Raw genomic sequence first — 252,569 nt, 5'->3', positions numbered from 1 at the left:
TATTATTCTGTTCTATTGTTCTGTCCTGTTGTGTTCTATTATTCTGTTCTATTATTCTGTCCTGTTGTGTTCTATTATTCTGTCCTGTTGTGTTCTATTATTCTGTCTATTGTTGTGTTCTATTATTCTGTCCTGTTGTGTTCTATTGTTCTGTCCTGTTGTGTTCTATTATTCTGTCCTGTTGTGTTCTGTTTGTTCTGTCCTGTTGTGTTCTATTATTCTGTTCTATTATTCTGTCCTGTTCTATTATTCTGTCTGTTCTATTATTCTGTTCTATTATTCTGTCCTGTTGTGTTCTATTATTCTGTTCTATTATTCTGTCCTGTTGTGTTCTATTATTCTGTTCTATTGTTCTGTCCTGTTGTGTTCTATTATTCTGTCCTGTTGTGTTCTATTGTTCTGTCCTGTTGTGTTCTATTATTCTGTTCTATTGTTCTGTCCTGTTGTGTTCTATTGTTCTTCCTGTTGTGTTCTATTATTTCTATTGTTCTGTCCTGTTGTGTTCTATTATTCTGTTCTATTGTGTTCTATTGTTCTGTCCTGTTGTGTTCTATTGTTGTGTTCTATTGTTCTGTCCTGTTGTGTTCTATTATTCTGTCCTGTTGTGTTCTATTGTCCTGTTGTGTTCTATTATTCTGTTCTATTATTCTGTCCTGTTGTGTTCTATTATTCTGTCCTGTTGTGTTCTATTATTCTGTTCTATTGTTCTGTCCTGTTGTGTTCTATTATTCTGTTCTATTGTTCTGTCCTGTTGTGTTCTATTATTCTGTTCTATTGTTCTGTCCTGTTGTGTTCTATTATTCTGTTCTATTGTTCTGTCCTGTTGTGTTCTATTATTCTGTTCTATTGTTCTGTCCTGTTGTGTTCTATTATTCTGTTCTATTGTTCTGTCCTGTTGTGTTCTATTATTCTGTCCTGTTGTGTTCTATTATTCTGTCCTGTTGTGTTCTATTATTCTGTCCTGTTGTGTTCTATTATTCTGTTCTATTGTTCTGTCCTGTTGTGTTCTATTATTCTGTTCTATTATTCTGTTCTATTGTTCTGTCCTGTTGTGTTCTATTATTCTGTTCTATTGTTCTGTCCTGTTCTATTGTTCTGTCCTGTTGTGTTCTATTATTCTGTCCTGTTGTGTTCTATTGTTCTGTCCTGTTGTGTTCTATTATTCTGTTCTATTGTTCTGTCCTGTTGTGTTCTATTGTTCTGTCCTGTTGTGTTCTATTATTCTGTCCTGTTGTGTTCTATTGTTCTGTCCTGTTGTGTTCTATTGTTCTGTCCTGTTGTGTTCTATTATTCTGTTCTATTATTCTGTTCTATTGTTCTGTCCTGTTGTGTTCTATTATTCTGTTCTATTATTCTGTCCTGTTGTGTTCTATTATTCTGTTCTATTATTCTGTCCTGTTGTGTTCTATTATTCTGTTCTATTGTTCTGTCCTGTTGTGTTCTATTATTCTGTCCTGTTGTGTTCTATTATTCTGTCCTGTTGTGTTCTATTGTTCTGTCCTGTTGTGTTCTATTATTCTGTTCTATTGTTCTGTCCTGTTGTGTTCTATTATTCTGTTCTATTGTTCTGTCCTGTTGTGTTCTATTATTCTGTTCTATTGTTCTGTCCTGTTGTGTTCTATTATTCTGTCCTGTTGTGTTCTATTGTTCTGTCCTGTTGTGTTCTATTATTCTGTTCTATTATTCTGTTCTATTGTTCTGTCCTGTTGTGTTCTATTATTCTGTCCTATTGTTCTGTCCTGTTGTGTTCTATTATTCTGTCCTGTTGTGTTCTATTGTTCTGTCCTGTTGTGTTCTATTATTCTGTCCTGTTGTGTTCTATTATTCTGTTCTATTATTCTGTTCTATTGTTCTGTCCTGTTGTGTTCTATTATTCTGTTCTATTATTCTGTCCTGTTGTGTTCTATTATTCTGTTCTATTATTCTGTCCTGTTGTGTTCTATTGTTCTGTCCTGTTGTGTTCTATTGTTCTGTCCTGTTGTGTTCTATTGTTCTGTCCTGTTGTGTTCTATTGTTCTGTCCTGTTGTGTTCTATTATTCTGTTCTATTGTTCTGTCCTGTTGTGTTCTATTATTCTGTTCTATTATTCTGTTCTATTGTTCTGTCCTGTTGTGTTCTATTATTCTGTTCTATTGTTCTGTCCTGTTGTGTTCTATTATTCTGTTCTATTGTTCTGTCCTGTTGTGTTCTATTATTCTGTTCTATTGTTCTGTTCTATTGTTCTGTCCTGTTGTGTTCTATTATTCTGTTCTATTGTTCTGTCCTGTTGTGTTCTATTATTGTGTTCTATTGTTCTGTCCTGTTGTGTTCTATTATTCTGTTCTATTGTTCTGTCCTGTTGTGTTCTATTATTCTGTTCTATTGTTCTGTCCTGTTGTGTTCTATTATTCTGTTCTATTGTTCTGTCCTGTTGTGTTCTATTGTTCTGTCCTGTTGTGTTCTATTATTCTGTTCTATTGTTCTGTCCTGTTGTGTTCTATTATTCTGTTCTATTGTTCTGTCCTGTTGTGTTCTATTATTCTGTTCTATTATTCTGTCCTGTTGTGTTCTATTATTCTGTTCTATTGTTCTGTCCTGTTGTGTTCTATTATTCTGTTCTATTGTTCTGTCCTGTTGTGTTCTATTATTCTGTCCTGTTGTGTTCTATTGTTCTGTCCTGTTGTGTTCTATTGTTCTTCTGTTGTGTTCTATTGTTCTGTCCTGTTGTGTTCTATTGTTCTATTGTTCTTCCTGTCCTGTTGTGTTCTATTGTTCTGTCCTGTTGTGTTCTATTATTCTGTTCTATTGTTCTGTCCTGTTGTGTTCTATTGTTCTGTCCTGTTGTGTTCTATTGTTCTGTCCTGTTGTGTTCTATTATTCTGTTCTATTGTTCTGTCCTGTTGTGTTCTATTATTCTGTCCTGTTGTGTTCTATTATTCTGTCCTGTTGTGTTCTATTGTTCTGTCCTGTTGTGTTCTATTATTCTGTCCTGTTGTGTTCTATTATTCTGTCCTGTTGTGTTCTATTATTCTGTCCTGTTGTGTTCTATTATTCTGTCCTGTTGTGTTCTATTATTCTGTCCTGTTGTGTTCTATTATTCTGTCCTGTTGTGTTCTATTATTCTGTCCTGTTGTGTTCTATTATTCTGTCCTGTTGTGTTCTATTATTCTGTCCTGTTGTGTTCTATTATTCTGTCCTGTTGTGTTCTATTATTCTGTTCTATTGTTCTGTCCTGTTGTGTTCTATTATTCTGTCCTGTTGTGTTCTATTGTTCTGTCCTGTTGTGTTCTATTATTCTGTCCTGTTGTTCTGTCCTGTTGTGTTCTATTATTCTGTTCTATTGTTCTGTCCTGTTGTGTTCTATTATTCTGTCCTGTTGTGTTCTATTATTCTGTCCTGTTGTGTTCTATTATTCTGTCCTGTTGTGTTCTATTATTCTGTCCTGTTGTGTTCTATTATTCTGTTCTATTGTTCTGTCCTGTTGTGTTCTATTATTCTGTCCTGTTGTGTTCTATTATTCTGTCCTGTTGTGTTCTATTGTTCTGTCCTGTTGTGTTCTATTATTCTGTTCTATTGTTCTGTCCTGTTGTGTTCTATTATTCTGTCCTGTTGTGTTCTATTATTCTGTCCTGTTGTGTTCTATTATTCTGTCCTGTTGTGTTCTATTATTCTGTCCTGTTGTGTTCTATTATTCTGTCCTGTTGTGTTCTATTATTCTGTCCTGTTGTGTTCTATTATTCTGTCCTGTTGTGTTCTATTATTCTGTCCTGTTGTGTTCTATTATTCTGTCCTGTTGTGTTCTATTATTCTGTTCTATTGTTCTGTCCTGTTGTGTTCTATTATTCTGTCCTGTTGTGTTCTATTATTCTGTCCTGTTGTGTTCTATTATTCTGTTCTATTGTTCTGTCCTGTTGTGTTCTATTATTCTGTTCTATTGTTCTGTCCTGTTGTGTTCTATTATTCTGTTCTATTGTTCTGTCCTGTTGTGTTCTATTATTCTGTCCTGTTGTGTTCTATTGTTCTGTCCTGTTGTGTTCTATTATTCTGTTCTATTGTTCTGTCCTGTTGTGTTCTATTATTCTGTCCTGTTGTGTTCTATTATTCTGTCCTGTTGTGTTCTATTATTCTGTTCTATTGTTCTGTCCTGTTGTGTTCTATTATTCTGTTCTATTATTCTGTCCTGTTGTGTTCTATTATTCTGTCCTGTTGTGTTCTATTATTCTGTCCTGTTGTGTTCTATTATTCTGTTCTATTGTTCTGTCCTGTTGTGTTCTATTATTCTGTTCTATTGTTCTGTCCTGTTGTGTTCTATTATTCTGTTCTATTGTTCTGTCCTGTTGTGTTCTATTATTCTGTTCTATTATTCTGTCCTGTTGTGTTCTATTATTCTGTCCTGTTGTGTTCTATTATTCTGTCCTGTTGTGTTCTATTATTCTGTCCTGTTGTGTTCTATTATTCTGTCCTGTTGTGTTCTATTGTTCTGTCCTGTTGTGTTCTATTATTATTGTTCTGTCCTGTTGTGTTCTATTATTCTGTCCTGTTGTGTTCTATTATTCTGTTCTATTGTTCTGTCCTGTTGTGTTCTATTATTCTGTTCTATTATTCTGTCCTGTTGTGTTCTATTATTCTGTCCTGTTGTGTTCTATTATTCTGTTCTATTGTTCTGTCCTGTTGTGTTCTATTATTCTGTCCTGTTGTGTTCTATTGTTCTGTCCTGTTGTGTTCTATTATTCTGTTCTATTGTTCTGTCCTGTTGTGTTCTATTATTCTGTTCTATTGTTCTGTCCTGTTGTGTTCTATTATTCTGTTCTATTGTTCTGTCCTGTTGTGTTCTATTATTCTGTCCTGTTGTGTTCTATTGTTCTGTCCTGTTGTGTTCTATTATTCTGTTCTATTGTTCTGTCCTGTTGTGTTCTATTATTCTGTTCTATTGTTCTGTCCTGTTGTGTTCTATTATTCTGTTCTATTGTTCTGTCCTGTTGTGTTCTATTATTCTGTTCTATTATTCTGTCCTGTTGTGTTCTATTATTCTGTCCTGTTGTGTTCTATTATTCTGTTCTATTGTTCTGTCCTGTTGTGTTCTATTATTCTGTCCTGTTGTGTTCTATTATTCTGTCCTGTTGTGTTCTATTATTCTGTCATGTTGTGTTCTATTATTCTGTTCTATTGTTCTGTCCTGTTGTGTTCTATTATTCTGTTCTATTGTTCTGTCCTGTTGTGTTCTATTACTCTGTTCTATTATTCTGTTCTATTGTTCTGTCCTGTTGTGTTCTATTATTCTGTTCTATTATTCTGTCCTGTTGTGTTCTATTATTCTGTTCTATTATTCTGTCCTGTTGTGTTCTATTGTTCTGTCCTGTTGTGTTCTATTATTCTGTTCTATTCTGTCCTGTTGTGTTCTATTATTCTGTTCTATTGTTCTGTCCTGTTGTGTTCTATTATTCTGTTCTATTGTTCTGTCCTGTTGTGTTCTATTATTCTGTTCTATTATTCTGTCCTGTTGTGTTCTATTATTCTGTTCTATTATTCTGTCCTGTTGTGTTCTATTGTTCTGTCCTGTTGTGTTCTATTATTCTGTTCTATTGTTCTGTTCTATTATTCTGTCCTGTTGTGTTCTATTATTCTGTTCTATTATTCTGTCCTGTTGTGTTCTATTATTCTGTCCTGTTGTGTTCTATTATTCTGTCCTGTTGTGTTCTATTATTCTGTTCTATTGTTCTGTCCTGTTGTGTTCTATTATTCTGTTCTATTGTTCTGTCCTGTTGTGTTCTATTATTCTGTTCTATTGTTCTGTCCTGTTGTGTTCTATTATTCTGTTCTATTGTTCTGTCCTGTTGTGTTCTATTGTTCTGTCCTGTTGTGTTCTATTGTTTTGTCCTTTTGGGTTCTATTGTTCTGTCCAGGTAGGATAATGATATTGTATTGTTGTAGACTTGTCTATGGAGGATCATTATATTGTAGACTAGTCTAGGGAGGACCATTATATTGTAGAGTTGTAGACTTGTCTATGGAGGATCATTATATTGTAGACTATTCAAGGGAGGATCATTATATTGTAGACTAGTCTAGGGAGGATCATTGTAGAGTTGTAGACCAGTCTAGGGAGGATCATTATATTGTAGAGTTGTAGACTTGTCTAGGGAGGATCATTATATTGTAGAGGTGTAGACTAGTCTAGGGAGGATCATTATATTGTAGAGTTGTAGACTTGTCTAGGGAGGATCATTATATTGTAGTCTAGTCAAGGGAGGATCATTATTGTAGACTAGTCAAGGGAGGATCATTATATTGTAGAGTTGTAGACTAGTCTAGGGAGGATCATTATATTGTAGAGTTGTAGACTAGTCTAGGGAGGATCATTATATTGTAGAGTTGTAGACTTGTCTAGGGAGAATCAAGGAGATTATATTGTAGACTATTCAAGGGAGGATCATTATATTGTAGAGTTGTAGACTTGTCGAGGGAGGATCATTATATTGTCGTCTAGTCTAGGGAGGATCATTTTATTATAGACTAGTCTAGGGAGGACCATTATATTGTAGAGTTGTAGACTTGTCTATGGAGGATCATTATATTGTAGTCTAGTCTAGGGAGGATCATTTTATTGTAGACTAGTCTAGGGAGGACCATTATATTGTAGAGTTGTAGACTTGTCTATGGAGGATCATTATATTGTAGACTATTCAAGGGAGGATCATTATATTGTAGACTAGTCTAGGGAGGATCATTATATTGTAGTCTAGTCAAGGGAGGATCATTTTATTATAGACTAGTCTAGGGAGGATCATTATATTGTAGACTAGTCTAGGGAGGATCATTTTATTATAGACTAGTCTAGGGAGGATCATTATATTGTAGACTAGTCTAGGGAGGATCATTATATTGTAGACTATTCAAGGGAGGATCATTATATTGTAGAGTTGTAGACTTGTCTAGGGAGGATCATTATATTGTAGTCTAGTCAAGGGAGGATCATTTTATTATAGACTAGTCTAGGGAGGATCATTATATTGTAGACTAGTCTAGGGAGGATCATTTTATTATAGACTAGTCTAGGGAGGATCATTATATTGTAGAGTTGTAGACCAGTCTAGGGAGGATCATTTTATTATAGACTAGTCTAGGGAGGATCATTATATTGTAGACTAGTCTAGGGAGTATCATTATATTGTAGACTAGTCAAGGGAGGATCATTTTATTATAGACTAGTCTAGGGAGGATCATTATATTGTAGACTAGTCTAGGGAGGATCATTATATTGTAGACTAGTCTAGGGAGGATCATTATATTGTAGAGTTGTCAAGGGAGGATCGTTATATTGTAGAGTTGTAGACTAGACTAGGGAGGATGATTATATTGTAGAGTTGTAGACCAGTCTAGGAGGATCATTATATTGTATAGTTGTAGACTCGTCTAGGGAGGATCATTATATTGTAGACTAGTCTTGGGAGCATCATTGTAGAGTTGTAGACCAGTCTAGGGAGGATCATTATATTGTAGAGTTGTAGACTAGTGTAGGGATGATAATTATATTGTAGAGTTGTAGACTAGTCTAGGGAGGATCATTATATTGTAGACTAGTCTAGGGAGGATCATTTTATTATAGACTAGTCTAGGGAGGATCATTATATTGTAGAGTTGTAGACCAGTCTAGGGAGGATCATTATATTGTAGAGTTGTAGACTAGACTAGGGAGGTCATTATATTGTAGAGTTGAAGACCAGTCTAGCGAGGATCATTGTATTGTAGAGTTGTAGACTAGTCTAGGGAGGATTCATTATATTGTAGAGTTGTAGACTAGTCTAGGGAGGATCATTATATTGTAGAGTTGTAGACCAGTCTAGGGAGGATCATTATATTGTAGAGTTGTAGACTAGTCTAGGGAGGATCATTATATTGTAGACTAGTCTAGGGAGGATCATTATATTGTAGACTAGTCTAGGGCGGATCATTATATTGTAGACTAGTCTAGGGAGGATCATTATATTGTAGACTAGTCAAGGGAGGATCATTATATTATAGACTAGTCAAGGGAGGATCATTATATTATAGACTAGTCTAGGGAGGATCATTATATTATAGACTAGTCAAGGGAGGATCATTATATTATAGACTAGTCTAGGGAGGATCATTATATTATAGACTAGTCAAGGGAGGATCATTATATTGTAGACCAGTCTAGGGAGGATCATTATATTGTAGACTAGTCAAGGGAGGATCATTATATTATGGACTAGTCAAGGGAGGATCATTATATTGTAGACCAGTCTAGGGAGGATCATTATATTGTAGAGTTGTAGACTAGTCTAGGGAGGATCATTATATTGTAGAGTTGTAGACTAGTCTAGGAAGGATCATTATATTGTAGAGTTGTAGACTAGTCTAGGGAGGATCATTATATTGTAGAGTTTTAGACTAGTCTAGGGAGGATCATTATATTGTAGAGTTGTAGACTAGTCTAGGAAGGATCATTATATTGTAGACCAGTCTAGGGAGGATCATTATATTGAAGAGTTGTAGACCAGTCTAGGGAGGATCGTTATATTGTAGACTAGTCTAGGGAGGATCATTATATTGAAGAGTTGTAGACCAGTCTAGGGAGGATCGTTATATTGTAGAGTTGTAGAGCAGTCTAGGGAGGATCATTATATTGTAGACTAGTCAAGGGAGGATCATTATATTGTAGACTAGTCTAGGGAGGATCATTATATTGTAGACTAGTCTAGGGAGGATCATTATATTGAAGAGTTGTAGACCAGTCTAGGGAGGATCGTTATATTGTAGAGTTGTAGACTAGTCTTGGGAGGATCATTGTATTGTAGACTAGTCAAGGGAGGATCATTATATTTTAGACTAGTCAAGGGAGGATCATTATATTGTAGACTAGTCTAGGGAGGATCATTATATTGTAGAGTTGTAGACTCGTCAAGGAAGGATCATTATATTTTAGACTAGTCTAGGGAGGATCATTATATTGTAGACTAGTCAAGGGAGGATCATTATATTGTAGACTAGTCAAGGGAGGATCATTATATTGTAGAGTTGTAGACTCGTCAAGGAAGGATCATTATATTTTAGACTAGTCTAGGGAGGATCATTATATTGTAGACTAGTCAAGGGAGGATCATTATATTTTAGACTAGTCAAGGGAGGATCATTATATTGTAGACTAGTCAAGGGAGGATCATTATATTGTAGACTAGTCAAGGGAGGATCATTATATTGTAGACTAGTCTCGGGAGGATCATTATATTGTAGACTAGTCTAGGGAGGATCATTATATTGAAGAGTTGTAGACCAGTCTAGGAAGGATCATTATATTGTTGTAGACTAGTCAAGGGAGGATCATTGTATTGTAGACCGGTCTAGGGAGGGTCATTATATTGTAGAGTTGTAGACTAGTCAAGGGAGGATCATTGTATTGTGGCTCAGTTGGCTCAGTTGGTAGAGCATGGCGCTTGTAACGCCAGGGTAGTGGGTTCGATTCCCGGGACCACCCATACGTAGAATGTATGCACACATGACTGTAAGTCGCTTTGGATAAAAGCGTCAGCTAAATGGCATATATTATTATTATATATATATTATTATATTATTATATATATTATATTATTATTATTATATTATTAGATTATTATTATTATATATTGTTGTAGACTAGTCAAGGGAGGATCATTGTATTGTATTGCTGTAGACTAATCACCTGGCCTCTCCCCTGCCTATCACCTGACCAGTCGTGATGGAATCGGCGGGGCTCTGTGTCAGCAGTAAAAAGGGGTCCAGGCAAATTGGCAAAATATGTATAACACGAGGCTAGTTCCAGGCTCACTGGTGCTTGCTTCGGGACAGAGACGTTCGCCAGGAGTAGCCACTCAGATAGCAGATAGCTAGCTGTGATGATCCAGTTAAAAAGGTTCAGAGCTTGCGATAGGAATCCGGAGATGTGGAGAAAAAGCAGTCCGGTATGATCTGGGTTGACTCGCTGTGCAGACTGGCAGGAGTTGACCGTGCTAAGGTTAGCTGATGACCGCTAGCTGTGGCTAGCTGACTACTAGCTAGCAGCTAGTTAGCTGGCTAGTTTCTGTTGGGGGTTCCGGGTCTAAAGTATAGAAAATAGCAGATCCATACCACATTGGGTGAGGCGGGTTGCAGGAGAGTATGTTGAAACGGAGGTTAAAAAAATATATACGAAATATATACAGAGGGAAAAAGATATATACTCGGGACATGACAAGACAAAGACGTCCTGAACTGCTACGCCATCTTGGATTCATGTATGGGCCGCAGCATCCTATTCTCTATGAGGTGCACTACTTTTGACTAGAGACCAATAGTAATCCCTATGGGTCGTAGTGTAGTATAAAGGTAATAAGGGATCATTAGGGACTCCCTGGTCTATCATAACCAGCACCTGCCTCAGAGCCTGGAACACTTTCCATTGGTTCAGTTCAGCTGATTGGGGACCTTGGAACCCTACCACAATACAACAGGCTTTCTCTCCCTTAGTTCCACCTTCTCTCACCCCCTCAGCAGGCTTTCTCTCCCTTAGTTCCACCTTCTCTCACCCCTCAGCAGGCTTTCTCTCCCTTAGTTCCACCTTCTTACCTTCTCTCACCCCCTCAGCAGGCTTTCTCTCCCTTAGTTCCACCTTCTTACCTTCTCTCACCCCTCAGCAGGCTTTCTCTCCCTTAGTTCCACCTTCTCTCACCCCCTCAGCAGGCTTTCTCTCCCTTAGTTCCACCTTCTTACCTTCTCTCACCCCTCAGCAGGCTTTCTCTCCCTTAGTTCCACCTTCTTACCTTCTCTCACCCCTCAGCAGGCTTTCTCTCCCTTAGTTCCACCTTCTCTCACCCCCTCAGCAGGCTTTCTCTCCCTTAGTTCCACCTTCTTACCTTCTCTCACCCCCTCAGCAGGCTTTCTCTCCCTTAGTTCCACCTTCTCTCACCCCCTCAGCAGGCTTTCTCTCCCTTAGTTCCACCTTCTCTCACCCCCTCAGCAGGCTCTCTCTCCCTTAGTCTCCCTTCTTACCTTCTCTCACCCCCTCAGCAGGCTTTCTCTCCCTTAGTCTCCCCTTCTTACCTTCTCTCACCCCCTCAGCAGGCTTTCTCCCTTAGTTCCACCTTCTTACCTTCTCTCACCCCCTCAGCAGGCTTTCTCCCTTAGTCTCCCCTTCTTACCATCTCTCACCCCCTCAGCAGGCTTCTCTCCCTTAGTCTCCCCTTCTTACCTTCTCTCACCCCCTCAGCAGGCTTTCTCTCCCTTAGTTCCACCTTCTTACCTTCTCTCACCCCCTCAGCAGGCTTTCTCCCTTAGTTCCACCTTCTCTCACCCCTCAGCAGGCTTTCTCTCCCTTAGTTCCACCTTCTTACCTTCTCTCACCCCTCAGCAGGCTTTCTCTCCCTTAGTTCCACCTTCTCTCACCCCCTCAGCAGGCTTTCTCTCCCTTAGTTCCACCTTCTCTCACCCCCTCAGCAGGCTTTCTCTCCCTTAGTCTCCCCTTCTTACCTTCTCTCACCCCTCAGCAGGCTTTCTCCCTTAGTTCCACCTTCTTACCTTCTCTCACCCCCTCAGCAGGCTCTCTCTCCCTTAGTCTCCCCTTCTTACCTTCTCTCACCCCCTCAGCAGGCTCTCTTCCTTAGTTCCACCTTCTTACCTTCTCTCACCCCCTCAGCAGGCTTTCTCTCCCTTAGTTCCACCTTCTTACCTTCTCTCACTCCCTCAGCAGGCTTTCTCTCCCTTAGTTCCACCTTCTCTCACCCCCTCAGCAGGCTTTCTCTCCCTTAGTTCCACCTTCTTACCTTCTCTCACCCCCTCAGCAGGCTCTCTCTCCCTTAGTCTCCCCTTCTTACCTTCTCTCACCCCCTCAGCAGGCTTTCTCTCCCTTAGTCTCCCCTTCTTACCTTCTCTCACCCCCTCAGCAGGCTTTCTCTCCCTTAGTTCCACCTTCTTACCTTCTCTCACCCCCTCAGCAGGCTTTCTCTCCCTTAGTTCCACCTTCTTACCTTCTCTCACCCCCTCAGCAGGCTTTCTCTCCCTTAGTTCCACCTTCTTACCTTCTCTCACCCCCTCAGCAGGCTTTCTCTCCCTTAGTTCCACCTTCTTACCTTCTCTCACCCCCTCAGCATGCTTTCTCCCCCTTAGTTCCACCTTCTTACCTTCTCTCACCCCCTCAGCAGGCTTTCTCTCCCTTAGTCTCCCCTTCTCTCACTCCCTCAGCAGCTCTTTGTTGTTGATTATTGTGTTATGAACTGTTGCTGTGAAATTTCCTCCTCAAACTGTTGGCAAAATATTAATAACATATAAATGAACTAATCCATGAATTATATCCTAATGAAGCTACTGTATGAACACCACACTCAACCATCTCTCCCTCTCTTCCGCAGAAGAAGTTAACAGCGGAGTGCGTGTTCAGAGAGCAGTTTGAGGAGAATTGGTACAACACATACGCCTCTACGCTCTACAAACACACCGACACCGGACGCTTCTACTACGTAGCGCTCAACAAGGACGGCTCGCCACGGGAGGGGGGGAGGACGAAGAAACACCAGAAACTAACGCACTTCCTGCCTCGGCCTGTGGAGATAGAGAAGATCCCCCAGGCTTACAGAGATCTGTTCCAATACAGGTGACCAGGGCTGAGCCTGGGAGAGAGGGATGAGGAAAGGGAGGAGAGTTTGGGACTAAGGACAGGACTCAATACTCCCTCTGACCTCGCTCCCACGCCTCCAGCCCCACTCCCCCTGTAAAGCTGTTTATGTATTGCCCCTCCAGCCAAAAGGTCCCCCCTCCCATTCCTCCGAATGGACCACCAACAAGAGAGATAAACATAGCTTGTGTTCCTGGACGTTAACACTGTGAGAGGACTGTTTGACCTCAGAGGGGTCAGAGCAGAGTGTAGGAGACGCTCTTCTCTCCAGCCACTGAGGAGAGAGAGGGGGAGTCCTACTAGAGGGGGGTGTTATTAGGCCCATAAGACCTCACTCTGGAGGAGAGCACAGGGTTGAGAGGAGAAAATCCCTGGAGATGGAGAGAGAGAGACTGGACTGGCGTTCAGGCCTGTATGACTGCCTAACCCACCCTGGGATAACCGCAGGTTAAAACCACCTGAACCACTAACCACCTGAAGAAGACAAAGACTTTTCCTGATGAGAACCACTTTTATACATAATAAGATAATTAACCAGCAATAATTCACTGCAAATAAGAAAGGGTTTGGGGTTAGTCCACAGCAGTTTGAGTAAGGGGTCTGAGGACTATTAATGAACAAGTAATGGAAAGTTGATCAGACTAGCTGAGATGACCAGTGGACACTACTCTAGCCAAGCCATTCACCACAGCAACCAGAGAACTCCAGGGAGCGAGGGAGGGATTGACCAAGGGAAGTTGAGAGAATGTCAGTGTGTTCTAAATCAACGTGTAGAGAGAACTGGTCTTCTGACTAGTCATTGTGATGTCAGAGTGTTCTAAATCAACGTGTAGAGAGAACTGGTCTTCTGACTAGTCATTGTGATGTCAGAGTGTTCTAAATCAACGTGTAGAGAGAACTGATCTTCTGACTAGTCATTGTGATGTCAGAGTGTTCTAAATCAACGTGTAGAGAGAACTGATCTTCTGACTAGTCATTGTGATGTCAGGGCTGAGCTGGGAGAGAGAGAGAGTACACTACTTACTACCTAGTATGTATATGTGATGGAGACAGATTGGCCATGGAGGAGCATCCAGGTGTAACAGGGTTGGCAGAACTTGGCACATAAGTGATATGATCAATGTAAAGATATGTGATGAGCTGGGATACATGTAATACTTTTTGACTATGTGATAAATGTAAAACATGAATTCAGTTGGTACAGTCAAGGACATGGATGGTGCAGCTAGATAGCATTTCAATTAAATGCAGATGACAACGAATGTGAAATCCTTGATACACTATATACACAGCAGTATGTGGACACCCCTTCAAATTAGAGGATTCTATTTCAGCCACACACATTGCTGACAGGTGTATAAAATCAAGCACACAGCCATGCAATCTCCATAGACAAACATTGGCAGTAGATTGGCCGGTACTGAGGAGCTCAGTAACTTTATTTTTTAATTTTTTTTATTTTACCCTTTTTTCTCCCCAATTTCGTGGTGTCCAATTGTTGTAGTAGCTACTATCTTGTCTTATCGCGACAACTCCCGTACGGGCTCGGGAGAGACGAAGGTTGAAAGTCATGCTTCCTCCGATACACAACCCAACCAGCCGCACTGCTTCTTAACACAGCGCACATCCAACCCGGAAACACCGTGTACCTGGCAACCTTGGTTAGCGCGCACTGCGCCCGGCCCGCCACAGGAGTCGCTGGTGCGCGATGAGACAAGGATATCCCTACCGGCCAAGCCCTCCCTAACCCGGACGACGCTAGGCCAATTGTGCGTCGCCCCACGGACCTCCCGGTCGCGGCCGGTTACGACAGAGCCTGGGCGCAAACCCAGAGTCTCTGATGGCACAGCTGGCGCCCTTCACCACTGCGCCACCCGGAAGGTGAGCTCAGTAACTTTCAACGTGGCACCGTCATAGGATGCCACCTTTTCAACAAGTCAGTTCATAAAATTGATGCCCTGATAGAGCTGCGCCACTCAACTGTAAGTGCTGTTATTGTGAAGTGGAAACATCTAGGAGCAACAACGGCTCAGCCGTGAAGTGGTAGACCACACAAGCTCACAGAACTGGACCGCAGAATGCTAAAGCGCAAAGCGCATAAAAATCGTCTGTCCTCGGTTGCAACACTCACTACCGAGTTCCAAACTGCCTCTGGATGCAATGTCAGCACAAGAACCGTTCGTCGGGAGCTTCATGAAATGGGTTTCCATGACTGAGCAGCAGCACACAAGCCTAAGATCACCATGCTCAATGTCAAGCATCGGCTGGAGTGGTGTAAAGCTCGCCGCCATTGGACTCTAGAGTAGTGGAAACGCGTTCTCTGGAGTGATGAATCACGCTTTACCATCTGGCAGTCCAACAGGGTCAATCTGGGTTTGGCGGATGCCAGGAGAACGCTAACTGCCTGAATGCATAGTGCCAACTGTAAAGTTTGGTGGAGGAGGAATAATGGTCTGGGGCTGTTTTTCATGGTCCGGGCCCCTTAGTTCCAACGAAGGGGAAATTTTATGCTACAGCACACAATGACATTCTAGAAGATTCTGTGCTTCCAACTTTGTGGCAACAGTTTGGGGAAGGCCCTTTCCTGTTTCAGCATGACAATGCTCCCGTGCACAAAGCGAGGTCCATACAGAAAAGGTTTATCGAGATCAGTGTGGAAGAACTTGACTGGCCTGCACAGAGCCCTGACCTCAACACCATCAAACACCTTTGGGATGAATTGGAACGCCGACTGCGAGCCAGGCCTAATCGCCCCCAACATCAGTGCCCGACCTCACTAATACTCCTGTGGCTGAATGGAAGCAAGTCCCTGCAGCAATGTTCCAACATCTAGTGGAAAGCCTTCCCAGAAGAGTGGAGGCTGTTATAGCAGCAATGTTCCAACATCTAGTGGAAAGCCTTCCCAGAAGAGTGGAGGCTGTTATAGCAGCAATGTTCCAACATCTAGTGGAAAGCCTTCCCAGAAGAGTGGAGGCTGTTATAGCAGCAATGTTCCAACATCTAGTGGAAAGCCTTCCCAGACGAGTGGAGGCTGTTATAGCAGCAATGTTCCTACATCTAGTGGAAAGCCTTCCCAGAAGAGTGGAGGCTGTTATAGCAGCAATGTTCCAACATCTAGTGGAAAGCCTTCCCAGAAGAGTGGAGGCTGTTATAGCAGCAATGTTCCAACATCTAGTGGAAAGCCTTCCCAGAAGAGTGGAGGCTGTTATAGCAGCAATGTTCCAACATCTAGTGGAAAGCCTTCCCAGAAGAGTGGAGGCTGTTATAGCAGCAATGTTCCAACATCTAGTGGAAAGCCTTCCCAGAAGAGTGGAGGCTGTTATAGCAGCAATGTTCCAACATGTTCCAACATCTAGTGGAAAGCCTTCCCAGAAGACTGGAGGCTGTTATAGCAGCAATGTCCTAACATCTAGTGGAAAGCCTTCCCAGAAGAGTGGAGGCTGTTATAGCAGCAATGTTCCAACATGTTCCAACATCTAGTGGAAAGCCTTCCCAGAAGAGTGGAGGCTGTTATAGCAGCAATGTTCCAACATCTAGTGGAAAGCCTTCCCAGAAGAGTGGAGGCTGTTATAGCAGCAATGTTCCAACATCTAGTGGAAAGCCTTCCCAGAAGAGTGGAGGCTGTTATAGCAGCAAAGGGGGGGACCAACTCCAAATTAATGCACATGATTTTGGAATGAGATATTGGAAGAGCAGGTGTCCACATGCTGTTGGTCTTGTAGTGTAGTTCCTAACTTCTGGCAACAGAGAAGGGAAAACATCTGACAATCTCCAATGTAAGACATATGAAGATGAAAGAGGATTTACTAATTGCCTCTACAGGGTCAACATGACTTCCCCCCCTGAGCAGGCCAACCAAACAGCCTTCTCCTCTCTAAAACAGTTTATCCTCAAACTCATAATAGTAGCAGATGTTGTGGCATCTAGAAAGACTAGGAGATGCTGTATGTAGACAACAGTGAGGTTACACTACTAGGCTACAGTGAGGTTACACCACTAGACTACAGTGAGGTTACACTACCAGACTACAGTGAGGTTACACTACTAGACTACAGTGAGGTTACACTACTAGACTACAGTGAGGTTACACTACTAGACTACAGTGAGGTTACACCACTAGACTACAGTGAGGTTACACCACTAGACTACAGTGAGGTTACACTACTAGACTACAGTGAGGTTACACTACTAGACTACAGTGAGGTTACACTACTAGACTACAGTGAGGTTACACTACTAGACTACAGTGAGGTTACACCACCAGACTACAGTGAGGTTACACCACCAGACTACAGTGAGGTTACACCACTAGACTACAGTGAGGTTACACCACTAGACTACAGTGAGGTTACACTACTAGACTACAGTGAGGTTACACTACTAGACTACAGTGAGGTTACACTACCAGACTACAGTGAGGTTACACTACTAGACTACAGTGAGGTTACACTACTAGACTACAGTGAGGTTACACCACTAGACTACAGTGAGGTTACACCACTAGACTACAGTAAGGTTACACCACTAGACTACGGTGAGGTTACACTACTAGACTACAGTGAGGTTACACTACTAGACTACAGTGAGGTTACACTACAGTGAGGTTACACTACAGTGAGGTTACACTACTAGACTACAGTGAGGTTACACTACAGTGAGGTTACACCACTAGACTACAGTGAGGTTACACTACAGTGAGGTTACACCACTAGACTACAGTGAGGCTACATTACTAGACTACAGTGAGGTTACACCACTAGACTACAGTGAGGTTACACTACAGTGAGGTTACAACACTAAACTACAGTGAGGTTACACTACAGTGAGGTTACAACACTAGACTACAGTGAGGTTACACTACAGTGAGGTTACAACACTAGACTACAGTGAGGTTACACTACAGTGAGGTTAGAACACTAGACTACAGTGAGTTTACACTACAGTGAGGTTACAACACTAGACTACAGTGAGATTACACTACAGTGAGGTTACACTACCAGACTACAGTGAGGTTACACTACTAGACTACGGTGAGGTTACACTACTAGACTACAGTGAGGTTACACTACTAGGCTACAGTAAGGTTACACTACTAGACTACAGTGAGGTTACACTACTAGACTACAGTGAGGTTACACTACTAGACTACAGTGAGGTTACACTACTAGACTACAGTGAGATTACACTACTAGACTACAGTGAGATTACACTACTAGACTACAGTGAGGTTACACTACTAGACTACAGTGAGGTTACACTACTAGACTACAGTGAGGTTACACTACTAGACTACAGTGAGGTTACACTACTAGACTACAGTGAGATTACACTACTAGACTACAGTGAGGTTACACTACCAGACTACAGTGAGGTTACACTACTAGACTACAGTGAGGTTACACTACCAGACTACAGTGAGGTTACACTACTAGACTACAGTGAGATTACACTACTAGACTACAGTGAGGTTACACTACAGTGAGATTACACTACTAGACTACAGTGAGGTTACACTACTAGGCTACAGTGAGATTACACTACTAGGCTACAGTGAGATTACACTACTAGGCTACAGTGAGATTACACTACTAGGCTACAGTGAGGTTACACTACTAGGCCACAGTGAGGTTACACTACTAGGCTACAGTGAGGTTACACTACTAGGCTACAGTGAGGTTACACTACTAGGCTACAGTGAGGTTACACTACTAGGCTACAGTGAGGTTACACTACTAGGCTACAGTGAGGTTACACTACTAGGCTACAGTGAGGTTACACTACTAGGCTACAGTGAGGTTACACTACTAGGCTACAGTGAGGTTACACTACTAGACTACATTGAGGTTACACTACTAGGCCACAGTGAGGTTAAACTACTAGACTACAGTGAGGTTACACTACTAGGCCACAGTGAGGTTACACTACTAGGCTACAGTGAGGTTACAATACTAGGCTACAGTGAGGTTACACACTAGAGTGAGGTTACACCACTAGACTACAGTGAGGTTACACTACCAGACTACAGTGAGTTTACACTACTAGACTACAGTGAGATTACACCACAGTGAGGTTACACTACCAGACTACAGTGAGGTTACACTACCAGACTACAGTGAGGTTACACTACAGTGAGGTTACACTACCAGACTACAGTGAGATTACACCACTAGACTACAGTGAGCTTACACTACAGTGAGGTTACACCACTAGACTACAGTGAGGTTACACTACTAGACTACATTGAGGTTACACTACTAGACTACATTGAGGTTACACTACTAGGCCACAGTGAGGTTACACTACTAGACTACAGTGAGGTTACACTACTAGACTACAGTGAGGTTACACCACTAGACTACAGTGAGGTTACACCACTAGACTACAGTGAGGTTACACCACTAGACTACAGTGAGGTTACACCACTAGACTACAGTGAGGTTACACCACTAGACTACAGTGAGGTTACACTACTAGACTACAGTGAGGTTACACTACCAGACTACAGTGAGGTTACACTACTAGACTACAGTGAGGTTACACTACTAGACTACAGTGAGGTTACACCACTAGACTACAGTGAGGTTACACCACTAGACTACAGTGAGGTTACACCACTAGACTACAGTGAGGTTACACTACTAGACTACAGTGAGGTTACACTACAGTGAGGTTACACTACAGTGAGGTTACACTACAGTGAGGTTACACTACTAGACTACAGTGAGGTTACACTACAGTGAGGTTACACCACTAGACTACAGTGAGGTTACACTACAGTGAGGTTACACCACTAGACTACAGTGAGGCTACACTACTAGACTACAGTGAGGTTACACCACTAGACTACAGTGAGGTTACACTACAGTGAGGTTACAACACTAAACTACAGTGAGGTTACACTACAGTGAGGTTACAACACTAGACTACAGTGAGGTTACACTACAGTGAGGTTACAACACTAGACTACAGTGAGGTTACACTACAGTGAGGTTACAACACTAGACTACAGTGAGGTTACACTACAGTGAGGTTACAACACTAGACTACAGTGAGTTTACTACTACAGTGAGATTACACTACTAGACTACAGTGAGATTACACCACTAGACTACAGTGATGCTACACTACCAGACTACAGTGAGGTTACACTACTAGACTACAGTGAGATTACACTACTAGACTACAGTGAGGTTACACTACAGTGAGATTACACTACGAGACTACAGTGAGGTTACAATACTAGACTACAGTGAGATTACACTACTAGACTACAGTGAGATTACACTACTAGACTACAGTGAGGTTACACTACTAGACTACATTGAGGTTACACTACTAGACTACAGTGAGGTTACACTACTAGGCTACAGTGAGGTTACACTACTAGACTACAGTGAGGTTACACTACCAGACTACAGTGAGGTTACACTACTAGACTACAGTGAGGTTACACTACTAGACTACAGTGAGGTTACACTACTAGACTACAGTGAGGTTACACTACTAGACTACAGTGAGGTTACACTACTAGACTACAGTGAGGTTACACTACAGTGAGATTACACTACTAGGCCACAGTGAGGTTACACTACTAGGCTACAGTGAGATTACACTACTAGGCTACAGTGAGATTACACTACTAGGCTACAGTGAGATTACACTACTAGGCTACAGTGAGATTACACTACTAGGCCACAGTGAGGTTACACTACTAGGCTACAGTGAGATTACACTACTAGGCTACAGTGAGGTTACACTACTAGGCTACAGTGAGGTTACACTACTAGGCTACAGTGAGGTTACACTACTAGGCCACAGTGAGGTTACACTACTAGGCTACAGTGAGGTTACACTACTAGGCTACAGTGAGGTTACACTACTAGGCTACAGTGAGGTTACACTACTAGGCTACAGTGAGGTTACACTACTAGGCCACAGTGAGGTTAAACTACTAGACTACAGTGAGGTTACACTACTAGGCCACAGTGAGGTTACACTACTAGGCTACAGTGAGGTTACAATACTAGGCTACAGTGAGGTTACACTAGAGTGAGGTTACACCACTAGACTACAGTGAGGTTACACTACCAGACTACAGTGAGATTACACCACAGTGAGGTTACACTACCAGACTACAGTGAGGTTACACTACCAGACTACAGTGCGGTTACACTACCAGACTACAGTGAGGTTACACTACCAGACTACGGTGAGATTACACCACTAGACTACAGTGAGCTTACACTACAGTGAGGTTACACCACTAGACTACAGTGAGGTTACACTACTAGACTACATTGAGGTTACACTACTAGACTACATTGAGGTTACACTACTAGGCCACAGTGAGGTTAAACTACTAGACTACAGTGAGGTTACACTACTAGGCCACAGTGAGGTTACACTACTAGGCTACAGTGAGGTTACAATACTAGGCTACAGTGAGGTTACACTAGACTACAGTGAGGTTACACCACTAGACTACAGTGAGGTTACACTACCAGACTACAGTGAGGTTACACTACAGTGAGATTACACCACAGTGAGGTTACACTACCAGACTACAGTGAGGTTACACTACCAGACTACAGTGCGGTTACACTACCAGACTACAGTGAGGTTACACTACCAGACTACAGTGAGATTACACCACTAGACTACAGTGAGCTTACACTACAGTGAGGTTACACCACTAGACTACAGTGAGGTTACACTACTAGACTACAGTGACATTACACCACCGTGAGGTTACACTACCAGACTACAGTGAGGTTACACTACCAGACTACAGTGAGGTTACACTACCAGACTACAGTGAGGTTACACTACTAGACTACAGTGATGTTACACTACAGTGAGGTTACACTACTAGACTACAGTGAGGTTACACTACTAGACTACAGTGAGGTTACACTACCAGACTACAGTGAGGTTACAACACTAGACTACAGTGAGGTTACACCACCAGACTACAGTGAGGTTACACTACTAGACTACAGTGAGGTTACACTACCAGACTACAGTGAGGATACAACACTAGACTACAGTGAGGTTACACCACCAGACTACAGTGAGGTTACACCACTAGACTACAGTGAGGTTACACCACCAGACTACAGTGAGGTTACACCACTAGACTACAGTGAGGTTACACTACCAGACTACAGTGAGGCTACATTACTAGACTACAGTGAGGTTACACTACAGTGAGGTTACACTACTAGACTACAGTGAGGTTACACTACTAGACTACAGTGAGGTTACACTACAGTGAGGTTACACTACTAGACTACAGTGAGGTTACACTACTAGACTACAGTGAGGTTACACTACAGTGAGGTTACACTACTAGACTACAGTGAGGTTACACTACTAGACTACAGTGAGGTTACACTACTAGACTACAGTGAGGTTACACTACTAGACTACAGTGAGGTTACACTACTAGACTACAGTGAGGTTACACTACTAGACTACAGTGAGGTTACACTACAAGACTACAGTGATGTTACACTACCAGACTAGTGAGGTTACACTACCAGACTAGTGAGGTTACACTATCAGACTATAGCAAGGTTACAATACAGCAAGGTTACAGCACTAGGCTACAGTGAGGTTACACTACCAGACTACAGTGAGGTTACATTACTAGGCTACGGTGAGGTTACAGCACTAGGCTACAGTGAGGTACACTACCAGACTACGGTGAGGTTACATTACTAGGCTACGGTGAGGTTACAGCACTAGGCTACAGTGAGGTACACTACCAGACTACAGTGAGGTTACATTACTAGGCTACGGTGAGGTTACACTAGAGTGAGGTTACAGCACTAGGCCACAGTGAGGTTACACTACCAGACTACAGTGAGGTTACACCACTAGACTACAGTGAGGTTACACCACTAGACTACAGTGAGGTTACACCACTAGACTACAGTGAGGTTACACCACTAGACTACAGTGAGGTTACACTACTAGACTACAGTGAGTTTACACTACCAGACTACAGTGAGTTTACACTACTAGACTACAGTGAGGTTACTCCACCAGACTACAGTGAGGTTACACCAGCAGACTACAGTGAGGTTACACTACTAGACTACAGTGAGGTTACACCACTAGACTACAGTGAGGTTACAATACTAGGCCACAGTGAGATTACACCACTAGACTACAGTAAGGTTACACTACTAGACTACAGTGAGGTTACACTACTAGACTACAGTGAGATTACACTACTAGACTACAGTGAGATTACACCGCGAGACTACAGTGAGATTACACCACTAGACTACAGTGAGATTACACTACTAGACTACATTGAGATTACACTACCAGACTACAGTGAGGTTACACTACAGTGAGGTTACACCACTAGACTACAGTGAGGTTACATACTAGGCCACAGTGAGATTACACCACTAGACTACAGTGATGCTACACTACTAGACTACAGTGATGTTACACTACTAGACTACAGTGAGGTTACACTACTAGACTACAGTGAGATTACACTACTAGACTACAGTGAGATTACACCGCGAGACTACAGTGAGATTACACCACTAGACTACAGTGAGATTACACTACTAGACTACAGTGAGATTACACTACTAGACTACAGTGAGATTACACCACTAGACTACAGTGAGGTTACACTACTAGACTACAGTGAGATTACACCACTAGACTACAGTGAGATTACACTACTAGACTACAGTGAGGTTACACTACTAGACTACAGTGAGGTTACACCACCAGACTACAGTGAGGTTACTCCACCAGACTACAGTGAGGTTACTCTACTAGGCTACAGTGAGGTTACACTACTAGACTACAGTGAGATTACACTACTAGACTACAGTGAGATTACACTACTAGACTACAGTGAGATTACACTACTAGACTACAGTGAGATTACACTACTAGACTACAGTGAGATTACACCACTAGACTACAGTGAGATTACACTACTAGACTACAGTGAGATTACACTACTAGACTACAGTGAGATTACACTACTAGACTACAGTGAGATTACACTACTAGACTACAGTGAGGTTACACTACTAGACTACAGTGAGGTTACTCCACCAGACTACAGTGAGGTTACCCTACTAGGCTACAGTGAGGTTACAATACTAGACTACAGTGAGATTACACCACTAGACTACAGTGAGATTACACCACTAGACTACAGTGAGGTTACACTACTAGACTACAGTGAGATTACACTACTAGACTACATTGAGGTTACCCTACTAGGCTACAGTGAGGTTACAATACTAGACTACAGTGAGATTACACTACTAGACTACAGTGAGATTACACCACTAGACTACAGTGAGGTTACACTACTAGACTACATTGAGGTTACCCTACTAGGCTACAGTGAGGTTACAATACTAGACTACAGTGAGGTTACAATACTAGACTACATTGAGGTTACACTACTAGACTACAGTGAGGTTACACTACTAGACTACATTGAGGTTACCCTACTAGACTACAGTGAGATTACACGACTAGACTACAGTGAGGTTACACTACTAGACTACATTGAGATTACACTACTAGACTACAGTGAGATTACACCACTAGACTACAGTGAGGTTACACCACTAGACTACGGTGAGGTTACACCACTAGACTACAGTGAGATTACACCACTAGACTACAGTGAGATTACACCACTAGACTACAGTGAGATTACACCACTAGACTACAGTGAGATTACACCACTAGACTACAGTGAGATTACACCACTAGACTACAGTGAGATTACACTACTAGACTACAGTGAGATTACACCACTAGACTACAGTGAGATTACACTACTAGACTACAGTGAGGTTACACCACTAGACTACAGTGAGATTACACTACTAGACTACAGTGAGGTTACACTACTAGACTACAGTGAGGTTACACCACCAGACTACAGTGAGGTTACACTACTAGACTACAGTGAGGTTACACCACTAGACTACAGTGAGGTTACAATACTAGGCCACAGTGAGATTACACCACTAGACTACAGTAAGGTTACACTACTAGACTACAGTGATGCTACACTACCAGACTACAGTGAGGTTACACTACTAGACTACAGTGAGATTACACTACTAGACTACAGTGAGATTACACAGCGAGACTACAGTGAGATTACACCACTAGACTACAGTGAGATTACACTACTAGACTACATTGAGATTACACTACCAGACTACAGTGAGGTTACACTACTAGACTACAGTGAGGTTACACCACTAGACTACAGTGAGGTTACAATACTAGGCCACAGTGAGATTACACCACTAGACTACAGTAAGGTTACACTACTAGACTACAGTGATGCTACACTACCAGACTACAGTGAGGTTACACTACTAGACTACAGTGAGATTACACTACTAGACTACAGTGAGATTACACCACTAGACTACAGTGAGATTACACTACTAGACTACAGTGAGATTACACTACTAGACTACAGTGAGATTACACTACTAGACTACAGTGAGGTTACAATACTAGACTACAGTGAGGTTACACCACTAGACTACAGTGAGGTTACAATACTAGGCCACAGTGAGATTACACCACTAGACTACAGTAAGGTTACACTACTAGACTACAGTGATGCTACACTACCAGACTACAGTGAGGTTACACTACTAGACTACAGTGAGATTACACTACTAGACTACAGTGAGGTTACAATACTAGACTACACTGAGGTTACAATACTAGACTACATTGAGGTTACACTACTAGACTACAGTGAGGTTACACTACATTGAGGTTACCCTACTAGACTACAGTGAGATTACACGACTAGACTACAGTGAGGTTACACTACTAGACTACATTGAGATTACACTACTAGACTACAGTGAGATTACACCACTAGACTACAGTGAGGTTACACCACTAGACTACGGTGAGGTTACACCACTAGACTACAGTGAGGTTACACTACTAGACTACAGTGAGATTACACCACTAGACTACAGTGAGATTACACCACTAGACTACAGTGAGATTACACCACTAGACTACAGTGAGATTACACTACTAGACTACAGTGAGATTACACCACTAGACTACAGTGAGATTACAGTGAGGTTACACCACTAGACTACAGTGAGATTACACCACTAGACTACAGTGAGATTACACTACTAGACTACAGTGAGATTACACTACTAGACTACAGTGAGATTACACTACTAGACTACAGTGAGATTACACTACTAGACTACAGTGAGATTACACTACTAGACTACATTGAGGTTACACTACTAGGCTACAGTGAGGTTACACTACTAGGCCACAGTGAGGTTACACTACTAGGCTACAGTGAGGTTACACTACTAGGCTACAGTGAGGTTACACTACTAGGCTACAGTGAGGTTACACTACTAGGCTACAGTGAGATTACACCGCGAGACTACAGTGAGGTTACACTACTAGGCCACAGTGAGGTTACACTACTAGGCTACAGTGAGGTTACACTACTAGGCTACAGTGAGGTTACACTACTAGGCTACAGTGAGGTTACACTACTAGGCTACAGTGAGGTTACACTACTAGGCTACAGTGAGGTTACACTACTAGGCTACAGTGAGATTACACCGCGAGACTACAGTGAGATTACACTACTAGGCTACAGTGAGGTTACAATACTAGGCCACAGTGAGGTTACACTACTAGGCTACAGTGAGGTTACACTACTAGGCTACAGTGAGGTTACACTACTAGGCTACAGTGAGGTTACACTACTAGGCTACAGTGAGGTTACACTACTAGGCTACAGTGAGGTTACACTACTAGGCTACAGTGAGGTTACACTACTAGGCTACAGTGAGATTACACCGCGAGACTACAGTGAGGTTACACTACTAGGCTACAGTGAGATTACACCGCGAGACTACAGTGAGATTACACTACTAGGCTACAGTAACCTTGAAAATGAAAGCACTTCCATGACCAGAGTAAAGCTGTGGTGTGTGTCTGTAGGAGGATTCTGTATGTGTCTGTGTTTTGACTTTTGAACAGAGGGAGAACTGTAGAACAGAGGGAGAACAGAGGGAGAACTGTAGAACAGAGGAAGAGCTGTAGAACTTAGGGAGAGCTGTAGAACAGAGGGAGAGCTGTAGAACAGAGGGAGAACTGTAGAACAGAGGGAGAACAGAGGGAGAACTGTAGAACTTAGGGAGAGCTGTAGAACAGAGGGAGAGCTGGAGAACAGAGGGAGAGCTGTAGAACAGAGGGAGAGCTGTAGAACAGAGGGAGAGCTGTAGAACAGAGGGAGAGCTGTAGAACAGAGGGAGAGCTGTAGAACAGAGGGAGAGCTGTAGAACAGAGGGAGAGGGAGAGCTGTAGAACAGAGGGAGAACAGAGGGAGAGATGTAGAACAGAGGGAGAGATGTAGAACAGAGGGAGAGCTGTAGAACAGAGGAAGAGCTGTAGAACAGAGGGAGAACTGTAGAACAGAGGAAGAGCTGTAGAACAGAGGGAGAACTGTAGAACAGAGGGAGAACAGATGGAGAACTGTAGAACTTAGGAGAGCTGTAGAACAGCGGGAGAGCTGTAGAACAGAGGGAGAGATTTAGAACAGAGGGAGAGATGTAGAACTTAGGAGAGCTGTAGAACAGAGGGAGAGCTGGAGAACAGAGGGAGAGCTGTAGAACAGAGGGAGAGCTGTAGAACAGAGGGAGAGGGAGAGCTGTAGAACAGAGGGAGAGCTGTAGAACAGAGGGAGAACAGAGGGAGAACTGTAGAACTTAGGGAGAGCTGTAGAACAGAGGGAGAGCTGGAGAACAGAGGGAGAGCTGTAGAACAGAGGGAGAGCTGTAGAACAGAGGGAGAGGGAGAGCTGTAGAACAGAGGGAGAGCTGTAGAACAGAGGGAGAGCTGTAGAACAGAGGGAGAGCTGTAGAACAGAGGGAGAGCTGTAGAACAGAGGGAGAGCTGTAGAACAGAGGGAGAGCTGTAGAACAGAGGAAGAGCTGTAGAACAGAGGGAGAACTGTAGAACAGAGGAAGAGCTGTAGAACAGAGGGAGAACTGTAGAACAGAGGAAGAGCTGTAGAACAGAGGGAGAGCTGTAGAACAGAGGGAGAACAGATGGAGAACTGTAGAACAGAGGGAGAGCTGTAGAACAGAGGGAGAGCTGTAGAACAGAGGGAGAGCTGTAGAACAGAGGGAGAGCTGTAGAACAGAGGGAGAGATGTAGAACAGAGGGAGAGATGTAGAACAGAGGGAGAGATGTAGAACAGAGGAAGAGCTGTAGAACAGAGGAAGAGCTGTAGAACAGAGGAAGAGCTGTAGAACAGATGGAGAACTGTAGAACAGAGGGAGAGGGAGAGCTGTAGAACAGAGGGAGAACAGAGGGAGAGCTGTAGAACAGAGGGAGAACTGTAGAACAGAGGGAGAGGGAGAGCTGTAGAACAGAGGGAGAACAGAGGGAGAGCTGTAGAACAGATGGAGAACTGTAGAACAGAGGGAGAGGGAGAGCTGTAGAACAGAGGGAGAACAGAGGGAGAGCTGTAGAACAGAGGGAGAGCTGTAGAACAGAGGGAGAACAGAGGGAGAGCTGTAGAACAGAGGGAGAGCTGTAGAACAGAGGGAGAGCTGTAGAACAGAGGGAGAGCTGTAGAACAGAGGGAGAGGGAGAGCTGTAGAACAGAGGGAGAGGGAGAGCTGTAGAACAGAGGGAGAGGGAGAGCTGTAGAACAGAGGGAGAGCTTTGGAACAGACAGACCAGAGAGAGAAAGGGACTTGTAAATGTTCAGCCTGCACAGAGGAACATTATTAAAATACAACCAGCTGAGATGTACATATGAATGATCATATTTATGAGATGTACTATATATTTATTTTATTACATATAAAGTAGAAGTATAAATCTATATTATATTTATTTATTGCAAAGGCTCTATTTTGTAATGAACTTGAAGTTATCACAACTGTAAATTCTACTGAAATTATAGACAAAAAAATGCTGACACGTAAAATGAAATAACTGAAATTAAATAAATTTGGCAATAAAATTGTCTTGCTGTTGAGTGTTCACTGTGAAAACTTGGATTAGGATCGAGAGTACTGATTCAAATCAGATATTTACAATCCATTAGTGTCTATCGATGAGCGATTAATTAACTTCCTCCACTTACCTTGTAATGCATTATCTTAACCAGAGTCTGTATGTCTCAGTCTGTATGTCTCAGAGTCTGTATGTCTCAGTCAAATCAAATCAAATTTATTTATATAGCCCTTCGTACATCAGCTGATATCTCAAAGTGCTGTACAGAAACCCAGCCTAAAACCCCAAACAGCAAACAATGCAGGTGTAAAAGCACGGTGGCTAGGAAAAACTCCCTAGAAAGGCCAAAACCTAGGAAGAAACCTAGAGAGGAACCGGGCTATGTGGGGTGGCCAGTCCTCTTCTGGCTGTGCCGGGTAGAGATTATAACAGAACATGACCAAGATGTTCAAATGTTCATAAATGACCAGCATGGTCGAATAATAATAAGGCAGAACAGTTGAAACTGGAGCAGCAGCACAGTCAGGTGGACTGGGGACAGCAAGGAGCCATCATGTCAGGTAGTCCTGGGGCACGGTCCTAGGGCTCAGGTCCTCCGAGAGAGAGAAAGAAAGAGAGAATTAGAGAGAGCATATGTGGGGTGGCCAGTCCTCTTCTGGCTGTGCCGGGTGGAGATTATAACAGAACGTGGCCAAGATGTTCAAATGTTCATAAATGACCAGCATGGTTGAATAATAGTAAGGCAGAACAGTTGAAACTGGAGCAGGAGCATGGCCAGGTGGACTGGGGACAGCAAGGAGTCCTCATGTCAGGTAGTCCTGGGACATGGTCCTAGGGCCCAGGCCAGTTGAAACTGGAGCAGCAGCATGGCCAGGTGGACTGGGGACAGCAAGGAGTCATCATGTCAGGTAGTCCTGGGGCATGGTCCTAGGGCTCAGGTCCTCCGAGAGAGAGAAAGAAAGAGAGAAGGAGAGAATTAGAGAACGCACACTTAGATTCACACAGGACACCGAATAGGACAGGAGAAGTACTCCAGATATAACAAACTGACCCTAGCCCCCCGACACATAAACTACTGCAGCATAAATACTGGAGGCTGAGACAGGAGGGGTCAGGAGACACTGTGGCCCCATCCGAGGACACCCCGGACAGGGCCAAACAGGAAGGATATAACCCCACCCACTTTGCCAAAGCACAGCCCCCACACCACTAGAGGGATATCTTCAACCACCAACTTACCATCCTGAGACAAGGCCGAGTATAGCCCACAAAGATCTCCGCCACGGTACAACCCAAGGGGGGGGCAACCCAGACAGGCTGACCACAACAGTGAATCAACCCACCCAGGTGACGCACCCCCAGGGACGGCACGAGAGAGCCCCAGCAAGCCAGTGACTCGGCCCCCATAACAGGGTTAGAGGCAGAGAATCCGAGTGGAAAGAGGGGAACCGGCCAGGCAGAGACAGCAAGGGCGGTTCGTTGCTCCAGAGCCTTTCCGTTCACCTTCCCACTCCTGGGCCAGACTACACTCAATCATATGACCCACTGAAGAGATGAGTCTTCAGTAAACACTTAAAGGTTGAGACCGAGTTTGCGTCTCTGACATGGGTAGGCAGACCGTTCCATAAAAATTGAGCTCTATAGGAGAAAGCCCTGCCTCCAGCTGTTTGCTTAGAAATTCTAGGGACAATTAGGAGGCCTGTGTCTTGTGACCGTAGCGTACGTGTAGGTATGTACGGCAGGACCAAATCAGAGAGGTAGGTAGGAGCAATCCCATGTAATGCTTTGTAGGTTAGCAGTAAAACCTTGAAATCAGCCCTTGCTTTGACAGGAAGCCAGTGTAGAGAGGCTAGCACTGGAGTAATATGATCAAATGTTTTGGTTCTAGTCAGGATTCTAGCAGCCGTATTTAGCACTAACTGAAGTTTATTTAGTGCTTTATCCGGGTAGCCGGAAAATAGAGCATTGCAGTAGTCTAACCTAGAAGTGACAAAAGCATGGATTAATTTTTCTGCATCATTTTTGGACAGAAAGTTTCTGATTTTTGCAATGTTACGTAGATGGAAAAAAAGCTGTCCTCGAAATGGTCTTGATATGTTCTTCAAAAGAGAGATCAGGGTCCAGAGTAACGCCGAGGTCCTTCACAGTTTTATTTGAGACGACTGTACAACCATTAAGATTAATTGTCAGATTCAACAGAAGATCTCTTTGTTTCTTGGGACCTAGAACAAGCATCTCTGTTTTGTCCGAAGTTTAATAGTAGAAAGTTTGCAGCCATCCACTTCCTTATGTCTGAAACACATGCTTCTAGCGAGGGCAATTTTGGGGCTTCACCATGTTTCATTGAAATGTACAGCTGTGTGTCATCCGCATAGCAGTGAAAGTTTACATTATGTTTTCGAATAACATCCCCAAGAGGTCAAATATATAGTGAAAACAATAGTGGTCCTAAAACAGAACCTTGAGGAACACCGAAATGTACAGTTGATTTGTCAGAGGACAAACTGATATCTTTCCGACAGATAAGACCTAAACCAGGCCAGAACATGTCCGTGTAGACCAATTTGGGTTTTCCAAACTCTCCAAAAGAATGTGGTGATCGATGGTATCAAAAGCAGCACTAAGGTCTAGGAGCACGAGGACAGATGCAGAGCCTCGGTCCGATGCCATTAAAATGTCATTTACCACCTTCACAAGTGCCGTCTCAGTGCTATGATGGGGTCTAAAACCAGACTGAAGCATTTCGTATACATTGTTTGTCTTCAGGAAGGCAGTGAGTTGCTGCGCAACAGCCTTCTAAAATCTTTGAGAGGAATGGAAGATTCGATATAGGCCGATAGTTTTTTATATTTTCTGGGTCAAGGTTTGGCTTTTTCAAGAGAGGCTTTATTACTGCCACTTTTAGTGAGTTTGGTACACATCCAGTGGATAGAGAGCCGTTTATTATGTTCAACATAGGAGGGCCAAGCACAGGAAGCAGCTCTTTCAGTAGTTTAGTTGGAATAGGGTCCAGTATACAGCTTGAAGGTTTAGAGGCCATGATTATTTTCATCATTGTGTCAAGAGATATAGTACTAAAACACTTGAGCGTCTCTCTTGATCCTAGGTCCTGGCAGAGTTGTGCAGACTCAGGACAACTGAGGTTTGGAGGAATACGCAGGTTTAAAGAGGAGTCCGTAATTTGCTTTCTAATAATCATAATCTTTTCCTCAAAGAAGTTCATGAATTTATCACTGCTAAAGTGAAAGTCATCCTCTCTTGGGGAATGCTGCTTTTTAGTTAGCTTTGCCACAGTATCAAAAAGGAATTTCGGATTGTTCTTATTTTCTTCAATTAAGTTAGAAAAATAGGACGATCGATCAGCAGTAAGGGCTCTTCGGTACTGCACGGTACCGTCCTTCCAAGCTAGTCGGAAGACTTCCAGTTTGGTGTGGCGCCATTTCCGTTCCAGTTTTCTGGAAGCTTGCTTCAGAGCTCGGGTATTTTCTGTGTACCAGGGAGCTAGTTTCTTATGAGACATTTTTTTAGTTTTTAGGGGTGCAACTGCATCTAGGGTATTGCGCAAGGTTAAATTGAGATCTTCAGTTAGGTGGTTAACGGATTTTTGTCCTCTGGCGTCCTTGGGTAGGCAGAGGGAGTCTGGAAGGGCATCAAGGAATCTTTGTGTTGTCTGTGAATTTATAGCACGACTTTTGATGTTCCTTGGTTGGGGTCTGAGCAGATTATTTGTTGCAATTGCAAACGTAATAAAATGGTGGTCCGATAGTCCAGGATTATGAGGAAAAACATTAAGATCCACAACATTTATTCCATGGGACAAAACTAGGTCCAGCGTATGACTGTGACAGTGAGTGGGTCCAGAGACATGTTGGACAAAACCCACTGAGTCGATGATGGCTCCGAAAGCTTTTTGGAGTGGGTCTGTGGACTTTTCCATGTGAATATTAAAGTAAGGCGAGCACAGCGGCTGCAATTAGAAGGCATCATGTTAATGTTACTACTTAGCTTCGGCTGTTGGAGGTCCTGACGAATCGTGTCCAGATAAAGCGTCCGGAGTGAAAAAGTTTAGGAAAAAATAAATAAATATATGAACGGTAATTAAAAAGTGAAACCCGTAAAGTTGTCAGGTAGCAAAATAGGTTGGCAACAAAACGCACAGCAACTCGAAAACAAGCCTGCAAGTTGTGACCGGAAAAAATCTGTATGTCTCAGAGTCTGTATGTCTCAGAGTCTGTATGTCTCAGTCTGTATGTCTCCGAGTCTGTATGTCTGTATTAGAGTCTATATGTATCAGTCTGTATGTCTCAGAGTCTGTATGTCTGTATGTCTCAGAGTCTGTATGTCTGTATGTCTCGGAGTCTGTATGTCTCAGAGTCTGTATGTCTCAGAGTCTGTATGTCTCAGAGTCTGTATGTCTCAGAGTCTGTATGTCTGTATGTATCAGAGTCTGTATGTCTGTATGTATTAGAGTCTGTATGTCTCAGAGTCTGTATGTCTCAGTCTGTATGTCTGTATGTCTCAGAGTCTGTATGTCTCAGAGTCTGTATGTCTCAGAGTCTGTCTGTCTGTATGTCTCAGAGTCTGTATGTCTCAGAGTCTGTATGTCTGTATGTATCAGAGTCTGTATGTCTCAGAGTCTGTATGTCTCAGAGTCTGTATGTCTGTATGTTTCAGAGTCTGTATATCTCAGAGTCTGTATGTATTAGAGTCTGTATGTCTCAGAGTCTGTATGTCTGTATGTCTGTATGTATTAGAGTCTGTATGTCTCAGAGTCTGTATGTCTCAGTCTGTATGTCTGTATGTCTCAGAGTCTGTATGTCTCAGAGTCTGTATGTCTCAGAGTCTGTATGTCTCAGAGTCTGTCTGTCTGTATGTCTCAGAGTCTGTATGTCTCAGAGTCTGTATGTCTGTATGTATCAGAGTCTGTATGTCTCAGAGTCTGTATGTCTCAGAGTCTGTATGTCTCAGTCTGTATGTCTGTATGTTTCAGAGTCTGTATATCTCAGAGTCTGTATGTATTAGAGTCTGTATGTCTCAGAGTCTGTATGTCTGTATGTATCAGAGTCTGTATGTCTCAGTCTGTATGTCTGTATGTCTCAGATCTGTATGTCTCAGAGTCTGTATGCCTCAGAGTCTGTATGTCTCAGTCTGTATGTCTCAGTCTGTATGTCTCAGAGTCTGTATGTCTCAGAGTATGTATGTCTCAGAGTATGTATGTCTCAGAGTCTGTATGTCTCACTCTGTATGTCTGTATGTTTCAGAGTCTGTATGTCTCAGAGTCTGTATGTATTAGAGTCTGTATGTCTCAGAGTCTGTATGTCTCAGAGTCTGTATATCTGTATGTATCAGAGTCTGTATGTCTGTATGTCTCAGAGTCTGTATGTCTCAGTCTGTATATCTGTATGTATCAGAGTCTGTATGTCTCAGAGTCTGTATGCCTCAGTCTGTATGTCTCAGTCTGTATGTCTCAGAGTCTGTATATCTGTATGTATCAGAGTCTGTATGTCTGTATGTCTCAGAGTCTGTATGTCTCAGAGTCTGTATGCCTCAGAGTCTGTATGTCTCAGTCTGTATGTCTCAGAGTCTGTATGTCTCAGGGTCTGTATGTCTCAGTCTGTATGTCTCAGAGTCTGTATGTCTCAGTCTGTATGTCTCAGAGTCTGTATGTCTGTATGTATTACAGTCTATATGTATCAGTCTGTATGTCTCAGTCTGTATGTCTCAGTCTGTATGTCTCAGAGTCTGTATATCTGTATGTATCAGAGTCTGTATGTCTCAGAGTCTGTATGTCTGTATGTCTCAGAGTCGGTATGTCTCAGAGTCTGTATGTCTCAGAGTCTGTATGTCTGTATGTATCAGAGTCTGTATGTCTCAGAGTCTGTATGTATTAGAGTCTGTATGTATTAGAGTCTGTATGTCTCAGTCTGTATGTCTCAGAGTCTGTATATCTGTATGTATCAGAGTTGTATGTCTCAGAGTCACTATGTCTCAGAGTCTGAATGTCTCAGTCTGCATGTCTCAGTCTGTATGTCTCAGTCTGTATGTCTCAGTCTGTATGTCTCAGTCTGTATGTCTCAGTCTGTATGTCTCAGAGTCTGCATGTCTCAGTCTGTATGTCTCAGAGTCTGCATGTCTCAGAGTCTGTATGTCTCAGAGTCTGTATGTCTCAGAGTCTGTATGTCTCAGTCTGTATGTCTCAGTCTGTATGTCTCAGTCTGTATTACATTTACATTTAACATTTAAGTCATTTAGCAGACGCTCTTATCCAGAGCGACTTACAAATTGGTGCATACACCTTATGACATCCAGTGGAACAGCCACTTTACAATAGTGCATCTAAATCTTTTAGGGGGGGGTGAGAAGGATTACTTACCCTATCCTAGGTATTCTGAAGAGGTGGGGTTTCAGGTGTCTCCGGAAGGTGGTGATTGTCTCCGCTGTCCTGGCGTCGTGAGGAGTTTGTTCCACCATTGGGGGCCAGAGCAGCGAACTGTATGTCTCAGTCTGTATGTCTCAGTCTGTATGTCTCAGAGTCTGTATGTCTCAGGGTCTGTATGTCTCAGTCTGTATGTCTCAGAGTCTGTATGTCTCAGAGTCTGTATGTCTGTATGTATTACAGTCTATATGTATCAGTCTGTATGTCTCAGTCTGTATGTCTCAGAGTCTGTATGTCTCAGAGTCTGTATCTCTCAGTCTGTATGTCTCAGAGTCTGTATGTCTCTGTCTGTATGTCTCAGGGTCTGTATGTCTCAGGGTCTGTATGTCTCAGGGTCTGTATCTCTCAGTCTGTATGTCTCAGGGTCTGTATGTCTCAGTCTGTATGTCTGTCTGTATGTCTCAGTCTGTATGTCTCAGAGTCTGTATGTATTAGAGTCTATATGTATCAGTCTGTATGTCTGTATGTATCAGAGTCTGTATGTCTCAGAGTCTGTATGTCTCAGGGTCTGTATCTCTCAGTCTGTATGTCTCAGAGTCTGTATGTCTCAGAGTCTGTATGTCTCAGGGTCTGTATCTCTCAGTCTGTATGTCTCAGAGTCTGTATGTATCAGAGTCTGTATGTCTCAGTCTGTATGTCTCAGGGTCTGTATGTATTAGAGTCTGTATGTCTCAGTCTGTATGTCTCAGGGTCTGTATGTATTAGAGTCTGTATGTCTCAGTCTGTATGTCTCAGGCCTCCCTCCATTCTCCATTGGGTCTAAGTCAGGCCTCCCTCCATTCTCCATAGGGTCTAAGTCAGGCCTCCCTCCATTCTCCATAGGGTCTAAGTCAGGCCTCCCTCCATTCTCCATAGGGTCTAAGTCAGGCCTCCCTCCATTCTCCATTGGGTCTAAGTCAGGCCTCCCTCCATTCTCCATTGGGTCTAAGTCAGGCCTCCTCCATTCTCCATAGGGTCTAAGTCAGGCCTCCCTCCATTCTCCATAGGGTCTAAGTCAGGCCTCCCTCCATTCTCCATAGGGTCTAAGTCAGGCCTCCCTCCATTCTCCATTGGGTCTAAGTCAGGCCTCCCTCCATTCTCCATTGGGTCTAAGTCAGGCCTCCCACCATTCTCCATTGGGTCTAAGTCAGGCCTCCCACCATTCTCCATTGGGTCTAAGTCAGGCCTCCCTCCATTCTCCATAGGGTCTAAGTCAGGCCTCCCTCCATTCAGTATTCTATCCCTTCTTCCCTCCCATCCGACGCAGTAAATCAGATTCTTACTGCAACTGGATCGCAACTCCTAATTGGCTTGAGACGTCAGCGAGAATTTAGGGTCTGTGATGGGTTGTTCTGTTGGCCTGGCAACCTAATCATACACACAGCTCGGTTCAAACACTATTAGAAATAATTTGATATAAGTTATCTGGGAATGATTGAGCTTTCTGCGTAATGAACCAACCGAAGAGTCACAAAACTGTAAACCCATCTGGCAGTCAGCCTCTTTGTATTTACTCTGGATGAAGATCAGGGTCTTATTTCCAATGGTGCAAAAACTACACAGCAGCAAGATACGACAGCAGCAAGATACGACAGCAGCAAGATACAATAACAAGATACAACAGCAGCAAGATACGACAGCAGCAAGATACGACAGCAGCAAGATACACAGCAGCAAGATACGACAGCAGCAAGATACAATAGCAGCAAGATACGACAGCAGCAAGATACGACAGCAGCAAGATACGACAGCAGCAAGATACGACAGCAGCAAGATACGACAGATAGCAAGATACGACAGCAGCAAGATACGACAGCAGCAAGATACGACAGCAGCAAGATACAATAACAAGATACGACAGCAGCAAGATACAACAGCAGCAAGATACGACAGCAGCAAGATACAACAGCAGCAAGATACGACAGCAGCAAGATACGACAGCAGCAAGATACGACAGCAGCAAGATACGACAGCAGCAAGATACGACAGCAGCAAGATACGACAGCAGCAAGATACAATAACAAGATACAACAGCAGCAAGATACAATAACAAGATACGACAGCAGCAAGATACAATAACAAGATACAACAGCAGCAAGATACAATAACAAGATACGACAGCAGCAAGATACAATAACAAGATACAACAGCAGCAAGATACAACAGCAGCAAGATACAATAACAAGATACGACAGCAGCAAGATACGACAGCAGCAAGATACGACAGCAGCAAGATACGACAGCAGCAAGATACGACAGCAGCAAGATACGACAGCAGCAAGATACGACAGCAGCAAGATACGACAGCAGCAAGATACGACAGCAGCAAGATACGACAGCAGCAAGATACAATAGCAGCAAGATACGACAGCAGCAAGATACGACAGCAGCAAGATACGACAGCAGCAAGATACGACAGCAGCAAGATACGACAGCAGCAAGATACGACAGCAGCAAGATACAATAACAAGATACGACAGCAGCAAGATACAACAGCAGCAAGATACGACAGCAGCAAGATACAACAGCAGCAAGATACAATAACAAGATACGACAACAAGATACGACAGCAGCAAGATACAACAGCAGCAAGATACGACAGCAGCAAGATACAACAGCAGCAAGATACAATAACAAGATACGACAGCAGCAAGATACAACAGCAGCAAGATACAATAACAAGATACGACAACAAGATACGACAGCAGCAAGATACAATAACAAGATACGACAGCAGCAAGATACAATAACAAGATACGACAGCAGCAAGATACAACAGCAGCAAGATACAATAACAAGATACGACAACAGCAAGATACAACAGCAGCAAGATACAACAGCAGCAAGATACAATAACAAGATACGACAACAGCAAGATACAACAGCAGCAAGATACAACAGCAGCAAGATACAACAGCAGCAAGATACAATAACAAGATACGACAACAGCAAGATACAACAGCAGCAAGATACAACAGCAGCAAGATACGACAGCAGCAAGATACAACAGCAGCAAGATACAATAACAAGATACGACAGCAGCAAGATACAACAGCAGCAAGATACGACAACAAGATACAATAACAAGATACAACAGCAGCAAGATACGACAGCAGCAAGATACAATAACAAGATACAATAACAAGATACAACAGCAGCAAGATACAATAACAAGATGTGACAGCAGCAAGATCTGTTGGCAGCAAGATACAATAACAAGATACAATAACAAGATACAACAGCAGCAAGATACAATAACAAGATACAACAGCAGCAAGATACAATAACAAGATACAATAACAAGATACGACAGCAGCAAGATACGATAACAAGATACGACAGCAGCAAGATACAATAACAAGATACAATAACAAGATACAGCAGCAAGATACGACAGCAGCAAGATACAATAACAAGATACAATAACAAGATACAACAGCAGCAAGATACAATAACAAGATACAACAGCAGCAAGATACAATAACAAGATACAATAACAAGATACAATAACAAGATACAACAGCAGCAAGATACAATAACAAGATACGACAGCAGCAAGATACAACAGCAGCAAGATACAATAACAAGATACAACAGCAGCAAGATACGACAGCAGCAAGATACAACAACAAGATACAATAACAAGATACAATAACAAGATACAACAGCAGCAAGATACAATAACAAGATACAACAGCAGCAAGATACGATAACAAGATACGACAACAAGATACAATAACAAGATACAATAACAAGATACGACAACAAGATACAATAACAAGATACAATAACAAGATAGACAGCAGCAAGATACAACAGCAGCAAGATACAATAACAAGATACAACAGCAGCAAGATACGATAACAAGATACGACAGCAGCAAGATACAATAACAAGATACAATAACAAGATACAACAGCAGCAAGATACGATAACAAGATACGACAACAAGATACAATAACAAGATACAATAACAAGATACAACAGCAGCAAGATACGATAACAAGATACGACAACAAGATACAATAACAAGATACAATAACAAGATACGACAGCAGCAAGATACAACAGCAGCAAGATACGATAACAAGATACGACAGCAGCAAGATACAATAACAAGATACAATAACAAGATACAACAGCAGCAAGATACGATAACAAGATAGACAACAAGATAACAAGATACAATAACAAGATACAACAGCAGCAAGATACAATAACAAGATACAACAGCAGCAAGATACAATAACAAGATACGACAGCAGCAAGATACAATAACAAGCGACAGCAACAAGATACAACAGCAGCAAGATACAATAACAAGATACGACAGCAGCAAGATACAATAACAAGATACAATAACAAGATACAATAACAAGATACAATAACAAGATACAACAGCAGCAAGATACGATAGCAAAGATACAACAGCAGCAAGATAACAAGATACGACAGCAGCAAGATACAATAACAAGATACGACAGCAGCAAGATACAACAGCAGCAAGATACGACAGCAGCAAGATACGACAGCAGCAAGATACAATAACAAGATACGACAGCAGCAAGATACAATAACAAGATACGACAGCAGCAAGATACGACAGCAGCAAGATACGACAGCAGCAAGATACGACAGCAGCAAGATACGACAGCAGCAAGATACGACAGCAGCAAGATACGACAGCAGCAAGATACAACAGCAGCAAGATACAATAACAAGATACGACAGCAGCAAGATACGACAGCAGCAAGATACAATAACAAGATACAACAGCAGCAAGATACAACAGCAGCAAGATACGACAGCAGCAAGATACGACAGCAGCAAGATACAATAACAAGATACGAAGCAGCAAGATACAATAACAAGATACGACAGCAGCAAGATACGACAGCAGCAAGATACGACAGCAGCAAGATACGACAGCAGCAAGATACGACAGCAGCAAGATACGACAGCAGCAAGATACGACAGCAGCAAGATACGACAGCAGCAAGATACGACAGCAGCAAGATACGACAGCAGCAAGATACAATAACAGCAAGATACGACAGCAGCAAGATACGACAGCAGCAAGATACAATAACAAGATACAACAGCAGCAAGATACGACAGCAGCAAGATACGACAGCAGCAAGATACAACAGCAGCAAGATACAATAACAAGATACGACAGCAGCAAGATACAAGCAGCAAGATACGACAGCAGCAAGATACGACAGCAGCAAGATACGACAGCAGCAAGATACGACAGCAGCAAGATACGACAGCAGCAAGATACAATAACAGCAAGATACGACAGCAGCAAGATACGACAGCAGCAAGATACAATAACAAGATACAACAGCAGCAAGATACGACAGCAGCAAGATACGACAGCAGCAAGATACAACAGCAGCAAGATACAATAACAAGATACGAAGCAGCAAGATACGACAGCAGCAAGATACAGCAGCAAGATACGACAGCAGCAAGATACAATAACAAGATACGACAGCAGCAAGATACAACAGCAGCAAGATACGACAACAAGATACGACAACAAGATACGACAGCAGCAAGATACAACAGCAGCAAGATAACGACAGCAGCAAGATACGACAGCAGCAAGATACGACAGCAGCAAGATACGACAGCAGCAAGATACGACAGCAGCAAGATACGACAGCAGCAAGATACGACAGCAGCAAGATACGACAGCAGCAAGATACGCAGCAACAGCAGCAAGATACGACAGCAGCAAGATACGACAGCAGCAAGATACGACAGCAGCAAGATACGACAGCAGCAAGATACGACAGCAGCAAGATACGACAGCAGCAAGATACGACAGCAGCAAGATACGACAGCAGCAAGATACGACAGCAGCAAGATACGACAGCAGCAAGATACGACAGCAAGATACGACAAGAGACAGCAAGCAGACACAGCAAGATACGACAGCAGCAAGATACAACAACAAGATACGACAGCAGCAAGATACGACAAGCAAGATACGACAGCAGCAAGATACGACAGCAGCAAGATACGACAACAAGATACGACAGCAGCAAGATACGACAGCAGCAAGATACGACAGCAGCAAGCACAGCAGCAAGATACAACAACAAGATACGACAGCAGCAAGATACGACAGCAGCAAGATACAAGATAGACAGCAAGATACGACAGCAGCAAGATACAACAACAAGATACGACAGCAGCAAGATAGGACAGCAGCAAGATACGATAAGCAGCAAGATACGACAGCAGCAAGATACGACAGCAGCAAGATACGACAGCAGCAAGATACGACAGCAGCAAGATACAATAACAAGATACGACAGCAGCAAGATACAACAGCAGCAAGATACGACAGCAGCAAGATACAATAACAAGATACAATAACAAGATACAACAGCAGCAAGATACGACAGCAGCAAGATACAATAACAAGATACAATAAGATACAAGATACAACAGCAGCAAGATACAATAACAAGATACAACAGCAGCAAGATACAAGATACAATAACAAGATACGACAGCAGCAAGATACAATAACAAGATACAATAACAAGATACGACAGCAGCAAGATACAATAACAAGATACGACAGCAGCAAGATACAACAGCAGCAAGATACAATAACAAGATACGACAGCAGCAAGATACGACAACAAGATAGACAACAAGATACAACAACAAGATACAATAACAAGATACAACAGCAGCAAGATACGACATAACAAGATACGACAACAAGATACAATAGCAGCAAGATACAATAACAAGATACGACAACAAGATACAACAGCAGCAAGATACAATAACAAGATACAACAGCAGCAAGATACGACAGCACAAGATACAATAACAAGATACGACAGCAGCAAGATACAACAACAAGATACAATAACAAGATACGACAGCAGCAAATAACAAGATACGACAACAAGATACAACAGCACAAGATACGATAACAAGATACAACAGCAGCAAGATACGATAACAAGATACGACAACAAGATACAATAACAAGATACAATAACAAGATACGACAACAAGATACAACAGCAGCAAGATACAACAAGATACGACAGCAAGATACAATAACAAGATACGATAACAAGATACAACAGCAGCAAGATACGATAACAAGATACACAACAAGATACAATAACAAGATACAATAACAAGATACAACAGCACAAGATACAATAACAAGATACGACAGCAGCAAGATACAATAACAAGATACGACAGCAGCAAGATACGACAACAAGATACGACAGCAAGATACAATAACAAGATACGACAGCAGCAAGATACACAAGATAACAAGATACAATAACAAGATACGACACAAGATACAATAACAAGATACAACAGCAGCAAGATACAATAGCAAGATACGACAGCAGCAAGATACAACAACAAGATACGACAGCAGCAAGATACGACAACAAGATACGACAACAAGATACGACAGCAGCAAGATACGATAAGCAGCAAGATACGACAGCAGCAAGATACGACAACAAGATACGACAGCAGCAAGATACGACAGCAGCAAGATACGACACAGCAGCAAGATACGACAGCAGCAAGATACGACAGCAGCAAGATACGACAGCAGCAAGATACGACAGCAGCAAGATACAATAACAAGATACGACAGCAGCAAGATACAGCAGCAAGATACAACAACAAGATACAACAAGCAAGATACACGACAGCAGCAAGATACGACAGCAGCAAGATACGACAGCAGCAAGATACAATAACAAGATACGACAGCAGCAAGATACGACAAGCAAGATACGACAACAGCAGCAAGATACGACAGCAGCAAGATACGACAACAAGATACGACAGCAGCAAGATACGACAGCAGCAAGATACGACAGCAAGATACGACAGCAGCAAGATACGACAGCAGCAAGATACGACAACAGCAAGATACGACAGCAGCAAGATACGACAGCAAGATACGACAACAAGATACGACAGCAGCAAGATACGACAGCAGCAAGATACGACAGCAGCAAGATACGACAGCACAAGATACAACAGCAGCAAGATACAGCAACAAGATACGACAGCAAGATACGACAGCAGCAAGATACGACAAGCAAGATACGACAACAAGATACGACAGCAGCAAGATACAGCAGCAAGATACGACAGCAGCAAGATACAATAACAGCACAGCAGCAAGATACGACAGCAGCAAGATACAAGACAACAGCAGCAAGATACGACAAGCAAGATACGACAGCAGCAAGATACAACAAGCAAGATACAATAACAAGATACGACAGCAGCAAGATACGACAGCAGCAAGATACGACAGCAAGATACGACAGCAGCAAGATACAACAACAAGATACGACAGCAAGATACAACAGCAGCAAGATACGACAACAAGATACGACAACAAGATACGACAGCAGCAAGATACGACAGCAGCAAGATACAACAACAAGATACGACAGCAAGATACGACAGCAGCAGCAAGATACGACAGCAGCAAGATACGACAACAAGATACGACAGCAGCAAGATACGACAGCAGCAAGATACGACAGCAGCAAGATACGACAGCACAAGATACGACAACAAGATACGACAACAAGATACGACAGCAGCAAGATACGACAGCAGCAAGATACGACAGCAGCAAGATACGACAACAAGATACGACAGCAAGATACGACAGCAGCAAGATACGACAGCAGCAAGATACGACAGCAGCAAGATACGACAGCAGCAAGATACGACAGCAGCAAGATACGACAACAAGATACGACAGCAAGATACGACAACAAGATACAACAGCAAGATACGACAGCAGCAAGATACGACAGCAGCAAGATACGACAAGCAAGATACGACAGCAGCAAGATACGACAGCAAGATACGACAACAAGATACGACAACAAGATACGACAGCAGCAAGATACGACAAGCAAGATACGACAGCAACAAGATACGACAGCAGCAAGATACGACAACAAGATACGACAACAAGATACGACAGCAGCAAGATACGACAACAAGATACGAACAACAAGATACGACAGCAAGATACGACAGCAGCAAGATACGACAGCAGCAAGATACGACAGCAGCAAGATACACAGCAGCAAGATACGACAGCAGCAAGATACAACAACAAGATACGACAGCAGCAAGATACGACAGCACAAGATACGACAGCAGCAAGATACAATAACAAGATACGACAGCACAAGATACAACAGCACAAGATACAATAACAAGATACAAGCAACAAGATACGACAGCAGCAACAAGATACAACAACAAGAAGATACACAGCAGCAAGATACAACAACAAGATACAACAACAAGATACAATAACAAGATACAACACACGACAACAAGATACAACAACAAGCAAGATACAATAACAAGATACAACAGCAAGATACAACAACAATAAGATACAATAACAATAAGATACAATAAGATACAACAACAACAAGATACAGCAACAAGATACAACAACAAGATACAATAACAATAAGATACAATAACAATAAGATACAATAACAATAAGATACAATAACAATAAGATACAATAACAATAAGATACAATAACAAGATACAACAACAAGATACAACAACAAGACACAGCAACAAGATACAATAACAAGATACAACAACAAGATACAACAACAAGATACAATAACAAGATACAACAACAAGATACGACAACACAAGATACAACAACACAAGATACAACACAGCAAGATACAATAACAAGATACAACAACAAGATACAACAACAAGATACAATAACAATAAGATACAATAACAATACAACAACAAGATACAATAACAATAAGATACAACAACAAGATACAACAACACGATAAAACAACAAGATACAACAACAAGATACAATAACAAGATACGACAAAACAACAAGATACAACAACAAGATACAACAACAAGTACATTACATAGAACTTCACAGCCATAATCAACAAATGATTAAAGTTATTCAATCAAAACAATTTCACAGCTCAGTTTGTCATCAGGGGTTCAAAGTGATGTGAGCCATGACCAGCCTTTCAAAGCACTTCATGGCTACCATGGATGTGCTACGGGGCTGTCATCATTTAGGCAGGTTACCTTCGCTTCCTTGGGCACAGGGTCTATGGTGGTCTGCTTGAATCATGTTGGTATTACAGACTCAGTCAGGGAGAGGTTGAAAATGTTAGTGAAGACACTTGACAGTTGGTCAGCGCATGCTCAGAGTACACATCCTGGTAATTTGTCTGGCCCTGCGGCCTTGTGAATGTTGACTTGTTAAAAGGTCTTGCTCACATCGGCTACTCAGAGCGTTATCACACAGTTGTCCAGAACAGCTGATGCTCTCATGCATGCTTCAGTGTTGCTTGCCTCAAAGCGTGCATAAAAGGCATTTACCTCATCTGGTAGGCTCGCGTCACTGGGCAGCTCACGTCTGGGTTTCCCTTTGTAGTCCGTAATAGTTTTCAAGCCCTGCCACATCCGACGAGCGTCAGAAGCCAATGTAGTAGGATCCAATCTTAATCCTGACGCTTTGCCTGTTTGATGGTTCGTCTGAGGGCATTGCGTGATTTCTTATAAGCGTCCGGATTAGTGTCCTGCTCCTTGAAAGCGACAGCTCTAGCCTTTAGCTCGATGCAGATGTTGCCTGTATTCCATGGCTTCTGGTTTGGATATGTACGTACGGTCACTGTGGGGACGTCGTCAATGCACTTATTGATAAAGCCGATGACTGAGGTGGTAAACTCCTCAATGCCATTGGGTGAATCACGGAACATATTCCAGTCTGTGCTAAACCTTCCTGTAGCCTAGCATCCGTACACAGTCATCCAGAAAAAATACAGGGGCTTTCACGCACAGTGTTATATTCCTCGAAGCGAGCACAAAAGGCATTTTGCTAGTTTGGGAGCTCTGCATCACTGGGCATCTCACGGCTGGGGTTCCCTCTGTGGCCCGTTATAGTCTGCGAGCCTGGGCACATACGACGAGCATCAGAGGATTCCTCCTTCATCTGATATTTCGCATGTTTGATGTCTCGTCGGTGTCACGATCGTCGTAAGGAGCTGACCAACATGCAGAGTGGTGTGTGTGATTTTTAATTAAAGAAAGCACTGAACACTGAACACAAACTATACAAAACAATAAACAAATAACGACCGTGAAGCTATAATGAGAACTGTGCTGAACACAAGCAACTAACATAGACAATCACCCACAAACAAACAGTGAAACCCAGGCTACCTAAGTATGATTCTCAATCAGAGACAACCAGGCTACCTAAGTATGATTCTCAATCAGAGACAACCAGGCTACCTAAGAATGATTCTCAATCAGAGACAACTAATGACACCTGCCTCTGATTGAGAACCATACTAGGCCGAAACATAGAAATCCCAAAATCATAGAAAAACAAACATAGACTGCCCACCCAAACTCACGCCCGGATACCATACTAAATAAAGACAAAACAAACATAGACTGCCCACCCCAACTCACCCCCTGATACCATACTAAATAAAGACAAAACAAACATAGACTGCCCACCCAACTCACCCCTGATACCATACTAAATAAAGACAAAACAAACATAGACTGCCCACCCCAACTCACCCCTGATACCATACTAAATAAAGACAAAACAAACATAGACTGCCCACCCCAACTCACCCCTGATACCATACTAAATAAAGACAAAACAAACATAGACTCAACTCACCCCCTGATACCATACTAAATAAAGACAAAACAAACATAGACTGACTCACGCCCTGATACCATACTAAATAAAGACAAAACAAACAGACTGCCCACCCCAACTCACCCCCTGATACCATACTAAATAAAGACAAAACAAACATAGACTGCCCACCCCAACTCACCCCTGATACCATACTAAATAAAGACAAAACAAACATAGACTGCCCACCCCAACTCACCCCTGATACCATACTAAATAAAGACAAAACAAACATAGACTGCCCACCCCAACTCACCCCTGATACCATACTAAATAAAGACAAAACAAACATAGACTGCCCACCCCAACTCACCCCTGATACCATACTAAATAAAGACAAAACAAACATAGACTGCCCACCCCAACTCACCCCCTGATACCATACTAAATAAAGACAAAACAAACATAGACTGCCCACCCCAACTCACGCCCTGATACCATACTAAATAAAGACAAAACAAACAGACTGCCCACCCCAACTCACCCCCTGATACCATACTAAATAAAGACAAAACAAACATAGACTGCCCACCCCAACTCACTACCATACTAAATAAAGACAAAACAAACATAGACTGCCCACCCCAACTCACCCCCTGATACCATACTAAATAAAGACAAAACAAACATAGACTGCCCACCCCAACTCACCCCTGATACCATACTAAATAAAGACAAAACAAACATAGACTGCCCACCCCAACTCACCCCCTGATACCATACTAAATAAAGACAAAACAAACAGACTGCCCACCCCAACTCACGCCCTGATACCATACTAAATAAAGACAAAACAAACATAGACTGCCCACCCCAACTCACCCCTGATACCATACTAAATAAAGACAAAACAAACATAGACTGCCCACCCCAAACGCCCTGATACCATACTAAATAAAGACAAAACAAACATAGACTGCCCACCCCAACTCACGCCCTGATACCATACTAAATAAAGACAAAACAAACATAGACTGCCCACCCCAACTCACGCCCTGATACCATACTAAATAAAGACAAAACAAACATAGACTGCCCACCCCAACTCACGCCCTGATACCATACTAAATAAAGACAAAACAAACATAGACTGCCCACCCCAACTCACGCCCTGATACCATACTAAATAAAGACAAAACAAACATAGACTGCCCACCCCAACTCACCCCTGATACCATACTAAATAAAGACAAAACAAACATAGACTGCCCACCCCAACTCACGCCCTGATACCATACTAAATAAAGACAAAACAAACATAGACTGCCCACCCCAACTCACGCCCTGATACCATACTAAATAAAGACAAAACAAACATAGACTGCCCACCCCAACTCACGCCCTGATACCATACTAAATAAAGACAAAACAAACATAGACTGCCCACCCCAACTCACGCCCTGATACCATACTAAATAAAGACAAAACAAACATAGACTGCCCACCCCAACTCACCCCCTGATACCATACTAAATAAAGACAAAACAAACATAGACTGCCCACCCCAACTCACGCCCTGATACCATACTAAATAAAGACAAAACAAACATAGACTGCCCACCCCAACTCACGCCCTGATACCATACTAAATAAAGACAAAACAAAGGAAATAAAGGTCAGAACGTGACAGCCGGAGGTCGTAGCATGTGTCCATGTCCACGTCCCGTTCCTTGTAAGCGGTAGCTCTAGACTTTATCCCAGCACAGATATTGCCTGTAATCCATTATTTTTTGGTTGAGATACGTTCTTATAGTCTGTGGGGACGACGTTGTCGACACACTTATTGATGAAGCCCATGACTGTTGTGGTTAAACTCTTCAATGTTATCGGATGAATTCCAGAAATCCCATCTGTACTGGCAGAACAGCCGTTCTAGCTTCACGTCTGCTTCATCCGTATTGAGCACATCACTGGTACTTCCTGTTTGAGCTGTTGTTTGTAAACAGCCCATCTGCCTTCCTCATCCCCATACTGTATTTATTTATTTTTCTTGCTCCTTTGCACCCCAGTATCTCTACTTGCACATTCATCTTCTGCACATCTACCATTCCAGTGTTTAATTGCTATATTGTAATTACTTCACCACCATGGCCTATTTATTTCCTTAACTCCCTTATTTGACCTTATTTGCGCTCACTGTATATATACTTTTTTGTTTTCTTTAGTTCTACTGTATTATTGACTGTATGTTTAGTTTATTCCATGTGTTGTTGTATGTTTGCTTATGCTTCATCTTGGCCAGGTCGCAGTTGTAAATGAGAACCTGTTGTCAATAAAGGTGAAATTTAAAAAATTAAAAAGAGAGTGGAGTGGTCAGATTTGCCAAAGGGAGGACAAGGGAGCCATTCTGGTAAATGGTCACCATAGTAACAACTGTACAATCTACTTCCTGCTGTTTAGAGAGAGGCGTGATCTATAAATGGTCACCATAGTAACAACTGTCAGGAAAGCTGTACAATCTACTTCCTGCTGTTTAGAGAGAGGCGTGATCTATTTCTATAAAAGAAGCCCACTTTAAATCCCAGCTTCCCAGCGAGGGGAACAACTACTTCAAGGTCTCAGAGCAAAGGGGAACCACTACTTCAAGGTCCCAGAGCAAGGGGAACCACTACTTCAAGGTCTCAGAGCAAGGGGAACCACTACTTCAAGGTCTCAGAGCAAGGGGAACCACTACTTCAAAGTCTCAGAGCAAGGGGAACCACTACTTCAAGGTCTCAGAGCAAGGGGAACCACTACTTCAAGGTCCCAGAGCAAAGGGGAACCACTACGTCAAGGTCTCAGAGCAAGGGGAACCACTACTTCAAGGTCCCAGAGCAAAGGGGAACCACTACTTCAAGGTCTCAGAGCAAGGGGAACCACTACTTCAAGGTCCCAGAGCAAAGGGGAACCACTACTTCAAGGTCTCAGAGCAAGGGGAACCACTACTTCAAGGTCCCAGAGCAAAGGGGAACCACTACTTCAAGGTCTCAGAGCAAGGGGAACCACTACTTCAAGGTCTCAGAGCAAAGGGGAACCACTACTTCAAGGTCTCAGAGCAAAGGGGAACCACTACTTCAAGGTCTCAGAGCAAGGGGAACCACTACTTCAAGGTCTCAGAGCAAAAGGGAACCACTACTTCAAGGTCTCAGAGCAAAGGGGAACCACTACTTCAAGGTCTCAGAGCAAAGGGAACCACTACTTCAAGGTCTCAGAGCAAGGGGAACCACTACTTCAAGGTCTCAGAGCAAGGGGAACCACTACTTCAAGGTCTCAGAGCAAGGGGAACCACTACTTCAAGGTCTCAGAGCAAGGGGAACCACTACTTCAAGGTCTCAGAGCAAGGGGAATCACTACTTCAAGGTCTCAGAGCAAAGGGGAACCACTACTTCAAGGTCTCAGAGCAAAGGGGAACCACTACTTCAAGGTCTCAGAGCAAAGGGGAACAACTACTTCAAGGTCTCAGAGCAAGGGGAACCACTACTTCAGGTCTCAGAGCAAAGGGGAACCACTACTTCAAGGTCCCAGAGCAAAGGGGAACCACTACTTCAAGGTCCCAGAGCAAAGGGGAACCACTACTTCAAGGTCCCAGAGCAAAGGGGAACCACTACTTCAAGGTCCCAGAGCAAAGGGGAACCACTACTTCAAGGTCTCAGAGCAAGGGGAACCACTACTTCAAGGTCTCAGAGCAAAGGGGAACAACTACTTCAAGGTCTCAGAGCAAAGGGGAACCACTACTTCAAGGTCCCAGAGCAAAGGGGAACCACTACTTCAAGGTCTCAGAGCAAGGGGAACCACTACTTCAAGGTCTCAGAGCAAAGGGGAACCACTACTTCAAGGTCCCAGAGCAAAGGGGAACCACTACTTCAAGGTCTCAGAGCAAGGGGAACCACTACTTCAAGGTCTCAGAGCAAAGGGGAACCACTACTTCAAGGTCTCAGAGCAAAGGGGAACCACTACTTCAAGGTCTCAGAGCAAAGGGGAACCACTACTTCAAGGTCTCAGAGCAAAGGGGAACCACTACTTCAAGGTCTCAGAGCAAAGGGGAACCACTACTTCAAGGTCCCAGAGCAAAGGGGAACCACTACTTCAAGGTCCCAGAGCAAAGGGGAACCACTACTTCAAGGTCTCAGAGCAAGGGGAACCACTACTTCAAGGTCTCAGAGCAAGGGGAACAACTACTTCAAGGTCCCAGAGCAAAGGGGAACAACTACTTCAAGGTCCCAGAGCAAAGGGGAACCACTACTTCAAGGTCTCAGAGCAAAGGGGAACCACTACTTCAAGGTCCCAGAGCAAAGGGGAACCACTACTTCAAGGTCTCAGAGCAAAGGGGAACCACTACTTCAAGGTCTCAGAGCAAAGGGGAACCACTACTTCAAGGTCTCAGAGCAAAGGGGAACCACTACTTCAAGGTCTCAGAGCAAGGGGAACCACTACTTCAAGGTCCCAGAGCAAAGGGGAACCACTACTTCAAGGTCTCAGAGCAAAGGGGAACCACTACTTCAAGGTCTCAGAGCAAAGGGGAACCACTACTTCAAGGTCCCAGAGCAAAGGGGAACCACTACTTCAAGGTCTCAGAGCAAGGGGAACCACTACTTCAAGGTCTCAGAGCAAAGGGGAACCACTACTTCAAGGTCTCAGAGCAAGGGGAACCACTACTTCAAGGTCTCAGAGCAAAGGGGAACCACTACTTCAAGGTCTCAGAGCAAGGGGAACCACTACTTCAAGGTCTCAGAGCAAAGGGGAACCACTACTTCAAGGTCCCAGAGCAAAGGGGAACAACTACTTCAAGGTCTCAGAGCAAAGGGAACCACTACTTCAAGGTCCCAGAGCAAAGGGGAACCACTACTTCAAGGTCCCAGAGCAAAGGGGAACAACTACTTCAAGGTCCCAGAGCAAAGGGGAACCACTACTTCAAGGTCCCAGAGCAAAGGGGAACCACTACTTCAAGGTCTCAGAGCAAGGGGAACCACTACTTCAAGGTCTCAGAGCAAAGGGGAACCACTACTTCAAGGTCCCAGAGCAAAGGGGAACCACTACTTCAAGGTCCCAGAGCAAAGGGGAACCACTACTTCAAGGTCTCAGAGCAAGGGGAACCACTACTTCAAGGTCTCAGAGCAAAGGGGAACCACTACTTCAAGGTCCCAGAGCAAAGGGGAACCACTACGTCAAGGTCCCAGAGCAAACGACGTCACCGATTGAAACACCACTAGCTAGCCATTTCACTCCGGTTACATAAACCATCTGAAATATTTACAGGAGAATTAGAAAACACCATACATTAATTTTTTCCCGCATTTAGTACTACATTTTAAATCAACAGGGCCTTTCTGCCTGGTCAGCGATAGGGTCAATAATGTACATAACAGGGGCATCTGGATACAGATGAATGTTACAGGTTTTTACAGAAAGACCAATATTATTTACATAAATAGCAGGGTTGTGGACTCGAGTCACATGACGTAGACGAGTCTGTTTCCCAAATTTGATCACTTGAGACTCGACTTGATAGAAAATAAAAAAAAACTTGACAGAGGACATTTCCTGATTTGCTGTACAGCCAATCGGATCGAGTGCAGCGCAAACGTCAGTTTGTAGGGAGAGAGGATTGCCATAATAAATAAATATAATATGCAGCTCCAAAGTTTGGTGATCAAGATATCTCAGCCTTCCTGTTTGAGCTCCTGTTACACGTCTGTTCAGAAGGACAAACAGAGCCTTCTGGACTCTCGACCGTGTATATTTAATACATCTACTGATATATGGCTGCTAGAAGGTACCCATTTTACAATTCCATAGAGAGGGAGAGGGGGGATAGAGGGGACTGGGATATAGGGGGGATAGAGAGGGAGAGGGGGGATAGAGGGGACTGGGATATAGGGGGTAGAGGGAAAGGGGGATAGAGGGGACTGGGATATAGGGGGGGTAGAGGGGACCGGGAAAGAGAGGGAGAGGGGGAAAGAGGGGACTGGGATATAGGGGGATAGAGAGGGAGAGGGGGGATAGAGGGGACTGGGATATAGGGGGGTAGAGGGGACCGGGAAAGAGAGGGAGAGGGGGAAAGAGGGGACTGGGATAGAGAGGGGGAGGGGGTAGAGGGGACTGGGATAGAGAGGGGGGGTAGAGAGGACTGGGATAGAGAGGGGGAGGGGGTAAGAGGGGACTGGGATAGAGAGGGGGGTAGAGGGGACTGGGATAGAGAGGGGGAGGGGGTAAGAGGGGACTGGGATAGAGAGGAGAATGGGGGTAAGAGGGGACTGGGATAGAGAGGGGGGTAGAGAGGACTGGGATAGAGAGGGGGAGGGGGAAAGAGGTGACTGGGATAGAGAGGGGGAGGGGGGTAAGAGGGGACTGGGATAGAGAGGGGAGGGGGTAAGAGGGGACTGGGATAGAGAGGGGGAGGGGGTAAGAGGGGACTGGATAGAGAGGGGGAGGAGGATAAGAGGGGACTAGGGTAGAGAGGGGGAGGGGTATAAGAGGGGACTGGGGTAGAGGGGACTGGGGTAGAGGGGGAGGTATATAGAGGATTGGGGAGGAGGAATAGAGAGGACTGAGAAGGGGTGATAGAGGGGGGACTGAGATAGAGGGGACTGAGATAGAGGGGGATAGAGAGGGGGAGTGGGGGAAGTGGGGACTGGGATAGAGGGGGATAGAGAGGGGGGAGTGGGGGAAGTGGGGACTGGGATAGAGGGGGATAGAGAGGGGGGGGTAGAGGGGACTGGGATAGAGCGGGAAGTGGGGACTGGGATAGAGGGGGATAGAGAGGGGGGGTAGAGGGGACTGGGATAGAGGGGGGAGTGGGGGAAGTGGGGACTGGGATAGGGGGGGTAGAGGGGTTGGGATGAAAGGTCCAAAGACATACCTAGAGGGCAGACAGAAAGAGCCAAAGACATGCCTAGAGGGCAGACAGAAAGAGACAAAGACATGCCTAGAGGGCAGACAGAAAGAGCCAAAGACTTGCCTAGAGGGCAGACAGAAAGAGCCAAAGATTTGCCTAGAGGGCAGACAGAGAGAGCCAAAGACATGCCTAGAGGGCAGACAGAAAGAGCCAAAGACTTGCCTAGAGGGCAGACAGAAAGAGCCAAAGACATGCCTAGAGGGCAGACAGAAAGAGCCAAAGACTTGCCTAGAGGGCAGACAGAAAGAGCCAAAGACATGCCTAGAGGGCAGACAGAAAGAGCCAAAGACTTGCCTAGAGGGCAGACAGAAAGAGCCAGACTTGCCGAGAGGGCAGACAGAAAGAGCCAAAGATTTGCCTAGAGGGCAGACAGAAAGAGCCAAAGACATGCCTAGAGGGCAGACAGAAAGAGCCAAAGACTTGCCTAGAGGGCAGACAGAAAGAGCCAAAGACATGCCTAGAGGGCAGACAGAAAGAGCCAAAGACATGCCTAGAGGGCAGACAGAAAGAGCCAAAGACTTGCCTAGAGGGCAGACAGAAAGAGCCAAAGACTTGCCTAGAGGGCAGACAGAAAGAGCCAAAGACTTGCCTAGAGGGCAGACAGAAAGAGCCAAAGACATGCCTAGAGGGCAGACAGAAAGAGCCAAAGACTTGCCTAGAGGGCAGACAGAAAGAGCCAGACTTGCCGAGAGGGCAGACAGAAAGAGCCAAAGACATGCCTAGAGGGCAGACAGAAAGAGCCAAAGACTTGCCTAGAGGGCAGACAGAAAGAGCCAAAGACATGCCTAGAGGGCAGACAGAAAGAGTCAAAGACATGCCTAGAGGGCAGACAGAAAGAGCCAAAGACATGCCTAGAGGGCAGACAGAAAGAGCCAAAGACTTGCCTAGAGGGCAGACAGAAAGAGCCAAAGACATGCCTAGAGGGCAGACAGAAAGAGCCAAAGACATGCCTAGAGGGCAGACAGAAAGAGCCAAAGACTTGCCTAGAGGGCAGACAGAAAGAGCCAAAGACTTGCCTAGAGGGCAGACAGAAAGAGCCAAATACATGCCTAGGGGGCAGACAGAAAGAGCCAAAGACATGCCTAGAGGGCAGACAGAAAGAGCCAAAGACATGCCTAGAGGGCAGACAGAAAGAGCCAAAGACTTGCCTAGAGGGCAGACAGAAAGAGCCAAAGACTTGCCTAGAGGGCAGACAGAAAGAGCCAAAGACATGCCTAGAGGGCAGACAGAAAGAGCCAAAGACTTGCCTAGAGGGCAGACAGAAAGAGCCAGACTTGCCTAGAGGGCAGACAGAAAGAGCCAAAGACTTGCCTAGAGGGCAGACAGAGAGAGCCAAAGACTTGCCTAGAGGGCAGACAGAAAGAGCCAAAGACTTGCCTAGAGGGCAGACAGAAAGAGCCAAAGACTTGCCTAGAGGGCAGACAGAAAGAGCCAAAGACTTGCCTAGAGGGCAGACAGAAAGCCAAAGACTTGCCTAGAGGGCAGACAGAAAGGAAGTCAGAGAAAAATACCTCCTGGAAGAAGGAATGAAGTGGGGAGAAGAGGGGAGGGGAACCGGGGTGTCATAGTAGAGTCGAGACATGATGCATCTGGTTATTTATTTATTTTACCTTTATTTAACGAGGCAAGTAGGTTAAGAACAAATTCTTATTTTCAATGACGGCCTGGGAACAGTGGGTTAACTGCCTGTTCAGGGGCAGAATGACAGATTTGTACCTTGTCAGCTCAGGGGTTTGAACTTGCAACCTTTCGGTTACTAGTCCAACGCTCTAACCACTAGGCTACCCTGCTGTGGTGTAGTCAGTATTCACTGTGGTGTAGTCGGTATTCACTGTGCCCCGTCTTGTAGTCGGTATTCACTGTGCCCTGTCTTGTAGTCAGTATTCCCTGTGGTGTAGTCGGTATTCCCCGTGGTGTAGTCAGTATCCCCTGTGGTGTAGTCAGTATCCCCCCTGGTGTAGTCAGTATCCCCCCTGGTGTAGTCAGTATCCCCCCTGGTGTAGTCAGTATCCCCGTGGTGTAGTCAGTATTCCCCGTGGTGTAGTCAGTATTCCCCGTGGTGTAGTCAGTATCCCCTGTGGTGTAGTCAGTATTCCCCGTGGTGTAGTCAGTATCCCCCGTGGTGTAGTCAGTATCCCCCGTGGTGTAGTCAGTATCCCCCCTGGTGTAGTCAGTATCCCCCCTGGTGTAGTCAGTATCCCCCCTGGTGTAGTCAGTATCCCCCGTGGTGTAGTCAGTATCCCCGTGGTGTAGTCAGTATCCCCCGTGGTGTAGTCAGTATCCCCCGTGGTGTAGTCAGTATCCCCCCTGGTGTAGTCAGTATCCCCCCTGGTGTAGTCAGTATCCCCCCTGGTGTAGTCAGTATCCCCTGTGGTGTAGTCAGTATCCCCTGTGGTGTAGTCAGTATCCCCTGTGGTGTAGTCAGTATCCCCTGTGGTGTAGTCAGTATTCCCTGTGGTGTAGTCAGTATCCCCCGTGGTGTAGTCAGTATCCCCTGTGGTGTAGTCAGTATCCCCTGTGGTGTAGTCAGTATCCCCTGTGGTGTAGTCAGTATCCCCTGTGGTGTAGTCAGTATTCCCTGTGGTGTAGTCAGTATTCCCCGTGGTGTAGTCAGTATCCCCTGTGGTGTAGTCAGTATTCCCTGTGGTGTAGTCAGTATCCCCTGTGGTGTAGTCAGTATCCCCTGTGGTGTAGTCAGTATCCCCTGTGGTGTAGTCAGTATTCCCTGTGGTGTAGTCAGTATCCCCTGTGGTGTAGTCAGTATCCCCTGTGGTGTAGTCAGTATCCCCTGTGGTGTAGTCAGTATCCCCTGTGGTGTAGTCAGTATTCCCTGTGGTGTAGTCAGTATTCCCTGTGGTGTAGTCAGTATCCCCTGTGGTGTAGTCAGTATTCCCTGTGGTGTAGTCAGTATCCCCTGTGGTGTAGTCAGTATTCCCTGTGGTGTAGTCAGTATTCCCTGTGGTGTAGTCAGTATCCCCTGTGGTGTAGTCAGTATCCCCTGTGGTGCAGTCAGTATCCCCTGTGGTGTAGTCAGTATCCCCTGTGGTGTAGTCAGTATTCCCTGTGGTGTAGTCAGTATCCCCTGTGGTGTAGTCAGTACTCCCTGTGGTGTAGTCAGTATCCCCCGTGGTGTAGTCAGTACTCCCTGTGGTGTAGTCAGTATCCCCTGTGGTGTAGTCAGTATCCCCTGTGGTGTAGTCAGTATCCCCCGTGGTGTAGTCAGTATCCCCCGTGGTGTAGTCAGTATCCCCCGTGGTGTAGTCAGTATCCCCCGTGGTGTAGTCAGTATTCCCTGTGGTGTAGTCAGTATTCCCTGTGGTGTAGTCAGTATCCCCCGTGGTGTAGTCAGTATCCCCTGTGGTGTAGTCAGTATCCCCTGTGGTGTAGTCAGTATCCCCTGTGGTGTAGTCAGTGAAAGAAATGGCACAAAAACTAAAAAGGTGGTCACCCTTTTGGTCACTTTATTAAATGTTATATTAAATACTTATCAAGATAGTAGCAGTTCAGATCAATCAATGAATGGCAACAAAAAACCTAGTTGGTGTTTAAACATGAGAAGAACATTCTCGGGAGGGCGACAGGAGACATTTCAGAAATACACCTTATTGTGCAAACGGAGGAACCCTATCGACCAGGTCAGACAACCTCCTGTCGACCTGTCGACCCCGTCCTGTACCAGGGTTGGATTAGGATGCAACAAGTGGAACAGAAAGAGAAGGATGAACAGCACCCTGGGATATGGAGCTACGCTAGGCAACAACTTGACAACAAGAGCATGAGCTTTACAAAGAGAGAGAGAGAGTCCCGGGGAAGAGAGTGAGGGGAGAGGGAGAGGGACAGTCTGTTTAAAACATCACGAGAGCATTCCATATTACCATTATAATAACCATGAGACAAATAGTGGAAATATTAAGGGCTACAAGCTAGAAAAATCATTCTCAAATTTAATTTACACAAAACTTTAGGAAATGGAATTAATGCCCTCATTTTGTTTTGTCATGGCTATGCATCAGAATCTCCCAAAGAGTTTTCCAAAACCAGCACGTCTGCCTGCCTGCCTGTCTGTCTTTCTGCCTGTCAGTCTGTCTGTCTGTCTGTCTTTCTGCCTGTCAGTCTGTCTTTCTTTCTGCCTGTCAGTCTGTCTTTCTTTCTGCCTGTCAGTCTGTCTTTCTTTCTTTCTGTCTTTCTGCCTGCCCATCTGTCTTTCTTTCTGCCTGCCCATCTGTCTTTCTTTCTGCCTGTCAGTCTGTCTTTCTTTCTTTCTGTCTTTCTGCCTGCCCATCTGTCTTTCTTTCTGCCTGCCCATCTGTCTTTCTGCCCGCCCATCTGTCTTTCTGCCCATGTCTTTCTGCCCATCTGTCTTTCTGCCCATCTGTCTTTCTGCCCATCTGTCTTTCTGCGTGTCTGTCTGGATGCCTGCCTGTGTCTGTCTGGATGCCTGCCTGTGTCTGTCTGTCTGCGTGTGTGTGTCTTGGTCTGTCTGTCTGCGTGTGTGTGTCTTGGTCTGTCTGTCTGCGTGTGTGTGTCTTGGTCTGTCTGTCTGTCTGTCTGCGTGTGTCTTGGTCTGTCTGTCTGCCTGTGTGTGTGTCTTGGTCTGTCTGTCTGCCTGTGTGTGTGTCTTGGTCTGTCTGTCTGCCTGTGTGTGTGTCTTGGTCTGTCTGTCTGCCTGTGTGTGTGTCTTGGTCTGTCTGTCTGCCTGTGTGTCTTGGTCTGTCTGTCTGCCTGTGTGTCTTGGTCTGTCTGTCTGCCTGTGTGTCTTGGTCTGTCTGCCTGCGTGTGTGTGTCTGCCTGCGTGTGTGTGTCTGTCTGCCTGCGTGTGTGTGTCTGTCTGCCTGCGTGTGTGTCTGCGTCTGTCTGCCTGCGTGTGTGTGTCTGTCTGCCTGCGTGTGTCTGTCTGCCTGCGTGTGTGTGTCTGTCTGCGTGTGTGTGTCTGTCTGCGTGTGTGTGTCTGTCTGCGTGTGTGTGTCTGTCTGCGTGTGTGTGTCTGCCTGCGTGTGTGTGTCTGCCTGCGTGTGTGTGTCTGTCTGCCTGCGTGTGTCTGTCTGTCTGCCTGCGTGTGTCTGTCTGCCTGTGTGTGTCTGTCTGCCTGCGTGTGTCTGTCTGCCTGCGTGTGTGTGTCTGTCTGCGTGTGTGTGTCTGTCTGCGTGCGTGTGTCTGTCTGCGTGCGTGTGTCTGTCTGCGTGTGTGTGTCTGCGTGTGTGTGTCTGTCTGCGTGTGTGTGTCTGCGTGTGTCTTGGTAGAGGGGGGGTTCTATAGGGGATCTAATGTTTAATATCCTGAAACAGTCCTGTCAGCACTATGGTCTCCCTCTGGGGGTTCTTTAGATAGACAGGCATTCATTAAAACTGTATCAAAACACAACTTACAGAATAATCTATTCATTAAACAAACCCTCCTTTTAAGGGGAAAGAATAACGTACTGCTTAAAAGCATTGGGACAAAAACATTTCCCTTTCCTTACGTTATTTTAAATACATGAAAACTGAAGACAGAGAAGTTGAATAACATTAAGGCGGTATATACAGAATTTCAAATGACATTTCTAAAACGCCTTCATATTGTCCCTATACAAGTCATGTCATTCCCTGCTTCAGGAGAGCTGGAGGGAGTGGCGAGGGGCTCCGAGACCCTTCTCTCTGTGTCGTCTCACCTCCCCAGTGAAGGAGACAGCAGGCAACGGCCCAGATCCCACCCCTATCCCCTACATAGTGCACTACTTCTAACCAAAACTCTAGGGATCTGGGCTCCATCTAGTGCACTACATAGGAGACGGAGCAGCATCAGGGAGGAACCTACTGAGTGAGACAGTGAGGGGGCAGTGAGTGGGTCTGAGTCCCAAATGATACCCTATTGCCTAAATAGTGCACTACTTTTGACCAGAGCCAATATGAAGTGGATAGTGCACTATGTAGAGAATAGATAGGGGACTATGTGGAGCAAGCCCTGGGTCCCCCTCCCCTTACAGGTTGCCCTTGGAGGGACCGGGGTTCTTGCCGCCCATGGAGGGGTGGGTGGGATGACCCTGTAGCGCCCCCAGCTGTTGGTACAACCCCAAGAGTTCCATCTGGCTCATCCCTCCAGCTCCCAGCATGCCGTTCATCTGGCTCATCAGCTGGGCCTGGTTGGCCATGGCCATCTGCTGCTCTCTCACCTTCCTGTTGGTGATCACCTTCTGAACGTACATCATTAGCTGTGGAGGGGAGGCAGGGAGAGGTTAGGACTTCAGGGTCCATCAGAGAGAGACAGATGGAGGGAGAGGTTAAGGACTTCAGGGTCCATCAGAGAGAGACAGATGGAGAGAGAGGTTAGGACTTCAGGGTCCATCAGAGAGAGACAGATGGAGAGAGAGGTTAGGACTTCAGGGTCCATCAGAGAGAGACAGATGGAGAGAGAGGTTAGGACTTCAGGGTCCATCAGAGAGAGACAGATGGAGAGAGAGGTTAGGACTTCAGGGTCCATCAGAGACAGATGGAGAGAGAGGTTAGGACTTCTCAGGTTCCATCAGAGAGAGACAGATGGAGAGAGAGGTTAGGACTTCTCAGGTTCCATCAGAGAGAGATGGAGAGAGAGGTTAGGACTTCAGGGTCCATCAGAGACAGATGGAGAGGGAGGTTAGGACTTCTCAGGGTCCATCAGAGACAGATGGAGAGAGAGGTTAGGACTTCTCAGGTTCCATCAGAGAGAGACAGATGGAGAGAGAGGTTAGGACTTCTCAGGGTCCACCAGAGAGAGACAGATGGAGAGAGAGGTTAGGACTTCTCAGGTTCCATCAGAGAGATGGAGATTCGCGAGACTAGGTGTTCGTCAGCCTGAACACTAGAAAGAGAAGCAGGAGAGGTTTAGATAGCAGGTGGAAAGGAAACGTTTAAGGTAGTCTTGTCGTGCTAGCTTGTATCATATCGTGTTAGGATGTGCTAGCGGATGTTGTGCTAGCTTGTATCATACCGTGTTAGGATGTGCTAGCGGATGTCGGGCTAGGTTGTGTTGTGCTAGCTTGTATCATGTCATGTTAGGTCGTGCTGGCTTGTGTCATGTCAGGTCGTAATAGCTTGTATCATATCGTGTCAGGATGTGCTAGCGGATGTCGTGCTAGCTTGTATCATGTCATGTTAGGTCCTGCTAGGTCCTGCTAGCTTGTATCGTGTCGTGGTAGATCGTGTCGTGCTAGGTTGTGTCGTGCTAGCTTGTATCCTGTCGTGCTAGCTTGTATCATATTGTGTTAGGTCCTGCTAGGTTGTGATTGCTTGTATCGTGTCGTGCTAGGTCGTGTCGTGCTAGCTTGTATCATGTTATGTTAGGTCGGGTCATGCTAGCTTGTATCATGTCGTGCTAGGTCTTGTCGTGCTAGGTCATGCTAGCTTATATCATGATGTTGTGCTAGGTCGGGTCATGCTAGCTTGTATCATGTCGTGCTAGGTCATGCTAGCTTATATCATGATGTTGTGCTCGGTCGGGTCATGCTAGCTTGTATCATGTTGTGCTAGGTCGGGTCATGCTAGCTTGTATCATGTCGTGCTAGGTCGTGTCGTGCTAGCTTGTATCATGTCATGCTAGGTCGTGTCGTGCTAGCTTGTATCATGTCATGTTAGGTCCTGCTAGGTTGTGCTAGCTTGTATCATGTCGTGTTAGGTCCTGCTAGCTTGTATCGTGTCGTGCTAGCTTGTATCGTGTCGTGCTAGGTCGTGTGGTGCTAGCTTGTACCGTGTGGTGCTAGCTTGTACCGTGTCGTGCTCGCTTGTATCATATTGTGTTAGGTCCTGCTAGGTTGTGATTGCTTGTATCATGGCGTGCTCGGTCGTGTCGTGCTAGGTCATGCTAGCTTGTATCATGTTGTGCTAGGTCGGGTCATGCTAGCTTGTATCATGTCATGCTAGGTCGTGTCGTGCTAGCTTGTATCATGTTATGTTAGGTCGGGTCATGCTAGCTTGTATCATGTCGTGCTAGGTCTTGTCGTGCTAGGTCATGCTAGCTTGTATCATGTTGTGCTAGGTCGGGTCATGCTAGCTTGTATCATGTCATGCTAGGTCGTGTCGTGCTAGCTTGTATCATGTTGTGTTAGGTTAGGTCCTGCTAGCTTGTATCATGTTGTGTTAGGTCATGCTAGCTTGTCTCATGTCGTGTTAGGTACTGCTAGGTCGTGCTAGCTCGTCTCATGTCGTGTTAGGTCCTGCTAGGTCGTGCTAGCTTGTCTCATGTTGTGTTAGGTCCTGCTAGGTCATGCTAGCTTGTCTCATGTCGTGTTAGGTCCTGCTAGGTCGTGCTAGCTTGTCTCATGTTGTGTTAGGTCCTGCTAGGTCATGCTAGCTTGTCTCATGTCGTGTTAGGTACTGCTAGGTCGTGCTAGCTTGTCTCATGTCGTGTTAGGTCCTGCTAGGTCATGCTAGCTTGTCTCATGTCGTGTTAGGTACTGCTAGGTCGTGCTAGCTTGTCTCATGTTGTGTTAGGTCCTGCTAGGTCGTGCTAGCTTGTCTCATGTTGTGTCAGGTCCTGCTAGGTCATGCTAGCTTGTCTCATGTTGTGTTAGGTCCTGCTAGGTCGTGCTAGCTTGTCTCATGTCGTGTTAGGTCCTGCTAGGTCGTGCTAGCTTGTATCATGTTGTGTTAGGTCCTGCTAGGTCGTGCTAGCTTGTCTCATGTCGTGTTAGGTCCTGCTAGGTCGTGCTAGCTTGTCTCATGTCGTGTTAGGTCCTGCTAGCTTGTCTCATGTCGTGTTAGGTCCTGCTAGGTCATGCTAGCTTGTCTCATGTCGTGTTAGGTACTGCTAGGTCGTGCTAGCTTGTCTCATGTCGTGTTAGGTCCTGCTAGGTCGTGCTAGCTTGTCTCATGTCGTGTTAGGTCCTGCTAGGTCGTGCTAGCTTGTCTCATGTTGTGTTAGGTCCTGCTAGGTCATGCTAGCTTGTCTCATGTTGTGTTAGGTCCTGCTAGGTCATGCTAGCTTGTCTCATGTCGTGTTAGGTACTGCTAGGTCGTGCTAGCTTGTCTCATGTCGTGTTAGGTCCTGCTAGGTCATGCTAGCTTGTCTCATGTCGTGTTAGGTCCTGCTAGGTCGTGCTAGCTTGTCTCATGTCGTGTTAGGTCCTGCTAGGTCATGCTAGCTTGTCTCATGTCGTGTTAGGTCCTGCTAGGTCGAAGTTGCTAGCTTGTCTCATGTCGTGTTAGGTCCTGCTAGGTCATGCTAGCTTGTCTCATGTTGTGTTAGGTCCTGCTAGGTCATGCTAGCTTGTCTCATGTCGTGTTAGGTACTGCTAGGTCGTGCTAGCTTGTCTCATGTCGTGTTAGGTCCTGCTAGGTCATGCTAGCTTGTCTCATGTCGTGTTAGGTCGTGTCAGGTTAGAAGTTGTGATCTTACAGTCTGTTGCTTATTGAGGACGTCTCTGTAGACAGCTTCTCTTCGTTTGAGCTCCATCTCTACACTGGCCTGTCTCCCCAGAGCCATGGCCTGGACCTGGGACTCCGTGAGGGCTGGGTTCTCCTTCCACTGGAGAAGAAAGGAGGAGACTGGTCACAGCATGGACAACACACTGTTCTGACAGACCATACAACCAAACCGTCCTCACACCCCAAGTCTTCCAACACAGGTTCTTAGGAGGATAGACAACTTCCGTGATGGTGAGAAGGACTCCAGCGCCCATTCAGTCCATCCCTCCCCCTCCTGATGGGGTCTTCTAGAGATGATCTAGTTAGATTATATTAGGTTGTCCCTCCACCTCCTGATGGGGTCTTTTAGAGATGATCTAGTTAGATTATATTAGGTTGTCCCTCCTGATGGTGTCTTCTAGAGATGATCTAGTTAGATTATATTAGGTTGTCCCTCCTGATGGGGTCTTTTAGAGATGATCTAGTTAGATTATATTAGGTTGTCCCTCCTGATGGTGTCTTCTAGAGATGATCTAGTTAGATTATATTAGGTTGTCCCTCCTGATGGGGTCTTCTAGAGATGATCTAGTTAGATTATATTAGGTTGTCCCTCCTGATGGGGTCTTCTAGAGATGATCTAGTTAGATTATATTAGGTTGTCCCTCCCCCTCCTGATGGGGTCTTCTAGAGATGATCTAGTTAGATTATATTAGGTTGTCCCTCCTGATGGGGTCTTTTAGAGATGATCTAGTTAGATTATATTAGGTTGTCCCTCCTGATGGGGTCTTCTAGAGATGATCTAGTTAGATTATATTAGGTTGTCCCTCCTGATGGGGTCTTCTAGAGATGATCTAGTTAGATTATATTAGGTTGTCCCTCCTGATGGTGTCTTCTAGAGATGATCTAGTTAGATTATATTAGGTTGTCCCTCCTGATGGGGTCTTCTAGAGATGATCTAGTTAGATTATATTAGGTTGTCCCTCCCCCCCCTGATGGGGTCTTCTAGAGATGATCTAGTTAGATTATATTAGGTTGTCTCTCCTGATGGGGTCTTTTAGAGATGATCTAGTTAGATTATATTAGGTTGTCTCTCCTGATGGGGTCTTTTAGAGATGATCTAGTTAGATTATATTAGGTTGTCCCTCCTGATGGGGTCTTCTAGAGATGATCTAGTTAGATTATATTAGGTTGTCCCTCCCCCTCCTGATGGGGTCTTCTAGAGATGATCTAGTTAGATTATATTAGGTTGTCCCTCCTGATGGGGTCTTCTAGAGATGATCTAGTTAGATTATATTAGGTTGTCCCTCCTGATGGGGTCTTCTAGAGATGATCTAGTTAGATTATATTAGGTTGTCCCTCCTGATGGTGTCTTCTAGAGATGATCTAGTTAGATTATATTAGGTTGTCCCTCCTGATGGGGTCTTCTAGAGATGATCTAGTTAGATTATATTAGGTTGTCCCTCCTGATGGGGTCTTCTAGAGATGATCTAGTTAGATTATATTAGGTTGTCCCTCTGCCCCTCCACTCACCACTCTCCCGATGGTGTCCTCTAGAGATTCTCTGGGGAGGAATTTGAGAGCGTTGGTGGCCTCCATCACCTTCTGACGGCCCTGGTTGATCAACTCCTACAATCGTAGAAAAAAGATGCAAAAGTTTAAAAAATCAATCTAGAACCCCAATTCCGAGTACTGGGTTAAATCTAGAACCCCAATTTCGAGTACAGGGTTAAATCTAGAACCCCAATTTTGAGTACAGGGTTAAATCTAGAACCCCAATTTCGAGTACAGGGTTAAATCTAGAACCCCAATTTCGAGTACAGGGTTAAATCTAGAACCCCAATTTCGAGTACAGGGTTAAATCTAGAACCCCAATTTCGAGTACAGGGTTAAATCTAGAACCCCAATTTCGAGTACAGGGTTAAATCTAGAACCCCAATTTCGAGTACAGGGTTAAATCTAGAACCCCAATTTCGAGTACAGGGTTAAATCTAGAACCCCAATTTCGAGTACAGGGTTAAATCTAGAACCCCAATTTCGAGTACAGGGTTAAATCTAGAACCCCAATTTCGAGTACTGGGTTAAATCTAGAACCCCAATTCCGAGTACTGGGTTAAATCTAGAACCCCAATTTCGAGTACTGGGTTAAATCTAGAACCCCAATTTCGAATACTGGGTTAAATCTAGGGCAGTGTGTGTGTGTGTGTGTGTGTGTGTGTGTGTGTGTGTGACCGGTACCTCCAGCTGAGGGTTGGACATAGAGGCCAGTGCGGCAACGTTGAAGGGGAAGTAGCTGTTAGCTCCTCCCATGTCCATCTGTCCTCCGTACGCTCCATGGTTCACACGCAGAGACAGACCCTGGGACAGAGACAGAGCGAGTTATAGAGACAGAGCGAGTTATAGAGACAGAGAGGGTTATAGAGACAGAGAGGGTTATAGAGACAGACAGAGACAGACCCTGGGACAGAGAGGGTTATAGAGACAGAGCGAGTTATAGAGACAGACAGAGACAGACCCTGGGACAGAGAGGGTTATAGAGACAGAGCGGGTTATAGAGACCGAGCGGGTTATAGAGACCGAGAGGGTTATAGAGACAGAGAGGGTTATAGAGACCGAGAGGGTTATAGAGACCGAGAGGGTTATAGAGACCGAGAGGGTTATAGAGACCGAGAGGGTTATAGAGACCGAGAGGGTTATAGAGACCGAGAGGGTTATAGAGACCGAGAGGGTTATAGAGACCGAGAGGGTTATAGAGACCGAGAGGGTTATAGAGACCGAGAGGGTTATAGAGACCGAGAGGGTTATAGAGACCGAGAGGGTTATAGAGACCGAGAGGGTTATAGAGACCGAGCGGGTTATAGAGACAGAGCGGGTTATAGAGACAGAGCGGGTTATAGAGACAGAGCGGGTTATAGAGACAGAGCGGGTTATAGAGACAGAGCGGGTTATAGAGACAGAGCGGGTTATAGAGACAGAGCGGGTTATAGAGACAGAGCGGGTTATAGAGACAGAGCGGGTTATAGAGACAGAGCGGGTTATAGAGACAGAGCGGGTTATAGAGACAGAGCGGGTTATAGAGACAGAGCGGGTTATAGAGACAGAGCGGGTTATAGAGACAGAGCGGGTTATAGAGACAGAGCGGGTTATAGAGACAGAGCGGGTTATAGAGACAGAGCGGGTTATAGAGACAGAGCGGGTTATAGAGACAGAGCGGGTTATAGAGACCGAGCGGGTTATAGAGACCGAGAGGGTTATAGAGACCGAGCGGGTTATAGAGACCGAGAGGGTTATAGAGACCGAGAGGGTTATAGAGACCGAGAGGGTTATAGAGACCGAGAGGGTTATAGAGACCGAGAGGGTTATAGAGACCGAGAGGGCTAAAAGAGACAGTTAAGTCTTAGATTTGAGTCATTAAAACTCGTTTTTCAACCACCACATATTTCTTGTAAACAAACTGTAGTTTTGGCAAGTTGGTTAGGACATCTACTTTGTTCATGACACAAGTGATTTTCCCAACAATTGTTTACAGACAGATTATTTCACTTATAATTCACTATCACAATTCCAGTGGGTCAGAAGTTTCCATACACTAAGTGGAATGTGCCTTTAAACAGCTTGGAACATTCCAGAAAATGATTTCACGGGTTTAGAAGATCCTGATAGGCTAATTGACATCATTTGAGTCAATTGGAGGTGTATTTGTGGATGTATTTCAAGGTCTACCTTCAAACTCAGTGGCCTCTTTGCTTGACATCATGGGAACATCAAAAGAAATCAGCCAAGGCCTGATTTCAGCCCCAAAAAATGGTAGACGTCCACAACTCTGGTTCATCCTTGGAAGCAATTTCCAAACACCCGAAGGTACCACATTCATCTGTACACACAATAGTATCCAAGTATAAACACCATGGGACCACGCAGCCGTCATAACGCTCAGTCAGAGACTAACGTTCTTTGCTTCACGGAAACATGGCTCACTGGAGAGACGCTATCGGAGTCGGTGCAGCCAGCTGGTTTCTCCACGCATCGCGCCGACAGAAACAAACATCTTTCTGGTAAGAAGAGGGGCGGGGGCGTATGCTTCATGGTTAACGTGACGGGGTGTTGCCACAACAACATGCAGGAACTCAAGTCCTTCTGTTCACCCGATTTAGAATTCCTCACAATCAAATGTCGACCGCATTATCTACCAAGGGAATTCTCTTAGATTATAATCACAGCCGTTTATATTTCCCCCCAAAGCAGACACATCGATGGCTCTGAACGAACTTTTGACTCTTTGCAAACTGGAATCCACATACAGTGCCTTGCGAAAGTATTCGGCCCCCTTGAACTTTGCGACCTTTTGCCTCATTTCAGGCTTCAAACATAAAGATATAAAACTGTATTTTTTTGTGAAGAATCAACAACAAGTGGGACACAATCATGAAGTGGAACGACATTTACTGGATATTTCAAACTTTAACAAATCAAAAACTGAACAATTGGGCGTGCAAAATTATTCAAGTTCTCCCACTTAAAAAGATGAGGCCTGCAATTTACACAGTTCAACTATGACAGACAAAATGAAGGAAAAAATCCAGAAAATCACATTGTAGGATTTTTAATGAATTTATTTGCAAATTATGGTGGAAAATAAGTATTTGGTCACCTACAAACAAGCAAGATTTCTGGCTCTCACAGACCTGTAACTTCTTTAAGAGGCTCCTCTGTCCTCCACTCATTACCTGTATTAATGGCACCTGTTTGAACTTGTTATCAGTATAAAAGACACCTGTCCACAACCTCAAACAGTCACACTCCAAACTCCACTATGGCCAAGACCAAAGAGCTGTCAAAGGACACCAGAAACAAAATTGTAGACTTGCACCAGGCTGGGAAGATTGAATCTGCAATAGGTAAGCAGCTTGGTTTGAAGAAATCAACCGTGGGAGCAATTATTAGGAAATGGAAGACATACAAGACCACTGATAATCTCCCTCGATCTGGGGCTCCACGCAAGATCTCACCCCGTGGGGTCAAAATGATCACAAGAACGGTGAGCAAAAATCCCAGAACCAAACGGGGGGACCTAGTGAATGACCTGCAGAGAGCTGGGACCAAAGTAACAAAGCCTCTACCATCAGTAACACACTACGCTGCCAGGGACTCAAATCCTGCAGTGCCAGACGTTTCCCCCTGCTTAAGCCAGTACATGTCCTGGCCTGTCTGAAGTTTGCTAGAGAGCATTTGGATGATCCAGAAGAAGATTGGGAGAATGTCATATGGTCAGATGAAACCAAAATATAACTTTTTGGTAAAAACCCAACGTGTCGTGTTTAGAGGACAAAGAATGCTGAGTTGCATCCAAAGAACACTATACCTACTGTGAAGCATGGGGGTGGAAACATCATGCTTTGGGGCTGTTTTTCTGCAAAGGGACCAGGACGACTGATCCGTGTAATGGAAAGAATGGGGCCATGTATCGTGAGATTTTAAGTGAAAACCTCCTTCCATCAGCAAGGGCATTGAAGATGAAACGTGGCTGGGTCTTTCAGCATGACAATGATCCCAAACACACCGCCCGGGCAACGAAGGAGTGGCTTCGTAAGAAGCATTTCAAGGTCCTGGAGTGGCCCAGCCAGTCTCCAGATCTCAACCCCATAGAAAATCTTTGGAGGGAATGGAAAGTCTGTGTTGCCCAGCAACAGCCCCAAAACATCACTGCTCTAGAGGAGATCTGCATGGAGGAATGGGCCAAAATACCAGCAACTGTGTGAAAACCTTGTGGACTTACAGAAAACATTTGACCTCTGTCATTGCCAACAAAGGGTATATAACAAAGTATTGAGAAACTTTTGTTATTGACCAAATACTTATTTTCCACCATGATTTGCAAATAAATTCATTAAAAATCCTACAATGTGATTTTCTGGGTTTTTCTCCCTCATTTTGTCTGTCATAGTTGAAGTGCACCTATGATGAAAATTACAGGCCTCTCATCTTTTTAAGTGGGATAACTTGCACAATTGGTCCTGTATCGACATAACCTGAAAGGCCGCTCAGCAAGGAAGAAGCCACTGCTCCAAACCCGCCATTAAAAAAAACAGACTATGGTTTGCAACTGCACATGAGGACAAAGACCGTACATTTTGGAGAAATGTTCTCTGGTCTGATGAAACAAAAATAGAACTGTTTGGCCATAATGACCATTGTTATGTTTGGAGGGAAAAGGGGGGAGGCTTCCAAGCCGAAGAACAACATCCCAACCGTGAAGCACAGGGGTGGCAGCATCATGTTGTGGGGGTGCTTTGCTGCAGGAAGGACTGGTGCACTTCACAAAATAGATGGCATCATGAGGTAGGAAAATTACATGGATATATTGAAGCAACATCTCAAGACATCAGTCAGGAAGTTAAAACTTAGTCGCAAATGATTCTTCCAAATGGACAATGACCACAAGCATACTTCCAAAGTTGTGGCAAGTCAAGGTATTGGAGTGGCCATCACAAAGCCCTGACCTCAATCACATAGAACATTTGTGGGCAGAACTGAAAAGCGTGTGCGAGCGAGGAGGCCTACAAACCTGACTTGGTTACACCAACTCTGTCAGGAGGAATGGGACAAAATTCACCTAACTTATTGTGGGAAGCTTGTGGAAGGCTACCTGAAATGCTTGACCCAAGTTAAACCATTTAAAGGCCATTCTACCAAATACTAATTGAGTGTATGTAAACTTCTGACCCACTGGGAATGTGATGAAAGAAATAAAAGCTGAAATAAATCACTCTACTATTATTCTGACATTACACATTCTTAAAATAAAGTGGTGATCCTAACTGACCTAAAACAAGGAATTTTTACTAGGATTAAATGTCAGTAATTGTGAAACTGAGTTTAAATGTATTTGGCTGAGGTGTATGTAAACTTCTGACTTCAACTGTATATACAATGAGATCATCTTTGATAACAAACAATCACCAAAATAAAAGCTAGACTGTCAGCGAGAATTCAAATTCCAAAAACAAATAATTTAGCAGTATTGATTGTGTGTTTGTGCAAAATAAAATCGCTTTAAACGGGCAACATTCTCTCAGCTCCATGGAGTAATTTGTAGAATTGCAGGAAATTGCCTTAAATGTTAAACAATTCACTACACGGCCAAGATGGGGGCCTCTAAAATGGTCTCCACACGGCCAAGATGGGGGCCTCTAAAATGGGTTCTACACGGCCAAGTTGGGGGCCTCTAAAATGGGTTCTACACGGCCAAGTTGGGGGCCTCTAAAATGGCCTCCACACAGTAAAGATGGGGGTCTCTAAAATGGGCTCTACAGGGACAAGGTGGCGGCCTCTAAAATGGTCTCCACACGGCCAAGATGGGGGCCTCTAAAATGGTCTCCACACGGCCAAGATGGGGGCCTCTAAAATGGGTTCTACACGGCCAAGTTGGGGGGGCTCTACACGGCCAAGATGGGGGCCTCTAAAATGGCCTCCACACAGTAAAGATGGGGGTCTCTAAAATGGGCTCTACAGGGACAAGGTGGCGGCCTCTAAAATGGGCTCCACACGGCCAAGATGGCAGCCTCTACGCGGCCAAGATGGGGGCTCTAAAATGGGGGGCTCTACACAGCCAATATGGGGGCCTCTAAAATGGGCTCTACGCGGCCAAGATGGGGGCCTCTAAAATGGGCTCTACACGACCAAGACGGCAGCCTCTAAAATGGGCTCCACACGGCCAAGATGGCAGCCTCTAAAATGGGCTCCACACGGCCAAGATGGCAGCCTCTAAAATGGGCTCTACACGGCCAAGATGGGGCCTCTAAAATGGGCTCTACACGGCCAAGATGGGGGCTCTAAAATGGGCTCTACAAGACCAAGTTGGGGGGCTCTACACAGCCAATATGGGGGCCTCTAAAATGGGCTCTACACGGCCAAGTTGGGGGGCTCCACACGGCCAAGATGGGGGCCTCTAAAATGGGCTCCACAAGGCCAAGATGGGGGCCTCTAAAATGGGCTCTACACGGCCAAGATGGGGGCTCTAAAATGGGCTCTACGCGGCCAAGTTGGGGGGCTCTAAAATGGGCTCTACAAGACCAAGTTGGGGGGCTCTACACAGCCAATATGGGGGCCTCTAAAATGGGCTCTACACGGCCAAGTTGGGGGGCTCCACACGGCCAAGATGGGGGCCTCTAAAATGGGCTCTACACGGCCAAGATAGGGGCCTCTAAAATCCAGCCGCGCCGAAGGCCCAAGCTTAAAGGGTCAATGCAGACAGTTACATAGTTACCCGGACTAACTATTTAGCAGTTTCATGGCTTGGGGGTAGAAGCTGCTCAGAGTCTGACTGACTGTACCTTCTTCTCCGCCTCGTACTCGGCCCAGGCTGCTTTGCGGTCCTCCTCGCTGAGAGCCTCCTCTTCCTTGTGATCCAGGAGGGAGTCATGTTCATGATAGCCCACAATCTGCTCCTTATTGCTGTGGAGCAGCTCAGCTAGGAAGGGGTCCTACAGGAGAGAAGTTACAGCACGGTCAGGTTAAGGTCAGGGAGTCATGTTCATGATAGCCCACAATCTGTCCCTTATTGCTGTGGTCCTACAGGAGAGATGGAGCAGTCAGCTAGGACACACACCATGAAACCACAACCAACAGCACCAGTTATTTTTTAACTAATCAAAACCCTAAAAAATACATTCTGTTAATCTGATCAGAGATGACAAAGTCCAACAGCTGGTTTGAGTGTTCTACTACAGAGTGGAACACCAGACAGCTGGAGAGGAGGGAGGAGAGATTGAGAGAAACGGGGGGGAGGGAGGAGAGAGAAACGGGGGGGAGGGAGGAGAGAGAAACGGGGGGGAGGGAGGAGAGAGAAACGGGGGGAGGGAGGAGAGAGAAACGGGGGGGAGGGAGAGAAACGGGGGGGAGGAGAGAGAAACGGGGGGGGGGGAGACGGGGGGAGGGAGGGAGAGAAGACGGGGGGGAGGGAGGGAGAGAGAAACGGGGGGGGGAGGAGGAGAGAGAAACGGGGGGGAGGGAGGAGAGAGAAACGGGGGGAGGGAGAGGAGAGGGGTCAGTATTTTTTACTCTAAATAGGCCTGATTACCAACAGCGACAAGATGGCCTACAGAGAGGAGGTAGGTACTCTGAAGGCGTGGTGCTGGGTAAACCTCCCCTTCCTGAACGTTAGCTAAACAAAGGAGCAGATTGTGGACTTCAGGAGGAACCAGGCCCCATTCCTCATCAACAGGGTCTCCGTGGAGACGGTCAACTTCACATTCCTCAGCGTACACATCTCTGAAAAGTTGAAATGGTGTAACCACACCGACACCGAAGTGAAGGCACGACAGCAACTATTCAACCTCCGTGTGCTGAAGAAATTCGGCCTCTGAGTAGTTATGATGTATATAGTGTATTTATTCATCACTACTGAGGACGTGGATCTGTGGAAGCCCTGAGCTGAGAACGTGGATCTGTGGAAGCCCTGAGCTGAGGACGTGGATCTGTGGAAGCCCTGAGCTGAGGACGTGGATCTGTGGAAGCCCTGAGCTGAGGACGTGGATCTGTGGGAGCCCTGAGCTGTGGACGTGGATCTGTGGAAGCCCTGAGCTGTGGACGTGGACCTGTGGAAGCCCTGAGCTGAAGACGTGGATCTGTGGAAGCCGACAGAATACTACAGGCTTACGGAGAGTTCGGCAGAAACATCTGAAACAGTAGACTACTGGGAGCCATTTCACCACTATAGACTACTGGGAGCCATTTCACCACTATAGACTAGACTCTGTGGAGCCATTTCACCACTATAGACTACTGGGAGCCATTTCACCAGAATAGACAGTAGACTACTGGGAGCCATTACACCACTATAGACTACTGGGAGCCATTTCACCACTATAGACAGTAGACTACTGGGAGCCATTTCACCACTATAGACTACTGGGAGCCATTTCACCACTATAGACTACTGGGAGCCATTTCACCACTATAGACTACTGGGAGCCATTTCACCACTATAGACAGTAGACTACTGGGAGCCATTTCACCACTATAGACTACTGGGAGCCATTACACCACTATAGACTAGACTGGGAGCCATTACACCACTATAGACTAGCCATTTCACCACTACAGACAGTAGACTACTGGGAGCCATTTCACCACTATAGACTACTGGGAGCCATTTCACCACTATAGACAGACTACTGGGAGCCATTTCACCACTATAGACAGTAGACTACTGGGAGCCATTTCACCACTATAGACTACTGGGAGCCATTACACCACTAGGAGCCATTTCACCACTACAGACAGTAGACTACTGGGAGCCATTTCACCACTATAGACTACTGGGAGCCATTTCACCACTATAGACTACTGGGAGCCATTTCACCACTATAGACAGTAGACTACTGGGAGCCATTTCACCACTATAGACAGTAGACTACTGGGAGCCATTTCACCACTATAGACTACTGGGAGCCATTTCACCACTATAGACTACTGGGAGCCATTTCACCACTATAGACTACTGGGAGCCATTTCACCACTATAGACAGTAGACTACTGGGAGCCATTTCACCACTATAGACAGTAGACTACTGGGAGCCATTACACCACTAGGAGCCATTTCACCACTACAGACAGTAGACTACTGGGAGCCATTTCACCACTATAGACTACTGGGAGCCATTTCACCACTATAGACTACTGGGAGCCATTTCACCACTATAGACTACTGGGAGCCATTTCACCACTATAGACTACTGGGAGCCATTACACCACTATAGACTACTGGGAGCCATTTCACCACTATAGACTACTGGGAGCCATTACACCACTATAGACTACTGGGAGCCATTTCACCACTATAGACTACTGGGAGCCATTTCACCACTATAGACTACTGGGAGCCATTTCACCACTATAGACAGTAGACTACTGGGAGCCATTTCACCACTATAGACAGTAGACTACTGGGAGCCATTTCACCACTATAGACTACTGGGAGCCATTTCACCACTATAGACTACTGGGAGCCATTTCACCACTATAGACTACTGGGAGCCATTTCACCACTATAGACAGTAGACTACTGGGAGCCATTACACCACTAGGAGCCATTTCACCACTACAGACAGTAGACTACTGGGAGCCATTTCACCACTATAGACTACTGGGAGCCATTTCACCACTATAGACAGTAGACTACTGGGAGCCATTACACCACTAGGAGCCATTTCACCACTACAGACAGTAGACTACTGGGAGCCATTACACCACTATAGACTACTGGGAGCCATTACACCACTATAGACAGTAGACTACTGGGAGCCATTTCACCACTACAGACAGTAGACTACTGGGAGCCATTACACCACTATAGACTACTGGGAGCCATTTCACCACTATAGACTACTGGGAGCCATTACACCACTATAGACTACTGGGAGCCATTTCACCACTACAGACAGTAGATTACTGGGAGCCATTACACCACTATAGACTACTGGGAGCCATTTCACCACTATAGACAGTAGACTACTGGGAGCCATTTCACCACTATAGACAGTAGACTACTGGGAGCCATTACACCACTAGGAGCCATTTCACCACTACAGACAGTAGACTACTGGGAGCCATTTCACCACTATAGACTACTGGGAGCCATTTCACCACTATAGACTACTGGGAGCCATTACACCACTATAGACTACTGGGAGCCATTTCACCACTACAGACAGTAGACTACTGGGAGCCATTACACCACTATAGACTACTGGGAGCCATTTCACCACTACAGACAGTAGACTACTGGGAGCCATTTCACCACTACAGACAGTAGACTACTGGGAGCCATTTCACCACTATAGACTACTGGGAGCCATTTCACCACTATAGACAGTAGACTACTGGGAGCCATTTCACCACTATAGACAGTAGAGCCATTTCAGCCTATAGACTACTGGCAGCCATTTCACTATTATGTCACCTGCTGAGAGCTGGGAACACACCTGCAGGGCCCCTTATGTATCTCTCTCTGTGTGTGTGTGTGTGTGTGTGTGTGTGTGTGTGTGTGTGTGTGTGTGTGTGTGTGTGTGTGTGCCATTGTCTCCAGTGTCTGGGACTACTGGGGCCATTTGCACCCTTCTCTGTCATTAGGAGGAAACAACCACTTCCTTGGTCTGCAGCCATTTCACTATTCTATAGACAGGAAGACAGGAAGGCTGTGTCCCAAATGGCTCCCTATTTAATGCTCTACTTTAACTCTTTGGGGCACATTTGGGGCACCACTTAGGGGCATGGGAGTCATTTCACCAGTTAGGGATAGACTACAAGGAGTGTCTCACCAATAGAGGGATAGACTAATGAGCCATTTCACCATCAGGTAGACTGTAGACTAGAGAGAGAGCCATTTAACTACTCAGGTGAGACAGTAGACTCAGTTGTAACTGCCATTTCCCACTATAGGGTCTGTGTTGTAATAATAATAAAATAATAATAATATATGCCATTTAGCAGACGCTTTTATAGAAGCGACTTACAGTCATTTGCATACACTATAGACAGTGGTACTGGGAGCCATTTCACCCACTACCCTAGACAGTAGACTACTGGGCGCCATGCTCACCACTGTAGCTACAGAAGGACCAGGTAGGTATCCAGGATCAAAGATACTGTCAAAACCACAGAGACACTTGAAGGATAGCTGTGGACTGAAGGATAGCCATTGGACTGAAGGATAGACTGTAGACTAAAGGATAGCTTTCACCACTAAAGACAGCTGTGGACTAAAGGATAGCTTTGGACTATAGACAGTAGACCAAAGGATAGCTGTGGACTGAAGTCCTGATAGCTGTGCAGCTAAGGACTAGCTGTCACCTGCTGAGAGCTGGGAACAAGGATAGCTGGGACTTATGTATCTGTGTGTGACTGAAGGATAGTGTGTGAAGGTGCTGTGTGTGTGTAAAGGATAGCTGTGGTGTGTGATAGCTGGGGACTGAAGGATCTGGGGACTGGGGATAGCTGCTGGACTCTCTGTCATAGCTGTGGACTAAAGCTGATAGCTGTGGACTAACTAGTTTAAGGATAGCTGTGGACTAAAGGATAGCTGTGGACTATTCTATAGCAGGAAGACAGGAAGCTGTGGACCAAATGGCTAGCTATTTAATGCAGGATAGCTGGGGCACTCTTTGGGGCACTCTTTGGGGCATAGGATAGCCATTTGGACTGAAGGATAGCTGTGACTGAAAGAGAGGGATGGACTAATGGATACCTGTAGACTGATGATAGCTGTGAGACTGAAGGATAACTACTGGACTGAAGGATAGCTGTGACTGAAGGATAGCTGTGGACTGCCAAAGGGTCTGTGTTGTAGGTAGGTACTCCAGGATCAAAGATACTGTCAAAATAGCAGAGACACTGAAGGATAGCTGTGGACTAAAGGATAGCTGTGGACTAAAGGATAGCTGAAGGATAGCTGTGGACTGAAGGATAGGACTGAAGGATAGCTGTGGACTGAAGGATAGCTGTGGACTGAAGGATAGCTGTGGACTGAAGGATAGCTGTGGACTGAAGGATAGCTGTGGACTGAAGGATAGCTGTGGACTAAAGGATAGCTGTGGACTGAAGGATAGCTGTGGACTGAAGGATAGCTGTGGACTGAAGGATAGCTGTGGACTGAAGGATAGCTGTGGACTGAAGGATAGCTGTGGACTGAAGGATAGCTGTGGACTGAAGGATAGCTGTGGACTGAAGGATAGCTGTGGACTAAAGGATAGCTGTGGACTGAAGGATAGCTGTGGACTGAAGGATAGCTGTGGACTGAAGGATAGCTGTGGACTGAAGGATAGCTGTGGACTGAAGGATAGCTGTGGACTGAAGGATAGCTGTGGACTAAAGGATAGCTGTGGACTAAAGGATAGCTGTGGACTAAAGGATAGCTGTGGACTAAAGGATAGCTGTGGACTAAAGGATAGCTGTGGACTGAAGGATAGCTGTGGACTGAAGGATAGCTGTGGACTGAAGGATAGCTGTGGACTGAAGGATAGCTGTGGACTGAAGGATAGCTGTGGACTGAAGGATAGCTGTGGACTGAAGGATAGCTGTGGACTGAAGGATAGCTGTGGACTAAAGGATAGCTGTGGACTAAAGGATAGCTGTGGACTAAATGATTCATCCATCTCTCTCCTCTCCAACTGATTCATCCATCCCTCTTCTCCAACTGATTCATCCATCTCTCTCCTCTCCAACTGATTCATCCATCCCTCTTCTCTCCAACTGATTCATCCATCCCTCTTCTCTCCAACTGATTCATCCATCTCTCTTCTCTCCAACTGATTCATCCATCTCTCCAACTGATTCATCCATCCAACTGATTCATCCATCTCTCCAACTGATATCCATCTCTCCAACTGATCATCCATCTCTCCAACTGATTCATCCACCTCCAACTGATTCATCCATAGCTCTCCAACTGATTCATCCATCTCTCCAACTGATTCATCCATCTGTGGACTAAATTCATCCATCTGTCCAACTGATTCATCCATCTCTCCAACTGCTCTCCAACTGATTCATCCATCCAACTGATTCATCCATCTCTCCAACTGATTCATCCATCTCTCCAACTGATTCATCCTCTCCAACTGATTCATCAATCTCTGATTCATCCTCTCCAACTGATTCATCCATCCCTCTTCTCTCCAACTGATTCATCCATCTCTCCAACTGATTCATCCATCTCTCCACCTGATTCATCCATCTCTCCAACTGATTCATCCATCTCTCCAACTGATTCATCCATCCCTCTTCTCTCCAACTGATTCATCCCTCTCTCATCTCTCTAAAAGATTCATCCATCTCTAAAAGATTCATCCATCTCTCTAAAAGATTCATCCATCTCTAAAAGATTCATCCATCTCTCTAAAAGATTCATCCATCTCCAAAAGATTCATCCATCTCTCTCATCCAAAGATTCATCCATCTCTCTCCTCTAAAAGATTCATCCATCTCTCTAAAAGATTCATCCATCTCTCTAAAAGATTCATCCATCTCTCTAAAAGATTCATCCATCTCTCTAAAAGATTCATCCATCTCTGTTCTCTCCATCTACTTGGTAAAAGGCAGTAAACAGATGAATGTCGGAGCAGCTGTGTTGTGCTGTTAGACAGCCTCTCTAAAGGCTGTGCTGAGCTCGTTAAACGGTGGGGCCCTCGGGGCCATACCAGCCTGTCACACAGCACCTGCACCCATGGGAGGAGAGGAAACAATGGAACGAGAGACAGAGAGAGCTGGAGGGTGGACGAGGCCGGACAGACCGAGGGAGGGATAAACAACAGGGTTTATGACATCTCTAAAGATCAAAGGCAGCTGGCTGCACACTAACCTGTTACACACACACACACACACACACACACACACACACACACACACACACACACACACACACACACACACACACACACACACACACACACAGAGAGAGAGAGCAGGTTAACAGAGAGCATCTTGGCATTTAAAGGTTATTTGGTTCATCGTTGTTCCAGTGAAGGATATTGCGGTGTGTCTATAATGAGAGGGTTTTAAACACAGTAACGAGGGTTGGACCTGTTCCTCTGCAGGGGCTCGGTGGGCCGGGGGCCAGGTGAGCTGCATGTTCCCTCCACTACACAGATTTATGAGAGGGGGCCAGGTGAGCTGCATGTTCCCTCCACTACACAGATTTATGAGAGGGGGCCAGGTGAGCTGCATGTTCCCTCCACTACACAGATTTATGAGAGGGGGCCAGGTGAGCTGCATGTTCCCTCCACTACACAGATTTATGAGAGGGGGCCAGGTGAGCTGCATGTTCCCTCCACTACACAGATTTATGAGAGGGGGCCAGGTGAGCTGCATGTTCCCTCCACTACACAGATTTATGAGAGGGGGCCAGGTGAGGAGTGGGCCAGGTGAGCTACATGTTCCCTCCACTACACAGATTTATGAGAGGGGGCCAGATGAGCTACATGTTCCCTCCACTACACAGATTTATGAGAGTGGGCCAGGTGAGGAGTGGGCCAGGTGAGCTGCATGTTCCCTCCACTACACAGATTTATGAGAGGGGGCCAGGTGAGCTACATGTTCCCTCCACTACACAGATTTATGAGAGGGGGCCAGGTGAGCTGCATGTTCCCTCCACTACACAGATTTATGAGAGGGGGCCAGGTGAGCTGCATGTTCCCTCCACTACACAGATTTGAGAGGGGGCCATGAGAGGGGCCAGGTGAGTGGGCTGAGCTACATGTTCCCTCCACTACACAGATTTATGAGAGGGGGCCAGATGAGCTACATGTTCCCTCCACTACACAGATTTATGAGAGGGGGCCAGGTGAGCTGCATGTTCCCTCCACTACACAGATTTATGAGAGTGGGCCAGGTGAGGAGTGGGCCAGGTGAGCTGCATGTTCCCTCCACTACACAGATTTATGAGAGGGGGCCAGGTGAGCTACATGTTCCCTCCACTACACAGATTTATGAGAGGGGGCCAGGTGAGCTGCATGTTCCCTCCACTACACAGATTTATGAGAGGGGGCCAGGTGGGCTGCATGTTCCCTCCACTACACAGATTTATGAGAGGGGGCCAGGTGAGGAGTGGGCCAGGTGAGCTACATGTTCCCTCCACTACACAGATTTATGAGAGGGGGCCAGGTGGGCTGCATGTTCCCTCCACTACACAGATTTATGAGAGGGGGCCAGATGGGCTGCATGTTCCCTCCACTACACAGATTTATGAGAGTGGGCCAGATGAGCTGCATGTTCCCTCCACTACACAGATTTATGAGAGGGGGCCAGATGGGCTGCATGTTCCCTCCACTACACAGATTTATGAGAGGGGGCCAGGTGGGCTGCATGTTCCCTCCACTACACAGATTTATGAGAGGGGGCCAGGTGAGCTGCATGTTCCCTCCACTACACAGATTTATGAGAGTGGGCCAGATGAGCTACATGTTCCCTCCACTACACAGATTTATGAGAGGGGGCCAGATGGGCTGCATGTTCCCTCCACTACACAGATTTATGAGAGGGGGCCAGGTGGGCTGCATGTTCCCTCCACTACACAGATTTATGAGAGGGGGCCAGGTGAGCTGCATGTTCCCTCCACTACACAGATTTATGAGAGGGGGCCAGGTGGGCTGCATGTTCCCTCCACTACACAGATTTATGAGAGGGGGCCAGATGGACTGCATGTTCCCTCCACTACACAGATTTATGAGAGGGGGCCAGGTGGGCTGCATGTTCCCTCCACTACACAGATTTATGAGAGGGGGCCAGGTGGGCTGCATGTTCCCTCCACTACACAGATTTATGAGAGGGGGCCAGATGGACTGCATGTTCCCTCCACTACACAGATTTATGAGAGGGGGCCAGGTGAGCTGCATGTTCCCTCCACTACACAGATTTATGAGAGGGGGCCAGGTGAGCTGCATGTTCCCTCCACTACACAGATTTATGAGAGGGGGCCAGGTGGGCTGCATGTTCCCTCCACTACACAGATTTATGAGAGGGGGCCAGGTGGGCTGCATGTTCCCTCCACTACACAGATTTATGAGAGGGGGCCAGGTGAGCTGCATGTTCCCTCCACTACACAGATTTATGAGAGGGGGCCAGGTGGGCTGCATGTTCCCTCCACTACACAGATTTATGAGAGGGGGCCAGGTGAAGAGTGGGCCAGGTGAGCTACATGTTCCCACCACTACACAGATTTATGAGAGTGGGCCAGGTGAGCTGCATGTTCCCTCCACTACACAGATTTATGAGAGGGGGCCAGATGGGCTGCATGTTCCCTCCACTACACAGATTTATGAGAGGGGGCCAGATGGGCTGCATGTTCCCTCCACTACACAGATTTATGAGAGGGGGCCAGGTGAGCTGCATGTTCCCTCCACTACACAGATTTATGAGAGGGGGCCAGGTGAGCTGCATGTTCCCTCCACTACACAGATTTATGAGAGGGGGCCAGGTGAGCTGCATGTTCCCTCCACTACACAGATTTATGAGAGGGGGCCAGGTGGGCTGCATGTTCCCTCCACTACACAGATTTATGAGAGGGGCCAGGTGAGCTGCATGTTCCCTCCACTACACAGATTTATGAGAGGGGGCCAGGTGGGCTGCATGTTCCCTCCACTACACAGATTTATGAGAGGGGGCCAGGTGGGCTGCATGTTCCCTCCACTACACAGATTTATGAGAGGGGGCCAGGTGGGCTGCATGTTCCCTCCACTACACAGATTTATGAGAGGGGGCCAGGTGAAGAGTGGGCCAGGTGAGCTACATGTTCCCACCACTACACAGATTTATGAGAGTGGGCCAGGTGAGCTGCATGTTCCCTCCACTACACAGATTTATGAGAGGGGGCCAGGTGAGCTGCATGTTCCCTCCACTACACAGATTTATGAGAGGGGGCCAGGTGGGCTGCATGTTCCCTCCACTACACAGATTTATGAGAGGGGGCCAGGTGAGCTGCATGTTCCCTCCACTACACAGATTTATGAGAGGGGGCCAGGTGGGCTGCATGTTCCCTCCACTACACAGATTTATGAGAGGGGGCCAGGTGGGCTGCATGTTCCCTCCACTACACAGATTTATGAGAGGGGGCCAGGTGGGCTGCATGTTCCCTCCACTACACAGATTTATGAGAGGGGCCAGGTGGAGTGGGCCAGGTGAGCTGCATGTTCCCTCCACTACACAGATTTATGAGAGGGGCCAGGTGAAGAGTGGGCCAGGTGAGCTGCATGTTCCCACCACTACACAGATTTATGAGAGGGGCCAGGTGAGCTGCATGTTCCTCCACTACACAGATTTATGAGAGGGGGCCAGGTGAGCTGCATGTTCCCTCCACTACACAGATTTATGAGAGGGGGCCAGGTGGGCTGCATGTTCCCTCCACTACACAGATTTATGAGAGGGGGCCAGGTGAGCTGCATGTTCCCTCCACTACACAGATTTATGAGAGGGGGCCAGGTGGGCTGCATGTTCCCTCCACTACACAGATTTATGAGAGGGGGCCAGGTGGGCTGCATGTTCCCTCCACTACACAGATTTATGAGAGGGGGCCAGGTGGGCTGCATGTTCCCTCCACTACACAGATTTATGAGAGTGGGCCAGGTGAGGAGTGGGCCAGGTGAGCTGCATGTTCCCTCCACTACACAGATTTATGAGAGTGGGCCAGGTGAGGAGTGGGCCAGGTGAGCTGCATGTTCCCTCCACTACACAGATTTATGAGAGGGGGCCAGGTGAGCTACATGTTCCCTCCACTACACAGATTTATGAGAGGGGGCCAGGTGAGCGTGCACACACACAAAACTGTGATTTGTCCAAACAACCAGTGACATAATGGTTCCTCGTTATTAGTCACATCCCATCGTCCTCTATGTTACCGACGCCTCTGTCCTAGAGAGATTACACCCCCCCCAGCCATCCCATCCAGCCTCAGTACCTTTGGCAGCATAGGCGTGGTCCTCTTGCTCTTCTTGCCAGTGGGATCATCCAGAAGGTCAGGTTCAAAGGCGTAGAGCTCCGTCAGCTCATTCATGGTGAAATGTCTCTCTATCTGCTGTTGATCCACCACTCGGAAGGACAGAGACTGTTTAGCCACCTGGCGGTCATAGATCTTCTCTTCCATAGTACCCTGGGAGGGGAAGAGGACAGGTCAGAGGACAGGTTTACATCTATAGTACCCTGGGAGGGGAAGAGGACAGGTCAGAGGACAGGTTTACATCTATAGTACCCTGGGAGGGGAAGAGGACAGGTTTACATCTATAGTACCCTGGGAGGGGAAGAGGACAGGTCAGAGGACAGGTTTACATCTATAGTACCCTGAGAGGGGAAGAGGACAGGTTTACATCTATAGTACCCTACAGGTTTACATCTAGTACCCTGAGAGGGGAAGAGGGGAAGAGGACAGGTCAGGAGGACAGGTTTACATCTATAGTACCCCTGTACCCTGGGAGGGGAAGAGGACAGGTCAGAGGACAGGTTTACATCTATAGTACCCTGGGAGGGGAAGAGGACAGGTCAGAGGACAGGTTTACATCTATAGTACCCTGAGAGGGGAAGAGGACAGGAAGAGGACAGGTTTACATCTATAGTACCCTGAGAGGGGAAGAGGACAGGTTTACATCTATAGTACCCTGAGAGGGGAAGAGGACAGGTCAGAGGACAGGTTTACATCTATAGTACCCTGAGAGGGGAAGAGGACAGGTTAACATCTATAGTACCCCGAGAGGGGAAGAGGACAGGTTTACATCTATACTACCCTGAGAGGGGAAGAGGACAGGTCAGAGGACAGGTATACATCTATAGTACCCTGAGAGGGGAAGAGGACAGGTATACATCTATAGTACCCTGAGAGGGGAAGAGGACAGGTCAGAGGACAGGTATACATCTATAGTACCCTGAGAGGGGAAGAGGACAGGTCAGAGGACAGGTATACATCTATAGTACCCTGAGAGGGGAAGAGGACAGGTCAGAGGACAGGTATACATCTATAGTACCCTGAGAGGGGAAGAGGACAGGTCAGAGGACAGGTTTACATCTATAGTACCCTGAGAGGGGAAGAGGACAGGTCAGAGGACAGGTTTACATCTATAGTACCCTGAGAGGGGAAGAGGACAGGTTTACATCTATAGTACCCTGAGAGAGGAAGAGGACAGGTCAGAGGACATGTTTACATCTATAGTACCCTGAGAGGGGAAGAGGACAGGTTTACATCTATAGTACCCTGAGAGGAGAATAGGACAGGTCAGAGGACAGGTTTGTTCTTAACTGACTTGCCTAGTTAAATACATTTTAAAAGAATACACAGGGTAAAGGAAAGTATTTCCTGTGCCTCAAAACCAAACATTTTCCTGGTCCACCACTCCACCCTGGACTTGAACTTTACAACCAGGTCCACCTCTACAAGTAGCGGGACCCACGACTCCACCCCAACTAACCATGCCCACATATAGGACCCCTCAGATCAGACCTATGCCCCTACTGCCCCACCCCATGCCCCCCACTCCCGCAAAGAGGGTCTCAACATGGAAGTCACACATCCACCCAGGCCGTGAGCAGGCAAACAGGCCCAACCCCCACTCTTACACTCGCCCAAGCCAATGGCAAGTACCAGATGCTCAGCAGGCTCTGCTGACACTTACTGGTCTGAGGCCAAACCACACGACTAACAACATTGGACACTTTATGGAACACAAAGCCTTCACTATCTCATCCTGGAATATCCCAGGCCTGAGGTCATCTGCCTTTGGCCTAAAGAGCAGGAACCTGGACTTCATCAAATAAATCAGGAATACAGACATTGTCATCCTACAAGAAACCTGGTATAGAGGAGATGGAGCCACTGGTTGTCCTCTAGGTTACAGCGATCTGGTAGTCCCATCCACCACACTACCAGGTGGGTGGTATAGAGGAGATGGACCCACTGGTTGTCCTCTAGGTTACAGAGAGCTGGTAGTCCCATCCACCACACTACCAGGTGGGTGGTATAGAGGAGATGGACCCACTGGTTGTCCTCTAGGTTACAGAGAGCTGGTAGTCCCATCCACCACACTACCAGGTGGGTGGTATAGAGGAGACGGACCCACTGGTTGTCCTCTAGGTTACAGAGAGCTGGTAGTCCCATCCACCACACTACCAGGTGGGTGGTATAGAGGAGATGGACCCACTGGTTGTCCTCTAGGTTACAGAGATCTGGTAGTCCCATCCACCACACTACCAGGTGGGTGGTATAGAGGAGATGGACCCACTGGTTGCCCTCTAGGTTACAGAGAGCTGGTAGTCCCATCCACCACACTACCAGGAGGGTGGTATAGAGGAGATGGACCCACTGGTTGTCCTCTAGGTTACAGAGAGCTGGTAGTCCCATCCACCCACTACCAGGTGGGTGGTATAGAGGAGATGGACCCACTGGTTGTCCTCTAGGTTACAGAGAGCTGGTAGTCCCATCCACCACACTACCAGGTGGGTGGTATAGAGGAGATGGACCCACTGGTTGTCCTCTAGGTTACAGAGAGCTGGTAGTCCCATCCACCACACTACCAGGTGGGTGGTATAGAGGAGATGGACCCACTGGTTGTCCTCTAGGTTACAGAGAGCTGGTAGTCCCATCCACCACACTACCAGGTGGGTGGTATGTGGTAGTCCCATCCACCACACTACCAGGTGGTGGTATAGAGAGATGGACCCACTGGTTGTCCTCTAGGTTACAGAGAGCTGGTAGTCCCATCCACCACACTACCAGGTGGGTGGTATAGAGGAGATGGACCCACTGGTTGTCCTCTAGGTTACAGAGAGCTGGTAGTCCCATCCACCACACTACCAGGTGGGTGGTATCACTACCAGGAGGGTGGGGAGATGGACCCACTGGTTGTCCTCTAGGTTACAGAGAGCTGGTAGTCCCATCCACCACACTACCAGGTGGTGGTATAGAGAGATGGACCCACTGGTTGTCCTCTAGGTTACAGAGAGCTGGTAGTCCCATCCACCACACTACCAGGTGGGTGGTATAGAGGAGATGGACCCACTGGTTGTCCTCTAGGTTACAGAGAGCTGGTAGTCCCATCCACCACACTACCAGGTGGGTGGTATAGAGGAGACGGACCCACTGGTTGTCCTCTAGGTTACAGAGAGCTGGTAGTCCCATCCACCACACTACCAGGTGGGTGGTATAGAGGAGACGGACCCACTGGTTGCCCTCTAGGTTACAGAGAGCTGGTAGTCCCATCCACCACACTACCAGGTGGGTGGTATAGAGGAGACAGACCCACTGGTTGTCCTCTAGGTTACAGAGAGCTGGTAGTCCCATCCACCACACTACCAGGTGGTGGTATAGAGGAGATGGACCAGGTGGTGGTATAGAGGAGATGACCCGACACTGGTTGCCCTCTAGGTTACAGAGAGCTGGTAGTCCCATCCACCACACTACCAGGTGGGTGGTATAGAGGAGACGGACCCACTGGTTGTCCTCTAGGTTACAGAGAGCTGGTAGTCCCATCCACCACACTACCAGATGTGAAACAGGGAAGGGACTCAGGGGGTATGCTAATTTGGTATAGATCAGACCTAACACACTATTCAATTAATCAAAACAGGAACATTTTACATTTGGCTAGAAATTCAAAGGGAAATTATCCTAACAGAGAAAAATGTCCTCCTGTGTGCTACCTATATCCCCCCACTAGAATCCCCATATTTTAATGAAGACAGCTTCTCCATCCTGGAGGGGGGAATCAATCATTTCCAGGTCCAGAGACATGTACTAGTCTGTGGTGACCTAAATGCCAGAACTGGACAAGAACCTGACACCCTCAGCACACAGGGGGACAAACACATACCTGGAGGTGACAGCATTTCCTCCCCAATATGCCCCCATAGACACAACTATAACATAACCAACAAAAACGGGTCACAACTCCTGCAGCTCTGTTACATCCTGGGTATGTACATAGTCAATGATAGGCTTCGAGGGGACTCCTACGGTAGGTACACCTATAGCTCATCTCTTGGCAGTAGTACTGTAGACTACTTTATCACTGACCTCAACCCAGAGTCTCTCAGAGTTCACAGTGAGCCCATTGTCCATCAGATCACAGAAAAATCACAGTCTACTTGAACAGAGCAATACTCAATCATGAGGCATCAAAGCCAAAGAAACTGAATATTATTAAGAAATGCTATAGATGGAAGGAAAGTAGTGTGGAAACCTACCAAAACACTATTATTAGGCAACAACACATTCAATCCCTTTTAGACAACTTCCTGGACAAAACGTTCCACTGTAATAGTGAAGGTGTAAACTTGGCAATAGAAAACCTACACAGTATATTTGACCTCTCAGCTTCAAATATAAAAATGTCAACCAAAAAAGCGAAGAAAATTAACAATGACCAAATGGGTTGATGAAGAATGCAAAAACCCAAGAAAGAAATAGAGAAATCTATCCTGCCAAAAACAGAGCCTCAGAAAACCTGGGTTTTCTCAGAAAGCCTTCACTATGGGTGAATCACTCAAACGATACAGAAATACACGACAGAAAACGAGGGAACAGCACATCAGAAATCAGCTCAATGTAATTGAGGAATCCAAAGACTCAAACGACTTCTGGGAAAATTGGAAAACGCTAAACAGACAAAACGAAGAATTATCTATCCAAAATGGAGATGTCTGGGTAAACCACTTCTCCAATCCTTTTGGCTCTATAACAAAGAACAAACAGCCAAAACATATACATGATCAAATACAAATCTTAGAATCAACTATTAAAGACCAGAACCCACTGGATTCCAGAACAAACTGGATTCTAGAACCCACTGGATTCCAGAACAAACTGGATTCCAGAACCCACTGGATTCTCCAATTACCTCCAATGAACTAGAGGACAAAATAAAAACCCTCCAACCCAAAAAGGGCCGGTGGTGTTGATGGTATCCTCAATGAAGTGATAAAATATACAGACCACAATTTCTAATTCACTCTTTTTTATATTAATTGGCTATACTAAAACTCTTTAACATCACCCTTTGCTCTGGCATCTTCCCCAAAATTTGGAACCAAGGACTGATCACCCCAATCCACAAAAGTGGAGACAAATTTGACCCTAAAAACTACCGTGGGATATGCATCAACAGCAACCGTGGTAAAATCTTCTGCATTATCATTAACTTCTTGGTGACTGGAGGGCAGTATTGAGTAGCTTGGATGAATAAGGTGCCCAGAGTAAACTCCCTGCTACTCATAAAAGCTAGAATATGAAAATAATTAGTATTATTAGTAGATTTGGATAGAAAACACTGAAGTTTCTAAAACTGTTTGAATGATGTCTGTGAGTATAACAGAACTCATATGGCAGGCAGAAACCTGAGAACAAAATCCAACCAGGAAGTGGGAAATCTGAGGTTTGTTGTTTTTCAACTCATTGCCATTCCAATATACAGTGAAAATGGGGTCATATTGCACTTCCTAAGGCTTCCACTAGATGTCAACAGTCTTTAGAACCTTGTTTGATGCTTCTACTGTGTAGGAGGGGGAATGAGGGGGGATTGAGCCAGGCATCTGGCAGAGTGCCACGAGCTTGTGATACGTGGTCACGTGAGAGTTAGTTTGCATTCCATTTGCTTTTCTGAAGACAAAGGAATTCTCCGGTTGGAACATTATTGAAGATTTATGATAAAAACATCCTAAAGATTGATTCTATACTTCGTTTGACATGATTCTACGAACTGTAATATAACTTTTTGGACTTGTCGTCTGACCTTTCGGCTGACCTTTCGGCTGACTTGTCGTCTGACCTTTCGGCTGGACTTGCATACGCGTTTGGATTTGTTTACCAAACACCCTAATAAAAAGGAGGAATGATTAACTTCATCAAAAAGTGATTGTGTATTCCTGGGAGTGCATTCTGAAGGTAAGTGAATATTTATAATGCTATTTCTGACTAATGTTGACTACGCAACATGGCGGATATCTCTTTGGCTGGTTTGGTCTCCGAGCGCCGTACTCAGATTATTGCATGTTATATATATATGCATCCATATTTTAAAAAAATCTGGCACAGCGGTTGCATTAAGGAGAAGTGTATCTATAATTAATTATAATTAATTAATTATAATTTCTGCTTTTTGTGACTCTTCTCTTTGGCTGGAAAACTGGCAGTCTTTTTCTGTGGCTTGGTGGAATTTTAATTATGAGATTCTTGTTGTTTTGAATTTGGCGCCCTGCACTGTCACTGGCTGTCGGTGAGGTGGGACGCTACCATCCCACATATCCCAGAGAGGTTAACTCGTAAATTTCAATGTACTGATGTCAAAAAGGCTTTTTACCAAATTACGTACGTAACACCCTGTCACCCTGTTTGAGAAAAACAACAAAACAGAGTCTTCATGTCGTTGTTGGTTTCATAAAAGTGTTCAACTCAAGTTTACAAATTAATGGAAAGGGGTGTTGCATAGACAACATAAAATCAACACAATTTAAAAATGGTCAAAAAACCCCACTTCTTTCTACCGTGGGGTGAGACAGGGACGCAACTTAATGCCCAACCTCTTCAACATTATACAGTTGAAGTCGGAAGTTTACATACACCTTAGTCAAATACCTTTAAACTCAGTTTTTCACCATTCCTGACATTTAATCCAAGTAAAAATTCCCTGTTTTAGGTCAGTTGGGATCACCACTTTATTTTAAGAATGTGTAATGTCAGAATAATAGTAGTGAGAGTGATTTATTTCAGCTTTTATTTCTTTCATCACATTTCCAGTGGGTCAGAAGTTTACATTCACTCAATTAGTATTTGAGAGCATTGCCTTTAAATTGCTTAACTTGGGTCAAACGTTTCAGGTAGCCTTCCACAAGCTTCTCACAATCAGTTGGGTGAATTTTGGCCCAATCCTCCTGACAGAGCTGGTGTAACTGAGTCAGGTTTGTAGGCCTCCTTGCTCGCACACGCCTTTTCAGTTCTGCTCACAAACTTTCTAGAGGATTGAGGTCAGGGCTTTCTGATGGCCACTTCAATACATTGACTGTTGTCCTTAAGCCATTTTGCCACAACTTTGGAAGTACGCTTGGGGTCATTGTCCATTTGGAAGACCCATTTACGACCAAGCTTTAACTTGAGATGTATTGAGATGTTGCTTCAATATATCCACATAATTTTCGTTCCTCGTGAGGTCATCTATTTTGTGAAGTGCACCAGTCCCTCCTGCAGCAAAGCACCTGCGTGGTCTCATGGTGTTTATACTTGCGTACTATTGTTTGTACAGATGAACGTGGTACCTTCAGGCATTTGGAAATTGATCCCAAGGATAAACCAGACTTGTAGAGCTCTATAATTGTCTGGGCTGATTTATTTTGATTTTCCCATGATGTCAAGCAAAGAGGCACCGAGTTTGAAGGAAGACCTTTCCAATTGACTCAAACTATGTCAATTAGCCAATCAGAAGTCTTTAAAGCCATGAATTCATTTTCTGGAATTTTCCGAGCTGTTTAAAGGCACAGTCAACTTAGTGTATGAAAACATCTGACCCACTGGAACTGTGATACAGTGGATTATAAGTGAATTAATCTGTTACTTGTGTCATGCACAAAGTACATGTCCTAACAGACTTGCCAAAAACGATATAGTTTGTTAAGAAGATATTTGTGGAGTGGTTGAAAAACTAGTTAATGACTCCAAGTGTATGTAAACCAAGTGTATGTAAACTTTCGACTAGACCCAACCAAATCATGACAAAACAAAAAGATAATTACTTGACACATTGGAAAGTATTACCAAAAAAACTGAGCAAACTAGAATGCTATTTGGCCCTAAACAGAGAGTACACAGCGGCAGAATACCTGACCACTGTGACTGACCCAAAATTAAGGAAAGCTTTGACTATGTACAGACTCAGTGAGCATAGCCTTGCTATTGAGAAAGGCCGCCCTAGGTAGACATGGCTCTCAGGAGAAGAGAGGCTTTGTGCTCACTGCCCACAAAATGAGGTGGAAACTGACTGGCTGGCTGGTTACCGGAGCCAGGAATCGGTAGACGTAGCAGGTCTTGAGCTGTCTGACTGACTGGTTACCTGAGCCAGGAATCGGAAGACGTAGCAGGTCTTGAGCTGTCTGACTGGTTACCTGAGCCAGGAATCGGTAGACGTAGCAGGTCTTGAGCTGTCCGAAGCGGTAGAGCCTGAAGATACTCTGGATGTCGTACGACGGATTCCAGGACGCGTCGAAGATGATGACCCTGTTAGCTCCTATCAGGTTGATGCCCAGAGAACCAGCCCTGGTCGAGATCAGGAACAACCGACCTCTACAGAGGGAGAGATGGAGGAGAGATAGAGAGGGAGAAGAGGTAGAGAGGGAGGAGAGGTAGAGAGGGAGGAGAGGTAGAGAGGGAGGAGAGGTAGGAGAGGGAGGAGAGGTAGGAGAGGGAGGAGAGGTAGGAGAGGGAGGAGAGGTAGAGAGGGAGGAGAGGTAGAGAGGGAGGAGAGGTAGAGAGGGAGGAGAGGTAGAGAGGGAGGAGAGGGGAGGAGAGAGGAAGAGAGGGAGGAGAGGTAGAGAGGAGAGGAGAGATGGGGGAGAGGTAGAGAGGGAGGAGAGGTAGAGAGGGAGGAGAGGGAAGAGAGAGGGGAGGAGAGGTAGAGAGGGAGGAGAGGAAGAGAGGGAGGAGAGGAGAGGGAGGAGAGGAAGAGAGGAGAGGAAGAGAGGAGAGGAAGAGAGGAGAGATGGGGGAGAGGTAGAGAGGGAGGAGAGGTAGAGAGGAGGAGAGGTAGAGAGGAGAGGAGAGGTAGAGATGGAGGAGAGGTAGGAAGAGAGGAGAGAGAGGTAGAGAGGGAGGAGAGGAAGAGAGGGAGATGGGGAGAGGTAGAGAGGGAGGAGAGGAGAGGTAGAGAGGGAGGAGAGGAGAGAGGGAGGGAGGAGAGGAGGGAGGAGAGGGGAGGGAGGAGAGGTAGAGAGGGAGGAGAGGTAGAGAGGGAGGAGAGGTAGAGAGGGAGGAGAGGTAGAGAGGGAGGAGAGGTAGAGAGGGAGGAGAGGGAGAGGGAGGAGAGGAAGAGAGGGAGGAGAGGAGAGGGAGGAGAGGAAGAGAGGAGAGATGGGGGAGAGGTAGAGAGGGAGGAGAGGAGAGGTAGAGAGGGAGGAGAGGTAGAGAGGGAGGAGAGGTAGAGAGGGAGGAGAAAGTAAGAAGGGAGCAATGATGGGGGGATAGAACCAACTTCCTCTTATTGAAGATGCCTACATTACAATATCAACTATGAAGGGACAGGACTATCAAAAACACGTTTGTACTACCAGGATACGGGTGTCGTTTGTAGAGAGTATACAGATATTGGGGCGGCAGGGTATTGGTTAGAGCGTTGGACGAGTAACCAAAAGGTTGCAAGTTCAAACCCCCGAGCTGACAAGGTACAATCTGTCATTCTGCCCCTGAACAGGCAGTTAACCTATTGTTCCCAGGCCGTCATTGAAAATAAGAATTTGTTCTTAATTAACTGACTTGCCTGGTTAAATAAAGGTAAAAAACATTGTTATCCACGTCGGCACCAGTGATGTTAGGATGAAACAGAGGTCAACAACATAGCTTCAGCTTCTAACGTCCCTATAAAGATGTGATGGTAATTCAGAAATAGTCTCTGGCCACCCCCATTTAGGGGGGAGTGTTTCCGCCTCACATTTAGGGGGGAGCGTTTCCGCCTCACATTTAGGGGGGAGCGTTTCCGCCTCACATTTAGGGGGGAGCGTATTCTCCTCACATTTAGGGGGGGAGCGTATTCTCCTCACATTTAGGGGAGCGTATTCTCCTCACATTTAGGGGGAGCGTTTCCTCCTCACATTTAGGGGGGCGTTTCTCCTCACATTTAGGGGGCGTTTCTCCCTCACATTTAGGGGCGTATTCTCCTCACATTTAGGGGGTTCCTCCTCACATTTAGGGGGCGTTTCCTCCTCACATTTAGGGGGGCGTTTCCTCACATTTAGGGGGGGGGGGCGTTTCCTCTCACATTTAGGGGGGCGTTTCCTCCTCACATTTAGGGGGCGTTTTCCTCACATTTAGGGGGCGTTTCCTCCTCACATTTAGGGGGGGCGTTTCCTCCTCACATTTAGGGGCGTTTCCTCCTCACATTTAGGGGCGTTTCCTCCTCACATTTAGGGGGGTTTCCTCCTCACATTTAGGGGGGCGTTTCCTCCTCACATTTAGGGGGGCGTTTCCTCCTCACATTTAGGGGGCGTTTTCCTCCTCACATTTAGGGGGCGTTTCCTCCTCACATTTAGGGGGGCGTTTCCTCCTCACATTTAGGGGGGGGGCGTTTCCTCCTCACATTTAGGGGGCGTTTCCTCCTCACATTTAGGGGGGCGTTTCCCCTCACATTTAGGGGGCGTTTCCTCCTCACATTTAGGGGGGTTTCCTCCTCACATTTAGGGGGGTTTCCTCACATTTAGGGGGAGCTCACATTTAGGGGGGTTTCCTCACATTTAGGGGGCGTTTCTCCTCACATTTAGGGGGGCGTTTCCTCCTCACATTTAGGGGGGCGTTTCCTCCTCACATTTAGGGGGGCGTTTCCTCACATTTCGTTTCCTCACATTTAGGGGGCGTTTCCCCCTCACATTTAGGGGGGCGTTTCCTCCTCACATTTAGGGGGCGTTTCCTCACATTTAGGGGGGCGTTTCCTCACATTTAAGGGGCGTTTCCTCACATTTAGGGGGCGTTTCCTCCTCACATTTAGGGGCGTTTCCTCCTCACATTTAGGGGGCGTTTCCTCCTCACATTTAGGGGGGCGTTTCCTCCTCACATTTAGGGGGGCGTTTCCTCCTCACATTTAGGGGGCGTTTCCTCATCACATTTAGGGGGTGTTTTCCTCATCACATTTAGGGGGGCGTTTCCTCCTCACATTTAGGGGGCGTTTCCTCCTCACATTTAGGGGGAGCGTTTCCTCCTCACATTTAGGGGGCGTTTCCTCCTCACATTTAGGGGGTTTCCTCCTCACATTTAGGGCGTTTTCCTCCTCACATTTAGGGGGGCGTTTCCTCCTCACATTTAGGGTTTCCTCCTCACATGTAGGGGCGTTTCCTCCTCACATTTAGGGGGCGTTTCCTCCTCACATTTAAAGTTTCCCCTCACATTTAAAAACGTTTCTCAGTATAACAGAACGTTTCCCCCTCACATTTGGCACATTTAGGGGGAAACGTTTCCCCTCCATTTAGGGGGTTCCTCCTCACATTTAGGGGGTTTTCATTTAGGGGTTTCCTCCTCACATTTAGGGGGAGTACAGTTTCCGCCTCACATTTAGGTATTCTCCACATTTAGGGGAGCGTATTCTCTCACATTTAAGCGTTTCCTCCACATTTAGGGGGGCGTTTCCTCACAAGGGGCGTTCTTTAGAAATTTGTTCCTCACATTTAGGGGGGGTTTCCTCACATTTAGGGGGCGTTTCCTCCTCACATTTAAATGAGGTTCCTCCTCACATTTAGGGGACGTTCCTCCTCACATTTAGGGGGGCGTTTCCTCCTCACATTTAGGGGGGCGTTCCTCCTCATTTAGGGGGCGTTTCCTCCTCACATTTAGGGGGCGTTTCCTCATCACATTTAGGGGGGAGTGTTTTCCTCCTCACATTTAGGGGGGCGTTTTCCTCCTCACATTTAGGGGGGCGTTTCCTCCTCACATTTAGGGGGCGTTTCCTCCTCACATTTAGGCGTTTAAAACATTTAGGGGGCGTTTCTCCTCACATTTAGGGGGCGTTTCCTCCTCACATTTAGGGGCGTTTCCTCCTCACATTTAGGGGGCGTTTCCTCCTCACATTTAGGGGGCGTTTCCTCCTCACATTTAGGGGGGCGTTTCCTCCTCACATTTAGGGGCGTTTCCTCCTCACATTTAGGGGGCGTTTCCTCCTCACATTTAGGGGGCGTTTCCTCCTCAGATGTAGGGGGCGTTTCCTCCTCACATTTAGGGGGGCGTTTCCCCCTCACAAGGGGAACATTTCCTCACATTGAAACGTTTCCCCCCTCACATTGGGGAAACGTTTCCCCCTCACATTTAGGGGGGTTTCCCCCTCACATTTAAACGTTTCCCCCTCACATTTAGGGGGGCGTTTCTCCTCACATTTAGGGGGCTTCCTCACATTTAGGGGGGTTTCCTCCTCACATTTAGGGGGAGCGTTTCCGTTTTAGGGGGGAGTGTTTCCGCCTCACATTTAGGTTTTTGTATTCTCCTCACATTTAGGGGGAGCGTATTCTCACATTTAGGGGAGCGTTTCCTCCTCACATTTAGGGGCGTTTCCTCACATTTAGGGGCGTTTCCTCACATTTCGTTTCCACACATTTAGGGGAGCGTTTTCCTGTATAACTCTTCTCACATTTGGGGGCGTTTACTGTTTTAAGGGGGGATTTCCTCATTGCTGGGCGTTTTCCTCACATTAAGGGGGGCGTTTCCTCCTCATTTAGGGGGGCGTTTCTCCTCACATTTAGGGGGGCGTTTCCTCCTCACATTTAGGGGGGTTCATTTGTTAACTCTTCACATTTGGCGTTTCCTCCTCACATTTAGGGGGTTTCCTCCTCACATTTAGGGGGGCGTTTGTCTGCATTTGGGCAATGTTTCCTCATCACATTTAGGGGGAGTGTTTTCCTCCTCACATTTAGGGGGGCGTTTCCTCCTCACATTTAGGGGGTTTTCCTCCTCACATTTAGGGGGCCGTTTCCTCCTCACATTTAGGGGGGCGTTTCTCCTCACATTTAGGGGCGTTTCCTCCTCACATTTAGGGGCGTTTCCTCCTCACATTTAGGGGCGTTTCCTCCTCACATTTAGGGGCGTTTCCTCCTCACATGTAGGGGGCGTTTCCTCCTCACATTTAGGGGGCGGGGGCGTTTCCCCTCACATTTAGGGGAAACGTTTCCCCTCACATTTGGGGAAAACCTTCCTCCTCACATTTAGGGGGGTTTCCTCCTCACATTTAGGGGTTTCCTCCTCACATTTAGGGGGTTTCCTCCTCACATTTAGGGGGTTTCCTCCTCACATTTAGGGGGTTTCCTCCTCACATTTAGGGGAGTGTTTCATGCCACATTTAGGGGGAGCGTATTCTCCTCACATTTAGGGGGAGCGTTTCCTCCTCACATTTAGGGGGGCGTTTCCTCACATTTAGGGGGGCGTTTCCTCACAGGGGGGCCCTCCTCACATTTAGGGGGGTTTCCTCCTCACATTTAGGGGGCGTTTCTCCTCACATTTAGGGGGCGTTTCCTCCCACATTTAGGGGGCGTTTCCTCCTCACATTTAGGGGGGGCGTTTCCTCCTCACATTTACCTTTCCTCATCACATTTAGGGGGAGTGTTTTCCTCCTCACATTTAGGGGGCCGTTTCCTCCTCACATTTAGGGGGCGTTTCCTCCTCACATTTAGGGGGCGTTTCCTCCTCACATTTAGGGACCATCCTCACATGTAGGGGGGGCGTTTCCTCCTCACATTTCTGCGTTTCCCCTCACATTTAGGGGGAGCGTTTCCTCCTCACATTTAGGGGGGCGTTTCCTCCTCACGATTAGGGGGCGTTTCCTCCTCACATTTAGGGGGTTTCCTCCTCACATTTAGGGGGGTTTCCTCCTCACATTTAGGGGGAGCGTTTTCCTCACATTTAGGGGAGCATTTCCTCCTCACATTTAGGGGGAGCATTTCCTCCTCACATTTAGGGGGTTTCCTCCTCACATTTAGGGGGGGAGCGTTACTCAAAAGTTTCCTAAACTGTTAAAATAGTGTCTGAGTATAACAGAACTGATTTGGCAGCCGAAATCCATTCAGGAAGTAGTTTTTTGGGGTTTTTGTAGTTTTCTATTCAATGCCATTACAGTATCCATTGATTTAGGACTCAAATTGCAGTTCCAATGCCTTCCACTAGATGTCAACAATCTTTAGAAATTGTTTCAGGTTTGTATTCTGATAAATGAGGGAGTAAGACCAGTCTGAATTAGTGGACCCTTACGTGTCAGAGCTTTTTCAGGCGCGCGACTGTTTTATATTGACAACGTTATTGTCCGCTTGAAATATTATAGATCATTTAGGCTAAAAACAACCTGAGGATTGAATATAAACATCGTTTGACATGTTTTTATGAACTTCTACGGATACAATTTGGATTTTGTCTGCCTGTTTTGACTGCATTTGAGCCTGTGGATTACTGAAGAAAACGTGCAAACAAAACAGAGGTTTTTGGATATAAAGAGGGACTTAATCGAACAAAAGGAACATTTATTGACTTCTGAGTGCAACCATATGAAGATAAGGTAAAGGATTCATTTTCTCTCTATTTCTGAGTTCTGTATAACTCTTCTACTTGGCTGGTTACTGTTTGTAATGATTTGTCTGCTGGGCGATGTTCTCAAATAATCATTTTCTCTCTATTTCTGAGTTCTGTATAACTCTTCTACTTGGCTGGCTACTGTTTGTAATGATTTGTCTGCTGGGCGATGTTCTCAAATAATCATTTTCTCTCTATTTCTGAGTTCTGTATAACTCTTCTACTTGGCTGGCTACTGTTTGTAATGATTTGTCTGCTGGGCGATGTTCTCAAATAATCATTTTCTCTCTATTTCTGAGTTCTGTATAACTCTTCTACTTGGCTGGTTACTGTTTGTAATGATTTGTCTGCTGGGCGATGTTCTCAAATAATCGCAAGGTATTTTTGCCGTAAAGCATTTTATTTTTTTATGACACCGTGGTTGGATTCACAAGAAGTTCATCATTAAACCTTTGTCAAATATGTTTTGTTTTCGGAATTTTTATTATTTCTGTATTTGAATTTGGTGTTCTGCAATCTGGATGTTGGCCAGGTGGGACGCGTAAGTATTCTCCCTCCCTCTGTCCCTCCCCTCTCGGAGGACCTGAACCCTAGGACCATGCCTCAGGACTACCTGGTCTGATGACTCCTTGCTGTCCCCAGTCCACCTGGTCCTAGGACCATGCCTCAGGACTACCTGGCCTGATGACTCCTTGCTGTCCCCAGTCCACCTGACTGTGCTGCTGCTCCAGTTTCAACTGACCTGAGCCCTAGGACCATGCCTCAGGACTACCTGGCCTGATGACTCCTTGCTGTCCCCAGTCCACCTGGCCGTGCTGCTGCTCCAGTTTCAACTGTTCTGCCTTATTATTATATGACCATGCTGGTCATTTATGAACATTTGAACATCTTGGCCATGTTCTGTTATAATCTCCACCTGGCACAGCCAGAAGAGGACTGGCCACCCCACATCGCCTGGTTCCTCTAGGTTTCTTCCTAGGTTTTGGCCATTCTAGGGAGTTTTTCCTAGCCACCGTGCTTCTACACCTGCATTGCTTGCTGTTTGGGGTTTTAGGCTGGGTTTCTGTACAGCACTTTGAAATATCAGCTGATGTAAGAAGGGCGTTATAAATACATTTGATTTGATGTTTAGTGGCGAGCCGGGTGCCGCTTGGTGGCGAGCCGGGTGCCGCTTGGTGGCGAGCCGGGTGCCGCTTGGTGGCGAGCCGGGTGCCGCTTGGTGGCGAGCCGGGTGCCGCTTGGTGGCGAGCCGGGTGCCGCTTGGTGGCGAGCCGGGTGCCGCTTGGTGGCGAGACGGGTGCCGCTTGGTGGCGAGCCGGGTGCCGCTTGGTGGCGAGACGGGTGCCGCTTGGTGGCGAGCCGGGTGCCGCTTGGTGGCGAGCCGGGTGCCGCTTGGTGGCGAGGCGGGTGCCGCTTGGTGGCGAGGCGGGTGCCGTTTAGAGGCGAGGCGGGTGCCGGTTGGTGGCGAGGCGGGTGCCGTTTGGTGGCGAGACTGGTGCCGTTTAGTGGCGAGGCGGGTGCCGTTTGGAGGCGAGGCGGGTGCCGTTTAGAGGCGAGGCGGGTGCCGTTTAGAGGCGAGGCGGGTGCCGTTTAGAGGCGAGGCGGGTGCCGTTTAGAGGAGAGGCGGGTGCCGTTTAGAGGAGAGACTGGTGCCGTTTAGAGGAGAGACTGGTGCCGTTTAGAGGAGAGACTGGTGCCGTTTAGAGGAGAGACTGGTGCCGTTTAGAGGAGAGACTGGTGCCGTTTAGAGGAGAGACTGGTGCCGTTTAGAGGAGAGACTGGTGCCGTTTAGAGGAGAGACTGGTGCCGTTTAGAGGAGAGACTGGTGCCGTTTAGAGGCTACGTTCTGTAGCTCAGTTGGTAGAGCATGGCGCTTGTAACGCCAGGGTAGTGGGTTCAATTCCCGGGACCACCCATACGTAGAATGTATGCACACATGACTGTAAGTCGCTTTGGATAAAAGCGTCGGCTAAATGGCATATATTATTATTATTATAGAGGCGAGGCGGGTGCCGTTTAGAGGCGAGGCGGGTGCCGTTTAGAGGCGAGGCGGGTGCCGTGTAGAGGCGAGGCGGGTGCCGTGTAGAGGCGAGGCGGGTGCCGTGTAGAGGCGAGGCGGGTGCCGTTTAGAGGCGAGGCGGGTGCCGTTTAGAGGCGAGGCGGGTGCCGTGTAGAGGCGAGGCGGGTGCCGTGTAGAGGCGAGGCGGGTGCCGTTTAGAGGCGAGGCGGGTGTAGTTTACCTGACGTTGCTGGTGTCATTGAACTCCTCTGCCCACTTCTTACGGTTCAGGGCATTGGTGGAGCCGTCCAAGCGGTAGTAGTCTATGTTCCGGAACCACTTCCCCTCACCTGCACAGGTAAACACACAGTCAGACAACAGTTTTCAAAGAGTCATCATACAGTTTGACCTTTCCTGTCAGCTTCAGTTTAGGTAGTCCATAGGCAAGCCTTCTCCCAAACCAATCCTTGAACAGGCCTAGTTTCAAAACGAATCACTAGAGTCTGGGCCAGGAGTGAAGCCCCTCGTTGGAGCCATGAAGTGTAAAGTGCTGCAGGTACTACTGTCAGCAGAAAACAGGATCCTGCACTATAATGAAAGGAACTTATATCAAACAGTAAGTTACAAGCATATTTTAGTAGCTAATGGCAACCTGCAGTACAAAGTCAGTCTTCAATACTCAATGAGAAGGAGGCAGAACCAATACAGAGAGAGGTAGTAGAGATCAGGGGGGGGGGGTCGAGGTTACGGGGGTCGAGGTTACGGGGAGGTTACGGGGTCAGAGGACGGGGGGTAGAGGTTAGGGGGGTAGAGATCAGGGGTCAGAGGAGTAGAGATCAGGGGTCAGGGAGTAGAGGTCAGGGGTAGAGATCAGGGGTCAGGGAGTAGAGGTTACGGGTGTAGAGGTTACGGGGGTAGAGGTTACGGGGGTAGGGTTACGGGGGTAGAGGTTACGGGGGTCGAGTTTAGGGGTCAGGGAGTAGAGGTCAGGGCAGTATAGTACCTTTGTAGGGAAACTGTTTCTCCTCCTCTTTGGCTCGGCCAGCCAGCTCCAGGAAGTCTTCAATCAGGTCCAGAGAGATCAGAGACTGACTGAACACCAGACTGATGAGGGGACAGAAGACGCGTCAACGCAATCATGTTAACAGGACATTTAAAAACAGAGAAACAGTCCCACCATTTTGCAGCATTTCATTCAAGCACTTAGCATTGATCAATTCAGCACAACGTGTTCCATGTCTCCAGAGCTCCTTACACTTTGTCCTCCACCTCCTCGGCCATACGGAGGATCTCAAACAGCAGCACCATCTTCCCAGAATGCTCCAGGATCTCAGAGTCGGCCTCCGTAACAAACTCCTTGTGCCAGTCAGGACTCCTGGTGCCAGGGCTGGAAGCTGGGCGCACTGGGGGAGAGCAGAGGGCAAGGGTTAGAGGTCAAAGCTGGAGCAGTGAGCTCAGATGGTTCATGTTATGTACAGTGCCTTTCAAAAGTATTCAGACCCCTTAAATTTCTTCACATTTTATTGTGTTACAAAGTGGGATTAAAATGGATTTAATTGTCTGTTTTTTGTTGTTGTCAACAATCTACACAAAACACTTTGTCAAAATGGAAGAATAATTCTATCACTCTTTGTTCTAACAGAGCAAACCTTACTTCAACATTCCCTTCCTGACACCATAACATCACAGATTTCTATTGAGATAACAGGCTCTATATAATTGTATTTCTATACCTTCCTCCTGTGGCTCCGCCCGGTTGCGGCTGGAGGGGTCTCCTCCTCGGGAACTGGTGTTCCACTCCTTAATCACCTCGAGAGCATCACTGTCTGAGTCACTGTCCTTCTTCCTGGCCTTCCCCCGCTTCTTCTTCCTACAGGGGGGGCAGAGCAGCGTTGTACATTACAGCACCATAAGACAGTCCGGTTGTACATTACAGCACGATAAGACAGCCCGGTTGTACATTACAGCACCATAAGGTTGTACATTACAGTACGATAAGACAGTCCGGTTGTACATTACAGCACCATAAGGTTGTACATTACAGTACGATAAGACAGTCCGGTTGTACATTACAGTACGATAAGACAGTCCGGTTGTACATTGCAGTACGATAAGACAGTCCGGTTGTACATTACAGTACGATAAGACAGTCCGGTTGTACATTACAGTACGATAAGACAGTCCGGTTGTACATTACAGCACGATAAGACAGTCCGGTTGTACATTACAGTACGATAAGACAGTCCGGTTGTACATTACAGTACGATAAGACAGTCCGGTTGTACATTACAGCACGATAAGACAGTCCGGTTGTACATTACAGCACGATAAGACAGTCCGGTTGTACATTACAGTACGATAAGACAGTCCGGTTGTACATTACAGCACGATAAGACAGTCCGGTTGTACATTACAGTACGATAAGACAGTCCGGTTGTACATTACAGTACGATAAGACAGTCCGGTTGTACATTACAGTACGATAAGACAGTCCGGTTGTACATTACAGCACGATAAGACAGTCCGGTTGTACATTACAGTACGATAAGACAGTCCGGTTGTACATTACAGCACGATAAGACAGTCCGGTTGTACATTACAGCACGATAAGACAGTCCGGTTGTACATTACAGCACGATAAGACAGTCCGGTTGTACATTACAGTACGATAAGACAGTCCGGTTGTACATTACAGTACGATAAGACAGTCCGGTTGTACATTACAGCACGATAAGACAGTCCGGTTGTACATTACGATAAGACAGTCCGGTGTACATTATAGTACGATAAGACAGTCCGGTTGTACATTGCAGTACGATAAGACAGTCCGGTTGTACATTACAGTACGATAAGACAGTCCGGTTGTACATTACAGCACGATAAGACAGTCCGGTTGTACATTACAGTACGATAAGACAGTCCGGTTGTACATTACAGTACGATAAGACAGTCCGGTTGTACATTACAGCACGATAAGACAGTCCGGTTGTACATTACAGCACGATAAGACAGTCCGGTTGTACATTACAGCACGATAAGACAGTCCGGTTGTACATTACAGCACGATAAGACAGTCCGGTTGTACATTACAGCACGATAAGACAGTCCGGTTGTACATTACAGCACGATAAGACAGTCCGGTTGTACATTACAGCACGATAAGACAGTCCGGTTGTACATTACAGCACGATAAGACAGTCCGGTTGTACATTACAGTACGATAAGACAGTCCGGTTGTACATTACAGCACGATAAGACAGTCCGGTTGTACATTACTACGATAAGACATCCAGTTGTATGTTGGGACGATAAGACATCAGGTTGTACATTACAGCACGATAAGACATATAGTAGATAAGACAGTCCGGTTGTACATTGCAGCACGATAAGACAGTCCGGTTGTACATTATAGCAGATAAGACAGTCCGGTTGTACATTATACATCGATAAGACAGTCCGGTTGTACATTAGTAGATGTGTACATTACAGCACGATAAGACATCTGTACATTACGATAAGACAGTCCGGTTGTACATAGCAGATGATAAGACAGTCCGGTTGTACATTGCATACGATAAGACAGTACGGTCTGATATAGTAGATAAGACAGTTGGGAATTACATCGATAAGACAGTCCGGTTGTACATTACAGTACGATAAGACAGTCCGGTTGTACATTACAGTAGATAAGACAGTCCGGTTGTACATTACAGTACGATAAGACAGTCTGACATTACAGTACGATAAGACAGTCCGGTTGTACATTACAGTACGATAAGACAGTCCGGTTGGGATAAGACATCTGACATTACAGTACGATGATATAGTAGATAAGACAGTGTTGTACATTACAGGATAAGACAGTCGGTTGACATTACTACGATAAGACAGTCCAGTTGTACATTACAGCACGATAAGACAGTCTGTACATTACAGCACGATAAGACAGTCCGGTTGTACATTACATAGTAAGACATGTACATTGGGATAAGACATCAGGTTGACATTCGATAAGACAGTCCGGTTGTACATATAGTAGATAAGACAGTCAGGTTGTACATTACAGTCGATAAGACAGTCAGGTTGTACATTACAGTACGATAAGACAGTCCGGTTTACATTACAGCACGATAAGATATAGTAGATAAGACAGTGTTGGGAATAAGACATCTGTACATTGCATACGATAAGACAGTCCTGATTATAGTAGATACAGTCTGATAAGACAGTCCGGTTGGACGATAAGACATCTGACATTACTACGATAAGACATACATAGTAGATAAGACAGTGTTGTACATTACATTACTGATAAGACAGTCAGGTTGTACAAAACATCTGACATCACTCTGATATAGTAGATGTGTTGGGAATACATCTGACATCACACTGATATAGTAGATGTGTTGGGAATACATCTGACATCACTCTGATATAGTAGATGTGTTGGGAATACATCTGACATTACTCTGATATAGTAGATGTGTTGGGAATACATCTGACATTACTCTGATATAGTAGATGTGTTGGGAATACATCTGACATTACTCTGATATAGTAGATGTGTTGGGAATACATCTGACATTACTCTGATATAGTAGATGTGTTGGGAATACATCTGACATTACTCTGATATAGTAGATGTGTTGGGAATACATCTGACATCACTCTGATATAGTAGATGTGTTGGGAATACATCTGACATTACTCTGATATAGTAGATGTGTTGGGAATACATCTGACATTACTCTGATATAGTAGATGTGTTGGGAATACATCTGACATTACTCTGATATAGTAGATGTGTTGGGAATACATCTGACATTACTCTGATATAGTAGATGTGTTGGGAATACATCTGACATTACTCTGATATAGTAGATGTGTTGGGAATACATCTGACATTACTCTGATATAGTAGATGTGTTGGGAATACATCTGACATCACACTGATATAGTAGATGTGTTGGGAATACATCATTACTCTGATATAGTAGATGTGTTGGGAATACATCTGACATTACTCTGATATAGTAGATGTGTTGGGAATACATCTGACATTACTCTGATATAGTAGATGTGTTGGGAATACATCTGACATTACTCTGATATAGTAGATGTGTTGGGAATATATCTGACATCACTCTGATATAGTAGATGTGTTGGGAATACATCTGACATTACTCTGATATAGTAGATGTGTTGGGATGTTTCACATTCCTGTAAATAATATGTGGTTACTTTTTCTGTTTCTCGTCTTCAGAGGTCATGCTCATGGAAGACTCCTCGGTCTCCGAGGCGATGAACTCGTCCATGCTGTCCTCGTCAAAGTACCCCTAAAACAACAAGACACAGTCAGAACCCCTGAGACAGAACCCCTGAGACACCATCAGAAGGGGAGACAGACAGACAGACAGACAGACAGAGACAGCCGGGCGAGGGGAGACAGACAGACAGACAGCCGGGCGAGGGGAGACAGACAGACAGACAGCCGGGCGAGGGGAGACAGACAGACAGACAGCCGGGCGAGGGGAGACAGACAGACAGACAGCCGGGCGAGGGGAGACAGACAGACAGACAGCCGGGCGAGGGGAGACAGACAGACAGACAGCCGGGCGAGGGGAGACAGACAGACAGACAGCCGGGCGAGGGGAGACAGACAGACAGACAGCCGGGGAGACAGACAGACAGACAGCCGGGCGAGGGGAGACAGACAGACAGACAGCCGGGCGAGGGGAGACAGACAGCCGGGCGAGGGGAGACAGACAGCCGGGCGAGGGGAGACAGACAGCCGGGCGAGGGGAGACAGACAGCCGGGCGAGGGGAGACAGACAGCCGGGCGAGGGGAGACAGACAGCCGGGCGAGGGGAGACAGACAGCCGGGCGAGGGGAGACAGACAGCCGGGCGAGGGGAGACAGACAGCCGGGCGAGGGGAGACAGACAGGAAAAGTGTGTGTACCTTGTTTTCCTTGCTGATGTAGTCCAGCTGCAGGCACCAGGGATGGGTCCAGATTCTGCTGAGCATCTGGAAGTCCTGGAACAGTTTGGTCCCGGCTCGGCCCCGACCCCCCTCCACCACGTTCCCCGCACCTGCCCACAGAGACAGAGCGAGACAGAGAGGTGCGTGAGAGAGGGAGAATGTATTTCTTTCATACCCACCACAGCTGTAGCTGAATAAGATACCACTCCCTCACACTCATAACACCAGAACAAATGTAGTGCTATAATCACGGTTGTTTTGGGATTTTCTGTTCCTTTTCTATTCGGTTTTTAGATTTTCACTTGAAATTCAGTTCAGTTGCTAGTTTTTATGAACAAATATTAATATGTATTTTGTATATAATTTAGGGACAGAAAGTAGCGTTATGCATGAGAGGCTCGGAGCCATTTATGTAGTCCAGCCCCCCTTATAGCAGGGCTACCCCGGGCCCCCACCCCCTAATAGCAGGGCTACCCCGGGCCCCCACCCCCTAATAGCAGGGCTACCCCGGGCCCCCGCCCCCTAATAGCAGGGCTACCCCGGGCCCCCGCCCCCCCCCTAATAGCAGGGCTACCCCGGGCCCCCACCCCCCTAATAGCAGGGCTACACCGGGCCCCCACCCCCCTAATAGCAGGGCTACCCCGGGCCCCCACCCCCTTAATAGCAGGGATACCCCGGGCCCCCACCCCCCCTAATAGCAGGGATACCCCGGGCCCTAATATGTACCTGTTAAGTGCTCCAGGTAGGATCTGTAGTGTACACTAGGTAAGGTAGGGGTTAGTGTGTACCTGTTAAGTGCTCCAGGTAGTGTCGGTATAGAGTACACTGGATGGGCGTGACTCTGACGGACACAACGTACTCATGTTTAGGAGGCAGGAACTTGGTCAGGGCAGAGTAGTCTCTTCTCTGGAGAGAGAGCAGATAAAGAGGAGAGAGAGAGAGCAGAGAGACCAGTAAACACACAGTAGTCTCTTCTCTGGAGAGAGAGCAGAGAGACCAGTAAACACACAGTAGTCTCTTCTCTGGAGAGAGAGCAGAGAGAGAGCAGAGAGACCAGTAAACACACGGTGGTCTCTTCTCTGGAGAGAGACCAGTAAACACACGGTAGGTAGTCTCTTCTCTGGAGAGAGACCAGTAAACACACGGTAGGTAGTCTCTTCTCTGGAGAGAGACCAGTAAACACACGGTAGTCTCTTCTCTGGAGAGAGACCAGTAAACACACGGTAGTCTCTTCTCTGGAGAGAGACCAGTAAACACACGGTAGTCTCTTCTCTGGAGAGAGACCAGTAAACACACGGTAGTCTCTTCCCTGGAGAGAGACCAGTAAACACACGGTAGTCTCTTCCCTGGAGAGAGACCAGTAAACACACGGTAGTCTCTTCCCTGGAGAGAGACCAGTAAACACACGGTAGTCTCTTCTCTGGAGAGAGACCAGTAAACACACGGTAGTCTCTTCTCTGGAGAGAGACCAGTAAACACACGGTAGTCTCTTCTCTGGAGAGAGACAAGTAAACACACAGTAGTCTCTTCTCTGGAGAGAGACCAGTAAACACACAGTAGTCTCTTCTCTGGAGAGAGAGCAGAGAGACCAGTAAACACACAGTAGTCTCTTCTCTGGAGAGAGAGCAGAGAGACCAGTAAACACACGGTAGTCTCTTCTCTGGAGAGAGACCAGTAAACACACGGTAGTCTCTTCCCTGGAGAGAGACCAGTAAACACACGGTAGTCTCTTCTCTGGAGAGAGACCAGTAAACACACAGAAGTCTCTTCTCTGGAGAGAGCAGAGAGACCAGTAAACACACGGTAGTCTCTACTCTGGAGAGAGAGCAGAGAGACCAGTAAACACACGGTAGTCTCTTCTCTGGAGAGAGAGCAGAGAGCACACGGTAGTCTCTTCTCTGGAGAGAGACCAGTAAACACACAGAAGTCTCTTCTCTGGAGAGAGAGCAGAGAGACCAGTAAACACACAGTAGTCTCTTCTCTGGAGAGAGCAGAGAGACCAGTAAACACACGGTAGTCTCTTCTCTGGAGAGAGAGCAGAGAGACCAGTAAGCACACGGTAGTCTCTTCTCTGGAGAGAGACCAGTAAACACACAGAAGTCTCTTCTCTGGAGAGAGAGCAGAGAGACCAGTAAACACACGGTGGGTAGTCTCTTCTCTGGAGAGAGACCAGTAAACACACGGTAGGTAGTCTCTTCTCTGGAGAGAGACCAGTAAACACACGGTAGTCTCTTCTCTGGAGAGAGACCAGTAAACACACGGTAGTCTCTTCCTGGAGAGAGACCAGTAAACACACAGTAGTCTCTTCCTGAGAGACCAGTAAACACACGGTAGTCTCTTCCCTGGAGAGAGACCAGTAAACACACGGTGGGTAGTCTCTTCCTGGAGAGAGACCAGTAAACACACGGTAGTCTCTTCTCTGGAGAGAGACCAGTAAACACACGGTAGTCTCTTCTCTGGAGAGAGACCAGTAAACACACGGTAGTCTCTTCTCTGGAGAGAGACCAGTAAACACACGGTAGTCTCTTCTCTGGAGAGAGACAAGTAAACACACAGTAGTCTCTTCTCTGGAGAGAGACCAGTAAACACACAGTAGTCTCTTCTCTGGAGAGAGAGCAGAGAGACCAGTAAACACACAGTAGTCTCTTCTCTGGAGAGAGAGCAGAGAGACCAGTAAACACACGGTAGTCTCTTCTCTGGAGAGAGAGCAGTAAACACACGGTAGTCTCTTCTCTGGAGAGAGACCAGTAAACACACGGTAGTCTCTTCTCTGGAGAGAGACCAGTAAACACACGGTAGTCTCTTCTCTGGAGAGAGACCAGTAAACACACGGTAGTCTCTTCTCTGGAGAGAGACCAGTAAACACACGGTAGTCTCTTCTCTGGAGAGAGACCAGTAAACACACAGAAGTCTCTTCTCTGGAGAGAGAGCAGAGAGACCAGTAAACACACGGTAGTCTCTACTCTGGAGAGAGAGCAGAGAGACCAGTAAACACACGGTAGTCTCTTCTCTGGAGAGAGAGCAGAGAGACCAGTAAGCACACGGTAGTCTCTTCTCTGGAGAGAGACCAGTAAACACACAGAAGTCTCTTCTCTGGAGAGAGAGCAGAGAGACCAGTAAACACACAGTAGTCTCTTCTCTGGAGAGAGCAGAGAGACCAGTAAACACACGGTAGTCTCTTCTCTGGAGAGAGAGCAGAGAGACCAGTAAACACACGGTAGTCTCTTCTCTGAGAGAGACCAGTAAACACACAGAAGTCTCTTCTCTGGAGAGAGAGCAGAGAGACCAGTAAACACACGGTAGTCTCTTCCCTGGAGAGACCAGTAAACACACGGTAGTCTCTTCTCTGGAGAGAGACCAGTAAACACACGGTAGTCTCTTCTCTGAGAGACCAGTAAACACACGGTAGTCTCTTCTCAGAGAGACCAGTAAACACACGGTAGTCTCTTCTCTGGAGAGAGACCAGTAAACACACAGAAGTCTCTTCTCTGGAGAGAGACAAGTAAACACACAGTAGTCTCTTCTCTGGAGAGAGACCAGTAAACACACAGTAGTCTCTTCTCTGGAGAGAGAGCAGAGAGACCAGTAAACACACAGTAGTCTCTTCTCTGGAGAGAGAGCAGAGAGACCAGTAAACACACGGTAGTCTCTTCTCTGGAGAGAGAGCAGTAAACACACGGTAGTCTCTTCTCTGGAGAGAGACCAGTAAACACACGGTAGTCTCTTCTCTGGAGAGAGACCAGTAAACACACGGTAGTCTCTTCTCTGGAGAGAGACCAGTAAACACACGGTAGTCTCTTCCCTGGAGAGAGACCAGTAAACACACGGTAGTCTCTTCTCTGGAGAGAGACCAGTAAACACACAGAAGTCTCTTCTCTGGAGAGAGAGCAGAGAGACCAGTAAACACACGGTAGTCTCTACTCTGGAGAGAGAGCAGAGAGACCAGTAAACACACGGTAGTCTCTTCTCTGGAGAGAGAGCAGAGAGACCAGTAAGCACACGGTAGTCTCTTCTCTGGAGAGAGACCAGTAAACACACAGAAGTCTCTTCTCTGGAGAGAGAGCAGAGAGACCAGTAAACACACAGTAGTCTCTTCTCTGGAGAGAGCAGAGAGACCAGTAAACACACGGTAGTCTCTTCTCTGGAGAGAGAGCAGAGAGACCAGTAAACACACGGTAGTCTCTTCTCTGGAGAGAGAGCAGAGAGACCAGTAAACACACAGAAGTCTCTTCTCTGGAGAGAGAGCAGAGACCAGTAAACACACAGTAGTCTCTTCTCTGGAGAGCAGAGAGACCAGTAAACACACAGTAGTCTCTTCTCTGGAGAGAGAGCAGAGAGACCAGTAAACACACAGAAGTCTCTTCTCTGGAGAGAGAGCAGAGAGACCAGTAAACACATAGTAGTCTCTTCTCTGGAGAGAGAGCAGAGAGACCAGTAAACACACGGTAGTCTCTACTCTGGAGAGAGAGCAGAGAGACCAGTAAACACACGGTAGTCTCTTCTCTGGAGAGAGAGCAGAGAGACCAGTAAACACACAGAAGTCTCTTCTCTGGAGAGAGAGCAGAGACCAGTAAACACACAGTAGTCTCTTCTCTGGAGAGAGAGCAGAGAGACCAGTAAACACACGGTAGTCTCCTCTCTGGAGAGAGAGCAGTAAACACACAGTAGTCTCTTCTCTGGAGAGAGAGCAGAGAGACCAGTAAACACACGGCAGTCTCTTCTCTGAGAAGGGAGGGACACAGTCAAAGAGACACATTTTTTTTTTAAACAGTCTGTCAATGGAAACAGCCTGAGGTTGTCGATATCAGTCAGAAATATTTATTCTAGTGTCAAAACGGTCTACAAAGTGGAGGACAATTTAGTCATAAAGTCAGTCTCATCTAAAACTGAGATTTACGTGGTAAAGTGGTATCCACAAGTTCATCTGCCGGGGCGGCAGGGTAGCCTAGTGGTTAGAGCATTGGACTAGTAACCGAAAGGTTGCAAGTTCAAACCCCCGAGCTGACAAGGTACAAAATCTGTCGTTCTGCCCCTGAACAGGCAGTTAACCCCACTGTTCCTAGGCCGTCATTGAAAATAAGAATTTGTTCTTAAACTGACTTGCCTGGTTAAAGGTAAAATAAAAAATATGTCCTGCAATTCTCCACCTTCTGGCATCAGGGGGGAAAAATGTGCAGTTTTACAGCAAATTTCCTGTAATTCCATACATTTTGTCATCTTAATAATATGATATCTGAGTGAGAGTGACTCACAAAATGAATGGGGGCTCCCCTCGAGGTCAGCAGGGCCCCCTGGGGTTCAGGGCTCCCTGGGCACATGTCCTGCGTGCCCGGTCTATATTCGGCAAATATTACTACTAACTTTAGACAACCGGCTGACGAATTTACCAATCTAAAACATTGCCAGCTGACATGACTAATTGAGTGATGGACATAAGACAGAAACTGCTGATGCTCAACCACAGTTAGAAATGTCACCTTGTGAATTCCTCTATTCTGCCTAGCAACAGTAAGTTGAGAACCTGACTGAGGGTGGGGTCCGTTTTTGGAAATGGATCCGCGGAGGGAGGCTGTGGGCCGCCCGTTACCCACAGTGTTACCTGAACACATCCATGTTGTGGAGAACGTGAGCTATCCTTTATGAGGCGAACATCACAGTGTTATATAGTGTTACAACAGTGTTACCTGAACACATCCATTGAGCATCTCGTAGAGGATGTGGGCCCTCTTCTTCATGATGCGTACATCCTGGTCTGTGGAGTCCGCTGCCTGCCCGTTCTGGATGGGGTTGACGAAGCGGTTCCTGAACTCCTTCACTGACCCCAGCAGGTTCTCCTTGATGAAGTTCACCATGCAGTGGTCTGGACAGCACACACACACACACACACACACACACACACACACACACAGTGGTAGCATAAATATTCAACCCGCTTGGATTTCTTCACATTTTGTTGTGTTACAATGCGAGATTTAAAAAGGAATTTCATTGTCATTTTTTTGTCGTCCATTTAAACAAAATACTGAAATGCAAAAAAAAAATAAAAATCAATAAAAAGAGAAATAAAGTAATATATTGATTAGATAAGTATTCAGCCCACATGTTAGAAACAGCCCTGGCAGTGATTACAGCTGTCAGTCTCTGAGGTAAGTCTCATAATTACAGCTGTCAGTCTCTGAGGTAAGTCTCATAATTACAGCTGTCAGTCTTCTGAGGTAAGTCTCATAATTACAGCTGTCAGTCTTCTGAGGTAAGTCTAATAATTACAGCTGTCAGTCTCTGAGGTAAGTCTCATAATTACAGCTGTCAGTCTTCTGAGGTAAGTCTCATAATTACAGCTGTCAGTCTTCTGAGGTAAGTCTCATAATTACAGCTGTCAGTCTTCTGAGGTAAGTCTAATAATTACAGCTGTCAGTCTCTGAGGTAAGTCTAATAATTACAGCTGTCAGTCTCTGAGGTAAGTCTCATAATTACAGCTGTCAGTCTCTGAGGTAAGTCTCATAAGAGCTTTGCACACCTGGACTGTGCAATATTTCCCCGTTAATTAGTTTCTAAAATTCTTCAGGCTCAGTCAAGATTTAAAGATGCAATATGCAGAAATTGCTCTGCCATTTCCTGGTAGCTAAAATTCGAATAGTTCGCCTAATTTAATTTGCAGAATTTGCTTCGCTCTTCGAATTGATGAAGTATTGTGTAGATAGACGACAACAACAACAAGAATCACATTTAAATCCCTCTCTGAAAAGGAACACCCACTAAAAACCCTGAATATAGACAGGACACTAGTGTGTCACGGAGCGTCCTGAACATCAAGCTGTCTCACTACAGAAACAGGAGATGGACTCCTGCCCTACGGGCCGTTCTGGTTCCCTCTACAGAAACAGGAGATGGACTCCTGCCCTACGGGCCGTTCTGGTTCCCTCTACAGAAACAGGAGATGGACTCCTGCCCTACGGGCCGTTCTGGTTCCCTCTACAGAAACAGGAGATGGACTCCTGCCCTACGGGCCGTTCTGGTTCCCTCTACAGAAACAGGAGATGGACTCCTGCCCTACGGGCCGTTCTGGTTCCCTCTACAGAAACAGGAGATGGACTCCTGCCCTACGGGCCGTTCTGGTTCCCTCTACAGAAACAGGAGATGGACTCCTGCCATACGGGCCGTTCTGGTTCCCTCTACAGAAACAGGAGATGGACTCCTGCCATACGGGCCGTTCTGGTTCCCTCTACAGAAACAGGAGATGGACTCCTGCCCTACGGGCCGTTCTGGCTCATTCTACAGAAACAGGAGATGGACTCCTGGCCGTTCTGGTTCACTCTACAGAAACAGGAGAGGGACTCCTGCCCTACGGGCCGTTCTGGTTCACTCTACAGAAACAGGAGATGGACTCCTGCCCTACGGGCCGTTCTGGTTCACTCTACAGAAACAGGAGATGGACTCCTGCCCTACGGGCCGTTCTGGTTCCCTCTACAGAAACAGGAGATGGACTCCTGCCCTACGGGCCGTTCTGGTTCCCTCTACAGAAACAGGAGATGGACTCCTGCCCTAAGGGCCGTTCTGGTTCCCTCTACAGAAACAGGAGATGGACTCCTGCCATACGGGCCGTTCTGGTTCCCTCTACAGAAACAGGAGATGGACTCCTGCCCTACGGGCCGTTCTGGCTCATTCTACAGAAACAGGAGATGGACTCCTGGCCTACGGGCCGTTCTGGTTCCCTCTACAGAAACAGGAGACGGACTCCTGCCCTACGGGCCGTTCTGGTTCACTCTACAGAAACAGGAGATGGACTCCTGCCCTACGGGCCGTTCTGGTTCACTCTACAGAAACAGGAGACGGACTCCTGCCCTACGGGCCGTTCTGGTTCACTCTACAGAAACAGGAGATGGACTCCTGCCCTACGGGCCGTTCTGGTTCACTCTACAGAAACAGGAGATGGACTCCTGCCCTACGGGCCGTTCTGGTTCACTCTACAGAAACAGGAGACGGACTCCTGCCCTACGGGCCGTTCTGGTTCACTCTACAGAAACAGGAGACGGACTCCTGCCCTACGGGCCGTTCTGGTTCACTCTACAGAAACAGGAGATGGACTCCTGCCCTACGGGCCGTTCTGGCTCACTCTACAGAAACAGGAGATGGACTCCTGGCCTACGGGCCGTTCTGGTTCACTCTACAGAAACAGGAGACGGACTCCTGCCCTACGGGCCGTTCTGGTTCACTCTACAGAAACAGGAGATGGACTCCTGCCCTACGGGCCGTTCTGGTTCACTCTACAGAAACAGGAGACGGACTCCTGCCCTACGGGCCGTTCTGGTTCACTCTACAGAAACAGGAGATGGACTCCTGCCCTACGGGCCGTTCTGGTTCCCTCTACAGAAACAGGAGATGGACTCCTGCCCTACGGGCCGTTCTGGTTCCCTCTACAGAAACAGGAGATGGACTCCTGCCCTACGGGCCGTTCTGGTTCACTCTACAGAAACAGGAGATGGACTCCTGCCCTACGGGCCGTTCTGGTTCCCTCTACAGAAACAGGAGATGGACTCCTGCCCTACGGGCCGTTCTGGTTCATTCTACAGAAACAGGAGATGGACTCCTGCCCTACGGGCCGTTCTGGTTCACTCTACAGAAACAGGAGATGGACTCCTGCCCTACGGGCCGTTCTGGTTCATTCTACAGAAACAGGAGATGGACTCCTGCCCTACGGGCCGTTCTGGTTCCCTCTACAGAAACAGGAGATGGACTCCTGCCCTACGGGCCGTTCTGGTTCCCTCTACAGAAACAGGAGATGGACTCCTGCCATACGGGCCGTTCTGGTTCCCTCTACAGAAACAGGAGATGGACTCCTGCCCTACGGGCCGTTCTGGTTCCCTCTACAGAAACAGGAGATGGACTCCTGCCCTACGGGCCGTTCTGGTTCCCTCTACAGAAACAGGAGATGGACTCCTGCCCTAAGGGCCGTTCTGGTTCACTCTACAGAAACAGGAGATGGACTCCTGCCCTACGGGCCGTTCTGGTTCACTCTACAGAAACAGGAGATGGACTCCTGCCCTACGGGCCGTTCTGGTTCACTCTACAGAAACAGGAGATGGACTCCTGCCCTACGGGCCGTTCTGGTTCACTCTACAGAAACAGGAGATGGACTCCTGCCCTACGGGCCGTTCTGGTTCACTCTACAGAAACAGGAGATGGACTCCTGCCCTACGGGCCGTTCTGGTTCATTCTACAGAAACAGGAGATGGACTCCTGCCCTACGGGCCGTTCTGGTTCACTCTACAGAAACAGGAGATGGACTCCTGCCCTACGGGCCGTTCTGGTTCATTCTACAGAAACAGGAGATGGACTCCTGGCCTACGGGCCGTTCTGGTTCATTCTACAGAAACAGGAGATGGACTCCTGCCCTAAGGGCCGTTCTGGTTCACTCTACAGAAACAGGAGATGGACTCCTGCCCTACGGGCCGTTCTGGTTCACTCTACAGAAACAGGAGATGGACTCCTGCCCTACGGGCCGTTCTGGTTCACTCTACAGAAACAGGAGATGGACTCCTGCCCTAAGGGCCGTTCTGGTTCACTCTACAGAAACAGGAGATGGACTCCTGCCCTAAGGGCCGTTCTGGTTCACTCTACAGAAACAGGAGATGGACTCCTGCCCTACGGGCCGTTCTGGTTCACTCTACAGAAACAGGAGATGGACTCCTGCCCTACGGGCCGTTCTGGTTCACTCTACAGAAACAGGAGATGGACTCCTGCCCTACGGGCCGTTCTGGTTCACTCTACAGAAACAGGAGATGGACTCCTGCCCTACGGGCCGTTCTGGTTCACTCTACAGAAACAGGAGATGGACTCCTGCCCTACGGGCCGTTCTGGTTCACTCTACAGAAACAGGAGATGGACTCCTGCCCTAAGGGCCGTTCTGGTTCACTCTACAGAAACAGGAGATGGACTCCTGCCCTACGGGCCGTTCTGGTTCACTCTACAGAAACAGGAGATGGACTCCTGCCCTACGGGCCGTTCTGGTTCCCTCTACAGAAACAGGAGATGGACTCCTGCCCTAAGGGCCGTTCTGGTTCACTCTACAGAAACAGGAGATGGACTCCTGCCCTACGGGCCGTTCTGGTTCATTCTAACTGTATATAACAACGTAACGGACATACACTCTATGAGGTTGTTCTGCAGTGGAGTGCCGGTGAGCACCACTCTCCGTCGGGTCTTGATGGAGTTCATGGCTTTAGAGATGGCCGACGCCTCGTTCTTCAAGATGTGGCCCTCATCACAGATCACAAAGTCTGGGCCTGGGGAGGGAGACAACACAGAGCAGAGAGAGTTGAGAAGAAACTGGATACAAGAAATAACCATGTGTGTGTGTGTGTCCTCTACCTACCTGGGTCAACCAGAGTCTTCTGGAAGGTCTCTTTGAGTTTCTTGCTCTTGATGTTTCTACCCTGTGTGAGGTTACGGTACATCTCATAGCCAATGATCATGATTCCTCCATCCTCCTGCCACTGCTGCAGAGCAGACGCTCTCTCCTGAGGACGCTTCACCGTGGCCAGCTCCGTCACCTAGTGACAGACAGCGTAAAGACACACAGACAGCGTAAAGACACACAGACAGCGTAAAGACACACAGACAGCGTAAAGACACACAGACAGCGTAAAGACACACAGACAGCGTAAAGACACACAGACAGCGTAAAGACACACAGACAGCGTAAAGACACACAGACAGCGTAAAGACACACACACAGACAGCGTAAAGACACACACACAGACAGCGTAAAGACACACACACAGACAGCGTAAAGACACACAGACAGCGTAAAGACACACAGACAGAGTAAAGACACACAGACAACACAGACAGCGTAAAGACACACAGACAGCGTAAAGACACACAGACAGCGTAAAGACACACAGACAGCGTAAAGACACACAGACAGACATAGTGACAGAGCGGGAACACCGACGCTCTGGAAATAACTACAGACCACTGCATAATGATCTGTATCTGTGTGTTTGGGTCAAATTAACATTTTTGTTTTATTCTGACAACAATTCTCCCAAATAAACACATTTAGAGCTTTTCTTTACAGAAAACAACTGGAATTGTGATACAGTGAAGGGTAATAATCTGTCTGTAAACAATTGATGGTGAAATGACTTGTGTCATGAACAAAGTAGATGTCCTAACCGACTTGCCAAAACTATAGTTTGGTAACAAGAAATTTGTGGAGTGGTTGAAAAACAAGTTTTAATGACTCCAACCTAAGTGTATGTAAACTTCAAACTTCAACTGTGTGAATATATATGTGTGTGTACCTCTAAACTCTCCTCGTCCTTGAAGCCGTACTGCCACTTCTCAAACTCATTGAGCCAGTTGAGAACGGTGTTGAGAGGACAGACGATCAGAGCCGTGGAGAAGTCTAACTTGTCACACAGCAGTAGTGTGTGGAGGAGGGTTACCACCTAGTGATATAGACAGGGTTAGATACAGTATAGATATATACACATAGAGAGAAGTCTAACTTGTCACACAGCAGTAGTGTGTGGAGGAGGGTTACCACCTAGTGATATAGACAGGGTTAGATACAGTATAGATATATACACATAGACAGAAGTCTAACTTGTCACACAGTAGTAGTGTGTGGAGGAGGGTTACCACCTAGTGATATAGACAGGGTTAGATACAGTATAGATATATACACATAGAGAGAAGTCTAACTTGTCACACAGCAGTAGTGTGTGGAGGAGGGTTACCACCTAGTGATATAGACAGGGTTAGATACAGTATAGATATATACACATAGAGAGAAGTCTAACTTGTCACACAGCAGTAGTGTGTGGAGGAGGGTTACCACCTAGTGATATAGACAGGGTTAGATACAGTATAGATATATACACATAGAGAGAAGTCTAACTTGTCACACAGTAGTAGTGTGTGGAGGAGGGTTACCACCTAGTGATATAGACAGGGTTAGATACAGTATAGATATATACACATAGAGAGAAGTCTAACTTGTCACACAGCAGTAGTGTGTGGAGGAGGGTTACCACCTAGTGATATAGACAGGGTTAGATACAGTATAGATATATACACATAGACAGAAGTCTAACTTGTCACACAGTAGTAGTGTGTGGAGGAGGGTTACCACCTAGTGGTATAGACAGGGTTAGATACAGTATATATTTACAGTGCATCGGGAAAGTATTCAGACCGTGACTTTTTCCACATTGTGTTCCAGCCTTGTTCTAAAATGGATACAATTATTTCCCCCCCCCTCATCAATCTACACACAATACCCAAATAATGGCACACTACCCCCATAAAATGACACACTACCCCATAATGACAATAACCCATAATGACACAATACCTCATGACTCAATACCCCAAGACGACACACTACCAGATAAAGACAATACCCCAAGACACAATACCCCCATAAACGACACACTACTGACAATACCCCATAACGACGCGACACACTGTCCCATAACGACGCGACACACTGTCCCATAACGACGCGACACACTGTCCCATAACGACGCGACACACTGTCCCATAACGACAAATCAATCGTTGTCCTGTTGGAAGGTGAACCTTCGCCCCAGTCGGAGGTCCTGAGCGCTCCGGAGCAGGTTTTCATCAAGGATCTCTGTCCTTTGCTCCGGTCATCTATTCTGACACGTTTTCCAGTCCCTGCCACTGGAAAATATCCCCACAGCATGATGCTGCCACCACCATGCTTCACCGTAGGGATGGTACCACCACCATGCTTCACCGTAGGGATGGTGCCACCACCATGCTTCACCGTAGGGATGGTGCCACCACCATGCTTCACCGTAGGGATGGTGCCACCACCATGCTTCACCGTAGGGATGGTGCCACCACCATGCTTCACCGTAGGGATGGTGCCACCACCATGCTTCACCGTAGGGATGGTGCCACCACCATGCTTCACCGTAGGGATGGTGCCACCATCATGCTTCACCGTAGGGATGGTGCCACCATCATGCTTCACCGTAGGGATGGTGCCAGGTTTTATCCAGACGTGAAGCTTGGCATTCAGGCCAAAGAGTTCAATCTTGGTTTCATCAGACCAGAGAATCTTGTTTCTCACAGTCAGAATCCTCTAGGTGCCTTTTGGCAAACTCCAAGCGGGCTGTCATGGCCTTTACTGAGGAGTGCCTTCTGTCTGGCCACTCTACCATAAAGGCCTGATTGGTGGAGTGCTGCAGAGATAGTTGTCCTTCTGGAAGTTTATACCATCTACAAAGAGGAACTCTGGAGCTCTGTCAGAGTGACTATTGGATTCTTGGTCACCTCCCTGACCAAGGCCCCTCTCCCCTGTTTGGCCGGGTGGCCAGCTCTAGGAAGAGTCTTGGTGGTTACAAACTTCTTCTATTTAAGAATGATGGAGGCCACTGTGTTATTGGGGACCTTCAATGCTGCAGAAACATTTTGGTACCCTTCCCCAGATCTGTGCCTCGACACAATCCTGTCTCGGAGTTCTATGGACAATTTATTTGACCTCATGGCTTGGTTTTTGCTCTGACATGCACTGTCAACTGTGGGACCTTATACAGACAGGTGTATTTGTTTCCAAATCATGTCTAATCAATTGAATTCACCACAGCTGGACTCCAATCAAGTTGTAGAAACATCAATGATGATCAATGGAAACAGGATGCACCTGAGCTCAATTTCAAGTCTCATAGCAAAGGGTCTGAATACAGAGATATGATATGTTATATGATATGATGTCATTGTGGGGTAGTGCGATGTCATTGTGGGGTAGTGCGATGTCATTGTGGGGTAGTGCGATGTCATTGTGGGGTAGTGCGATGTCATTGTGGGGTAGTGCGATGTCATTGTGGGGTAGTGCGATGTCATTGTGGGGTAGTGCGATGTCATTGTGGGGTAGTGCGATGTCATTGTGGGGTAGTGCGATGTCATTGTGGGGTAGTGCGATGTCATTGTGGGGTAGTGCGATGTCATTGTGGGGTAGTGCGATGTCATTGTGGGGTAGTGTCATTGTGGGGTAGTGATGTCATTGTGGGGTAGTGCGATGTCATTGTGGGGTAGTGCGATGTCATTGTGGGGTAGTGCGATGTCATTGTGGGGTAGTGCGATGTCATTGTGGGGTAGTGCGATGTCATTGTGGGGTAGTGCGATGTCATTGTGGGGTAGTGCGATGTCATTATGGGGTAGTGCGATGTCATTATGGGGTAGTGCGATGTCATTATGGGGTAGTGCGATGTCATTATGGGGTAGTGCGATGTCATTATGGGGTAGTGCGATGTCATTATGGGGTAGTGCGATGTCATTATGGGGTAGTGCGATGTCATTATGGGGTAGTGCGATGTCATTATGGGGTAGTGCGATGTCATTATGGGGTAGTGCGATGTCATTATGGGGTAGTGCGATGTCATTATGGGGTAGTGCGATGTCATTATGGGGTAGTGCGATGTCATTATGGGGTAGTGTGTGTAGATTGATGAAGGGGGGGGGGACCCATTTAATCCATTTTAGAATAAGGCTGTAACGTAACAAAATGTGGAAAAAGTCAAGGTTGTCTGAATACTTTCTGAATGCACTGTACAGAGAGAGACAAAGGGTGAAGTAGAACGTGTGCAGGGTTACCCCCTAGTGGTAAAAGCAGGTAATTACAGGGTCAGATGAGATAAATGGTGGAAGTAGACATTATGCTCCTCCCACAACTAGAGAAACACCCCCCTTTCTATAGGAAGACAGAAATGAAAGTCTAAAACAGAAACAACAGGTGGCTGGGTGGTACAGACCTGCAGTGTTTTTCCCAGACCCATACAGTGAGCCAGGATACATCCAGAACCAGAGTTCTTGTTGGTTTTCTTCACCGACTCACAACAGCAGTCCCACATGAACTGGACCCCTAGAGAGACAGACAGAGACATCATTCAACACCCAAAGCATTTCTGAAGACGTGTCTGTTCGGCGTTGACGCAGACGTCTGTGAAGCATGGTAATGACTTGATGAGGTAATGACATGATGAGGTAATGACTTGATGAGGTAATGACATGATGAGGTAATGACTTGATGAGGTAATGACATGATGAGGTAATGACTTGATGAGGTAATGACATGATGAGGTAATGACTTGAGGTAATGACTTGAGGTAATGACTTGAGGTAATGACTTGAGGTAATGACTTGAGGTAATGACTTGATGAGGTAATGACTTGATGAGGTAATGACTTGATGAGGTAATGACTTGATGAGGTAATGACTTGATGAGGTAATGACTTGATGAGGTAATGACTTGATGACTAAACAAGTAAAAGCAGCGCTCCATTCACTATACCATCAACATTATGATGAAAGACGTTCTCTACCCGTTGGTTTGGGTGTTACAACTACAGCTACTACTGGTTCTATTACTGCTACCACTGGTTCTACTACCGCTGGTTCTACTACCGCTGGTTCTACTACTACAACCGCCAGTTCTACTACTACAACCGCCAGTTCTACTACTACAACCGCCAGTTCTACTACTACAACCGCCAGTTCTACTACTACAACCGCCGGTTCTACTACTACAACCGCCGGTTCTACTACTACAACCGCCGGTTCTACTACTACAACCGCCGGTTCTACTACTACAACCGCCGGTTCTACTACTACAACCGCCGGTTCTACTAGCACCGCCGGTTCTACTACTACAACCGCCGGTTCTACTAGCACCGCCGGTTCTACTACCACCGCCGGTTCTACTACCACTGCCGGTTCTACTACTACCGCCGGTTCTACAACTACCGCTACCACCGGTTCTACTACTACTACAACTGGTTCTACCACTGCCACCGATACTACCACTGGTTCTACAACTACCGATACTACCACTGGTTCTACCACTGGTTCTACAACTACCGATACTACCACTGGTTCTACAACTACCGATACTACCACTGGTTCTACCACTGGTTCTACAACTACCGATACTACCACTGGTTCTACTACTACCACTGGTTCTACTACTACCACTGGTTCTACAACTACCGATACTACCACCGGTTCTACAACTACCGATACTACCACCGGTTCTACAACTACCGATACTACCACCGGTTCTACAACTACCGATACTACCACCGGTTCTACAACTACCGATACTACCACCGGTTCTACAACTACCGATACTACCACCGGTTCTACAACTACCGATACTACCACCGGTTCTACAACTACCGATACTACCACCGGTTCTACAACTACCGATACTACCACCGGTTCTACTACTACCGATACTACCACCGGTTCTACTACTACCGATACTACCACCGGTTCTACTACTACCGATACTACCACCGGTTCTACTACTACCGATACTACCACCGGTTCTACTACTACCGATACTACCACCGGTTCTACTACTACCGATACTACCACCGGTTCTACAACTACCGATACTACCACTGGTTCTACTACTACCACTGGTTCTACTACTACCGATACTACCACTGGTTCTACTACTACCACTGGTTCTACTACTACTACTACTACTTATGCTGCTACTACTACCACCACTACCACTACTACTACTATTCCACCTTCACCATGGGCTCTACTACAACAACATGTCTCTCACCGTCGACCTGGTGTGGTTTGAGCTTCGTGACCAGATTGCGGTGAACCTGCACCATGGGCTCCTTGGTCTCCTCGTCTTCATCCAGCACCAGCTTGGTTGTGATTGGACAAGCCACGGCGGACGCCTCCTCCACCACGAGTACCTGGTCGGGAGGGACATGTAGAGTCTAGTCTAAAAGCATTACAGTCGGCACATACAAATACATACATTTATTCTGCTGGTTGGGACAGGTTGTGTTCCTAGGAGTTTAGGGCAGCTGGGAGACTGTTCTGCTGGTTGGGACAGGTTGTGTTCCTAGGAGTATAGGGCAGCTGGGAGACTGTTCTGCTGGTTGGGACAGGTTACGTTCCTAGGAGTATAGGGCAGCTGGGAGACTGTTCTGCTGGTTGGGACAGGTTGTGTTCCTAGGAGTATAGGGCAGCTGGGAGACTGTTCTGCTGGTTGGGACAGGTTACGTTCCTAGGAGTATAGGGCAGCTGGGAGACTGTTCTGCTGGTTGGGACAGGTTATGTTCCTAGGAGTATAGGGCAGCTGGGAGACTGTTCTGCTGGTTGGGACAGGTTGTGTTCCTAGGAGTATAGGGCAGCTGAGAGACTGTTCTGCTGGTTGGGACAGGTTGTGTTCCTAGGAGTATAGGGCAGCTGGGAGACTGTTCTGCTGGTTGGGACAGGTTGTGTTCCTAGGAGTGTAGGGCGGCTGAGAGACTGTTCTGCTGGTTGGGACAGGTTGTGTTCCTAGGAGTATAGGGCAGCCGATCTTCTTGTATACAAGCATTTAAACCTTTACAGACAGACACATTCACACTAAGCGACTTCTACTCTATTGAAAAAGTGTTTGAAGTACATTTATACTCTGTGATCCCTGTGATAACTGATCATAGCCGGTACCATGCGTTTATCTGAGCCACAAAGGCCCATACATCCATCTGACTCCTCAGTTTGGAGTCCACTCATTGATTGACTCAGTCAATCATGATCTTCATTTCCATCCCATTAGCAGATGCCATGACAACAGCTAGTCTTCCTGGGGTCCATACACACAGTTGACTATTACCTCTCTGAGTTTCTCCCTGAGCTGCTCCCTCTCAGCGATGCGTCTCCTCCTCTCCTCCTCCTCCTTCAGGGCATCCCTCGTCTCCGTCCTCAGCTTGTCGTCCTTGAGGATTTTTCTGATCTTCTTCCTCTGTCCTTTAGGAGTGTCTCCATCCTCCTTCCCCGAGCCGTCCTCTCCTGACCCGCTCTGGAGGATAGGGAATGAGGGTTAACCTCTGACCTTTCAACGTCAACCCCCAGGGGTCAACTCACCAATCACACATTGTGAACGTGGTAACCAATCAATTTGAATTCCAGACCAAATTCTATATTTGTAAGGTGAATACATTCTCCCATCCCCCCCATACCTTCCTTTCCCACCTCCCCCAATACCTTCTCCCTTCCTTTCCCCCTCCCCCAATACCTTCTCCATTCCTTCCCCCTCCCCCATACCTTCTCCCTTCCTTTCCCCCCTCCCCCATACCTTCTCCCTTCCTTCCCCCCCTCCCCATACCTCCTCCCTTCCTTTCCCCCTCCCCCATACCTCCTCCCTTCCTTCCCCCTCCCCCATACCTTCTCCCTTCCTTTCCCCCTCCCCCATACCTTCTCCCTTCCTTTCCCCCTCCCCATACCTCCTCCCTTCCTTCCCCCTCCCCCATACCTCCTCCCTTCCTTCCCCCTCCCCCATACCTTCTCCCTTCCTTCCCCCTCCCCCATAACCTTCTCCCTTCCTTTCCCCCTCCCCATACCTCCTCCCTTCCTTCCCCCTCCCCCATACCTTCTCCCTTCCTTCCCCCTCCCCCATACCTTCTCCCTTCCTTCCCCCTCCCCCAATACCTTCTCCATTCCTTCCCCCTCCCCCATACCTTCTCCCTTCCTTTCCCCCTCCCCATACCTTCTCCCTTCCTTTCCCCCCTCCCCCATACCTTCTCCCTTCCTTTCCCCCTCCCCATACCTCCTCCCTTCCTTTCCCCCTCCCCCATACCTCCTCCCTTCATTCCCCCCCTCCCCCCATACCTTCTCCCTTCCTTTCCCCCTCCCCATACCTCCTCCCTTCCTTCCCCCCTCCCCCATACCTCCTCCCTTCCTCCCCCTCCCCCATACCTTCTCCCTTCCTTCCCCCCTCCCCCATAACCTTCTCCCTTCCTTTCCCCCTCCCCATACCTCCTCCCTTCCTCCCCCCTCCCCCATACCTCCTCCCTTCCTCCCCCCTCCCCCATACCTTCTCCCTTCCTTCCCCCTCCTCCATACCTTCTCCCTTCATTTCCCCCTCCTCCATACCTTCTCCTTCATTTCCCCCTCCTCCCATACCTTCTCCCTTCCTTCCCCCTCCCCATACCTTCTCCCTTCCTCCCCCTCCCCCATACCTTCTCCCTTTCACCCCCTCCCCCATACCTTCTCCCTTCCTTCCCCCATACCTTCTCCCTTCCTTCCCCCCATACCTTCTCCCTTCCTTCCCCCATACCTTCTCCCTTCCTTCCCCCATACCTTCTCCCTTCCTTACCCCCTCCCCCATACCTTCTCCCTTCTCCCTTCCTTACCCCCTCCCCCATACCTTCTCCTTCCTTCCCCCATACCTTCTCCCTTCTCCCTTCCTTACCCCCTCCCTTCTCCCTTCCTTACCCCCTCCCCATACCTTCTCCCTTCCTTCCCCCATACCTTCTCCCTTCCTTACCCCCCTCCCCCATACCTTCTCCCTTCCTTCCCCCATACCTTCTCCCTTCCTTCCCCCATACCTTCTCCCTTCTCCCTTCCTTACCCCCTCCCCCATACCTTCTCCCTTCCTTCCCCCATACCTTCTCCCTTCCTTTCCCTCCCCCATACCTTCTCCATTCCTTTCCCCCTCCCCCATACCTTCTCCACCCCCCATACCTTCTCGTCAGATGAAGAGTCCTGAACCTTGATGCGACGGCGTTTCTTCTTCTGGGCGTAGCTCCTCTCCTCCTTCTTCTTCTTCTTCTTCTTGGAGGAGCGCGTGGTCCTCCTGCGACTGCTGCCCTCCTCTGACTCCTCCTCTGACTCCTCCTCCTCCTCCTCACTGATCTCCTCACTAACTCCTGACTCACTGCTGCTAGCCGATTCCTCAGAGTCTAAGTCTGCTGAGTCATCACTGCCCACTGGGGGAGAGGGGCGAGAGAGAGGGAGGCGAGAGAGAGGGGGGAGAGAGAGAGAGAGAGAGAGAGAGAGAGGGTCGAGAGAGAGAGGGTCGAGAGAGAGAGGGTCGAGAGAGAGAGAGAGAGGGTCGAGAGAGAGAGAGAGAGAGGGGGGCGAGAGAGAGGGTCGAGAGAGAGAGAGAGAGAGGGGGCGAGAGAGAGAGAGACAGAGAGAGAGGGGGGCGAGAGAGAGAGAGACAGAGAGAGAGGTGGGCGAGAGAGAGAGAGAGGGGAGATTGAAAGAGAGAAAATGGCGAGAAAGACGGGGTGGGAGGGAGGTAAAGCTGAGTGAAAACAGTCATAGCAGTTTGCAGAGTAGGACATTCATTCTGTTCCATAGGTGTTGACACAAGCTTAGACAGTCGGCCAGACAGAGCGCCAGACAGAGCGCCAGACAGAGCGCCAGACAGCCACACTGACAACCCCCATACCTTTCCGCCTGGTCCTCTTGGTCTCCTTCTTCCCCTTGCTGGCTGGTTTCTCTTTCTCCTCTCCTGACTCTCCCTCGCTCAGCGTCAGTTTGTGGCGGAGCAGCCGGTGCCGACGCCCCCCACTCTTCTTCACATCCATGTCAGAGCCAGAGTCCCCTTCCTCCTCCTCCTCACCATCACCATCATCTGCTTAGGGGAACACAAGCAGTTATTTATGGTTTCTACATCTGGTGACGTAAAACACTAGTGGTGGAATGAAGCACTGCAGAATCACTAGCGTATCAACAACCTGAACATAACCCACCCTCCTCTTCCTCCTCCTCCTCCTCCTCTCCTCCCTTCCCCTGTTCGTTCTCTTCTCCGTCCTCGTCAGAGCTCTCCTCTGCTCCTGAAGAGTAGTTGGCCTTGATCTGGGCCAGCAGCATCTTCTTGGCAATCCTATTGAGGAAGGAAAGGACACAAGGAAAGGACACAAGGAAAGGACTGTCACAGTCAGCTGGTTGAGAAGCATGCGGTTTTGTGTTTATAAAAATATTTTTTAGACCTGTTTTCTGGATCATCATCGTCATCATCAACCGCCATCTGAGAAGAGTCATGGTTACCTTCTTCTCCTACAGACACAGAGAATAACCAGGGTTAGAGGCTGTGTTTTCCACAGAGACCAGGGTTAGAGGCTGTGTTTTCCACAAAGACCAGGGTTAGAGGCTGTGTTTTCCACAAAGACTAGGGTTAGAGGCTGTGTTTTCCACAAAGACTAGGGTTAGAGGCTGTGTTTTCCACAGAGACCAGGGTTAGAGGCTGTGTTTTCCACAAAGACCAGGGTTAGTGGCTGTGTTTTCCACAGAGACCAGGGTTAGAGGCTGTGTTTTCCACAGAGACCAGGGTTAGAGGCTGTGTTTTCCACAAAGACCAGGGTTAGAGGCTGTGTTTTCCACAAAGACTAGGGTTAGAGGCTGTGTTTTCCACAAAGACTAGGGTTAGAGGCTGTGTTTTCCACAGAGACCAGGGTTAGAGGCTGTGTTTTCCACAAAGACCAGGGTTAGTGGCTGTGTTTTCCACAGAGACCAGGGTTAGAGGCTGTGTTTTCCACAAAGACCAGGGTTAGTGGCTGTGTTTTCCACAGAGACCAGGGTTAGAGGCTGTGTTTTCCACAAAGACTAGGGTTAGTGGCTGTGTTTTCCACAGAGACCAGGGTTAGAGGCTGCAGGCTAAAGTTCAATCTAGAATTCTCTATCGTAATCACTCCTCTTTCACCCCAGCTGCCAAACTAACCCTGATTCAGATGACCATCCTACCCATGCTAGATTACGGAGACGTCATTTATAGATCGGCAGGTCAGGGTGCTGTCGAGAGGCTAAATGTTCTTTACCATTCGGCCATCAGATTTGCCACCAGTGCTCCTTATAGGACACATCACTGCGCTCTATACTCCTCTGTAAACTGGTCATCTCTGTATACCCGTCGCAAGACCCACTGGTTGATGCTTATTTATAAAACCCTCTTAGGACTCACTCCCCCCCTATCTGAGATATCTACTGCAGCCCTCATCCTCCACATACAACACCTGTTCACTCCCCCCTATCTGAGATATCTACTGCAGCCCTCATCCTCCACATACAACACCTGTTCACTCCCCCCTCTCTGAGATACCTACTGCAGCCCTCATCCTCCACATACAACACCCGTTCTGCCAGTCACATTCTGTTAAAGGTCCTCAAAGGTTGCGACCTTCTTACCCTTTGTGCTGTTGTCTGTGCTCAATAATGTTTGTACCCTGTTGTGCTGCTGCCTTGTTATGGTGTTGTCTTAAGTGTTGTGTTGCCTTAGGTCTCTCTTTATGTAGTGTTGTGTTGTCTCTCTTTATGTAGTGTTGTGTTGTCTCTCTTGATGTAGTGTTGTGTTGTCTCTCTTGATGTAGTGTTGTGGTGTCTCTATGTAGTGTTGTGGTGTCTCTCTTTATGTAGTGTTGTGGTGTCTCTCTTTATGTAGTGTTGTGGTGTCTCTCTTTATGTAGTGTTGTGTTGTCTCTCTTTATGTAGTGTTGTCTCTCTTTATGTAGTGTTGTGGTGTCTCTCTTTATGTAGTGTTGTGGTGTCTCTCTTTATGTAGTGTTGTGGTGTCTCTCTTTATGTAGTGTTGTGGTGTCTCTCTTTATGTAGTGTTGTGTTGTCTCTCTTTATGTAGTGTTGTGTTGTCTCTCTTTATGTAGTGTTGTGTTGTCTCTCTTTATGTAGTGTTGTCTCTCTTTATGTAGTGTTGTCTCTCTTTATGTAGTGTTGTCTCTTTGAGATATCAGCTGCTTCTACACCTGCATTACTTGCTGTTTGGGGTTTTTAGGCTGGGTTTCTGTACAGCACTTTGATATCAGCTGATGTAAAAAGGGCTATATAAATACATTTGATTCATATAGTCCCAAAACCTTATCCAAAACAACTAACAATACCCTGAATTCAGACATTTTCAGTCATTTAAATTGTAAAGTATTGTTTTTCTAAACCCTGTTACTGTCCTGGAGAGGTACTGTCCTGTAGGTTTAAACTCCAACCCTGTTCTAGAGAGTTACTATCCTGGAGAGGTACTGTCCTGTAGGTTTTAACTCCAACCCTGTTCTAGAGAGTTACTATCCTGGAGAGGTACTGTCCTGTAGGTTTTAACTCCAACCCTGTTCTAGAGAGTTACTATCCTGGAGAGGTACTGTCCTGTAGGTTTTAACTCCAACCCTGTTCTAGAGAGTTACTATCCTGGAGAGGTACTGTCCTGTAGGTTTTAACTCCAACCCTGTTCTAGAGAGTTACTATCCTGGAGAGGTACTGTCCTGTAGGTTTTAACTCCAACCCTGTTCTAGAGAGTTACTATCCTGGAGAGGTACTGTCCTGTAGGTTTTAACTCCAACCCTGTTCTAGAGAGTTACTATCCTGGAGAGGTACTGTCCTGTAGGTTTTAACTCCAACCCTGTTCCTGGAGAGAGACCCTCCTGTAGGTTTTAACTCCAACCCTGTTCCTGGAGAGAGACCCTCCTGTAGGTTTTAACTCCAACCCTGTTCCTGGAGAGAGACCCTCCTGTAGGTTTTAACTCCAACCCTGTTCCTGGAGAGAGACCCTCCTGTAGGGTTTAACTCCAACCCTGTTCCTAGATAGAGGGAGACCCTCCTGTAGGTTTATACTACAACCCTGGGGGGTATAGAGGGTTAGGGTTAGAGGGTCAGGGTTAGAGTATAAACCTACAGGAGGGTCTCTCTCCAGGAACAGGGTTGGGGTGTAAACCTACAGGAGGGTACCTCTCTAGGATTATTCCATCATTTCGCTGTGTATTCAGATGGAACCAAGGCATTAGGAACTACCAGAGGACACCAACAGAGCTCCTTCTGCTAAAAAATAGCCTGGCTGGCTACTCTATATACTTGAGGAAGACAGTGTAGAGGTCAGGGGTTAGTTACATCAGTGGCATTTATGTGAAGTTGTGTTTACAATAGCGTGAACCGTCTGCCTTGTAGAAACAGACCAAAATACCGCTTTCAGACACAGCATCTCCTGACCTGACTAATCCTAACCCAAACAGCATCTCTCCTGACCTGACTAATCCTAACCCAAACAGCATCTCTCCTGACCTGACTAATCCTAACCCAAACAGCATCTCCTGACCTGACTAATCCTAACCCAAACAGCATCTCCTGACCTGACTAATCCTAACACAAACAGCATCTCCTGACCTGACTAATCCTAACCCAAACAGCATCTCCTGACCTGACTAATCCTAACACAAACAGCATCTCCTGACCTGACTAATCCTAACCCAAACAGCATCTCCTGACCTGACTAATCCTAACCCAAACAGCATCTCCTGACCTGACTAATCTAATCCTAACCCAAACAGCATCTCCTGACCTGACTAATCCCAACCCAAACAGCATCTCCTGACCTGACTAATCCCAACCCAAACAGCATCTCCTGACCTGACTAATCCTAACCCAAACAGCATCTCCTGACCTGACTAATCCTAACCCAAACAGCATCTCCTGACCTGACTAATCCTAACCCAAACAGCATCTCCTGACCTGACTAATCCTAACCCAAACAGCATCTCCTGACCTGACTAATCCTAACCCAAACAGCATCTCCTGACCTGACTAATCCTAACCCAAACAGCATCTCCTGACCTGACTAATCCTAACCCAAACAGCATCTCCTGACCTGACTAATCCTAACCCAAACAGCATCTCCTGACCTGACTAATCCTAACCCAAACAGCATCTCCTGACCTGACTAATCCTAACCCAAACAGCATCTCCTGACCTGACTAATCCTAACCCAAACATCATCTCCTGACCTGACTAATCCTAACCCAAACATCATCTCCTGACCTGACTAATCCTAACCCAAACAGCATCTCCTGACCTGACCAATCCCAACCCAAACATCTCCTGACCTGACCAATCCCAACCCAAACAGCATCTCTCCTGACCTGACTAATCCTAACCCAAACAGCATCTCTACTGACCCGACTAATCCCAACCCAAACAGCATCTCCTGACCTGACTAATCCCAACCCCAACAGCATCTCCTGACCTGACTAATCCCAACCCCAACAGCATCTCCTGACCTGACTAATCCTAACCCAAACAGCATCTCCTGACCTGACTAATCCTAACCCAAAAAGCATCTCTACTGACCAGACTAATCCTAACCCAAACAGCATCTCCTGACCTGACTAATCCCAACCCAAACAGCATCTCCTGACCTGACCAATCCTAACCCAAACAGCATCTCCTGACCTGACTAATCCTAACCCAAACAGCATCTCCTGACCTGACCAATACTAACCCAAACAGCATCTCCTAACCCAAACAGCATCTCCTGACCAGACCAATACTAACCCAAACAGCATCTCCTGACCCAAACAGCATCTCCCGACCTGACTAATCCTAACAGCATCTCTCCTGACCTGACTAATCCTAACAGCATCTCCTGACGCGACCAATCCTAACCCAAACATCATCTCCTGACCTGACCAATCCCAACCCAAACATCATCTCCTGACCTGACCAATACTAACCCAAACAGCATCTCCTGACCCAAACAGCATCTCTCCTGACCCGACTAATCCTAACTCAAACAGCATCTCCTGACCTGACTAATCCTAACCCAAACAGCATCTCCTGACCTGACTAATCCTAACCCAAACAGCATCTCCTGACCTGACTAATCCCAACCCAAACAGCATCTCCTGACCTGACTAATCCTAACCCAAACAGCATCTCCTGACCTGACCAATCCTAACCCAAACAGCATCTCCTGACCCAAACAGCATCTCTCCTGACCTGACTAATCCTAACCCAAACAGCATCTCCTGACCTGACTAATCCCAACCCCAACAGCATCTCCTGACCTGACTAATCCTAACCCAAACAGCATCTCCTGACCTGACTAATCCTAACCCAAACAGCATCTCCTGACCTGACTAATCCTAACCCAAACAGCATCTCCTGACCTGACTAATCCTAACCCAAACAGCATCTCCTGACCTGACTAATCCTAACCCAAACATCATCTCCTGACCTGACTAATCCTAACCCAAACATCATCTCCTGACCTGACTAATCCTAACCCAAACAGCATCTCCTGACCTGACCAATCCCAACCCAAACATCTCCTGACCTGACCAATCCCAACCCAAACAGCATCTCTCCTGACCTGACTAATCCTAACCCAAACAGCATCTCTACTGACCCGACTAATCCCAACCCAAACAGCATCTCCTGACCTGACTAATCCCAACCCCAACAGCATCTCCTGACCTGACTAATCCCAACCCCAACAGCATCTCCTGACCTGACTAATCCTAACCCAAACAGCATCTCCTGACCTGACTAATCCTAACCCAAAAAGCATCTCTACTGACCAGACTAATCCTAACCCAAACAGCATCTCCTGACCTGACTAATCCCAACCCAAACAGCATCTCCTGACCTGACCAATCCTAACCCAAACAGCATCTCCTGACCTGACTAATCCTAACCCAAACAGCATCTCCTGACCTGACCAATACTAACCCAAACAGCATCTCCTAACCCAAACAGCATCTCCTGACCAGACCAATACTAACCCAAACAGCATCTCCTGACCCAAACAGCATCTCCCGACCTGACTAATCCTAACAGCATCTCTCCTGACCTGACTAATCCTAACAGCATCTCCTGACGCGACCAATCCTAACCCAAACATCATCTCCTGACCTGACCAATCCCAACCCAAACATCATCTCCTGACCTGACCAATACTAACCCAAACAGCATCTCCTGACCCAAACAGCATCTCTCCTGACCCGACTAATCCTAACTCAAACAGCATCTCCTGACCTGACTAATCCTAACCCAAACAGCATCTCCTGACCTGACTAATCCTAACCCAAACAGCATCTCCTGACCTGACTAATCCCAACCCAAACAGCATCTCCTGACCTGACTAATCCTAACCCAAACAGCATCTCCTGACCTGACCAATCCTAACCCAAACAGCATCTCCTGACCCAAACAGCATCTCTCCTGACCTGACTAATCCTAACCCAAACAGCATCTCTCCTGACCCGACTAATCCTAACCCAAACAGCATCTCCTAACCCAAACAGCATCTCCTGACCTGACTAATCCTAACAGCATCTCTCCTGACCTGACTAATCCTAACAGCATCTCCTGACGCGACCAATCCTAACCCAAACATCATCTCCTGACCTGACCAATACTAACCCAAACAGCATCTCCTGACCCAAACAGCATCTCTCCTGACCCGACTAATCCTAACTCAAACAGCATCTCCTGACCTGACCAATCCCAACCCAAACAGCATCTCCTGACCCGACTAATCCTAACCCAAACAGCATCTCCTGACCTGACTAATCCTAACAGCATCTCCTGACGCGACCAATCCTAACCCAAACATCATCTCCTGACCTGACCAATCCCAACCCAAACAGCATCTCCTGACCTGACTAATCCTAACCCAAACAGCATCTCTCCTGACCTGACTAATCCTAACCCAAACAGCATCTCCTGACCTGACTAATCCTAACCCAAACATCTATACTGACCCGACTAACCCAAACAGCATCTCCTGACCTGACTAATCCGAACCCAAACAGCATCTCCTGACCTGACTAATCCTAACCCAAACAACATCTACTGACCTGAGGACTGGTGGAAGGTTTCCCTCCCTGCTACCACCGTCTCCTCCACGATGGGTTTAATCTTCTGCTGGTCTCCACTCTCCTCTCCAGACCCTCCTCCCTCCGCCTCCTCCTCGTCGTCGTCATCAGACGATGAATCTTGCTGCTTGGCTCCTCTACTTCTGGCTTTGCGTTTCAGTTCGTACGACCGCCTCCGATCTCCGCCCTTGTTCTCCTTCTCCTCTCTTTCCTTCTTCACACGGCTGCTCCTCCGTTTCCCCGTCACCAGTTTGCGGAGTCCCTTCATCTCCTTCTCCAGGTCCGAGTTGGAGGAGCCGTCCGAGACCTTCTGCTTCTTCTTGGATGTCTTCTTGTCAGAAGCCGTGGAGGACTTCTTTTTCTTCTTTGCGTCTTCATCGGAGTCAGACTCTGAGTTGTCGGAGTCGTCGGCTTTCAGTTTGCGTTTGGCCGCCGGCTTCTTGTCAGTCTTCTCCTTGTCACTCTCTCCCTCCTCCTCTCCCACCTGCTCCTCCTCCTCTCCCACCTGCTCCTCCTCCTCTCCCACCTGCTCCTCCTCCTCCTCCTCTCCCACCTGCTCCTCTCCCACCTGCTCCTCTCCCACCTGCTCCTGCTCCTCTCCCACCTGCTCCTCCTCCTCCTCCTCTCCCACCTGCTCCTCCTCCTCCTCTTTCTTGCTCACTTTGAACAGGCACTTCTTGACGCGCTTGTTGCCCTGGTTACTGTCGGCGTCCTGCTGCACATCTTCGTCCGAGCTGTGTTCCGCCGCTGCAGTCTGAACCAGGATGTCTGGAACCTCATCAGAATCTGAGTCCACGTCCTGTTTAGAAGGGTCAGAGGTTACCATGGAGGCCTTGCTCTCTTTCCGCTCCTTCTCCTCCGCGTTCCCCCGTTCTTTCTCGGCGCTGCCCTTGGTTCTCTTCTTCAGCTTGCTGGGGCTCTTCTGCTCGCCTTCTGAGTCGATGTTCTCCTGAGAGACGGACATCTTGTTTTTCCCCTCCGGTGACTTCCTGAGGGGTGTGGTCTTTGTGCGACTGGAGCATCGGCTGTCCTCCTCGGAAGCCCCATCTCCCTCCACCTCCTTCCCTCCATCCTTACTCCTCTCCCTCTCCTTCCCTCCATCCTTACTCCTCTCCTTCCCTCCATCCTTACTCCTCTCCTTCCCTCCATCCTTACTCCTCTCCTTCCCTCCATCCTTACTCTTCTCCTTCCCTCCATCCTTACTCTTCTCCTTCCCTCCATCCTTACTCTTCTCCTTCCCTCCATCCTTCACTCCATCCTTACTCCTCTCCTTCCCTCCATCCTTACTCCTCTCCTTCCCTCCATCCTTACTCCTCTCCTTCCCTCCATCCTTACTCCTCTCCTTCCCTCCATCCTTACTCCTCTCCTTCCCTCCATCCTTACTCCTCTCCTTCCCTCCATCCTTACTCCTCTCCTTCCCTCCATCCTTACTCCTCTCCTTCCCTCCATCCTTACTCCTCTCCTTCCCTCCATCCTTACCTCCATCCTTACTCCTCTCCTTCCCTCCATCCTTACTCCTCTCCTTCCCTCCATCCTTACCTCCATCCTTACTCCTCTCCTTCCCTCCATCCTTACTCCTCTCCTTCTCTCCATCCTTACTCTTAGACCTGGAGGCGCGTGTGGTAACCACGGGAACAGGCGTCAGCTTCAAGATGAGGTTCTTAACCTTGGGCATGGCCTTCTCCTTCTGGGTGTCATGTGACTTCCTGGTTGAACGAGCAGCGGGGTTCTCCGATTGGCTAGCCGCTGTGAGTTCCGTGGCGTCGTTACCGGGCGTTAACCCGGTGGAGTCCGCTAAACTCTTGACCATCTGGAAGAGCTCGTCAGGGACGGATGGCCCGACGGACACGATGTCTTTATCCCGGTCAGCTTCCTCCTCTGTTCCATCCTCCTCCTCCTCCATTTTCACCACTGTCTGGTCTTTAGCCTGGCTGCCTGTCTCTGAGTGGTCCTGAGGCGTGGGGGTGGGGCTCCCCTCCATCTCTGTGTCCTCTGACACACCCCCATCCTCCTCCCCATCCTCAGTGTCGGCCATTTTGTCCTCTTCTGCCTCTTGCCCATTGTCTATCTGATCGTGGCCGTCATGGCCATCAGTGTTGGAAACAGCATCCCCATTCTGCATCCCCTGGTCCTGGGAAGTGAACTGTGACTCCAAGTCTTTCTCTAGAGCAGCATGGGCCTTCTTCAGATCAGCCAGAACAGACCTGAAGAGAGAGAGAGAGAGATAGCAATTAAGCAAAAGATGAGAATTGGACTGTCTCAGATCCTTTGTAGCAGTCATAATACCAACATGTGTTGTGATACCTGAAGGCCTTGAGGTGTCTGTGTCTGGTCCCGCTGCCACCTCCTCCTGCTCCCTGCTCCTCCTCGGCCTGCTGGATGAAATGGATGAAGGTGTTGTTGAGCCCTGTGGTCGTCTCAATCAGCTTCTTGGTCCTCTTCACCAGCTCCTTGGGGACCTTCAGGGTCTTATAGGAGAAGGTGAGGGTCCCTGACCCGTCCGAATGTTCCTTACCGTTCACCACAGCTTTACCATGGTGGTGGTGACCTTTACCCTTACTGTGCCCTTTCACCTCCTTCCTCTCTTTCTCCTTCCCCTCTTTCTCCTCCCTCTCTTTCTTGCGTCCCGTGCGCCAGAAGCTCTCCAGCTTGGTCAAGATGTTGGAGCAGTTGGAGGCGATGTCTGAGAGAGGCTGAGGGCTGCAGATATAGCAGGACCATTTACTGTCCTCGTCGGTGATCATGGACAGCTCCTTGCGCCCCAGGTTACGCAGGATGCACTTCTTACAGAAGGCGTTGTGGCAGTAGTCACAGCAGATCAGGTTTCCACCTTCAGCACACCACCTTGGGGCGTAGTTAAGATAGCAAGACAAAGTCAACTTCAAAATGTCACCTAGTTTTTCATTGGGATTATCCTCTATTACACTTGTCCTTATTTCACAAAGCCCACCAGAAATACCCTGACATTGTGTGGCTGAGGAGACAGACCAGAAATACCCTGACATTATGGAGACAGACCAGATATACCCTGGTATTATGGAGACAGACCACCAGATATACCCTGGTATTATGTAGTCCTGAGGAGACAGACCACCAGATATACCCTGGTATTATGTAGTCATGAGGAGACAGACCACCAGATATACCCTGGTATTATGTAGTCATGAGGAGACAGACCACCAGATATACCCTGGTATTATGTAGCTGAGGAGACAGACCACCAGATATACCCTGGTATTATGTAGTCATGAGGAGACAGACCAGCAGATATACCCTGGTATTATGTAGTCATGAGGAGACAGACCACCAGATATACCCTGGTATTATGTAGCTGAGGAGACAGACCACCAGATATACCCTGGTATTATGTAGTCATGAGGAGACAGACCACCAGATATACCCTGGTATTATGTAGTCATGAGGAGACAGACCACCAGATATACCCTGGTATTATGTAGTCATGAGGAGACAGACCACCAGATATACCCTGGTATTATGTAGTCATGAGGAGACAGACCACCAGATATACCCTGGTATTATGTAGTCATGAGGAGACAGACCACCAGATATACCCTGGTATTATGTAGTCATGAGGAGACAGACCACCAGATATACCCTGGTATTATGTAGTCATGAGGAGACAGACCACCAGATATACCCTGGTATTATGTAGTCATCAGGAGACAGACCACCAGATATACCCTGGTATTATGTAGCTGAGGAGACAGACCACCAGATATACCCTGGTATTATGTAGTCATGAGGAGACAGACCACCAGATATACCCTGGTATTATGTAGTCATGAGGAGACAGACCACCAGATATACCCTGGTATTATGTAGTCATGAGGAGACAGACCACCAGATATACCCTGGTATTATGTAGTCATGAGGAGACAGACCACCAGATATACCCTGGTATTATGTAGTCATGAGGAGACAGACCACCAGATATACCCTGGTATTATGTAGTCATGAGGAGACAGACCACCAGATATACCCTGGTATTATGTAGTCATGAGGAGACAGACCACCAGATATACCCTGGTATTATGTAGCTGAGGAGACAGAACACCAGATATACCCTGTTATTATGTAGCTGAGGAGACAGACCACCAGATATACCCTGGTATTATGTAGCTGAGGAGACAGACCACCAGATATACCCTGGTATTATGTAGTCATGAGGAGACAGACCACCAGATATACCCTGGTATTATGTAGTCATGAGGAGACAGACCACCAGATATACCCTGGTATTATGTAGTCATGAGGAGACAGACCACCAGATATACCCTGGTATTATGTAGTCATGAGGAGACAGACCAGATATACCCTGGTATTATGTAGTCATGAGGAGACAGACCACCAGATATACCCTGGTATTATGTAGCTGAGGAGACAGACCACCAGATATACCCTGGTATTATGTAGTCATGAGGAGACAGACCAGATATACCCTGGTATTATGTAGTCATGAGGAGACAGACCACCAGATATACCCTGGTATTATGTAGTCATGAGGAGACAGACCACCAGATATACCCTGGTATTATGTAGTCATGAGGAGACCAACCTGCACTGTTCGTCCATGTTTCTGTGTTCTGTGAGGGGACCAACCTGCACTGTTCGTCCATGTTTCTGTGTTCTGTGAGGGGACCAACCTGCACTGTTCGTCCATGTTTCTGTGTTCTGTGAGGAGACCAACCTGCACTGTTCGTCCATGTTTCTGTGTTCTGTGAGGGGACCTACCTGCACTGTTCGTCCATGCCGTCCTCGTCTTTATTGATGTCATCGCTGGTGTAATACTTATAACACGACTAGAGGGAGAGGAAACATTAAGGGAGGAACCTTAGAAAACAGAAAACTGAGACAAAGCAATGACTTTCCCTACGTCGCATTTCTGTTCAGAAGACAAACAGCTCAAAACCTGCCATACATACAACTACTACAGGTCTGCCTCTATTGGACAGTGTTGCAGGTAGATCTAAACTACTACAGGTCTGCCTCTATTGGACAGTGTTGCAGGTAGATCTAAACTACTACAGGTCTGCCTCTATTGGACAGTGTTGCAGGTAGATCTAAACTACTACAGGTCTGCCTCTATTGGACAGTGTTGCAGGTAAATCTAAACTACTACAGGTCTGCCTCTATTGGACAGTGTTGCAGGTAGATCTAAACTACTACAGGTCTGCCTCTATTGGACAGTGTTGCAGGTAGATCTAAACTACTACAGGTCTGCCTCTATTGGACAGTGTTGCAGGTAGATCTAAACTACTACAGGTCTGCCTCTATTGGACAGTGTTGCAGGTAGATCTAAACTACTACAGGTCTGCCTCTATTGGACAGTGTTGCAGGTAGATCTAAACTACTACAGGTCTGCCTCTATTGGACAGTGTTGCAGGTAGATCTAAACTACTACAGGTCTGCCTCTATTGGACAGTGTTGCAGGTAGATCTAAACTACTACAGGTCTGCCTCTATTGGACAGTGTTGCAGGTAGATCTAAACTACTACAGGTCTGCCTCTATTGGACAGTGTTGCAGGTAGATCTAAACTACTACAGGTCTGCCTCTATTGGACAGTGTTGCAGGTAGATCTAAACTACTACAGGTCTGCCTCTATTGGACAGTGTTGCAGGTAGATCTAAACTACTACAGGTCTGCCTCTATTGGACAGTGTTGCAGGTGGATCTAAACTACTACAGGTCTGCCTCTATTAGACAGTGTTGCAGGTAGATCTAAACTACTACAGGTCTGCCTCTATTGGACAGTGTTGCAGGTAGATCTAAACTACTACAGGTCTGCCTCTATTGGACAGTGTTGCAGGTAAATCTAAACTACTACAGGTCTGCCTCTATTGGACAGTGTTGCAGGTAGATCTAAACTACTACAGGTCTGCCTCTATTGGACAGTGTTGCAGGTAGATCTAAACTACTACAGGTCTGCCTCTATTGGACAGTGTTGCAGGTAGATCTAAACTACTACAGGTCTACCTCTATTAGACAGTGTTGCAGGTGGATCTACCTGGAACATCAATATGGCCCAATATCTAAATCTGAAAAATCAGTGCATGTCAGAGCAAAAAACAAACCATGAGGTTGAAGGAATTTTCTGTAGAATTTAGAGACAGGATCATTTAAGAATGATGGAGGCCACTGTGTTATTGGGGACCTTCAATGCTGCAGGAATGTTTAGGTACCCTTCCCCAGATCTGTGCCTCGACACAATCCTGTCTCGGAGCTCCACGGACAATTCCTTTGACCTCATGACTTGGTTTTTGCTCTGAAATGCACTGTCAACTGTGGGACCTTATATAGACAGGTGTATTTGTTTCCAAATCATGTCCAATCAATTGAATTCACCACAGGTGGACTCAAATCAAGTTGTAGAAACATCAATGATGATCAATGGAAAACCTGTTATCGCTTTGTCATTATGGGGCTTTGTGTGCAGGGGGAGGGGCTTTGTGTGCAGGAGGAGGGGCTTTGTGTGCAGGGGGAGGGGCTTTGTGTGCAGGGGGAGGGGCTTTGTGTGCAGGGGAGGGGCTTTGTGTGCAGGGGAGGGGCTTTGACATTATGGGGCTTTGTGTGCAGGGGGAGGGGCTTTGTCATTATGGGGCTTTGTGTGCAGGGGGAGGGGCTTTGTCATTATGGGGCTTTGTGTGCAGGGGGAGGGGCTTTGTCATTATGGGGCTTTGTGTGCAGGGGGAGGGGCTTTGACATTATGGGGCTTTGTGTGCAGGGGAGGGGGAGGAGCTTTGTGTGCAGGGGAGGGGCTTTGTCATTATGGGGCTTTGTGTGCAGGGGAGGGGAGGAGCTTTGTGTGCAGGGGAGGGGCTTTGTCATTATGGGGGTTTGTGTGCAGGGGGAGGGGCTTTGTCATTATGGGGTATTGTGTACAGGGGGAGGGGCTTTATGTGCAGGGGGAGGGGCTTTGTCATTATGGGGTATTGTGTACAGGGGGAGGGGCTTTATGTGCAGGGGGAGGGGCTTTGTCATTATGGGGTATTGTGTACAGGGGGAGGGGCTTTATGTACAGGGGGAGGGGCTTTGTCATTATGGGGTATTGTGTACAGGGGGAGGGGCTTTGTCATTATGGGGTATTGTGTACAGGGGGAGGGGCTTTATGTGCAGGGGGAGGGGCTTTGTCATTATGGGGTATTGTGTACAGGGGGAGGGGGAGGGGCTTTATGTGCGTGTAAACCAGAGGATGAGGCAAAGTGAGAGGTTTCACTCTCGCCAAAATCTGTCTATTGTGTTTCTATGGGATTTAATTAGACCTCAGCCGTCCCACCTTGGAGACGACTCCCATTGTCAGGATGGAGACATGAGCATCTTGTCAGTATATACAGATCTCTGGTGTAAATGGGAAGGTGCACAGCACCGAGAGACAAGGAGACCAAAAAACACTACATGAGAACAAACTTAAAACACTCGTAAAAAAAACATTCTAATTGATTCAACATATCGTCCCTAATGGAGCATGGAGGAGATCAGACAAGAGTTGGAGACAGAGATCATCCCACAATCACAACCTAAAGAGAGGGGGGGGGGGCAGACAGAAGGGACTAAAGGAAGGTGTTGCAGGTGTGTCTACCTTGCAGAGGAGCACATGGAGCATCGGGTGCTCAAACACCGAGTGGCGCTGGAAGTGGTTGACCTGCTGTCCACAGGCGGTGCAGTCTATCCTCTCCTGCAAAGTGGTATCTGGATATAAACAGAGGAAGACCGAGAGACAAACATGTTTTGTTTACATCCACGATGATTGGTTGAGAGAAAAGAATGATCAAAAGTATGATCAAAAGAGTGTGGGGGCTGTTTTGTTAGACTTCAGTGTGGCTTTTGACATTATTGATCATAGTCTGCAGCTGGAAAGACTTTCTGCTATAATGTGGATGAAGAGTTACCTGTCTAACAGAACACAGAGGGTGTTATGGCTTTACACCCCCTGCTATAATGTGGATAAAGAGTTACCTGTCTAACAGAACACAGAGGGTGTTATGACTTTACACCCCCTGCTATAATGTGGATAAAGAGTTACCTGTCTAACACAAGGGCCTTAGGAAAGTATTCAGACCACACAGAGGGTGAAGCCTCTCCAACTATAATGACATGCATGTCAATCTCTCCTGGCTCAAAGTGGAGGAGAGATCGACTTCCTCACTGCTTGTATATATATCAGAGGTATTGACATGTTAAATGCACTGAGCTGTCCGTTTGACTCAGACACCCATCCATACCCCACTAGACATGCCACCAGAGGTCTCTTCACAGTCCCCAAGTCCAGAACAGACTATGGGAGGTGCACAGTACTACATAGAGCCATGACTACATGGAACTCTATTCCACAGTACTACATAGAGCCATGACTACATGGAACTCTATTCCACAGTACTACATAGAACCATGACTACATGGAACTCTATTCCACAGTACTACATAGAGCCATGACTACATGGAACTCTATTCCACAGTACTACATAGAGCCATGACTACATGGAACTCTATTCCACAGTACTACATAGAACCATGACTACATGGAACTCTATTCCACAGTACTACATAGAACCATGACTACATGGAACTCTATTCCACATCAGGTAACTGATGCAGCAGTAAAATCAGATTTTAAAGCAGGTAAAAATACACCTCATGGAACAGCGACTGTTTAGAGACACAAAGGGTACAGACACATGCACACATTGTAATATTGTTGTATGGTGGTATTATACAATTTGTACTGTAGATATGTAGTGGATAAATATTTAATGGTCATGTGTCACCGTGACACTCAGGAGAAAGAGTTCAATCGTGGTTTCATCAGACCAGAGAATCTTGTTTTTTGCTCTGTCAACTGTGGGACCTTATATAGACAGGTGTGTGCCTTTCCAAATCATGTCCAATCTATTGAATTTACCACAGGTGGACTCAAATCAAGTTGTAGAAACATCTCATAGATGACGCGAGTATTCAGACTTGAAATTGAGCTCAGTTTCACTGGTCAAGCCGGGAATACGCACGTCAAGTTTCAGTTTTTACATTTGTAATAAATTTGCAAAAAAAACTGTTTTTGCTAATTATGGGGTAGTGTGTAAATGGATGGGAAAAAAATATGAACCAATTTTAGAATAAGGCTATAGAGTAACAGAATGTGGAAAAAGTCAAGGGGTCTGAATACTTTCCTAAGGCCCTGTAAGTAGATATGGGGTGGCAGGTAGCCTAGTGGTTAGAGAGTTGGACGAGTAACCGAAAGATTGCTGGATCGAATCCCCGAGCTGACAAGGTACAAATCTGTCGTTCTTCCCCTGAACAAGGCAGTTAACAGACTTACCTAGTTAAATAACAGTTAAATCATAAACCTGGTGTTTTACGTGACCCGCCTGGTGTTTTACGTGACCCGCCTGGTGTTTTACGTGACCCGCCTGGTGTTTTACGTGACCCGCCTGGTGTTTTACGTGACCCGCCTGGTGTTTTAGGTGACCCGCCTGGTGTTTTACGTGACCCGCCTGGTGTTTTACGTGACCCGCCTGGTGTTTTAGGTGACCCGCCTGGTGTTTTAGGTGACGCGTGAGTCTGTTGTTTTAGGTGATCTAACTGCCTTAATGTGTTTGGACCCCAGGAAGAGCAGTTAATGGGAATCCCTAATAAATACAAAATATCAATCCCGAAAGATTTGATTTCATTAAACTGGCAGTAGTTGTGATTATCAGGCCGTAGGAACACCCTTTCTGGTCAAAACCTTGGGGGCTTCTCCGACTATCCCCTGGTTGGTAGCAGTGTGGTATATAGTGAGGAGACTCACCTGTCTTTCTCCGTGAGAGGTCCACTCGGAGCTTCATGGCTCCTCTGCTCTTGTCCTCCTTGTTGTCAGTCCCAGCAGGAGGCCGCACAACCAACGTCCCTGAAGGAGAGGACAGGAAATTAGGGTGTCAGCATGCTTTAGTTCGGCTGGAGAACAGTAATCTGGTCTAGGGGAACCTAACGAGGGAGTTTCATACTCCCAGAAAAAAACCTTCCTTGGAAAAACAGAAAAGGCTGCAAAAGGTACTGTTTGTCCATTTTGTGATGCCGTAGCCAGTCTACACTTCCTCAAAATAGTCAGAATGAATCTAAGACAAAAAGAAATCTGTAACTGACGTTTTTGCCAAAGAGATCTTGACCACACACTTTTCCATCTGAGATATGGTGCAGTATTTTCAGGAGAAAAAATGTACATGAAAACGAGTCGTCTCTTGTTGAATGACAACAAAGACTTTACTGAAGAATTCCTACGGTTGACAGATCAATGGGCATAGACCTTACTAAATGTCCTCATAATATACAGTGCATTTCGGGAAGGTATTCAGACCCCGTGACTTTTTCCACATTTTGTTACAGCCTTATTCGAAAATAGATTACATTGAGTGGGGAAAAACAATCTACACACAATATCCCATAATTACAAAGCAAAAGAAGATTATACAGTTTTGCAAATTTAATAAAAAACTGAAACATAATTTACATAAGTATTCAGACCCTTTACTCAGTACTTTGTTAAAGTACCTTTGGAAGCGATTACAGCCTCTAGTCTTCTTGGGTATGACGCTACAAGCTTTGCACACCTGTATTTAAGGAGTTTCTCCCATTCTTCTCTGCAGATCTTCTCAAGCTCCGTCAGGTTGGATGGGGAGCGTCGCTGCACAGTTATTCTCAGGTCTCCGGAGACGTTAGATCGGGTTCAAGATCAAGCTCCGGCTGGGCAACTCAAGGACATTCAGACACTTGTCCCAAAGCCACTCCTACGTTGTCTTGGCTGTGGTCATTGCCCTGTTGGAAGGTGAACCTTCACCCCAGTCTGAGGTCCTGGGTGCTCTGGAGCAGGTTTTCGTCAAGGATCGTTCTTCACTCTCTGTTCATCATTTCCTTGGTCCTGACTAGTCTCCCAGTCCCCCAGTCCTTGCTACTGAAAACCATCCCCACAGTATGATGCTGCCACCACCACCATGCTTCATCATAGGAATGGTGTCAGGTTTCCGCCAGACCCCACGCTTGACATTCAGGTCAAAGAGTACGACCTTGGTTTCGCCACACCAGATAATATTGTTTCTCATGGTCAGAGTCTTCAGGTGTATTTTGGTCAACTCTGAGGTCTCTTACTGAGGAGTGGCTTCTGTCTGGCCACTCTACCATAAAGTCCTGATTGGTGGAGTGCTGCAGAGATGGTTGTTCTTCTGGGAGGTTCTCCCATGTTCACAGAGGAACTCTGGAGCTCTGTCAGAGTGACCATCGGGTTCTTGGTCACCTCCCTGACCAACGCCCTTCTCCCCCGTTTGCTCTGTTTGGCCAGGTGGCCATCTTTAGGAAGAGTCTTGGTGGTTCCAAACTTCATCCATTTAAGAATGATGGAGGCCACTGTGTTCTTGGGGACCTTCAATGCTGCAGGAATGTTTTTGTACCCTTCCCCAGATCTGTGCCTCGACACAATCCTGTCTCGGAGCTCCACGGACAATTCCTTTGACCTCATGACTTGGTTTTTGCTCTGAAATGCACTGTCAACTGTGGGACCTTATATAGACAGGTGTATTTGTTTCCAAATCATGTCTAATCAGTTGAATTTACCACAGGTGGACTCAAAATCAAGTTGTAGAAACATCTCAAGGATGATCAATGGAAACAGGATGCACCTGAGCTCCATTTCGAGTCTCATAGCAAAGGATTTGAATACCGAGGTAGATAAGATCTGTTTTTTATTTTTAATACATTTGAAAACAGATCTAAAAACCTGTTTTTGCTTTGACATTATGGGGTATTCTGTGTAGATTGATGAGGGGGGGGACAATTTAATTTAAAAAAAATTAAAGCTGTAAGGAAACAAAATGTGGAAAAGGTCAAGGGTTCTGAATACTTTCCAGATGCACTGTACAGAGAGAGGGTGAAGAAGAATGTGTCTGCAGAGAACTGTGGAAGGTTACCCCCTAGTGGTAAAGGCAGGTACTGCAACAGAACTGTGAAAGGTTACCCCCTAGAGGTAAAGGCAGGTACTGCAACATCGAATTGTGGAAGGTTACCCCCTCGTGGTAAAGGCAGGTACTGCAACATAGAACTGTGGAAGGTTACCCCCTAGTGTTAAAAGCAGGCAGTGCAAAAGTACGGTGCAGGGTTACCCCCTAGTGGTAAAAGCAACTTGTTATGGCTGGATGCAGTATTGAGTAGCTTGGATGAATAAGGTGCCCAGAGTAAACTGCCTGCTGCTCAGGCCCAGTTGCTAATATATGCATATATTAGTAGATTTGGATAGAAAACACTCGGAAGATTCTAAAACTGTTTGAATGATGTCTGTGAGTATAACAGAACTCATACGGCAGGCAAAAACCTGAGAGAAATCCAACCAGGAAGTGGGAAATCTGAAGTTTGTTGTTTTTCAACTCATTGCCATTCCAATATACAGTGTCTGTGGGGTCATACTGCACTTCCTAAGGCTTCCACTAGATGTCAACAGTCTTTAGAACCTTGTTTGATGCTTCTACTGTGTAGGAGGGGGAATATGGGGGGGATTGAGCCAGGTATCTGGCAGAGTGCCACGAGCTCGTGATACGTGGTCACGTGAGAGTTAGTTTGCGTTCCATTTGCTTTTCTGAAGACAAAGGAATTCTCCGGTTGGAACATTATTGAAGATTTATGATAAAAACATCCTAAAGATTGATTCTATACTTCGTTTGACATGCTTCTACAAACTGTAATATGACTGAACTTTCGCATGGACATGCCCACGGGGTCGTGAGTTTGGATTGTGTACTAAACGTGCTTACAAAAAGGAGGTATTTGGACATAAATGGACTTCATCTAACAAATAAAACATTTATTGTGGAACTGGGATTCCTGGGAGTGCATTCTGAAGAAGATCCAAGGTAAGTGAACATTTCTAATGCTATTTCTGACATCTGTTGACTCCACAACATGGCAGATATCTTTATGGCTTGTTTGGGCTCTGAGCGCTGTACTCAGATTATTGCATGGTTTGCTTTCGCTGTAAAGTTTTTTTGAAATCGGACACAGCGGTTGCATTAAGGGGAGGTGTATCTAAAGTTTCATGTATAATACTTGTATCTCTTATCAATGTTTATTATGAGTATTTCTGTAAATTGATGTGGCTCTCGAAAAATCACCAGATGTTTTGGAGGCAAAACATAACGCGCCAAAATGTAAACAGATTTTTGAATATAAATATTAACTTCATCCAACAAAACATACTGTTGTGTAACATGAAGTCCTATGAGTGCCATCTGATGAAGACCAATGGTTAGTGATTAATTTGACCTCTATTTCTGCTTTTTGTGACCCCTCTCTTTGGCTGGAAAATGGCAGTCTTTTTCTGTGAATAGGTGCTGACCTAACATAATGATATGTCATGCTTTCGTCGTAAAGCCTTTTTGAAAATCGGACACTGGGGTGGGACTAACAAAATCATTACAAACAGTAACCAGCCAAGTATAAGAGTTACAGAACTCAGAAATAGAGATCAAATTAATCACTTACCTTTAATGATCTTCATATGGTGGCACTCAGAATATATTCATTTACTCAATAAATGTTCCTTTTGTTCGATAAAGTCTCTTTATATCCAAAAACCTGTTTTGTTTGCACGTTTTCTTCAGTAATCCACAGGCTCAAATGCAGTCAAAACAGGCAGACAAAATCCAAATTGTATCCGTAGAAGTTCATAAAAACATGTCAAACGATGTTTATATTCAATCCTCAGGTTGTTTTTAGCCTAAATGATCTATAATATTTCAAGCGGACAATAACGTTGTCAATATAAAACAGTCGCGCGCCTGAAAAAGCTCTGTGACACGTAAGGGTCCACTAATTCAGACTGGTCTTACTCTCTCATTTATCAGAATACAAACCTGAAACAATTTCTAAAGATTGTTGACATCTAGTGGAAGGCATTGGAACTGCAATTTGAGTCATAAATCAATGGATACTGTAATGGCATTGAGTAGAAAACTACAAAGCCAAAAAAAAAAAACTTCCTGAATGGATTTTTCAGGTTTTCACCTGCCAAATCAGTTCTGTTATACTCAGACACTATTTTAACAGTTTAGGAAACTTTAGAGTGTTTTCTATCCAAATCTACCAGTTATATGAATATCATATCTTCTGGGCCTGGGTAGCAGGCAGTTTAATTTGGGCATGCTTCTCATCCACAATTCCAAATGCTGCCCCCTACCCCAGAGAAGTTAACGGGATCCCAGCCAAAAGATTTAAGAAGCACTAAAACCCGTGCTGGCCCCAGGTCTAGTGGTAGACCTTACCATCTGAGGCGCCATCGTCCTGTCCACTCTCGTCCGAGGTGTCTGACTCATTCCCTCCAACTTCCTTGGCTGCAACAGAAGGCTTCCTCTTGGTGTGAGAAGAGGAGGGCTTCTCAGTCTCTGTTGAGCTCCCAGCCTGAGGAATAAACAGTCATGACAGTCTATTAAAAAACATCCAAGAGGAAAAAGCATGAGAATAGCCCCCGAGTGATCGTAGTGTCCTTTTGTCTGCCACAGGAGCTACAGTCCGGCTGTTCAACAAATAGCACCCAATTCCCCATCTAGTGCACTACTGTTTTTGGTAAAACAATGTTTGTGCTCAGGTGGATACATTTGAAAAAGTAAGCAGGGGACATAAAGACCATCTGATGTTGACCTACCTCCTCCTCCATCTGGTCTGTAATCGGAAGCTGACCTGCTTCCTCCTCAATCACTTGGTCTGTAGATTCAGCTGAGGCCTTACTCATTTGACCTGCCAACAACAAGCAATTATTAGGTCTGAAATTATACATATTAGCTCCCAGTCAAATCACCAACCGGAGGACAATTCAATTTCATTAAACTGGCAGTAGTTGTGATTATCAGGCCGTAGTTGTGATTATCAGGCCGTAGTTGTGATTATCAGGCCGTAGTTGTGATTATCAGGCCGTAGTTGTGATTATCAGGCCGTAGTTGTGATTATCAGGCCGTAGTTGTGATTATCAGGCCGTAGTTGTGATTATCAGGCCGTAGTTGTGATTATCAGGCAGTAGTTGTGATTATCAGGCAGTAGTTGTGATTATCAGGCAGTAGTTGTGATTATCAGGCCGTAGGAACACCCTTTCTGGTCAAAACCTTGGGGGCTTCTCCGACTATCCCCTGGTTGGTAGCAGTGTGGTATATAGTGAGGAGACTCACCTGTCTTTCTCAGTGAGAGGTCCACTCGGAGCTTCATGGCTCCTCTGCTCTTGTCCTCCTTGTTGTCAGTCCCAGCAGGAGGCCGCACAACCAACGTCCCTGAAGGAGAGGACAGGAAAGTAGGGTGTCAGCATGCTTTAGTTCGGCTGGAGAACAGTAATCTGGTCTAGGGGAACCTAACGAGGGAGCTTCATACTCCCAGAAAAAAACCTTCCTTGGAAAAACAGAAGAAGCTGCAAAGGTACTGTTTGTCCATTTTGTGATGCCGTAACCAGTATACACTTCCTCAAAATAGTCAGAATGAATCTAAGACAACAAGAAATCTGTAACTGACGTTTTTGCCAAAGAGATCTTGAGATTTTGACCACACACTTTTTCATCTGAGATATGGTGCAGTATTTTGTTCCCTTCCCCAGATCTGTACCTTGACAAAATCCTGTCTCGGAGATCCACGGACAATTCCTTTGACACCTTATATAGACAGGTGTGTGCTTTTCCAAATCATGTCTAATCAATTGAATTCACCACAGGTGGACTCCAATCAAGTTGTAGAAACATCTCAAGGATGATCAATGGAAACAGGAAGCACCTGAGCTCAATTTCGAGTCTCATAGCAGAGAGTCTGAATACAGAGATATGATATGTTTTTTATTTAAGACATTTGAAAACAGATCTAAAAAACGTTTCTTGCTTTGACATCATGGAGTCGTGTATGTAGATTATGGGGTAGTGTGTGTAGATTATGGGGTAGTGTTTGTAGATTGATGAGGGGGGGGGAGACCATTTCATCATTTTTTTTAAAAAGGCTGTAAGGTAACAAAATGTGGAAAAAGTCAAGGGGTCTGAATACTTTCCGAATGCACTGTACAGAGAGGGTTAAGAAGAACGTGTCACACTGCAACAGAGAACTGTGGAAGGTTACCCCCTAATGGTAAAAGCAGGTACTGCAACAGAGAACTGTGGAAGGTTACCCCCTAGTGGTAAAAGCAGATAATGACAGGGTCAGATTAGATAAATGGTTATGAGTGAGGTAGATTTGATTTCATAAGAAAAAAACAATAATATTCAACCTTTATTTGACATGTTCTGTATGCACAAACTCTACTGAACTGTTTTGGCTTGGAAGCATATGGAAGATTTTACAGTGTCCCAAATGACACCATATGTAGTGCACTACTTTAGACCAGAGCCCTATTGAACCCTATTCCCTATATAGTGCACTACTTTAGACCAGAGCCCAGAACCCCCAACAACTGCTTCATCACCACCACATAAACCTTGAACATCAACTCAGAACAGACCAACAAACACATAATTATCCACAAAGTGTGGAAATGCACCTTTTGGCTCCACAATTGTATTAACTTGTTATGGCTGGGGGCAGTATTGAGTAGCTTGGATGAATAAGGTGCCCAGAGTAAACTACCTGCTACTCATAAAAGCTAGAATATGAAAATAATTAGTATTATTAGTAGATTTGGACAGAAAGCACTCTGACGTTTCTAAAACTGTTTGAATGATGTCTGTGAGTATAACAGAACTCATATGGCAGGCAAAAACCTGAGAAAAAAATCCAACCAGGAAGTGGGGAACCTGAGGTTTGTAGTTTTTCAACTCATTGGCATTCCAATATACAGTGAAAATTGGGTCATATTGCACTTCCTAAGGCTTCCACTAGATGTCAACAGTCTTTAGAACCTTGTTTGATGCTTCTACTGTGTAGGAGGGGGGAATGAGGGCTCTTCAAGTCAAAGGTCTGGCAGAGTACCATGAGCCAACCACGCGTGTTCACGTGATAGTTAGTTAGCGTTCCATTCCATCGCATTTCTACAGACAAAGGAATTCTCCGGTTGGAACATTATTGAAGATTTATGATAAAAACATCCTAAAGATTGATTCTATACTTTGTTTGACATGATTATACGAACTGTAATATGACTGTCTTAACTGTCGCATGGACATGCCCATGGGGTCGTGAGTTTGGATTGTGTACTAAACGCGCAAACAAAAAGGAGGTATAACATTTCAGCGCCCTGCTGCTCATGCCAGGAATATAGTATATGCATATGATTAGTATGTGTGGATAGAAAACACTCAGACATTTATAAAACTGGTTAAATTACGGCTGTGACTATAACAGAACGTGCGTTTCATCGAAAAGCGCAGGAAAATCTGATCACTGAAAATGGAAATATCCATCCGCCACTTCAACCCATTGATAAAGGCGAACCACATTAAATGGGGCTGAGGTTGCAATACCTACAGCTTCCACACGATGTCAGTCTTGTCATTTGCCTAGGCTTTGTTTCTTGGTCAAACGAAGAAGAGACAAGCCATTTGTTCAGGTCTCCGACCGGATATTTTGGTTGAGATTTACCCGGACATTATTTCCAGACGTACAGCTATAGAATATAATTTGCCTCGTGATCAATTTGATCGCTTATTAACGTGTACTAATACCTAAAGTTGCATTACAAAAGTATTTCGAAGTGTTTTCTGAAAGTTTATCGTCGACTTTTTTAATTAAAAAAAAAAAATGACGTTACGTTATAAAGACGCTATTTTTTTTGTTTATCACAGTCTTCATAGATCGATATCTAGACTATATATGGACCGATTTAATCGAAAAAAAGACCCAATAGTGATTATGGGACATCTAGGAGTGCCAACAAAGAAGATGGTCAAAGGTAATGAATGTTTTATATTTTATTTGTGCGGTTTGTGTAGCGACGACTATGCTAATTATTTTGTTAACGTCCCCTGCGGGTCTTTTGGGGTGTTACATGCTATCAGATAATAGCTTCTCATGCTTTCGCCGAAAAGCATTTTAAAAATCTGACTTGTTGCCTGGATTCACAACGAGTGTAGCTTTAATTCAATACCCTGCATGTGTATTTTAATGAACGTTTGAGTTTGAACTAGTACTATTAGCATTTAGCGTAGCGCATTTGCATTTCCAGATGTCTAGATGGGACGCCTTCGTGTCAGGTAGGAGCAAGAGGTTAAAGGGAGGTGTATCTAAAGTTTCATGTATAATACTTGTATCTCTTATCAATGTTTATTATGAGTATTTCTGTAAATTGATGTGGCTCTCGAAAAATCACCAGATGTTTTGGAGGCTAAACATAACGCGCCAATGTAAACAGATTTTTGGGTAAAAATATCAACTTCATCGAACAAAACATACATGTATTGTGTAACATGAAGTCATATGAGTGCCATCTGATGAAGACTATTGTTTACTGATTAATTTGATCTCCATTTCTGCTTTTTGTGACTCCTCTCTTTGGCTGGAAAATGGCAGTCTTTTTCTGTGAATAGGTGCTGACCTAACATTTTTTAAATTGATTTATTTCACCTTTATTTAACCAGGAAGGCTAGTTGAGAACAAGTTCTCATTTGCAACTGCGACCTGGCCAAGATAAAGCATAGCAGTGTGAACAGACAACACAGAGTTACACATGGAGTAAACAATTAACAAGTCAATAACACAGTAGAAAAAAAGGGGAGTCTATATACAATGTGTGCAAAAGGCATGAGGAGGTAGGCAAATAATTACAATATTGCAGATTAACACTGGAGTGATAAATTATCATGTACAGGTAGAGAGAGATATTGGTGTGCAAAACAGCAGAAAAGTAAATAAATAAAAACTGTGGGGATGAGGTAGGTGAAAATGGGTGGGCTATTTACCAATAGGTTATGTACAGCTGCAGCGATCGGTTAGCTGCTCAGATAGCTGATGTTTACAATTCTTTCCAATCACAGGCAGCAGAGTACTGGAACGAAAGGCGGCCGAATGAGGTGTTGGCTTTAGGGATGATCAGTGAGATACACCTGCTGGAGCGCGTGCTACGGATGGGTGTAGCCATCGTGACCAGTGAACTGAGATAAGGCGGAGCTTTACCTAGAATGGCCTTGTAGATGACCTGGAGCCAGTGGGTCTGGCGACGAATATGTAGCGAGGGCCAGCCGACTAGAGCATACAAGTCGCAGTGGTGGGTAGTATAAGGTGCTTTAGTGACAAAACGGATGGCACTGTGACAAACTGCATCCAGTTTGCTGAGTAGAGTGTTGGAAGCAATTTTGTAGATGACGTCGCCGAAGTCGAGGATCGGTAGGATAGTCAGTTTTACTAGGGTAAGCTTGGCAGCGTGAGTGAAGGAGGCTTTGTTGCGGAATAGAAAGCCGACTCTTGATTTGACTTTCGATTGGAGATGTTTGATATGAGTCTGGAAGGAGAGTTTGCAGTCTAGCCAGACACCTAGGTACTTATAGGTGTCCACATATTCAAGGTCGGAACCATCCAGTGTGGTGATGCGAGTCGGGTATGCGGGTGCAGGCAGTGATCGGTTGAAAAGCATGCATTTGGTTTTACTAGCGTTTAAGAGCAGTTGGAGGCCACGGAAGAAGTGTTGTATGGCATTGAAGCTCGTTTGGAGGTTAGACAGCACAGTGTCCAATGACGGGCCGAAAGTATATAGAATGGTGTCGTCTGCGTAGAGGTGAATCAGGGAATCGCCCGTAGCAAGACCAACATCATTGATATATACAGAGAAAAGAGTCGGCCCGAGAATTGAACCCTGTGGCACCCCCATAGAAACTGCCAGAGGACCGGACAGCATGCCCTCCGATTTGACACACTGAACTCTGTCTGCAAAGTAATTGGTGAACCAGGCAAGGCAGTCATCCGAAAAACCGAGGCTACTGAGTCTGCCGATAAGAATCTGGTGATTGACAGAGTCAAAAGCCTTGGCGAGGTCGATGAAGACGGCTGCACAGTACTGTCTTTTATCGATGGCGGTTATGATGTCGTTTAGTACCTTGAGTGTGGCTGAGATGCACCCGTGACCGGCTCGGAAACCAGATTGCATAGCGGAGAAGGTACGGTGGGATTCGAGATGGTCAGTGACCTGTTTGTTGACTTGGCTTTCGAAGACCTTAGGCAGGGCAGGATGGATATAGGTCTGTAACAGTTTGGGTCCAGGGTGTCTCCCCCTTTGAAGAGGGCGATGACTGCGGCAGCTTTCCAATCCTTGTGGATCTCAGACGATGTGAAAGAGAGGTTGAACAGGCTGGTAATAGGGGTTGCGACAATGGCGGCGGATAGTTTCAGAAATAGAGGGTCCAGATTGTCAAGCCCAGCTGATTTATACGGGTCCAGGTTTTGCAGCTCTTTCAGAACATCTGCTATCTGGATTTGGGTAAAGGAGAACCTGGAGAGGCTTGGGCGAGGAGCTGCGGGGGACCGGAGCTGTTGGCCGAGGTAGGAGTAGCCAGGCGGAAGGCATAGCCAGCCGTTGAGAAATGCTTGTTGAAGTTTTCGATAATCATGGATTTGTCGGTGGTGACCGTGTTCCCTAGCCTCAGTGCAGTGGGCAGCTGGGAGAAGGAGCTCTTGTTCTCCATGGACTTCACAGTGTCCCAGAACTTTTTGGAGTTGGAGCTACAGGATGCAAACTTCTGCCTGAAGAAGCTGGCCTTAGCTTTCCTGACTGACTGCGTGTATTGGTTCCTGACTTCCCTGAACAGTTGCATATCGCGGGGACTGTTCGATGCTATTGCAGTCCGCCACAGGATGTTTATGTACATAATGATATGTCGTGCTTTCGTCGTAAAGCCTTTTTGAAAATCGGACACTGGGGTGGGACTAACAAGTTTATCTTTAAAATGCAATTTCACTGGCTGTTGCCATATCGATCCCGTTAACCTCTAGGGTATGTGGGGCGTTAGCGTCCCACCTGGCCAACATCCAGTGAGATTGCAGAGCGCCAAATTCAAATACAGAAATACTCATCATAAAAATTCAGAAAACAAAACATATTTTACATAGGTTTAAATATTAACTTCTTGTGACGCCAACCACGGTGTCAGATTTAAAATATGCTTTATGGCAAAAGCATACCGTACGATTATTTGAGAACATCGCCCAGCAGACAAATCATTACAAACAGTAACCAGCCAAGTAGAGGAGTTACACAAGTCAGAAATAGAGATCAAATTAATCACTTACAGTTGATGATCTTCATATGGTGGCACTCAGAAGACATTAATTTACTCAATAAATGTTCCTTTTGTTCGATTAAGTCCCTCTTTATATCCAAAAACCTCTGTTTTGTTTGCACGTTTTCTTCAGTAATCCACAGGCTCAAATGCAGTCAAAACAGGCAGACAAAATCCAAATTGTATCCGTAGAAGTGCATAAAAACATGTCAAACGATGTTTATATTCAATCCTCAGGTTGTTTTTAGCCTAAATGATCTATAATATTTCAAACGGACAATAACGTTGTCAATATAGAAGGTAAACAAGAAAGGCACACTCTCGGTCGCGCACGTGAAAAAGCTCTGACACGTAAGGGTCCACTAATTCAGACTGGTCTTTCTCCCTCATTTATCAGAATACAAACCTGAAACAATTTCTAAAGATTGTTGACATCTAGTGGAAGGCATTGGAACTGCAATTTGAGTCATAAATCAATGGATACTGTAATGGCATTGAATAGAAAACTACAAAACCCCCAAAAAACTACTTCCTGAATGGATTTTTCTCAAGGTTTTCACCTGCCAAATCAGTTCTGTTATACTCAGACACTATTTTAACAGTTTTGGAAACTTTAGAGTGTTTTCTATCCAAATCTACCAGTTATATGCATATCATATCTTCTGGGCCCGAGTAGCAGGCCGTTTAATTTGGGCATACCTTTTAACCCAAAATTCCAAATGATAACCCCTACCCCAGAGAAGTTAACGGGATCCCAGCCAAAAGATTTAAGAAGCACTAAAACCCATGCTGGCCCCAGGTCTAGTGGTAGACCTTACCATCTGAGGCGCCATCGTCCTGTCCACTCTCGTCCGAGGTGTCTGACTCATTCCCTCCAACTTCCTTGGCTGCAACAGAAGGCTTCCTCTTGGTGTGAGAAGAGGAGGGCTTCTCAGTCTCTGTTGAGCTCCCAGCCTGAGGAATAAACAGTCATGACAGTCTATTAAAAAACATCCAAGAGGAAAAAGCATGAGAATAGCCCCCGAGTGATCGTAGTGTCCTTTTGTCTGCCACAGGAGCTACAGTCCGGCTGTTCACCAAATGGCACCCAATTCCGCATCTAGTGCACTACTGTTTTTGGTAAAACAATGTTTGTGCCCAGGTGGATACATTTGAAAAAGTAAGCAGGGGACATAAAGACCATCTGATGTTGACCTACCTCCTCCTCCTCCTCCATCTGGTCTGTAATCGGAAGCTGACCTACTTCCTCCTCCATCACTTGGTCTGTAGATTCAGCTGAGGCCTTACTCATTTGACCTGCCAACAACAAGCAATTATTAGGTCTGAAATTATACATATTAGCTCCCAGTCAAATCACCAACCGGAGGACAATCCAGACAGAATATTTTCCCAGCTCACCCTGGATTACTATGGCTGTCAATGGGAATATAAAAGGAATACCTCCCAGATAGCAGTTCCTAGGGCTTCCACTAGATGTCAGTCATTAGAAAGAGTTTCAGACTTGTTTTTTGAAAAATGAGCTAGAATTTGTAGTTTTAGCAAGTGATTTTGGCTGTAGTTTTTGTTGCGCGTTCTGGTGAGTGTGCGTACTTCGTTATTTCTCTCTGGTATTCTCAGTCTTAAATTTTATCGTTTATTTACATAATAGGGTACCTGAGGATTGATTAGGAACGTTGTTTGATATATTTGGAAGGAGTTTATTGGTAATTTACAGGATTCATTTGTATGCATATTGAACGAGGAAAAACAGTGGATTAATGAGTCAAGCACGCTAATGAACAGAATATATTGTTGTTTTCGGTGATGCGTGCGCCTGCAGTTTTGGTAGCAGTGTGGTATAGTGAGGAGACTCACCTGTCTTTCTCCGTGAGAGGTCCACTCGGAGCGTCATGGCTCCTCTGCTCTTGTCCTCCTTGTTGTCAGTCCCAGCAGGAGGCCGCACAACCAACGTCCCTGAAGGAGAGGACAGGAAATTAGGGTGTCCGCATGCTTTAGTTCGGCTGGAGAACAGTAATCTGGTCTAGGGGAACCTAACGAGGGAGCTTCATACCCCCAGAAAAAAAATGAAATGTCCTCATAATATACAGAATATTCAGAAAGTATTCAGACCCCGTGACTTTTTCCACATTTTGTTACGTTACAGCCTTATTCTAAAATGGATTACATTGTTTTTCCCCACTCAATCTACACACACTACCCCACAATGACATCACAATACCCCACAATGACATCACAATACCCCACAATGACATCACAATACCCCATAATTACGAAGCAGATTAGACATTATTGCAAACGTATTAAAGATTAAAACCTGAAATTTCACATTTACACAAATACTCAGACCCTTTACTCAGCACTTTGTTGAAGCACCTTCAGCAGTGATTACAGCCTCCAGTCTTCTTGGGTGTGACGCTAAAAGCTTGGCACACCTGTATTTAGGGAGTTTCTCCCATTCTTCTCTGCAGATCCTCTCAAGCTCTGTCAGGTTGGATGGGGTGTGTTGCTGCACAGCTATTTTCAGGTCTCTCCAGAGATGTTAGATCAGGTTCAAGTCCGGCGTCTGGCTGGGCCACTCAAGGACATTCAGAGATTTGTCCTGAAGCCACTCCTGCGTTGTCTTGGATGTGTGCTTAGGGTCGTTGTCCTGTTGAAAGGTCAACCTTCGCACTACTCGGAGGTCCTGAGCGCTCTGGAGCAGATTTTTATTAAGGATCGCTCTGTACCTTGTTCTGTTCATCTTTCCCTCGATCCTGACTAGTTTCCCAGTCCCAGAGCATGATGCTGCCACCAACATGCTTTAACATAGGAATGAGGTCAGGTTTCCTGCAGACATAAAGAGTGAAGTCTTTGACCTGAATGCCAGTCTTGGTTTCATCAGACCAGAGATTCTTGTTTCTCATGGTCTGAGTCCTTTAGGTGCCTTTTGGCAAACTCCAAGCGGGCTGTCATGTGCCTTTTACTGAAGAGTGGCTTCCGTCTGGCCACTCTACCATAAAGGCCTGACTGGTGGAGTGCTGCAGAGATGGTTGTCCTTCTGGAAGGTCCTTCTGTCTCCACAGAGGCACTCTGGAACTCTATGGACAATTCCTTTGACCTCATGGCTTGGTTTTTGCTCTGACATGCACTGTCAACTGTGTGACCTTATATAGACAGGTGTGTTCCTTTCCAAATCAAATTAATTTACTACAGGTGGACTCCAATCAAGTTGTAGAAACATCGAGGATCAATGGAAACAGGATGCACCTGAGCTCAATTTCGAGTCTCATAGCAAAGGGTCTGAATACAGAGATATGATATGTTTTTTATTTAAGACATTTGAAAACAGATCTAAATAAACGTTTTTGCTTTGTCATTAAGGGGTATTGTGATGTCATTATGGGGTATTGTGATGTCATTGTGGGGTATTGTGATGTCATTGTGGGGTAGTGTGATGTCATTGTGGGGTAGTGTGATGTCATTGTGGGGTAGTGTCCTTCTGTAGCACAGTTGGTAGAGCATGGCGCTTGTAACGCCAGGGTAGTGGGTTCGATTCCCGGGACCACCCATACGTAGAATGTATGCACACATGACTGTAAGTCGCTTTGGATAAAAGCGTCTGCTAAATGGCATATATTATAGTGTGATGTCATTGTGGGGTAGTGTGATGTCATTGTGGGGTAGTGTGATGTCATTGTGGGGTAGTGTGATGTCATTGTGTAGATTGAGGGAGAAAACAATTTAATCCATTTTAGAATAAGGCTGTAACGTAAAAATGTGGAAAAAGGGAAGGGCTCTGAATGACGGTCAGATGAGATAAATGAGATAAAGTCTAACAAACAGAAACAACAGGTGGCTGGGTGGTACAGACCTATATAGTACACTACTTTAGACCAGATCCCTATGGAACCCTATTCCCTATATAGTGCACTACTTTAGACCAGATCCCTATATAGTGCACTACTTTAGACCAGAGCCCTATAGAACCCTATTCCCTATATAGTACACTACTTTAGACCAGAGCCCTATGGAACCCTATTCCCTATATAGTACACTACTTTAGATCAGAGCCCTATGGAACCCTATTCCCTATATAGTGCACTACTTTAGACCAGATCCCTATATAGTGCACTACTTTAGACCAGAGCCCTATTCCCTATATAGTACACTACTTTAGACCAGGGCCCTATAGCACCCTATTCCCTATATAGTGCACTACTTTAGACCAGATCCCTATATAGTGCACTATTTTAGACCAGATCCCTATTCCCTATATAGTGCACTGCTTTAGACCAGATCCCTATATAGTGCACTACTTTAGACCAGAGCCCTATTCCCTATATAGTGCACTACTTTAGACCAGAGCCCTATATAGTACACTACTTTAGACCAGGGCCCTATAGCACCCTATTCACTATATAGTGCACTACTTTAGACCAGAGCCCTATTCCCTATATAGTGCACTGCTTTAGACCAGATCCCTATATAGTGCACTACTTTAGACCAGAGCCCTATTCCCTATATAGTGCACTACTTTAGACCAGAGCCCTATATAGTACACTACTTTAGACCAGGGCCCTATAGCACCCTATTCCCTATATAGTGCACTACTTTAGACCAGAGCCCTATTCCCTATATAGTACACTACTTTAGACCAGGGCCCTATAGCACCCTATTCCCTATATAGTGCACTACTTTAGACCAGAGCCCTATTCCCTATATAGTACACTACTTTAGACCAGGGCCCTATAGCACCCTATTCCCTATATAGTGCACTACTTTAGACCAGACCCAGAGGGCTCTATTCCCTATATATAGTACACTACTTTAGACCAGAGCCCTATTCCCTATATAGTACACTACTTTAGACCAGGGCCCTATAGCACCCTATTCCCTATATAGTGCACTACTTTAGACCAGAGCCCTATTCCCTATATAGTACACTACTTTAGACCAGGGCCCTATTCCCTATATAGTGCACTACTTTAGACCAGAGCCCTATTCCCTATATATAGTACACTACTTTAGACCAGAGCCCTATTCCCTATATAGTACACTACTTTAGACCAGGGCCCTATTCCCTATATAGTACACTACTTTAGACCAGGGCCCTATAGCACTCTATTCCCTATATAGTGCACTACTTAACCTTGAACATCAACTCAGAACAGACCAACAAAAACATAATTATCCACAAAGTGTGGAAATGCACCTTTTGGCTCCACAATGATATTAAGAAGCACTAAAACCCATGCTGGCCCCAGGTCTAGTGGTAGACCTTACCATCTGAGGCGCCATCGTCCTGTCCACTCTCGTCCGAGGTGTCTGACTCATTCCCCCCAACTTCCTTGGCTGCAACAGAAGGCTTCCTCTTGGTGTGAGAAGAGGAGGGCTTCTCAGTCTCTGTTGAGCTCCCAGCCTGAGGAATAAACAGTCACGACAGTCTATTAAAACACATCCAAGAGGAAAAAGCATGAGAATAGCCCCCGGGTGATCGTAGTGTCCTGTTGTCTACCACAGGAGCTACAGTCCGGCTGTTCAACAAATAGCACCCAATTCCCCATCTAGTGCACTACTGTTTTTGGTAAAACAATGTTTGTGCCCAGGTGGATACATTTGAAAAAGTAAGCAGGGGACATAAAGACCATCTGATGTTGACCTACCTCCTCCTCCTCCTCCTCCATCTGGTCTGTAATCGGAAGCTGACCTACTTCCTCCTCCATCACTTGGTCTATAGATTCAGCTGAGGCCTTACTCATTTTACCTGCCAACAACAAGCAATTATTAGGTCTGAAATTATACATATTAGCTCCCAGTAATTTATTGGGTAAATCACCAACGTTTCGGCATCACTGTGTTCCTTCTTCAGGGTGATAACCTGGTTCAATTATTCATGACATGTCGACAAACAGTCCAATTAGTGAAACCAATGACAATAGTGAGGGGTGTGTCATAATGATTAAGTTAATTAGAATGAATTGAAAAATAAGTTTATGGCATATTAAATATATTAGACTATTGTTGTCATATGGAAACACCATTGAATAATTGTAGATAATATTAGCATCAACATATTGTTTCATTACATCCTTTGGTTAAACCATAAGAAGCTTCATCAACAGGTTGCAAGACTGGATCCCCTGAGCTGACAAACATATTTGCTGTACACTGAAACTGTATCCATTTATATTTATTTATTTACTTGTTCATAATAAGGGCCTGAGATCAAAGTCAATATTCAGACCACTGGGGGTCAATGTTTTTTTTAGACAGGATATCCAGTAAGACTCCCTTTGTAGTTGTAGGATCTCGATGTCACCTCCTCTACTTGGTGGAGCAACATGCTCCATGCCGGTGTGTTTGAGGGAGGTGATAGGACGGTTAGCTTCAACGAAGTGGGCTGCTATTGGATAGTCAATGTTCTGACACCTGATTGAGCTGCGGTGTTCAGCTATGCGTTGTTTCAGTTGTCTTTTCGTTTGTCCTACGTTGGCTTTTCCACGTGACCAGGTGATGAGACAGATTACTACCTTGGTCTTCGTGATAACTCCGATAAAAATAAAAAAAAACAGGTTCAGACATTAAAAAAACTGAAATACCTTTACTTAATTATTCAGTCCCTTTGCTATGAGACTTGAAATTGAGCTCAGGTGCATCCTGTTTCCATTGATCATCCTTGAGATGTTTCTACAACTTGATTGGAGTCCAACCTGTGATAAATTCCATTGATTGGACATGATTTGGAAAAGGCACACACCTGTCTAAAGCCAAGCCAAAAGTTTGAAGGAATTATCCGTGGAGCTCAGAGACAGGATCGCGTCGAGGTACAAATCTGGGGAAGGGTACCAAAACATTTCTGGGTTCCAAGAACAAAGTGGCCTCTGTCATTAAATGGAATCACCAAGACTCTTCCTAGAGCTGGACACCCGGCCAAACTTATCAATCGGAGGAGATGTGCCTTGGTCAGGGAGGCGACCAAGAACGCAAATGTAACTGACAGAGCTCCAGAGATTCTCTGTGGAGATGGGAGAATCTTCCCGAAGGACAACCATCTCTGCAGCACCACCACCAATCAAGCCTTTATGGTAGAATGGCCAGAAGGAACCAACTCCTCAGACAAAGGCACATGACAGCCCTCTTGGAGTTTGCCAAAAAGGCACCTAAAGGACTCTCAGACCATGAGAAACATGACGCTCTGGTCTGATGAAACCAAGATTGAACCCTTTGGCCTGAATGCCAAGTGTCACTTCTGGAGGAAACCTGGCACCATCACCACGGTGAAGCATGGTGGTGGCAGCATCATGCTGTGGGGATGTTTTTCAGCAGCAGGGACTGGGAGACTAGTCAGGACAGAGGAAATTATGAACAGAACAAAGTAAAGAGCGATCCTTGATGAAAACCTGCTCCAGAGCACTCGGGACCTCAGACTGGGGCGAAGGTTCACCTTCCAATAGGACAATGACCCTAAACACACAGCCAAGACCACGCAGGAGTGGCTTTGGGACAAGTCTCTGAATGTCCTTGAGTGGCCCAGTCAGAGCCCGGGCTTGAACCTGATCTCTGGAGACCTGAAAATAGCTGTGCAGCGACGCTCCCCATCCATCCTGACAGAGCTTGAGAGGAACTACAGAGAAGAATGGGAGAAACTCCGCAAATACAGATGAGCCAAGCTTATAGTGTCATACCCAACAAGACTTGATGCTGTAATCGCTGACAAATGTGCTTCAACAAAGTACTGAGTAAAGGGTCTGAATAATTATGTAAATCTATTTTTTTATACATTTGCTAACATTTCTAAACCTGTTTTTCCTTTATCATTATGGGGTATTGTGATGTCATTATGGGGTATTGTGATGTCATTATGGGGTATTGTGATGTCATTATAGGGTATTGTGATGTCATTATAGGGTATTGTGTGTAGATTGATGAAGAAAAAAAACAATTGAATCCATTTTAGAATAAGGCTGTAATGTAACAATGTGGAAACAGTGGAGGGGTCTGAATGCTTTGTGAAAGCGCTGCATGTACAAATAACTAGGAATAAAAGGGACAGAAACAGTAAAAGCAGCGTCTGTGATGAGTAAAACGTTAGTACAAAAAGGGTCAATGCAGATCGTCTGGGTAGCCATTTGTTTGACTATTTAGCAGTCTTATGGCTTTCGGGGGTTGAAGCTGTTGAGGTTCCAGACTTGGTGCATCGGTAACGGTTTGCCGTGCGGTAGCAGAGAGGCCAGTCTATGACTAGGGTGGCTGGAGTCTGGCCCTTTTTTAGGGCCTTCCTCTGACACTGCCTGGTATACAGGTCTTAGATGGCAAGGAGCACAGCCCCAGTGAAGTACTGGGCTTTAAGCACCACACTCTGTAGCGTCTTCCCAAACAGTTTCAATACCAAGCAGTGATGCGGCCAGTGAAGATGGTGCAGCTGTATAACTTTGAGGATCTGAGGGCCCACGCCAAATCTTTTCAGCCTCCCGCGTAGGGAAGAGGCTAATTACATGTATAGCTAGCAACCAAACATTACGGTCCGTTTTTTTTTTAATTACTATTCATATAATAAATAACCTAATAAAACGTTAGCTTGCTAGCTTGCTAGATCGCTACTTAACTTTGTAAAAAATTAATTTCAAACAAGCTCGTTTGTAAAGAGAAAAAAAGACCAGAGCGCTAGCTCTAGTTAGCATTTAGCTAACTCGGGTAATTCATTGCCATTTTGCGTCGTTAAAGGCGTGAAGCGGCTCATCTCTCTCATGTATCGGTCTCCTGTCTGCGCTTCCAGGGAGGCGATCTGGCTTTACAGTACATGAAGGCCAACTGGGAGAGAAACGGTCTACAAAAACCCGGGCCTCAGCCCATCAGAGGCTAACTAACTAGAAAACGGGTTAGTTAGTTAGTACACATACGAAGATGGCTATAAATAGCTACGACAACTAGATAAAGTTATGAGATCAAACAAAAAACAGACATCACTGCAACATGTGAATATTTCAGACAATATGTTCCCCGGGCGACCCTGCAGTCCCAGTGCATTCAGATGCATGCATCCGTTTCTATCCCCTCCCCCCTAGAATGAAATGTAACATCTCATCATTAGTTAGCATGCTAGTTAGCAAGTAAACTGCGACGGGCTTGACGTATTTTCCCAGACACAACACAGGTGGAAATTATACGCGGGCACAATTGTTTCGCGATGCAACATTTACCATTTCGAAAATACTCACTAATAGTGGATAGTTAGATAGATAGCTTATAAAAAAAAAAAATACCTCAGAGTTTTTTTCATACTGTAGGCTAACTGCATTGCTGCGTTGGAGAAAACGTACCGGCTCCGCTGCGTAACACCGTTACATAGCCAGACAGCTAACTAGCCTAGCACAGTGTTTCAACGCAAAGCCGCCAACATTAGAAACGGCTTTTTAGGGGGGAAAAAAAGCCGAATATTATGCATACCTTCTGTACTCTGTAGTCATTTCTTGAACGACTGAGACACGTGTAGTTCTTGGCACGTCGTCCCGGAGATAAAAACACGGTTAATTTTAGAGAGAAGAAAATATATATATCGACTATTGATGCAACCCTGTTCACTGGAGACAAAGCAAAGTCGCCATCATACCGGATGGCTGGAGACGCGCTAAAATGGCGCATCTAGCGCAAATCGTATCTGCTATCCTATTGGTTGATGAGTCAGGAAATTATGGCTTTCCGATTGGCCAAAACCTTTTGAGCGTTCCCATAGGCTTAGAATATAGTGCGTACAGAAATCTCTTAATATCTACTGGCGATTTTTTTGTGTGTGTCCCACCTCTTTGATCTGGTTTTATTTGTTATTCATTCATGAATAATACACACAGAGGCAGGCACCACACTGTACACATTCTACAATGGAAATGCCACATGCATACCGGTACACACTATTTTGCTCTGATATTCTGAGCCTCCCGTAGATATAGGCTGCATTCTGGTCTCAGTCTTGAATTCTACACTATATTGTACTAGATTCTAAACTATATGTACTAGATTCTAAACTATATGTACTAGATTCTAAACTCTATTGTACTATGGTCCTTCTGTAGCTCAGTTGGTAGAGCATGGCGCTTGTAACGCCAGGGTAGTGGGTTCGATTCCCATACGTAGAATGTATGCACACATGACTGTAAGTCGCTTTGGATAAAAGCGTCTGCTAAATGGCATATATTATTATTATTATTATTATAGATTCTAAACTCCATTGCTTTCTAAACTATATTGTACTAGATTCTAAACTATATTGCTTTCTAAACTATATTGTGCTAGATTCTAAACTCTATTGCTTTCTAAACTATATTGTACTAGATTCTAAACTCCATTGCTTTCTAAACTCTATTGTACTAGATTCTAAACTCTATTGCTTTCTAAAGTTGACTCTCGTCTATTGTGCTGCCGAACTTATTCCACACTCAGAGCCTGGCCTGTCCCCTCAGGTAGGCCTACATATTCCCCACTCAGAGCCTATCCTAGGCCTACATCTTTGTCACGCCCAGGCCATAGAGAAGCTTTTATTCTCTATTTTGGTTAGGCCAGTGTGTGACTAGGGTGGGCATTCTTTGTTAAATTTTCTATGTTTTGTATTTCTTTGTTGTTTGGCCCAGTGTGGTTCTCAATCAGAGGCAGCTGTCTATCGTTGTCTCTGATTGAGAACCATACTTAGGTAGCTTTTTCCCCACATGGGTTTTGTGGGTAGTTGATTTCTGTTTAGTGTTTTTCACCTTTCAGGACTGTTTTGGTTATTACCGGTGTTATTTTCGTCTTTAGTGGTCAGTGTCAATAAACAAACATCAACACGTACCACGCTGCGCTTTGGTCCTCACCTTCTTCCACTAACAGCCGGTACAGAACTACCCACCACCAAAGGACCAAGCAGCGGGGTCGAAAGGGACTCCTGGACAGGGGTGCAGCGCTATCTGGAGTATGAGACAATCTGGGAGGAGGTAGAAAGGTGGTCGGTCGACCCAGGGAGCGTGCCGGAGCCCGCCTGGGAGTCTCTGGAACAGTGTGAGGAGGGATACCGGCATCCAGCCAGAACGGGTGGGGCCAGCTCTGCGCTCGAGACCGCCAGTGCGCCTCCACGGCCCAGTGTGTCCGGCGCTGCCAGAGTCTCCCGCCTGTCCGGCGCTTGTTGTTTTTGTATTTAGTGTCAATAAACAAACATGACCACGTACCACGCTGTGCTTTTGTCATCACCTTCTTCATGCAACGATGACAGTTAGTCTTCCCCACTCAGAGCCTGGCCTGTCCCCTCCGGTAGGCCTACGTCTTCCCCACTCTGAGCCTGTCCCCTCAGGTAGGCCTACGTCTTCCCCACTCAGAGCCTGGCCTGTCCCCTCCGGTAGGCCTACGTCTTCCCCACTCTGAGCCTGGCCTGTCCCCTCAGGTAGGCCTACGTCTTCCCCACTCTGAGCCTGGCCTGTCCCCTCAGGTAGGCCTACGTCTTCCCCACTCTGAGCCTGTCCCCTCAGGTAGGCCTACGTCTTCCCCACTCAGAGCCTGTCCCCTCAGGTAGGCCTACGTCTTCCCCACTCTGAGCCTGGCCTGTCCCCTCAGGTAGGCCTACGTCTTCCCCACTCTGAGCCTGTCCCCTCAGGTAGGCCTACGTCTTCCCCACTCAGAGCCTGTCCCCTCAGGTAGGCCTACGTCTTCCCCACTCTGAGCCTGTCCCCTCAGGTAGGCCTACGTCTTCCCCACTCTGAGCCTGTCCCCTCAGGTAGGCCTACGTCTTCCCCACTCTGAGCCTGGCCTGTCCCCTCAGGTAGGCCTACGTCTTCCCCACTCTGAGCCTGTCCCCTCAGGTAGGCCTACGTCTTCCCCACTCTGAGCCTGGCCTGTCCCCTCAGGTTGGCCTACGTCTTCCCCACTCTGAGCCTGGCCTGTCCCCTCAGGTAGGCCTACGTCTTCCCCACTCTGAGCCTGGCCTGTCCCCTCAGGTTGGCCTACGTCTTCCCCACTCTGAGCCTGGCCTGTCCCCTCAGGTAGGCCTACGTCTTCCCCACTCTGAGCCTGGCCTGTCCCCTCAGGTAGGCCTACGTCTTCCCCACTCTGAGCCTGGCCTGTCCCCTCAGGTAGGCCTACGTCTTCCCCACTCTGAGCCTGTCCCCTCAGGTAGGCCTACGTCTTCCCCACTCTGAGCCTGTCCCCTCAGGTAGGCCTACGTCTTCCCCACTCAGAGCCTGGCCTGTCCCCTCAGGTAGGCCTACGTCTTCCCCACTCTGAGCCTGGCCTGTCCCCTCCGGTAGGCCTACGTCTTCCCCACTCTGAGCCTGGCCTGTCCCCTCAGGTAGGCCTACGTCTTCACCACTCAGAGCCTGGCCCTTCAGGTTGGCCTACGTCTTCCCCACTCTGAGCCTGGCCTGTCCCGTCAGGTAGGCCTACGTCTTCACCACTCAGAGCCTGGCCCTTCAGGTTGGCCTACGTCTTCCCCACTCTGAGCCTGGCCTGTCCCCTCAGGTTGGCCTACGTCTTCCCCACTCTGAGCCTGGCCTGTCCCCTCAGGTAGGCCTACGTCTTCCCCACTCTGAGCCTGGCCTGTCCCCTCAGGTAGGCCTACGTCTTCCCCACTCTGAGCCTGGCCTGTCCCCTCAGGTAGGCCTACGTCTTCCCCACTCAGAGCCTGGCCTGTCCCCTCAGGTAGGCCTACGTCTTCCCCACTCTGAGCCTGGCCTGTCCCCTCAGGTAGGCCTACGTCTTCCCCACTCAGAGCCTGTCCCCTCAGGTAGGCCTACGTCTTCCCCACTCAGAGTCCCCTCCGGTGGCCTACGTCTTCCCACTCTGAGCCTGTCCCCTCAGGTAGGCCTACGTCTTCCCCACTCAGAGCCTGTCCCCTCAGGTTGGCCTACGTCTTCCCACTCTGAGCCTGGCCCTTCAGGTTGGCCTACGTCTTCCCCACTCTGAGCCTGGCCTGTCCCCTCAGGTTGGCCTACGTCTTCCCCACTCAGAGCCTGGCCTGCCTGGCCTGTCTTCCCACTCTGAGCCTGGCCTGTCCCCTCAGGTTGGCCTACGTCTTCCCCACTCTGAGCCTGGCCTGTCCCCTCAGGTAGGCCTACGTCTTCCCCCCAGCCTGTCCCCTCAGGTAGGAGCCTGGCCTGTCTTCCCCACTCTGAGCCCTCAGGTAGGCCTACGTCTTCCCCACTCTGAGCCTGGCCTGTCCCCTCAGGTAGGCCTACGTCTTCCCCACTCTGAGCCTGGCCTGTCCCCTCAGGTAGGCCTACGTCTTCCCCACTCTGAGCCTGTCCCCTCAGGTAGGCCTACGTCTTCCCCACTCAGAGCCTGTCCCCTCAGGTAGGCCTACGTCTTCCCCACTCTGAGCCTGTCCCCTCAGGTAGGCCTACGTCTTCCCCACTCTGAGCCTGGCCTGTCCCCTCAGGTAGGCCTACGTCTTCCCCACTCTGAGCCTGTCCCCTCAGGTAGGCCTACGTCTTCCCCACTCTGAGCCTGGCCTGTCCCCTCACTCCCCACTCTGAGCCTGGCCTGTCCCCTCAGGTAGGCCTACGTCTTCCCCCACTCTGAGCCTGTCCCCTCAGGAAAGGCCTACGTCTTCCCCCACTCTGAGCCTGTCCCCTCAGGTAGGCCTAAACGTCTTCCCCACTCTGAGCCTGGCCTGTCCCCTCAGGTAGGCTACGTCTTCCCCACTCTGAGCCTGTCCCCTCAGGTAGGCCCACGTCTTCCCCACTCTGAGCCTGTCCCCTCAGGTAGGCCTCGTCTTCCCCACTCTGAGCCTGTCCCCTCAGGTAGGCCTACGTCTTCCCCACTCTGAGCCTGGCCTGTCCCCTCAGGTAGGCCTACGTCTTCCCCACTCTGAGCCTGGCCTGTCCCCTCAGGTAGGCCTACGTCTTCCCCACCTGAGCCTGTCCCCTCAGGTAGGCCTGAAACGTCTTCCCCACTCAGAGCCTGTCCCCTAGGCCTGTCTTCCCCCTCTGAGCCTGTCCCCTCAGGTAGGCCTACGTCTTCCCCACTCTGAGCCTGGCCTGTCCCCTCAGGTTGGCCTACGTCTTCCCCACTCTGAGCCTGTCCCCTCAGGTAGGCCTACGTCTTCCCCACTCTGAGCCTGGCCTGTCCCCTCAGGTAGGCCTACGTCTTCCCCACTCTGAGCCTGGCCTGTCCCCTCAGGTAGGCCTACGTCTTCCCCACTCAGAGCCTGGCCTGTCCCCTCAGGTAGGCCTACGTCTTCCCCACTCAGAGCCTGGCCTGTCCCCTCAGGTAGGCCTACGTCTTCCCCACTCTGAGCCTGGCCTGTCCCCTCAGGTAGGCCTACGTCTTCCCCACTCTGAGCCTGTCCCCTCGGGTAGGCCTACAAAAAGTGTGTTATAAACCAGGACACACTATTCTGAGGGATGCCTGGAAGAGCCTGAAAACCCTCTCTGGACTCAGTCACCACTAGCCTGCCTCATCCCAGGACCCTGCTACCAGCCAGCTACCACCCGGTACTCAACGCTGCACCTCAGAGACTCAGGATGCTTTGCCCTATGTATATAATCAAATTGTATTAGTCACATGTGCTGAATACAACAGTACTTACTTACAGTGAAATGCTGACTTAAGAGCCCCTAACCAACAATGCAGGTTGAAAAAATGCATAACAATCAGAAATAAAAGTAACAAGTAATTAAAGAGCAGCAGTAAAATAACAATGTGGAGGCTATATACAGGGGGTACCAGTACAGAGTCAATGTGGAGGATATATACAGGGGGTACTGGTACAGAGTCAATGTGGAGGATATATACAGGGGGTACTGGTACAGAGTCAATGTGGAGGCTATATACAGGGAGTACCGGTACAGAGTCAATGTGGAGGCTATATACAGGGGGTACCAGTACAGAGTCAATGTGGAGGCTATATACAGGGGGTACCGGTACAGAGTCAATGTGGAGGTTATATACAGGGGGTACCGGTACAGAGTCAATGTGGAGGCTATATACAGGGGGTACCAGTACAGAGTCAATGTGGAGGCTATATACAGGGGTACTGGTACAGAGTCAATGTGGAGGCTATATACAGGGGTACCGGTACAGAGTCAATGTGGAGGCTATATACAGGGGGTACCGGTACAGAGTCAATGTGGAGGTTATATACAGGGGTACCGGTACAGAGTCAATGTGGAGGCTATATACAGGGGTACTGGTACAGAGTCAATGTGGAGGCTATATACAGGGGGTACCGGTACAGAGTCAATGTGGAGGCTATATACAGGGGTACAGTACAGAGTCAATGTGGAGGCTATATACAGGGGTACCGGTACAGAGTCAATGTGGAGGCTATATACAGGGAGTACCGGTACAGAGTCAATGTGGAGGCTATATACAGGGGGTACCGGTACAGAGTCAATGTGGAGGCTATATACAGGGAGTACCGGTACAGAGTCAATGTGGAGGCTATATACAGGGGGTACCAGTACAGAGTCAATGTGGAGGTTATATACAGGGGTACCGGTACAGAGTCAATGTGGAGGCTATATACAGGAGGTACCGGTACAGAGTCAATGTGGAGGCTATATACAGGGGACACCGGTACAGAGTCAATGTGGAGGCTATATACAGGGGGGTACCGGTACAGAGTCAATGTGGAGGCTATATACAGGGGTACCGGTACAGAGTCAATGTGGAGGCTATATACAGGGGGTACCGGTACAGAGTCAATGTGGAGGCTATATACAGGGGGTACCGGTACAGAGTCAATGTGGAGACTATATACAGGGGGTACCAGTACAGAGTCAATGTGGAGGCTATATACCGGGGGTACCAGTACAGAGTCAATGTGGAGGCTATATACAGGGTACTGGTACAGAGTCAATGTGGAGGCTATATACAGGGGGTACCAGTACAGAGTCAATGTGGAGGCTATATACAGGGGGTACCGGTACAGAGTCAATGTGGAGGCTATATACAGGGGGTACCGGTACAGAGTCAATGTGGAGGCTATATACAGGGGTACCGGTACAGAGTCAATGTGGAGGCTATATACAGGGGCACTGGTACAGAGTCAATGTGGAGGCTATATACAGGGGGTACCAGTACAGAGTCAATGTGGAGGCTATATACAGGGGGTACCAGTACAGAGTCAATGTGGAGGCTATATACAGGGGTACCGGTACAGAGTCAATGTGGAGGCTATATACAGGGGTACCAGTACAGAGTCAATGTGGAGGCTATATACAGGGGTACCGGTACAGAGTCAATGTGGAGGCTATATACAGGGGGTACCGGTACAGAGTCAATGTGGAGGCTATATACAGGGGGTACCAGTACAGAGTCAATGTGGAGGCTATATACAGGGGGTACCGGTACAGAGTCAATGTGGAGGCTATATACAGGGGGTACCGGTACAGAGTCAATGTGGAGGCTATATACAGGGGGTACTGGTACAGAGTCAATGTGGATATATACAGGGGGTACCGGTACAGAGTCAATGTGGAGGCTATATACAGGGATGTACCGGTACAGAGTCAATGTGGAGGCTATATACATTGGGGGTACCAGTACAGAGTCAATGTGGAGGCTATATACAGGGGTACCGGTACAGAGTCAATGTGGAGGCTATATACAGGGGTACCGGTACAGAGTCAATGTGGAGGCTATATACAGGGGGTACCGGTACAGAGTCAATGTGGAGGCTATATACAGTTTGGGGGTTGTACAGAGTTAATGTGGAGGCTATATACAGGGGGTACTGGTGGATGCCAATGTAGATAAATATACGGAACGGTTAGACCAGAGTCAATGTGGAGGCTATATACAGGGGGTACCGATACAGAGTCAATGTGGAGGCTATATAAGGGGGTACTGGTACAGAGTCAGTGTGGAGGCTATATATAGGGGTACTGGTACATAGTCAATGTGGAGGCTATATACAGGGGTGGTACAGAGTCAATGTGGAGGCTATATACAGGGTGTACCGGTACAGAGTCAATGTGGAGGCTATATACAGGGGTACTGGTACAGAGTCAATGGCTATATACAGGGGTACGGTACAGAGTCAATGTGGAGGCTATATACAGGGAGTACCGGTACAAGAGTCAATGTGGAGGCTATATACAGGGGTACCGGTACAAGTCAATGTGGAGGCTATATACAGGGGTACCGGTACAGAGTCAATGTGGAGACTATATACAGGGGTACCTTGTACAGAGTCAATGTGGAGGCTATATACAGGGTATTACGGTACAGAGTCAATGTGGAGACTATATACAGGGTGTTACGGTACAGAGTCAATGTGGAGGCTATACAGGGGGTGCCTATAAGAACATACATAGTCAATGTGGAGGCTATATACAGGGGGTACCGGTACAGAGTCAATGTGGAGGCTATATACAGGGGTACCGGTACAGAGTCAATGTGGAGGCTATATACAGGGGGTACCGGTACAGAGTCAATGTGGAGGCTATATACAGGGGGTACCGGTACAGAGTCAATGTGCGGGGGCACCTGTTGAGGTAATATGTACATGTAGGTAGAGTTATTAAAGTGACTGTGCACAGATGATAACAACAGAGAGCAGCGGCGTAAAAGAGATGGAGGTGCAATGCAAATAGTCTGGGCGCACAGCCGGCTCCGCATTATCAACGTGCCGTGCAGAGAGAACAGTCTATGACTGGCGTGGCTGGAGTCTGACAATTTTAAGGGTTTTTCATGACACCGCCTGGTATAGACGTCCTGGATGGCAGGAAGCTTGGCCCCAGTGATGTACTGGCCCATTTGCAATACACTCTGTAGAGCCTTGCGGTCGGAGGCCGAGCAGTCGCCATACCAGGCTGTGATGCAACCGGTCAGGATACTCTCGATGGGGCTTTTACTTATACTTATTTTCCACCATAATTTGCAAATAAATTCATTAAAAACCCTACAATGTGATTTTCTGGATTTTTTCCCCTAATTCTGTCTGTCATAGTTGAAGTGCACCTATGATGAAAATTACAGGCCTCTCTCACCTTTTTAAGTGGGAGAACTTGCACAATTGGTGGCTGACTAAATACTTTTTTGCCAAACTATATATTTTTAAACCTGCATATTTCGCTAAAAGAAATCCAGGTTAGCAGGCAATATTAACCAGGTGAAATTGTGTCACTTCTGTTGCGTTTATTGCACGCAGAGTCATGGTATATGCAACAGTTTGGGCCGCCTAATTTGCCAGAATTTTTAGTAATTATGACATAACATTGAAGGTTGTGCAATGTAACAGGAATATTTAGACTGATGGATGCCACCCGTTAGATAAAATACGGAACGGTTCCGTATTACACTGAAAGAATAAACGTCTTGTTTTCGAGATGATAGTTTCAGGATTCGACCATATTAATGACCTAAGGTTCGTATGTCTGTGTGTTTATTATATTATAACTAAGTCTATGATTTGATAGAGCAGTCTGACAGGCAGCAGATGGTAAGGCAAAGCAGCATTCATTCAAACTGCACTTTGCATCAAGTGAACGCTGTTTATGACTTCAAAAACGATCAACTCCCGAGATGAGGCTGGTGTAACCGATGTGAAATGGCTGGCTAGTTAGTGGGGTGCCGCTAATAGCGTTTCAAACGTCACTGCTCTGAGCCTTCTGGTAGTTGTTTCCCTTGCTCTGCATGGGTAATGGCACTTCGATGGTGGCTGTTGTCGTTGTGTTGCTGGTTCGAGCCCAGGTAGGAGCGAGGAGAGGGACGGAAGCTATACTGTTACACTGGCAATACTAAAGTGCCTATAAGAACATACCATAGTCAAAGGTCTATGAAATACAAATGGTATAGAGAGAAATAGTCCTATAATAACTACAACCTAAAACATCTTACCTGGGAATATTGATGTTCATGTTAAAAGGAACCACCAGCTTTCATATGTTCTCATGTTCTGAGCAAGGAACTGAAACGTTAGCTTTCTTACATGGCACATATTGCACTTTTACTTTCTTCTCCAACTTTTTTTTGCATTATTTAAACCAAATTGAACATGACAAATAAACTTTGATTTGATTATGAAAGTGGGATCACAGCCAGGCTCTGACATGATCAACGGCGATCCTGGAGCAATTAGGTTGAAGTGCCTTGCTCACGGGCACGTTGGATGACATTTCACCTTGTCGGCTTGGGGATTCAAACTAGTGACTTTTCTATTACTGGCCCAACGCTCTAACCGCTAGGCTATATGGCTTGGATCAGGTTGATCCTACCTAGCCTACTAAAAATGAATAGTTGGTCACCCATGTTGAGTACGGTCAGGACTATGCAGGGTTATAATATTTATAGCATATAGAAGAGGGAGGTGAAGTATTTCGGGGTGATCAGATAGATAATTCTGCTCCCTGCATGAAAATAGTGCATAATCAATGCACATCACATTAGTTGCAGGAGAGACCATTGTCCAGCAGATGTCGCTAAAGTCCTGTAGATACCAGAGCCATACCTGTTTCTTTAACTTTAGCGTTTGCCTTTATAGGATCAGTTCACACTCTCCACAACGCCAAACATTAACCATTGGTAGTAGGAAAAATGCAAACTGATCACAGATCAGCCTCGGTCTCGGGGCTGGTGGCAGCTTCCGGCAAACAACATGTGGGCGGAGTCAGAAAGGGGAACCACAACGTGAACCAATCAGATACTCCGAAGGCGTGGTCCTCAGTATTCCGACCTTTGTGTCACTACGAGATACGCGTGCAGTTTGCACTGACCGGAGATTGTAGTATCGTTGTTACTATGTTGGCATGAGGATCAAGTCTCGTGAGTAGCGGTGGAATCAACGTGCTGATTATGCCTAGATAAAGCAACGCAACTCCCTGACACTTTGTGTGATAATGGCATGCGATGGTTCGATTGACGATTTTCCGGACAAAGTGTTGTTGACCGGATCACCGTCTTCATGCACGTGCATCAATACGTGCAAAACCCACAACAGAAGAAGTAGCAGCGTGAGCAACATCAGTGTGGTTTTCCTCGGCTTCTTTATTTTGTCTCTGTCTCTGCACGTTATCACGCTGCTGTGCTACCTGGATCTCCGGTCCGAAGTGAAGCGGGAGATTTCTCAGCGGAGAGGAGTGGACGAAAAGTTGACCCTCGGTGGAACGGATGTGACCGACCCGTTGATCCCCTCCGATCACGGAGTGATGAACCCCGGTGCCCGGGCACAGGGTCACGAGGTAATCAAAACATAAGAGTGGTACAGAATCCATAGCAACCACACATGCACTCTTTCTCTCCCCAAACATGTGATACATCAGAACTGCTTCTATTTACAATACTTAGTCATGAGCCTATTTCGTTTCCATTTTAGCATTTGAATCATTTTGGCCTAGCTCTGGATCAGACCAGGCATCTGAAGTCTACAGATCTGAAACGTAGTTTGGTTAAGTATGCAGCGATGCACTTGTGTTGTTTATTAACCTGTTCTCCGGTCACTGAGGTGTGTGAATGAGCTGGAATGCAGAGGGTAGGAGAGGTAGAACAGGGGAGGAGAGGTAGAACAGGGAGGAGAGGGGGGAGGGAGAGGTAGAACAGAGGGGAGGAGAGGTAGAACAGGGGAGGAGAGGTAGAACAGGGGAGGAGAGAGGTAGAACAGGGGAGGAGAGGTAGAACAGGGGAGGAGAGGTAGAACAGAGAGGGGAGAACAGAGGGGAGGTAGAACAGAGGGGAGGAGAGAGGTAGAACAGAGGGGAGGAGGGGGTAGAACAGAGGGGAGGAGAGGGTAGAACAGAGGTGAGGAGAGGTAGAACAGGAGAGGAGAGGTAGAACAGGAGAGGGGAGGAGAGGTAGAACAGAGGGGAGGAGAGGTAGGTAGAACAGGGGAGGAGAGGTAGAACAGAGGGGAGGAGAGGTAGAACAGGGGAGGAGAGGTAGAACAGGAGGGGAGGAGAGGTAGAACAGGGGAGGAGAGGGGAGGAGAGGTAGAACAGGAGAGGGGAGGAGAGGTAGAACAGGGGAGGAGAGGTAGAACAGGAGAGGGGGAGAGGAGAGGTAGAACAGGGGAGGAGAGGTAGAACAGGGTAGGAGAGGTAGAACATTAGAGGGGGAAGGCGAGGCAGAGTTGGGTGGAAAGATGATGTGGTCATCGTGTAGCCAGCAGGTGCAGAGCCTCCGGCTGAATGTGTAGTCCTGCATTTATTGTCACATCTGATCTGTGTTAATTTTGTTCTGATGTTGCTCACCATTCCACAATACAGCCCCTCCCCCCAGATCAGCACTCATGCTCTTAGACACGTTGAGGTCCAGGCCCGTGATATGTGTTCATTCTGTTCCTACAGAGGGTGATGAATGCTGTGATCAGTCAGTCAGAGACTGTGGCTGTATGTTGCCCTGAGTGGAACAGGCTATGGGGCTTCCCCCCCATGAGGGCCCTGAGTGGAACAGGCTATGGGGCTTCCCCCCCATGAGGGCCCTGAGTGGAACAGGCTATGGGGCTTTCCCCCCATGAGGGCCCTGAGTGGAACAGGCTATGGGGCTTTCCCCCATGAGGGCCCTGAGTGGAACAGGCTATGGGGCTTTCCCCCAATGAGGGCCCTGAGTGGAACAGGCTATGGGGCTTTCCCCCATGAGGGCCCTGAGTGGAACAGGCTATGGGGCTTTCCCCTGATGGCCTGAGTGGAAGAGGCTATGGGGCTTTCCCTCCTGATGGCCCTGAGTGGAACAGGCTATGGGGCTTTCCCTCCTGAGGGCCCTGAGTGGAACAGGCTATGGGGCTTTCCCCCGAGGGCCCTGAGTGGAACAGGCTATGGGGCTTTCCCCATGAGGGCCCTGAGGGCCCTGAGTGGAACAGGCTATGGGGCTTTCCCCCCGAGGGCCCTGAGTGGAACAGGCTATGGGGCTTTCCCCCCGAGGGCCCTGAGTGGAACAGGCTATGGGGCTTTCCCCCGATGAGGGCCCTGAGTGGAACAGGCTATGGGGCTTTCCCCCCGAGGGCCCTGAGTGGAACAGGCTATGGGGCTTTCCCCCATGAGGGCCCTGAGTGGAACAGGCTATGGGGCTTTCCCCCCGAGGGCCCTGAGTGGAACAGGCTATGGGGCTTTCCCCCCATGAGGTCCCTGAGTGGAACAGGCTATGGGGCTTTCCCCCCATGAGGTCCCTGAGTGGAACAGGCTAGCTGGGCTTTCCCCCATGAGGGCCCTGAGGCTGGGGCTTTCCCCATGAGGGCCCTGAGTGGAACAGGCTATGGGGCTTCCCTGAGGGCCCTGAGTGGAACAGGCTATGGGGCTTTAGGGCCCTAGTGGAACAGGCTATGGGGCTTTCCCCCCGAGGGCCCTGAGTGGAACAGGCTATGGGGCTTTCCCCCCGAGGGCCCTGGGTGGAACAGGCTATGGGGCTTTCCCCCCGAGGGCCCTGAGTGGAACAGGCTATGGGGCTTTCCCTCCTGATGGCCCTGAGTGGAACAGGCTATGGGGCTTTCCCTCCTGATGGCCCTGAGTGGAACAGGCTATGGGGCTTTACCTCTTGAGGGCCCTGAGTGGAACAGGCTATGGGGCTTCCCCCCGATGAGGGCCCTGAGTGGAACAGGCTAGGGGCTTCCCCCCATGAGGGCCCTGAGTGGAACAGGCTATGGGTCTTTCCCCCATGAGGGCCCTGAGTGGAACAGGCTATCAGGGGCTTTCCCCCATGAGGGCCCTGAGTGGAACAGGCTTGGGTCTTTCCCCCATGAGGTCCCTGAGTGGAACAGGCTATGGGTCTTTCCCCCATGAGGTCCCTGAGTGGAACAGGCCTTTTATGTCACCCAGCTGGTGATGCTGTCTCTGTGAGGACAGCGAGGTGCAGGCCATGATGAGACAGAGCACTGCAGCTGTACATATTCACGAGGCTGTGTGCTGTTCCTCCAGATGTCTGTATGAAACACGGCTGATTACTGAGGCCACAGTTTACATAGTGGTAGAAACAGGAGCATGTGGTGGAGGGATGGAGGGCCAGCACACCAGTGTGTGTGTGTGTGTGTGTGTGTGTGTGTGTCTGTGTGTGTGTGTGTGTGTGGTGTGTCTGTGTGTGTGTGTGCCGCACCACCAAAGCCACACCGCAGTACTTGTTAGCTTTCAGACACTTGCTCCAGCTTTGAAGATATATTTTCTCCCCTCCTGCTCAGATGAAGGTTGTCCCTCTGGTTAGCACATACATTCCAAAACGTTGTAATGCTGCATGCCTTAGGAGTTTACTACAGAATGGGTAGCATGTCTTAGTTAATGTAGGGCCAGTCAGGTAGCATGTCTTAGTTAATGTAGGGCCAGTCAGGTAGCATGTGTTAGTTAATGTAGGGCCAGTCAGGTAGCATGTCTTAGTTAATGTAGGGCCAGTCAGGTAGCATGTCTTAGTTAATGTAGGGCCAGTCAGGTAGCATGTCTTAGTTAATGTAGGGCCAGTCAGGTAGCATGTCTTAGTTAATGTAGGGCCAGTCAGGTAGCATGTGTTAGTTAATGTAGGGCCAGTCAGGTAGCATGTCTTAGTTAATGTAGGGCCAGTCAGGTAGCATGTCTTAGTTAATGTAGGGCCAGTCAGGTAGCATGTCTTAGTTAATGTAGGGCCAGTCAGGTAGCATGTCTTAGTTAATGTAGGGCCAGTCAGGTAGCATGTGTTAGTTAATGTAGGGCCAGTCAGGTAGCATGTCTTAGTTAATGTAGGGCCAGTCAGGTAGCATGTCTTAGTTAATGTAGGGCCAGTCAGGTAGCATGTCTTAGTTAATGTAGGGCCAGTCAGGTAGCATGTCTTAGTTAATGTAGGGCCAGTCAGGTAGCATGTCTTCCTTAATGTAGGGCCAGTCAGGTACCATGTCTTAGTTAATGTAGGGTCAGCTGGGTAGCATGTCTTAGTTAATGTAGGGTCAGCTGGGTAGCATGTCTTGGTTAATGTAGGGCCAGTCAGGTAGGATGTCTTAGTTAATGTAGGGCCAGTCAGGTAGCATGTCTTAGTTAATGTAGGGCCAGTCAGGTAGCATGTGTTAGTTAATGTAGGGCCAGTCAGGTAGCATGTCTTAGTTAATGTAGGGCCAGTCAGGTAGCATGTCTTAGTTAATGTAGGGCCAGTCAGGTAGCATGTCTTAGTTAATGTAGGGCCAGTCAGGTAGCATGTCTTAGTTAATGTAGGGCCAGCTGGGTAGCATGTCTTAGTTAATGTAGGGCCAGTCAGGTAGCATGTCTTAGTTAATGTAGGGTCAGCTGGGTAGCATGTCTTAGTTAATGTAGGGTCAGCTGGGTAGCATGTCTTGGTTAATGTAGGGCCAGTCAGGTAGGATGTCTTAGTTAATGTAGGGCCAGTCAGGTAGCATGTCTTAGTTAATGTAGGGCCAGCTGGGTAGCATGTATTAGTTAATGTAGGGCCAGTCAGGTAGCATGTCTTAGTTAATGTAGGGCCAGTCAGGTACCATGTCTTAGTTAATGTAGGGCCAGTCAGGTAGCATGTCTTAGTTAATGTAAGGCCAGTCAGGTAGCATGTCTTAGTTAATGTAGGGCCAGCTGGGTAGCATGTCTTAGTTAATGTAGGGCCAGTCAGGTAGCATGTCTTAGTTAATGTAGGGTCAGCTGGGTAGCATGTCTTAGTTAATGTAGGGTCAGTCAGGTAGAATGTCTTAGTTGTGTCCTTCTGTAGCTCAGTTGGTAGAGCATGGCGCTTGTAACGCCAGGGTAGTGGGTTCGGTTCCCGGGACCACCCATACATAGAATGTATGCACACATGACTGTAAGTCGCTTTGGATAAAAGCGTCTGCTAAATGGCATATATATAATGGCATATATATATATATATATATATATTAGTTAATGTAGGGCCAGTCAGGTAGCATGTCTTAGTTAATGTAGGGCCAGCTGGGTAGCATGTCTTAGTTAATGTAGGGCCAGCTGGGTAGCATGTCTTAGTTAATGTAGGGTCAGCTGGGTAGCATGTCTTAGTTAATGTAGGGCCAGTCAGGTAGGATGTCTTAGTTAATGTAGGGCCAGTCAGGTAGCATGTCTTAGTTAATGTAGGGCCAGCTGGGTAGCATGTCTTAGTTAATGTAGGGCCAGTCAGGTAGCATGTCTTAGTTAATGTAGGGCCAGTCAGGTAGCATGTCTTAGTTAATGTAGGGCCAGTCAGGTACCATGTCTTAGTTAATGTAGGGCCAGTCAGGTAGCATGTCTTAGTTAATGTAGGGCCAGTCCGGTAGCATGTCTTAGTTAATGTAGGGCCAGTCAGGTAGCATGTCTTAGTTAATGTAGGGCCAGTCAGGTAGCATGTCTTAGTTAACGTAGGGCCAGTCAGGTAGCATGTCTTAGTTAATGTAGGGCCAGTCAGGTAGCATGTCTTAGAAAGTAAGATACAGTACTGTACTGTATAATACAGGGCAGTACAATACTGACAGTACTCACTAAGTACTCTACTTCCTGTATATAGCCATGTTATTTTCTACTTCCTGTATATAGCCATGTTATTTTCTACTTCCTGTATATAGCCGTGTTATTTTCTACTTCCTGTATATAGCCGTGTTATTTTCTACTTCCTGTATATAGCCGTGTTATTTTCTACTTCCTGTATATACCCATGTTATTTTCTACTTCCTGTATATAGCCGTGTTATTTTCTACTTCCTGTATATAGCCATGTTATTTTCTGCTTCCTGTATATAGCCGTGTTATTTTCTACTTCCTGTATATAGCCGTGTTATTTTCTACTTCCTGTATATAGCCGTGTTATTTTCTACTTCCTGTATATAGCCGTGTTATTTTCTACTTCCTCTATATACCCATGTTATTTTCTACTTCCTGTATATAGCCGTGTTATTTTCTACTTCCTGTATACAGCCGTGTTATTTTCTGCTTCCTGTATATAGCCGTGTTATTTTCTACTTCCTGTATATAGCCGTGTTATTTTCTACTTCCTGTATACAGCCGTGTTATTTTTTTACTGATTTATTTTTATTTGTGTATTTATTCCTATTGTCATTTTTTCAATGTTTTATTTTTTATATTTTCTTTAACTTTTGCGTTTTGGGGAAAGGACTCATAAGTAAATCATTTCACTGTTTTACACCCGTTGTCTACGAAGTGTGTGGCAAATACATTTTGATTTGATGACTTGATGTCATGGTAACATGACAACATGTGACTGAGTAAGGAAGTCTTCAAAAGACAGTCTACTTTGAACAGGGGTAGGCTTAAATATTGCTATCCTGAGCAGTGTTCTGATTCTGTTTTAACAGGAGAGGTTGCTCCACAGACAGCCGGATGGCCACCCCACCAGACCCCCCACAGCCCCAGGGGACAGCAGCAGTATTCACAGACAGCCGGATGGCCACCCCACCAGGCCCCCCACAGCCCCAGGGGACAGCAGCAGTATTCACAGACAGTTGGATGACCACCCCACCAGACCCCCCACAGCCCCAGGGGACAGCAGCAGTATTCACAGACAGCCGGATGGCCACCCCACCAGACCCCCCACAGCCCCAGGGGACAGCAGCAGTATTCACAGACAGCCGGATGGCCACCCCACCAGGCCCCCCACAGCCCCAGGGGACAGCAGCAGTATTCACAGACAGTTGGATGACCACCCCACCAGACCCCCCACAGCCCCAGGGGACAGCAGCAGTATTCACAGAGCCAAACGGGCCCAAGGAAACAATCTGACTCAGGTATGGGCTTTAGCTCAACCAACTACACAGTGTTCATGTTTGAACTGTGTATTCCATCCTGCACACACACATACAGACACGACAGACAGGGTCAGCTACAGAGCCTGTCCCCTGAGGCTAGCTAGACAGGGTCAGCTACAGAGCCTGTCCCCTGAGGCTAGCTAGACTGGGTCAGCTACAGAGCCTGTCCCCTGAAGCTAGCTAGACAGGGTCAGCTACAGAGCCTGTCTCCTGAAGCTAGCTAGACAGGGTCAGCTACAGAGCCTGTCCCCTGAGGCTAGCTAGACAGGGTCAGCTACAGAGCCTGTCCCCTGAAGCTAGCTAGACAGGGTCAGCTACAGAGCCTGTCCCCTGAAGCTAGCTAGACAGGGTCAGCTACAGAGCCTGTTCCCTGACGCTAGCTAGACAGGGTCAGCTACAGAGCCTGTCTCCTGAAGCTAGCTAGACAGGCAGGGTCAGCTACAGAGCCTGTCTCCTGAAGCTAGCTAGACAGGCAGAGTCAGCCACAGAGCCTGTCCCCTGAAGCTAGCTAGACAGGCAGGGTCAGCTACAGAGCCTGTCTCCTGAAGCTAGCTCGACAGGGTCAGCTACAGAGCCTGTCTCCTGAAGCTAGCTAGACAGGCAGTCAGCTACAGAGCCTGTCTCCTGAAGCTAGCTAGACAGGCAGTCAGCTACAGAGCCTGTCTCCTGAAGCTAGCTAGACAGGCAGGGTCAGCTACAGATCAACTCATCGTCTCTCTGTTTGAATGTCAGTCGTCTCTCTGTTTGAAGGTCAGTTGTCTCTCTGTTTGAAGGTCAGTCGTCTCTCTGTTTGAAGGTCAGCCGTCTCTCTGTTTGAAGGTCAGTCGTCTCTCTGTTTGAAGGTCAGTCGTCTCTCTGTTTGAAGGTCAGTCGTCTCTCTGTTTGAAGGTCAGTCGTCTCTCTGTTTGAAGGTCAGTCGTCTCTCTGTTTGAAGGTCAGTCGTCTCTCTGTTTGAAGGTCAGTCGTCTCTCTGTTTGAAGGTCAGTCGTCTCTCTGTTTGAAGGTCAGTCGTCTCTCTGTTTGAAGGTCAGTCGTCTCTCTGTTTGAAAGTCGTCTCTCTGTTTGAAGGTCAGTCGTCTCTCTGTTTGAAGGTCAGTCTCTCTGTTTGTCAGCTGTCTCTCTGTTTGAAGGTCAGCTGTCTCTCTGTTTGAACGTCAGTCGTCTCTGTTTGAACGTCAGTCGTCTCTCTGTTTGAAGGTCAGTCGTCTCTCTGTTTGAACGTCAGTCGTCTCTCTGTTTGAAGGTCAGCCGTCTCTCTGTTCTGTAGCTGGAGATAATCCTCCTGCCAGCCTGATCATTGCGTTGCATGCCCTTCCCTCCTCGTCAATTTTCTGATTGTTGAATTAGGAAATTAGGGTCTGGCCCCGTTTTTGCGATTGGTCCAAGATAAACATGGACCTCACAGTAGTCAGCAGGGGGACATTACTCTCAGCCACAGCACCTGCCTTTAGTTAGTTGTCTTGTTGGGTATTTATCTGTGTGGCCCAAAGGACACCCTTTTCCCTATGGGCCCTGGTCTAAAGTAGTGCACTGTATAGGGAATAGGGCTCTGGTTTAAAGTTGTGCACTATATAGGGAATAGGGCCCTGGTCTAAAGTAGTGCACTGTATAGGGAATAGGGCTCTGGTTTAAAGTAGGGAATAGGGCCCTGGTCTAAAGTAGTGCTCTATATAGGGAATAGGGCTCTGGTCTAAAGTAGTGTACTATATAGGGAATAAGATTCTGGTCTAAAGTAGGGAATATGGCCCTGGTCTAAAGTAGTGCTCTATATAGGGAATAAAGTTCTGGTTTAAAGTAGTGTACTATATAGGGAATAGGGTCTATAGTAGTGTACTATATTGGGAATAGGGCTCTGGTCTAAAGTAGGGAATAGGGCCCTGGTCTAAAGTAGGGAATAGGGCCCTGGTCTAAAGTAGGGAATAGGGCCCTGGTCTAAAGTAGGGAAAAGGGCCCTGGTCTAAAGTAGTAGGTATTCAGGATCAGAGAATCTACATAATGTCCCCCTCGGATCATTTTTTTTATTTGAATTTTTTTATTTAACCTTTATTTAACTAGGCAAGTCAGTTAAGAACCAATTCTTATTTTCAATGACGGCCTGGGAACAGTGGGTTAACTGGTCTAGGAACAGTGGGTTAACTGGTCTAGGAACAGTGGGTTAACTGGTCTAGGAACAGTGGGTTAACTGGTCTAGGAACAGTGGGTTAACTGGTCTAGGAACAGTGGGTTAACTGGTCTAGGAACAGTGGGTTAACTGGTCTAGGAACAGTGGGTTAACTGGTCTAGGAACAGTGGGTTAACTGGCCTAGGAACAGTGGGTTAACTGGCCTAGGAACAGTGGGTTAACTGGCCTAGGAACAGTGGGTTAACTGCCTGTTCAGGGGCAGAACGACAGATTTGTACCTTGTCAGCTCAGGGGTTTGAACCAACGCTCTAACCACTAGGCTACCCTGCCGCCCGATCATTAGGTGATTACAGGACATTCCTTTAGACTGGTGATTTACAGGACATTCCTTTAGACTGGTGATTACAGGACATTTCTTTAGACTGGTGATTACAGGACATTCCTTTAGACTGGTGATTTACAGGACATTCCTTTAGACTGGTGATTACAGGACATTCCTTTAGACTGGTGATTACAGGACATTCCTTTAGACTGGTGATTACAGGACATTCCTTTAGACTGGTGATTACAGGACATTCCTTTAGACTGGTGATTTACAGGACATTCCTTTAGACTGGTGATTACAGGACATTCCTTTAGACTGGTGATTTACAGGACATTCCTTTAGACTGGTGATTTACAGGACATTCCTTTAGACTGGTGATTTACAGGACATTCCTTTAGACTGGTGATTTACAGGACATTCCTTTAGACTGGTGATTTACAGGACATTCCTTTAGACTGATTACAGGACATTCCTTTAGACTGGTGATTACAGGACATTCCTTTAGACTGGTGATTTACAGGACATTCCTTTAGACTGGTGATTACAGGACATTCCTTTAGACTGGTGATTTACAGGACATTCCTTTAGACTGGTGATTTACAGGACATTCCTTTAGACTGGTGATTTACAGGACATTCCTTTAGACTGGTGATTACAGGACATTCCTTTAGACTGGTGATTTACAGGACATTCCTTTAGACTGGTGATTTACAGGACATTCCTTTAGACTGGTGATTTACAGGACATTCCTTTAGACTGGTGATTACAGGACATTCCTTTAGACTGGTGATTACAGGACATTCCTTTAGACTGGTGATTACAGGACATTCCTTTAGACTGGTGATTACAGGACATTCCTTTAGACTGGTGATTACAGGACATTCCTTTAGACTGGTGATTTACAGGACATTCCTTTAGACTGGTGATTTACAGGACATTCCTTTAGACTGGTGATTTACAGGACATTCCTTTAGACTGGTGATTACAGGACATTCCTTTAGACTGGTGATTACAGGACATTCCTTTAGACTGGTGATTTACAGGACATTCCTTTAGACTGGTGATTTACAGGACATTCCTTTAGACTGGTGATTACAGGACATTCCTTTAGACTGATTACAGGACATTCCTTTGACTGATTACTTGTGGGAAGCGCAGTTATTGGGTTTAAATTAGCAGAAAAAGCTCACCTTTTGGACATTCATCATCAATCTGTAAAACTGAGAGACACTAACCACTAACCTCTAACCTCTAACCACTAACCCTAACCATTAACCTCTAACCTCTAACCACTAACCTCTAACCACTAACCTCTAACCACTAACCTCTAACCTCTAACCACTAACCACTACCAGACCCCTGCTCTCCTTGCCCTCAACACACACACAAATCCTTTTGTAGTCTCAGCCTCTGGAGGTGTGTGTGTGTGTGTGTGTGTGTGTGTGTGTGTGTGTGTGTGTGTGTGTGTGTGTGTGTGTGTGTGTGTGTGTGTGTACTCCACGTGTTAGAGACCGTCATCTTCAAAGACCCAAGGCTTGTTTTTATTTGCATAGCTCACATTCTAAACATCGAGAACAAAAGCTGAAGATGGAGGTTCATCATCTAAATCAGTGAAATGAATGGAACATCAATATGTCAAAACCTGGCACGTCCTCTGAGACAGCCCCCTGTCCTCTGAGACAGCCCCCCTGGCACGTCCTCTGAGACAGCCCCCCTGTCCTCTGAGACAGCCCCCTGTCCTCTGAGACAGCCCCCCCTGTCCTCTGAGACAGCCCCCCCCGGCACGTCCTCTGAGACAGCCCCCCTGTCCTCTGAGACAGCCCCCCCTGTCCTCTGAGACAGCCCCCTGTCCTCTGAGACAGCCCCCTGTCCTCTGAGACAGCCCCCCGGCACGTCCTCTGAGACAGCCCCCCTGTCCTCTGAGACAGCCCCCCTGTCCTCTGGAGACAGCCCCCCTGTCCTCTGAGACAGCCCCCCTGGCACGTCCTCTGAGACAGCCCCCTGTCCTCTGAGACAGCCCCCCCTGTCCTCTGAGACAGCCCCCTGTCCTCTGAGACAGCCCCCCTGTCCTCTGAGACAGCCCCCCTGTCCTCTGAGACAGCCCCCCTGTCCTCTGAGACAGCCCCCCTGTCCTCTGAGACAGCCCCCCTGTCCTCTGAGACAGCCCCCCTGTCCTCTGAGACAGCCCCCTGTCCTCTGAGACAGCCCCCTGTCCTCTGAGACAGCCCCCCCTGTCCTCTGAGACAGCCCCCCCTGTCCTCTGAGACAGCCCCCTGTCCTCTGAGACAGCCCCCCTGTCCTCTGAGACAGCCCCCCCTGGCCGTCCTCTGAGACAGCCCCCTGTCCTCTGAGACAGCCCCCTGTCCTCTGAGACAGCCCCCCTGGCACGTCCTCTGAGACAGCCCCCTGTCCTCTGAGACAGCCCCCCTGTCCTCTGAGACAGCCCCCCTGGTACGTCCTCTGAGACAGCCCCCCTGGCACGTCCTCTGAGACAGCCCCCCCCTGGTACGTCCTCTGAGACAGCCCCCCTGGCACGTCCTCTGAGACAGCCCCCCTGGTACGTCCTCTGAGACAGCCCCCTGGCACGTCCTCTGAGACAGCCCCGGTACGTCCTCTGAGACAGCCCCCCTGGTACGTCCTCTGAGACAGCCCCCCTGGTACGTCCTCTGAGACAGCCCCCCTGGTACGTCCTCTGAGACAGCCCCCCTGGTCGTCCTCTGAGACAGCCAACCCCCAGCGTCCTCTGAGACAGCCCCCCTGGTACATCCTCTGAGACAGCCCCCCTGGTACGTCCTCTGAGACAGCCCCCCCGCCTGGCACGTCCTCTGAGACAGCCCCCCTGGCACGTCCTCTGAGACAGCCCCCCTGAAACGTCCTCTGAGACAGCCCCCCTGGTACGTCCTCTGAGACCCCTGGTACGTCCTCTGAGACAGCCCCCTGGTACGTCCTCTGAGACAGCCCCCCTGGTACGCCCTCTGAGACAGCCCCCCTGGTACGTCCTCTGAGACAGCTCCCCCCCTGAGTACGTCCTCTGAGACAGCCCCCTGGTACGTCCTCTGAGACAGCCCCCCTGGTACGCCGTCCTCTGAGACAGCCCCTCTGGTACGTCCTCTGAGACAGCCCCCCTGGTACGTCCTCTGAGACAGCCCCACCCCTGGTACGTCCTCTGAGACAGCCCCCCTGGTACCCTCTGAGACAGCCCCCGTCCTCTGAGACAGCCCCCCCCTGGTACGTCCTCTGAGACAGCCCCCCCTGGCACGTCCTCTGAGACAGCCCCCCTGGTACATCCTCTGAGACAGCCCCCTGGTACGTCCTCTGAGACAGCCCCCCTGGTACGTCCTCTGAGACAGCCCCCCTGGCACGTCCTCTGAGACAGCCCCCCTGGCACGTCCTCTGAGACAGCTGAAACGTCCTCTGAGACAGCCCCCCTGGTACGTCCTCTGAGACAGCCCCCCCTACCCTCTGAGACAGCCCCCCTGGTATGTCCTCTGAGACAGCCCCCCTGGTACGTCCTCTGAGACAGCCCCCCTGGCACGTCCTCTGAGACAGCCCCCTGGTATGTCCTCTGAGACAGCCCCCTGGTACGTCCTCTGAGACAGCCCCCCTGGTACGTCCTCTGAGACAGCCCCCTGGTACGTCCTCTGGAGACAGCCCCCCTGAGTACGTCCTCTGAGACAGCCCCCTGGTACGTCCTCTGAGACAGCCCCCCTGGTACGTCCTCTGAGACAGCCCCCCTGGTAATGCGTCCTCTGAGACAGCCCCTGGTACGTCCTCCCTCCTCTGAGACAGCCCCCCAGTCGTCCTCTGAGACAGCCCCCCTGGTACGTCCTCTGAGACAGCCCCCCTGGCACGTCCTCTGAGACAGCCCCCCTGGTACGTCCTCTGAGACAGCCCCCCCTGGTACGTCCTCTGAGACAGCCCCCGGCACGTCCTCTGAGACAGCCCCCCTGGCACGTCCCTCTGAGACAGCCCCCTGGTACGTCCTCTGAGACAGCCCCCCTGGCACGTCCTCTGAGACAGCCCCCCTGGTACGTCCTCTGAGACAGCCCCCTGGCACGTCCTCTGAGACAGCCCCCCTGGTACGTCCTCTGAGACAGCACGTCCTCTGAGACAGCCCCCTGGCACGTCCTCTGAGACAGCCCCCCTGGCACGTCCTCTGAGACATCCCCCCTGGTACGTCCTCTGAGACAGCCCCCCTGTACGTCCTCTGAGACAGTCCCTCCCCCTGGCACGTCCTCTGAGACAGCCCCCCTGGTACGTCCTCTGAGACAGCCCCCCCCCCACGTCCTCTGAGACAGCCCCCTGGTACGTCCTCTGAGACAGCGTCCTCGGCCCCCCGGCACGTCCTCTGAGACAGCCCCCCCCTGGTACGTCCTCTGAGACAGCCCCCCCCTCTGGTACAGCCCCCCCCCCCGGTACTTCCTCCCGAGACAACCCCCCTGGTACGTCTGAGATAGGCCCCCCGGCACGTCCTCGAAGGAAGGAAGAGGGGAGAGATCGGAGGAAGAGACGCGTGAGGAAGAGGGAGAGAGGCTGTACCACATGTCTGTGATGTTCTCCTGGTAAAAGGACAGCCTTGGTAGTTGTAATGGGGACAGGCAGACTGCTGTTTCACACTGTTCAGCACTTTTACCCACCAACACTCAAACACACACACACACACCCACCAACACTCAAACACACACACACACACACCCACCAACACTCAAACACACACACACACCCACCAACACTCAAACACACACACACACACCCACCAACACTCAAACACACACACACCCACCCACCAACACTCAAACACACACACACACTCACCCACCAACACTCAAACACACACACACACCCACCAACACTCACACACACACACACACCACCAACACACACACACACACACACACCAACACTCACAACACACCCGCCAACACTCAAACACACACACACCCACCCACCAAACAAACAAACACACACACTCACCCACCAACACTCAACACACACACACACACCCCACCAACACTCAAACACACACACACACACCCACCAACACTCAAACACACACACACACACCCACCAACACTCAAACACACACTCACTCACACACACACACACACACACACACACACACACACACACACACACACACACACACACACACACAACACTCAAACACACACACACACACACCAACACTCTCAAACACACACACACACCAACTCAAACACACACACACACACACCCCACCAACACTCAAACACCAACACTCAAACACACACACACACACACACACACACCAACACACACACACCACACACACACACCCAAACACACACACACCCACCCACCAACACTCAAAACACACACACACGCACACACCCAGCAACACTCAAACACACACACACCCCACCAACACTCAAACACACACACACACACCCACCAACACTCAAACACACACACACACACACCCAGCAACACTCAACACACACACACACACCCACCAACACTCAACACACACACACACACCCACCAACACTCAAACACACACACACAAACACACACACACCACACACCCAAACACTCAAACACACATACACACCCACTCAAACACTCAAACACACACACACCCACAACACTCAAACACACACACACCCACCAACACTCAAACACACACACACCCACCAACACTCAAACACACACACACACCCACCAACACTCAAACACAAGTACGGCTGGTGATGATGGTGATGCCCTTCTACCATGTGTGAATTAATACACACACTTTCATCTAGCTACATTCCCCATCTGAGGCTAATTCAATGGACAGTGTTTTGGCAGGAAGATCTCTAATGATCCACTGCAGCCCTACACACACACACACCGCAGACACACACACACCGCAAACACACACACACATACCGCAGACACACACACACACACCGCAGACACACACACACACACACACAGCCTGATCTGGTCTAAGAACGCTTCAGGCTGGAGGTGAAACCACACTTAGAAATTACTGGAATACACACACACACACACCGCAGATACACACACACCGCAGATACACACACACCACAGATAGACACACACACACACCACAGAGCGCAATACACACCACAGAGCACAATACACACACACCACAGATAGACACACACACACACACCACAGACACACACACACACACCACACACACACACACCGCAGATACACACACACACCGCAGATACACACACATACACCACAGATACACACACACACACCACACATAGACACACACACACACACCACAGATAGATACACACACACCACACATAGACACACACACACACACACACACACCACAGATAAACACACACACACACACCACACATAGACACACACACCACAGACACACACAGTGTTACTGTATTCAGGGAGGTAGAGGTTGTTGTATTCAGGAGGTAGAGGTTGTAGTGTTACTGTATTCAGGGAGGTAGAGGTTGTAGTGTTACTGTATTCAGGAGGTAGAGGTTGTAGTGTTACTGTATTTAGGGAAGTAGAGGTTGTAGTGTTACTGTATTCAGGGAGGTAGAGGTTGTTGTATTCAGGGAGGTAGAGGTTGTAGTGTTACTGTATTCAGGGAAATAGAGGTTGTAGTGTTACTGTATTCAGGGAGGTAGAGGTTGTTGTATTCAGGGAGGTAGAGGTTGTAGTGTTACTGTATTCAGAAATAGAGGTTGTAGTGTTACTGTATTCAGGGAGGTAGGGTTGGTGTTACTGTATTCAGGAGGTAGAGGTTGTAGTGTTGCTGTATTCAGGGAGGTAGAGGTTGTAGTGTTACTGTATTCAGGAGGTAGAGGTTGTAGTGTTACTGTATTCAGGGAGGTAGAGGTTGTAGTGTTACTGTATTCAGGGAGGTAGAGGTTGTAGTGTTACTGTATTCAGGGAAGTAGAGGTTGTAGTGTTACTGTATTCAGGGAGGTAGAGGTTGTTGTATTCAGGAGGTAGAGGTTGTAGTGTTACTGTATTCAGGAGGTAGAGGTTGTAGTGTTACTGTATTCAGGGAAGTAGAGGTTGTAGTGTTACTGTATTCACTGGAAGTAGAGGTTGTAGTGTTACTGTATTCAGGAGGTAGAGGTTGTAGTGTTACTGTATTCAGGAAGTAGAGGTTGTAGTGTTACTGTATTCAGGAGGAGGTTGTAGTGTTACTGTATTCAGGGAGGTAGAGGTTGTAGTGTTACTGTATTCAGGGAGGTAGAGGTTGTAGTGTTACTGTATTCAGGGAGGTAGAGGTTGTAGTGTTACTGTATTCAGGGAGGTAGAGGTTGTAGTGTTACTGTATTCAGGGAGGTTTTGTAGTGTTACTGTATTCAGGGAGGTAGAGGTTTAGTGTTACTGTATTCAGGGAAGGTAGAGGTTGTAGTGTTACTGTATTCAGGGAAGTAGAGGTTGTAGTGTTACTGTATTCAGGGAGGTAGAGGTTGTAGTGTTACTGTATTCAGGAGGTAGAGGTTGTAGTGTTACTGTATTCAGGGAGGTAGAGGTTGTGGTGTTACTGTATTCAGGAGGTAGAAGTTGTAGTGTTACTGTATTCAGGGAGGTAGAGGTTGTAGTGTTACTGTATTCAGGGAGGTAGAGGTTGTAGTGTTACTGTATTCAGGGAGGTAGAGGTTGTTGTATTCAGGGAAGTAGAGATTGTATATTGTTGTAGATATCTGATACCTGGTGTTCAGTTCACCATCAAGACTTGATTAAACACTTGTTTCTGTTTGTCTTTCAGAATCAACTGGGAAACGGAAAGAAACGGAAAGAAGAAAGAAAGGTGATTTCCTGTAATGTTTCCTCCTCTGAGTCTCCAGTAATGTTTCCTCCTATGAGCCTCCAGTAATGTTTCCTCCTATGAGCCTCCAGTAATGTTTCCTCCTCTGAGCCTCCTGTAATGTTTTCTCCTCTGAGCCTCCTGTAATGTTTCCTCCTCTGAGCCTCCTGTAATGTTTCCTCCTCTGAGCCTCCTGTAATGTTTCCTCCTCTGAGCCTCCTGTAATGTTTCCTCCTCTGAGCCTCCTGTAATGTTTCCTCCTCTCTGAGCCTCCTGTAATGTTTCCTTCTGAGCCTCCTGTAATCTTTCCTCCTCTGAGCCTCCAGTAATGTTTCCTCCTCTGAGCCTCCTGTAATGTTTCCTCCTCTGAGCCTCCTGTAATGTTTCCTCCTCTGAGCCTCCTGTAATCTTTCCTCCTCTGAGCCTCCTGTAATCTTTCCTCCTCTGAGCCTCCAGTAATGTTTCCTCCTCTGAGCCTCCTGTAATGTTTCCTCCTCTGTGTCTCCTGTAATGTTTCCTCCTATAAGCCTCCTGTAATGTTTCCTCCTCTGAGCCTCCTGTAATGTTTCCTCCTCTGAGCCTCCAGTAATGTTTCCTCCTATGAGCCTCCTGTAAAGCACTGAGTTCATGGTGCCCAGATAACGTTCATGGACTTAATGAGACTCAGACTACCTGTTTTGTTGAAACTCTGCCTTAGTTGAGCTGTAGACATTAGTTATGATATCCTTTCGTATAACAATAGAAATGATACTCATTATGTATTTCGGTGTGTCCTTGTGCCCCAGGAAGGAAGAGGGCTCCTCCTGGAGCTCAGGGCTCCCCCAGTCCACCTGGTTCCCCCAGGCCCCCAGGCCTCCAGGTATCCCTGGTATTCCTGGGTAGAAAGCTGTGGGCCTCGCTGGACCTCCTGGTCGTCCCGGTCCACAGGGGGCCCCGGGCTGTGGGACCACGGCAGGTGGGGATGAGATAATAGATCTAGACAGCATATTGGTCACTCATATTATGACTGTGTCCCCAAATGGCACCCTATTCCCTAGCAGCCCCTACTCCAGTCCTCCCAGTACTACCAGCAGTACAGTTTGTTGTAACTCGACAAACACCTTATTCTACTTGTTAACTAATCATCAGTCCTTCAATGAGTTGAATCAGGTGAGTTTATCCAGGAGCTACAACACGAAAATGTACTGTTGTGCGTACTATGTAGGACTGGAGCTGGGAACCACTGCTGTTGGGAGTAGAGGGAGGCATTACAATTCCCAAACACAGGGGGAAAGATCAGAGTTCAGGTGAGTTTGTCAGGGCTACAACACACAAAGTGTACTGTTGGTGAAGAGGAAAGGAAATCCCAACCCTGACAGAAGAAGCATCGGCATTGTTCTGACCGGACTTCCTGTGGCGGGTCGGAACCCAGAGAAGCATCGGCATTGTTCTGGCCGGACTTCCTGTGGAGGTGAGCCAGAGAAGCATCGGCATTGTTCTGACCCGGACTTCCTGTGGAGGGTCGGAAACCAGAAGCATCGGCATTGTTCACAAGCCCGGACTTCCTGTGGAGGTCGGAAACCAGAGAAGCTTATCGGCATTGTTCTGACCGGACTTCCTGTGGCGGGTCGGAACCCAGAAGGCATCGGCATTGTTCTGACCGGACTTCCTGTGGCGGGTGGACCCAGCAACATCGGCATTGTTCCACGGCGGACTTCCTGTGGAGGGGTCGGAACCCAGAGAAGCATCGGCATTGTTCTGACCCGGACTTCCTGTGGAGGGTCGGAACCCAGAGAAACATCGGCATTGTTCTGACCCAGGACTTCCTGTGGAGGGTCAGAAACTAAATCACAGTCAGCATGATTTTAATAAGCGGGTGAAGCATTCACAGCCGGACCATCAACTGGTGAGGGCATACCAGCCCAGCGTTTTTATAATTTCTTTAGGCTATGCAATTGTGTGAGAAAACAAGTGTGGCTCTATCAAAAAAGGAGGATCCTATCAGCTTTCTATAGACTAGACCTATTATATTTATTTCTCAACTTTCCTAATATTAAGCACATTGCTACTCTTTACAACAGGAGTATAGCCTGGCTGGCATGAACATGAACCAGGGAAAAGCGTCCTACATTCGCTATTTAACCCTCCTGTTGTGTTCCGTTCCGAATCGGACCGATTTACAAAGTTTTCTCTCTGAGAAATATAGTAAATTTAATCTGATTGTCATAAGGTTCAATGACTTTGTCCCACACAGGGCATATGAACACAAAAATACATTTAGATGATTTTCATAACATTTTAGGTGTTTTATTTCACTTTTGTGCTCCTGTGGTGTTCCTAGTCATGTGAAATTAATGGAGTGAGACTACAATTAGTGTATAAAATTTAGTTCAGGCACATGCCCATTCATCAGATGGACACACTTCCTCTCCCAGACCCACACATGCATGTATGTTTGAGCACACACACACACCTCACTCCCCTTCTTGGCTTCCATGGCAACCCCCACAGGAACCTTTCCCCAATAGAATCTTTCCCCCACGGTAACCACACCTCTTGGCATTCTCACCAACAATCGCAACATTGTTTCAATAATATATAGAACTTTTCTCCAGTTCTGGTATATACATCTTTTTTGAGGCCTTTCTCACGATTCATTCTGTGGCAGCACAATGAACAAGCGATAAACTGTATGTGAGGCTCTTGATCATATCTTTGATCATGACACTGGTGAGGAGAAAGTCCTTGTTATTTGTCTGTGATAAATCGCACAATATGTTTTATCTGAGTATTTGTTTATAGTCAAAATAATCCATACATTTGGCTTCTTTTTTAACTCAATGAGGCCTACAGGCCATCAATAGCAAATAGAAGTTCAAAGCGTTTAATGTTCACAAGAACTTAAGTTGATGAAAAGATCTAACACAACATTAGGTGATAATGTGTATTATTATGGATTTATAATCAGCTGTAACAGGGTGGTCATTTAGGACCGGAAACACAGAATTAATTCATGAAGCGAGACACAACAGGAGGGTATTTTTTCCCCTGTCCTGTTCGATACAGGTGCATGATGATGGTCTAAATTGAAACTAATGTCACATATATTATTTAGTATATGTAAAGACAATATTAAATCAAGAATAGTCTGATGGGTGACAATATTAGCCCACTTGATAGGCTAATGAGATATTATTATGATATTATCTCTTGTGAATGATATATTATCTCTTGTGAATGATATATATATTATCTCTTATGAATGATATATATTATCTCTTGTGATATATATATTATCTCTTGTGAATGAAATATATATTATCTCTTGTGAATGATATATATATTATCTCTTGTGAATTATATATTATCTCTTTTGAATTATATATTATCTCTTGTGAATGAAAATATATATTATCTCTTGTGAATGATATATATATTATCTCTTGTGAATGATGTATTATCTCTTGTGAATGATGTATATATTATCTCTTGTGAATGAATATATATTATCTCTTGTGAATGATATATATATTATCTCTTGTGAATGAAATATATATTATCTCTTGTGAATGAAATATATATTATCTCTTGTGAATGATATATATATATTATCTCTTGTGAATGAAATATATATTATCTCTTGTGAATGATATATATATTATCTCTTTGTGAATGATATATTATCTCTTGTGAATGATATATATATTATCTCTTGTGAATGATATATTATCTCTTGTGAATGATATATATATTATCTCTTGTGAATGATATATTATGTCTTGTGAATGATATATATTATCTCTTGTGAATGATATATTATCTCTTGTGAATGATATATATATTATGTCTTGTGAATGATATATATATTATCTCTTGTGAATGATATATATATTATCTCTTGTGAATGATGTATTATCTGTTGTATGTTTTAATAAGGTTAGTATCACACCTCGTAGCCAAGCCCATAGGCCTGTATGTTTTAATAAAGGTTAGTATCACACCTCATGTAGCCTAGTCCATAGTCCTATAAGGTTAGTATCACACCTCATGTAGCCTAGCCACAGGCCTGTATGTTTTAATAGGTTAGTATCACCTCATGTAGCCTAGTCCATAGGCCTATAAAGGTTAGTATCACCTCATGTAGCCTAGCCCACAGGGCCTGTATGTTTTTAATAAGGTTAGTATCACCTCATGTAGTCTAGCCCATAGGCCTGTATGTTTTAATAAGGTTAGTATCACAACTAAAAAGCGGCCAAATAATTTTTTTAATTAAGCACATTAATCTGCTTTACAAGGGTGTGTAGAGCCTAACTGGCATTTATAAGCAGCGTTAGTTTCAAGTTTGGGGAAGTTAATTTTCACCATAATAATGCACCATTGTAAAAGCATTACATAATAATCACATTTTGTGGTCACTTTTGAGAATTGTGTTTTCTGCTAATGGAACATTTGTGTGTATAGCCTACTACCATGTGCACATTGCTGTGCAGTAGGCTAATAGTTGATCAACATTTTAAGCTAAACGTGCTTGTCTCATTGTGAATGAGAGACTGTGAAGTCTCTTCGGGCGGCAGCGTAGCCTAGTGGTTAGAGCGTTGGACTAGTAACCGGAAGGTTGCGAGTTCAAACCCCGGCTGACAAGGTACAAATCTGTCGTTTCTGCCCTGAACAGGCAGTTAACCCACTGATCCCAGGCCGTCATTGAAAATAAGAATGTTCTTAACTGACTTGCCTGGTAAAATAAAAATAAATAAAAAATAAAAAGTGTGTGCAGCCTAGGCAAAAAAACAAAGCAGAGCTCATGTCTTTTCATGCAACTTTTTTTCAAATAATCATTAAAGCCTCGTCATGCAGCCTTACAATGTATTAAAAATCTAAACATATAGCTAACGTTTGTAGAACAACTAAAGTTACATTAATGACTCTAAATCAAGCATGAGAACCTGTTTCTTTGTTAACAGCTCAACACAGAATAGCCTCGTGCTCACTCCATCAAAACGTTTGGAGAAAATATCCTTTCTATTTTATTCAGCTTTGTTCAATTGTATTCTTCATACTATAAAATAATATAAAATAATCCCACGGAATTCGAAGCAGATCTTGTCTGCTAAATGAACTAGTGAAGCCCACAGCCATTTGGCATAGCCAGATCAGGACCTAAGGACAACTCAGAGTATGCTATTCTTCTGAAATAGACTACATTTTCTTCATATCATGTTTCTTTAGACCTGTCTAAAATAAAGAATGGATTTATTGTGATGGTGTAGACTATATTACATGGATTTATTGTGATGGTGTAGACTATACTACATGGATTTATTGTGATGGTGTAGACTATATTATATGGATTTATTGTGATGGTGTAGGTAGACTATATTACATGGATTTATTGTGATGGTGTAGACTATACTACATGGATTTATTGTGATGGTGTAGACTATATTATATGGATGTATTGTGATGGTGTAGGTAGACTATATTACATGGATTTATTGTGATGGTGTAGGTAGACTATATTACATGGATTTATTGTGATGGTGTAGGCTATATTACATGGATTTATTGTGATGGTGTAGGTAGACTATATTACATGGATTTATTGTGATGGTGTAGGTAGACTATATTACATGGATTTATTGTGATGGTGTAGGTAGACTATATTACATGGATTTATTGTGATGGTGTAGGTAGACTATATTACATGGATTTATTGTGATGGTGTAGGCTATATTACATGGATTTATTGTGATGGTGTAGGTAGACTATATTACATGGATTTATTGTGATGGTGTAGGCTATATTACATGGATTTATTGTGATGGTGTAGACTATATTATATGGATTTATTGTGATGGTGTAGACTATATTACATGGATTTATTGTGATGGTGTAGGTAGACTATATTACATGGATTTATTGTGATGGTGTAGGTAGACTATATTACATGGATTTATTGTGATGGTGTAGGTAGACTATATTACATGGATTTATTGTGATGGTGTAGGTAGACTATATTACATGGATTTATTGTGATGGTGTAGGTAGACTATATTACATGGATTTATTGTGATGGTGTAGACTATATTACATGGATTTATTGTGATGGTGTAGGTATACTATATTATATGGATTTATTGTGATGGTGTAGACTATATTACATGGATTTATTGTGATGGTGTAGGTAGACTATATTACATGGATTTATTGTGATGGTGTAGACTATATTATATGGATTTATTGTGATGGTGTAGGTAGACTATATTACATGGATTTATTGTGATGGTGTAGACTATATTACATGGATTTATTGTGATGGTGTAGGTATACTATATTACATGGATTCATTGTGATGGTGTAGACTATATTACATGGATTTATTGAATGTGTCTTGTAGTCTGTGTGGAAGCCAGGAGATGCTGAATGTGTCTTGTAGTCTGTGTGAAGCCAGGAGATGCTGAATGTGTCTTGTAGTCTGTGGAAGCCAGGGAGATGCTGAATGTGTCTTGTAGTCTGTGTGGAAGCCAGGAGATGCTGAATGTGTCTTGTAGTCTGTGTGGAAGCCAGGAGATGCTGAATGTGTCTTGTAGTCTGTGTGGAAGCCAGGAGATGCTGAATGTGTCTTGTAGTCTGTGTGGAAGCCAGGAGATGCTGAATGTGTCTTGTAGTCTGTGTGGAAGCCAGGAGATGCTGAATGTGTCTTGTAGTCTGTGTGGAAGCCAGGAGATGCTGAATGTCTTGTAGTCTGTGGAAGCCAGGAGATGCTGAATGTGTTTATGGTAATTAACGGTAAATTACCGCGAGACCGACCAGTTATTTGATTGGCCTTCCCTGCTGACAACATGGCCGCCACAGCCCTAGTTTAGATCCCTCTGTTGTCCTGCCTGAAGTTGGTGTCAGGGTCCCAAATGGAACCCTATGTAGTGCATTACTTTTGTTGGGCCCTGGTCAAATGTAAAGGGAGTAGGGTGCCATTTGGGGAAAGTTCAGAGTTAGGGACTGATCCAGGATCTGATTCTATCTGTTACAGGATTCGTTGATAAAACCACAACAAGAGACTTCCAGGTAGGGCGTCATCTTTGATCAAACATTTTACAACACATTATTACATTACTTATTACTGTACCGAACAACGATGAAGGTTGGGAGTAATGCTGTGCTCCTAAAGACTGACTAGATGTACTGTATGTGATGTGTGTTGCAGCCTGCTGTGGTTCATCTACAAGCTCTTCTTGTTCTACTAAACTGTATGAAAGGTTGAGGGTAGGATGAGCTCCTAAGACTCACTAGATGTACTGTGTGTGATGTGTGTTGCAGCCTGCTGTGGTTCATCTACAAGCTCTTCTTGTTCTACTAAACTGTATGAAAGGTTGAGGGTAGGATGAGCTCCTAAAGACTCACTAGATGTACTGTATGTGATGTGTGTTGCAGCCTGCTGTGGTTCATCTACAAGGACAGGAAACCACTATTCAGGTTAAGGAAGGTAAGTGTCCATTGTAGATAACCTTTGCGTGGTATTATCTACGTTCAATACTGTAGGTGTACATTTACTCCTGTTCAGAGGTGCTCTGGGTGTTTACTCTGGTTGTTTTGACTGCCTTTCCCCCACAATGATTGATTGATTGATTGATTGATTGTTTGATTGATGTCTTTGTCTAGACCTGTCTGAAGGCGTCTTGACTGCCTTTCCCCACGATGATTGATTGATTGATTGTCTTTGTCTAGACCTGTCTGAAGGCGTCTTGACTGCCTTTCCCCCGATGATTGATTGATTGATTGATTGATTGATTGATGATTGATTGATTGATGATTGATTGATTGATTGATTGATTGCTGTCTTTGTCTAGACCTGTCTGAAGGCGTCTTGACTGCCTTTCCCCCACGATGATTGATTGATTGATTGATTGATTGATTGATTGATTGTCTTTGTCTAGACCTGTCTGAAGGTGTCTTGAGGAACTGGAAGATGGTGTCGATCCACCACCGTGTCTTCAAGATGCACTCTCGCTCCGGACAACTGGAGGTCCTACTGGACGGCATCTACTTCATATATAGTCAGGTAGAAGTGAGTAGTGACTACTACATTAATACTATTGATTTATTTACTACTATACTATATACTACTACAGTCTCTACCGACTTCATATATAGTCAGGTAGAAGTGAGTAGTGACTACTACATTAATACTATTGATTTACATTACTAATACTATATACTACTACAGTCTACCTACTTCATATATAGTCAGGTAGAAGTGAGTAGTGACTACTACATTAATACTATTGATTTACATTACTAATACTATATTACATTTACATTTAAGTCATTTAGCAGACGCTCTTATCCAGAGCGACTTACAAATTGGTGCATACACCTTATGACAACCAGTGGAACAGCCACTTGCATCTAAATCTTGTTGGGGGGGGAGAAGGATTACCTACCCTTACTTACCCTATCCTAGGTATTCCTTGAAGAGGTGGGGTTTCAGGTGTCTCCGGAAGGTGGTGATTGACTCCGCTGTCCTGGCGTCGTGAGGGAGTTTGTTCCACCATTGGGGGCCAGAGCAGCGAACAGTTTTGACTGGGCTGAGCGGGAACTGTACTTCCTCAGTGGTAGGGAGGCGAGCAGGCCAGAGGTGGATGAACGCAGTGCCCTTGTTTGGGTGTAGGGCCTGATCAGAGCCTGGAGGTACTGAGGTGCCGTTCCCCTCACAGCTCCGTAGGCGAGCACCATGGTCTTGTAGCGGATGCGAGCTTCAACTGGAAGCCAGTGGAGAGAGCGGAGGAGCGGGGTGACGTGAGAGAACTTGGGAAGGTTGAACACCAGACGGGCTGCGGCGTTCTGGATGAGTTGTCGGGGGTTTAATGGCACAGGCAGGGAGCCCAGCCAACAGCGAGTTGCAGTAATCAAGACGGGAGATGACAAGTGCCTGGATTAGGACCTGCGCCGCTTCCTGTGTGAGGCAGGGTCGTACTCTGCGGATGTTGTAGAGCATGAACCTACAGGAACGGGACACCGCCTTGATGTTAGTTGAGAACGTCAGGGTGTTGTCCAGGATCACGCCAAGGTTCTTAGCGCTCTGGGAGGAGGACACAATGGAGTTGTCAACCGTGATGGCGAGATCATGGAACGGGCAGTCCTTCCCCGGGAGGAAGAGGAGCTCCGTCTTGCTGAGGTTCAGCTTGAGGTGGTGATCCGTCATCCACACTGATATGTCTGCCAGACATGCAGAGATGCGATTCGCCACCTGGTCATCAGAAGGGGGAAAAGGAGAAGATTAATTGTGTGTCGTCTGCATAGCAATGATAGGAGAGACCATGTGAGGTTATGACAGAGCCAAGTGACTTGGTGTATAGCGAGAATAAGAGAGGGCCTAGAACAGAGCCCTGGGGGACACCAGTGGTGAGAGCGCGTGGTGAGGAGACAGATTCTCGCCACGCCACCTGGTAGGAGCGACCTGTCAGGTAGGACGCAACCAAGCGTGGGCCGCGCCGAGAGATGCCCAACTCGGAGAGGGTGGAGAGGGAGGATCTGATGGTTCACAGTATCGAAGGCAGCCGATAGGTCTAGAAGGATGAGAGCAGAGGAGAGAGTTAGCTTTAGCAGTGCGGAGCGCCTCCGTGATACAGAGAAGAGCAGTCTCAGTTGAATGACTAGTCTTGAAACCTGACTGATTTGGATCAAGAAGGTCATTCTGAGAGATAGCGGTAGAGCTGGCCAAGGACGGCACGCTCAAGAGTTTTGGAGAGAAAAGAGAGAAGGGATACTGGTCTGTAGTTGTTGACATCGGAGGGATCGAGTGTAGGTTTTTTCAGAAGGGTGCAACTCTCGCTCTCTTGAAGACGGGAGGGACGTAGCCAGCGGTCAGGGATGAGTTGATGAGCGAGGTGAGGTAAGGGAGAAGGTCTCCGGAAATGGTCTGGAGAAGAGAGGAGGGGATAGGGTCAAGCGGGCAGGTTGTTGGGCGGCCGGCCGTCAAGACGCGAGATTTCATCTGGAGAGAGAGGGGAGAAAGAGGTCAGAGCATAGGGTAGGGCAGTGTGAGCAGAACCAGCGGTGTCGTTTGACTTAGCAAACGAGGATCGGATGTCATCGACCTTCTTTTCAAAATGGTTGACGAAGTCATCTGCAGAGAGGGAGGAGGGAGGGGGGAGGATTCAGGAGGGAGGAGAAGGTGGCAAAGAGCTTCCCCTAGGGTTAGAGGCAGATGCTTGGAACTTAGAATGGTAGAAAGTGGCTTTAGCAGCAGAGACAGAGGAGGAAAATGTAGAGAGGAGGGAGTGAAAGGATGCCAGGTCCGCAGGGAGGCGGAGTTTTCCTCCATTTCCGCTCGGCTGCCCGGAGCCCTGTTCTGTGAGCTCGCAATGAGTCGTCGAGCCACGGAGCGGGGAGGGAGGACCGAGCCGGCCTGGAGGATAGGGGACATAGGGAGTCAAAGGATGCAGTAAGGGAGGAGAGGAGGGTTGAGGAGGCAGAATCAGGAGATAGGTTGGAGAAAGTTTGAGCAGAGGGAAGAGAAGATAGGATGGAAGAGGAGAGAGTAGCGGGGGAGAGAGAGCGAAGGTTGGGACGGCGCGATACCATCCGAGTAGGGGCAGTGTGGGAAGTGTTGGATGAGAGCGAGAGGGAAAAGGATACAAGGTAGTGGTCGGAGACTTGGAGGGAGTTGCAATGAGGTTAGTGGAAGAACAGCATCTAGTAAAGATGAGGTCAAGCGTATTGCCTGCCTTGTGAGTAGGGGGGAAGGTGAGAGGGTGAGGTCAAAAGAGGAGAGGAGTGGAAAGAAGGAGGCAGAGAGGAATGAGTCAAAGGTAGACGTGGGGAGGTTAAAGTCGCCCAGAACTGTGAGAGGTGAGCCGTCCTCAGGAAAGGAGCTTATCAAGGCATCAAGCTCATTGATGAACTCTCCAAGGAACCTGGAGGGCGATAAATGATAAGGATGTTAAGCTTGAAAGGGCTGGTAACTGTGACAGCATGGAATTCAAAGGAGGCAATAGACAGATGGGTAAGGGAGAAAAGAGAAAGACCACTTGGGAGAGATGAGGATCCCGGTGCCACCACCCCGCTGACCAGAAGCTCTCGGGGTGTGCGAGAACACGTGGGCGGACGAGGAGAGAGCAGTAGGAGTAGCAGTGTTATCTGTGGTGATCCATGTTTCCGTCAGTGCCAAGAAGTCAAGGGACTGGAGGGAGGCATAGGCTGAGATGAACTCTGCCTTGTTGGCCGCAGATTGGCAGTTCCAGAGGCTACCGGAGACCTGGAACTCCACGTGGGTCGTACGCGCTGGGACCACCAGGTTAGGGTGGTCGCGGCCACGCGGTGTGGAGCGTTTGTATGGTCTGTGCAGAGAGGAGAGAACAGGGATAGACAGACACATAGTTGACAGGCTACAGAAAAGGCTACGCTAATGCAAGGAAATTGGAATGACAAGCGGACTACACGTCTCGAATGTTCAGAAAGTTAGGCTTACGTAGCAAGAATCTTATTGACTAAAATGATTAAAATGATACAGTACTGCTAAAGTAGGCTAGCTGGCAGTAGCTGCGTTGTTGACACTACACTAATCAAGTCGTTCCGTTGAGTGTAATAATTTCTACAGTGCTGCTATTCGGGGGCTAGCTGGCTAGCTAGCAGTGTTGTTTACGTTACGTTGAGTTAAAAGAACGACAATAGCTGGCTAGCGAACCTCAGTGAATTAAGATAATCACTCCAAGGCTACACACACTAAACTACACAATTATCATGGAAACAAAGACAGCTATGTAGCTAGCTAACACTGAACTAATCAAGTCGTACAGTTGAGTGAATAGCACTACAGTGATGCTAATCTGTGTGCGTTAGCTAGCGTTGCTAGCTCCTGGGCGAATAGCAGTGAAGGCTACGTTAGGGCGACGAAATACGAAATACGATAATTATGCAATTATCTCTGATACAAGGACGGCTATGTAGCTAGCTAAGAAGAATGGCTAAGATTATGTAGCTAGCTAACAGTAAACTAATCAAGTCGTACAGTTGAGTGAATAGCACTACAGTGATGCTAATCTGTGTGCGTTAGCTAGCGTTAGCTAGCTCCTGGGCGAATAGCAGTGAAGGCTACGTTAGGGCGACGAAATACGATAATTATGCAATTATCTCTGATACAAGGACGGCTATGTAGCTAGCTAAGAAGAATTGCTAAGATTAGACAAATCAACCGTTGTACTATAATGAAATGTAATGAAAAAGTTATACAACCTGCAGAGCGAAGTGCGAATGCGACCGCTCGCTCCAACCGGAACCGAGCGGTCGCTCTACCTACTTCATATATAGTCAGGTAGAAGTGAGTAGTGACTACTACATTAATACTATTGATTTACATTACTAATACTATATACTACTACAGTCTCTACCGACTTCATATATAGTCAGGTAGAAGTGAGTAGTGACTACTACATTAATACTATTGATTTACATTACTAATACTATATACTACTACAGTCTCTACCTACTTCATATATAGTCAGGTAGAAGTGAGTAGTGACTACTACATTAATACTATTGATTTACATTACTAATACTATATACTGCTACAGTCTCTACCTACTTCATATATAGTCAGGTAGAAGTGAGTAGTGACTACTACATTAATACTATTGATTTACATTACTAATACTATATACTACTACAGTCTCTACCGACTTCATATATAGTCAGGTAGAAGTGAGTAGTGACTACTACATTAATACTATTGATTTACATTACTAATACTATATACTACTACAGTCTACCTACTTCATATATAGTCAGGTAGAAGTGAGTAGTGACTACTACATTAATACTATTGATTTACATTACTAATACTATATACTACTACAGTCTCTACCGACTTCATATATAGTCAGGTAGAAGTGAGTAGTGACTACTACATTAATACTATTGATTTACATTACTAATACTATATACTACTACAGTCTACCGACTTCATATATAGTCAGGTAGAAGTGAGTAGTGACTACTACATTAATACTATTGATTTACATTACTAATACTATATACTGCTACAGTCTCTACCTACTTCATATATAGTCAGGTAGAAGTGAGTAGTGACTACTACATTAATACTATTGATTTACATTACTAATACTATATACTACTACAGTCTCTACCTACTTCATATATAGTCAGGTAGAAGTGAGTAGTGACTACTACATTAATACTATTGATTTACATTACTAATACTATATACTACTACAGTCTCTACCTACTTCATATATAGTCAGGTAGAAGTGAGTAGTGACTACTACATTAATACTATTGATTTACATTACTAATACTATATACTACTACAGTCTCTACCTACTTCATATATAGTCAGGTAGAAGTGAGTAGTGACTACTACATTAATACTATTGATTTACATTACTAATACTATATACTACTACAGTCTCTACCTACTTCATATATAGTCAGGTAGAAGTGAGTAGTGACTACTACATTAATACTATTGATTTACATTACTAATACTATATACTGCTACAGTCTACCTACTTCATATATAGTCAGGTAGAAGTGAGTAGTGACTACTACATTAATACTATTGATTTACATTACTAATACTATATACTACTACAGTCTCTACCGACTTCATATATAGTCAGGTAGAAGTGAGTAGTGACTACTACATTAATACTATTGATTTACATTACTAATACTATATACTACTACAGTCTACCGACTTCATATATAGTCAGGTAGAAGTGAGTAGTGACTACTACATTAATACTATTGATTTACATTACTAATACTATATACTGCTACAGTCTCTACCTACTTCATATATAGTCAGGTAGAAGTGAGTAGTGACTACTACATTAATACTATTGATTTACATTACTAATACTATATACTACTACAGTCTCTACCTACTTCATATATAGTCAGGTAGAAGTGAGTAGTGACTACTACATTAATACTATTGATTTACATTACTAATACTATATACTACTACAGTCTCCACCTACTTCATATATAGTCAGGTAGAAGTGAGTAGTGACTACTACATTAATACTATTGATTTACATTACTAATACTATATACTACTACAGTCTCTACCGACTTCATATATAGTCAGGTAGAAGTGAGTAGTGACTACTACATTAATACTATTGATTTACATTACTAATACTATATACTACTACAGTCTCTACCTACTTCATATATAGTCAGGTAGAAGTGAGTAGTGACTACTACATTAATACTATTGATTTACATTACTAATACTATATACTACTACAGTCTCTACCTACTTCATATATAGTCAGGTAGAAGTGAGTAGTGACTACTACATTAATACTATTGATTTACATTACTAATACTATATACTACTACAGTCTCTACCTACTTCATATATAGTCAGGTAGAAGTGAGTAGTGACTACTACATTAATACTATTGATTTACATTACTAATACTATATACTACTACAGTCTCTACCTACTTCATATATAGTCAGGTAGAAGTGAGTAGTGACTACTACATTAATACTATTGATTTACATTACTAATACTATATACTACTACAGTCTCTACCGACTTCATATATAGTCAGGTAGAAGTGAGTAGTGACTACTACATTAATACTATTGATTTACATTACTAATACTATATACTGCTACAGTCTACCTACTTCATATATAGTCAGGTAGAAGTGAGTAGTGACTACTACATTAATACTATTGATTTACATTACTAATACTATATACTACTACAGTCTCTACCGACTTCATATATAGTCAGGTAGAAGTGAGTAGTGACTACTACATTAATACTATTGATTTACATTACTAATACTATATACTACTACAGTCTCTACCTACTTCATATATAGTCAGGTAGAAGTGAGTAGTGACTACTACATTAATACTATTGATTTACATTACTAATACTATATACTACTACAGTCTCTACCGACTTCATATATAGTCAGGTAGAAGTGAGTAGTGACTACTACATTAATACTATTGATTTACATTACTAATACTATATACTACTACAGTCTACCGACTTCATATATAGTCAGGTAGAAGTGAGTAGTGACTACTACATTAATACTATTGATTTACATTACTAATACTATATACTACTACAGTCTCTACCTACTTCATATATAGTCAGGTAGAAGTGAGTAGTGACTACTACATTAATACTATTGATTTACATTACTAATACTATATACTACTACAGTCTCTACCTACTTCATATATAGTCAGGTAGAAGTGAGTAGTGACTACTACATTAATACTATTGATTTACATTACTAATACTATATACTACTACAGTCTCTACCGACTTCATATATAGTCAGGTAGAAGTGAGTAGTGACTACTACATTAATACTATTGATTTACATTACTAATACTATATACTACTACAGTCTACCTACTTCATATATAGTCAGGTAGAAGTGAGTAGTGACTACTACATTAATACTATTGATTTACATTACTAATACTATATACTACTACAGTCTCTACCTACTTCATATATAGTCAGGTAGAAGTGAGTAGTGACTACTACATTAATACTATTGATTTACATTACTAATATATATACTACTACAAATACTACAGTAATACTACATATATAGTCAGGTACAAGTGACTAATGACTACAATTTCATTTGTCACTATTGATTTACATTACTAATACTACAGTTGAAATGCTACAGTCTTTACCAACAATGCAGAGTAGAAGATAAATAGTGACACAAGGAATAACTAATAACGAGTAAATATAAAAATTTAATTACTGTCATATGTCTTTTACTGACAGTCTACCCACTCTCATAAAGTCAGGTAGAAGTGAGTAGTGACTGGAACTCCCATCTAATACTCTTGATTTCATTACATTTGGTTCTATGGTCACCTCCCTACAGTCCCTTCTCCCCTGATTGCTCAGTTAGTCAGGTAGAAGTTTGAGTAGTCAAGAACTACTACTGGGTTTTTAATACTATTGTTTTACATTACTAAGGACTACTGTACTACTACATGGTTCAGCATCCCTGTGGAACGCTTCGATACCTTGTAGAGTCATCAGGCCAGAAGTGAGTAGTGACTACACCTTTAATACTATTGCATTTACATTTCAATACTGTATAGTCATACATGGGCCAGCATCCCTGTGGAACGCTTTCATATATAGTCAGAGTCATCATGGGCCAGCATCCCTGTGGACTACACATTAATACTATTGCATTTACATTACTAACACCTTGTATAGTCTACTGGGCCAGCATCCCTGTGGAACTACTTCAATATAGTCAGGTCAACATGGGCCAGCATAGTGGACTTTCAACACCTTTAATCAATATGATTTACATTACAACACCTTGTAGTCAACATGGGCCAGCATCCCTCTACCTTTCATATATAGTCAGGTTGAAGAGTCAACATGGGCCACATCCCTGTAATACTATTCAACACTTGTAAGTCAACATGGGCCAGCATCCCTAACGCTTTCAACACCTTGTAGAGTCAACATGGGCCAGCATAGTAACGCTTACAACACCTTGTAGAGTCAACATGGGCCAGCATCCCTGTGGAACGCTTTCAACACCTTGTAGAGTCAACATGGGCCAGCATCCCTGTAATACTACACCTTGTAGAGTCAACATGGGCCAGCATCCCTGTAGTCAATACGACAAATTGTAGAGTCAACATGGGCCAGCATCCCTGTGGAACGCTTTCAACACCTTGTAAGTCAACATGGGCCAGCATCCCTGTGGAACATTTTCAACATGATTGTAGGTCAACATGGGCCAGACATCCCTGTGAAATGCTTTCAACACCTTGTAGAGTCAACTGGGCCAGCATCCCTGCAGAGTTCGACACCTTGTGAGTCAACATGGGCCAGCATCCCTAATGGAACGACTCAACACCTTGTATAGTCAACATGGGCCAGCATCCCTGTGAACCTTTCGACACCTTGTAGAGTCAACATGGGCCAGCATCCCTGTGGAACGCTTTCGACACCTTGTAGAGTCAACATGGGCCAGCATCCCTGTGGAACGCTTTCGATACCTTGTAGAGTCAACATGGGCCAGCATCCCTGTGGAACGCTTTCGACACCTTGTAGAGTCAACATGGGCCAGCATCCCTGTGGTGACCATTTGATACCTTGTAGAGTCAACATGGGCCAGCATCCCTTGGAACCCTGATTGCAACACCTTGTAGAGTCAACATGGGCCAGCATCCCTGTGGGAGTGTCAAGAACTTGTAGAGTCTGCATGGGGCATTTTTCACACTCAACACCTTTTCAACATGGGCCACCATCCCTGTGGACACAACTGTGGGGAGCCTTGGAGTCAACATGGGCCATCATCCCTGTGGAACGCTTTCAACACCTTGTAGAGTCAACATGGGCCAGCATCCCTTGGAGGCTGTTAGACACCTTGAGGGCAACATGGGCCAGCATCCCTGTGGACTGTGTTCAACACCTTGTGTGTCAACATGGGCCAGCATCCCTGTGATGATGATTCAACACCTTCAGGTCAACATGGGCCAGCATCCCTGTGGAACGCTTCTCCTTACCTGACACCTTGTAGAGTCAACATGGGCCAGCATCCCTGTGGAACGCTTTCTACCTCTGAAGAATCCATGTTCTGATGAATTCAGGCTGTTCTGAGGGCAAATGGGGGTGTAACTCAATCTTCGGTGTTCTTAATGTTGTGTGTATGTAGTGTGTGTGATGATGATACCACATCTCAGGTTACCTCCACTTACTCTGACCCTCTTCCTCCTCTACCTGACCCTCTCCTCTTCCTCCTCTACCTGACCCTCTCTCCTCTTCCTCCTCTACCTGACCCTCTCTCCTCTTCCTCCTCTACCTGACCCTCTCTCCTCTTCCTCCTCTACCTGACCCTCTCTCCTCTTCCTCCTCTACCTGACCCTCTCTCCTCTTCCTCCTCTACCTGACCCTCTCTCCTCTTCCTCCTCTACCTGACCCTCTCTCCTCTTCCTCCTCTACCTGACCCTCTCTCCTCTTCCTCCTCTACCCCTACCTCTGGCAGATATATTAATCTTCTCTCTCTCCTTCTCCTCCCTCTGTTCACCAGGTGTACTATCTGAACTTCACGGACATTGCCAGCTACGAGGTGATGGTAGACTCCACCCCCTTCCTGCGTTGTACCTGCAGCATGGAGACGGGGCAGAGGAAGTTCAACACGTGCTACACGGCGGGGGTCAGCCTGCTGAGGGCGGGACAAAGGATCTCCATCAGGATGGTCTATGATGACACGCTGATCAGCATGACCAATCATACTACGTTCCTGGGGAGCGTCAGGCTGGGGATTCCCCTGACCAATACGGCACAACTTCCTGGGGCTCCTGACCAATCACACCTCCTTCCTGGGGCTCCCTGACCAATCACACCTCCTTCCTGGGGCTCCCTGACCAATCACACCTCCTTCCTGGGGCTCCTGACCAATCACACCTCCTTCCTGGGGCTCCCTGACCAATCACACCTCCTTCCTGGGGCTCCCTGACCAATCACACCTCCTTCCTAGGACTTCCTGACCAATCACACCTCCTTCCTGGGGCTCCCTGACCAATCACACCTCCTTCCTGGGACTCCCTGACCAATCACACCTCCTTCCTGGGACTTCCTGACCAATCACACCTCCTTCCTGGGGCTCCCTGACCAATCACACCTCCTTCCTGGGGCTCCCTGACCAATCACACCTCCTTCCTGGGGCTTCCTGACCAATCACACCTCCTTCCTGGGGCTCCTGACCAATCACCTCCTTCCTGGGGCTCCTGACCAATCACACCTCCTTCCTGGGGCTCCCTGACCAATCACACCTCCTTCCTGGGGCTCCCTGACCAATCACACCTCCTTCCTGGGGCTCCCTGACCAATCACACCTCCTTCCTAGGACTTCCTGACCAATCACACATCCTTCCTAGGACTTCCTGACCAATCATACTGCGTTCCTGGGACGTGTCTGTAACGACTGTCTTCGGGTGAAAGAGAGGAGGACCACGATGCAGAGTGATAGTCCATATTTAATGGGATAAACACCGAACAAAACAACAAACCGACGATACAGTCCCGTAGCGTGAACACTAAACACTGGAACAGGAACAATCACCCACAAAATACCCACAGAATATGGCTGCCTAAATATGGTTCCTAATCAGAGACGACGATAGACAGCTGCCTCTAATTGAGAAACAATGTAGGCAACAATGGACGTACAAAAACACCTAGAGAGGAAAACACCCCCCATAAACATACAAAAACACCTAGAGGAAAACACCCCCCATAAACATACAAAAACACCTAGAGGAAAACACCCCCATAAACACACAAAAACACCTAGAGGACAACACACCCCATAAACATACAAAAACACCTAGAGGAAAACACCCCCATAAACATACAAAACACCTAGAGAGGAAAACACCCCCATAAACATACAAAAACACCTAGAGAGGAAAACACCCCCCATAAACATACAAAAACACCTAGAGAGGAAAACACCCCCCATAAACATACAAAAACACCTAGAGAGGAAAACACCCCCCATAAACATACAAAAACACCTAGAGGACAACACCCCCCATAAACATACAAAAACACCTAGAGGAAAACACCCCCCATAAACATACAAAAACACCTAGAGAGGAAAACACCCCCCATAAACATACAAAAACACCTAGAGAGGACAACACCCCCCATAAACATACAAAAACACCTAGAGAGGACAACACCCCCATAAACATACAAAAACACCTAGAGAGGACAACACCCCCATAAACATACAAAAACACCTAGAGAGGACAACACCCCCATAGACATACAAAAACACCTAGAGAGGAAAACACCCCCATAAACATACAAAAACACCTAGAGAGGACAACACCCCCATAAACATACAAAAACACCTAGAGAGGACAACACCCCCATAAACATACAAAAACACCTAGAGAGGAAAACACCCCCATAAACATACAAAAACACCTAGAGAGGACAACACCCCCATAAACATACAAAAACACCTAGAGGACAACACCCCCATAAACATACAAAAACACCTAGAGAGAAAACACCCCCATAAACATACAAAAACACCTAGAGAGGAAAACACCCCCATAAACATACAAAACACCTAGAGAGGAAAACACCCCCATAAACATACAAAAACATACAAAAACACCTAGAGAGGAAAACACCCCCATAAACATACAAAAACACCTAGAGAGGACAACACCCCCATAAACATACAAAAACACCTAGAGAGGACAACACCCCCATAAACATACAAAAACACCTAGAGAGGAAAACACCCCCCATAAACATACAAAAACACCTAGAGGAAAACACCCCCCATAAACATACAAAAACACCTAGAGGAAAACACCCCCCATAAACATACAAAAACACCTAGAGAGGAAAACACCCCCATAAACATACAAAAAAAAACACTGCAAAAAGAGAGGACAACACCCCCATAAACATACAAAAACACCTAGAGAGGACAACACCCCCATAAACATACAAAAACACCTAGAGAGGAAAACACCCCCATAAACATACAAAAACACCTAGAGAGGACAACACCCCCATAAACATACAAAAACACCTAGAGGACAACACCCCCATAAACATACAAAAACACCTAGAGAGGAAAACACCCCCATAAACATACAAAAACACCTAGAGAGGACAACACCCCCATAAACATACAAAAACACCTAGAGAGGACAACACCCCCATAAACATACAAAAACACCTAGAGAGGACAACACCCCCATAAACATACAAAAACACCTAGAGAGGACAACACCCCCATAAACATACAAAAACACCTAGAGAGGACAACACCCCCATAAACATACAAAAACACCTAGAGAGGACAACACCCCCATAAACATACAAAAACACCTAGAGAGGACAACACCCCCATAAACATACAAAAACACCTAGAGAGGACAACACCCCCATAAACATACAAAAACACCTAGAGAGGAAAACACCCCCCATAAACATACAAAAACACCTAGAGAGGAAAACACCCCCATAAACATACAAAAACACCTAGAGAGGAAAACACCCCCATAAACATACAAAAACACCTAGAGAGGAAACACCCCCATAAACATACAAAAACACCTAGAGAGGAAAACACCCCCCATAAACATACAAAAACACCTAGAGAGGAAAACACCCCCCATAAACATACAAAAACACCTAGAGGACAACACCCCCATAAACATACAAAAACACCTAGAGAGGACAACACCCCCCCAAAAACATAAACATACAAAAACACCTAGAGAGGACAACACCCCCATAAACATACAAAAACACCTAGAGGGACAACACCCCCATAAACATACAAAAACACCTAGAGAGGACAACACCCCCATAAACATACAAAAACACCTAGAGAGGACAACACCCCCATAAACATACAAAAACACCTAGAGAGGACAACACCCCCATAAACATACAAAAACACCTAGAGAGGACAACACCCCCCCATAAACATACAAAAACACCTAGAGAGGACAACACCCCCATATTTTTACAAAAACACCTAGAGAGGACAACACCCCCATAAACATACAAAAACACCTAGAGAGACAACACCCCCATAAACATACAAAAACACCTAGAGAGGACAACACCCCCCATAAACATACAAAAACACCTAGAGAGGACAACACCCCCATAAACATACAAAAACACCTAGAGAGGACAACACCCCCATAAACAACAAAAACACCTGAGGACAACACTATCTCATTGTTACCTAGGATGGATACAAATACAAAAACATGCCACCTAGAGAGGACAACACCCCCATAAACATACAAAAACACCTAGAGAGGACAACTGTCTGTTAAACATACAAAAACACCTAGAGAGGACAACACCCCCATAAACATACAAAAACACCTAAGAGGGACAACACCCCCATAAACATACAAAAACACCTAGAGAGGACAACACCCCCATAAACATACAAAAACACCTAGAGAGGACAACACCCCCATAAACATACAAAAACACCTAGAGAGGACAACACCCCCATAAACATACAAAAACACCTAGAGGACAACACCCCCATAAACATACAAAAACACCTAGAGAGGACAACACCCCCATAAACATACAAAACACCTAGAGAGGACAACACCCCCATAAACATACAAAAACACCTAGAGAGGACAACACCCCCCCCCATAAACATACAAAACACCTAGAGGACAACACCCCCATAAACATACAAAAACACCTGGGACAACACCCCCATAAAGATACAAAACACCTGGGACAACACCCCCATAAACATGCAAAAACACCTCGAGGACAACACCCCCATAAACATACAAAACACCTAGAGAGGACAACACCCCCATAAACATACAAAAACACCTAGAGGGACACACCCCCATAAACATACAAAACACCTGGGACAACACCCCCATAAACATACAAAAACACCTGAGGACAACACCCCCATAAACATACAAAAAACTAGAGAGGGACTGAGGACAACACCCCCATAAACATACAAAACACTGGGTCACCCCCCATAAACATACAAAACACACCTGGGACAACACCCCCATAAACATACAGGAAACACTGGGTCGGGTCCATAGATACAAAACGACTGGGACAACAGGGTCCATAAAGATACAAAAACACCTGGGTCACCCCCATAAACATACAAAAACACCTGAGGACAACACCCCCATAAACATACAAAACACCTAGAGAGGACAACACCCCCATAAACATACAAAAACACCTGGGACAACACCCCCATAAACATACAAAAACACCTGAGGACAACACCCCCATAAACATACAAAAACACCTAGAGAGGACAACACCCCCATAAACATACAAAAACACCTAGGAGGACAACACCCCCATAAACATACAAAAACACCTGGGACAACACCCCCATAAACATACAAAAACACCTGGGACAACACCCCCATAAACATACAAAACACCTAGAGAGGACAACACCCCCATAAACATACAAAACACCTAGAGAGGACAACACCCCCATAAACATACAAAAACACCTCGGGTCCATACATACAAAACACCTGGGACAACACCCCCATAAACATACAAAACACCTAGAGAGGACAACACCCCCATAAACATACAAAACACCTGGGACAACACCCCCATAAACATACAAAACACCTAGAGAGGGTCGGGTCCATAAACAGAACAAAAACACCTAGAGAGGACAACACCCCCATAAACAGAACAAAAACACCGAGAGGGACAACACCCCCATAAACATACAAAAACACCTAGAGAGGACAACACCCCCATAAACATACAAAACACCTGGGACAACACCCCCATAAACATACAAAAACACCTAGAGAGGACAACACCCCCATAAACATACAAAAACACCTGGGACAACACCCCCATAAACATACAAAAACACCTAGAGAGGACAACACCCCCATAAACATACAAAAACACCTGGAGAGAGGACAACACCCCCATAAACATACAAAAACACCTGGGACAACACCCCCATAAACATACAAAACACCTAAAGGACAACACTGGGTAAACAGTCCATAGAGAGGACAACAGATAAACAAAAACACTGAAGAGGACAACACCCCCATAAACAGAACAAAAACACCTGAGGACAACACCGGGTCCATAAACAGAACAAAAACACTAGAGAGGACAACACGTCCATAAACATACAAAACACCTAAAGACAACACCCCCATAAACATACAAAAACACCTAGATACAGACACATAAACATACAAAAACACCTAGAGGGACAACACCCCCATAAACAGAACAAAAACACCTAGAGAGGACAACACCCCCATAAAGATACAAAAGACACCTAGACTGGGACGGGTCCATAAACATACAGAACAAAAGATACAAAAACACCTGGGAGAGGACCACACCCCCATAAACATACAGAACAAAAACTACAAAAACACCTGAGGACAACACCCCCATAAACATACAAAACACCTAAAGACAACTGGACCCCCATAAACATACAAAAACACCTAGAGATACAGAACATAAAAGACAAAAACACCTAGAGGGACAACACCCCCATAAACATACAAAAACAAGAGAGGACAACGACCCCATAAACATACAAAAACACCTAGATACAGAACCAAAAACCCATAAACAGACAAAAACACCTAGAGAGGACAACACCCCCATAAACATACAAAGAACACCTAAAGGACAACACCCCCATAAACATGGACAACACCCCCCATACAAAAACACCTAGAGAGGACAAACCCCCATAAACATACAAAAACACCTAGAGAGGACAACACCCCCATAAACATACAAAAACACCTAAGAGGACAACACCCTGGGTAAACATACAAAAACACCTAGAGAGGACAACACCCCCATAAACATACAAAAACACCTAGAGAGGACAACACCCCCATAAACATACAAAAACACCTAGTCAGGACAACACCCCCATAAACATACAAAAACACCTAGAGAGGACAACACCCCCCATAAACATAGAGGACAACACCCCCATAAACATACAAAAACACCTAGAGAGGACAACACCCCCATAAACATACAAAAACACCTAGTCAGATGGACAACACCCCCCATAAACATACAAAAACACCTAGAGAGGACAACACCCCCATAAACATACAAAAACACCTAGAGAGGACAACACCCCCATAAACATAAAAAAACACCTAGAGAGGACTAACACCCCCATAAACATATAGAGAGGACAACACCCCCATAAACATACAAAAACACCTAGAGAGGACAACACCCCCATAAACATACAAAAACACCTAGGAGGACAACACCCCCATAAACATACAAAAACACCTAGAGGACAACACCCCCATAAACATAGAGGCAAAAACACCTAGAGAGGACAACACCCCCATAAATGTCCAAAACACCTAGAGAGGACAACACCCCCATAAACATACAAAAACACCTAGAGAGGACAACACCCCCATAAACATACAAAAACACCTAGGAGGACAACACCCCCATAAACCAAAAACACCTAGAGAGGACAACACCCCCATAAACATACAAAAACACCTAGAGAGGACAACACCCCCATAAACATACAAAAACACCTAGGAGAGGACAACACCCCCATAAACATACAAAAACACCTGAGAGTAACACCCCCATAAACATACAAAAACACCTAGAGAGGACAACACCCCCATAAACATACAAAAACACCTAGGAGGACAACACCGTGTCATAAACATACAAAAACACCTAGAGAGGACAACACCCCCATAAACATACAAAAACACCGAGGACAACACCCCCATAAACATACAACAAAAACACCTAGAGAGGACAACACCGTGTCATAAACATACAAAAACACCTAGAGAGGACAACACCCCCATAAACATACAAAAACACCGAGGACAACACCCCCATAAACACCGGCAAAAACACCTAGAGAGGACAACACCCCCCAGTACATACAAAAACACCTAGAGAGGAAAACACCCCCATAAACATACAAAAACACCTAGAGAGGACAACACCCCCATAAACATACAAAAACACCTAGAGAGGACAACACCCCCATAAACATACAAAAACACCTAGAGAGGACAACACCCCCATAAACATACAAAAACACCTAGAAACAACACCCCCATAAACATACAAAAACACCTAGAGAGGACAATGTCCATAAACACCTACAAAAACACCTAGAGGACAACACCCCCATAAACATACAAAAACACCTAGAGAGGAAACACCCCCATAAACATACAAAAACACCTAGAGAGGACAACACCCCCATAAACATACAAAAACACCTAGAGAGGACAACACCCCCATAAACATACAAAAACACCTAGAGGACAACACCCCCATAAACATACAAAAACACCTAAGAGGACAACACCCCCATAAACATACAAAAACACCTACTCAAAAGGACAACACCCCCATAAACATACAAAAACACCTAGAGAGGACAACACCCCCATGTCAACATCCTACAAAAAACCTCAGGCCTAAAACACCCCCATAAACATACAAAAACACCTAGAGAGGAAAACACCCCCATAAACATACAAAAACACCTAGAGAGGACAACACCCCGACATAAAGACAAAAACACCTCAGGGGAAACACCCCAAAAACACCTAGAGAGGACAACACCCCCATAAACATACAAAAACACCTAGAGAGGACAACACCCCCATAAACATACAAAAACACCTAGAGAGGAAAACACCCCCATAAACATACAAAAACACCTAGAGAGGAAAACACCCCCATAAACATACAAAAACACCTAGAGAGGAAAACACCCCCATAAACATACAAAAACACCTAGAGGAAAAGGACTAGAGGAAAACACCCCCATAAACATACAAAAACACCTAGAGAGGAAAACACCCCCATAAACATACAAAAACACCCTCAGGAAACACCCCCATAAACATACAAAAACACCTAAACAGGACAACACCCCCCCATAAACATACAAAAACACCTAGAGAGGACAACACCCCCATAAACATACAAAAACACCTCTCAGGACAACACCCCCATAAACATACAAAAACACCTAGAGAGGACAACCTAGAGAGGACAACCCCCATAAACATACAAAAACACCGAGTCAGGAAAACACCCCCATAGACATACAAAAACACCTAGAGAGGAAAACACCCCCATAGACATACAAAAACACCTAGAGAGGAAAACACCCCCATAAACATACAAAAACACCTAGTCAGAGGAAAACACCCCCATCATAAACATACAAAAACACCTGTCAGAGGAAAACACCCCCATAAACATACAAAAACACCTAGAGGAAAACACCCCCATAAACATACAAAAACACCTTTCAGGACAACACCCCCATAAACATACAAAACACCTAGAGGACAACACCCCCATAAACATACAAAACACCTAGAGGACAACACCCCCATAAACATACCTTAAACACCTAGAGGACAACACCCCCATAAACATACAACAACACCTAGAGGACAACACCCCCATAAACATACAAAAACACCTAGAGAGGACAACACCCCCATAAACATACAAAAACACCTAGAGAGGAAAACACCCCCCATAAACCTACAACAGCGGACATTTGTATAAAACTTTGTCTCTCAGACATTTGCAACATTGTTTCAATATTCAGATTTGATCTCCATCTGTCCCGTAGTAATGAATGTCGGGAGTCAGGATGAGACAGACAGGCAGGGAGGCAGCATTTCTCAACCAGTGGAAATCATGAATCCGCATCATTTTTATGGATGTATACGAAGAAATGTCAAATGAATACAAAGTGAAGCTAGTTTTCAGTCTTTCCAGCTTCAGTTTGAAGTTATTGTGTTGGCTGTGTTGTTGGCTGTGTTGTTGGCTGTGTTGTTGGCTGTGTTGTTGGCTAGCTCCTCTGAACAACAGTGTCCTGATGCCTCACTATCTCATTGTTATGGATGTATACAAATAAAATGCCACTAGAAAACAGCTTATGCAAATGCAGCTACTTTGTTGTTATTCTGTCTGTTTGACGTGACTGTAAGTTACCCGTAATTGGCTAGCTAGCTGGCATGGAATAAGAACGTTGCCATCCAGTATGGCAATAGAACATTTAGAATAAACGACTGTCCATAGATACAGAACAACAAGACTGAACGACTGGGTCGGATCCCATAGATACAGAACAACAAGACTGAACAACTGGGTCGGATCCCATAGATACAGAACAACTGGGTCGAGTCCATAGATACAGAACGACTGGGTCGGGTCCATAGAACAACGACTTCTCAGGTCCATAGAACAGAACGACTGGGTCAGTCCCATAGATACAGAACGACTGGGCTTCTCAGGTCCATAGATACAGAACACCGTGTCAGTCCATAGATACAGAACGACTGGCTTCTCAGGTCCATAGATACAGAACGACTGGGTCGGGTCCATGATACAGAACGACTGGGTCAGGTCCATAGATACAGAACACTGGGTCGGGTCCATAGATACAGAACGACTGGGTCGGGTCCATAGAACAGAACCGACTGGGTCAGGGTCCATAGATACAGAATGACTGGGTCGGGTCCCATAGATACAGAACACCGGGTCAGAGTCCATAGATACAGAACGACTGGGTCGGGTCCATAGATACAGAACGACTGGATCGAGTCCCATAGATACAGAACGACTGGGCTCAGGTCCATAGATACAGAACACTGGGTCGGGTCCATAGATACAAACACTGGCTTCTCGGGTCCATAGATACAGAACGACTGGGTCGGGTCCATAGATACAGAACGACTGGGTCGGGTCCATAGATACAGAACGACTGGGTCGGGTCCATAGATACAGAACATAAAGACTGAACGACTGGGTAGAGTCCATAGATACAGAACATAAAGACTGAACGACCGGGTCGGGTCCAGATACAGAAGAAAAAGACTGAACGACTGGGTCGGGTCCATAGATACAGAACAAAAAGACTGAACGACTGGGTCGGGTCCATAGATACAGAACAAAAGACTGAACGACTGGGTCTCAGGCCATAATACAGAACATAAAGACTGTCGACTGGGTCGGGTCCGTAGATACAGAACAAAAGACTGAACGACTGGGTCGCGTCCATATATACAGAACAAAAACAGACTGAACGACTGGGTCAGGTCCGTAGATACAGAACAAATAGACTGAAACGACCGGGTCCATAGATACAGAACAAAAGACTGAACGACTGGGTCGGGTCCGTAGATACAGAACAAAAAAGACTGAACGACTGGGTCGCGTCCATATATACAGAACAAAAAGACTGAACGACTGGGTCGCGTCCATATATACAGAACATAAAGACTGAACGACTGGGTCGCGTCCATAGATACAGAACAAAAAGACTGAACGACTGGGTCGGGTCCATAGATACAGAACAAAAAGACTGAACGACTGGGTCGCGTCCATATATACAGAACATAAAGACTGAACGACTGGGTCGAGTCCATAGATACAGAACCAAAAGACTCAACGACTGGGTCTCGTCTCTGACAACCGAACCGATAAAACGAACGACCAGCTGGCTTGGGTAGCAACCCTAGATTTGTGTCGGGACTATATCTTATGGAAGGATATAGTATGAATAAATTAATCTAACAACACCGTGTCAGTATATCCTTAAACACCGGCTTCTCAGGCCTAACAACACCGTGTCAGTATGTCCTTAAACACCGGCTTCTCAGGCCTAACAACACCGTGTCAGTATGTCCTTAAACACCGGCTTCTCAGGCCTAACAACACCGTGTCAGTATATCCTTAAACACCGGCTTCTCAGGCCTAACAACACCGTGTGAATATATCCTTAAACACCGGCTTCTCAGGCCTAACAACACCGTGTCAGTATGTCCTTAAACACCGGCTTCTCAGGCCTAACAACACCGTGTCAGTATATCCTTAAACACCGGCTTCTCAGGCCTAACAACACCGTGTCAGTATATCCTTAAACACCGGCTTCTCAGGCCTAACAACACCGTGTCAGTATGTCCTTAAACACCGGCTTCTCAGGCCTAACAACACCGTGTCAGTATATCCTTAAACACTGGCTTCTCAGGCCTAACAACACCGTGTCAGTATGTCCTTAAACACCGGCTTCTCAGGCCTAACGACACCGTGTCAGTATATCCTTAAACACCGGCTTCTCAGGCCTAACGACACCGTGTCAGTATATCCTTAAACACTGGCTTCTCAGGCCTAACAACACCGTGTCAGTATGTCCTTAAACACCGGCTTCTCAGGCCTAACAACACCGTGTCAGTATGTCCTTAAACACTGGCTTCTCAGGCCTAACAACACCGTGTCAGTATGTCCTTAAACACCGGCTTCTCAGGCCTAACAACACCGTGTCAGTATATCCTTAAACACCGGCTTCTCAGGCCTAACAACACCGTGTCAGTATATCCTTAAACACCGGCTTCTCAGGCCTAACAACACCGTGTCAGTATATCCTTAAACACTGGCTTCTCAGGCCTAACAACACCGTGTCAGTATGTCCTTAAACACCGGCTTCTCAGGCCTAACAACACCGTGTCAGTATATCCTTAAACACCGGCTTCTCAGGCCTAACAACACCGTGTCAGTATATCCTTAAACACCACCGGCTTCTCAGGCCTAACAACACCGTGTCAGTATATCCTTAAACACCGGCTTCTCAGGCCTAACAACACCGTGTCAGTATATCCTTAAACACCGGCTTCTCAGGCCTAACAACACCGTGTCAGTATGTCCTTAAACACCGGCTTCTCAGGCCTAACAACACCGTGTCAGTATATCCTTAAACACCGGCTTCTCAGGCCTAACAACACCGTGTCAGTATGTCCTTAAACACCGGCTTCTCAGGCCTAACAACACCGTGTCAGTATATCCTTAAACACCGGCTTCTCAGGCCTAACAACACCGTGTCAGTATATCCTTAAACACCGGCTTCTCAGGCCTAACAACACCGTGTCAGTATGTCCTTAAACACCGGCTTCTCAGGCCTAACAACACCGTGTCAGTATATCCTTAAACACCGGCTTCTCAGGCCTAACAACACCGTGTCAGTATGTCCTTAAACACCGGCTTCTCAGGCCTAACAACACCGTGTCAGTATGTCCTTAAACACCGGCTTCTCAGGCCTAACAACACCGTGTCAGTATGTCCTTAAACACCGGCTTCTCAGGCCTAACAACACCGTGTCAGTATGTCCTTAAACACCGGCTTCTCAGGCCTAACAACACCGTGTCAGTATATCCTTAAACACCGGCTTCTCAGGCCTAACAACACCGTGTCAGTATGTCCTTAAACACCGGCTTCTCAGGCCTAACAACACCGTGTCAGTATATCCTTAAACACCGGCTTCTCAGGCCTAACAACACCGTGTCAGTATATCCTTAAACACCGGCTTCTCAGGCCTAACAACACCGTGTCAGTATATCCTTAAACACCGGCTTCTCAGGCCTAACAACACCGTGTCAGTATGTCCTTAAACACCGGCTTCTCAGGCCTAACAACACCGTGTCAGTATGTCCTTAAACACCGGCTTCTCAGGCCTAACAACACCGTGTCAGTATGTCCTTAAACACCGGCTTCTCAGGCCTAACAACACCGTGTCAGTATATCCTTAAACACCGGCTTCTCAGGCCTAACAACACCGTGTCAGTATGTCCTTAAACACCGGCTTCTCAGGCCTAACAACACCGTGTCAGTATGTCCTTAAACACCGGCTTCTCAGGCCTAACAACACCGTGTCAGTATATCCTTAAACACCGGCTTCTCAGGCCTAACAACACCGTGTCAGTATATCCTTAAACACCGGCTTCTCAGGCCTAACAACACCGTGTCAGTATATCCTTAAACACCGGCTTCTCAGGCCTAACAACACCGTGTCAGTATGTCCTTAAACACCGGCTTCTCAGGCCTAACAACACCGTGTCAGTATATCCTTAAACACCGGCTTCTCAGGCCTAACAACACCGTGTCAGTATATCCTTAAACACCGGCTTCTCAGGCCTAACAACACCGTGTCAGTATATCCTTAAACACCGGCTTCTCAGGCCTAACAACACCGTGTCAGTATATCCTTAAACACCGGCTTCTCAGGCCTAACAACACCGTGTCAGTATATCCTTAAACACCGGCTTCTCAGGCCTAACAACACCGTGTCAGTATATCCTTAAACACCGGCTTCTCAGGCCTAACAACACCGTGTCAGTATATCCTTAAACACCGGCTTCTCAGGCCTAACAACACCGTGTCAGTATGTCCTTAAACACCGGCTTCTCAGGCCTAACAACACCGTGTCAGTATATCCTTAAACACCGGCTTCTCAGGCCTAACAACACCGTGTCAGTATGTCCTTAAACACCGGCTTCTCAGGCCTAACAACACCGTGTCAGTATGTCCTTAAACACCGGCTTCTCAGGCCTAACAACACCGTGTGAATATATCCTTAAACACCGGCTTCTCAGGCCTAACGACACCGTGTCAGTATATCCTTAAACACCGGCTTCTCAGGCCTAACAACACCGTGTCAGTATATCCTTAAACACCGGCTTCTCAGGCCTAACAACACCGTGTCAGTATATCCTTAAACACCGGCTTCTCAGGCCTAACAACACCGTGTCAGTATATCCTTAAACACCGGCTTCTCAGGCCTAACAACACCGTGTCAGTATATCCTTAAACACCGGCTTCTCAGGCCTAACAACACCGTGTCAGTATGTCCTTAAACACCGGCTTCTCAGGCCTAACAACACCGTGTCAGTATATCCTTAAACACTGGCTTCTCAGGCCTAACAACACCGTGTCAGTATATCCTTAAACACAGGCTTCTCAGGCCTAACAACACCGTGTCAGTATGTCCTTAAACACCGGCTTCTCAGGCCTAACAACACCGTGTCAGTATATCCTTAAACACCGGCTTCTCAGGCCTAACAACACCGTGTCAGTATATCCTTAAACACCGGCTTCTCAGGCCTAACAACACCGTGTCAGTATGTCCTTAAACACCGGCTTCTCAGGCCTAACAACACCGTGTCAGTATATCCTTAAACACTGGCTTCTCAGGCCTAACAACACCGTGTCAGTATATCCTTAAACACCGGCTTCTCAGGCCTAACAACACCGTGTCAGTATATCCTTAAACACCGGCTTCTCAGGCCTAACAACACCGTGTGAATATATCCTTAAACACTGGCTTCTCAGGCCTAACAACACCGTGTCAGTATATCCTTAAACACCGGCTTCTCAGGCCTAACAACACCGTGTCAGTATATCCTTAAACACCGGCTTCTCAGGCCTAACAACACCGTGTCAGTATATCCTTAAACACCGGCTTCTCAGGCCTAACAACACCGTGTCAGTATATCCTTAAACACCGGCTTCTCAGGCCTAACAACACCGTGTCAGTATATCCTTAAACACCGGCTTCTCAGGCCTAACAACACCGTGTCAGTATATCCTTAAACACCGGCTTCTCAGGCCTAACAACACCGTGTCAGTATATCCTTAAACACCGGCTTCTCAGGCCTAACAACACCGTGTCAGTATATCCTTAAACACAGGCTTCTCAGGCCTAACAACACCGTGTCAGTATATCCTTAAACACAGGCTTCTCAGGCCTAACAACACCGTGTCAGTATATCCTTAAACACAGGCTTCTCAGGCCTAAGGCCTAACAACACCGTGTCAATATATCCTTAAACACCGGCTTCTCAGGCCTAACAACACCGTGTCAGTATATCCTTAAACACGGCTTCTCAGGCCTAACAACACCGTGTCAGTATATCCTTAAACACCGGCTTCTCAGGCCTAACAACACCGTGTCAGTATATCCTTAAACACCGGCTTCTCAGGCCTAACAACACCGTGTCAGTATATCCTTAAACACCGGCTTCTCAGGCCTAACAACACCGTGTCAGTATATCCTTAAACACCGTGTCAGGCTTCTCAGGCCTAACAACACCGTGTCAGTATATCCTTAAACACCGGCTTCTCAGGCCTAACAACACCGTGTCAGTATATCCTTAAACACAGGCTTCTCAGGCCTAACAACACCGTGTCAGTATATCCTTAAACACAGGCTTCTCAGGCCTAACAACACCGTGTCAGTATATCCTTAAAACACCGGCTTCTCAGGCCTAACAACACCGTGTCAGTATGTCCTTAAACACACCGGCTTCTCAGGCCTAACAACACCGTGTCAGTATATCCTTAAACACCGGCTTCTCAGGCCTAACAACACCGTGTCAGTATATCCTTAAACACAGGCTTCTCAGGCCTAACAACACCGTGTCAGTATATCCTTAAACACAGGCTTCTCAGGCCTAACAACACCGTGTCAGTATATCCTTAAACACCGGCTTCTCAGGCCTAACAACACCGTGTCAGTATATCCTTAAACACCGGCTTCTCAGGCCTAACAACACCGTGTCAGTATATCCTTAAACACTGGCTTCTCAGGCCTAACAACACCGTGTCAGTATATCCTTAAACACTGGCTTCTCAGGCCTAACAACACCGTGTCAGTATATCCTTAAACACCGGCTTCTCAGGCCTAACAACACCGTGTCAGTATATCCTTAAACACCGGCTTCTCAGGCCTAACAACACCGTGTCAATATATCCTTAAACACCGGCTTCTCAGGCCTAACAACACCGTGTCAGTATATCCTTAAACACCGGCTTCTCAGGCCTAACAACACCGTGTCAGTATATCCTTAAACACCGGCTTCTCAGGCCTAACAACACCGTGTCAGTATATCCTTAAACACCGGCTTCTCAGGCCTAACAACACCGTGTCAGTATATCCTTAAACACCGGCTTCTCAGGCCTAACAACACCGTGTCAGTATATCCTTAAACACCGGCTTCTCAGGCCTAACAACACCGTGTCAGTATATCCTTAAACACCGGCTTCTCAGGCCTAACAACACCGTGTGAATATATCCTTAAACACCGGCTTCTCAGGCCTAACGACACCGTGTGAATATATCCTTAAACACCGGCTTCTCAGGCCTAACAACACCGTGTCAGTATATCCTTAAACACCGGCTTCTCAGGCCTAACAACACCGTGTCAGTATATCCTTAAACACCGGCTTCTCAGGCCTAACAACACCGTGTCAGTATATCCTTAAACACCGACTTCTCAGGCCTAACAACACCGTGTCAATATATCCTTAAACACTGGCTTCTCAGGCCTAACAACACCGTGTCAGTATATCCTTAAACACCGGCTTCTCAGGCCTAACAACACCGTGTCAGTATATCCTTAAACACCGGCTTCTCAGGCCTAACAACACCGTGTCAGTATATCCTTAAACACCGGCTTCTCAGGCCTAACGACACCGTGTCAGTATATCCTAATCATGGAACTGTAATAGGGGTTAAACAGTAGTCCTGTAAATCTACCCTGATCCTCACTAATCATGGAACTGTAATAGGGGTTAAACAGTAGTCCTGATCCTCACTAATCATGGAACTGTAATAGGGGTTAAACAGTAGTCCTATAAATCTACCCTGATCCTCACTAATCATGGAACTGTAATAGGGGTTAAACAGTAGTCCTGTAAATCTACCCTGATCCTCACTAATCATGAAACTGTAATAGGGGTTAAACAGTAGTCCTGATCCACACTAATCATGGAACTGTAATAGGGGTTAAACAGTAGTCCTGTAAATCTACCCTGATCCTCACTAATCATGGAACTGTAATAGGGGTTAAACAGTAGTCCTGTAAATCTACCCTGATCCTCACTAATCATGGAACTGTAATAGGGGTTAAACAGTAGTCCTCTAAATCTACCCTGATCCTCACTAATCATGGAACTGTAATAGGGGTTAAACAGTAGTCCTGTAAATCTACCCTGATCCTCACTAATCATGGAACTGTAATAGGGGTTAAACAGTAGTCCTGATCCTCACTGATCATGGAACTGTAATAGGGGTTAAACAGTAGTCCTATAAATCTACCCTGATCCTCACTAATCATGGAACTGTAATAGGGGTTAAACAGTAGTCCTGATCCTCACTAATCATGGAACTGTAATAGGGGTTAAACAGTAGTCCTGTAAATCTACCCTGATCCTCACTAATCATAGAACTGGAATAGGGGTTAAACAGTAGTCCTATAAATCTACCCTGATCCTCACTAGTCATGGAACTGTAATAGGGGTTAAACAGTAGTCCTATAAATCTACCCTGATCCTCACTAGTCATGGAACTGTAATAGGGGTTAAACAGTAGTCCTATAAATCTACCCTGATCCTCACTAATCATGGAACTGTAATAGGGGTTAAACAGTAGTCCTGATCCTCACTAATCATGGAACTGTAATAGGGGTTAAACAGTAGTCCTATAAATCTACCCTGATCCTCACTAATCATGGAACTATAATAGGGGTTAAACAGTAGTCCTGATCCTCACTAATCATGGAACTATAATAGGGGTTAAACAGTAGTCCTGATCCTCACTAATCATGGAACTATAATAGGGGTTAAACAGTAGTCCTATAAATCTACCCTGATCCTCACTAATCATGGAACTGTAATAGGGGTTAAACAGTAGTCCTATAAATCTAGTAGTCCTGATCCTCACTAATCATAGAACTGTAATAGGGGTTAAACAGTAGTCCTGATCCTCACTAATCATGGAAATGTAATAGGGGTTAAACAGTAGTCCTGATCCTCACTAATCATGGAACTATAATAGGGGTTAAACAGTAGTCCTGATCCTCACTAATCATGGAACTGTAATAGGGTTAAACAGTAGTCCTGATCCTCACTAATCATGGGACTATAATAGGGGTTAAACAGTAGTCCTGATCCTCACTAATCATGGAACTGTAATAGGGGTTAAACAGTAGTCCTATAAATCCACCCTGATCCTCACTAATCATGGAACTGTAATAGGGGTTAAACAGTAGTCCTGATCCTCACTAATCATGGAACTGTAATAGGGGTTAAACAGTAGTCCTGATCCTCACTAATCATGGAACTGTAATAGTCCTGATCCTCACTAATCATGGGTTAAACAGTAGTCCTGATCCTCACTAATCATGGAACTGTAATAGGGGTTAAACAGTAGTCCTGTAAATCTACCCTGATCCTCACTAATCATGGAACTGTAATAGGGTTAAACAGTAGTCCTGTAAATCTACCCTGATCCTCACTAATCATGGAACTATAATAGGGGTTAAACAGTAGTCCTATAAATCTACCCTGATCCTCACTAATCATGGAACTGTAATAGGGTTAAACAGTAGTCCTGATCCTCACTAATCATGGAACTGTAATAGGGGTTAAACAGTAGTCCTATAAATCTACCCTGATCCTCACTAATCATGGCACTGTAATAGGGGTTAAACAGTAGTCCTGATCCTCACTAATCATGGAACTGTAATAGGGGTTAAACAGTAGTCCTCTAAATCTACCCTGATCCTCACTAATCATGGAACTGTAATAGGGGTTAAACAGTAGTCCTATAAATCTACCCTGATCCTCACTAATCATGGAACTGTAATAGGGGTTAAACAGTAGTCCTGATCCTCACTAATCATGGAACTGTAATAGGGGTTAAACAGTAGTCCTGTGAATCTACCCTGATCCTCACTAATCATGGAACTGTAATAGGGGTTAAACAGTAGTCCTGATCCTCACTAATCATGGAACTGTAATAGGGGTTAAACAGTAGTCCTGATCCTCACTAATCATGGAACTGTAATAGGGGTTAAACAGTAGACCTATAAATCTACCCTGATCTACCTCCACCACAACTCCATTAATACAGGGTATCTGTAGACACACCTCCATTACATTACCACAGATCGTTGTCCCCTCTCTGCTGTGAAACACCTGATTCAGATCGTCATAGTACTGAAGACCTGTTGATTACTTTCACCTTTCCCAAAATAATCCTGATGAAGACAGGAGGCCATTTTAGTTTCATAGTCCTTTCCTGAGCCCCCTGATGAAGACAGGAGGCCATTTTAGTTTCATATTCCTTTCCTGAGCCCCCTGATGAAGACAGGAGGCCATTTTAGTTTCATAGTCCTTTCCTGAACCCCCTGATGAGGACAGGAGGCCATTTTAGTTTAATAATGCTTTCCTGAGCCCCTGATGAGGACAGGAGGCCATTTTAGTTTAATAGTCCTTTCCTGAGCCCCTGATGAAGACAGGAGGCCATTTTAGTTTAATAGTCCTTTCCTGAGCCCCCTGATGAAGACAGGAGGCCATTTTAGTTTAATAATCCTTTCCTGAGCCCCTGATGAAGACAGGAGGCCATTTTAGTTTAATAGTCCTTTCCTGAGCCCCCTGATGAAGACAGGAGGCCATTTTAGTTTAATAGTCCTTTCCTGAGCCCCTGATGAAGACAGGAGGCCATTTTAGTTTCATAGTGCTTTCCTGAGCCCCTGATGAGGACAGGAGGCCATTTTAGTTTAATAATGCTTTCTGAGCCCCTGGTGAGGACAGGAGGCCATTTTAGTTTAATAGTCCTTTCCTGAGCCCCTGATGAAGACAGGAGGCCATTTTAGTTTCATAGTCCTTTCCTGAGCCCCCTGATGAGGACAGGAGGCCATTTTAGTTTAATAATGCTTTCCTGAGCCCCTGATGAGGACAGGAGGCCATTTTAGTTTAATAGTCCTTTCCTGAGCCCCCTGATGAGGACAGGAGGCCATTTTAGTTTAATAATCCTTTCCTGAGCCCCTGATGAGGACAGGAGGCCATTTTAGTTTAATAATCCTTTCCTGAGCCCCCTGATGAGGACAGGAGGCCATTTTAGTTTAATAGTCCTTTCCTGAGCCCCTGATGAAGACAGGAGGCCATTTTAGTTTCATAGTCCTTTCCTGAGCCCCCTGATGAGGACAGGAGGCCATTTTAGTTTAATAGTCCTTTCCTGAGCCCCCTGATGAGGACAGGAGGCCATTTTAGTTTAATAGTCCTTTCCTGAGCCCCCTGATGAGGACAGGAGGCCATTTTAGTTTAATAGTCCTTTCCTGAGCCCCCTGATGAGGACAGGAGGCCATTTTAGTTTCATAGTCCTTTCCTGAGCCCCCTGATGAAGACAGGAGGCCATTTTAGTTTAATAGTCCTTTCCTGAGCCCCCTGATGAGGACAGGAGGCCATTTTAGACTGTTGTAATGTGTCTCACTTCAAGCCCAGATGGACCGATTGGCCAGTTCTAGTCAGTTCTTGCCCAGATGGACCGATTGGCCAGTTGTAGTCAGTTCTTGCCCAGATGGACCGATTGGCCAGTTGTAGTCAGTTCTTGCCCAGATGGACCGATTGGCCAGTTGTAGTCAGTTCTTGCCCAGATGGACCGATTGGCCAGTTGTAGTCAGTTCTTTCCCAGATGAACCGATTGGCCAGTTGTAGTCAGTTCTTGCCCAGATGGACCGATTGGCCAGTTGTAGTCAGTTCTTGCCCAGATGGACCGATTGGCCAGTTGTAGTCAGTTCTTGCCCAGATGGACCGATTGGCCAGTTGTAGTCAGTTCTTGCCCAGATGGACCGATTGGCCAGTTGTAGTCAGTTCTTGCCCAGATGGACCGATTGGCCAGTTGTAGTCAGTTCTTGCCCAGATGGACCGATTGGTCGATTGGCCAGTTCTAGTCAGTTCTTGCCCAGATGGACCGATTTGGTCAGTTCTTGCCCAGATGGACCGATTGGCCAGTTGTAGTCAGTTCTTGCCCAGATGGACCGATTGGCCAGTTGTAGTCAGTTCTTGCCCAGATGGTTGTAGTCAGTTCTTGCCCAGATGGACCGATTGGCCAGTTCTAGTCAGTTCTTGCCCAGATGGACCGATTGGCCAGTTGTAGTCAGTTCTTGCCCAGATGGACCGATTGGCCAGTTCTAGTCAGTTCTTGCCCAGATGGACCGATTGGCCAGTTGTAGTCAGTTCTTGCCCAGATGGACCGATTGGCCAGTTGTAGTCAGTTCTTGCCCAGATGGACCGATTGGCCAGTTGTAGTCAGTTCTTGCCCAGATGGACCGATTGGCCAGTTGTAGTCAGTTCTTGCCCAGATGGACCGATTGGCCAGTTGTAGTCAGTTCTTGCCCAGATGGACCGATTGGCCAGTTGTGTAGTCAGTTCTTGCCCAGATGGACCGATTGGCCAGTTGTAGTCAGTTCTTGCCCAGATGGACCGATTGGCCAGTTGTAGTCAGTTCTTGCCCAGATGGACCGATTGGCCAGTTGTAGTCAGTTCTTGCCCAGATGGACCGATTGGCCAGTTGTAGTCAGTTCTTGCCCAGATGGAGATGGACCGATTGGCCAGTTGTAGTCAGTTCTTGCCCAGATGGACCGATTGGCCAGTTGTAGTCAGTTCTTTAGTTGTAGTCAGTTCTTGCCCAGATGGACCGATTGGCCAGTTGTAGTCAGTTCTTGCCCAGATGGACCGATTGGCCAGTTGTAGTCAGTTCTTGCCCAGATGGACCGAGTTTGGCCAGTTGTAGTCAGTTCTTGCCCAGATGGACCGATTGGCCAGTTGTAGTCAGTTCTTGCCCAGATGGACCGATTGGCCAGTTCTAGTCAGTTCTTTCCCAGATGAACCGATTGGCCAGTTGTAGTCAGTTCTTGCCCAGATGGACCGATTGGCCAGTTGTAGTCAGTTCTTGCCCAGATGGACCGATTGGCCAGTTGTAGTCAGTTCTTGCCCAGATGGACCGATTGGCCAGTTGTAGTCAGTTCTTGCCCAGATGGACCGATTGGCCAGTTGTAGTCAGTTCTTGCCCAGATGGACCGATTGGCCAGTTGTAGTCAGTTCTTGCCCAGATGGACCGATTTCAGTTCTTGCCCAGATGGACCGATTGGCCAGTTTAGTCAGTTCTTGCCCAGATGGACCGATTGGCCAGTTGTAGTCAGTTCTTGCCCAGATGGACCGATTGGCCAGTTGTAGTCAGTTCTTGCCCAGATGGACCGATTGGCCAGTTGTAGTCAGTTCTTGCCCAGATGGACCGATTGGCCAGTTGTAGTCAGTTCTTGCCCAGATGGACCGATTGGCCAGTTGTAGTCAGTTCTTGCCCAGATGGCCCAGATGTTCTTGCCCAGATGGACCGATTGGCCAGTTGTAGTCAGTTCTTGCCCAGATGGACCGATTGGCCAGTTGTAGTCAGTTCTTGCCCAGATGGACCGATTGGCCAGTTGTAGTCAGTTCTTGCCCAGATGGACCGATTGGCCAGTTGTAGTCAGTTCTTGCCCAGATGGACCGATTGGCCAGTTGTAGTCAGTTCTTGCCCAGATGGACCGATTGGCCAGTCAGTTCTTGCCCAGATGGACCGATTGGCCAGTTGTAGTCAGTTCTTGCCCAGATGGACCGATTGGCCAGTTGTAGTCAGTTCTTGCCCAGATGGACCGATTGGCCAGTTGTAGTCAGTTCTTGCCCAGATGGACCGATTGGCCAGTTGTAGTCAGTTCTTGCCCAGATGGACCGATTGGCCAGTTGTAGTCAGTTCTTGCCCAGATGGACCGATTGGCCAGTTGTAGTCAGTTCTTGCCCAGATGGACCGATTGGCCAGTTGTAGTCAGTTCTGCCCAGATGGACCGATTGGCCAGTTGTAGTCAGTTCTTGCCCAGATGGACCGATTGGCCAGTTGTAGTCAGTTCTTGCCCAGATGGACCGATTGGCCAGTTGTAGTCAGTTCTTGCCCAGATGGACCGATTGGCCAGTTGTAGTCAGTTCTTGCCCAGATGGACCGATTGGCCAGTTGTAGTCAGTTCAGTTCTTGCCCAGATGGACCGATTGGCCAGTTGTAGTCAGTTCTTGCCCAGATGGACCGATTGGCCAGTTGGCCAGTTGTAGTCAGTTCTTGCCCAGATGGACCGATTGGCCAGTTCTAGTCAGTTCTTGCCCAGATGGACCGATTGGCCAGTTGTAGTCAGTTCTTGCCCAGATGGACCGATTGGCCAGTTGTAGTCAGTTCTTGCCCAGATGGACCGATTTGGCCAGTTGTAGTCAGTTCTTGCCCAGATGGACCGATTGGCCAGTTGTAGTCAGTTCTTGCCCAGATGGACCGATTGGCCAGTTGTTCAGTTCTTGCCCAGATGGACCGATTGGCCAGTTGTAGTCAGTTCTTGCCCAGATGGACCGATTGGCCAGTTGTAGTCAGTTCTTGCCCAGATGGACCGATTGGCCAGTTGTAGTCAGTTCTTGCCCAGATCATTGCCCAGATGGACCGATTGGCCAGTTGTAGTCAGTTCTTGCCCAGATGGACCGATTGGCCAGTTGTAGTCAGTTCTTGCCCAGATGGACCGATTGGCCAGTTGTAGTCAGTTCTTGCCCAGATGGACCGATTGGCCAGTTGTAGTCAGTTCTTGCCCAGATGGACCGATTGGCCAGTTGTTAGTTCTTGCCCAGATGGACCGATTCCAGTTGTAGTCAGTTCTTGCCCAGATGGACCGATTGGCCAGTTGTAGTGAGTTCTTGCCCAGATGGGATTGGCCATTTTCAGTTCTTGCCCAGATGGACCGATTGGCCAGTTGTAGTCAGTTCTTGCCCAGATGGACCGATTGGCCAGTTGTAGTCAGTTCTTGCCCAGATGGACCGATTGGCCAGTTGTTCAGTTTTGCCCAGATGGAATTGGCCAGTTGTTCAGTTCTTGCCCAGATGGACCGATTGAGTTGTAATCAGTTCTTGCCCAGATGGACCGATTGGCCAGTTGTAATCAGTTTTGCCCAGATGGACCGATTGGCCAGTTGTTCAGTTCTTGCCCAGATGGACCGATTGGCCAGTTGTAGTCAGTTCTGCCCAGATGGACCGATGGAGTTGTAGTCAGTTCTTGCCCAGATGGACCGATTGGCCAGTTGTAGTCAGTTGGACCGATTGGCCAGTTGTAGTCTGCCCAGATGGACCGATTGGCCAGTTGAGTCAGTTCTTGCCCAGATGGACCGATTGGCCAGTTGTAGTCAGTTCTTGCCCAGATGGACCGATTGGCCAGTTGTAGTCAGTTCTTGCCCAGATGGACCGATTGGCCAGTTGTAGTCAGTTCTTGCCCAGATGGGATTGGCCAGTTGTAGTCAGTTCTTGCCCAGATGGACCGATTGGCCAGTTGTAGTCAGTTCTGTGCCCAGATGGACCGATTGGCCAGTTGTAGTCAGTTCTTGCCCAGATGGACCGATTGGCCAGTTGTAGTCAGTTCTTGCCCAGATGGACCGATTGGCCAGTTCTAGTCAGTTCTTGCCCAGATGGAGATGGAGTTCTTGCCCCGATTGGCCAGTTGTAGTCAGTTCTTGCCCAGATGGACCGATTGGCCAGTTGTAGTCAGTTCTTGCCCAGATGGACCGATTGGCCAGTTGTAGTCAGTTCTTGCCCAGATGGACCGATTGGCCAGTTGTAGTCAGTTCTTGCCCAGATGGACCCCTAGTCAGTTCTTGCCCAGATGGACCGATTGGCCAGTTGTAGTCAGTTCTTGCCCAGATGGACCGATTGGCCAGTTGTAGTCAGTTCTTGCCCAGATGGACCGATTGGCCAGTTGTAGTCAGTTCTTGCCCAGATGGACCGATTGGCCAGTTGTAGTCAGTTCTTGCCCAGATGAACCGATTGGCCAGTTGTAGTCAGTTCTTGCCCAGATGGACCGATTGGCCAGTTGTAGTCAGTTCTTGCCCAGATGGGATTGGCCAGTTGTAGTCAGTTCTTGCCCAGATGGACCGATTGGCCAGTTGTAGTCAGTTCTTGCCCAGATGGACCGATTGGCCAGTTGTAGTCAGTTCTTGCCCCGAGAGTTGGTCAGTTCTTGCCCAGATGGACCGATTGGCCAGTTGTAGTCAGTTCTGCCCAGATGGACCGATTGGCCAGTTGGTCAGTTCTTGCCCAGATGGACCGATTGGCCAGTTGTAGTCAGTTCTTGCCCAGATGGACCGATTGGCCAGTTGTAGTCAGTTCTTGCCCAGATGGACCGATTGGCCAGTTCTAGTCAGTTCTTGCCCAGATGGACCCAGTTGTAGCCAGTTCTTGCCCAGATGGACGATTCAGTTCTTGCCCAGATGGACCGATTGGCCAGTTGTAGTCAGTTCTTGCCCAGATGGACCGATTGGCCAGTTGTAGTCAGTTCTTGCCCAGATGGAGTTCTTGCCCGATTGGCCAGTTGTAGTCAGTTCTTGCCCAGATGGACCGATTGGCCAGTTGTAGTCAGTTCTTGCCCAGATGGACCGATTGGCCAGTTGTAGTCAGTTCTTGCCCAGATGGACCGATTGGCCAGTTGTAGTCAGTTCTTGCCCAGATGGACCGATTGGCCAGTTGTAGTCAGTTCTTGCCCAGATGGACCGAGATGGACCAGATGGACCGATTGGCCAGTTGTAGTCAGTTCTTGCCCAGATGGACCGATTGGCCAGTTGTAGTCAGTTCTTGCCCAGATGGACCGATTGGCCAGTTGTAGTCAGTTCTTGCCCAGATGGACCGATTGGCCAGTTGATGGAGTGGCCAGTTTGCCCAGATGGACCGATTGGCCAGTTGTAGTCAGTTCTTGCCCAGATGGACCGATTGGCCAGTTGTAGTCAGTTCTTGCCCAGATGGACCGAGTTCTTGCCCAGATGGACCAGTTGTAGTCAGTTCTGCCCAGATGGACCGATTGGCCAGTTGTAGTCAGTTCTTGCCCAGATGGACCGATTGGCCAGTTGTAGTCAGTTCTTGCCCAGATGGACCGATTGGCCAGTTGTAGTCAGTTCTGCCCAGATGGACCGATTGGCCAGTTCTAGTCAGTTCTTGCCCAGATGGACCGATTGGCCAGTTCTAGTCAGTTCTTGCCCAGATGGACCGATTGGTCAGTTCTTGCCCAGATGGACCGATTGGCCAGTTGTAGTCAGTTCTTGCCCAGATGGACCGATTGGCCAGTTGTAGTCAGTTCTTGCCCAGATGGACCGATTGGCCAGTTCTAGTCAGTTCTTGCCCAGATGGACCGATTGGCCAGTTGTAGTCAGTTCTTGCCCAGATGGACCGATTGGCCAGTTGTAGTCAGTTCTTGCCCAGATGGACCGATTGGCCATAGTCAGGCCCCGAGGCCAGTTGTAGTCAGTTCTTGCCCAGATGGACCGATTGGCCAGTTGTAGTCAGTTCTTGCCCAGATGGACCGATTCTTGCAGTTCCAGATGGACCGATTGGCCAGTTGTAGTCAGTTCTTGCCCAGATGGACCGATTGGCCAGTTGTAATCAGTTCTTGCCCAGATGGACCGATTGGCCAGTTGTAGTCAGTTCTTGCCCAGATGGACCGATTGGCCAGTTGTAGTCAGTTCTTGCCCCAGATGGAGTTCTTGCCCCGATTGGCCAGTTGTAGTCAGTTCTGCCCAGATGGACCGATTGGCCAGTTGTAGTCAGTTCTTGCCCAGATGGACCGATTGGCCAGTTGTAGTCAGTTCTTGCCCCCAGATGGACCGATTGGCCAGTTGTAGTCAGTTCTTGCCCAGATGGACCGATTGGCCAGTTGTAGTCAGTTCTTGCCCAGATGGACCGATTGGCCAGTTGTAGTCAGTTCTTGCCCAGATGGACCGATTGGCCAGTTGTAGTCAGTTCTTGCCCAGATGGACCGATTGGCCAGTTGTAGTCAGTTCTTGCCCAGATGGACCGATTGGCCAGTTGTAGTCAGTTCTTGCCCAGATGGACCGATTGGCCAGTTGTAGTCAGTTCTTGCCCAGATGGACCGATTGGCCAGTTGTAGTCAGTTCTTGCCCAGATGGACCGATTGGCCAGTTGTAGTCAGTTCTTGCCCAGATGGACCGATTGGCCAGTTGTAGTCAGTTCTTGCCCCAGATGGACCGATTGGCCAGTTCTAGTCAGTTCTTGCCCAGATGGGACCGAGTTCTTGCCCAGATGGCCAGTTCTAGTCAGTTCTTGCCCAGATGGACCGATTGGATTGGTCAGTTCTTGCCCAGATGGACCGATTGGCCAGTTGTAGTCAGTTCTTGCCCAGATGGACCGATTGGCCAGTTGTAGTCAGTTCTTGCCCAGATGGACCGATTGGCCAGTTCTAGTCAGTTCTTGCCCAGATGGACCGATTGGCCAGTTCTAGTCAGTTCTTGCCCAGATGGACCGATTGGCCAGTTGTAGTCAGTTCTTGCCCAGATGGACCGATTGGCCAGTTGTAGTCAGTTCTTGCCCAGATGGACCGATTGGCCATTGTTCTTGCCCAGATGGACCGATTGTAGTCAGTTCTTGCCCAGATGGACCGATTGGCCAGTTGTAGTCAGTTCTTGCCCAGATGGACCGATTGGCCAGTTGTAGTCAGTTCTTGCCCAGATGGACCGATTGGCCAGTTGTAGTCAGTTCTTGCCCAGATGGACCGATTGGCCAGTTGTAGTCAGTTCTTGCCCAGATGGACCGATTGGCCAGTTGTAGTCAGTTCTTGCCCAGATGGACCGATTGGCCCAGTTGTAGTCAGTTCTTGCCCAGATGGACCGATTGGCCAGTTGTAGTCAGTTCTTGCCCAGATGGACCGATTGGCCAGTTGTAGTCAGTTCTTGCCCAGATGGACCGATTGGCCAGTTGTAGTCATGCCCAGATGGCCAGTTGTAGTCAGTTCTTGCCCAGATGGACCGATTGGCCAGTTGTAGTCAGTTCTTGCCCAGATGGACCGATTGGCCAGTTGTAGTCAGTTCTTGCCCAGATGGAGATGGACCGATTGGCCAGTTGTAGTCAGTTCTTGCCCAGATGGACCGATTGGCCAGTTGTAGTCAGTTCTTGCCCAGATGGACCGATTGGCCAGTTGTAGTCAGTTCTTGCCCAGATGGACCGACCAGTTGTAGTCAGTTCTTGCCCAGATGGACCGATTGGCCAGTTGTAGTCAGTTCTTGCCCAGATGGACCGATTGGCCAGTTGTAGTCAGTTCTTGCCCAGATGGACCGATTGGCCAGTTGTAGTCAGTTCTTGCCCAGATGGACCGATTGGCCAGTTGTAGTCAGTTCTTGCCCAGATGGACCGATTGGCCAGTTGTAGTCAGTTCTTGCCCAGATGGACCGATTGGCCAGTTGTAGTCAGTTCTTGCCCAGATGGACCGATTGGCCAGTTGTAGTCAGTTCTTGCCCAGATGGACCGATTGGCCAGTCAGTTCTTTCCCAGATGCCCAGAACCGATTCAGTTCTTGCCAGATTTGTAGTCAGTTCTTGCCCCCAGATGGACCGATTGGCCAGTTGTAGTCAGTTCTTGCCCAGATGGACCGATTGGCCAGTTGTAGTCAGTTCTTGCCCAGATGGACCGATTGGCCAGTTGTAGTCAGTTCTTGCCCAGATGGACCGATTGGCCAGTTGTAGTCAGTTCTTGCCCAGATGGACCGATTGGCCAACATGTGTATTTGGTCTGAATCCTCTCGGTCTGTGGTATTGAGGTTAGGAACTGATTTGATGTGATGGATGATGTTAAAACATGTGTATTTGGTCTGAATCCTCTCGGTCTGTGGTATTGAGGTTAGGAACTGATTTGATGTGATGGATGATGTTAAAACATGTGTATTTGGTCTGAATCCTCTCGGTCTGTGGTATTGAGGTTAGGAACTGATTTGATGTGATGGATGATGTTAAAACATGTGTATTTGGTCTGAATCCTCCCGGTCTGTGGTATTGAGGTTAGGAACTGATTTGATGTGTCACTCCGTTGGAGGAAACTCTGACGAGAACAAATGTTGTTCCAAGGAAGTCTCTATTCAGATGTGTCCTTTGCTAAATGTCAACTCTGCTTTCTGAACTTCCTCTCGACAGGTTGTACAGGCTGTCTGCCTAATGGAACCCTTTCCCTCTAAAGAGGATGTACAGGCTGTCTGCCTAATGGAACCCTTTCCCTCTAAACAGGATGTACAGGCTGTCTGCCTAATGGAACCCTTTCCCTCTAAACAGGATGTACAGGCTGTCTGCCTAATGGAACCCTTTCCCTCTAAACAGGATGTACAGGCTGTCTGCCTAATGGAACCCTTTCCCTCTAAACAGGATGTACAGGCTGTCTGCCTAATGGAACCCTTTCCCTCTAAACAGGATGTACAGGCTGTCTGCCTAATGGAACCCTTTCCCTCTAAACAGGATGTACAGGCTGTCTGCCTAATGGAACCCTTTCCCTCTAAACAGGATGTACAGGCTGTCTGCCTAATGGAACCCTTTCCCTCTAAACAGGATGTACAGGCTGTCTGCCTAATGGAACCCTTTCCCTCTAAACAGGATGTACAGGCTGTCTGCCTAATGGAACCCTTTCCCTTTAAACAGGATGTACAGGCTGTCTGCCTAATGGAACCCTTTCCTCTAAACAGGATGTACAGGCTGTCTGCCTAATGGAACCCTTTCCCTCTAAACAGGATGTACAGTCTGTCTGCCTAATGGAACCCTTTCCCTCTAAAGAGGATGTACAGGCTGTCTGCCTAATGGAACCCTTTCCCTCTAAACAGGATGTACAGGCTGTCTGCCTAATGGAACCCTTTCCCTCTAAACAGAATGTACAGGCTGTCTGCCTAATGGAACCCTTTCCCTCTAAACAGGATGTACAGGCTGTCTGCCTAATGGAACCCTTTCCTACTAAACAGGATGTACAGGCTGTCTGCCTAATGGAACCCTTTCCCTTAAACAGGATGTACAGGCTGTCTGCCTAATGGAACCCTTTCCCTCTAAACAGGATGTACAGGCTGTCTGCCTAATGGAACCCTTTCCCTCTAAACAGGATGTACAGGCTGTCTGCCTAATGGAACCCTTTCCCTTTAAACAGGATGTACAGGCTGTCTGCCTAATGGAACCCTTTCCTCTAAACAGGATGTACAGGCTGCCTGCCTAATGGAACCCTTTCCCTCTAAACAGGATGTACAGGCTGTCTGCCTAATGCAACCCTTTCCCTCTAAACAGGATGTACAGGCTGTCTGCCTAATGGAACCCTTTCCCTCTAAACAGGATGTACAGGCTGTCTGCCTAATGGAACCCTTTCCCTTTAAACAGGATGTACAGGCTGTCTGCCTAATGGAACCCTTTCCCTCTAAACAGGATGTACAGGCTGTCTGCCTAATGGAACCCTTTCCCTCTAAACAGGATGTACAGGCTGTCTGCCTAATGGAACCCTTTCCCTTTAAACAGGATGTACAGGCTGTCTGCCTAATGGAACCCTTTCCCTCTAAACAGGATGTACAGGCTGTCTGCCTAATGGAACCCTTTCCCTCTAAACAGGATGTACAGGCTGTCTGCCTAATGCAACCCTTTCCCTCTAAACAGGATGTACAGGCTGTCTGCCTAATGGAACCCTTTCCCTCTAAACAGGATGTACAGGCTGTCTGCCTAATGGAACCCTTTCCCTTTAAACAGGATGTACAGGCTGTCTGCCTAATGGAACCCTTTCCCTCTAAACAGGATGTACAGGCTGTCTGCCTAATGGAACCCTTTCCCTCTAAACAGGATGTACAGGCTGTCTGCCTAATGGAACCCTTTCCCTTTAAACAGGATGTACAGGCTGTCTGCCTAATGGAACCCTTTCCCTCTAAACAGGATGTACAGGCTGTCTGCCTAATGGAACCCTTTCCTCTAAACAGGATGTACAGGCTGTCTGCCTAATGCAACCCTTTCCCTCTAAACAGGATGTACAGGCTGTCTGCCTAATGGAACCCTTTCCTCTAAACAGGATGTACAGGCTGTCTGCCTAATGGAACCCTTTCCCTTTAAACAGGATGTACAGGCTGTCTGCCTAATGGAACCCTTTCCCTCTAAACAGGATGTACAGGCTGTCTGCCTAATGGAACCCTTTCCCTCTAAACAGGATGTACAGGCTGTCTGCCTAATGGAACCCTTTCCCTCTAAACAGGATGTACAGGCTGTCTGCCTAATGGAACCCTTTCCCTCTAAACAGGATGTACAGGCTGTCTGCCTAATGGAACCCTTTCCCTCTAAACAGGATGTACAGGCTGTCTGCCTAATGCAACCCTTTCCCTCTAAACAGGATGTACAGGCTGTCTGCCTAATGCAACCCTTTCCCTCTAAACAGGATGTACAGGCTGTCTGCCTAATGCAACCATTTCACTCAAAATAATATGAGAGAGAATAGTCCTAATGATAAGTCCTCCTGTGTTTCCTTCTGAAACGTCAAGCGTCGGAGATGTCTAGATCTCCAAGACAACGGGATCAAAACACTCCATCAGAACCCCTTGGGTGTATTTCAACCTGGCCAGTAATGTACAGTAGATAACATCTTGGATAGTTGCGCTCTAGTATGGAGCACCGTTTGGGTCTTTGCGTGTCAACAAAAATACACGTCAAAATAACACAATGTGACGTGTCAAATAAGCTTGTTGACCAATCGGGATCTGCATATGGCTGCAAGTCTCAAAATAATTTAACGCGTTCATAATTTTTTTTAACGAAGTTATTAAACATTGATTACACTATCACTCGTATTTCATATGTCACAACGATTCATCGATATGTATGTTATGATGCTGGTAATGTTGTCTCACGCACCTAGTGCTGATCGTATAAAACAGCTGGATGCAATCAATGTTCTTCCCCAAAAACATAGCAAAACGACATAATCTGTTTCAGTAGCTATAGTTAGCTAACTAACTATATAGCTAGGTGTCGTCATGTATAAGACAGATCTTATTTGATTCATGGTGGTCGGACCGATCTATGTGAATCTAGCCACAATAAGGATTAGCCACGATCGTGGACTTTGCGGTTAGCCTTCAAAATAAAGGTTTGTCATTGACAACGATGCAAATGAATACCAATAGTATAATTATGCCGTAATGGAATAGATCATGCTAAACGAGGCTGGAATGTTATATAAATTCAACAAAACACAATAATTTGTTAATTTGACAAAAATCTGTTTAAATTACACTGGATGTATTAGACTTTTTAGAATTGCATTGTGGGGCATCCGTATTTCAATGTACAGCCTTACCTATGGATAGTGGATCAATGACATGGGCCTTCACCATGCTGTGTGGCTCAAAGCCCTAAACAGAGAGAAAGTGAAGGTTCCAGGACTTTCACCATGCTGTGTGGCTCAAAGCCCTAAACAAAGAGAAAGTGAAGGTTCCAGGACCTTCACCATGCTGTGTGGCTCCGTGTCAATGGTACTCTGTTGGCTGGCTTTCTGCGTAACCATTCACTGTGCTGTTCATTAGAACTTAGCCTAAAGATACTAACACTGGACCTTGGGCAAATAATAATCATTGAGTTTGTGTCGACAGTATTGATGACATGAGTTGTATTTGTGAAGAAGGTTTGTTGCAACACAGGGTCATTCATTGTGTAATGACTTTGCATGTAAAACCCAGGTGTGGGTCAGCAGCTGTTATGTTGTTGGAGGCTACCTGCAGCTATTAGACTTACTGTCAGACTACCTGCAGCTATTAGACTTACTGTCAGACTACCTGCAGCTATTAGACTTACTGTCAGACTACCTGCAGCTATTAGACTTACTGTCAGACTACCTGCAGCTATTAGACTTACTGTCAGACTACCTGCAGCTATTAGACTTACTGTCAGGCTTACTGTCAGACTACCTGCAGCTATTAGACTTACTGTCAGACTACCTGCAGCTATTAGACTTACTGTCAGACTTACTGTCAGGCTACCTGCAGCTATTAGACTTACTGTCAGACTACCTGCAGCTATTAGACTTACTGTCAGACTACCTGCAGCTATTAGACTTACTGTCAGACTACCTGCAGCTATTAGACTTACTGTCAGACTACCTGCAGCTATAAGACTTACTGTCAGACTACCTGCAGCTATTAGACTTACTGTCAGGCTTACTGTCAGACTACCTGCAGCTATTAGACTTACTGTCAGACTACCTGCAGCTATTAGACTTACTGTCAGACTTACTGTCAGGCTACCTGCAGCTATTAGACTTACTGTCAGACTACCTGCAGCTATTAGACTTACTGTCAGACTACCTGCAGCTATTAGACTTACTGTCAGACTACCTGCAGCTATTAGACTTACTGTCAGACTATCTGCAGCTATAAGACTTACTGTCAGACTACCTGCAGCTATTAGACTTACTGTCAGACTACCTGCAGCTATTAGACTTACTGTCAGACTACCTGCAGCTATTAGACTTACTGTCAGACTACCTGCAGCTATTAGACTTACTGTCAGACTACCTGCAGCTATTAGACTTACTGTCAGACTACCTGCAGCTATTAGACTTACTGTCAGACTTACTGTCAGACTACCTGCAGCTATTAGACTTACTGTCAGACTACCTGCAGCTATTAGACTTACTGTCAGACTACCTGCAGCTATTAGACTTACTGTCAGACTACCTGCAGCTATAAGACTTACTGTCAGACTACCTGCAGCTATAAGACTTACTGTCAGACTACCTGCAGCTATTAGACTTACTGTCAGACTACCTGCAGCTATAAGACTTACTGTCAGACTACCTGCAGCTATAAGACTTACTGTCAGACTACCTGCAGCTATTAGACTTACTGTCAGACTACCTGCAGCTATTAGACTTACTGTCAGACTACCTGCAGCTATAAGACTTACTGTCAGACTTACTGTCAGACTACCTGCAGCTATTAGACTTACTGTCAGACTACCTGCAGCTATTAGACTTACTGTCAGACTTACTGTCAGACTACCTGCAGCTATTAGACTTACTGTCAGGCTTACTGTCAGACTACCTGCAGCTATTAGACTTACTGTCAGACTACCTGCAGCTATTAGACTTACTGTCAGACTACCTGCAGCTATTAGACTTACTGTCAGACTACCTGCAGCTATAAGACTTACTGTCAGACTACCTGCAGCTATTAGACTTACTGTCAGACTACCTGCAGCTATTAGACTTACTGTCAGACTACCTGCAGCTATTAGACTTACTGTCAGACTACCTGCAGCTATTAGACTTACTGTCAGACTTACTGTCAGACTACCTGCAGCTATTAGACTTACTGTCAGACTACCTGCAGCTATTAGACTTACTGTCAGACTACCTGCAGCTATTAGACTTACTGTCAGACTTACTGTCAGACTACCTGCAGCTATTCAGACTTAGCTGTCAGACTTACTGTCAGACTACCTGCAGCTATTAGACTTACTGTCAGACTACCTGCAGCTATTAGACTTACTGTCAGACTACCTGCAGCTATTAGACTTACTGTCAGACTACCTGCAGCTATTAGACTTACTGTCAGACTACCTGCAGCTATTAGACTTACTGTCAGACTACCTGCAGCTATTAGACTTACTGTCAGACTACCTGCAGCTATTAGACTTACTGTCAGACTTACTGTCAGACTACCTGCAGCTATTAGACTTACTGTCAGACTACCTGCAGCTATTAGACTTACTGTCAGACTACCTGCAGCTATTAGACTTACTGTCAGACTACCTGCAGCTATTAGACTTACTGTCAGACTACCTGCAGCTATAAGACTTACTGTCAGACTACCTGCAGCTATTAGACTTACTGTCAGACTACCTGCAGCTATTAGACTTACTGTCAGACTACCTGCAGCTATTAGACTTACTGTCAGACTACCTGCAGCTATTAGACTTACTGTCAGACTACCTGCAGCTATTAGACTTACTGTCAGACTACCTGCAGCTATTAGACTTACTGTCAGACTTACTGTCAGACTACCTGCAGCTATTAGACTTACTGTCAGACTACCTGCAGCTATTAGACTTACTGTCAGACTACCTGCAGCTATTAGACTTACTGTCAGACTACCTGCAGCTATTAGACTTACTGTCAGACTACCTGCAGCTATTAGACTTACTGTCAGACTACCTGCAGCTATTAGACTTACTGTCAGACTACCTGCAGCTATAAGACTTACTGTCAGACTACCTGCAGCTATTAGACTTACTGTCAGACTACCTGCAGCTATTACTGTCAGACTTACTGTCAGACTACCTGCAGCTATTAGACTTACTGTCAGACTACCTGCAGCTATAAGACTTACTGTCAGACTACCTGCAGCTATTAGACTTACTGTCAGACTACCTGCAGCTATTAGACTTACTGTCAGACTACCTGCAGCTATTAGACTTACTCAGTCAGACTTACTGTCAGACTACCTGCAGCTATTAGACTTACTGTCACCTGCAGCTTACTGTCAGACTACCTGCAGCTATTAGACTTACTGTCAGACTACCTGCAGCTATTAGACTTACTGTCAGACTACCTGCAGCTATTAGACTTACTGTCAGACTACCTGCAGCTATAAGACTTACTGTCAGACTACCTGCAGCTATTAGACTTACTGTCAGACTACCTGCAGCTATTAGACTTACTGTCAGACTACCTGCAGCTATTAGACTTACTGTCAGACTACCTGCAGCTATTAGACTGTTACCTGTCAGACTTACTGTCAGACTACCTGCAGCTATTAGACTTACTGTCAGACTTACTGTCAGGCTACCTGCAGCTATTAGACTTACTGTCAGACTTACCTGTCAGACTAGACTGCAGCTGTTAGACTTACTGTCAGACTTACTGTCAGACTACCTGCAGCTATTAGACTTACTGTCAGACTACCTGCAGCTATTAGACTTACTGTCAGACTACCTGCAGCTATTAGACTTACTGTCAGACTACCTGCAGCTATTAGACTTACTGTCAGACTACCTGCAGCTATTAGACTTACTGTCAGACTACCTGCAGCTATTAGACTTACTGTCAGACTACCTGCAGCTATTAGACTTACTGTCAGACTACCTGCAGCTATTAGACTTACTGTCAGACACCTGCAGCTATTAGACTTACTGTCAGACTACCTGCAGCTATTAGACTTACTGTCAGACTACCTGCAGCTATTAGACTTACTGTCAGACTTACTGTCAGGCTACCTGCAGCTATTAGACTTACTGTCAGACTACCTGCAGCTATTAGACTTACTGTCAGACTACCTGCAGCTATTAGACTTACTGTCAGACTACCTGCAGCTATTAGACTTACTGTCAGACTACCTGCAGCTATAAGACTTACTGTCAGACTACCTGCAGCTATTAGACTTACTGTCAGACTACCTCAGCTATTAGACTTACTGTCAGACTACCTGCAGCTATTAGACTTACTGTCAGACTACCTGCAGCTATTAGACTTACTGTCAGACTTACTGTCAGCTATTAGATTAGACTACCTGCAGCTATTAGACTTACTGTCAGACTACCTGCAGCTATTAGACTTACTGTCAGACTACCTGCAGCTATTAGACTTACTGTCAGACTACCTGCAGCTATTAGACTTACTGTCAGACTACCTGCAGCTATAAGACTTACTGTCAGACTACCTGCAGCTATTAGACTTACTGTCAGACTACCTGCAGCTATTAGACTTACTGTCAGACTACCTGCAGCTATTAGACTTACTGTCAGACTACCTGCAGCTATTAGACTTACTGTCAGACTACCTGCAGCTATTAGACTTACTGTCAGACTACCTGCAGCTATTAGACTTACTGTCAGACTACCTGCAGCTATTAGACTTACTGTCAGACTACCTGCAGCTATTAGACTTACTGTCAGACTACCTGCAGCTATTAGACTTACTGTCAGACTTACTGTCAGACTACCTGCAGCTACTTCAGACTTACTGTCAGACTACCTGCAGCTATTAGACTTACTGTCAGACTACCTGCAGCTATTAGACTTACTGTCAGACTACCTGCAGCTATTAGACTTACTGTCAGACTACCTGCAGCTATAAGACTTACTGTCAGACTACCTGCAGCTATAAGACTTACTGTCAGACTACCTGCAGCTATTAGACTTACTGTCAGACTACCTGCAGCTATAAGACTTACTGTCAGACTACCTGCAGCTATAAGACTTACTGTCAGACTACCTGCAGCTATTAGACTTACTGTCAGACTACCTGCAGCTATTAGACTTACTGTCAGACTACCTGCAGCTATAAGACTTACTGTCAGACTTACTGTCAGACTACCTGCAGCTATTAGACTTACTGTCAGACTACCTGCAGCTATTAGACTTACTGTCAGACTTACTGTCAGACTACCTGCAGCTATTAGACTTACTGTCAGGCTTACTGTCAGACTACCTGCAGCTATTAGACTTACTGTCAGACTACCTGCAGCTATTAGACTTACTGTCAGACTACCTGCAGCTATTAGACTTACTGTCAGACTACCTGCAGCTATAAGACTTACTGTCAGACTACCTGCAGCTATTAGACTTACTGTCAGACTACCTGCAGCTATTAGACTTACTGTCAGACTACCTGCAGCTATTAGACTTACTGTCAGACTACCTGCAGCTATTAGACTTACTGTCAGACTTACTGTCAGGCTACCTGCAGCTATTAGACTTACTGTCAGACTTACTGTCAGGCTACCTGCAGCTATTAGACTTACTGTCAGACTTACTGTCAGACTACCTGCAGCTATTAGACTTACTGTCAGACTTACTGTCAGACTACCTGCAGCTATTAGACTTACTGTCAGACTACCTGCAGCTATTAGACTTACTGTCAGACTACCTGCAGCTATTAGACTTACTGTCAGACTACCTGCAGCTATTAGACTTACTGTCAGACTACCTGCAGCTATAAGACTTACTGTCAGGCTACCTGCAGCTATTAGACTTACTGTCAGACTACCTGCAGCTATTAGACTTACTGTCAGGCTACCTGCAGCTATTAGACTTACTGTCAGACTTACTGTCAGACTACCTGCAGCTATTAGACTTACTGTCAGACTACCTGCAGCTATTAGACTTACTGTCAGACTACCTGCAGCTATAAGACTTACTGTCAGACTACCTGCAGCTATTAGACTTACTGTCAGACTTACTGTCAGGCTACCTGCAGCTATTAGACTTACTGTCAGACTACCTGCAGCTATAAGACTTACTGTCAGACTACCTGCAGCTATCAGACTTACTGTCAGACTACCTGCAGCTATTAGACTTACTGTCAGACTACCTGCAGCTATTAGACTTACTGTCAGACTACCTGCATCTATTAGACTTACTGTCAGACTTACTGTCAGACTACCTGCAGCTATTAGACTTACTGTCAGACTACCTGCAGCTATTAGACTTACTGTCAGACTACCTGCAGCTATTAGACTTACTGTCAGACTACCTGCAGCTATCAGACTTACTGTCAGACTACCTGCAGCTATCAGACTTACTGTCAGACTACCTGCAGCTATTAGACTTACTGTCAGACTACCTGCAGCTATTAGACTTACTGTCAGACTACCTGCAGCTATTAGACTTACTGTCAGACTACCTGCAGCTATTAGACTTACTGTCAGACTTCCTGCAGCTATTAGACTTACTGTCAGACTACCTGCAGCTATTAGACTTACTGTCAGACTACCTGAAGCTATTAGACTTATTGTCAGACTACCTGCAGCTATTAGACTTACTGTCAGACTACCTGCAGCTATTAGACTTACTGTCAGACTACCTGCAGCTATTAGACTTACTGTCAGACTACCTGCAGCTATAAGACTTACTGTCAGACTTACTGTCAGACTACCTGCAGCTATTAGACTTACTGTCAGACTACCTGCAGCTATTAGACTTACTGTCAGACTTACTGTCAGACTACCTGCAGCTATTAGACTTACTGTCAGGCTTACTGTCAGACTACCTGCAGCTATAAGACTTACTGTCAGACTACCTGCAGCTATTAGACTTACTGTCAGACTACCTGCAGCTATTAGACTTACTGTCAGACTACCTGCAGCTATAAGACTTACTGTCAGACTACCTGCAGCTATTAGACTTACTGTCAGACTACCTGCAGCTATTAGACTTACTGTCAGACTACCTGCAGCTATTAGACTTACTGTCAGACTACCTGCAGCTATTAGACTTACTGTCAGACTTACTGTCAGGCTACCTGCAGCTATTAGACTTACTGTCAGACTTACTGTCAGGCTACCTGCAGCTATTAGACTTACTGTCAGACTTACTGTCAGACTACCTGCAGCTATTAGACTTACTGTCAGACTACCTGCAGCTATTAGACTTACTGTCAGACTACAGCTGCAGCTAGCTTAGACTTACTGTCAGACTACCTGCAGCTATAAGACTTACTGTCAGACTACCTGCAGCTATAAGACTTACTGTCAGACTACCTGCAGCTATTAGACTTACTGTCAGACTACCTGCAGCTATAAGACTTACTGTCAGACTACCTGCAGCTATAAGACTTACTGTCAGACTACCTGCAGCTATTAGACTTACTGTCAGACTACCTGCAGCTATTAGACTTACTGTCAGACTACCTGCAGCTATAAGACTTACTGTCAGACTTACTGTCAGACTACCTGCAGCTATTAGACTTACTGTCAGACTACCTGCAGCTATTAGACTTACTGTCAGACTTACTGTCAGACTACCTGCAGCTATTAGACTTACTGTCAGCTATTAGACTTACTGTCAGACTACCTGCAGCTATTAGACTTACTGTCAGACTACCTGCAGCTATTAGACTTACTGTCAGACTACCTGCAGCTATTAGACTTACTGTCAGACTACCTCAGACTACCTGCAGCTATTAGACTTACTGTCAGACTACCTGCAGCTATTAGACTTACTGTCAGACTACCTGCAGCTATTAGACTTACTGTCAGACTACCTGCAGCTATTAGACTTACTGTCAGACTACCTGCAGCTATTAGACTTACTGTCAGGCTACCTGCAGCTATTAGACTTACTGTCAGACTTACTGTCAGACTACCTGCAGCTTACTTCAGACTTACTGTCAGACTTACTGTCAGACTACCTGCAGCTATTAGACTTACTGTCAGACTACCTGCAGCTATTAGACTTACTGTCAGACTACCTGCAGCTATTAGACTTACTGTCAGACTACCTGCAGCTATTAGACTTACTGTCAGACTACCTGCAGCTATTAGACTTACTGTCAGACTACCTGCAGCTATAAGACTTACTGTCAGACTACCTGCAGCTATTAGACTTACTGTCAGACTACCTGCAGCTATTAGACTTACTGTCAGACTACCTGCAGCTATTAGACTTACTGTCAGACTACCTGCAGCTACCTGCAGCTTACTGTCAGACTGCAGCTATCAGACTTACTGTCAGACTACCTGCAGCTATAAGACTTACTGTCAGACTACCTGCAGCTATTAGACTTACTGTCAGACTACCTGCAGCTATTAGACTTACTGTCAGACTACCTGCAGCTATAAGACTTACTGTCAGACTACCTGCAGCTATTAGACTTACTGTCAGACTACCTGCAGCTATTAGACTTACTGTCAGACTACCTGCAGCTATTAGACTTACTGTCAGACTACCTGCAGCTATTAGACTTACTGTCAGACTTACTGTCAGACTACCTGCAGCTATTAGACTTACTGTCAGACTTACTGTCAGACTTACTGTCAGACTACCTGCAGCTATTAGACTTACTGTCAGACAGACTTACTGTCAGACTACCTGCAGCTATTAGACTTACTGTCAGACTACCTGCAGCTATTAGACTTACTGTCAGACTACCTGCAGCTATTAGACTTACTGTCAGACTACCTGCAGCTATTCAGACTTACTGTCAGACTACCTGCAGCTATTAGACTTACTGTCAGACTACCTGCAGCTATTAGACTTACTGTCAGACTACCTGCAGCTATAGACTTAGTCAGACTTACTATCAGACTACCTGCAGCTATAAGACTTACTGTCAGACTACCTGCAGCTATTAGACTTACTGTCAGACTACCTGCAGCTATTAGACTTACTGTCAGACTACCTGCAGCTATAACTGTACTGTCAGACTTACTGTCAGACTACCTGCAGCTATTAGACTTACTGTCAGACTACCTGCAGCTATTAGACTTTACTACCTGTCAGACTTACTGTCAGACTACCTGCAGCTATTAGACTTACTGTCAGACTACCTGCAGCTATTAGACTTACTGTCAGACTACCTGCAGCTATTAGACTTACTGTCAGACTACCTGCAGCTATTAGACTTACTGTCAGACTACCTGCAGCTATTAGACTTACTGTCAGACTACCTGCAGCTATTAGACTTACTGTCAGACTACCTGCAGCTATTAGACTTACTGTCAGACTACCTGCAGCTATTAGACTTACTGTCAGACTACCTGCAGCTATTAGACTTACTGTCAGACTTACTGTCAGGCTACCTGCAGCTATTAGACTTACTGTCAGACTACCTGCAGCTATTAGACTTACTGTCAGACTACCTGCAGCTATTAGACTTACTGTCAGACTACCTGCAGCTATAAGACTTACTGTCAGACTACCTGCAGCTATTAGACTTACTGTCAGACTACCTGCAGCTATTAGACTTACTGTCAGACTACCTGCAGCAGCTACTGTTAGAGCTTACTCAGACTACCTGCAGCAGACTTACTGTCAGACTACCTGCAGCTATTAGACTTACTGTCAGACTACCTGCAGCTATTAGACTTACTGTCAGACTACCTGCAGCTATTAGACTTACTGTCAGACTACCTGCAGCTATAAGACTTACTGTCAGACTACCTGCAGCTATTAGACTTACTGTCAGACTACCTGCAGCAGACTTACTGTCAGGCTACCTGCAGCTATTAGACTTACTCAGACTACCTCTATTAGACTTACTGTCAGACTACCTGCAGCTATAAGACTTACTGTCAGACTACCTGCAGCTATCAGACTTACTGTCAGACTACCTGCAGCTATTAGACTTACTGTCAGACTTACTGTCAGACTACCTGCAGCTATTAGACTTACTGTCAGACTACCTGCATCTATTAGACTTACTGTCAGACTTACTGTCAGACTACCTGCAGCTATTAGACTTACTGTCAGACTACCTGCAGCTATTAGACTTACTGTCAGACTACCTGCAGCTATTAGACTTACTGTCAGACTACCTGCAGCTATCAGACTTACTGTCAGACTACCTGCAGCTATCAGACTTACTGTCAGACTACCTGCAGCTATTAGACTTACTGTCAGACTACCTGCAGCTATTAGACTTACTGTCAGACTACCTGCAGCTATTAGACTTACTGTCAGACTACCTGCAGCTATTAGACTTACTGTCAGACTTCCTGCAGCTATTAGACTTACTGTCAGACTACCTGCAGCTATTAGACTTACTGTCAGACTACCTGCAGAAGCTATTAGACTTATTGTCAGACTACCTGCAGCTATTAGACTTACTGTCAGACTACCTGCAGCTATTAGACTTACTGTCAGACTACCTGCAGTCAGACTATCAGACTAGACTTACTGTCAGACTACCTGCAGCTATTAGACTTACTGTCAGACTACCTGCAGCTATTAGACTTACTGTCAGACTACCTGCAGCTATAAGACTTACTGTCAGACTACCTGCAGCTATAAGACTTACTGTCAGACTACCTGCAGCTATTAGACTTACTGTCAGACTACCTGCAGCTATTAGACTTACTGTCAGACTACCTGCAGCTATTAGACTTACTGTCAGACTTACTGTCAGACTTACTGTCAGACTACCTGCAGCTATTAGACTTACTGTCAGACTACCTGCAGCTATTAGACTTACTGTCAGACTTGCTGTCAGGCTACCTGCAGCTATTAGACTTACTGTCAGACTACCTGCAGCTATAAGACTTACTGTCAGACTACCTGCAGCTATTAGACTTACTGTCAGACTACCTGCAGCTATAAGACTTACTGTCAGACTACCTGCAGCTATTAGACTTACTGTCAGACTACCTGCAGCTATTAGACTTACTGTCAGACTACCTGCAGCTATAAGACTTACTGTTAGACTACCTGCAGCTATTAGACTTACTGTCAGACTACCTGCAGCTATTAGACTTACTGTCAGACTTACTGTCAGACTTACTGTCAGACTACCTGCAGCTATTAGACTTACTGTCAGACTACCTGCAGCTATTAGACTTACTGTCAGACTTGCTGTCAGGCTACCTGCAGCTATTAGACTTACTGTCAGACTACCTGCAGCTATAAGACTTACTGTCAGACTACCTGCAGCTATTAGACTTACTGTCAGACTACCTGCAGCTATAAGACTTACTGTCAGACTACCTGCAGCTATTAGACTTACTGTCAGACTACCTGCAGCTATTAGACTTACTGTCAGACTACCTGCAGCTATAAGACTTACTGTTAGACTACCTGCAGCTATTAGACTTACTGTCACTGTCACCTGACTACCTGCAGCTATTAGACTTACTGTCAGACTTACTGTCAGACTTACTGTCAGACTACCTGCAGCTATTAGACTTACTGTCAGACTACCTGCAGCTATTAGACTGCTAGCTATTAGACTTACTGTCAGACTACCTGCAGCTATTAGACTTACTGTCAGACTACCTGCAGCTATTAGACTTACTGTCAGACTACCTGCAGCTATTAGACTTACTGTCAGACTACCTGCAGCTATAAGACTTACTGTCAGACTACAGCTGCTGTCAGCTGCAGCTTAGACTTACTGTCAGACTACCTGCAGCAGCTACTGTTAGACTTACTGTCAGACTACCTGCAGCTATTAGACTTACTGTCAGACTACCTGCAGCTATTAGACTTACTGTCAGACTACCTGCAGCTATTAGACTTACTGTCAGACTACCTGCAGCTATTAGACTTACTGTCAGACTACTGTCAGACTTACTGTCAGGACTACCTGCAGCTATTAGACTTACTGTCAGACTACCTGCAGCTATTAGACTTACTGTCAGACTACCTGCAGCTATTAGACTTACTGTCAGACTACCTGCAGCTATAAGACTTACTGTCAGACTACCTGCAGCTATTAAGACTTACTGTCAGACTACCTGCAGCTATTAGACTTACTGTCAGACTACCTGCAGCTATTAGACTT

At 46.3% G+C, this 252,569-nt stretch overlaps 2 protein-coding genes and 5 long non-coding RNA genes across 69 annotated transcripts; 5 read left to right on the top strand and 2 right to left on the bottom strand.

Moving 5' to 3' along the window:
- The first annotated feature begins 16,824 nt into the window (after positions 1-16,824).
- LOC127929778 (uncharacterized) lies at positions 16,825-19,129 on the top strand. 3 transcript variants are annotated; one of them, XR_008136150.1, is made up of 4 exons: positions 16,825-16,924; positions 17,269-17,308; positions 17,661-17,708; positions 19,111-19,129. It is a non-coding gene; the product is annotated as an uncharacterized LOC127929778 (long non-coding RNA). The 3 variants fall into 3 exon arrangements; XR_008136151.1 differs by lacking the exon at positions 19,111-19,129 and adding an exon at positions 18,021-18,039; XR_008136152.1 differs by lacking the exon at positions 19,111-19,129 and adding an exon at positions 17,973-17,991.
- A 2,919-nt stretch (positions 19,130-22,048) lies between these two features.
- Positions 22,049-23,999, top strand: LOC127929777 (uncharacterized). Its single transcript, XR_008136149.1, has 3 exons — positions 22,049-22,542; positions 22,591-22,806; positions 23,950-23,999. It is a non-coding gene; the product is annotated as an uncharacterized LOC127929777 (long non-coding RNA).
- Positions 24,000-57,182: 33,183 nt separating this feature from the next.
- Positions 57,183-163,069, bottom strand: LOC118382455 (transcriptional regulator ATRX-like). 11 transcript variants are annotated; one of them, XM_052518068.1, is made up of 42 exons: positions 162,882-163,069; positions 159,098-159,198; positions 158,718-158,853; positions 155,310-155,408; positions 154,654-154,751; positions 154,274-154,409; positions 147,453-147,551; positions 146,936-147,027; positions 146,556-146,691; positions 142,064-142,162; positions 139,859-139,968; positions 137,014-137,081; positions 134,566-135,105; positions 133,837-134,465; positions 133,741-133,800; positions 132,815-133,428; positions 132,244-132,775; positions 125,608-125,674; positions 125,368-125,501; positions 125,064-125,249; positions 124,352-124,596; positions 122,502-122,687; positions 121,449-121,614; positions 119,626-119,735; positions 116,143-116,289; positions 115,209-115,386; positions 114,982-115,119; positions 110,521-110,696; positions 105,625-105,742; positions 104,816-104,946; positions 104,097-104,191; positions 100,589-100,725; positions 100,111-100,258; positions 99,859-99,959; positions 99,097-99,205; positions 90,718-90,895; positions 82,544-82,735; positions 71,430-71,579; positions 65,335-65,454; positions 64,630-64,725; positions 63,092-63,220; positions 57,183-59,933 (listed from the first exon to the last, which is right to left on the bottom strand). In XM_052518068.1, exons 2-42 carry the CDS (start codon positions 159,191-159,193, stop codon positions 59,703-59,705), a joined length of 7,212 nt encoding a protein of 2,403 aa, XP_052374028.1. In that variant the 5' UTR covers positions 159,194-159,198; positions 162,882-163,069; the 3' UTR covers positions 57,183-59,702. The 11 variants fall into 11 exon arrangements, with proteins under 11 accessions (XP_052374028.1, XP_052374030.1, XP_052374021.1 ...); XM_052518070.1 differs by having other exon boundaries at positions 132,815-133,404; XM_052518061.1 differs by having other exon boundaries at positions 132,244-132,745; positions 132,788-133,441; positions 133,514-134,465.
- Positions 63,240-64,608, top strand: LOC127929775 (uncharacterized). Of its 2 annotated transcripts, none has more exons than XR_008136146.1 (3): positions 63,240-63,598; positions 63,651-64,072; positions 64,235-64,608. It is a non-coding gene; the product is annotated as an uncharacterized LOC127929775 (long non-coding RNA). The 2 variants fall into 2 exon arrangements; XR_008136147.1 differs by having other exon boundaries at positions 63,651-64,448; positions 64,501-64,606.
- On the top strand, positions 137,162-138,250 carry LOC127929776 (uncharacterized). The gene is made up of 3 exons (XR_008136148.1): positions 137,162-137,383; positions 137,431-137,947; positions 138,136-138,250. It is a non-coding gene; the product is annotated as an uncharacterized LOC127929776 (long non-coding RNA).
- Positions 163,070-197,020: 33,951 nt separating the features above from the next.
- LOC127929828 (ectodysplasin-A-like) lies at positions 197,021-208,564 on the top strand (the record flags this gene model as incomplete). The annotated part of the gene is made up of 5 exons (XM_052518287.1): positions 197,021-197,033; positions 197,275-197,309; positions 197,676-197,727; positions 198,179-198,303; positions 208,334-208,564. Coding segments are annotated over exons 1-5 (456 nt in total), but the record flags the coding sequence as incomplete, so codon positions are not given.
- Positions 208,565-208,571: 7 nt separating this feature from the next.
- On the bottom strand, positions 208,572-211,953 carry LOC127929774 (uncharacterized). 50 transcript variants are annotated; one of them, XR_008136113.1, is made up of 9 exons: positions 211,894-211,946; positions 211,392-211,469; positions 211,240-211,278; positions 210,550-210,662; positions 209,896-209,934; positions 209,705-209,858; positions 209,048-209,558; positions 208,711-208,958; positions 208,572-208,680 (listed from the first exon to the last, which is right to left on the bottom strand). It is a non-coding gene; the product is annotated as an uncharacterized LOC127929774 (long non-coding RNA). The 50 variants fall into 50 exon arrangements; XR_008136121.1 differs by having other exon boundaries at positions 209,705-209,821; positions 209,896-209,973; positions 210,550-210,625; XR_008136110.1 differs by having other exon boundaries at positions 210,550-210,625.
- Between the last annotated feature and the right edge of the window lie 40,616 nt (positions 211,954-252,569).

This window comes from Oncorhynchus keta, chromosome 4, assembly GCF_023373465.1.
Source record: "Oncorhynchus keta strain PuntledgeMale-10-30-2019 chromosome 4, Oket_V2, whole genome shotgun sequence".
NCBI classification, from domain to species: domain Eukaryota; kingdom Metazoa; phylum Chordata; class Actinopteri; order Salmoniformes; family Salmonidae; genus Oncorhynchus; species Oncorhynchus keta.
This window is presented reverse-complemented; position numbering and strand designations above follow the sequence as displayed.

What these genes read in the sequence shown, in the direction of transcription:
- LOC118382455 (XM_052518061.1), bottom strand. Translation starts at nt 159,193, where the DNA reads ATGAGTAAGGCCTCAGCTGAATCTATAGACCAAGTGATGGAGGAGGAA. An exon ending in GGACGATGGCGCCTCAGATG is followed by an intron (nt 155,409 to 158,717) that starts GTAAGGTCTACC and finishes CCTCTCCTTCAG; the next exon opens with GGACGTTGGTTGTGCGGCCT. An exon ending in TCCATGTGCTCCTCTGCAAG is followed by an intron (nt 137,082 to 139,858) that starts GTAGACACACCT and finishes CTCTCCCTCTAG; the next exon opens with TCGTGTTATAAGTATTACAC.